The sequence below is a fragment of the Pyrgilauda ruficollis genome, unplaced genomic scaffold (assembly GCF_017590135.1).
Source record: "Pyrgilauda ruficollis isolate IOZ18807 unplaced genomic scaffold, ASM1759013v1 scaffold56, whole genome shotgun sequence".
Classification (NCBI taxonomy): Eukaryota; Metazoa; Chordata; class Aves; order Passeriformes; family Passeridae; genus Pyrgilauda; species Pyrgilauda ruficollis.
Genome location: NW_024527266.1, coordinates 255,975 through 500,422, shown reverse-complemented (window position 1 = coordinate 500,422; position 244,448 = coordinate 255,975). Strand labels below are relative to the sequence as shown.

The 244,448-nt window shown below is 40.5% G+C and overlaps 4 protein-coding genes across 20 annotated transcripts; all 4 read right to left on the bottom strand.

The window, feature by feature from the left end:
• Positions 1 to 21,832: 21,832 nt before the first annotated feature.
• RIC8B (RIC8 guanine nucleotide exchange factor B) lies at positions 21,833 to 54,495 on the bottom strand. Of its 4 annotated transcripts, none has more exons than XM_041481662.1 (10): positions 54,351 to 54,495; positions 51,118 to 51,165; positions 42,689 to 43,297; positions 40,105 to 40,199; positions 35,345 to 35,498; positions 34,939 to 35,034; positions 32,376 to 32,520; positions 32,070 to 32,214; positions 30,162 to 30,281; positions 21,833 to 23,234 (listed from the first exon to the last, which is right to left on the bottom strand). In XM_041481662.1, exons 1-10 carry the CDS (start codon positions 54,468 to 54,470, stop codon positions 23,123 to 23,125), a joined length of 1,644 nt encoding a protein of 547 aa, XP_041337596.1. In that variant the 5' UTR covers positions 54,471 to 54,495; the 3' UTR covers positions 21,833 to 23,122. The 4 variants fall into 4 exon arrangements, with proteins under 4 accessions (XP_041337596.1, XP_041337597.1, XP_041337598.1 ...); XM_041481663.1 differs by having other exon boundaries at positions 54,364 to 54,488; XM_041481664.1 differs by lacking the exon at positions 54,351 to 54,495 and adding an exon at positions 53,735 to 53,813.
• A 3,464-nt stretch (positions 54,496 to 57,959) lies between these two features.
• On the bottom strand, positions 57,960 to 145,165 carry RFX4 (regulatory factor X4). The gene is made up of 18 exons (XM_041481578.1): positions 145,063 to 145,165; positions 125,835 to 125,921; positions 118,996 to 119,056; positions 113,001 to 113,124; positions 101,475 to 101,536; positions 96,753 to 96,966; positions 95,829 to 95,906; positions 93,856 to 94,019; positions 91,786 to 91,886; positions 89,938 to 89,996; positions 88,245 to 88,389; positions 84,868 to 84,962; positions 83,292 to 83,409; positions 78,511 to 78,630; positions 77,066 to 77,227; positions 70,748 to 70,910; positions 68,212 to 68,350; positions 57,960 to 59,369 (listed from the first exon to the last, which is right to left on the bottom strand). The coding sequence occupies exons 1-18, from the start codon at positions 145,103 to 145,105 to the stop codon at positions 59,097 to 59,099; spliced, it is 2,208 nt and encodes a 735-aa protein (XP_041337512.1). The 5' UTR covers positions 145,106 to 145,165; the 3' UTR covers positions 57,960 to 59,096.
• Positions 145,166 to 152,214: 7,049 nt separating this feature from the next.
• Positions 152,215 to 226,735, bottom strand: POLR3B (RNA polymerase III subunit B). Its single transcript, XM_041481496.1, has 28 exons — positions 226,664 to 226,735; positions 225,163 to 225,195; positions 224,587 to 224,643; positions 224,439 to 224,503; positions 224,002 to 224,077; positions 220,627 to 220,727; positions 218,148 to 218,239; positions 217,403 to 217,520; positions 216,298 to 216,406; positions 209,300 to 209,422; positions 207,710 to 207,826; positions 207,097 to 207,231; positions 202,002 to 202,163; positions 198,586 to 198,786; positions 197,389 to 197,551; positions 195,283 to 195,436; positions 193,937 to 194,011; positions 193,095 to 193,193; positions 189,453 to 189,580; positions 182,472 to 182,681; positions 180,501 to 180,659; positions 178,953 to 179,070; positions 178,361 to 178,503; positions 168,508 to 168,611; positions 167,451 to 167,617; positions 165,059 to 165,172; positions 159,854 to 160,027; positions 152,215 to 155,867 (listed from the first exon to the last, which is right to left on the bottom strand). The coding sequence occupies exons 1-28, from the start codon at positions 226,727 to 226,729 to the stop codon at positions 155,738 to 155,740; spliced, it is 3,393 nt and encodes a 1,130-aa protein (XP_041337430.1). The 5' UTR covers positions 226,730 to 226,735; the 3' UTR covers positions 152,215 to 155,737.
• Positions 226,736 to 227,751: 1,016 nt separating this feature from the next.
• On the bottom strand, positions 227,752 to 244,143 carry TCP11L2 (t-complex 11 like 2). 14 transcript variants are annotated; one of them, XM_041481464.1, is made up of 12 exons: positions 243,294 to 244,125; positions 240,479 to 240,600; positions 238,315 to 238,488; positions 238,001 to 238,166; positions 236,928 to 237,060; positions 236,570 to 236,690; positions 235,636 to 235,856; positions 234,616 to 234,752; positions 233,403 to 233,590; positions 231,853 to 232,034; positions 230,997 to 231,169; positions 227,752 to 230,440 (listed from the first exon to the last, which is right to left on the bottom strand). In XM_041481464.1, the coding sequence occupies exons 3-12, from the start codon at positions 238,438 to 238,440 to the stop codon at positions 230,196 to 230,198; spliced, it is 1,692 nt and encodes a 563-aa protein (XP_041337398.1). In that variant the 5' UTR covers positions 238,441 to 238,488; positions 240,479 to 240,600; positions 243,294 to 244,125; the 3' UTR covers positions 227,752 to 230,195. The 14 variants fall into 14 exon arrangements, with proteins under 14 accessions (XP_041337398.1, XP_041337399.1, XP_041337402.1 ...); XM_041481465.1 differs by having other exon boundaries at positions 238,001 to 238,163; positions 243,294 to 244,124; XM_041481468.1 differs by having other exon boundaries at positions 236,928 to 237,063; positions 238,086 to 238,166; positions 243,294 to 244,117.
• Positions 244,144 to 244,448: the final 305 nt, after the last annotated feature.

Below are 244,448 nucleotides of genomic sequence, written 5' to 3'. Positions count from 1 at the left end.
TAGATTTAATTGTCCTCATTTTATAGGTCAGGCCACTGTGTCATTTTGGGGTCAAGGGACAAGACTGAAGCCACCCACCTCCTGAAGCAGTCTAGATCTGTTGCTCAGCCTGCAGGGTGGCATTTTTTCTATAGACCGAGAAAATGATTAGGTAGACATTGACAAACCCTGAACAAAACAATTACAATAATATTATTTAGTAGAACTACAGTACCTGGTTTGATGTATTAATTGAGATTTGCAGAGATCACAAAAAAGCTAAATATCTGTAGAAGAGCAGTGGCCAATTAAAAAATTTACCTTTGACAGGAAAATGATCAAAGTAATTGAAGTGGTTTCTCAGAGCTTTAAAGAAAAAAGAAAGATAATCACATAATAAGAAACAGTATTGTTCCTTCTGTCACACTGTCTTCATATTATCAGCAATTATTTAATGTTCTAATCTTGCAAGCCTTATGAATATGAGCAGTCATGAGTAGCATGAGCAAAGTTTGCTGAAACAAATGAGCCTGGAAAGGTCAGATCCCTGCCTTGAATAAATAGGTACAAATGACAATATTGCTGTTTAATCTCTTAGGTGTGGTGTGCTGCATAGAAATGCAGCAATTCTTGTGACATTTTCGGTTTTTACTAAATTTTAAATAAAATGTCCTTCTTGCTGTTTTCCAACTGTGTCGCTTCTTGCTAATGTGTTCTCATAAGCTTTTTTGCTCTGTTTTGTGCAGGTGGAAGGTTGAGTGAGTTATGAGTTGGGTGTGTGTTCACCCCCTTTCATAGTATAGCCTCCAAAGAAAATAGTTGGCATGGGAAACTTCCCCAAGAGGTTGACATTTAAAATAACACGCTGTGCTTAGCATGAAGTCACTCCTCAGGTTTATCTCTACCATGCTTCCATTTTTGTTATGAAATAAAACATTATCAGGTTTACAGATCTACACAGCAAGAAGTCCTTCCACGTTTTTGAGGTTACAAACAAAGCAAAGATAAAACCCAGGCATGTGAAGGCACTGAGCTCCTCTTTCCTTGCTTTTCTCTCCCAAGAGGTCTTTGCAGAGCTGAGTGGGTGCCTTCCACCCGTTTAATTAGATATTCAACTCCCTGCTCTGCTTCCTTGTTCTTTGCAGCGGACTGATGAAACACACAAGCATTTGGGAAATCAGGAGGGACCTCCAGACTTTGTTACAGCTATTTAATTTTCGGGTTAGAGATGAGCAACTGCTTTCAGGTACTCTTGGTACCTTTGAGATGGGAGTGTAAGAATAAACCACTCCGTGATGTCTTAAGGTCCAGTAAATGGTCTGATCACTGCCAGCTCATAATCAGGAGAGCCAACAGCTTGCCACTGGCTCTCAAGTCAGGCATATCACAGTAGTGGCATACCAGAAACTCTTTTTGCCATTACTGTGTTTATTCCTACAAGTGAAAAGACAAATACAAAACAGAGAATTGTAAAACAGGTGTGGGAACACTCATAAGAAGTACCTTCAAGTCTATTTTGAACCACAAGTCACCTACTTCAAATACAAAGTAAGATCCTGTTGATACTGCTAAGGAGTGAATACTTGATGATACAGCTTTCTAATGCTGTGCCTGATCTCTGCCTGACCACACCATACTGACAGTTGGCATATTGAGTGGATGAAAGGAACATTCAAAAATAAAGGAAACCATGTGATTTCACAAATCCCAGACTCAAGCCTCTGAACTTCATCAAATACAATCCTATACACAACTACATCTAAATTCTGCACAATAGTTTTGAACCCTTCTTCTCTATGTGGAGTACAGTTTTCTTCTTTCTCCTGATTTTCCAAATCAAACCCTGTATTTCCTTTAATTCTTTTTCCTATTTAAGAAAATAATAAAAATAATGCCAGTAATGGTGATGGCAGCAGAATGAATTACTTACATTTTAAAGCACTGTACTGTACTCACTCCTGTAATGCAGTTGACAGTCTGTAGGAGACACAGAACACCTTTTTTAGGGGGAAAGAATTGATGGGATTGCTGTCCTTGCTTAGGGGACTTTCCAGTACAACTCTCTGTTGAGCTCCCTGTGGTGCAGGGAGAGGCTGGGTGTCAGAGGTATGTGTGTGCGGTCAGCCTGAACTCCAACAGTGGGAGCTACAGCTTTGCCAGGTCTGCCATGGGTGATTTGGAAATTCTTGCTGTACTAGGAGGATGAGGAGTGGGAGGGAGAAAACATAACTGTGGGCTTGAGGTTACAAGGACTTAGAGAGTTTTTATCTGCCATGTGCTGCACTCAGTGACTTTGCAGTTCTGCAATCTTTTCCCTTCATTAGTCATATCCCTTTGCTGACCCCTCATTAACCACTTCCCATCTTTACCTACATTGTTGGCTCTGACCCTGATTTAGAGTTCGGGCACTAAGTAATGGCAGCTGTCTAAGCTTGCTTGGTCCTCTCTAACAACATGAAGTGCCTAGAGTAAAAAAGAAAGAAAGAGAAAACATCTTTCTAAGAACTGTGGAATGGGGAAACGCTCACAAGAATGGATAATCCTTGGAAAAAATATAGTTTATCATATCCACTGTGCACTATGGGGAGTTTTGATGGAGCTGATGCCCCTTCTTCATGCATAGACCCAAGAAAATTAATCAAGCATGTAGAAAGGAATGTTCTGACTACTTGTTGATTATGAAATGACAACATGGTAATTGTGATAGTAAACTACAACCACACTCTGTAAACTCACCCTAGCATTTCTAGGCAAAACCACCTAAATCAGTCCCATTTCTTACAGATTAATTCACACACCGTGGTCACACACCTTCCTCTTTAGGAAGGTTCCCATGCCAACTGTTCCATCCACACTGACATCTTACAGTGTTTGGAGTATTACTACGGAAAGAGAAAATGAGTTGCCTGTAAATATTAACAGCTCAGGAGGCAGAAGGCATACAAGGGCAAGCTAAACTCATTTGGTATTTGGTATTTTTCAGGTCCTGTGAATTTGGAGGTCTCTGTCAAATTTGGAAGGGTTGTGCCTTGCACTGCTGCAATAAAGGTCACAAACGCTGAGATGAACTCCCCTGGGCTAAACCTGGCTTTGCTGGCAGAACCCTTTCCATGCAGCACTACATGTGAAACAATGGTTTAATAAACTTACATGAGGACTAGTACTTCTAAACATGATATTCAGCAAAACTGCAAGGAGAGATGCTTTTTATTCCTAAATCACCAAGTCCCAATGACGTAAAACATTCGAAAAATCTAATGCTGAAGCACAGAGATACCCATTAAAGGAGAGCTTATATAATCTCAATTTAATTCTTCTTCTGTTGACGTGAGTTTAGATATGGAATAACGTGAGTGGTTCAGGCCAATATGAAAAATGAAATCTGAGCCTCCACACCCATCTTCAAGGTGGATGGAGGGTCATATTCTTTAGTGCCAGCAGATGGCATCCATACACTTTGGGATCGCTGCTTCACACTTCCCACTGCAGCAACGCAACATTTTCCTTTCATTGGAGGAGCCCGAGTCTCTCACACGAGAATATCTCCCAAACTGGTAAGGAACTTTGTTTTTATAAGGGTCAGAATAGTTCCTGTGCATTGTTCAACCTGATAAATTAGTGGACTGTGAGGATTAGATCTATTATCTTGGAGATTGAAATTGAAGTTAGATCTCACAGAAATTAACTACTACATACAATCTGTCATTGGCAAGACACTTTGATGGAATTTGGGAGGTTTTCATGCAGCTGCTCTTTCTTGCTCTTTCATATGAACTTTTCTAAGGTATTTCATTGTTCTGAGTTCTTTGGATTAAGCAGAGTATCTAGAAATCCAAAGATTTTACAAGCTAAATAATTGCATCATTTATCAAGCATTGCCATAAACAGTTTACTTGGAGGAAAACAGCACAAGGATGCTTTAGAAGTAGTTTTTCAAGAGTGAATGTGAGACTAGAACAGATACTATTGTGTTTCTAGTTTTTCAAGATTCACAGAAAACAGTAGGAAATAGCTGAGGTTTGACTGGCCAGCTGATTTCCACTTGCAGAGCAATGAATCTCAACAAGAGGAATTAAATATTAAAACAATTTTTATATGAAAAGGCCTGCTGATAATATACTAGAAAGCAAAATGATTGATGGATCTCGCAGAAACCAGCCAGATTCCAAAGGACAAACTGAGTATTTGAAACACTCATAAATGTAATATGAGAATATGTTATTTCTGCCCTCCATATATCTTCAAAAGAACACAGTAACAAGGGAGATCTAAATTCTTTCTAATCTTTTGGGGAGTGAAGATTTCATTAACTTTAGCGAGCTCCAGGTTAGACTGTATGCAAGCACAACTCACAAAGTCAAATGCCAGGCAGGAAAAAGAGAAAAGCTGTCTCGAACTTCCCAAAGATGTGTCTTGGTAAACCCAGTGTTACTGTAAAAGCCTTAAGTGGAAAACCTGTGATGGAACTGAAAGTGAACAGTGCAGTACTTGTGTATAGAGCTAGGTGGCTGCAGTGGCACACTAAGAATGCCCAGATTTGCTAATTCATTGTGGATGTACTTTTGTTTTGTATTTTGCTTCATGTAAAACAATCTTTTCTGTCTTCATTTCTTGACATTTTTATTATGTACAAATTCCATCTACTTTTGTCCTCTGTTTCTTCTAAATAAAGTTAATCAGCTTTAAGATTTGCATCAAGTGGCTTTGAGTAATGACAATTTGAAGCTGAGACTATTTAATTTTAAAGTAAAATGTTCAGTCTATGTTTTTTCTACACAGCTACTTCTTTAACTACAAAGAACAGAGAGAAGTTTAAAAAAAATTGAGGTAACTACACATATTTAGAAAAATAGTTTTTTTAAAAGGAATTTTCTGGCAGGCAACCTGCTTTTATCATCATTTTATAACCTTGCAGAATATTATCTCTCAGGAACTCTATTATTACTTTAGGCAGTAAATTGGCACAAAAGAAACTTAACAAAAAGATGAGCAAAGTGTTGGCGGGTGTGGGAGGGGGAATACATCTTAGTAGCTCACACAGGCATTTCAGAAATTTTTTGGGGGGGAAGGGGGTGTTCTGTGTTAGTTTAAAAGATTAAAGTTTGCAATCTGCACTAGAGGAGAGTTCTTGCTAAAGTCTGTATACCAAAGCTGGCTTTGAATTGAAGAACTGTTGTAATTAGATTACTGTAAATACAATAAGAAACTCACTCCTGGTGGTCTGGGGAGGAGTGCCATAGGGCACTGGAGAATTGTGTTGGCAGGATTTGGGACAGTTTGACTGAAAGCAGAGAATACAATCTCAAAATCCTTTTAATCTTCCCCCCACCTCCCCAGTTCTTTGGGGATTTGTTTGTCATTAAGTAACAGTCAAAAGATTAAGGAAGTATAAAATGACATTAAAGCTCACAAGTACTTCTATAAAATTATCAGTGCTAGCGTAGTCTTCAGCAGGGTTTGCTTCTGCCAAGATTGTCTAGAGCCAGGCAAAATGGAAAGAAAAGAGGCAGGCAGGCACAAAAGCAAGTGCCGCGAATGCGGGCTGCGGTGCCCGTTGTGTGCCTGCGCCGAGAGCGCGAGGCCTCGCAGAGCTGTTGCTATGTGTCTGGGCTCAACAAGCTTAAACTTTGCATGGCCCATGCTAAACTAATTTGAGTCAATTTGTCTACATCATTTCAACAATCGTCCTGTGCATTTTGAATCGTACATACAACACTGCATGATAAAGGCCCACCGAGCAGATGCCGACTGCTCATTCTGCCGTGGTCTGGCTGTTGCTAGCTCTTCACCATGGTTTCTCCATATCCTAGTGACAATGTTAGTTTTTCCATGTTGAGGTTAAGTCTGTGCCTGGCTAGTTAAGACTTTTCTTTACAGAGGACAGCTCCTATAACAACTGCCAGCTCTAAGCATGACCTTTAAAAATGAAATGAGGGAGTGTTAACTGGAGGGTTTTTTGTTTTTTTTAATCTCCCAGGGGAATTCAAAGGAATACAAGGAGATTTTGCAAGCAAAGTTTTTAGCCTGAACAAGAAAGAGACAACAATATCAGAAGATGTTATCATAGGAAAGCTGGTCTAACCTTCTTACAATTAAATAGTTTCCATGTAATGGGTTTTGACTCACTTGTAAACGTGTACTTTGTAACGCAGTTTTATTTTTGAAATTGAAATCAAACAAGAATAAAGAATTAAAGCAACTCTACTCTGTGCCTAGGTAATACACCAGGACTGATCTGCAGCCAGTGCGAATCAGTATAGCTGCAGAGGGAATAAGCTGCATGATCCCATTTTCTACCAGCTAAGGATTTAGTCTTTGAGAGCATCGTGTTTGAAAAACTCCAGTATTTGATGAGTAAAAGAGCAAGAAGGAGCAGTAAAAATATACTACATTCTCACATGTGATAAATCCCTGCAAGAGGCATTAAGGTCCATGTGTTCTGTAGGGAGACAAAGCCTATAATTAATGTTTTTATTATTCTTGGATTGTCTTGATAGTTTCTCTGCATACCTCTGCTGAAAAAGGATTACCTGGTAAGTCTTGCCAGTTTGGAGCCCTGGATAACTCCAGGGACAGACTGGTTGTTTTTCTCTCTCTCTAATGAGCTATTGAGGATTTTTTGTGGCACCCACTAAATTGGCAGCCATTTTCCTATAGTAAACTTTGAGAAAATTTTCAGTTTTGACTGTGTTTCTAAAATAACATAGCTCTGCCCAAATTGTCAAAATCTTAGTTGGGATTAAACTTTACTGGTTTGAGAGGGTGGAGGAGGGTTCCCGCTTTATTTTTCTTTTTTTTCTTAAACCTAAGATATTTAGGGTACCCTCTCTGAGTTAACCAAAATTTTATTCTAATGAAAAAGAAACAAGGATATATTGTATAAGGAGTCACTTTTTCCCTGTCAGAGGAAAATACCAGTGAAAATTTCTCAGTTAGGTCCGTGTTTTGGAAATTGTTTTAATGCAGAGTTTGGAGGCTTTTTCAGTATTTGCTCTCCACATGATAAAACCAGAGAGATGGGAAACACAGACTGCTCTAAAAAAGAGCTCAGAGGCACTTTTTAAAATGCACATCCTCCAGGCGTGCGCTCATCGCATTCTGATTTGAATTTTAGGCCTCAAAATAAAGTTCAGTACTTCATTCAAATTCAAATGAACTGTGCTATGCTCTGGCAGCCTCTAAGGATGTGGCAGGCCTGCAACACCTCAGAACGTGGAGAGGGCAGCAGCAGCTTGCAGATTAAATTCTGTCTGCCCCAGAACAAAGATATTCTAAAATCTCTCTTTTCAGGCAAACTGAGTAGAGAAAAGGTGCACATGAAGATCTGAGATGTTCCTTCCTTCAGTGCTACAGCAGAGAGCTACATGTTAGAAAAGCTGAGTTTGAACTTCCTGCTGACGGTGGTGCTGTAGGAGTGTTACAGCATTATGGTAGTTCCTGAATTTTGGGAGGGGAATGGACACACTGGATATAGATGCTGAACTCCCCTACGAGATCCAAGGGAACAAGTGTCTGCCACTGTTGAGAGAGTCAGTCACGCAAATAAAAGTGAGCTGATTGCAGATAGGTTTACCAAGAGACATTGAAAGACAGTATCAGCAATAAATCTGAATCTGAACAACATGGGTTTATAGGATAAATGTGGGAGATGGTGAATGCCTGAAGTTAAAAAAGGAGCTGGGCACTGCAAGGACTGTTTTACACCACAGCCTAAAGGGACATCTCTGGCCTGAGCCTTGGCTCCTTTTGTAAAGCCCTCTGGGAATCAAAGACAGAAATTTGCTTCCATTTTTTCAGAGGGGTAACTCAGGTGAGAAATGTTAAACCCTACCCTTTCCTGCATATTGATGCCATGGCAAATACAACTGCTCTTATGGTAGAGCAGTATCTCCCACCCTCATAAGGCCTCTTTTGTTTCCATGTGTACAACACAGTTCAGCACAGAAAGCCTCCATCCAGATCGGTGCTGTTCTAAAACAGACCCTTTTCTAAGTATTACATAGCAAGAAATATGCTTCTCAGTAAGCACTCCCTTTCAGACTACTGATATTCCTGGTGTCAGTAAAAGTGTTCATGTCAGTATTAGAAAAATTATCTGAGCATCCATCTCTTCCAAGAGCTACCCAAGCACAATTTTTACCTTATTTATAATGCTTTTTCACCCAGCTTGATTTCCCAGTCAACAACAGAGGAAAGCAAAAGCAGGTTCACAAAGGAGGAGTTTGTTATTAATTATTAATCCACAAATTATGCAACACCCATAAATCTTATCAAGAAAAAGGTGTCTGGCCTTAGCACTGTGCTGGGAGCTGCAGGACCTGACTCATTCTGTCCCTGACTTACCCCTCCCAACGTGGGAACAGTCACAAATGTCAAGACATAAAAGGCAAAAATTTGCCAGATTTTTCTCTGAAATGGACAAGATCCCCACAGGGAGCCATGGGCCACCCAAGCCGGTCTCAAACAGAGCTTTGTTCCAGGGGGAGCAGCGCCTGTGAGAGTGCCAGGGCAATGCTGGCCTTACTCTCTGCTCTGGGCATCAGCCTCTTCAACAGGCTGGGAATACAAATATGACAGGAAACATCAATCCCATAAGCACAGATCTCAGCAGAGAGCTCTCTCTGTATCCCAGCAAGGCTAAGCTTTGTGCTATAAGCGAGTGCTAAGCGCTTTTCTGCCAACGTCACAGCCAGCTTGCTGCAGGCCAAGATGACACTCAGAGGTCACAGGGAGATGGGGACAGCTCTAAGCCTCCAAACCACAGCCAACCTTACCCCAGGGCTGATGTTGGAGTCACCAGTGGGGAACCACTCCAGGCTGAGAGAAGGTTGTCCGTCCACTGGGCATCTCAGCTGCCCATTGTGTGAAGCAGGGGCAGGAGCCTCCTCTGAGCTCCTGGTACCGATCTGCATGGGAGAAGCAGTCCAGTGCCAAAAGAAAATGGACATCAGCCCTTGGGCCGCTGCTTTGGAGGTGTTACAGTCACAGGAGCAAGTGGAGCTGGTTCTGCCAAAAAATGAAAATGTGATGAGCACCTATGAAAAGGGAATTTGTTTTCACAGGATATTGCTCTTCTACATGATAATGACTGATCTGAAGCTCTCGCAGATTATTGGTTTTTTTCATCAGAGTAGTCCTTACCTTGTAGCTTCAGTGTGACACCCCACAATGAGCAGCAGTTGTTACAGAAGTAGTACCCCTGTCCCAAGGCACAACCATGAGCAACAGATGCCGCTCTTTGGGGTAAACTGAGTTACCTTAATCTGGTTTTATAGAACAACAATTTAACCTGTTGGTGCCATTCCCTTTTTGTCATACAATGAGCATAAAGTCATGCAGTTTTGCACAATAAGGCTAAAGTGCTAAGGTTTTTAATGCTTCCTAAGGTGCCTGGGTCTGGTCTAAATGTTATATTGCATCTTCTCTGGGGAGCAAAGCACTCCTAACTTTTCCCAGGACTTGCAGAAGAACCGTCTTGCATTGAAAATCCCCAGCTAACCAAAGAATCACCTTTGCAGTTGTGGCAGCCAAAGCCAAGAAACAAAACAAGGTGGGAGATTCCAGCAAAAGCTCTGTGTTTACTGCTGAGGGAATGAGGCAAGATGGGGGAAGAATGATGGTGCTTTGAGGATGCTGAAAGGGAAAGGAACAGTATTTTGGCTCAAAATGGGCCAAACCCAGATGTTTCTATTGGCCACTGCCTCGTCCTGTTCCACAGTTAAAGTCAGTTTTTAGAAAAAATGCATTTGTGAAATTTGAAATTCCCCTCGGCATCTCTTGTTCTCTATGCTAAGCTTTAGCAGGGTGTGCTGCTATTCCCAAGTGCTGGCCAGAGCATGCCTGGCACACTGCAGGAAATATGTTCTCATGCTGAGTACCAACACTGGTCTTATTTACACACACAACCCCTCATATCTGAGCTGTGTAAACTGCTTCTAACAGTTCCTTTTCCTTCTTTGTTCAAGCAGACAATGGTCTTTGGAAATTTATTTTAATGCTGCTGAGACAAAATTGTAATTTAATTTACAAATTAATAATTCTCCTTTCCAAATGCCCTTTAGCTCTGCATGCATATTACTTAATAGTTTATCTATATGAATATCAAATTATTACTGCTCTGAAAGAATATAAGTGACCCTTTGCTTGTACAACAGATCAGGAGAGGGAAAGGGGGATATGGCTCCTCTCTTTGTTCCCTTCTTGCAGAGAAAGGACAGAGTTTGGTTTCCTACGGACCTGTTTGCCAGCTTTTTAGACCACAAGACAGCAAATTAGGAGCTGCTTCTGGGAAGACCTTTGTGATAAAGAAGGCAACACATGAAACCCTGCTAATCAGATAAATTATAAAGATACAACTTAAAATATCATTCACCTTAAAAGTTACTCCGTTCTGTTTTCTGCAAGGAACTCTCCACACCATCTTTTGTGGCAGCACCAGTGCTGGGGAGCTTTGCATTGGGGAACAGTGGATCAACCCTCTACCCCCATAACTGAGCTGGCTGCCCAGCCTGCAGTGAGGTGAGTCTTCTCTGACCTGGTCTCCATGGCCTTTTAGTTGCCTGCTGTGGATGAGGGCAAGCAGGAGGGGATGGTAGTGCTGGGCAAGCCAAATAAGCTCTCTGCCTGTCTGGAGGTAATAAAACCCCAGAGGTTATTTAATAGGATTTTATTAAATCCCCAGAGGGGATTTAATAGGCTGAGCAGAGAGGATGGGCAACACAGCTCAGCTGGGTGAGACCTTGTTGACTTGGATATGGAGCCTGCGTGGCTGTGGGAGCTTCTCAGTGATGGATCAGGACACCTGGCATCTTCCCTGTCTTTACAAAAAGTACTTGTGGAGCTGAGGGCGGTAGAAAGCAGCAGCTGAGCTGCTCTGCAGGTGTTTCAGGCCCTGACAGGGTGAAAAGGTGTCTGGGGGGACCAAGGAGCAGCACTGGGTGAGTTGTGGATACAGAAAGCACTTCAACCACCGAACTGCAGGCTTTTCCTTATCCCTTCACCTCTTTTCAGTCTCAGGCTAACTCCTGGATTAATTCAGCTCCATTCCTCAGATCTACAGAAAGCATTTTCCAAGGCTTCTGCCATTTTACTTTGCCATTTTAAAAATGGTCTTCTGAATAAGTGAAACAATTAAACAATACAGTAGGACCTACCATGTCAAATTATAAATTAATTGAAAACATTTAACTTTGAGAACAAGCCCCATCACACACACACACACACCCTTCACCCTGCAAAAGGCAGCATTAGAAACATTCTTGTATTTAGGTAAAAAAGTGAGGCCTAAGCAGTTAAAAGGCAATGTGCTCTAAAGCCTCCCTAATCTATTTTCCTCCAATTCTTTCCACCTCTAAGAAGCTTGTGGAGTTAGTTGTCGATTAACATTCAGGAAGATTGTACTCTGTCTCCAGTTCATTGCTCTCTTGTTGGCTTATTGTTATTCAGAGCCCATTTATTGTAGATGAGCCATTCATTTTCCTCTAATTGGATGGGATTGGATTTCACTTTCATTGTTAGATGCATTGAAAACCCTGGAGGGGCTACAGGGATCAGCCCAGGGTGGGGGAGATTTAACTCAGCACAAAGTTTAGGTTGCAGCTGAAAGAAGCTACAATTTTTTTTTTTTTTTTTTTAATTTTGAGGGTTTTTACATACAATTGCCTCATGGCTAGATTTGCAAGGTCTCCCCTGTGACCCCAAACACCTTATTGCATAACATGCTTTTAGTATTTTTATATAGCTCCTCACCAAAACACTCATGACATAGGGATTGTTAGGAAGATTTCTGAGCATCAGAGATCCAGCTAAGGCTTTGCACCAATGTCCCTCCTGACAGGATCCAACTGGCTGACTCCTTCAAATGTTTGGATTAAATCCTTTCACTGTTCTGGGATTCTGCACTGTAACATCCTCCCTTGACAATCTGCTCAGATTCCTTTGGGGCAATACAAGGGTCTGTAAGAAGAAAGTATTTTCAGAACTGCATGCTGCAACTCCTGCAGCTGCTCTTTCCCCTTCTAATGATAAGCTGAGGATGGAAGAGCCTGCCCAGCATTGATTCACAGCCTGGCTTTGTGGCAGAGACACAAGTCTGGACCAAATCCCTCTCAGCCATGTCATACCTCGCTCTGAAGGACTGGCAGCAGAGCTAAAAATACACCTGGGTACCCACGTGTGCATGCATGTATCTCTCTCAGGTTTCTGTGTATGGGAGCTCCCTTCCCAGCTGGAAACATGGGGTGACCATGGCAAGGGTGGCACAGTCACTCTGGGCTCCTTGACTGCAGCACCTCACACCTCACCAGGCAGCTCAGGGTTTGCAGCGGGGCAGAACAGCCCTCCTTGTTCACCTGGAGAAACATCTGCTGGGAGCAGGCGTCAGGATCTAACTACCAGAGTTAGAGGCAGTATTAAAATTAAACTCGAGGGTTTGATTGTCAGAAAAACTGGTCCGTGATCTGCTGCAGGTTGCTCTGGAGTCAGTATAGAAATGGGAAGCCCTGGAGGATGAGTGATTCCTCCCAAGGCAGGTCTCCTGGGTAGGCTGACCTGCTTTCTAGAGCAAAGAAGCCAGGAGATGCCAGCCTTAGGTGCAGCCCTGAGCACATCCCCCAGATGTCCTCTAAGCATCTCTAAACATGATCTGGCAAGGTAAAGCCAGTGACTGTCTTTGTGGGAGAGAAGGGAGATGAAAAGGAGCAGGGAGGAAGTAGAGAAAACCTACTGTGGTGCATTGGAAGGGTTAACATCCGGCCTCCTGCAGATGTTTGTCTTATGGGGGACCTGGGGGCTGGCTGGGCTGGGGTATTTGCATGGGAAATCCTCCAGCAAACTGCAATCATGTACTGGAGCCTTTCCCTTGGAGGGGGCCTATTTTGCACCTCTCTTTTCTTCTAGGGCACAGATTTTTATTAAATGTGGGGCTGATGTATCTCTGACATCCTCACTGTGCTAACAGATGCATTTTAAACTGGCCAGCAGGTTTAAAACCACCAGAAGGTACACAGGGAAAGGATGGGAACACCCATGTGCCTCCACACAGTGCTGGTGTTACTAGAAGGATGAAACAATTACCAAAGGAACTGTTGAAAAAGAACCTCTGCCCCTGCACACAAGAATAAGCAAAACACATTTCCTACAAATCTGTGCCCAGATCCTGATAGCAAATAAGCTACCAGCTTGATCCCAAACCCTATTTCCCATTTTACAAAGGCAAAGGGCATGCCTGAACCCTTCCATCCCCTGTCCCTGACTCCCTTAGTTAAATTTTAGGTGACTTGACACCTCTGAGAAGCCCACATGCAGCGGAAGGGGACTAGCAGAGAGCAGCAGAGCCTGGAGGGAGGCAGAGGCACCCACACACCATGTGTGTTGAAAATAAGAGAACTAACACCAGCCCCAAAGGTCAGGCTCTGGCTGAGACAACAACTTTAACCACTAAAACTGACAGATCCAAAAATGAGGACAACATCCAAAGATACCCAAAATTATAAATAAATATTAAAAAAAAGAGATAAAGTTTCACCTGCTGCTTGCTGAGATTTTTTTATTTAGAAGGACTGTGGGAGACACCATATATGAAAGGCTTTAACATGAAAATCTGCATTAGAAGACTCTGGTCAAAAGCACAGACATTTTGAGGGTCTCCAGACCCCTCACAGCGCATGGAACACCAATGGCAGCAGCAGGCAGGGCTGCCCAGGTTCAAAAGTGAGTTGACCAACCAAAGAGCTTCAGATGACAGCAAAGCCCACCAGAGGTCACAGTCTATCACTTCAATGCCAAATTATGCACATGAAATACTATTCTGAGCATTTTTCAGCTCCATTAAGTAAATTAAAGTTTTACATACCTTCTTGCTACAGAGATATTTGGTGGTTGTCCACCTCTGGCTCTTGGTGGTTCTTGAGGTCTCCAGGCCCCTATAAAACAGTCTGCAAATTATAATTAAACAAAGCAAGTCTGTGAGCTCCACAGCCACTATCCCAGGCTTGCATCTCCCCTGGAAAATTGTGCTGGTCTGCAAAGAAAAAGTTACAAAAATCCCTCTGCTCTGGCTCCCACACAGCCTCCTCTCAGCCTTCCCCTGAGTCACAAATCATCTCCCCGGGTTTTCCAGGCCTCTACAGATCCGTGGGTTATGGGCAGGGAGCTGGCCACGGCCATGGTCTCTCCAGCACTGTATGGAGGGATCAGGCTCCTTGTTGCAAGTGGCACCTTCACACACTCCCTGTGCAGGGACTTGTTGGCTTTGACCATCACACACCAGCTCTGTGATATCTCCAGCCCCTTTGTTTCCCAAATCATAGGTACAGGTCTTACAGAACCGTGTTGGACATTTTCCTCTGGAGAATGTTCTCCAACAGCAGCTCCAGCTCAGACACTGCTGAGTTACTTTACCATCGTGCTACATGTGCCACACCAGCCTGAGCGTTACTTCTCATAACATGATCTCTCAGTCCAGCAGAGCTCATGTGCTCCCACCTTCAGCCCAGCTGCAGGGGAACCTTTGCCTGCGGAATCACCCCAGCCCACACCAGTGAACACACCCCACACTCAGAGTTCAGGTATTTCTCTCTTATTTTTCTCCATTTTTTTCCAGCTGTCAACTACAAAGAAGCAGTGGGATTCACATAATGAGTCACTGTCACAGGCAAGGTTTTCTTCCCAAAGTAAGTCTCAGTTGTGGGTGGGAGAATCTCTTAACTCTTCTGTTCTTGGGCACAGCAACCTTTCAAGCAACCTTTCAGTTTTTCCTGAAAAAATTGAAAAACTGTGGATACAGAACATCAGCCATACCAAATTCCACTCTTCTCTGGAGAAAACCAAAGCCAAACTGGTCATCCCAGAAACACAGCATCACTGGGAGGTATTGATCTCTAAATGGTACAATGTTGTGGTGCACCAGTTTAGCTGTTCTCTTGCACTGGGTGATTGGGAATTTGCACAGAATAGTTTTGTATTGCACTGTATAGCTTATGTTACATCATGTGGTTTGTTACCCCATTCCCCTATCACATGGTCTTTCCCTCACCTATCCCGGTACCACCTGGTGGTCTCTTCCCTGGGTTACCCCCTCCCCTCACCTCTCCTCACTGGTATCCATTGGCTGTGGGCCTCTCCTTCTGTCCCCATCCTGGGGGGTATAAAAGCTCCCTGCTGCCCGGAAACACCCTCTTTCCTCCCATGGGTCTGTCCACCTGATGTGTGTCTTGGAATAAAGGACAACATTTCCCACGTGGAGAAGAGCGCTTCTCAATCTTTTACTTTCGTCTATGAATTATCGTGTGGGCAAGGGTCCACAGCTAGCTGGAGTGGACCCCAACAGCCCAGGAAGAGTTTTACTGTGTGAAATCTAGCAAGAATAGTAAAAATTGTGGCCTTTTAAAACTCTTTCAAACAATTACAGAAGGAAATGAGAACTTTCTGTGCCATTTTAATGTCCTGCTGCTTTAGTAAAAATTTGACATGACTGCTCCATTTAATTTCAGGATTTTTAAAAATGTCCTGATTTTGCCTTGTCTTCAGTTACTTATTTTTTCTTCCTCCCATTTTTACAGAATTTGCAGAGGTTAAAGGGCATACATACACACATGCAAAAATTGAGGAACTGAGAAAACAGATAACTCTTTTTTTCCATTTGACTACCTTTTCCAGATGTTCTTGAATGAGAACAACACACCAGGAAAAAAAGGCCTTGAATGAAAAATAAATAAAAAAAAGTGGTGGGAGTAAAGGATGACAGAAGTGGGAAAGTGAAAGAGAAGAGTAGACAGTTCCTCAAAGCAGGATATCCCACCCCAGACTACATCTCCTCCCACTGCAGAAGCAGAGGTTATTTGCAGGGTCACCAGCCCTCCTGGCCTTGCCTGTTGCCAAGGGTTTATTTTCCAGGAAGCCTTTTTCCAGGCCCAGAATAGGCAGTGGGAATGCCTGGACCCTGGTTCTCAGCAGGTGGATACAGCAGCTCTGGTGGCACTGGTGCAGCCAGGCCATGCTCTCAGGACCTCTGGGAAACACAAGCCACACTTACAGAGGCGTTTTGCCTTAAGCTGGGAAAAACCGTCCTCATCTTCCATAATTGTCCAAGAAATGACAATGAACAAATGGCTCCCTGCCACTTATTACTTTGTTAGGATTTTGCCTCCATGCAAACCAGCTGCCTCATGACCTGGGGAATGAAAACCGCCTGATTCTTGCAGGTTTGCACCCAATATTGCCATTTCCTCACTGCATTAATTCCAGCTGCCCATCCCTGCACCCCTTCCATCCCTCTGTTGCTCTCTCCTTGCCTCAGGAGCGGCCCCAAGCTGTGAGTCTCACTGGCCGAGCACAAGCCATGGGCACAGCCCAGCCCAGCTCCCCAGGGAAGGATATCCACCATCACCCCGCTGCCCTTGTGTGCCACTCTTACTGCTTTGATATGAATAATCCCAGCTCCCCTTTTCCCTCCCTGGCACAAAGCTGCCAAAGGCGGCGGCGTGTAAAAGTTGTTGCATCTCCATTAAACTGTACGCGCTCCGCCCGCCAGCCGCAGTGCGCTTCAGATAATTCTTTGATGCAATATATTTTCCAGGATAGGCTTTTGTTTTCTTTCTTGGCTGCTCACCCTCTTTCTGTGGTCAGTTTTGCTCATTTCTCTTGTAAGCTGTCTAGAGGCAGAGAAAAGGCTTTCAGTTTTAAGCAGTTTCCTTTTCAGTTCCCCTTTATTGAATTCCAACCTACATTTTTTTTTTTTTTTAAAGCATAGGGACATCATTTATCTTGGACTTTAAGTTGCAGGGGCCTTCAAGGGGCTTCCTTTTTTCTTTCCCAGCTGCATTTGTTGACACACAGTCAATCTGTTTTTTGCCTTCGTTCCCCCTCTTCCCCCCAGCAGGCCATAAAGTATCGACAGCTGTGCCCTTTATTAGCATAGCCATTTTAAGCACAACAAGGGGAAAGAGACTAAATATATTACAGCCATTACCTCTGTCAAAAAGTGACAATTTTAAAACATTTTAGCTTTTCACTGGGAAAGCCGGCAGCACAAAAGAAAGTGCTATAATTTTATTGTAAATGCTTTTTAAATATGGGTCACTTGGCCATAATCAATAGAAAGGATGGAAAAGTTCAAAGCTTGAGAACAGTCCAGGCAGATAGCAGAATTTTTTTTTTAAAAAAGGCTTGTCTTTAAAATATGCTAATTAGGACAAAAATACAACAGTGAGAAGCATGCAAAATAAGATCTTGTTCCTGGCGGTTTTGTTTTCTTTACAGCACTGTTCATGCTTTTCCCATCTACTTGTAAGTGTGTTTTACAACTTGGATGGGAATTATTCCTCCCCAACAGGGTGTTATGAACATTTGGGGACTGAGAAAACAGGAGGGAATCCAGACAGTCACTAGTCTCTTCTCAAAAAGGAAAAAAACCACTAATAAACTACTGGTTTTTTCTGATGCCTTTGGAAGTGTGATGTGCCACAGCACTGTGATTTACCAGGCAAACTCACTTCTTGGGCATAAAATAATCATGGAGCCTGAGAATCCTGGTAGTTTAGGTTCAGGTTTGAATTCTTATCGGCAGAAACTCGTATTTTATGTTTCTAGACTGAAGAATTGGGCTTTTTGATTAGACAAGGACTAACACCCACAGTCAGCATCTGTTACAAGCTCTAAAACGTAAAAGAGGGCTAATGGATGTCCTGAAGCCTGCCGATCTTGGCTGCTTTTCTTTCAATTTGTAATGGGTTTATCAGGCAAAGAGGAAGGGGCAGTCTCAGTAGGGTTTGTTTTGTATGGCTTCACCTTTCTCTCCATTTGTTAAATCTGGAGTGAACTTAGAAGTCTTTTCTGCTATCTTTCCCTCTCTAGTTACATTTTTTGCTAGAGGTTTCACGTGGATTTTCAAATTTCAGAACGTGCGTAAAACTTGGCATATACCAAGGCAAGTTGTTAAACAGGCTCCCAAAACCAAAGCTGCTTTAAAGAACCTGTTGAAGCAGGAAGCCCATGAAATCCTGCACACAGCCTCATACAGTACCTGCCAAGAGATGTGATACAGCCTTTGTCTTGTATCCAGCGGCTCCTGGGGGCGTGTATCCCATTGCACTGAGCAATCTCCAATTTGCAGGAGAGAGCAAGCGAGCATCCTGCTGTGGGAAGAGTGTGGTCCATGGCAAAGGGGAAACTGGAAGGAATTCTCACCACCCATCTTTTGGCAACCAATTTAGCAGTTAAATGTAACCAGCTGGTCTCCCCAGGCTCCCTCTGTAGTCGAGGGAGGGAAAGCAAAGCTCCTGCAGAGGGTCATTCAGTGCACCCAAATGAGCCTTACTCTGAATTGTCCTCTCTCTCATCCGTGACTGGAAAAGGACTTAGAAGAGACTACCCGGGTAATTTAGCCAGCTAAGATGGGTGGTCTGAATAATTCCTTCCTCACCAACCTCTAAAAGCCTGCCTAGGTACCCCACAGAGATTGGCATGCTGTTGGAGGGATCGATTCCCAGGCACATCAGCAGCTCAGTGATCTGCGCTCTCGCCTGCTCTGGAGAAAGCCGGGATGCTCGAGGAACTTACCTGGTCCTGTTGGACCCTGCTGCTCCCAGCCAGGACAGAGAGCTGAGCTGACCCTCGTGCTGTCAGATGGTGCTGTAGGACTGCTTGTGGCAATAGTCAGATTTGGGGTTTGGGTTTTTTTCCCTACCTGACAGACTGCATCTGCTGTCCTCAAGCCTGGCCAGAGGCCACTGGCATGGCAGCAGCTGCTGGTCAGCCTGGCCCTCAGAGCTGTCCCATGGCAGAACTGAAAGTGGCTGCAATGCTGCCCAGAGAAGACAGGGCTGCTCCTACCTCCTTCCCAAGAAATTAGTTGGGTCCGTTCCTGTGGGACCCCCTCCTCCTCCTCCTCACTCACACAGAGCCAGGAACAGGGGCTTGCTCCCAGGGACGACAGCAAGGCACAGAGCACGGGCAGCTCCCCGTGAGGGACTGACTGCAACACCCACAGCGCCACTGGGGCCTGAACCGAGGGCAACAACCTGCGGCAGGCACAGCCTCCCACAGCAACAGGAAAAAGCAGGAGATTGACAGGACTCACCTGCTTTGCTGTGCTAAGAGGAAGAGCCCTGAAAAACACTCAGTTTTACTACAGTCACCACCTTTTCCCTCACCTCATACCCATCTGGGCCTCCCGGCAGCCTCACGCCTGCCCTGCTTCCCTCCGGCAGCAGCGGAGGCGGGATGGGCTCCCAGGCCCGGCTCCCCCCAGGCTGACACCGCTCGGGAAGGACTTCCAGCCCGGGACCTGCTTTCCAGGCACAGCTGGAGGATACATGGAAAAGCCAAAAGGACATCGATTTGCCCCAAAACTCCTGGTCTAAATATTGCATCAACAGGGTGAAATGTATTTTGGAGAGAAACAACTTCAGGACAAGCAAAAGCTTTTTCCATAAGGGCCAGATCCATGCAAGTAACCAAGATGTTAATGCAAGAAGAATTTTCATTTGTAGGATTAAATAACTTTTTTTTGTTTTGTTTTGTTTTGTTCTTCTGTCTAAAAGTGAGCCACATCTTTGCACTACTACTAAATCACTACTTTTCCATGCTTGACCAGAAAAGGATCTGACCTGGGCAGCTGTTTAACTTGCTGCTCAAAGACCAGCAAAGTCTGGCTCTCAACTGTTTGAACAGTGGAAGAGTCTTTTTACAGGCAGCCTTATTAAAGCACAGGATTTTATTAGCTGTTTTGTGGTAATAAGTTGAAGTACAATGTTGTGGAATGCTCCTTCAGGAGATTTGGGATATTGTGTTCTTTGGGGTTTACTTTCCTCTTTCTGGCTAGGATGCTTAGCAACCCACTAATGCTACAGCTTCATTGTAATGTTCTCTTCCTTAAAGCCACCTCTGACAACTGATTTTTTCACCCAGGTAGGAGAAATTTACAATTTGAAGAACTGTAAGAAAAATAGGCTATTGCCTGGTTGTTCTGGTTTTTCTTTTTTTTTTCTTTTTTTTTTTTTTTTTTTTTTTTTTTTTTTTTTTTTTTTTTTTTTTTTTTTTTTTTTTTTTTTTTTTTCTTTTTGTTTGTTCTTTTGTTTTGTTTTGTTGTTGTTTTTGGTTTGTTTGGGCTTGGTTTTTTTTAAGCCTTTTCAGATTTTCAGGTACTTGGAAAAACTCAAGATCCAGGGTAAAAAATCACACACATTTACAGCAATGTTGGACACCCAAAACATCAAAGCTAATGTGGTTTTCCTCTTTGGCAAATTTCTTTAAACTTCTGGTAATTATATCACAACATTTTTAACAGATTGTAAACAACCCTTTTTCCTAAAAACCACTGTTGGGGCACATGAAATTTCAAATAGCATTTGGGAATACCTGCCAGGAAGTTTTCACAAACATCTAAACAAATATGTCTGTATTATTTTACAAAAGAACAAAGTATTCTGACAAATTTCAGCAATTTCCCATCATCTTTTGTTTCATAACGCTAATGGGAAACAAAAAGAAGCAAAGCTTCCAAATAATTGATGAGCTTTAATGAGAACTGTGTTGCTTTGGACTGTTGATGCCAAAGTAAAGACTGAAAGATTTTGGGTTTGGGACTGACTGTGGAAGACATTTTGGGAGTGAAACGTACATGTCCTTAAAACCCACTGGGTAACACCTTTATGGTCACCACTAGAAAACCTACTGACATTTCACTCAGAAGGGAGTAAAATGAGGCATTTCACTTAGAGACCCTTTCTGACATTGCCCAATTTGCCAGTTTAAGCAAGACACAGCTACCCAAGCCTCCAGTTTTGGAGACTCAACTTTGAAAATAAATTCAGGAGCAATATTTCACAGGACATTAAAAATTCCAGGCACTTCCTTTTTTTGACCTCACTTTTCTCCAGACTCCCATCCAAGAGAAATCCTACCATGTGCTCTGTTACTCTGAAAACACCAGCCGGCACAAAAGGAAGCAGAGGCATTGCTGATCTGAAGGACCTTTGTCCCAAGATATTCCCAGATCTCCGGCCAGTGCAGCTAAGGTTGGACCTATGTTACATTGCAAAGATAAGCCAAAAGGTCTGCAGCAGCCTTTTCACAAACTATCCCCTTGGAACAAGAGCTACTCTTGCACTAGTGCAATTTATCTACATTTACCTGCTATGACAGCCACTCTTGAGCTGGAGGATTCAGGCCTATGCTAGGTCTTCACTTTTTTCTTTTTAATTGAAGCAGCATCCATGTCTGTAGAACCTTCTACAAGCATCTGTTTTCCAAGATAAACTAAACAGACCTATTTATTGCAAATGTTGCTGCCCTGTGGCAAATGACAGGAGGCAGAGCACAAGAGCCTCGTGCTATACTGCTTGATGCAAGATCCCTGGAGCCATTATTGTTTTATTAATCTCTTTAGCCAGCTAATTGTAGGAGCATATTCTACAGCTTCTAAAGCAGCAATTGAGATTTTGCTCTTTTTATGCTCTGTACATAGTGCTCAACAGCAAGAAGCCCATGACTGAAACAACTCCCTCCCCAGCCCCAGCTGACACAAGACAGTTCCTTATTAACAGCTCCAGGGAAGTTTTGCTCCTAGGGGAGGGATCACAAATTCTTTGTACCTGTAGGGTCCACAATACTTGCCTGTGCTGGGCTCAGAGTAGTCAGTGCATGATGCTAAACCCACAGTTACATTTTTCAGACCCAGCTTAGATGCAGCCAAGCACATTTCTTGCTCTTGGACAACTGGTCCCTTCCCCTTTTGGAGTCATAAAGAAGAGGTATGACATATTACATATGTACCAAGTAAAACACTGCTGTGGCTGGGCAGTGTCCTTTGGAAACGCAAACTGAACCACTGAGAGGACAGCAGTGCATTATTTTTTTCTTTTCAGTTCTTTTGGAAGACTAAGATCATCTGCAGAAGCTGCTCACATAAGCAACCACAGCACAATTTCATACAAAATCCCTCTTTACGGGGTCTTTGAACACCATCTTCCTTAGTTCAAAGAACCGGTATCAAGTCATAGGAAACAAAGACAAACTGGAGAACCAACACCAACTTCTGAAACATTCCCAATGAATGGCATGTTTAAGCTGCACAAAATACAGAATTCAAAACTAGGGCATGGATTATTCTTCATGTAATTCATGCTGGGAGAAACACAGAAAGAAACCAAGCAGGCAAAGAGGCAACAACATCAGTGCAGCACGCCTACAACTTTAATCTTTGTTTTTAAAGAGTACAGAATTGAAAGTGACACTTCTCCTTTCTACCCTCCCATTCTCTATTCCATTGCTCCCTAAGTTCTCTCTAAGAGGAAATATTTCTTTGTTGATTAGTTTGACTTTCCTTCAAGTGAGGCACAGCAGTTAATCTCCAAAAGCAGGCCCCAATTCAGTGAAACACTGGCACATGCACTCCAGTCCCCTCCCATTCATGGCATCAAGTGCAATTCTTGAACACCAGTTTCAATAGGGATGTTTTTACTCAACCAAAGAGGGGAGGAGGAGGTATATTCGTGTGGTCTTAACCAGGGAGGGAGGGAAGACGTACAAAATCCATCTTCTTGTTTCCCAATTTAAAGGCAGTTTTAGAAGCAGTCTGTCACTGACACATTGTTAAAATTGTAAATAGCAGCTTAACTGGAGAAGTTTGTAGCAGTAAGAAACCCCAGGGCACTTCAAAAACAGGAGCTTTGAAATCACTGCTCAATGCCAGCTAAAGCAGCCTCACAAGGTCAATCAGACTTCTAAGTCTGAACACCCTCTGCTCCTTATGCCATTAAGTAAACACACTTCATGAATACAATTATATAAAGAGGAAGACTGGCAAGACAATACAAAAGGTTATCAAGAATGGGAAAACCTACAGAGTTCAGAAAACAGGATTCTGGAAAACGAAAGTGGACTTTATTTTACACTGTAGGCTTTCACTTTTTACCCTTTTAAAATACATTTAATTTTAAATTAATAAAGATCATAAACTAATAAATTGATATGTTCTCTAAACAGACATAATAAAAATTCAGACATTACAGCACAGGACCCATCATTTAAATATGCCAATAATAGAACAGTTAAAGTGATGCTGGCTAATGTGAGGATAAAAGATGTGGCTCTAAGGAGAAGTGTGGATTACAGGAGAATTGAGAGTAAAGCAGGTGATGCCTTAGTCTGAATCTGAGCTCTCTTGCTTGCTGGTATGGTACTGGCTGACTGCTTCCTCCAAAGGAGCCATAGTCCCATCCGGCCGCACTCCCATTGGCTTTATGAGCTCATCTCTGTGAGGGATTGAAAAAGAGAATCCATATTAGCACATGCACACATATCAATTCCCATGTGTATAATGCAATCACATACAGTATATGCTTTGGCACATAATGAGCCTTTAAAAGGAAGTTATTCCTGCTAAAGCCCTCTGTTTTGAAGAAAAAGGCACAAAAAATCTTCCCAAATAGGTGGGAGGGGAAGAGCAGGACAGATAAAGACTTCATTCATGTAGGCCAAACCTCCTTAGCCAATTAAAGACACCATGAAAAGTCAGTGCCTAACAGGCTCAAGACAAGGAGCAGGTTCACTGTTTTGGATACACAAACTAGCTTTTCTTCTGAGAATTCTCTAACAGCCAGCTCTTCCTAAAATTTCACCTGCCATTCTGGCTAATATATGCCCAAGCAATTAAAACAATGATTTGATACATATTCATCTTGTTGAGGGAAATAAATCAGTTAAGAGAACAAACTCTGCCTACACCACTACTAGGGGTGTGTCAAGGACTTGCTGATTCATTTAAAAATAGCTGACTGATTCTAATACTATTGCTTTTGTTTGTGGCAGTTTAATTATAGGATTTACAGCCATTTTAATCTCTTCAAAGCTCCAAAGGCTGCTCAGCGGCTAATCCAATTATATCTACTCCAAAAGCTACAGCCTCATCTAAGAGATGATTAATTATTGATTAAGCCAATCAAAAAGTATTAGCAAAGATTTATTTAATCCTTACTTTTTATCACCTCATTTATATGTGGATTATGGCAAAAGCTATAAGGGCAAAGATAACATTTTGATTTTACGCTGAAAAAAAAGGGAAAATACCTCTAAATATTCAGGAGTCACCTTAAATAAAGAAGCAGAGGTTTGATGTTAATTTACCCCTTGGTTGAAAGGCAGCCCAGTAGAACTGTCAATTTAACATACATCTACCACCCTCCCAAGCCACGGACAATAAAACTGTATCACTCGGTGGGGAAGCAAAGCCATCTCACCAGTTCTCTGCCTGGTCTGCACTATTACCTTGGCTGAAAAAAGGGACAATTCCTTGTACAAAACTGGCAATCAGTCCAACCTTGATGCACCCACAGGAACAGCAAGAAAGGCAACATCTGAGTCACATGGCATGCATATGCTAGACACTGTACAGTCAAGATGAAGTTAAATCACATCTCAAAAAGAGACCAGCAAGATAAATGCAGCTGTTTGTGCAGATGTGACAATCAGATCCTACAGTGATAAACTCACAAATACCACATGAGAAACAATTGCTGTGGTTTGGCTGACCAGGTCTGGTGGGAAGCCTGAGGCCAGGGAAGGAGGTTTGCAAGACCAGATCAAAGAGCACAGGCCAGGCTCTCCCTCAGTGTGTGTGAAAGAGTAGGATCCATCTTTAAACAGACTGGAAAGAGTTTGCCATTACTTCAGGATTGCTAGTGAGTCCCCTTCCTTCTGCAATGCAATCCATAATGTGCAGATTCTGCCCAAGTGACAGCACTCAGAGAATCTCTTAAGGATGTGTGGAAAAGACACCTCTGAGCCCTTGAAATCAGATTCAAATGGGCTCAAAACATGAAGACTGCAAATCTGGTGTCCAAAGAGAACTAGAACCCTGCCTGCTGTAGGGGTTCCCCAAAGGCAAAACTGGAATGCATTACAGTTGTGTCTAACAGCAAAGACTTTTTTTCCCACAGAGAAAAAAATCCTATAAATCTAAGGTCTTTTTGGTTTTCAAACTTAAAACATCATACAAAACAAATAACCTCTAAAATGTAAAAATGCAGCCATGAAGAACAGAATCACCATTGCTTGCCCTTTAATAAAGCTGAAAGGATCCTAGATTTTTGTTTTAAAAATCCCAAAGCATACTCTTAAGTGGCAACATTTAATACTAGAGCCAGAAGTCAAGGAATCACTTAATTTTCTAGTCATTTGCCATTTATTTTTGGTAATAAATGAATTATAATGGCTAATAAAGGATAAAGAATTTGTGCATTAAATAGGAAAGATAAACACATGAAAACAAGGTCCCAAGGTCCCTTTATGTGGAGATCTCCCTCTCCTCCCAATAATTCTTAGGACTCTAAATGTTGTCAAGAAGTCCTATCTCATTATTAGTCAATCATAAAGGTAAAGCTCTTTCTCTGAGGCTTCCCTTTTCCAGCCTCACTTTCACATCCCGCTTTAGCTTTAGGCTTTAACCATGGGAGCCAGGCTGAGCTCGCATTGCACAGAGTAACAAGGATGCTTATCAAGTACCTTTCTGTTCCTGCCTGAGCTTCCTGCTTTGCAAGTCCCTGAGCAGGATGGGAGAGGGCTGGTAGGGGTTTTCTGTTCTCTGCATTAGGAGGCTGAATTCCACACATCCTTCCTCAGGCAAGTGCTACCCAGTAAAACTGAACTGTGTGAAGACAGAAATATGCCAAGCCACCAAAGGAAGAAGGAGGAGAAACAAGGATCAGCCTATTTAGTTTCTAACCACAATCTAGACCTCAACTGTGCTTTGACACCCTGGGCTACCTGAGGATGTGCTCGCACACCTGAGGATGTGTCCACAGCTGAGAGAGAGACAAGGTGGGAAAGGAAGTGCCAGGAACTGACAAGCAGAGCCTCAGAAAACAGGTCACTGTCCAGAAACTGGATGTTTATAGCACATCCATAGGGCAGAACATTACTGGCCTCAGCCCAGTAGATGGCAGTGGCAATTCTTCCATATCTATGAAGTTCCATACAAGTACACAATGTGTGTATTTATACATGTTTGAACATCCTTAGGTGACCTTCCACGTACTCAAACACATCTTGTAACACTCATTTTTCTAATGCAAATAAAGCATTCTATTCAAGTGTACTTAGGAACACACCATAATTAAACAGTTGGTAAAACGCATTATCTTCTTCCACTTGCAGATCTGCCAAGAGTCCCTTCAAATATATCCATACAAGTTCAGCCTTCCTGCTTGCTATTTAGCTTGATAACGACTCAAAAATCATTGCCTTGTTTTGAAGGGTGACTCTCTCCTGCCCGCTGTCTGTGCTGCAGGGCAGCACTGCCACACAGAATTAATGATGGTGTCTGTAATCAAACAGCCATCATGTAAACACCAGCCTGCCCCTTTGATAAAACAGCGTCTTGGGGACCTATTCACCTCCTTATAATTGAGTGCCACATAATAGTTCCGATCCTTTCAGGGAACATTATTTTGTTCTATGATTAAAAAGGGGAAGAAAAAAACAAACTATGTAGCATTGCCTTCTTCATTGATCCTATGATTAATTTTGTGTTTTTAATGAGTACGGTACCTTATTTAGACAGGTTCTCTTACTTGTTTTGTTGACTTCTGTTCAATGTACAACAAAACCCATGCTGTGATAATTGGAGACCATTTTATCAGGAAAAGGATTCTTCCTATTAATACAAGGTTGGCTTGGAAAAAGCATCCTGACATTCTAAATTAGTCAATTAATATACAATTCTATCTACCATTTATAATAGAAAAAATGTTAGCATTTTTTCCAGACATTTTAATTAACGGAGTATCTCCTATAATCTATTATATGAACAGAATATCACACAACTCTGACTTCAGGTGGCTAACTAGATGTTTTGCAAAAAAAAAAAAAAAGGAAGGCTGAGCTAAATCCTTGCAGATCTGGGGAGTTTTTCAAAGCTCGAAGATGTGCATCATGTGCAGAGGACACTGACTTGCAGTCATCAAACAGTTCTCAAAGAACCAACAAGACACTACTGCAGACAAAACCTACAGAGTTATATCAGGGCCAAGTTCAGGCATCCAGGATCAGCCTAAGTTGTATATACATCTCCCAAGAAATGCAGTAATCGAGATTTCTCATGTTCATTTATACTTACAATTTGTATGTATTTATTTTTAAAAAGTCATCTCACTCAGCCATATTTGATCAAAATACTAATTTCTATAAAAGCCTTTGTAGAATCCAACTGTATGTTAAAATATTGGCACAGGGGAAATGGGTTCATAACAATATTTAGCTTTCCTACAGGTATTTTGAGAAATCAAAACTGGGTGATTAATTTTAATTTAGCCTTGTTGATGGTCGATAAACCTCATGAACAGGCCCAAACACCAATAACCTAAAAGAGTAGAAAAGCTTGGGAAGTATGACCTGAAATGACCAAAAGCATCAATCCGTTTTACATGATCTCAAAAAGTTTCTATTTTTCAGGCCAATGTTGAAAATAAAAATAAACCTAAAAAGCAAAAATCCACTGGCATACTACAGAACTAGGAAAAAGATGTCCGTTTGAACTTATAGCTTCAATAAACCTTTACAAAGGGTACAGTGCAAACATTCAGCAGCCATTAATGAAGGCTATAATTTCCCAATGAAATAGTACTGCCTGGATAATTTGTTTTTCTGAGTCCTCATACTCAGCCAGTCAAAGTCAAATCTGAAGTGCCCCAGTGACAAACTGGCCTAATTATTCTCATCAGTCAGGGAAGGAAGTTGACAAGTCCAAGTTTGTCAGTCCTTCAACTTTTTTTTTTTTTTTTCATACTTTTCTTCAGTAAAAGCGTGGCAGCTCTTTAAAGCTTAGCTTCCACTGCTGGGACAATACCAGTGAACTAAGTAAAGCTGTTTTGCTGTACATCACACAAGTTTACCCTAAGCTCCTGTTCGGGTTGCATTAAATTATGTAAACTTGCTCAGGAGAAGTTGTTTGCTCCTGTTCAACTTCCTCCCCTCTATAAGCAAAGCACTGCATCAATCTGAACCTGTTCATGGCATATTTCCCTCCTATGATGACAAGGGAGAGAAGCAGGAAACCTGCCACGAGCTCTCTGCCTCAGAGGAAGACTCAAACCCCAGAATCAACCAAAAACTCCAACTGAGCAACCACCTCTGCTTTGCATCTGTAGGGTGCAAACCAAGGATAAGAAGTGTATTCCATGTAGATTTAAGTCTGCAAACTCCCAGCACTTCTCAAGCTGGAGGCAGCACAAATGTCCTATTCCAAAACCATGGAGGGACTCCCACTACTATCAGCATGGTACTAACTCCTCCTTGTATGCAAGACTGGCAACTTCCCACGTTATTTAACATCTGCAGGGCCCACAATTGCACTCAATTACATTCATGAAAAACATCCCACAACCTCCACATTCCAAGTCTTATTTTCTTTTTCCTTCCTGCCAGCATTTCCTCCTCCCCTATTTTAAGTAAACAGAAAGTGTGGGAAGAACAGTGAAATTATTTTATTGATGTTATCACAGCACCTAAAGGGGTCACATCAACAACACTGTCCCACAATAACCCAATACTAAACAAACAAAAACCCTACCACAGAGTGCCAGCCCTGAAGCAGTGTAAGTGCTATAAAAGAAATTGCAGGTGGATGTAAGGGGCACAGAAGGCTCAAGGTGACAGCAGTGCTGCTGGCCAAGAGGATAAGTGGTGACACAGGGCAGCAGCTGCTCAGTCATTGTCAGCCTGTGGCAGGCACTGCAGCAGGTGCCTCCGACCCTCCAAACTGAAAGGGCTCTTGTGCCACAGTAACCATTGGGAGTTTTTGTGTAATTGCTGCAGTGACAGCAACTGCCTTCAGTCTCAGCTTGTCTGCAGCCTCAATCTTACTTTCAAAGAACGTTTTAGACCATTTAGTCATTTTATTGTGGTACCCTTAATGCTCAGCATCTTAATTCTCTAGCTTAACATAGCAATGATTCATTTTTACAGAGTAGTTCAATTAAGATTACATGTGCATTGCATTTTCTTCTCTTTCCTAAGAAGACTGTGACAAGGTACAATTGCCTTCCATGCAAATAATGTGGAAAAATATCCAATTACTTCACTGACAGTCTCAGATCAGTTGTTCTAAGCTCCTTCCCTGCTTCCAATCCTGCCCGTAATTCAGTTTTTGACAGCTAACGTAAAATCCAGATTCTCCTGTATCTTTTGCTATACATCTCTGCTAAGGATTAGGAATAAAGACATGTTTTGCTGAATTTCTCTCAATAGATCTTGTTAATTGATTATCTATAGACTCTCACAAAACAAGCACATTTCTAGCTGCTGAGTTTTTATCACATTTGAAGAATGGATGCCCTTAAATATTTACCTCCTACGGCTCAGTTCAATGGCAAATTAGTACCATGTAAGTGTTTCTCAAGAATGTAACTTTACTTAGGAATTAAAAAAAATACAAGCAATCACTCCAACGTGGCTTGAAATATGGGAAAAGAAAAAAACAGTAAATTCTAGGCATATTGAGCCAAAGAGCAAAAAGGCTAGAGATAACAGCACAGGTCTATGTTCTCTCATACACAGAAAGTTATGAACTGAAGATCAACTCTCTGTATCAATACTGTAACACCATTATGTCACACTAAGTACCCATTTCTTTCATGGCATTACCTTTGTCACATAAAACAAATTACAAAGGCTGATTTGTAATCCAGTCCACACTTAACCTAATCAATCCACAGTAAGTCTTAACTGTAAATTCCCTTTTAATTGTTCCATTATACAATTTATTGTTTCTGACAACAACTATTTCCACACTGCATTTGCTCTTCATATAAGGAGCAGGCATAAGTAATTACAATGAGATGCTGCTGCTCATTAACTTGGGGAAAATAACCATGCTTGCCTTGAGCTTAGATTGTGTCCCATACTTTAAAGGAAGAAATTGTCTTCATTACCATCAGCCTATCTATTCAGGAGGCAGGTCCACTCACTACCACATCTTCCCAATTCTGTTCAATCCTCCCCAAAAGAGGTTTCCTCTGAAGTCCTGCAACATATCATTCTTTTCTTTGAAGTGCTAAACATTTTCTCTGCATTTAAAGTGGTCCTAATCCTACAAAGAAGTCGATTCTAGCACTATTTTGAAGCACTAGACCTTAGTAAAGAGCCGGGATACAAGCTGCCTCTCAAAAGCAGCTATAATACAATACCTGGAAAGTTTATCAAACATGTTGACAAGCTTCATAGCTTCATATTCTTTTTGCTCTTCTGTCATTTCATCCATTGGATTGGGCATTGGTTCTTCTAAGTGACCAGTGATAAGGTTAATGCTGGAGGTGAAAAAATAACAGTTTACATTTCTGCAGGAATAGGTACATTTTCTACCTTCTTAACAGCAGGAAACAGGAAGAACTCACAGAAACCATCAAGACTAAAACTGTCTGAACTGCACACAAAAGGTTTTGTTATAAATAGACAAGATTCATATTTATACTGTATTTTCTCATGAATCGTGACTGAATCTTTGTGTGGATTCACTGTATCAACGTCTTGTCAGTGCTCAAAAATTCACAGGCTGGTAGCTTTTGTTGTTGGAACCCAGAGGAGAACAGTTTGAAACCAGGGGAATGGTGATGGTAACAACGGCAATGCCATTAGTACTAATGACATAAATAGGGAACTGGATGACAGATACATGTCTGAAACTAATTCTATACAGGCTTAATTTTAAAAATATAGACAGGTTGCAGTTAATTTTCCATTAAATTAGTTAAGTATTGCCCTTCCAAGATGATGATTTTTTGCTCAAACCAGATTAAGTTACTTTACTTTGAGCATTTACAAAGCTAGCTTTATTTTCACTGTTAATACAAGTGAACAGTAATACAAAAATTGTAACAAAAGCAGCAAAGTAGTTTTAAAGAAAACTTTCAGGGCACATTATCCTTTCAAACATTTTCATCACAGATATTTAACAGCAATACAGAAAATCAGATGCATAAATCAACTGACAAGTTATCTTGAATGTTTCATGTAAGTGTTAGCTTTTAACTAAATGGATGTTATAGTTTTACTTATATGTATATAAGTGAATGCCAGGCTTTTGAAAGAACAGCAGAGAGGAAACAGCAAGAAAAAAATCCCGAAGTGCAGAAATAAAGAGAAACCTCCTGATTTACGGCTAATTTCTTAGCATAGAAGCAACGTAACTCCTAAGTCTCATACATTTAATCCTGTCCTTTGTTCATGTACCTTAATAGGAATCCTTCAATAAACCACAAGCACCCACCATACACCTAATCATGTCTGTGTAATTCAAGAAAAACAGAGTAAAACAGAAGAATAATATTAACACTTCAGATGTCCCCTATCTACAATTTCAGAACATCTTTAAAATGGCATCAAATCCTAGACTTAACACGACAAATTAAAACCTCCAGTACCCAATCAATTACAACTAATAAAAATCAACAGAGCTTCTACATGGTCACTGAATTCTTTAAACAAATATATTGGATTCCTGCTGCATGACTTCTATACAAGTTATTTTGCTCCTCCCATATTTACATATGTGACCTACTTGGTTTTTCAGGAAAATTTTAGGCAATCTGAAAAATTCCAGGCAATCTGAAACTTGGTCAAAACCAAAACAAAACCTACTGGTTTTCTCCTTTTTAACAAAGCTCTGGCTAAAACCTTTAGCCATATCTGACCCCATACCCCACAAACTATAGTTAATGGCTTGGCAAACGTCATGTGAGTTCCTCAAAAATCCAGGACAAGACCCATCCTTGCTAAGTTTGCCACTAATTTTTTTTTTTTACTATCACTTCCTTAAAAATGTCTTTCCATACTTGAATTTTAAGTAGTTATTCAGATGTTACATCATTCTCGTAGTAACTTTTTTTCTCCCCTGCAACCATATATGACTACATGATAGTCACTATTAGAGGCTGGTTTCTCAATAACTAGACCATGAAACCAGCAGAAGACAGGAGTTAATAGAAGCACACACCATTGCAAAACTGGCCTCTCTGAAAAAGGTAAAAACCCCCCAGAATTACATCAAAAGAATCCAAAATGCAACAGGATATGTGAAATTGAAAACAATACTATACTTTGGCTTTGCAGATTTGTATTCTTCTGTGTCCGTATCCTCATCATCCGAGTACCAATGATCTCCTCTTCCTCCTGCTAGCAGGCCCCTGGCTGCTAACAATCCTGCTGCATTACCATAGCCTGTGTACTTCAACAAGCTATCGACTGCAAAAAGGATACACAAATTATTCATTGTGTATAAATTGTACTCAGCTACAAAACAAACCCCACCAGAGTGCTACCAGAATTGGGAGTTACAGCAAGAGGCAAATATACCAATTACAGCAAGACCTGATACAAAAGGGAGAAGAAAAAGTAATTTTTACCTCTCTCTTTACAAAGAACAAAAAGAAATTCTGCTGCAATTTGCTTTACTCCAAGGTCAACGTGTGTCATAAGGCGCACAAGCTTGTTCCTCACTGTTGTGCCAACTTCAGGACGGTTTGAGACGTCTCTTAATGGGGGCAGTACCTGGCAGCACACAAGAAAGGGAAGAACAGCATAAAATGCATGGAAATATCTTGCAAAACCAATATTTGCAAAAACAAATGTAGTCAACAGAACAAAAAAATACTCTTTCCTTCAAAAAAAAAAAAAAAAAAAAGCAATAAAAATCAGACAACTATGCTCACATGCATTAATAGTGACTGTTGCTTCTTATTATATTTAAGTTTTCTAGTCTGTCATTTTGGGCAGAAAAATGCTGTCTCAAATGTAGATTTTAAAAATACAATTATTAGGAGTTTATGAGCACAAATGGGTGTCCCAGGAGAGTTGGTCAACAGGCAGCCACAATCTCATGCTCTCTGTTTCTTTTGTTTTCCTCGTGTATTTTGTAAAAGTACCAGAAATACGAGTTTAAGGAAGCTCACACTCTTAAAACACTCTGTAGTTTATACAGAGCAATGAGGTGCTTAATGAATAAGCAGGAAAATAAGTACACTGCAAATTCTACTACTCAATTTCAAAAATGGGCTCTACATAGAGAGGAAACACATACTTCAACCACATAACACTTTTAAAAGCTCAAGCTAAATTTCAGAAATATTTTGGAGAAATCACTATTTAACATTTCCTCAAATACACTATTTTCTCATTAGAGGTCATTAATATTGTTAACTTCAACCCTCAAGAAACGCAGGTAATGCAGGAATGACGCAAACTAACTTGTGCCTCCTCGTGTGGATGCCTTCAGAGTCAAAATCTATGTAAATTTTTTCACATTCAAAGGATATATTATATGATCTGCAAATAAATCTGGGCCATAATATGAAATATTTAATGATCTGAAGACTCTAATAATAAGAATTATGGATCTTCAATATTTTATTAGGGAATAAAACAAGGCGTGTCACTATCACAAGAAATTGCAAGTCCTTTGTTTTCTAGGTGTCTAACGTAAAGTGCCATGTCCTTTGCAAAATTACAACACAATTACTGCTGAAATTGGACTCACTGGGAACGGATCCTTACATGAATGCTACAGTACTGACTGCTTTGGATAAAACAGACCCTGTCTTTTTCAAACCAAGTATTCAAACAATTAGCAAAAACATTTTACTTTGTCCCTGCTTACTCCCCCCAATGGGGATTGTACCATGACTGCCATTTCCCAGTGTGTTGTAAGAATGAATTAATGTTTTTAGAGTACTCTAATACTAATACAGTGATGAGTGCCATAGGACAGTCCATGAGGAAATCAATCATCCTGTCTTCAGATTACAATTTGAATAGCACACAATAAATAAAGCCCAAGGCCAGAACTTAACAATGAGAGTAATTTAAAATATCAAACATCCAGTCATGCAGTTAGCAACATCCATCCATTCTCTGCACTATATGAGGCAGTGGTCCTGTGGCAGGAGTCAGCATGCAATTATATCCTGACATTGAGATGCCCAGATGTCGTAAAAACATGCAGACAACTTCATTTTCTAGCTTCTGTACACTTGGCTCTGCAACTTTTTTTTTTTTTTTTGGAAGTTAACAGATCAGCAAAGTATCCTAAAAACTAACTGCTGTGAACAAAAACAAACAACCAACAAGAACAAGTTTCTTAAATTCCTCAAAACCATTTTTCTGGTATAGATGAAAAAGGCAGAAAATATATGCTCTTCTTTATTTTAAATTCCATTTATGAACTCAGGCACAGCTTTGATCTGGGAGCAGCATCTAGGATGCAACTCAAAAGTGACTGCAGCTTAGGATAAGGACAGCAGAAGCCAGAGGAGCAATTTCTTTCTTGTGCTCATCTTTCAACTTCTTTCCACTCGACCTCAGGAAAAGCAGCAAAACAAACAGAAAACACCACACTCAACCACCAAGCTACACAGATCCTTCAGGTCATTAACCATGGCACAGAAATCTTCTTCCCTGTTAAAAGCCACAGTCCATACTGTAATAAAGGGTTCTTACAAGAGATAAAGTGATGAAGTGTGCCTCTGTCCAGGGACACTTTTACTGTGACAGGACAGCTGATACACACTGGTACACAAGTCTTAATCCAAACAACTTGTTCCTGCTGAGGTAAAACTAAACCTCAAGCAGAACCCATCAAAAGACCTGTACTCTCACTTGCCACCACACAGCTTTGCAAAGTCTAATTAACTGCACTGAAATGTTTCGTATTTGCTGAGTGTAAGGGAACAGACCTTACTGAGTTTTTTACCCATCTCATAAGATCCATGGTGACTCACATTCACACAGCTTTACAATATCCCTGATGTTATTATTTAACAGCTCTACAAAATGTATCATGGAACTCAGGCCATATATATCTATTGATTTATGTGACTGAAAAATTATTTCTACAGCACTGTCCTGCACTGATGTACAAACCTCCAAGTTCATCACTAGCTTCAAACGCAAATTTCGATTAATTTTACCTACCTGAGCTTTGATAAACTTCCTGATATTTCTGTGAGTTCGGCAGCATTCAGTTAATAAACTGAGAACTGGAGTCAGACCTTCTCTGTAGCTGCTTCCCTAAAATAAAACCAAATACAAATAAAACATTTTAAGAGCAAACTTTCCTTTTCAAATTCTATGAATGCTTCAATAAAGTTCTATATGAGAGCCAAAATATGAACTTTATGTCAAGAGCCACATGTTCACCCTCAGACACACAGCAAATAGCTTCAGGTATTCACAGGAATTTGGAGGTGTTTCACAGTTTAGTAGGACATCCATATTTGTGCTAAGTACTGGCTGAAAGGTTTATAAAAAACTTGATATATGTGCACTTTTTGCCTTAGTGAAAGAGGCCTCTTCTGTGAAAAATCCCTGCAGTCCATACCTTGTCTATTCTCTTCTCCATGAAATCCAGTAAAATCTGAATAGCTCCCATATTCATACCATTGTATTTTATATCTGTTTCCTCTTGGGACGACGGGTTAATAAGAACATCCAAGCAAGAAACAGGAACATTGCTTAAGAGGTTGACTGCATTGCTGAAACAGATTTCAAAAATTCATTATTCATTTGGAAGAAAGAATTAAAAACAGAGTACAACTCACCATAAACTGCTTGTACAACTGCAATCAAAAAGAGGCCCTACAACTCAAACAATGCTTTATTTTCTCCTCTCTGGGTTTTAAAGAAGGTGGCCTGCATTATCGCCTGAGCGCTGACTCTTGGAACAAACAAGGAAAAAGAAAGACAAAACGTTCCAAAAGCAGCAGTGCACGATTACTTCCAGCCCCCACAGCATCTCATCCCATGGATAAGGCACAGCTTCCAGCAGCACGCTACAGCAGCTGATCTTGCAGGACAGCAGGGGGAACTCTCACATCGATTTGCAGTAGTCACAGTTTTTTCCTCCTTGAAACGTAAAACATTTTACCATACATCCACATTACCAACATTAGTATGGCAAAATACAATATGGACAATATTTCCTCCTGCTGTAACAGGGGGGCAAAGTGGCCTTTTCTTAGGTTCCCTGAAATATTTTTGTTTTTATTTAGCTTGCAGTATATATATGAAATACAGAAGGCATTTAACACATTAAAAAAAGACTCAGGTTTATTTACCAAGTACTACCCTTCAGTAACTGGCTGTGTTCTCATTCTAGGACACAAAGAGGAGCGTTTCCAAAGAGCCATTAAATTATTTTGATTAGGCCACAGGGTCCCTCCCTCCTCTTCAATGGAGTAAGGTGGGACTTACTTTGCAAGGGTCTCTTGCAGGGTACACATGCCTTGAATTTGCTATCTACCCTGTTCTCACTGTACAGGCTTGGGCTTGTACTGTTCCTGAACACTGGGAGAAATTAGGCAGAGGCTGCAAAAATTAGAATTCCGTCATTATTTACTTGCTGATGTCCAACTAAACTTATAAATGGATGTATTTAGAAATAGCACAAAAACTATTCAGGCTCACCCGTGCAGACCTCAAAGCCATCAATGAACCAATGAGCACTCATGTTTCAAGGACTGGTGAAGTGCTCCAAGAATGGAGAAAACTTTTCAAACAACTTCATTTAAGACTTTTAATAATATCTACTTAGAAGCTGCCCTCTGTTTCTAAGTTATTAATACAATTCTAACAAAGAATTAGCAAAAGAGAAAGCCAACCATGGCTATCAGACCGTAACAGGATTTCTAACAAATGTTCTGGTTCTGGTTTGATCAGACTGGGTGGCTGTTCCACACTGTGCCATCTCCTTTTTGCTCTTTTAGTAATTGAAATTCAGACCACTATTATTTTTGGGAACGCCTGTTCTCTTTGTTTTCTTTCTAAATCCTGCTCAAGATATGTCCTTTATATCACGGAAGTTATTCCTCTCCAATAATTCAGGAATAGTCAGAAACAAAACAGAAGAAATTCAACAAATATTTGATGGCTTCAGGCCTTTCATCAAAAGTTCTCTTTTTACCAGTTTCTTATTAAACAACCAAGTTCCCAAACACCTACAAAATTAATTTTCTGGATCACTGTGCCTGAGCTATTCTTTTCAATAAATGAAGCCCGGCTTTCTGATCTTTGTCACTCCACTGACAGTTTTATTTGTGGCAGAGGAGTGTATGAAATTCTCCAGCTACCAGGAAGTCAGTGACTATGCACAGATATGCACAATAGTGTTTGCATTCCTACTCCAGGGGGTAGAAATACTGCGTATATTACTCTCCCCTTTTTGGCTTCCTACAGATCATTAATCACTGGGACATGACATCTACCCACTCATGCTCCCAGCCCCCTCCTGATATGCAAATTCAGAAGCAAAGGCCTATTTAGAGCCAGTGAATGCCTTGATTAAAACCTTGTTAGTGGGCAAAAATGGCACTCACTCTAACATGTGGTACTTTAAGTTGTTCATATTCAAACATTAAGCAATGCCGCAACAGAACCACAACGACAATGCTGGGTACTAAAGTAGTTAGGATATTTTATGGCTAACTTCTGCTTTTTTATTAGAAATAGTCACAATGACAATCAGTACATCGTGGCTCAGGGCATGCGTCCAACACTCACTGTTCACCTAAAATAAATCTCCAACTTACACATTCAGAGCACAGGCATTCAAACGATGTGCTGTAACAGGCTGACCAAACCTTTCACTGAAGCATCTTAGGTCCTGCAGATTTACAAACTTAGGGAAATGCAAATGATCAGCAATCTTAAGAAATCTATTTATATCTCCCTGATGCGTCATACAGTTTATTCTGCATTCACAACTGTTTGTATTTCATTTTATTTTTAACACAGTTTTCATAATTGCCTTAGTGACAGGTTCCAGGAGGAAAGCAGAGCTGGAAGTTGTGCTCTGCTCTCTGACTCACACCTCATCTCTAGCAATAAAGATTTCACGGTCAGAGTCCAGCATGCTGAACGGCCCAAATGATGACAGAGGCTTCTCTCTTTTAGCTACATACTGCTAACAACAGTTTACTCATTTGTTAGTGCAGCTCTTATCAGGAATTGAGTTTTGCTTGTCCAAATAGATCAGGGGACTGAAGTGGGGCCCCTTTGATGCAGGCCCCAATCCCCTTGAGGATTTGCAGGGGCATTACTTCTGAGTATAGCTCTTCTATTCCAGAGCTGCCTTGTGATGAACAGTCTTGGTGGAAAAGTGTATCCAATTATTCAGCTTTTATTGCATCCTTGAAAGCATTCAAAGACACAACTCAGGTTCAGCAAAAAGACTGAAATATTTGAATTGCAGCAGTCAAATCCTGCACGGTGCTCTTGCAGCACACAAATCAAGATGGAATACCATAAGCAACAATGCTATACTGGCATTCTTTACTCTTCAGCTAACTTCACCAACTACAGTTTGCTAACTGAGGGACAAAGTTGTTTTCTCAGCACAGCAGAAAGACTAATGCAGTGCTATACTGAGTCTCTGCTGGAGAAGGGGGAACAGCTGCCTCGATACAAGGCAGTGATGTGTGTCCTCATTTCTTTTCTGCTTCTCCCTCTCATTGGTTCTTATGGAGAACCTTTGCTTTGAATTGGTGTCCATAAGGCCCAAGTGGGCAGCACTACTACAAAAAATCTCCTTTGACACTGAAAAAAGCAAGGACAGAAATCACACCAACACTACACCATCTTCACAGCTGCCTACTTCTTATATAAACCCCCTTCTGGATCTCAGATGCAAGTGTGAGCAAAAGCTAAAACCTAAAGGACCTGCATAACTTGCATCCTTTTGCAATAGCACAAGACAATTAAATTTTACAGGGTGATATATTTAACAGGGTGATCAGACTAGTCAGATTTCTGGACAAAGGAACAGATCTTGGGAAGAGCATCAGCTGTATAATAGTTCTTGTAACTCTCTCTAATTGTTGATTTTATCCAAAACTTTTAAATTCTCCCAGCAGCAGGGATTTTATTCCTGCCAGTCCCTCCCTTAAAGAAGGCTGAGAGCATAAAGCACCCACCATAAGCAGCAGCAAAGAGAAAACACTAACGGCCCTTTAGGATACAGCACTAACTTCAGGCATGGCAACTACTGTAGCAGTATCCTAAATTATTCCAAACTAGTCTGCACCAACTGAGAAGGGCTCTGAAGTAGGATTTTAGTGTTCACCTCCTAAGAATGCTGATCTCTAAGAGCTTTCCAAGATTTTCATCAAGGTCATTTAACACTTTCAAGATTGCTGGGTATGAAAAGCTGTATCCTTCTTACAAGAGACTGGCTCAGAAGACCTAGAGATCCTACAGTCAGATATGCAGATGTCTCTGAAGAAGAAAATGGCAACATTTCAGTGCTAAGGGAACCGACTGTACTGTCAGGCCCAGTGAACAGCTGACCTACTAGGTAAAAAAAAAGGGTGCCATAGAGAAAGAACAGTAACACTAAACAAAGGCCCACCACCTCACCACAAATAATCTGAATTTTGATTGAATTACTGGCTGCCAATATATAACAGTTGGGTGCAGGACTGAGAAAAAAAAAAAAACAAAAAAACAAAAAAACACCAAACCAAACAAAAAAAAAAAAAAAAAACAAAAAAAAAAAAAAAAAAAAAAACAAAAAACACCAAAACAAACCACACACTTAAAACTGTGTGATTCACTCATCTTTGAAAAAAAAAATTTATTACCAAGGAAAATTATTGGTACTTCCAATAAAGCAGACTAGAACTATTAGGATAAAATATCAACTTGTTACTTCCACCCCAATTCCTCAGAACTACAAAATTTACATATAGAAATCTCAAAATGTAGTGTTTCTATTAGTTTTACTGTGCAAAACAGCAGAAGTTGCATTCCACTTCAATTTGAACTACATTTACAACTTCTATATGTATTTTCATCCTCAGATACACACACATAAACATAAAACCAAAATTTAAAAAAGTTGAGCTTCATTATCAGTTAGAAAATAACAATCTTACCAGCCACCTTCTCTCTGGGAAACTGGATATGCTTAAAGTTTGAGGAAAACAGCTTTCATCAAAAAAAGATTAACAATATTAACCCAAAATAAATAAAGTTTTCATTGTTTCTCAGATTTTTACTTTAGATTTTAGGCAAAGTAATTTCTATATAGAAAAACCAGCCAAACAAAAACCTTTTAACATAGATTGGTTCTGCAATTCTACCAACCTGTGCAACTCTTCAGTTTTTTCTTCAGTAGGGCCCGTGGTTAATAAGCAATGTCGAAGGATGGCAGCCATGTAACGAAATTGATGAGATTCATTCTATATAAATATAAATTATGAAGATATTTTTTCATTTTGAAGATTGTAAGTAAGGCTTTCAGGTCACTAGAATAATAAAAGTTAAAGATGGAAAATACCTATTAGATCATAGCATCCATCCCTATCAATAAAAGGACTGTACCTTAGTTTCACTGAATGCTTAATGATGCATAACCCTCATAAGCTGACTTTGAACTAGGCCTTGTAAAACTCACTGGGGAGGTTTTTCAGTTAAATCAGCCTTCATTAGTAGAAAACCCAGTTACAAATGTTTGCTCAATTCCATACCACTATTCCTAACACACCACCCTCTTACTTCCTGTATTTACACCAGGCCACCTCTTCATCCATTTAGATTATGCATGTTCTTCATTGAATTTGTCTTCTCCTCATTTATGCCCTTTGCTGCCAAGTTTCATTCCCTTCACCCAGTCTGTCTCTTTTTTCTAATTCCCTTGATACCTTTCCTCCATTCCATTAATAACTTCTCAGCAACCTTGTTTGCCCTAACTTTTCCTCTCTCCAAGTAATCCCCCCACTTCCAATCTCCCACCAGACAGCAGCCACACAATAGTACACCAGTAACTGCAACCATTTAACTCTGTATCGTTGTCCTCACCCTTTTTCAACAGCTCTTCTTGGCATATGTTCTGGAGTGTTTGACCTGGCACAAAGCACCCAATGCATCTTTTGTAGCATCGACATCAAAATCTGCCAAGCGTACCATCTGCAGCTCTTGTCTGGCTTTGCTACTTTGAAACCAACTCCAGTCATAAAATACTGGTGTTTCCAATGGTTCTCTCCACATTAGGATAGATCTTGTTTAGCTTTCCACCCAACCTCTCTGCTCCCCTTTTATTTTCCATGTGTTCTGCTGTTTGGAATTTCTTCAAATTCTGTGTCTTCAGCCCACTTGATTAACATTGCTTTCTCTCTTCTCCCAGACCATTAAAATTGCCACTGGAATATTCACTAAGCAGAATGTCACCTAACATATCTGGCTAACACCTAACATCCACTAAAAAGTTCTTTAATTTAGAAGTTCTCTGCTTTTAGGAATTTCCAGTAAAGAGTTATTATCTAAGCTTCATCTCAAAATGCAAATAAGCTTCTCCTTCCCTGGGGTTTCTTAAACTCTCATTAAAAAAAAAAAAAAAAAAAAAAGAAAAAGCCACATGCATGCTCAGGATATTAAGAAGGAAAAGACAGTGAGCTGGGATTTACAACTCTCCAGATTCAGGATTTTGTAAAAGTAAACCAACTTCCAGATATCAAGAGCTTATCTCTCAAGAGGTGAACATGTAATACAGTTTCTTTTTCCAACTTTCCATATAACTGTTACATGCTTTTTTACATCCAGAACAATCACTTGTCTATACAAAGAACTTTGACAAAGTTAAAGATACTTTTAATAAGGGTCTAAGTCAGAAATACAAACAGAAGAAACTTCACTTTCTTTATTTCCTTGAAACCCAAATATTAGCTTCTCTAGCCCCTCCAACACTTAATCTTAAATTTCAGGACTTCTTATTCAGCATATCCTTGAGACATTAAAGAAAAGAATAAAATTCCAACTTTGCTCAAGTTTTACATTCCTTAAAGCTATAATTAATATCTGATTTGCTGTTTAGTCCAATGCACTAAAAAGAACGACTATTTGCAAGTTTTAACTACTGTAGAATTTTGATCAGCTTTATATGATGCATATTTACCATGTCCAGTGGAAAGTAAATAACACTGTTCTAGAGACTATGATGTGGACTATAAAGAAAGGTTCCCTATATAATTCTCCTGCTTTAGCAGAGACTCAGATTATTCAGAAAAGTTACCCTTGTAATTTCTGTTTATAAATTTAAGGATGACACACATAGGAAGCATATTTAGCTAAGAAAAAAAAAAAAATCTGACATAATAATGAAAACAAACCAAGAAAAACCTTATTCATAAGACATAACAATGAAAGTGTATTTTGTTCTTGTACTTGATCTCATCTAAAAAATAATATTGAAGTCCAAAGCTGGTGTTGGGAGGATGGGACGAAGATATTAACAGTAGCACTCTTTCATCAAAGTTATTTGTTAAAAATGAGAGTTGATGTACTTATCATGCAACAGAAAAACTAGGGAGTTCTCTCAGCTCTACCCATTGCCCTACTGCCATAGTCCACAACCTCCAGAGATGCAACCATCTGGTACACTTAGATAAAGAAGTTTTTCCTAGCCAGCTAATTATTAGTGAACAACATTTATTTTCTTTTTGAAATCCAAGACTTTTATGAAATAGTGTTTTCTGCATTTTTGTATTAAAAAGCATACAGTTTAAACTTGCATTAGGCAAGCCATGCAGCTCTCCCAATACACAGAAAATGTATGGATAAGATTTTCTGCCCAAGTAGTAACAGGAACAGCAACTGCCTCCTGTGAATCTATCCACTGGTTCTTGCAGGCTAAAGAAAATCAATTGAAAAAAGCACTTCAGCTCAGTCTTACCTTGCTGTGGACATTCCAACTGTCAAGTGTTACATTAAACAGAGCCTTTAGTGCCTCAATGGCACAATCTGTCTCTTGCAAAGATAGAGGAGGCCTGTCACGATCTTCTGCTGCCTTATATTCTTCTGTCCATCTTACACTCAGGGAACTCTCCAAAGCCTGAGTCAAAACCTGCACCCCTTGTAGCTCCTGGCGCAACTGTGCTCTAATATCTGTGTGCAGAAGCGACAAGAGGAAGAGGAGACGCAAATCAAAGCATTTAATGTCATCAACAAGCTGCCGGTCCTTACATTTCTGCAGAAGATTGCAGAGCATTGCTGCAAGATTCAGTTCCAAACTGAGCTTCTGTGCAACTGAACTATTAAAAATTATGTTACAGAGGCATTTTAAGGCTTCTACTATCACAGGAAATTCAGATACTCTCTCCAGTGGATCTTCCACAGTGTCCAGCTTTGCTAGCTTCATAAGGATCTGCATGTTTCTCTTCGTGGTTACAGGCACTAAAACCTTCTTGTCCCTGGAGAGAATCCGGAGGGCCTCCAGGCAGGCAACTTGACATGAAGTTTTTGTGTCGTTTTCAAGGATGTTTAGAATTCCCTCACACAGTTTCTAGGCAAAGTACAAAGAAAAAGGGAACAGTTTTAGTGTCAAAATATTGGTGGCAATAAGAAACTACTTTGCTAAGCTTCCATATAACATTTGAGGATTTATCTGACTTGAGAAACTAGGTATTGCATATTAGCGCTTCAAAATATGCACTGTTACCAAAGGTCTCCAGAGAGAACCAAAAGCAGCTTTCCTCATGGACACAATCCAAATACATCAACATTTGCAGAAGCATTAAGCCAAAATAGCAGCTGTTACCCACCACTGCCAGTTACAGTATCAGGACTAAAAACTCCAGAAGAATAAAAAAGCTAGAGAGAAGTGAAAGCAAAATTATGTCCAAGTACAACAGCCACACCTACAGCACCTACAGAATTTTAAGTTAAGGTTGTTTCAGTCAGGAAGCTGTGAGAAAAAGAAACCAAAATAACTTCTACCTAACATACAAGGATTAGTACTCCACGTTTGGTAACACCTGTAATTTATGTGGCCTCTTCAACCTAACCAACATACTTCTCCCATTTTAAGTACGACTCTCAGAAATAACACCTCTGACACAGAAACATAACGCATTTTTCCTTGAAGGCAGTCTGTAGCAGTTTTACCAAACCAGCAAAGCTGCTGCTTTATCAACACAGATTGTTCTTGATGTCAAAATAGTTCACATATTCCTTATATCAACAGGACTGCAAGGGTAAATAATCACATAAATGCAGCATGGGAAAATACAACACTCCAATAATCTGCAGGTCAGAATTGTAACATCTGAATTGCAGAAGCATTACCTTTTATTTACCTTTTATATATATTACCTTTTATTACCTTTTAAGACAGAAATGGACAATCAACCAAAGGGGAGAAAAGAGAGGCCAGAAGAGATTGCTTGATGTGAGAGGACTCCATTGAGTTTTTATGCCTTATGCACAAGACAACATTACTATTCATGGGTACTAGCATCAGAAGTATAGTCACAAAGAAATTTCCAACACAATAGAAACTGCACTGTACTTCCTAGGACACAGTTTCTCCATGCTCCTTTCCTCCCCAGCTTGGTGTCTTGACTACCAACATGAATAAATTACTGAAGAAGCCAGAGCAGCCACTGAGTGGAAAAGCCCTAGTGCAGAAGTCTACTTAGGACCCAAAATTCATATTGTGATCTCAGGCAGTCTGTGTCACGAAAATAATTACAAAAAGCATAGGGATACTAGTAAAGTATAAAACGGTTCTTGGTGAATGGTCTCTGGAATTCCACTTTCACTATCACCACCACAATGAAAAGGTGAGGAGCACAGAAGCCCATGACCCTGACTCAAATTTCAAAAGAAAGGTTCCGCTTGGGACATGTAAGCCAATATTGTTACTGTGATGACTTACAATTAAAGTCAAAATTAAAAAATGAACAAAAGCAAGAACATTAAATCTAAAGCACATCTAGAACAGACACTCCAGAGCAAACAACCCACAACTTAAACTGGTTTTCTTTTAACTTCAACAACATTAAAAGAAAATGTGTAAACAAAGTCAAACAGTAGGAACTTGCAATATGATTTTTAGGATGCTTGTCCTGGGGTTAAGCCCACCCAAAAGCATCACCCAGACAACCAAGATCTTGACTGCATTTCCACAGCCCTGACTAGACTAATCCAGTAAGAGTTTGAAAACAAGGAATGAGCCCCACCTCTTACCACAAATGCAACATGAGAAATATTTTATCAGAATACTAGACACTACAGCATTAAAAAACCCACATGTGACCACCTGTACAGGCATCTAGGTACTTACTGTGGCTGGAAAAAGACACTTAAGTACAGAGTTCTTCACCATTAACCTAATGCTGCTCACACAGAACTGCACAACTCCCTGATGTAAGTGTGGTATGCTAGACCTGCACTAAATGTTTCTGAAGGTGGCAACTTGGAAGTGTTTTTAAAAATGGCCAAAACAAAAAATGACCAGTCTGGATCTACAGTCAAATTACCTAGTCACAGCTCAACTTCTTACAAGAGTTCACTTTCTATTGCTGAGAGTTTTCCATACAATTAACTCTGCTTTGCAAGCTGAAGTGTGGAGTCTGTTTGGTTTTGAGGAATAACACACAACTGAACAGACAGTTCACAGAACTATAGAAAAATACTAGTTTATTCAGTGTTTAAGCACTTTTCAACTAGATCTAGCAGTTGCTGTCTTCCTTGTTGGTAACAGCTGCTACAAGGTGGTCTGTAACAATTTATCCAGATTCTGAACACTTATTTGATTACAAAGAAACCAAGCTGCTCAAATTCTGACTTAATTTTTTTCCCCCATAAGTTCTCATAAGTTCTATTCACCTGCTGTTATGAAAGTGTCACTAGAAAATGTCAAAAGCACAGCAGGAGAGATGCCAAAGGGCAACAACCTCCTGCTGACTTGCTATGAGAGGTGGAAGTCTAGCCTGCCCTCCATACAGCAAATGACATTTAATTAAAAAATATAAATATTAATTTATATTAATTAAGAAATACATTTAATTAAAATACATTTAATTAAAAAATAAATATTAATTAAAATATAAAAATTTAATTAAAAATATAAAATCATCTCTAGGCTTCAAATCATAGTGAAATGCAGCACCAGAAGAGTCTTAACGCTAAATAGTTGTACTAAAGGTAGATATTAAATAGAACTTTTTTTTTTTAGATATTTAGCAACCTGATTACAACTTAACTGCTGACAAAGTTCTCTGGAGTTAAGACCTAGTGAGCCATCAAGAGTGATTTTAGAGGGAGCAGCAATCAGTTAGGGTATCTGTGACAGTGAACCACTGCTGGCTGATCCCAAGAGCCATCAGCAGCTCAGGAAAAGCTAGAGTATCTGATTATAATTGCAGTGCTATCCATGGAAAGATTCACCCTATTAGGAAATTGCCTTGGAGACAATTAAAACCAAATGCCATACAGCACATTTTCTGTTTTGGCCTTGATGATACAAGGGAAATGATGCACAGAGAGAAGAGAAACAGGAAGAGATGTGACTACAACAACATTATTATGCTTTTCATTTTCTTTAGGGGATGCTCTTTCTACCACCCTGTAGGCCATTAGTATGGCATAAACTAAGGGGCACAGATTTAATTTATGTGGTTGGAAATGAAAGCAAGTGAAAATTCAGACAGGAAGGTACCTCCCCCTTTCACAACACATATGATGATTGTTCCAGTTTCAGGGCCTTTGTTTGCTACCCTTTAGGTCACTGCAAGATTTTAACATTTCTTTGTTTGGTGTTCTATCCTTTCAACATCCAGATAACATTTTGATTTTCATCAACTGTGCTACAGCAAGCAATGTTTTTCATATACTTTTTCACAGACTCAAGGCAGTTTCTAGTTTTAACTTTTTATTGTAAAATCCATTCATTTCTCCAAAATTCAAGATTTCTCAGCTTTTGTGCTAATAGTAAGATTAACACAGAACAATGCACACTATTCCTTTTGTCTAGACTGCAGTATTAAATCTTATGTTAAAACAGGAAGGCCAGAAAAACCCATTTGTCATCTTGTTTTGACAAATAAACCATTAACCTATTTTGGTCCTTGATCTTGACAGCGTAAAGCCTTGATGCTAAGAAGCAACACACCCCAGTAGAAAAAGACCTCTCCTGAGAAATAAGAGACCTGTGTTTTCTCCCTTGCTCAGCCACAGACCTGCTGTGTGACTTTGGGCCAAATACTTCCATCACCTTCCACTATCTTTGTTTACAGGCTGATTAGGCTGGGCTGAGGGGAGGGGATGGAAAGGGGAGCACAACTCTTCAGTTTCTGTGTTTAAATGTCTGTTAGGTTTCAGAGCTCAGCATCCATGGCAGTGAGAAAGTAAGCCCAAGAATATCTGAAATGTTAGTTACAACTTTCATTTCTCTGGAAGTCAAGACAACATTTATACAACACGTATCATCAACTGTGCTGAATAACAGGAGAATTAGATAACCTCCCCTGAGAAGACCGTGCCAAATTTTTGCCTAGTCTTTGTGGACAGATGTGGGTGGGAAGGTGTATATTTGCATTCCTTGAGGATTCAGCCTGCTTTCTTTTGAGCACTTCATTGCTGAGCCCGCACTGGCAGCGGGAGGTTGGCTGTTTGGCAGGAGCCTGCCAGCTCTGACATGGCACAGCTCCAAGCTGAAGGTTTGAACACGTGAGAGCACGACAGTTCTGCAGGTGAGATGAGGAGCACACTGAGCAATCCCTGTTGTCAGAACAGGTGGATTAAACACTTGCTTCAGAGTCACAGAAAGGTTAAATCCTGTGTACCTGCACTCACAGCAGCCCCTGCTCACCTCACTGGACAGGGAGAGGGAGAACCCTTTTACCCTCTCTAATCCCATGGTGAAAGAAGGATGTTAAAACGAGAGATGCATTTTATGAGCCTTAAGAGGTTTCAGTAAAAGCTGAAAACTGCTGGATGGGAACTAGCAGGACCAGAGGGAATTAGAACAAATGCTCAGTATTAACGCAGGTACTTTTTTCTTCTTACAGACTGGTATTCCCTTTAGGGGTTTTGGTAAAGTCAGAACAGTAGCAACAATGACTAAGATACCACACAATGTGCCCACAGGAGAACCTGAGCTTAATATTGTTACAGGACACTCATTAATAGACTTGAAAAGCTTACCCCATATTTACTGGGAGGAGAAAAACTGTGCCTTGGCGGCTGAAGGAACCTTCAGATCCCTGAAGCATCACAGCATCAACAGCACTAACTTAAGAATGAGGTTCTTCTAAGATTTAGTGTGACAGCATCTTGCTCCATCAATGTACTTCACTCCTTCCAGAGTTAAAATATCATACTGTCCACAGACTTAGAGAATCTCCCCACATCATGAATTTAACTGGTAGAGAAAGCCCCACAATACATTTGATATGATTTACCACCAGCTATTTCAACACCTTGAAAACACTCAGCAATGCAAGGGGAAAAGACTGTTTTGGGTGATTTTCTTCCCACTGAATTTTAGATCCATCATGTTCAAATTGAACCTAGACAATAAATCAAGAACACTGGTCTCAAATTCTGAAGATTTCTATTAAAAGACCCACCACAGTAAGCTGGACTTAATACAGCAGATGCTGCAAGTACTACAAGAGGTGAAACAGACAGAAAGGTATGGAGCTGAAGAGGAAATAGTCATGTCAGGTAAGAATATGGCTTGTAAGTCATATTCTTACATTTGGCTACTGCTTCCTTTTTTTCCCCTTCCTCTTGCAAACTCAGTGCCCTCATCCAAATTAAAAAGCCCTATTTGCCATCTTGGACAGATTTACTATCTGCTATATCACAGCAAATGGTGCCGTGGCAACTTCCAGCTGTGGAATGCTATGACCAGCCAGGCATCAGTGCTGAGAGACACTTCCAGGGCACAAACAGCACTGTAATTTTCTTACCATCTGAAGTCTGTAAACAGCACAAATGTGTTGCTACTTCAGAAACAGTATTTGGCCCCAACAAAGTATAAATAATGGAGAGCAAAGCTATTAAATAAGGATCAAGTGGTCCAAAAAACCCTTTCCTTTTTGTATTAGCACATGAGCTTGAGCTGAAGCACCTGCTGTGCCAGAGAGAGGGAGAAACTACGCCTGACAACTCTCTCCAAGGTGACTGCCTGGTCAAGTTAATACATATCACTTTTCTGGAGTGGATTCCAGAACAGACCTAAAGAACCAACTGTTTGTCTCAACCACGCCACGGTGCTGTGAAGTGTCGCAGTTCTGAAGACTCAACTTTTTCCAGCAAAACACCGCCAAAAACTTCTTGACTGCTTGAGACAAATATTTTAGACTTCTAAGAGCTCGTTAAGCTCCTCAGAAACAACACCACTGACGTTATTTCAGCTGCTATTCCAGAACACATTTACTTCTGGTTGGCAATTCCTATACTATTTAAACACAGAAACTGAAAACAGGCTTCCATAATTTGTATTTTTTATTAGTATATAACAAGTTAAGAAGGACTGGCACTGACTTGATGCGCCAGGTATCTGAGTGGATCTTACAGTACAACATAGATTACCATCTGATTTATAACCAGAACATTCACCACAGATAGGCCAAGGCAGACACATACATCATTAAACAAACAACCAGGACAAATACAAGGACAGCTCACATTATAATCTTGTGTTTTTATCACCCTGTGATGCATTACAGTCCTGTGGCCATGTTCAGATAGACAAACTTGATAGCATTACCTCTCTTCCTGTCTTCCAGAGGACACAACCTACTTTCCTCCTGGAATTCAGTATCACAAACTCACTGCTGATCTACTTCAGTTACAGCCTAAAACCATCATGTTTTGATAGTCATATATCACTGCAGAGCAATTTACTCAGTCCAATTAACCAGTCAAGCCATAGTTTTGGCCTTTCTATCTTTTGTATTTTCAGCATGTCACTGGTGTGTATGGGTTGCTTAAAAAAAAATGCTCATACTGTGTAACTTATATTCACCTCTCCAAGATCATTATCTTTATTTAGCTTTTGCCAATTTGGCCTCTGCTTTCTTACCCTTTCCTGTGTTCTGCAGCTGGCAATCAATTTTTCAGACTAGACATTGGCTCAAGCACAGTGTAAAAAGTGATGAGAGGGATGGTGAGGGAACAGAGGTAAGCACCAAGTCCAGATACCAGCTGAGTTCTTCTACAGATCAGAAGAGACACACACAGTCCATCACCACATCACTGAGTGTCAGCTTACAGTAAAGCCATAGATAAAGCAAAGCTAAGAGGTCTTTGAGTCCTCTGTGTAACAAGGAATTGCAACTGAAGATTACAGTACAAACAACTGATGGGTTTGCAAATGCAAAAGACTGACAGGCTTATCATCCCATCCATTTCTATCAGAAAAAAAAAATAACACCTTAAAATAATTAGATTTAGCATAAGATCATGGAATGAAACAATGTGTGCCCAATTTCAGACAAGCTATCCTTGTAGGAACCCTGCGATTCTGATTTCAAGCTATGAGTTTGCTCCAGACATAGCAGAAAGACACATCCTCATTCACTAATGAATGTTTTCTGAATAAATATGCAAATCAGCCCCAAAGCTAATTACACAACAGAAAGGAAGGGGCTTGTTATTACATATTACACCCTAAAAATAACAACAGGAAAATGTACAAAATTCCATGTCCAAGCTTTAAATGCGAAGCTGTGAATGGATCCCAAGGGCTGTGCTAAGCCCTACCACACCTGGACAACTCAATTCACGTTTCCCAGCTTTGACACCTGACATGCACGTACCACATCTCACCAATTACAGCCACCTTTGGAATAATAGGCCTTTGCAACCCTGTCTTCCTTACAGCTTAATAGCTTTCTTCTGTACTTATCCCTTCATCTTAATCCCTAGTGTTCTTCAAGCATCTCACATAGACAGGAAATACATCTGTCATATTGTTACCTGCTGAGAAGAGAGAAAACTGAAAAATCTATGGCAAAATTTTACCTCAGTAGATACAGAAGAGTATCTTTACACTTATTCCTCCTCAAATAAGTGTAAAGACTATCTTTACACTTACACCTCATCTCAAATCCGTGCCCAGCAAAATCATTTATAGGCTTTTCTGTAACTACTTTCATTTAACACTGGGGGCTTTGCTAGAGGAATTTCTCTTTCAGAGAAAAAAGGGAATGTGTAGTTGTCATGTCTCTTGGACTGAAGAAGCAACAATTAAAATATAACTTCATACCCACTGCTTGCACCATTTCAATGACAGCTAAGTTGAGAGACTGCCTTTACTCTTTTAACTTCTACATTGAGGTATGCAGCTCAACAGCCTATTTTACTCACCTTTCTTTTGTCTTCATCTGCAGGGTCAAACCTGAAAGTGGCCCGATTCTGTAAGCAAAGACAAGAGTTTGTGTTTGTTACATGCACAGCAAGCAGCTGCTGAGGATGTAATACCTGCAAAACTATTCAAAACTCCAGGAGTCTGGAGTTAAACCCAGCCTCACATAATGAGGCTACAACCATGCCCTCCTCTTCCCATCCTCCCCAACAGCAAGAGCTTCAGTAAGTGACTCCAAAGAAGAGTTTCACAATTACTACTGGTGCAGAACAAGCTTTTTTTCTGTGGGATGTGAGTCAACCACCTCACACATGGCATTTGACAGGGTGAAAAATGAGAGATTGCCTTGTGTTTTACACATACCTCATTACCCAGATTCTTCCCCAAGCAGATCTTGCTTAAAAGCTTTTGACTGCTCTGACTGTTCCAAACCAGAAGCACCATGGCATCATCTTGCCCAGAAAACAAATAGTACAAATCAAATAAGCCTTGCTGCAAAAACTATGAGTTTCTGTGTTCTGGCAGCTTCCAAAACACCTTACCAAGGTATTTGTTTCTCTGCTACAGTTAAACAAAAGATAGACATGGTCTAACTACAAGTCTTTATTTTTTATTAAACACTTCAAATATCAGGCAGGCCTAGTTCCATGTTAGCACCCTGAAGAATGATGAGTAATATTTCACTGATAGCAGACAAAGAAAACAACACTAATACCAGACAGTTCTCTTAACATTTTAAAACTTCCAATCTAAATGATCAAGCATGATGAACAGCTTCAAAAAAAATAAAAATCTCAATTTTTACTTCTAACATGCAGCTTGCTACATCATCCAAGTGACTGGAAAACAAAAGTGACTTTCCATAGCACATTCATGGGTCTTCTTACCTTCCATGACCCAAGCTTACAACTACACAGAAAGGCCTTGGACATCTACCCAGCCACCAAAGGTTACCAACATCAATTAGAGCCTTGAGGATGTTAGAAGAATCATTCCCTTCATCTCTCTTTCAGGGCTCCCAACTGGACCACAGGAGTTCAGCAACATGTCAATCAAAAACAGGTGAGCATCGAATGATGAGCAATTAACCAAGAGAAAGCAACCTTTATGTTTGCACATGAACATTTTTGCAAGCTTACAAAAGCAGTGTAGTGAGAACAAGCCTAAGCAGTAGAGGAACAGATATTTGGAATAATCACTGCAAACAGGACAGCACAGAGAAGCACCTACAGACCTATTAATTTCTCTCATTATGGTTATTTTATAGACACCTTCACCTTGGAACTACACTTGATCCATCCTTTCTTTTCAACTAAAGCATATTTAATTCATTATTTGGAAAAAAAACTACGGAAACCTAAAGCTCTGGAACCTGGAGTACTCTGTCCAGTTTTTGCTGGCCCATAGACAAAGTGTCAGTAACAAAGTGTACAAAAAAAGAGATGGAGGAAATAGGATTAAAAAGTTTGAACAAGAAATGCAGTAAGAGCAACGTCATACTGAGACAGCATTAAAGTTTCTCACCCACTCCAAAAGAAGTATTTAGCTACACACTTAACTCCAAGACCTCATGCAAATACTTGAAATGTCAGAACACAAGATGCACGAGCTCTCACTCTGTCCTTGAGGATTCAACTCAAGCCTAAATAATTCATCTGGGAAAGCTGCTGAGAAGGCATAAAATCCAGTATAGCAAAATTAAGAAATTATGCTTGTGCATGCTTTTTGACAGAACACATTTAACACAGGGTCATTTTGAAGAGTAAGGCCAGAGACAAAAGGTCCCTCAATCAGAATCCTTCCTCTGTACCTTAGAGGTCAGCAAGTTAAAACAGATGTGTCCATGAACTCCTGATCTACCAGTCCTTCAGACAGAGTGCCCTGCAGCTGCATCAGTCTCTGCCTTTGAATTTCACCTGCACAAAGGCAGCCTATGTCAAGACTGTTACTCAAGGTTCTTCTACAGGCCCAAGTTTGAGTGAAGAAATCAGTGATTGCCATTGTTAGGTGTAAAACATATTGCACTTAAAATAGCAAATTTCAAGACACCCCTTAGAGGCTGAATACCTACACCACATCCACGTTCATTTGGCTTCTCCCCTAATCACAAAGCGATTTAACAAAACTTTAACTAAAGATTTGAATGTTTGTTCCTGTAACAGATTACTAAATTTCAGTCAATAACTAGTTCAACATGACTGCATTTAAATTACAGCCAAAGCCAAACTCTGAGTCAGTACCAGCTTTTAGAGACTTGTTTACCAGTCACACAAGCACCTATACAAACGGCAGACACCTGATGGGCTGAGATGTAATCTTTCAGAATGGGCTGTGCTGCTCTACTACAATCTAAGTGTCAAAATCAGAAAGGGGGAGGGGGAAATAAAAGATTCACCCAACATGTATTTTCACTCTGATTTTCACCTCCCTACATCAGCAGGAAACCGCTTCTTGACTAACATACCCACATCAGACTGCAAAAGCAGTAGACCCTTACTACTTGTTCATACCTGCCAGCATTAAAAGCTCGACCTGCTCTAAGCTGTTTTCCCCTTTCGCTTTGCTTGGCCAGAAACACGGAAAAATGAAGCGGGGTCTATCAGCCCATTTCACACACACCTCCTGCCCTGCACACTGACACGGTCGCTGTCCAGGCGATGGAAAGCCCTCTCCATTCCCGGTGACAAAGGGCTGCCCACAAAGGGCAGCACCTCAGGCAGGTGGGCAGGTACCGAGAGACTTCAGTGTTCTTCTGTCCGGCCCCTGCCTAGCGGTAGAGTAATTAAAAGACTTATGACTCAAATGAACGCTATCGAACAGCTCCTCGAACAGCCCATCACCGATAACCCACACTACCACCGAGGCGCGCAGAACGCAGGACCGAACGCGCCGGGGCCCGAGCCTGGCAATGGGCTTTGTGCTCCCTTGTGCCCTCCTGCAGCCGCTGCCCCGGCTCTCCTGCAGCCGCTGCCCCGGCTCTCCTGCAGCCGCTGCCCCGGCTCTCCTGCAGCCGCTGCCGCGGCGCCCTGCGCGGCCTGCGGGCGGGAGGCTGCGCCGGGCAGGGGCTCTGGGGGCAGGGGGCATGGCGGCAGAGCGGGGAGCGCTGGGGACCCGCTGCAGAGCCTAGTCCGGGGAGGACCAGGACGACGCTGGCGGCGCCGCCGACGGCAGGCGGGGCGGGGCGGCGACACCGCCGGGGGAGCGGCGCAGAGGGGAGGGGGATGGGACCCGTTACCTCCTCGTTGTACCATGCCAGGACGCGCTCCACCGCCTCGTCGCCGGCGCCGCCGCCGCGCCCCTCCACAGCCTCCAGCACCGCGCCCAGCTCCGGGCCCGGCCCGGCGCCCCGCTCCATACCCGACCGGACCGTCCCGTCCCGCCCGGCGCCGCCGGCAGCGGCCGCGCCCCCTGACGCGCCCGACGCTCCCCGCGGAAGCCGCCAGGACCGGCAGGCAGCGTCCGCGTGCCATTGGCTGGAGGGGCCGGCGGCGCGCACTCCCGAGCCCTCCTATTGGCTGCCATCCTGCCGGCCTGCTATCGCGGAGAGAGGACTCCATCTCCCAGCATGCCAACGGAGCGGCGGCCGGCGGGGCGTGCCGTGCTTTGTGGCCGCGGGGCACGATGGGTGCTGCAGTCCGTGCCCACAGCGCCGAGAGCTCTCGCTGGCAGGAGCGGCGGTAGCGCGCTGTCGGGACGGTCGGCGGCGCAGGGCAGTGCCCGGCCCTTCCCTGCCTCCTTAGGCCTGGCCGATTGTGTGCTCTCTGTGACCTGCCCTCTGCACACCGTGTCAGACCCAAGGCGAAGGGCTGCCACAACCACGGCTGGCTGCTTTTTTTAAGCTTTTAGGCTTAAGCTTTTGGGCTCCCATCGCGGGCGAAGTCTGTGACTGTTCCCTGAAGCGGGGCTTCGCCACAGCGCCTGGCAGCAAAACCAGTCTCAAGTCTAACCCTCCACAGCAATGGTGGTACACGAAAACTCTGCGTTTTGTTCAGGAGGTGGCAGGAGGGGAAGGTGCATCGGCAGAGCCAGGCAAAGGTGAACCGTGTCTCTATAAAGGTTTTGCAAGACTGCGTGTTTAAACCACTCCAAGCACATCCACAATATTTCCATACTCAGGGTCCCCTGTAATTGAAATTCATTGTCCAGATAGCAGAAGATGTTATATTGAAGTTAACAAAACCCACCCCGTATACATGTTCACGCGGAGCTGTGGCCGGTCTCTCCTTGAAATCTTTATTCCTCCAATTCAGGAATCCGTGAGAAAGAGAAACCTTTCATCGCACAAATGGCCGGTCCCACAGCGGAACACGCCAGGAGCTTGCACCTGCAGACGGACAGGGCCCAGAGCTGCTCCGATGTCACCGTGCCTGTCTGCAGTGTGCAAGATGCGGACCCAAACCAGAACCTGAATTTCCTCCTCAGGGGTTTCTTGCCACAAGAACTGAGATATAAATCCAGAACAGCACAGTCACTGGACTACAAGGAGTAACAAAATCCAGCCATCCAGTGTGCAGCCGTTTATTCTGAGTCGGATCCATCTGTAAACTAATGGAGCTTTGGAGAGAAACCCAATGAACAGAGTCTTTTGCTTGTTAGATTTACAACTCTATAAAAAAGTATAAGCCTGCTTAGATTTATTTCACAGCACAGCAAAACACTCATTTTACTTGCACACGGCCAATTTTTTTTTTTTTTTTTTAACAATACCTGAAAAATAAAGATTAGGAAACTGTTACTGCCCTTTAAAGGCACATTGTTATTCATCATCAGCATGTTTTAGTTTCCACTTTATGTAGCATATGAAGGATTAGGATTTCAATGAAAGAGAAGGACAGAATAAATTGCATCCTCTACCAAAGAACTGCCAGACCTTTTCAGATGGGTGCATACCACGAGCCCTTCCCATGTTAGTCAGCTTTATCTAAACTTTCCAAAGCAATGTCTGCCCCTGAATTTCATGGGTTTCAGGGTCAGTCACAACAGAATTGTGGGGCTGGGGAGGTCAGAGGCCATTTTTGTCAAAGGGTAGTGACCTTAGCAGCAAGAGGTAGCCTGACAAAAACAGGATTCATTCTACTGAATGGAGTTCTCACTGCTCTTCCCCCGCTGAGTCTTTTTTCTACCTGGTAATGAAAAATCTTGAAGAATTGTAGTGGATTTTTATAGGCGTACATACATATATATATTTGTGTGTGTGTAGATCTATTTAAAAATATTAAATGTGTTATGTCAGTTATGCTGTAATATATAATACTAGTTTCTATTCTACTGTATATATTATATATCTGTCATTTATTATATGTCTTAGCCTGTGAAAAAGATCACATCTTTATAAAAATGTGTATTTGTTGTTAGGAAAAAAGAGAATGTAAGCAAGAAATTAAAAAAAAAAAAAGAGAACATGAAAAGGAAAAGAGAAAAAAATAGAAAAAAGAGAGGAAAGATAGGAAAGAAAGAAGAAAATAGGAAAAAAATGACAGAAGGGAAACTGCAATTGAGACTGAATATTTCAGAATGTGGTATAAAAGTTTCATCAGCAATATTTGCATAGTCACATATTTACTTCATATGCACATAAATGCATGGCTAGGCAAGAAAACTGAACTTTTAGTTTCCATGGTCAAGGGAGAGAATTAAATACCAGCCTGCAGACTCTGACTCAGGAGGTTTGGCAGTTTGGGATGATTTGAGACATTCTTGCCCCTCACCAGACACTCTACCTTATGGTGCTCTCCCGAGCTGCTGCACTCGCATCCGGGTGCACAGCCGGTCACTGAAAGCTGCCGTGGCGGGCTCTGAGCTGCAGTGGCCCAGGATGAGTCCTGCTTTGCTTCGCAGCTCTTCTCATGCGGGAGGTGGCCTCTGTTCCACCATTCTATACACTGCCCCCCATGAATGTCTGCTTTGAATTTCAAAGCCCTCATCAGGAAGCAGTTCAATGGTAGTTGGAAGTGCGCACTCCTGAGGCATCAACGCAAGTTTCTAAATTAATTTTTTAAAAAAGAGAAAAAAAAGAAAGACTGTGGAGGCTTTTTTGCAAAAGACTTTCCAAGCCCTGTTTGACTGATGATCTTCTTGGCTCTTTTTTACAAGCAGCTTTGTGATACTGCTGTTGGTCAGAATTTCTTCTCCCAAGACACGCAGGATGTTGCAGTTCACCACTCAGAAATGTTTTATTATTTCTGGGTCTCACACTGTGTCCAATATCCCTCCTCCTTCCTGAACAGTATGCCTGAGCTCTTGAAATTAGGGTAACAGTGTTGTCCCTAAAGGTGTTGAAGGATATGGAATATTTGTATGCTAAAATAATCTCATTGTCTCCTCTTTTTCAGTCAATGGGGATTAGTCTTCTTTTGGTTTAAAAATTTATTATAAAAAAGAGCAGAAGTGCCTCTGGCTTCCCTTGGGTGGTGCTTGGGCTCACCACCATCCTGGTCCTTCCAAAGATCCAGCCTTGAGTTACTGGTCAGTTCTACCCACAGACATCTCACCAAGGCATCTGGTCCTTGGAGGGACCTTGGCACGTCAAGATCACCAATCCATCAGGCAAGGGGAGGAGGTGCATCACCCATTTGCCACAAATTGTACCTGTTCTCCAGTCCTTCCCTGGATAAAAGCATGATGACGTCCAACCTTTTTCGAAGGTCTTCAGCTTGTAGAAATTTTTTATTTAAGTAAATTTCACTGGCATCTATTTACTTTCAAGAACTTTATTTGGGTGTGAAAATCCTTCATATATCTTGCACAACTGTACAAATAACACTTATGTGCATTTTAGACATAAACATGGTTATTGTCACACTGGGTGCTATCAAAGATTTTATTTACAAAACAACTACTAAAATGCCTGTTGTCATATTTCCATTTATTTATTTCTTACCCATAGGGTAATAGGTCCACCATAATTGCTTGGTGCGTTTTATAATACAGAAGAAAAAGCTATGTTAATAAAAACTAAAAAAACCTCACAAATAGCTACAAATCTGAAGGAAAATGTCTAAGAAAAATTCTCCCCAAAATACAATACATTTTTCCACACATACACAGTACAGAATAATTTCAAAGGCACAGCTTTGAATTTTGCTTTTGTAGACGTATAGAGAATTGTCACCACGTGAAGGAATTGAGAGAACAGTTTCATACCTGTCATTAGATAATTAAGCAAATAATCATGTTTGCATTGTCATTTTCTTTATATAATTGCTTCATATCATTATATTTAACATATGTGGCTCTGAATCCAAAATCTTCCCAGTCCCCAAGTCCCTTTTTACCTTGTCATTACCGACCAGAGAAGTTAGATTTTTCCAGATTGTGCAAACTCAACACAAATACATATATAATAAGAACAACAGTCAACTTAAGGCAGTGTATAATTCAATGCTACATGTCTTTTCTTCTCTTTTGTCAAGATCAAACTTACTGGATCAACAGAAAGGTGCATCAATATACAAAGTTAGGTGTAAACTGAAACCTACAGCAACACGTGTCCTTTTAAGGAACCAGACAGAGGAATTGATATGAGTAAGTGATGACTTGGCAGAATGGTTTTTAAGGAATGCATTAAGAGCTTAAAAGAAGAACATATGACAGAGCTTTGCTGAGGGCAAATTTCCTGTCTTTAATTCACATTATAAATAGGTCCTGTTTCAGTACTTTTTTTGTAAGACTCATTAACATTTGTCAATAAGAGAGGGGGTAAAACTGGCTCACTCAAACTGAGAGCACACAGGGTTGTCCCAGAATTAAAAAAGGCACTGATCAGCCCGAAAAGTGGTCTAGAACAGCACAAAAGTATTTTTCGGCTACAGGAACATTCGGTCATACTGGTCTGTAATCTGCCCACATTAGGAACTACATTTATCTGCCTGGGATCTTTTCCATTTTCACCTCCCTTGAAGAACATCCACAAAAAGTCCTACATGGCACAAAGCTTTTGTAACTCTTTTAAGTGTGTGGGCTCAGCTGATAGCAGTCATCTTCATTTAGCCCAGCCTGTAGTGGCTTCCCCATTGATGTAGGCAAAGCCGGGAAAGTGTTGCATGTGCTCATACTCAGAATTCCTGCGTGTTGTCAGGGGTGTGTACATGTCACTGGAATTGCCATATCTCGTGGAGTGCATGGAGGAGCTTGTGTAGCAGGAGTTGGCAGCTGGGACCTCTGGCCAGCGCGGAGTCACTGGTGTGGGATGCAGCCTGGGAGTACTGCTCATCAAACAGGGCTCCATTCTTGATGTTGGGCCATTGAAAGGGTACTAGAATTAAAAAAAAAAAAGAAATCGAAGAATCATCTGCCACATACTTAATTTTAAAATAAGGGCTGGTGGTGTCACAATTCTGTGTTTAGAAAAGCCAAAATCATATCAATTAGCAGCTATCCAACAACAAGGTATCATACTGCAGGTGAAATATCAGACAACCATGGTCTGCTGTAAATCAAAGTTTCAGGGCAAGTCTTGCAAAACAGTCACTGATTTTAAATACTGAATTAATTTATCAAAGTGCTAGGTGTATCTGGGAGGAGAAAAATATATTGAATTAATTTATCTTTTTTTCTCCCACTTTTACTCAAAAACTTGCTATTTACTAAAAATCAGAAAATAAAATGTCCTAACTCTTCCTCACTCAAGTGAGTTTTGAGGGAGAGGAGCAAAAGAATCTTTATTTCTGGGAAGGCGCCTTCCCTTTAAGTGTTCACAAGTCATCCTGACAATTTCTTCAGAAAAACAGTGTGGTCTGGCCCCAGAACCAGCAGCTAATTGGAGAACTTATGGAAGGAGGCAAACAGGAGGAGAATCCTTCTAGTCCCCAGATGTTCACAGTGACACTTTGAAACTAGAAATCAAAGTCTGACAAATGGTTTCCACTAAGGAAGGACGGAAAACAGAACAGCTTTTGCCATCTATAGCCACAGACTGCCCAGCAACAGGAAGTAAATAGTGCTTCTGAGGGCTTGCTTAGCATGTATTTATCATATTGCCTGTCCTGCAGGAGCAGATCATCTGTGTGCTGTGTCTGAGGAATGGTTCTCCCTGTTTTGTCCCCGTTATCCATGTGCATCACAGAGATGGTGAGGATCCCTGTTACTCTTAGCCAGCCATATATCTTCAGACCTTCTACATTTCACATCTTTATACCTTTTCTGCAAAAAAGTGTCACATTTAAAATTTCCGTACCTTGGGTTGTTTGACACTGTGGTATTTCTTTAACTGGAAAGCTGTCACCAAAGCAGGACTATCTCTTCTGATGCTTACAAACCTTGCAAGCTGCATGCCAAAGCTTTCTATGGCTGCAAAACCCCTTCCTCATATTTAGGAGGCTTATGGAGACAACAGCTGGAGTAGGTGTTCCTAGGAGGGGAGATAGCAGAGATTCCCAAGGGGTCTCATTACGTTACCCACTGTGGATGGGCCCGGGCTTAATCAGTTGCATAAGGAACTGTTACATAAGCCCAAGGCAATTGCAGCAATGTCTCCATGAGGAGTTTGGCTGTCTCCCTTCAGACCACAGCCAGGAAGGCAGGCCAGCCTTGGCAAACGTATTTGAACTGCTCACAAGGCTCAGGCAGCTCAGAGCCACACGCTGGCCACTCCTAACTAGAGAGGAGAAAAAGAAGACTTTTTGACCAACATACTGTAATTAGTGATTTAGCACATCCCTGCATGTCCTGGGGAGACAGGCCAGTAGGCAGACAAGAGGAAGACATCAAAGATGTTATCTAGCCTGTACTTCCCATCACCACACAGGCTGGATCTACCTGTGCCATCACAGCTGCTGAAACGGGGTGTTAAACTGCAGCACCACCCTGGAACATTGACATTTCAACACTGTTCTGCTAATCCAGCTGCCAGAATAAGCTGTCCTGGCAACACTGACAACAGGTCTCTACAACACCATCTAAATTTCTATCTTCACCCCAGAGAAAATTTTTTCAGTAGGAAAGTTCAACAGAGCTTACATACTGAATGTAAAAAGCCTTATATTCCTTTGAAGAAGAACCGAGTCTTCAGACTTGTTGGCTTTCCAAAAGTTTTCATTGAAGATGAGAACTTCCAATGACCAACAACAATGAAACTCAAGCTTTGAAGCAATATGTGACCCAAGCTAAAAACTTTCTTCCTTGTCTTCAGTAGCGTTTTACTTGGTACCAGTTATGGTGGTCTTTGCCTTTATTGCCTATTGATCTATACATGAAATCACTGTAGATTCTTGTACTAAAGAGTGTACTTAGAGCAGGGTTACCCTAGACTTCTGCCATAATACACCAGGGATTCTCTCTTCATGGCGAGATAATTGAGCTAACCACAACAGAAGCCTTTGCCATCCTGACTCAGTGCAGTTTTCCTCTGAGGTTTTGAAATGAAGGTTGTGACTTCAAACAGGGGAATTATGTGCTTTCACATCCCTTACAAACGCCAAGAGAAATCCGTCTTCAGCCAGGATAATTTGCTATTTGAAAATCGGTAGACTGCAAAAACGTTCACTTATCATCATGAAGAAGAGAATGAACTCTGGGAATATTGTGGTGGGTCCCCCTGTTGTACACAGCAGTATGTGGGGAAGCCACATTATGTCTTCTTGGCTGTTTGGAACCACAAAACTTGTGCCAGAGAGTGAATGAAATCTTGTCTCCCAGAATGAACTTCAGGATGCACCAAAAAAAAAAAGATCTTCCTCCTCCAATGTGCAGCCCAGAGGCCATGCTTAGGCTTACTGAGAAGGCAGGGGAATGGGTCTGCATGAAGGGACAGGATGCAGTATGCTGCTTTTCCTTTTCATCAAGTGCACCCAATGCAGCTGTGTTTATGAATGTGTCATGAATGTAAAAAGAATAATTGCTTGAAAATAACATGGACTCTAAATATCCAGTATTTTACAATAAATTCTGTTATGACTGAATGCAAGATGGAAAGTTTTGTAATGGTAGGTCAGCTAATCACAAATGACTCAGTGGCTTCTTTTTCCCTACAGTGAAGAGACTATTGAAAGACAATATTTTTAAAGTACTTGTTGGCCCCTGCCTGACTATTAACTCACCCAATGAAGCATCTATTCAGCCTTGTTGGAGTGTCCAAAGCAGAGCCATCTGGGCGGATGCCTGCCCATGCTGCCTGAATCACCTTTCACACTCTACATCCGGTTTAATGAAGAGTGCTTAAGCTGAACTCAAAACACTGGGGCCTAGTGATCTTTGCCAGATATAAAAGCGACATTTGTTGGAGGACTCTTGACAGGAAATTACCATTTTCTGGGTTGACTCACACTTGTTACTACTGCTGCCATTAGACCTAGACAAGAAGCCCTTTAAGCCTGTGAGACTTTGAGCAGATTATTGTTAAGGCCTTGCCCACAAAAGTAAAATTAATTCAATTTATTTTAGTATTATTTTAGAAAATACAACTTAAATATATCTTCCCACGAAGTGAAGGCTGAGGTTCTACAGTGAATGGATGGAGAATAATCTCTTTATCCTTATTTTCAACTCACCAACCGATTATAAATGGAAGTGAAAGGTTTCAATGTCCAAACAGCAAAATATTTTCCTTATGAATGTGGCTCTGACTTTACATTGTATTAGCTCCCACTTTTGCTAGATGCTGTAAATTAATGTTGCATGTTAGCCACTACTATAACACATACCAGAAACTACTGAATTGTGGAGAGCTGGCTATAAATTAACTTCATAAAAATATGCTTAAGTCTTATAAAATGACATAATCAAAACTATTGATTAAAGGCATCTTTATCACCCTAAATTTACCCTTTTCTCCACAAATTGAACCTTATTGAATCTGTTAATTAAGCCAAGTGAAACTCTGAAGTCCATCTAAGCGATTTTGGTAATTTTGGGAGTGGCATTTGGAGCCTTCAGAAAATGCTATTTGTAATTATCTCAAAAGAAGACATCTGTTTCCTGTTGCATTCAATACATAATTACTTCAATTACATGCTAACAGTCTTGAGGACCTTATGAAGCCATACAGTTGGAAACAATGACTCTTGCTGCATGGGTGGGATTTGGGCAGTATTTCTGTCTTTCTGTCATTACCAGCTGTTTGATGACAGAGTGGTTATTGGGGAGGGTGTTATTCTTACTGCACTGGTATAGTCATGAGTTTACAATTCCAGTGTGTGCTGGAAGATTAAGAACTTTTCCCTTTTTTTTTTTTTTCCCAAGTAGATGAGCCAGAACAACATGAATGGACACTGAAGCATGGGCTCTGTCTGAGAGAGGATTTCTTTGGCTCCCCCATTGTCACAAAAAAGTTACTACTGTTTTCCAGTACTGCTCCTAGAAAATCCTGCTGCAGAGGTATATGAAGTGAAGACATGGTTTAGTGGAACTGTGGCATGCAGAAAAACTGAGTAGTGCACCATGCTGCACCCTGGGAAGTTATATGAGACCACTGCACTCCCCAGAACAGTTCAGGAGAGTCAGAGTAATAACACTGCTTAAATTTCCTTTAACTATGGCCCAAACACTGTGCTCTGGGCCTCTGAGAGGTGCAGACCTGATCTACTGCTGAACAGCAGACTGTACTGCTGCAGTATTTTCCTGAGTGATTTGTTCTGCCCACACCATGGAAGTAAACAATGATCTTCATAAATGCAACTTAAAGGCAGCAAAAATAAATAAATAAATAAATAGATTCATTCTTGTCTTTAAGATAGGAGCTTCATGGTACAAAAGGAGAAACATTGCTATGCTGCTTCTATGACTCTCTGTCACCTGAGGTTGACTGTTTGGAGATGATTGTTCCATTTTGGAAGCGGCAAAGGGGAAAAGGTAAAATGGGGCTGTGTTTAGTGTGGCATCAAAGAGGGATTCTCAGCTCTAGGTGGTTAATGTGGCAACTTCTTGCCTGAGTCCCTCCTACCTACTCTGAGAGTCAGGTTTTGCACAGAAAGGGTAGAGGGGAGCTCCAGCTCCATCAGGTTCCCTGCTCAGCACAACATTCACAGCCACCCCAGACTACACCTGCCCTGCAGTCCTTGGATAAGTCCTGTGCACAGAGCACCTGTCACAACAGAAACTACAGAGATGATAATGCTAAATTCTGCAAGAGATGACAGGGATGAGGTGAGGAAGGAGAGATGCAAATCTATAATGTCTTGAATGATGAGAGTAGATAAACAGAGAATGAATATTCACTATTCCTCATCACCCAAAAAACCCTAGGGCACACAATGCAATAACAAGAGAATGAACGTTTCATGCAATGCCTGACAAAGTCCATATGTACAAAAAAAGCTCAAAGACAGGGTAATGGAGAGTGGTTTGCTATAAAAACATCATTCCAACTGCTGCTTCCTACTCAGGGTATCCCTAGGTTAGCTCTTGCCAAAGTCATCAGAGCTATGCTGATGAAAGGACTACCTTCTACTTACCCTACTTCTAAGACTTTTCCTCCACACACCTGTTTCTGGTTGTTGCTAGAGATAAGACCTGGGTAACTGAACCTACAGTGTGATTCACTACAGCTACACATTAGGATACTTGCAGTTAAAGATGTGAATCTTTATATGTTACCAGATATGTTAAAATGTATACTGCTGCAGATTATTCTCATTATTAGTAGATTTATTCTTCCTACTAAAAGTGTTATTAGCATTGAAAATTACAAAGAAAAATTACTGCAGCATGAATTAGTTTGTGTCTAAGGAAAAGGTAGAACTATGTGAATTGAAAGACTTTGGAGCCTGAAAGAGGATTAAGACCTGTCCAGCCAGGGTGAACACTGCAGATAAAAGCTGTGCTCAGAAGCCAGTCAAGCCTACACTGTGACTTTGTGAAGGTGTTGTAACTCTCTGCTAAACTCAACATAGGTTGATGAGACCTCTCAGAGGCTTTGGGCAAGAGTTGTTGTGTATTTTCAACCCTGGCACCTGGTGCCTAAACCACAGAAGCAGAAGAAATAAAGAACTGATGAAATAAAGTCTCTGTACAGATGTATTTATGTACACACACATACTAAACAATCCCCTTCTATACTATGGTGGAGTAGCATCAGAATATTGTGGCAATCCTGCGCTATGGCTTAGAGAATTAGGTAGTAACAGATCAGTCTGTAGATCATTCTTCATTTGTCTGCCAGGCTCCTGGCCAGTAAGCCAAGTCAAGCAATGAGCAATCAGGCCTGGCATTAAAAGTAAGGAACTGTTCTGAGAATTACTCACAGACAGTGAGGGAAGAAGAAAAAATGTGGATTAAGACCAAGGTTTGAACAGACTTTCTGTAATCAAAAAGAGTCTTAGCCATCAGTGGAAATTAGTCAGCCTATACTGCCAGACCCCCCACCTGCACTTTTTGAGATCTGTAAAGTAATAGTTAATAATAAATATTAAGATAGTAAATAGTAAAATATCTGTATCTGTGTGACTTCTTCCCCAGCACAGCCTCAGTCTAAAGATTCCAATTACAAAGTCAAAATTCTCAAAGTAGATGATAAAACCTGGAGTGTGTCACTCTCTTCCATTGAAAGAGGTTGGATATGATCTTCAAGACCAAAATAGTTATTAATAGCTGCAGCTTAAACCCCACCACAACTACATGCCACCTGCTTTGGCTCAGATCCTTGTCTGGGAAAAGGGCTCTCCCTGAATCCATGTTTGTAGAGAATTTATCACATACACAGATTTTTTTTTTTTTTTTCATAGGAGTTAATCCCTAGACAATGTCCTAAAGAGCATGGTAGAATAGTTGTTAAAGTTGAGCCAAAGTTCTATATTGGGCCAGAATGTAGATTATAACAAAGAGTTCTTTTGAAAGTTGTGGTCAAAGCCTCCTCTTCCCAGCTGATTATGCACCCACAGCTCTGCACATTGCAGCCCCTTTGGTTTCAGTATAGTGGCAGCTGTTGATATATTCATTGTAAATTTGGCTTCCTGTATTTTTATTTTGCAACATCACGAGTCCTACTGCAACTCCTATCAACATGTTCCCCTCACAAAGACCACTAGAAAAAGAGCAGTTTCCTAACATCTTATTAGGGACATCTTATGAAGTTTTTTTCTGGTTAAAAAGTAGCTAAGAAAGGACTTATTATCAGAGCAGGCATTTTACAGATGCTAACTTAGCTTTAAAAACACTCTCAGCAAATTTTATATCAAACTGTTAAATACTTTGAAATAATTTTTCAAAAGTAAGGTTCCAGTTTGTAATTTCTCTCAATACAGAACAAGCACATTGATATGGTTTTTTTTGGCTGTGTCCTGCTGTGCAATTCTGTCGCCCTGATTTTGTAAAACTTTGTTAAGCCTTTTGATGTTTACATTCTTTCAACAAACTTTCTCACACACAGTTCTGTAAATAACCTATGTTTTGCATTCTTTCATGGAGGTGGAGAGAATTGATGGACCCTTGGTCTGTCCAGTGGCATTGGAGAGGTGGCACTGTCACCCTCCAATCCACTGTCACCTTTGGAAAACTATAAATGTTGGAGTCAGAAAATAAAAGTGCTTCTTTTTGTTCCCCTCGAGAGCAGCAGTGTCTGTGTCATCATTTCGTGCCTTATCACAACACAATTCCATCTCAGATTATAAGCAGCATGAGAAAGAACATGCCACATATAAACTGAAATAATTTTCCTTTAAAGTGTGAACATTAAAGCATAGCTGTTCTTCATATATATTCAGGACAGTTCAAAGACTAGCAAGAGAGCAAAAAAATGATCTGACATCTGCACTTGTAGAGACAGCCTACTATAGTATGAAAGACATTTGCCTGAGTTCAGTGTTTGCTACTGCTTGCATACAGCATGTTAACCAGGATATGAATAAACTAAAAATGTGTTGAACTTGATTTGCTTTACTTGTTTCTTGAGATAACAGGGTAACACCTATAATTGAAAAATGGAGAAAAACAAACCTGTCCCAGGACACTGCACTTCAATGTTCATTCACTTTCCTGCTGAAGACAGAGCCACTGTAAAAACCCTCAGACAAAGCCAGACACCTCATGTAGTCTGACAGACCAGGTGCGACACAAATGAGTGAGAAGTTGTAGCTTGTCCTTTCCATAAGCCATTGTTAAGCTGCTCCAAATGAGCATCTTGGGTTTGTACAGGTCTCAGAAAGCTTTAAGGAGATCAATACCATGATTCTTATCTTACAGCTAGGGAAAATGAAGCATAAAAAGGAGAAACAACTCCTCTAAGGCCATGTGGCAGACTGATTCTGAAGACCAGAATGAGATGCAGCTTTTGTGTGCTCACTTTCAAAGCACTACCAAATTCATTTGCATCTGGTATGAAACTGTTGCAGTCCAGTGATGATAGTTAAGCATGGCAGTGCCTCATACACTTTTATAAATTTCTGGTAAATGGTAAGTGGTGCTGTGTGAGTGGAAGTGGAATACCCTGATGCCATCACTTTCTGCCTGTCTGCCCTTTGCCAATCTTCCAGCAGAGAGCCCAGAGAGCAGCTGCCTACACTGAGGAAGCACCAACTGCACGAGGGACTAAAGCCCCCCCAACAGTGGCATTACTTTGGAACTCTTGCCAGATCTGATCTTCACACCTCATCTGTGCTGGCTCCTACTGGCTCAGCTTTGTGAGGTGGAAGAGTTACTGGTATAATTTCGAAACATTTTAGTAGGAGACCATAGGATACAGATTAAACAACCTCTGCAGTGGTGTCCTCAAGTTATTCAAACTACATGCAGAACTCACTGTTTTGGCAAATTCCTAAACATGGGTATCCTCAGAAGCAGAGACCCCACAAGAATTCACTATGGCCTCTGCATCTTCAGCTAAATGAAAACACTTTTATTTCTTCTTAGGGATCTCTTCCTGCTCCCAACACCTAAGAATCATACAAATAGTTATATTTGTTTTTGCTTTAGCTACTCCTTAAAACAAAAACAGATCCAGACTGCTGGATTTTAGAGTTAATACTTCATACTGACAATCTAAAGCTACTTCTGATCTCCACTAAAATTAAAAAATACCTAGGTAATATTAGAAAATAAAAAAAAAAAGAGGAGCCATCGATATCTAGACAGCTTATTGATTCAGACAGCTAATATGCTGATAAATTTAAAAACTGAATTATTTTAAATGTTATAACAGCTATCATCAAGTAATAAATGCAGATTACCTGTGAAGAGCTTCTGTGGTAAGCTGAGTAGTGAAGTGGTCCAGAAATAGCAGTATCATGTGGTAAGGATGGATACTGACTCTGCATTGGATGGGGATGCTGGTTGCTATAGCTACCATAGTTGTAACTTCCTGTATATCTAAAATACATCAAAAACCACTTTTAGTATGCACAGTAATTTATTTCCACTAATCATTCCACAACTTTTATGAAACATACCTTTTTAATTTTTTAATAGGAGTACGATATTTTAAATATTTTAAAAAATATATTTTCCAGCTCAGATGGGAAGCAGATGCCACTAGTGAAAGTGTGTGTCCAGAACAACATCAAATAGAGAGACCCAGCATGTTTCTGTGACTAATTTTAAACTGCAGACTCAGCTCTGCACTTTCTGAGGAGAAACTGTCTTTCCCTTTTATTGTTATCTAATGCCATGTTCCCAGTAAATTGCTATCCAGGCTGAGGAAGTATGGTATGCCCTGACTTGAAGAACTACAATGAATTCAGCTACCTCCTTGTACTGCAGTCAGATGTTCCTTTTTTGGGAGGGAGAGAAGTGAATTAGTTTGAATCTGCAGCATACAATGTCCAGCTTTAGCACAGCCAACTCAATAAGGGAGTGGGATGTGAGGTTGGAGAACCTGTCTACTTTCTTTGTTGAATCCCCAACTCCTGCCTAGGCACATCCAGAGGCAAAGGAGGGAGCAGTTTCCTTAGCTACGGAGTCAGTGTTAGCCACCATTGTTTGAACCATTCACTAGTAAAGATGCATGGACACTTCCTGCAATCTCCCCAGTTTTGTGAACACTTGAACATCTAATCTTTGTTGTCTTTCAGAAAAGCTGATTCACCTAGATTAAAATGTTTCCTCAAACCACCATAATCCAACACCAGAGGCAAGAGATTCCTGCAGAAACAACAAATTCTCACATATATACACACATACATATAACATGGACACTGCCCTACTGTGGTCTGTTCCAAGTCTTGAATACTCTCAGCTCCCAAACCTCTGTGCTGCTCTATTTCTGCCTCCACCTAACAGTTATATTTCTGGATAAGAAAGATGTTCCCTTTCTCCTTATCCAGGTTTTCCCAGTAAGGGCTTAGTAGTGACATTCAAACAGATATCTAAACCTAATCACATCCCAGATGGAAGAAGATCCAGGGTTCAAGTTAATCTACTGATACCTTTTCAAACAGTTTAGAGTCTTTCACACTGGGAAAACACTTCTGCAAAGTTAATGAGTTTGCAACAAGACTGAGGAACACAGTAAAACCTTTTCAACCTCTTGCATCATAGCAGCACCTGGGCATTTGCTGATCTTGCTATATTCTCTATTCCTTCTCCTTCCTTCTCCATCAATCAATTTATGACTTGTGTTTTAGTTATGGATATCTGTGAGTTATGCACTGAATCAAATGAGGATGGCACAGAAGAAATGCTGCTTAATGAAAACAGCACTGAGAGCTTTAGCAACTGTCTGAAGATTTTTCCAGATGAAATAATATTACATAAATTTATACCTGTAATTGTTTTAATTGAGAGCATTGAGCAAATTTTGGCGATGGAGAATATTAGAATATTGTGGTGATAATGTGTCTGTATGATCAAACTGTGGACATTTTTTCATCTGCAGGTTAACAGTCGTCACTGCATCACTGAGGTTGGAAGGGACCTGTGGAGTCTATTTAGTCTAAGCCCCCTGCTCAAAGCAGGGTCCATGAGAGCAGCCTGCCCAGGATCGTGTCCAGCTGGAGTCTGTACACCAGCAAGGATGGAAACTCCATAGCTTTTCTGGGCAGCCTGCCCCAGTGTTTGATCACACTTACATTAAAACAACTTTTTTGTTTTATGTTTTAACAGAATTTCTCGTACTTCTATCTGTACTTGTCCTGTCATTAAATACTGCGGAAAAGCACTTGTCTCTGTCTTTACATCCCCCAGCAGGTATTTATACACACTGATAAGACCCTCCCTGAGCCCTCTCTGCCTGATTCTAAATAACCTCAGCTCTCTCTTTGTATGACAGATGGTCCAGTCCCACCATCATCGCTAAAGTGGCCCTTTTCTGGACTTACTCCAGTATGCCTGGGTCTGTCTGGTGCTGGGAGCATGGAATTGGATCCAGATGTGGTCTCAGCAGTGCTGAGCAAAAGAGAAGAATCACCTCTCCTGACACATGGTACAGTAGGGCTGTTCTCTAGGCACATCTAGCTTTTTCAAACATGGCACAGGAAAACAGGAATCGGAGAAGAAATCTACTTAAGCCTTCTCTTTTAGAAAATATCCTCCAGGCCTAGTGCAGTTTTGAATAGAATTAAATGAGATTATAAAACTAAGACATAATATAATTATAGAATAGCAACAACAGCCAAAGAATTATAATACCAGCATCTTTGCAATACAGACTTAACTACATCAATAAACAGCTTTTACTGTATGAAAAAAAAAAGAACCGCTTAAGCAGAATTTCATCCAAATCCCACCAAAAACACATGAGAAAACCCAAGGCACTGGGAAGTGCCTTACCCGTGTTCTTCTCTGTGGGGATAAACAGGTATCCGGTGTGTGACGGATGATGAAGGTACGTGTGGGCTCCTCATGCAAGGCAGCTGTTGGGAATTCTCAGCAGGTGACCCAGCAGCTGTTGTCACAGTGTAGGTGAGTGACCATGTGTAGGATTGCATAGCCCCTGCAGACAGAGAGGAGCCAGAGGAACACAGTAAACACAGGCTGTCATCCACAGAGGTGCCATGTCTTGAGACAGTTACAGGAAAACAACCGAACAGGCAATGATCATGGAAAGTGCACTGACCAAAGTGAACAGATCAGTCATATCTGAGGCAGAAATATCAACATATCTAGATCATTGGGAGCATGCAAGGATCCAGAATAATCAAACACATCTGGGACGGCTTACACTGTGGACTTCCAGCGTGGTGTTGAAATAATTTTGCAGAAAAAAACCAAAACCCCGGAATAGGACTTAGAAATGGAAGAACACCAATGCAAAGATTTCTCAGGCATGATGCACTAAACCCTGGGGTCTCTCTCACATGGAGAGGGCTGCTGGCCTGCTCAGCTCTGAAGCCTGGACTGAGGCAGGAAGTACGATCAGAAAAATGAAAGGTTAGAAAAAAATCAGTGTTGTGCAAATAAATATCTTGAATCCTTTTGCAGTTTGTACCTGTTCCACCCAACCAGGTACCAGCCCTTGTAGTGGCAACACTACAAAGATCCCCAAATGATGACAAGTAGATAGACAGAAATAGCCTAGTCATTTCCTTCCTGCAAATAACGTTTCTTTCTTGTTTTTAGTGGCAGCAGAGGCTGGACTTAATTTATTTTTGTAGAGTGTTTGTGGGAAGAGCAAAGCAAAGAAGTGGGTTTTCCATTTTGCTTAAAAGGTGCTGAGTTTTTTAATCATCCTGATCCCTTCCAGGCAGGAACTCCAGTTCCATGAGCCAGCTGCTGAGAAACCTTTGTCCTTTGCACACACCCCTTTCACTCAGGAGCTGACAGATCCATTGTTCCAGTATAACATAGCTCTTGCTGGAGGTCATGACCATACTGGCTGAGATCACCCTGCAAATGAGGACCAGAACACTGAATTTAACCCAATGAGAACACTGGTTTGGGGTCTCTGGGCACTCTTGACTCTTTTTCTTCAGCTAAAAGGAATTGCAGGAGGTGACTCAGTTTTTTTCAGTATGGATTCTAGGACTTCCTGTAGCATGAAAGGGCTTAATTCAGAGGGGGAAGTGATTGTATTCCCAGGTCTGTGTCTACTCCATGGCTTTGGGGAAGGAAAAGCCTATTTCAAATTTGCATAATTTTCTTCAGGTGTGTGTGATTTTATTTGGCAAAATCAGGCAAATAATTTTTTTCTTTTGGTGGGAAATGCTTAATTCTGCAACTGAGTGAAGGCTTTCTGAGCTTTACAAGGTAAGTCCAACTTGAAATACTTCAGCAGGGTGTGATTTGGTGCTCTTCCAATAGAAATCCCTGGATGTATTATGGCCAAGAGTACTTGTGATAGGTCTGTTGTCACATGCCTGCATTTTCTGCCACTGACTCTTTCTGTCTTCATCTCCTCCCAATGCAGAGGACCACTGAGATCCCCAAGACCCCAAGAAGAAAAGCTAGCTCCTGTTGCTATGGTCAAATAAAAGTTCATGGTTCCCTGAGCTGGAAAAATGTTTAAGGGAGCCTGCCTTTACTAAAAAATACAGTGTAGGTGGAAGATGTACTTATGCAGTTACCAAAGAGCTTCATTTGAAAACAAAAGAGTTTTGAAAATATCAACAACTTGTCTACAGAATATTTTAATGAAACATTTCAATTTCAAAAGGTCAACATATTTTCCCAGTGTTATCTTCCAAAAGAAAATCTGCAACTCTCTTTCAAAACAGGCCTAAATGCAAAAGGCAAAAACAAAGAGAAAAGAAAGGACAACAAAGAGGGTGAAAAACCCCAAATGCCTATTTTTAGGTAAATTTTTGTTTGGGGTTTTTTTCCCCACTTTTTCACTTCAGTATAAAACAAAAGTTTTACTTTGACCTGATTTTACTTTTTCCAACAAAAAAAAATTGGCCATTGACCCAAAAATCTCACGACCTTCCTACCTTTGATAAGAAGCAGTAATAACAGAGCCAAAAGACCCTTTGTGTTTTATCAAATATAGTGATTTGACTGGCCTCAGTCATTGTGACAATCTCCTTTTCTTTTTTTGAAAAGTAGCAGGGATCTTATCATAGTCTGATGAAAATGAGTGAGTCCAGGACAGCAAGTTGTTTCATGTGCTCCCTGTGGGAAGTCAAATTCCTTGGATGAGACATTCTACTCCTGGTATTCAAATCTAACTGTCAGCCACCTCAGTCCAACTTTAAAATAAATGGTTGGAGAGTAACAAGCTTTGTGCTTGTCCAGATGTCACAGAAACAAATGTAGAAAGTAGGTCTTGCACTGGGAGAGCTGTGAATATCTTTGTTCAGTTCTCCTAACCAAGAATTGTGTGAGGTATTACAGGATAGTCCCTCACACAGCTGCTCGAGGCAATACTTCTTTTCTTTTGCAGGTTATGGTTTAGAAACAAAACTATGTTTGGTTTTACTCTGGATTTACAGAATGACAGAAAGCAGTGCAAATATTTTTCTCAGAATGTTCTAGTGAACCTACAGTTGCCTCACTTCTCTTTGCCTTTGTGGAAGGGATGCTACTATTTCCAATGAACTAATTACAAATACAGGGAGGAAGGATGGAAGATGGCCACAGATTTGCAGACTGTGTGGAAGTACATACGAGGTCAACCAGGATACTGCCAATGTTGTGGTGGGTGGAAAAGGAGGAATGAGTTAAGTGTGAGAGATTTCCATAGTTAGCTTTCTAATATCTGCCTAGGTCTCAGTCCTTTATGATTAATTTCCTCAGCTGGTTGCAGAATTGAACTCCAAGAAATGAAGTCTCTTTTAGATATGACTGAACCCAACTGAACTGCTTTTTTGAAATAAGCAAAAACAATAGTGATTGAGCAACGATTTGCTCTGCTTTGTGTTCTGAACATGCAGGGTTTGATTAAAATAGGAAAATTCATTTATTATCACTCTTTTTTCTTTTCTCTTAAAAAAAAAAAAAAAGTGATTTTGAGGATACTAACCAAGAGGACATCTGATCTGTAGGGGAGCCAAATATAAATGGAACTGCTGTTAGTGCTACAACAGCCCTGTTGTCATTGATGCCATCACATACACCAGTGCAGAGAAAACCCAGAAGATGCTTCACAATGCTGCATTTTATATCTGCTTCAGGATGGAGCAAACGACCACCAAAACACAGTGAGACACTCCCAGCACTGTGCATTATGTCTGATAATCAGCAGTACTGTCAACTTCAAGCAGAGGCAGAACCCCATTCTGCCCCCACAAAAGAAACAGATCACTTCACCTATAAAGTTTTAGAAAAACACAAGTACTTCCATTTGAAGAGAGGAGTTGCCTTTTGAAATTGAAACCTTTGAGTTTTGCACTCTGCAGCTATGAGCATTGAATTCTGATTGTTGAGTAAGAGCTGATGTTCTCAAATACTCATACAAGTCCACGAGCTGAAGCTTTAGGAAAAGAATCAAAAATTTGTTCTACTCATACACACAAATATGAGAGGGGCTAGATCTGTGTCAGTATTCCCAGAACTTTAATAAGCCCAGACTTGGAAGAACAGTGACTTTTAATGACCATTGCTGACCTGATGACTTATTTCATGCATAGATTTCTTAAAACTGAACAGCAAACTCCATAATTTACTAAGATATTAGGAACTAACAATTTAGAGTTCATTTTGGGTTATCTAAAAACGATTGCATTGGCAAATGAGTAATCAGAGCTTTAAGAGGGGCTTTAAGAGAGAACAGCAGAGTCAGCCATATAGCTATCACTTTTACTACAATATTGTTGCAGTTTGAACAATCATTAATCTGGCCTTTGTGGTTTACAAAGGATGGAGGCTAATCAGCCTTTTAACTGTCTAGTAACCTAACAAAAAGTTTTAAATAAAATGTTACTGGTGCCATGACACATGCCACAGAGTGATACATAGGATTTACCTTTCTTTTGCTCAGTATCATGTCATTGCAAGAGTTTAATTTGCTGGTTTTGTACTGACCACTGACGGAAGGCAAAAAGGTTAAAATACAAGTTTAATAGTTAACTTTTATTGCTGATGTCACAAGCAAGAAAGAATTAATGATGTCCTAAATTAGGGAACTGAGACCTAATGGTGACCAACAGAACTAGTTCTCAAGATCTGCAAAGCATTTGTAGAATTTTACATTTACCTGATAAAGACACATAAAAAATCAATAGTCTGGTATTTCCAGAAGAGAGGTTCCTGTTTCAAAATATTCTATACAATGCCACAGATCTGTATGTAAAGTAGTCTGAGTGTGTGTAATACATCTTCAGCACTCCTATTTTAAAGCATAGCAATTTCCTTTAACTGAGACACAGTTGTTATTTTGTTTTGTTTTAAGTGAATAAACATGCATTCCACAGTTTAGCAAACTAAAAAGCAAACTAAAACTACTCCATCTACATGATGAACGTGGGAAATAGAGGTATTACTAATTAACAAAAAACAAATAGCCACATATTCATATTTAATGTTAAGCAGAACATTACTTGCATTGACAAATTTGGCTTGTGCAAGACAAAAATTATTTTCACACTCTCAAAAGTGAGATTGCACCAGACCATAAGAATAAAATCCAATTCAACCAAACGAAAGCCTTTAAAACAACCTAAAAAAGAAAAGCTGAGAAAAGAAGAATTAAAATAATCAGAAATAGCTTTCTTGCCTCAGAAGTACTAGTATGGGAACAACTGTGGTCTTTCAGTACCTGAAGGGAAAGATGGAAAGGGACTTCTTACAAGGATCTCTGACAGGACAAGGGCAAATGGCTTTTGGTTAACTGTTACATGACAGTCACATGGAGTTACGATATCTGCAGCGCAAATACAAGTCCCTCAGACCTCCATTCCAGTCAATGGCCCTGGAGAACACACAGTTCCCTTCTTTTCAGTCCTTTCTTTCTGCATACAGCCCTGCATCATACTAAATCTGGCTCTGGCATTACAATTATCCCACAATTCCTACAGGTCAAGTTCCACATAACATCAATGTTTCAGCAAGAGTCAAAGATCCTCACCACCTCCACTGTCACCTCGACTGAAGCCATGTGGTCACCTACCCTGTCCAGGAATCATCTGTCTCTTGTCTAACTGTCCTGAGGGATAATAACTTCCTGTTTCCCTCCTCACTATTGTATTGCCTTCAACAGTGAAAAATCTTAAGTTGTGATGTAGGGACAAATATTTTTAAATCTCTTTCCAGTACAACATGCATTGTGCTTCCCTGTGGTGCCTTTGAAAACATGAAAAACATTTTTCAGAAAGATTTATTAGTTCTTTAGCCACTGCCAAATTCTCTAGTGTGGTAAATCATCACTTTATGACATTGTTTCAAGAAGATGTTGTAACTTTTCTAATACATCACAAAAGTGATAGTTTCCACATTCTGATTGTACATCCTATTCACTGAGGAGCAGCAAAGCTGGAATTTCACTGCCTGAAATGCCTTCTGAAAGTCACTCACATTTCTGCCTTTCTTTCCACAAATTAAGAAAACACTGTCTTTTGATCATACAGACAGACTGTCCTGCCCACATCCAAAAGGTAAGGAGTTTTGTCCTAGAGCGCAGAGGATGTTGGCCATTTATGCAGCCCAAACAAGGAACTAGTTTTATGCTTATTGTCTTCTGTCAATCCTACCCACAGCTTTAAGCTGTCCCTTAAGTGCAGATTTTTTAAATTTGTGAGCCCACCAGAATACAACAACCTTATCAGCTGCCATAATAGAGAAAACTGAAACAGGCTTCAGACCTGTAATTTCTAATCTCTAACATCGATTGATGAAAGTTATCAGCAATGTGTAAAAGAGTCCCAAGAGAAGCTTCCACAGCTATTTAAACATATTTGGATGTTAAATATGTTGAAAGATACCCATCTGTCACTTTACTAGCTAGGAATTCCTGAACCACCAGTAATTTGGGATTTTGCAAACCTTACTAAACTTGAAATGTTTGGCCCGCTTCCTTCAGGCATATAAAATATCCAAACATTAGGGTTTTTTCCTGGTAGACTGTACATCATGTGTGGATACAGTGAGAACACATTTCTGGCTTGAGAAGGCTTCTCATATCTTGCAAGCCAGTACATCATGTTCTGAGGCTCAATTTTAGGACACCAAGTGCAAAAGCCACCCTCAAGCATATTTATCTGCCAGAAACCAACCTACCTGTAGTAGTTGTTATGCCACCATACTCTGGGGACTGGTTGTTGATGGGTGATGGGGCAGAGGGCACTTCCACAGAGGTGGCAGATTTAGCTGGGGAGAACGGTGCTGGGGAGGGAGTGGGAGCAGCTGGTTCACTGAGAATAATTTCTTCTCGTATTTCTGCTGTAGAATGAGAGAAAACCCATCAAACAGCTAAAGGTAGAGTCAGGGAACACTGAGCAACTTAAAAAAAATAATGCAAGCAGTTAGGTACTGTGGTGTGTATTTCAAGAAATACAGATCAGGAACCACAAATCTTTGAAAGAAGTACTTCTATAATATTCACCATTACAACCTTCCCGGTACCTTCAGAAGACCTCTTAAAGGAAAGAGCATTTTTTCCTGTTGCAAAGGCAGGAAACTGGTGCATGGACAGCTTAAGTGTTATACTCCTGCAATGTACTATTACATATCTAAAATTAGGAGTCTAGTCTGAGTTTGGCATTCCTACACCTTCAAGAGACATTGGAAAGAAACAGGAGTCTCTGGAACATTCATGTGGCTTTGGGCCATGTCTTCTTTCTTTGTTGAAAAGAAAGGAGGATAAAAAGGAGCTAAAAAAGGAGGATATTCTGGATAGTTTTAGCTGCTAAAGGTATGTGGAAAATATGCAAGAATAAGCAACTTGTTTGTCAAAATCCCAAGAGGTTATTGCAGGACAATGAATTAAATTCAAGTCTTGCACCATACGTAAGATAGTACCCTAATCACCGAAATGTTTTTCTTCCCATAAATCTATAGGGTAGTAAATTAAGCCACAGCTAAAATGGAGAAGGAAACTTTCAGAGGTGACAGAGTGCCAAAATTAATGGGAGATGCAAGTAAGGAAGATCACTGAGGACCTCTCATACAAGGGGTTGCCCAGAGCAGAAAAAAACTAAAAGCAATCCCTGCTTGCTTCTGTTCTGGCAAGGCATTGCAGAGTGGAGCCGGACTCAGAACCTCCTTCTGCACAGGCACTCAGAATGTAAGTGTACCAGAAACAACAGCTTTACCATTTGTCTTTTCTCACTCCACCTATCTCTTCCTCTTATTTAGACTGGTACCAATCCACTGGTATCACTGAACTCACTAACACTGAGTCCATTGAAATTCAGTGGTGGCTTAGAAAGATTAACTAAGATAAAAGGTTCAGTACAAAAATTTCTTACTGAAACACCAAGTCAGTGCTTAGGAATGGGGTTTCTGACATCCAGAGTGACATTGTAAAGCAGGCAGTTCTCTTTCAGAATGTATTAACCATGGATGCCTCCCCAATAATTTGTTTCACATCATGATAGAAGTGCTTTGCTCCTGGATAAGCCTCAGCAGGTTAGATAAGGATAAAAATATGTCCTAACAAAAAAAGTAGAGAAACCAGTGGAACAAAACAAACAAAAAAAAAATGAATAAAAGAACAGACTCACCTGTGCTTCCTTCTCCCTTCATTGCCCTCATCAGCTCATTAGCTTTCTCCTGACAATGGAGTGATTCTAGCAGGTACAATACATAGTCATCGAACATCAAGTGAATAAGGTGAAAAGACCCTGGTAATAAAGCGAACAAACAAAAAAGCCATTGACTGTCTCAATACACTCATTAAACCAATTATTACGGTACTCAACACAAACAGTCCTGAATAAGACTGCCTCCATGTACTGAAATATCTCTTACTCAAGGTAAGAGAGGTCAAAGTAAAACCAGGGAGTGGCAAACTGTTCATTTCTAGACTTATACTGGCTTCCACAACCAGCTATGTTTTAGGGTGCAAGAAGACTACCTAGCTGAGAGCTCCCACTTGAAGGATTCTTCTCCTGCTTTAGCACTGAATTTTTTTGCCAATTGCAGTACAGTAGAATTGTTTCCCACTGTATAAAGAACATATTTTCTGTCAGAAATACAATCTCAAACTGGCTGCCTTAGTGACATATCCTGGTATGAATTTTCTGAACTACCTACACAGAAAGGAAGTGAGTTGCTTCCCATAATTTATAAAGCATACATATCAGAGATAGTGAAGATATGTTTGCCCTAGATCACAAATCACAAGGAAAAAAACATGTGTAAGAAGAGACCACAGATATATTTTGGGGGAGAAAGTAAGAGAAGCAAAATATCAGAACTGAGATACTGTGCTGTGCCCTCCTGAAAGGACTAACACCCATCTGCAGGGGGACACCGACAAGTATCAAGGTGGAGTTTGGTTCAATTTATACAAAAGACTCTATGACATTAAGTACCTGTAGTAGTTTCAGACAGGAATTTATCATACAATGGGTTTGGTTTTTTTAGAGCTCTTTTGTTCACTTAAGACTTCCACGGAGTATTTAACACGTTCATTTAGGTCTCTAACTCTGACAAGTAAAGTACAGTGAGGTTAAAATAATAGTTCATTCAGCAGCTAGCTTAAATCAGAGAAAAGTCATCATCTGAGATAGAAACAGAGATCAACTACTGCCAGACAATGCCCCCCCCCGCCCCCCCCATGTGGAGGTATTCCATTATTGCATTTTAGGAGAAATACTTTCATAGGGAAAAGATCAAACAAGTTTCAAATTAAACTGAGTTTCATAATGACTGGTTTCTTCACAGGAAAGTTAGGTTTGTCTTGGGATATTAGCTTTTATCACAATGAAGCACAGCTACCCCTGCTCCAACTACTGCATTCAAACATGCTGCTGTAGGGCAGAAGTGGTTTGAAAGACCCAATACCCTTATTCAATTCTAGCTGGGAGTTCAGCTTTCAGAGTGACTCTGAGCACATTCTTTTTCTTTGTGACTCCAATGGTCTTTGTGTTTCATTCTCTCCCTCCATGCCTGCATGGTTTTGTTGTCACTGATACGAGCTGGGCACACACCCTGGGAGGTGAACATGTACCTCTGTGCTCTTGGGCAAGGCAGCACAGAAACAGGACGCACCTGACTGCAGCACCTTTGCTATGGGGAGGAAATCTCTGGCTGCTGGTGAACCTGAAGCATCCAGTTCTTTGATTGTCTGGTGACAAAGCAGATCAAACTGGTAACAGGCTTCCCCAGACTTTCAAGGGTAAAAGTGGGTATCTTCACTTAACTACTGCAGACAACTTGCTTTTAAAAATCCTTTGGGCTCAAAGACTTGTTGAATAAAGTCCTATTCAATTTAGTAGTGCAATAAAGACAGCAGACATGGCTGAGCACCTTGTTACTGACCTAGGATTTTCCCAGTTGAAACTTAGATTTTCAAGAATCTCCACAAAATCCTCACTCTTCTCCCGACTTTACAGTATTTCAGTGGGAAGTTTCTACTGACTGTAATACATTTACTACGGATAAGTAACTTCAAAGTAAGAAAAACAGGCTAAAATGCTGGCAAACTTCATGTAGTGGTTTAAAGCTCAGGGTATTTACTATATTCTGCCAAACTCCTTATTCACCCTTTATTTAAAAAAAAAGGAAAGTTGCTTGTATTTTCATAAAAATATTTGGAAGTGCAAACTCTAAACACTGTAGTGCTAGCAAGCAAACAACAAGAACCCAAGATCTGCTATTTTAAAAATGTCTTTGTTTTTGCGGGGTCTAACGCTTTATTTTGAACACTTGGGGTTGGCAATACTGAATGCAGCATTTAAAAACACTCCAGTGCCCTTGTCACTCTTTTGAGTTTCTCTCTTCCTCTCCTATTATTTCTCCCACTGTGTATTTTTAAGGTCTGCATAGACTTCTTGAGCCCAGAATTTGCGTGAAAGACTCCAGACAAACAAGGTTTTGGTACTGAATGCAATGAGCGCAATATTTTTATATTTTTGAGTAAGTTGAATGAAATGTAAGCTATAGAGTTAAACTGATGTCAGGGCATGCATTTCAGCATCTCAGTGAATGGCTATTCAGCACAATGTACCATAATTTATTCTGTGTTTGCAAGTTACTGTTTCTCACATGAAACTGTTGCCTTCTTTCAAGTCTATATTTAAGTACAGAAACTGATCCAGCTGTAGCCAGCAAATCAATCACTTCTTTAGGAAAAGGTAAGAAGTCATTCAAGAGACTGTAGTTGCAACAATCAACAGCATTGGGTTCTAATTTTCAGCGGTTAACAGAAATCATGGCAATGCCCAGCTAAGGCACAGTAAGTATCAGCAACTATTAAGAGATACAGCAATTATGTGTAAGTAGCAAAACAACAGTGAGTTTTCCAGATCTGGAGAAAATAATGGAGTTTCTATCACTAATTAGTTACTTTATACACTGGGTGTATAAACATTGCCACCAACTGTGCCTTTGATATGCATAAGCAGGAAAGAGGGAGGCAGGGAGGCAGGCAGAAAGAGAAAAAAGAGAGAGGGAGCAAGAGAGAGAGAGCATCTTTTCTTTTCTGCCAGAGATTGTTTCAACCTGTCCATGTCACCATGCTTAAAAGCTTTGCAGATCAAATCTTTGTGCCAGACACTCCAGTGCCAGGTATTACCACTTCCTTCAATCAGTTTTTGGAATAATCTATTTCAAAGGTAAAAATATACTGTCCTGTACATAGTCAAGATTCCATCATCTAACACATTATTTCACTTAAAAAAAATTACACCATGAGAATCTGAGTCTACATATAGTTTAAGGTATAAAAAGGTGGAAAAGGTGGAAAGGTGGAAAAATAATTAAAAATCAGTCCACTGATACAGTTCCCAATGCAGTAAAAATGCCAAACTTTTTATCTAAGCTAAGAGCAAAAGTATATTATATGTAAATAGTTAGAACAGTAAATCAGTCTTTGTTTCTCTCCGTAGAACTCACTTAATAGCTAAATTATTCTGAAAAGCTAGAAAGAGCTGTATAAATTAGGTGCAGAAAAGTTTCTGCCATTGAGCTCTGAGCTTCTTACATTCAGGGGTTGTTCTTTTGGAACTTGCTCAACTCTAATTCACAAACAATATGTCAAATGGCTTTGCAGTGAAAGAACAGCATCATTAATGAAGATTATTATAAATTTGTGTCCATGTATAATAATAAATAAATAATAAATAAATAATAAATATAATAAAATGTATGACATTATCCAAACCATATCCTTATCCTATCAGGCAGCAGCCTGGGATAATCCAGGCTGCTGCCTGATAGGATAAGGATATGGTTTTGATATTCAAAACTTCAGGACTCCTTCTGCCTCCACTAGCATTGCACCTGAACAGGTTTGTGGTTTTTGCTGAAAATTACCATCACCTTGAGGACGCTCACTACCCTGTTGTCATTAACATTAAACTCTTTTACAATGGAAATGAAAGTACTTTCAGGTAAAAATATAAGCATTTCATACAAATAAATATTACATGTATTATAAATATATAAAACATATTAAAAATATCATATTGTATCTCACTGACAGTATCTAAATTTATACTATTACATGGTTGTAAAAGCATAAAGGACACCAAAGTTCAGCCAGCAGAAAACCTTGCAGTTGTTCAATGCAATACCCATATAAAACCATTCTTTATTGATCTTTCTAGAAATGTATTCAAAAAAAATGTGCATTTGTAAAAAGCATCTCTCATGCAAAGTCTAGTCTCAAGTGACTAAATGTTCACACTTATGGCACACCAGTCAAGTCATTCTTGCTTCTAACTGATTTTAATCTGAACTTTTTGTATCTGAGGACAAAGCCCCCTTTCAAACAGTGTGGAAAAGCAACATGATTTTTAATTTAAAAAGTAAAAATCTATTTTTTTCATCCCAACTGACTTCTTAAGAAATGGATGAGACTCTCTCCAGGTTATAAGAAGCACACTCACTTTGCAAAGGCCAGTTTCCAATGCTATGTCCTTTAAGAGGAGAGCTGGCAAAGTGTTTCACTGGAGAGCTTTTCATCCACTTCAGCACAAAGTCATCTCTCTTGGCTCAACACGTGGCCAGAGTGGTTTGGGTAAGCAGGCTCACTTTGCACTGAAGTGCATTAGGGAATGCTCCTGTCATGAACACCCCCAGCTGCCCTGGGACTGATCCCTGCAGCTCCTAACAGCAAACAGGAGGAAGCAGCAACGCTTTCATCTCCCCTGGCTGCGGCTTGCAGACCAACATCTGTCTAAGCATTATTTCCAAATGTCAATAGCCCAAACCTATTTTCTAGTAGAGCACTGGACATGTGAAAACTGGTAATGTTCTCACTTAAAATGTACATTACAAGCTGGCATGCAGATTTTTTTGACTGTGGCATGGAATTATTGCAACAAAATCCAAGTACCAAAGCTGGGTGCACTGTGCAAAGTCATGTCCCGGATCACCCGAGTGCCAAAACAGGACCACATCAGGAGAAACTGCTGAGCTACTTTCTTCAAAGAGCCTTGTCTCTTGGCAGCTACCTGCAAAAAGAGAGATGTGTCTGACATGGAGAAACTTTTATTTCTACCAGCAATGCAGCTGAATGATGCATATATCCACCTTCTCTTTTTATACTGAAAAACTACTTACTGCCATCTTCACATTAAAATACACACTACTAATTAGAAAACCCAAACTCAAAATGGCCTTAGACAGAAAACCACCTTATAATCATAGACAAGCTTCAGAAAGAGGAAACAATAAAGTATTATTCAAGACTGGATCTCCTTTATACATGATTAAAGGACTGCAAAAAAATTGCTCTGATCTTCATCTTAACCTAATTACTAACATCTTCCTTCTTGCTTCCTAGTCAAGGAAGCAATTTATAATCAATAATCTTTGATCTACACTTCAAATTTATATTACTATTTCAAATGAGGTTTAATATTGAATATAAAGTTTTTTGTTCCTTCTCATTTTTATTTTTGTGAATTCACTTAGTCATTTTACTAGGAAAAATACTTTCCAGAAAGCACATTTTAAGCATTAACTCTTCAAAAATGTATTTGTTATAGCCATATGCGAATTAAAATATTAGATTCACCCAATTAGCTACTAAAATTCATTTATTACAATTCATGTCAAGTTCGCCATTAAAATTAACAGCTCTGGCCTGAATTTCAAATTGCATTCCACTGACTAGAAGTTCCTCAAAACAATCAAAGTATTTCAAGTAATCTGGAGAATTATTTGTTTCTTATGTGGCTATTTTGCAGCAGAGAGAGAGGCAGCATATTTTGGTTTGTTTTGGCTTTAATTCAGAGCCCTAACAACTGGAATGAAGAGTTGAAATTCTAACAGAACATCCTAATACAAAGAAGTAACAGAAGTTAAAACAGTCAGCTATACATTTTCATATTCTATGTAAAATTATGGTGATGCTAGATTGCTTTTGAAAATTCGTTTTAAAGCTTTGTTAGCAGGTTTCTGCATGTACTTTAATGAAAATAAAATACAACTCTTTGGTATTCCATATCAGCTCAAAAGGAACATAAATGTGTCCTTCACTGAATGGCAATGTAGACTTTCACCCTTACATTTGATTGTATGTAAATGAATTAGCTAGCTTAAATATCCTTTCCATTAAAATCTTAAAAGGCCAAATTATGTTTTTCTTAGCACTATACCACTAAAATGACTCTGACTCTGAATTCATCTCTCCATATCCCTGGAAATATTGATTGGAAACCTCAACCCTGTCCATTTTTGAATACCATCTTTTGGAATAAAATAAACAAGAGCAGAATAAAGCAAAATCCTGAATGTCAGCAATTCTCTGTGAAAACTGCTGAGATTTTGCCCACTACTGTTTTAGTCCTGCTCATTACTAACTCCTTCTTCTTTTTTTTTTTTTTAATTATTATTACTTTTTCTAAAAACATATTACCTGAATAGAGATCATAATGCACATCAGTGACTCACTCCTCCTTACCAACCTTTACAACACATCTGTCCACCATGGAATCCAGCCACTCGATGTATGACTCAATGGGGGACTGCTCCTCCAAAAGGTGATCAAACTCCTGATACACTGGTACGAAAAACAAAACAAAACAAAACACCCACCTTAGAACTTGGATTCTGTTTCAAACAAAAGAAAAACAAATCACAAAAGGCTACCAAAACAATCACAAGTTTACTGTGTTTTTTTTAGGTTTTTTATAACAGATTGCTTAACCGAAACAAATGCATCTTTCCTGCTGCTAACCCAAAAAGTTTGCTGTGTCTCTTATTTTGTTTCTACTGAAAGTGATGCAGTCATTGAAAGATTTTTTTTTAATGCAAGCCAATCAGAACCTATTTTTTAAAATTAGTGTTTTTATTTAAGTTGTCTGGTGTGCCCGGAAGTGAAATGTTTATGGTGTTCTCTACGAAGAGTGAGAACTAGGCCTTGACCCCAGTGATGAAAAAATGTCATGCATGAAATTGATTTAGAAATGCATAAAGAATCTTCTAGGCACCAAGTGAATGAGTATTGTTGATAGGGCACTCATCATGCTTTAGTCGCAAAAACATGATTTAACTGCTGCAAATCTATTTGCAATGCCAGACACACACACACACAGAGAATGTCCATAAACTTCTTCTTCAAAACAAATTGCAATCAGTGCAGAAATACTCTACTTATTATGAAGAAGAGTTGCAAAAAGCAACCTGTATGCTTTTTGATCTTTTCCAAATACATGTATTAATATTTTAATACAAAAAATCAAAAAGTCATTCAACTGCAGTCCCTAAAACTTCAAGTCTCATTCATATATGAGAACCAATGGCTGGAAGACAAAGTATCACATGCTTTGACACCTCAACAAACTAATTCTTCAATTCAGCTAAGATAAAAGGCCTAGTAGGTCAAGAAGAAAGATGCTTTCTACCTGCTGTGTTACAGGATGATTTCAATGTGCTAAGCAATTCCATTTACAACTAATTGTAAATAACAGGAGGAAGGAATTTCTCTCCACAGGAAAGATAGTGAAGGGGATGGAGGAGGTAAAGCACAGAGATGATAGCTAAGGAAATGAGCCAGAGAGGCTATCCAAAAATAATGCAAAGAACAACCTCCCTGATTCTGTTGGATCAGGAGGATAAGCAGGAATGCATTTGCTAAACACCTGACTACAACTTTGTATAACTGAGACTTGGAAAGGCTGAGTTACCAGAAACATTAGTTGAGGAAGGAGGGAAATGATGTTTGGGCCACCCTTATCTTCTTTCATTCTTTTATTGAATGGGCAACCTCCCTTTATTCAGAACAGGATCACAGAGAAATCTGAATGTTGTCTCCTTACCTGAGTATTTGGCTGGACAAAAACTGCCTGATACAACAGATGAAGTAATTCATATGCTGTGCAAAGAGGGGAGCAAGAGCAGAAAAACAAATCAGTTGCCTGCTTTGCTGCTGGAGCAATGCAACCGTGTACAACGACCTATTTGAGAGAAATAGATGTTTAGCCTTTAGTGATTGTTAAAAATACCTCAACAGGATCTGAGAATGAGGGAATAAAGCAGAAATCATGTCAGAGGTAAGTAGTCCAGCAGAACAGGGAAGAGGTTCTCTTATACCCAGTGATTTTTCTCTGTTTCTCTATAAGTTTGTTTATAGGCTTATAAACCTGTTGTTTTTTTCTCTAGTTATAGTACCTGAAACTGTACTTCCTTGATTGTTAGTAACAAGAGTACGAAACAGGCCTTAAATCGATGCCATATAAGTCATACAAGGCACAGTGAAAAAATCTTTGGTCAAGTAGAATAAACATGAAACATGGGGGGAAAAATCTAAGTTCTGGGATATTCTCTGTATGCATATGAACATCTCATCGACATCCATCTCATGAGCTATTCGCTTACCATTTCTGACTAACTTCTTATTAAACTATATAGGCCTAAAATACAGAAAAACTTGCACAAATCCAACAGCATTCAGGAAAATTCTATTTGGTTTTATTACAGTAATAGCACATACACAAGAAGATTCCTTAAATATTAAGGATGTTCTGAATGGCAGCCAAAAATGTTGCTGCTACTAGGGAGTGTAACTTGGAAAACTATTTTTTTGCCAGTGGTAGGACGCTGGATAGATCTTGGAAAACTTAACAGATGACAGAAGGATTCACTCAGCTTCTGGACTTCAGTCTCACTGTATGCTACCTCCCTTGCTGCCATGTTGAGTTCCTATATCCTCAAAAGGGAAGTGGGCAGTGAAATGAATCAAGGGTTAAGAAAGAGAGGAAAGAATACCAAGAACCTCTCTCTGGAAAACAGAGCTAGCAGAGATGCAAGGCCCATCCCTGAACAAAGGAGAAGAATTCAAGTGTTAACGCAGTGGGATGACTGCCAAAGTCAACCTTGTAGGGTCCAGGGTACATGTGAAGGTGTCACCCCTTTACTTCCCAGCCACTCCCTGAAAGAGTTACCTCACTAGCAAACCTACCCTTGCTGGGCTCCCACAAGTGGTTATTGCCTGGGTTGTTCCCTGTTCAGGCAGATTCTGGGTAAAAGATGACTGGTCCTTCTCAGGACAGAGATGGCAACACAACAGGTAGGTTCACAGGAAGTGAGGTTATGTGAAGGATGTTAGAGACAAAGCTCTGTTGCCTCAAAACAACAAAACTCAGTGTGCTTCAGGTTACACCTGAGCTTATAACTATGCAACACTTGCTGCATGATGGAAGGAATATTTTGTATTTGCAAAAGATCTTTAATTGTAAAATCAATTTGCCAGTATCTCCAAAGTCATTTTCAAGACCATACACTTCACTATACTAGACAGAAGCTAAATTATCCAATGAGCTTGTCTGATATTGGACTTCTACTTAGTCATCACAATTCAGGGTGAAAGTTTATCCCATCAAATGCTCTTGATTATGAAAACACTGTGTAAAAAGGAGATTTTAATAAACAAATTTACAAGGGACTCAAATACACAGCCACTTAAGTGTCAAAGCCATTAAAAAGACAATTCTTCTGCAATTCTACAACAGGAAAGATTGGACTTTCACATGTTCAATGGTTAACTCATAGATTTAGTTTGCTCAGGTTCATGGAAAAAAATCTTCCTGAATTTGCTGCAAGTTTTGTGCCATTGGCTGTTCTGGGTACTAGAAAGGAATGCATCAAGGAATGGTGCCCAGATCTTTGCCCCAAAACATAAGACCTTTACAGGGCTTTGCCTTTACATTTTGGTAAATGTCTCTATATTTATCTTAAGCCTCCAAGCAAACCAATGGCTGCAAAACCAGCACTGCTTTCTCTGAGCTTTGTTTGCAGCAGGAAGCCAAGTTCACCTGGCTTTATTTGAAGATTCTGCTCTTACATTGTATGATGAGCTTTCTGTGTTCCTCCCGTGAGTCCTCCATAGTATAGAGGGTTTGTTTGGTAATGCTATTCAGATCCACATTCCTCCAGTCCTCCAGCATTTGAAATGTGATGTCTGCACTGTGGATCACTGTTCTTGATGCCTGTAATCCAATCCAATCTATTCATTAGTTCATGCTTTATTAGGTTAAAAAACAGGCTTTATCCCCTTTTACGCTTCCTTAGCTGGGCTCACTAAGTTGATTCTCCTCATGGACCCCCACCCACCAGCTTGATGTTTTATGGATATTACAGGGCCCTCTAACAAGAGAACTCTTCAGTCATTTTGCCTACTTTAATCAACTGCAAGTATGTTGACTGCATCCAACACAAACCCTAAAAAGCAACACTAATCTGATGCTGCCATTGCTAGACCCCTCAATCTCTAACAGCTCTGCTGGTTTTCATTTCAAACTTCAGTTCAGAACAAAAAAGCAACAAAAAAAAGAATCAAACCAATACCAAACAAACCTCACTCAAACCCTCTCTGATCTATGAAGACTCATTCTTCCCTCAGCCACATGAAAAGGTTATGAGGCCTCCCAATCAGGTCCCTGTCTTGGCTGGTTGAGACAGGGATCTGCTGTTGCTAACGGGGAGGATGGACTGAAAGTAAAGGAAACGACACAAGGCCATGGTCATATACACAGATCTCCGTAAGTTAAGCAGAGATAATAACACACACCAAGGTTATCAGCTTCCCCGAGGGAGCGATGCACTTGAAGAGTTCTTCACCTAAGAGATTTGATCCCAGGTTTGATGCAGAAGGTTGTAGTTTCTTTATCCCGATTTCCTCTGAATGGCTATGGACCTCCAGAGCACAGTGATGATCTATGGTGTTTGGGGAAAGGTAGCACAGGTGTCTCTGTCTCCACCACTAAAATAATGGCAGAAGAAATCTACCAAAAATTCCTCACAGGAGTCTTTTTTATTTCCCTAGAGCTTCTTTATGTGGGCTTCACCCCTCACAGGGTTAACCTGGAGTTTTGGATACATCTTCCAAAAGTGGAGCTTTTAGGTGAAAGGGGAAAAAACCTATCCCCTCCAATACATGCATGGAACATTAATGAATTCAATGCATTCTATCCCTTTTTATATCCCTTTAATTCTACCCAGAATTTGGCTTCATGACTTTTTACATGTAATTCTGATGTAAACTGCTGAAAACCAAACATTTTGGAGCACCTTCTATATTCACTTGCTGTGGTTACAAGAACAAGTCTATTTAAAACCCAGTTCAGCTGTTTTCCCTTTCACTAATTTGCATTTAATTTATAATATACAATTAGACTGGGAATGTATTGTTGGGCATGCAGAAATTTTTCTTTCTTTGCAACTGGCCTAATACAGGTAGCTCTGAAATCAATGGAGTCTCTCATTTGTTTCCTGGAAATGAGACATCTCTTCAAATCAAATAATAATTTTGCTTCATGAAAGTACCCTGCTGAATTTAATGATCAGGGGTTGCCCTTTGTCTAGAAAAGCTTTTTTCAGTGATTGCTTTTTCATTTTGTAGAGGTGGCCACAACAAATATTGGAGACAAATTGCTAACGTGATCTCCTCCTCTGAATAAAGTCCAACCTGTCAATAAAATTATTCAAAAAGTCAGTAAAAATGGCATTCATCAAACATGAGTAACCAAAATACTTACTTGGCAGAGATGATTTAGGGATGTCTGTCGCCGTAGTATTTGTGAGAATCTTCTGGACACTGCAGGAAAGAAGAGATACATATTTACATACTGTGCTAAATAAGGATAATTACTTCAGAAAGTATTAAATTAAACAAGAACAAAAAGAAATATTTATCCAGTTTCCTATACAAAATTGTGGCTACATAAAATGCACCCAACTAGCCCAGTTTTGACTTAATTTAAACCTTGACCTAAACCCTTAATTCTGGATGCTCAATCAATTTTACAGAGGCATATTACAAGCAATTATTTATAGATGCTGTGAATAATGACATGACAAGAGAAACAGAAGACAATGGAAAAGCTTTGCTTGTTCAGCATAGCAAATTTTCTCTTGCTACACAAAGGAGCTAGAGAACAGAAAGAACTATTTAACAGAAAGAAAAATGTTTCTGCAAGAATAAGTGCACATAAAATAACAATAGCTACATTATGTGTGGAAATGAGAAAAGGTTGCTAAATCTTCATGCAATCAAGTTTTGGAGGAGTCTTTTGACTGGACTAGTAGGGGCTAAACTCTGATCCGGTTTCAGGTACAATTTGATCAAAGTTTCTGAAAGCAATTGCATGACATGCTAATACATTATGGGCTGAAATGGTCCGGGAGGTACTTGCCAGTCCTCTGTTCCCAGTTTAGCTCTTTGCAAGTGACCTTGTATTAGGATATTTCCTATTCTTGGAAAATGAGCTTTTAAAATGTTATATTGTGCATTTCTTTGTCTGAAGTCAGTGACTTGGGAACTGCAAAAATGACCAAAGCTTGCAGTTGTGTCAGTACCTCCACTGGCTGTGTACCCTGTCACAAATTCTGATGAGGAGGAAACAGCTGCAGAAGCAACAGAGGCTCATGTAAAAGGCAGGGTGTACACAATATTTTCCTTATATAAAAAGGACCATATTTGCAGATCTATCCAAAGAGATGTTAGATGTGGTCACAGAGTGAGCTTTCCCTCCATACTGTACATAAAGGCAATTGAAAAATACAGACTGAGAATGACTAGAGAGTGCATTTTCCATCCCTTTCTGTCTGCTGGTAAGATTGGCAAAGATTTTGCTGTTGAAGGTTCTCAATATTTTTGAGATGAAAAAAGATGTGGTAAAGCATATTTTCAGTTCAGACTTTGTTTAATTTTTAAAACAAATTAGTAAACAGTTCAAACCACCCTGAAATTAGTTGTTCCAACTTGCATCCTGACTGTTCTCTGTAACATATACATCTAATTTTCCACGCTGATCAAAATAGTTAATCCTTCTCCTAAATTAGTTTTTTTTTCCCCTTTAACTTTGTGGTGTGGAATTTAGGGCTCATGAAAGGCAAAGAATTGAGAGCTGTGAAATAAAGCAGGCTTTTTCAATAGGTGATGTGCACTGCAGGCATCTACAAAGCACGTTTGAAAAGGACTAGTGCCCTTTCCTGTGGTGACAGGGTAATTTGATCTCCTTCATTTCTAACTCTGGCACTTTTTTGAGCAAGGGCCTCAAGCTGTATTCAAATTCTGCTAGCCTAAAGGTTTATTTAATAATTTTCCTTGCCTAATATCATCCTTAATGTTTGCTTACTATCAACAAAATTAATTTCTTAACAGAATCCACAAGAAAGGAAAAGAAATTCTCATTTTGACTGTGCCTCATTTCACTAAATGAGATTGGTTCCCATGAACAAATGGGGATTCTAAGTGGATGCAAGATTTATAATGATGATGGGTTTTAATTCGTCAAAGAACAGTAGTCTCACTTCCAATTAATTTGTGATCAATAAACATTGTCCTTCCCAGTTTAACAGTAGAGAGATTGGGCAATACATACACTCAAATTTGATATTTCGTAGGTTTTCTGGTAAATCATGAAGAGCTACTTTCAGCCATTCATCCAGCTGCTTTGCAAACTTTCGGATCACCTGTGTCAAACTGAAAAAAGAAATGACAACATCACACCACGTTTATTCTGTGCATTGCACTATAAAGCTGTGAACATGTGAAGACAATGAGTCATTTATTTACAACTCATTATTATGCAGAGTTGCTAACATATTTTGGTTTGTAGGCATGAAGAAAAACTTCTGAAACTTCTGACAACTTTTCAAGAAAAGCAAAATTTATCACCGTGTTCAAAACCTCCCATCTCTTTTGGCATTGCTTTGATACTTACAAACACTATTTTTACTTTAAATAAAATCATTCCCACTCTCTACAAACATGAATTCACAACTGTTTAAAGAAGACAATAAAAGCTTGGATTTCAGCTCGGTTGTGCCCACATTTATACAAGGGGATATTCAAGTGGAGCAACAACCAACTCTGCTGCAGGCCAGAGCCACTTAGTGAGTGATGATGGTGGTGGGGAGGAATTTTCAGGCCAAGCCCACACAGGTGGGGGAACTGGAGGTGGAGCAGAACCTGCCTGCTTAGCCCTGCACAGAACTGGAACTTTCCCAGGCAAGTGTAATTTCTCTCTTCTTTCTTGCTACCATTTCCCAATGGTTCCATAATTTCCTGTTAAACTTGGTAGGCAGCTCATTCTGCCCTTCTTGTTGGAATCCTCAGTAAAAAATGACAGTTCCCAGGAACAGGTTTGTAGTGTTGTGCAGAGGATCCTAAGAGTTGGTTCTGACAGACAAAGCTGCACTGCCTGTAGCAATGCTAGAAATGCACAAATGAGAGAGAAAGGATACAAGGAACTTCCCCCTTTCAACCAAGAAGATTTTTCTGATTGTAGTCCTAGCACACTGCACGGACAAGATGATAAAATAAACACGGTCATCAGCCTGCTCTGCTCTACAGAAACACCCAAAGAGAACAGGGGATGGATGACAACTGCTGGGCTCACTAAAAAGTGCCTTTTCTGGATAGCCAGAATTTGTTCCCAGGAAGTATCTCAGAGGATTCTGGCTGAGTCAGCAAGATTTCCTTCAGGAGCTTCCATTGCAATGAGACCCTTCTTCACCCCCTCCAGTGCAGGCTATGGCTTAATAGCCACAATCTGGCCCTTTATATGCATTACAAAAGTCCATATTCACACTCAAGTCTCTCCTTATTTGCTATGAAAGAACTAAGCAGCTTGAGAAAAGGACTGCTGTTCTGTTTAATCCTTCCAATGAAATAGATTTGGGGGGGGGGGGGGGGGGGTGAGGGGCAAATCCTGTAAAAATGTACATGTCCTATCAAGAACAGCCTATGCTTATAGCAGATGTCTTGTGTAAAATACTTTCACTTTAGCAGTCATGAAATGCACATAGGAGAGCAGAACAACATGAAAACATTTTCCTTGATTAGAGACACTTTAAAATCTTAAGGGCTAAACATACAGTACCAATAAAAAAGTCCTAGAGCAATACTCTTAACAAATTACTCCATGTCAAGAACAAATCATTCAAATAATATTAAAGGTGCACAAGACTATTTAGAAAAAGATGGCTTCCTGAGGAGCATACAAATAAAACCAGAGGGAAAAACATGTTGACTGTACTCAGTGATTACACTTTCTGCTGTGGATTGTTAATCTCTGTCCTGCTTTATCTCTATGAACAAGAATTCTTGGACTCACATGAACACTAGGTAGGAAGAGACCAGCTGAAATCTACCACATGAATTGGAAAAGTGAATTTAGTTTGGGTTTAGCTGAACATTAAGAAAGCAAGAAGAAGGTGGTATCCTTCACCACATAAAAACCCCCAACCCTCCAAGTCTTTAATAATACAAGTCTTGCTAAAATCTGACATATTTTCAGGAACATGTAAGCTCTTCAACGCCTTTCAAATGACACTGTGATTTAAAGTCAGAATATGGGTGGCAGCAAGCAGCTCTCTGAGAACTGGTGTCATTCTTGAAGAAAAGAAATATAACAAAGACAGCTGAGCTGTCATTTGGGGTCAGTTACCTGTCAGGTAAGGCTTGTAATACCGTTGGCATCAAAACTCCAGAAATTGCCTTGTACAGAATTGAGTCACAAACTCCCACTATATTCACTACAGTTGAAGAACCCAGTACGGGCAGCATATGAGGAGGCATCCCTTGCCAAAAGTGCAGAAGAAAACTTTGAACCTGCAATCATGAGAAGAAGCAGGAATGTTAAAATTAAAAAAATCAAAGGCCACAAATACCATTCTGTTTAAATGATCATGCTTACACAGCTTTTGTTTTAGAGGTGGGCTAATGGGGTGCAACACAGGCAGGGCACATTCCTTAACTACACAGACTCGTACTGTAACACAGCACAAACTGGGAAAATCAACCAAAGGGTGAGGAGACACTCAGTGCTGTGACAGGGAGTCTTTGTGTCACTGCAGTAGAGACACCCATGGGAATCAATGGATTTTTAACTTCCATCAGTTGCTGATGAGTTTAGCTCTTTGGCTTCCACATGTCAAGCCTTTCTCTCTCTCTGCAATCTGTCCCTGTGTACAAAGGGATGCAACCTAGGCCTTGGTGGAGGGAGGGAGAGGAGGGAGAGGGGGATAGCAAATGGCTTACAAGTATCAATATAACATTTTCTGTCTTTTCTTTGGAAAGAAACACTGCACTTTTGGATTTTATCTTTCCTCCACTATGAGAGAAAGTGGAGAAAAAGTGGCAAAAGGCAAAAAAAACAAAAATAGGGGAGAGATTTCAGACACGGCAAAATATACCTCTGAAAATCTGAATGTAGCATATAAAGGTGTTATTCAGAGAATGATATGATCAGTTCCACAGGGGTCAGAACACCAGTATTCACAAATGACAACTTTCTGCACACTCTGAAGTGAAGTAAGCAACCACACCATGTGTAGCAAAGAATATTTGCTATTTATATATCGTTGCTGCTCAGCCCCGTCCCTACCACAGATCCTGATAAAACTAATAAAATGCAGTGTCTTGCTCTTAAGAAACTATTCTGACACTCACCCACCTAAATGTCCTGAATGAGTCAAGTATTTTTCTCACATGGAAAATTCTAGACTGAGTACAGTGGTGCAAAACTAGATTTAAACCAGAAGAATGTGAGAATTAAAGAAGAAAAGCAAGGAATTTTTTTCCCATTGATCAGAAGAGAGAGTCAAAAGACCCATTTCCTTTGATTTTTTTTTTTCCCAGGATCTGAATATCATATTTGAATCAGGTCCTCAGTATCTCTATAACCAGATTTGTTATCCTAGGTAAGAAGCCATCTTCCAATGTAATATAAACCTGCTTGCATTCCAGTAACATTTTACTTTCCAGCTCTAATTATAGAGTTGTCTGCGTACACTGCCAGCAACCCCTCAGATTCAGTAAGATATGAACAGGTACAAGCCTTATCCATCTCTGAGATGGTATTCACTGCTGAGCAGTGTGTGTGTGTGCTCCTAGCTGCACTGCAGTACAACTGAGCAACTGGAGACTTCAGCTGTGGCTCTCTGGGGTATCCGGGAGGCTGTAATCCCCCCACCACTCTGCATTGCAGTTAACAGACCAGCAGAGCCCACTGTTGTTGCTGTGACACCTGCCCTGGCTCTGCTGAGCACACAGAGGAATTCCTTCAGACAGCTCAGTCCCAACAAAAAGCTTTGAAAAGTTGTGGTGGACACACTTCTCAAGTTGTAAGAACTGGATTGTCCAACATCTTGTAAGGGGATATTGCTACCTTAATCCTGCTGGAGAACAGAGGGCAAAAACATTCTCCTTGCTTTTGTTCCTTCAACTCACCCAGCATTATAAGTGAAATTTAGTGCTATCAGTCACATATTAGATATTCAAGTACAGCTATTGTCCCTTGCTCCTGAAAAGCACTGAGCACCACGAACCACTAATCTGCAATATAACATTCAAAATGAGGTGTCAAATCCATTGATACCTTAAGGATCATTAAACTGTAACTGCAGTTTCTAACCATACCTCATCAAAGTTTGCTCTTATTACAGTGTCTAGTATCCTCTGACAGTGAGTCCTATACATCATAATAAAGGTAGAAACCTGAAAAAGAATGAAGGAGACACACAAAAGATCATTCTGCTTTAAGAAAGCCTCTTTTAAAATACCAGAACACAGAGCAGAGAAAAAGCAAGTTTTTTCCTTATCTTATTGATGCACAACTGCAAAAATAATGAAATCAGTTAAATTGTATTTAGATTAGCTGCAAGATGAGTTTTCTTCTCAAAAGTAAATTCTACCTTTGAATTCATGGATTTTTCTGTCAATAGGATTCTTCAAATGCAAGAGGAGCAAAAAGCCTCAGTGAGATCAAAGACAAGAATGTGGCCCTAATTAGGACATAAAGTACTAAAAAACCCTATTCTTTTGTCCACTTCACATTGATACTACACATGTGAATAGAACCAGAAACCTAGCAAGCTCAGCCAACAGGAGCCAGAGCATTTTTGTCATATGGGCAGATAGGATTCTCTGAATTTCTACTCTAAAAGAAGAAATTCACTAAGTCCCTCTCTACTCAAGGAAGCATTAGAATTTTTGTCAGTTTGCCATCAAGTGTGTTCACAGATTAGAGGGCTGGAACATATTTTAAAAGTTACCCTCAAACATCACATAATTGTAAAAGTTGCCCTGCTTGTATGTAATGTAACTTTTAAAAAACATTCACGGGAGTTAGAAATATTGTACAGCTGATAGTGTCAGGTCCCCTATTTAAGGGAAGATATTTCTTCCTATTAGATGAAGTAATTCAGCCCCCCATAAATCAAGTCAAGGCATTATTAAACTTATTTCTGTTCAAAGTCTTTATATATTAGACAAAGCTTTCATCCAGAGCAGGGGGAAAAAAAGAAACCAAGACAAGCTGAGAAAAGATTTCCAAAGTGTTACCTTCTCCTCTGGCAGACTGGCTGGCAGATTTAGATCTTTGACATTTGGAAACTCTGGCAGCAATGTTCCCAGTTTGGATCGTGGTGAATACGCCACTGTCTGTTTGGTTACTTCTTTTTTTCCTGTTTCGTTGACCCAGGCTGCTCCTTTTTTAGAATACATCACATCATAATACTGGGAGTTTTCTTTCACTGCAATCCCATAATAATGGTACCTGATACATAGAGATGTGTATTTTATAAAGCAGATTGTTTGAAAAATTAAAGAAAAATATACAGAGGCAAGGGAAACTGATAATGCAAATTATTTCTACAGCAAAAAAAGACTGAACAATAGTTTATACATTATTAACAAGCATTGATTCAGCAGCAGAACACTGTGGTAATATATTGAGCTTCCAATTTTCATTCCTTATGGCAAAAGTAATGTGACTCTGTTGTAGGTCAGGAAAATGATGTACTTCCATTTTTTTTAACTTCTTAGTAAAAAAAAAAAAGCATCCTAAAGCTACTTGTTGGCAGAGCTCTACTGTGCAGCTGCTCCTTTAGTTCAGCAATAAGCAGAGGTACAGACCCTCTGAACTGGCCCTTCTGTTGTTATTTCAGCTCCCTAATTCTCAGGCTGTTGAGGTCCAGTTTGGTCCCTGAAAAGCACAAGTCTTTATTGCAAATGAGTTGATCAGAAATGTTTCAAAAATTAAAAACACTTCAATTTTCAAAAAAACGAGGGGGAGAAAGGCTTGTGCTGGAAAGCAATGAATGGCAGGAAATGTACAGTTCCAATTATTTGCTTCATACCCTAGCATCAGCACTGGGCTTTGATCAGCAAGGGATAGGATAGACACAGCACTAACTCTGTCTGTGACACCACTCTGGGAATTACAGCGTGGCTGTGCTATGGAAACTGATCAGTGGCCTTGTGGCACAAGTTTGTGCTACCACTCAGCTTTATTATAGGTGCTGGTGGAAGCACTGGTTATCAAGCAAAACTCTTGCATCAAAGCAGCAGAGATTTTATCTTAGTCCTTCTGTAATTCCCTAACTTTTATTTTAGTTTCTCAGCTGCAGGCACCCAACCCATCAGCTAAATTAGTAGTGATTACAAAATGCACCACAAGATTGCATTGCCGGTATACTTTTGCTTCAGCCAAATCCTACACAGATTTTTCAGTGATCCTCCACTTCTCTCCTTATAGCCTATCGGGTCATCATGAGACTCTCTTCTGGATCCCCACTATGATGGCACAAGAAGTTTCCATCTCTGGATGCTTCTTTGACTCTTCAGTCAGTTACTATTTCAGAGTGCTGCCACCAAATCTGTTCATTCAAACAGACACAAATCCACTTGAGGCAGTTCTACAAAGGTTATCAATGAAATTAATTAAAGAGTAGCATGTAAGTGATGGTAGTGGAAACTAACTGGTGACTTTTCCACTCACAGTCATTCGCCCACAGATCCGTGCATGTCACAATCCCCAGTAGAAAACAGTGGCAAAGAGCTGGAAGCCCAAACTCTTCTATCAGCAGACATGAGCTGAGAGGAGGCCTGGGGTGATGTAGGAAATTTCTAGTACGTGGTTCCTGGCCATACCTACTGAGGACATTCCTGTTACAGGTAACTAATGACAAGAGATTACAACACCAGCTGTAGGAGTTTGGCTTTTTTTCTTTTTTTAGCTTGAAGGGTAACACCTCTAGCTCTTGGTTTAAGTGCCCAGTTTGGTCCCTGGAAGCTTCCAGGTAAGCACTGCACATAAGGGCCATAAAACTCACACATGGCCTGTGTGCTACACCTGGGGTAGGGGGAACCCAAAAGGAAATGCTGTGGGGAGCCAGAAGCACAAATTGCTCAGGGAAGGGCAGGAAGAGAGAAAAAGTCAGAGCAAATGGGACTGAAAGGCTTGTATAATTTAAACTTAAATTAATTTAAACATAATTTAAACTTTAAACAGGGGTCAGTCTTGTATCAAGTTTTGTCTTAGTGAAGGAAAAAAAAAAGCAAGCCTGGAAAATGTAGTAGAATTCCACTGTGCTCTGTTTAATTCCTGGTATATTTCACTTGGTAGTAAACTGCACAGAGGAGGTTTCCACATAGCTTCAAAGTCATATAGACAGCAGTTGCAATGTTAACTCCAAAATTTTTCTACATAGCTTCTTATTTCATTAATTTTACTATCCCAAAGTGCAAAAATTCACTGGAGTAGTTTACACAGATTATTTTCCAATTATTTTTTGTATTCCTATCAGAAAAAAAAAACCCTCAACTTAGTTCAATAAACAGGGCTTGAAAGTCTGATATGTAGAAGAATAATATGCAGGCAACAAAACTGTTTCTGTGTTAAAGTGAAATACTTTTTACCCTCAACAGTCTCTTACATACAGCATTCCTTTTAAAGAAAGAAGCAAAATTCCCTACACACGTGTAGCTTCCCCTCACACCTCTTGTATCAAATTGAAGAGTTTCAGACCACAGTACAGAAAGAAATTGGCTTTTATGTTCAGCCGCCTTCTCACGGCTCACCTGTGGTGGAACTGTTTCTAAGCTCAGTGTGACAGAGAACAGCTGCATCAATAAACCAGCTGCAAAACAGAAAGTTCTCAACTGATGAGCACGAGCACAGCACCACTGCAGCTCTAAACTTAGCAACGTTACAAGGCAGCTGTGCTATAAAAAGACTGAAGGCAGAACAGTGTGAAGTCAGACATCTTAACCACTTCTATGACTGAATTCCCTTTGGCAGCAGCAGGGAAGTGGAACAAAAATAATACTGGCAGCAATTGGTCAGCACAATTGGTGATAAAGGGACTGTAGTGTTAATGCTTAAAGTAATTTCTTTACGTAACACTTAACTGGAATGCAGTCAGATGTTTCTGAAAACAAAATCAGAGCTCAGTTACAGCTGTGCTGCGTCTACCAAGGAGAGTATTTATCTTAAAATATAGCATGCAGGTACTCTGTCTGTATGACAGAAACCCCTCATTTGCTAGATAGGGAGCAGAACCATTGCACAAGTGGTGTGAAAGGAGTATGTGACCTGAAAGCTGCTCTGACAGGCGGGCAGGTTACAGGGAAATTGTGCAAGAAATATTAAGTCTCAGTGAGAGTAAAGAGACAGCTTTTGGATGTGCAAGACTCCCCTAGTCAGCAGATGAAGAGTGTCTTACCCTCTGAGAGACTCCTGGAGTGGGAGAAGCTCTGGTTTGGAAACAGAGCAGTGCTTATTCCTTTCATTAAACAGAAGGATAAGTATCAAAAGTTGCAGATGATGCCAGGATGATTTGATGGCCAGTAGGAGGTACTCATATGAATGTGTCCACAAAGCATCTTTACACACTTTCACTCTGTCTTTATGAGCCTCCACAAAACTTATATTCAGTACAAAATCCTGACTCTCTTTTGGTGCTATCATGCTTTCCTAGTATGCTGTTGGGCTAGCTCAGAATTTCCACCTGAGAGATTTCTGGTGGCTTTGATGAGTGCTGTTATGGCTACTCCAAATTTCCATTTGGGGCCACTCCCAAAATCAAATTTCAATTAGCTGCTTAAATATGTCTGCTCTAGAAAAACAAATCTTAGTTATAAAAACTAAGGAAATATCAAGCTGGGGGGAAGAACATTTTGTCCCATCGAAGAAATACTGCTTTTCATGGACCACTTATTAGAGGAGCACAGTAAATCTGTCTTTAATGGCATTTCTTATAGAATCTTAGTTTCTTTTTTTCTTTAAAGAGCAGGTCATTCGAGCTTTAGTATGTAAACTCCATCCTAATAGCATATTTAATACTCAGCATTTAGCCATATTTGAAAATATGGCTTTATTTTGAAAATACAGGCTTTATTTTGAAAGAGAAGCTTTACCCACAAAATTTTTCAAACACACCATCTCACATTTTCATTTCTTCTTCCATAGTTTTTCACTTGTGATCTGTAGACACTACACATTTGCTACTCTATAGGATTCTGTGAAAGCCAATCAAGAAAAGCAGATTTTATTACGTGAGGGGCGTTATGCTTGCCAGAAGAAGATTCAAAGCTCCCCTGGAAAAATTTCTTGGGAGTCCACAAGCAGAAAAAAGTGTAAAAACATTGCTGTATCCTCTAGATGAATTGGTAGAATCACAATTGATCAACAATTGGAAAAAGTCAAATATCCCAGAAAGCACACTCTAAATTCTGAATCAGTTTCTTAATCTGGAATTAGGATGAACTGTTTTCAGAAAATACCATCTTTGGGCCAAGGCAATAAGTTAATTCTTTAATCACCTAAAGGCATGTTGGATTTCATTAGTTGGGAAAAATGGTGGTTAAATACAGGTTTGTGGGCAGTTTCAGTTTATGTCAACTTATGTTCTTCCTAAATTTTAAAGAGCATTCTGACACTTGTGCTCCAGCCTGAAACATGATGCTAACCAGTTGTTATTTCTCAGCCTCCAACAGTAGCTCCATTACTCCTGAGTGTGAATGTCTTTTACGTTGTGTGAGTTGAGATAAAAAACAGTATGAAAAATATTCCTAATCAAATCAGTAAAAGGCTTCTCTTAGACCACCTTTGCAGGATCACTGCTGAATCTATAACATAATGTAACAACTACAATAGAACCTCCAAAGTTGCTTTTAAGTCCCCAACTGCACAAATTATTGCCTGTTCTCCTTCCCTATTCAGTAAAGCCAGAGCCAGATGGGGCCCTGTGAGAGATGATAATAATACCACACACTGCTTACTTTGATTGGCCTCTGGTTCCAAGTCTTCTTGTTGTTAGTTGTGGAAACTGTTGTCTTATTATCTGCAATTAGACAGAAGTGATATTAAGACAAATGGAAACACACACTTACCAATGCTTAAATTAAAAAAGCAGAAAAACTGTACTGTGATATCTACAAAATATGTGGTAGGAGAAATCAGAAATAAAGCTCTTGATTTATTCCATTTCTGAAAGGGGGAAAAATATTTTAAACTTCACTATAATCTCATTAACTACTATTAATTTAAATACTTTCAGAAGTTACTGGAATAGAACATATTTCCTTTAAAATCTAAGATCAGTTCTGCCTCTTAACTAAGGAGCACCATACTTAGAACTGGCCTACTACTTATGTCACTTTGCAGGATCAACAAAGTTCTCTACAGATCTTCACAAACCAGCCACTAAACACTTCTTGTTCTAAAATATGATTCTCTAAAAAGGTTCTGGTGTTTGACAGGGGCATCACTTCTACCAAGGAAAACTCATCATGGCATTTGTAAAGATACCTCATAATCAATTTATCCTCTATGGAAAACAAGTGGAACTCAGAAACAGCAGGATGTCATCAAGAATCCAAACTCTTGTGTGTCAGCAGACATTAAAAGGATGCTGCTACTGCAACCCAAAACTTCTTCAGGGCCAGTTGCATTTAAGGAAATAAATTAACGAATGCAAATTGAGCCTTAAGTCACCAGAGCCTCTATCAATGAAGGCTAATCCTGACGAAAAAGCTTTGCTGTCGTTGCTGGAAAGGAGACGCTCAGCACCCCCCAGGATTGAACCAGATTCTCACTGGGGTCTGACATAGGAGGAAAAGTTTTCTGCCAGAACAGTCATGCAACAAAAACTGCAGTAAGTCTTGAAGATTTACTTGCAAAGGAGTTTCTTCCTTTTAAAATTTGTAATCTATTTTAATTGTGTTTTTGTTACATGAATCACTAAAGGCTTCCTCTTTGGGGGGTAACACCAACCAATATTAAAGGAAAACAAGCCTGCAAGATGGAATATAACTGTTCAACTAGGAACAAATTCAATTAAAATTTATTAAATAATATAGTTTTTTTTTCTCCATTAGCCATTTTGCCACCATAATAAATATTTAATCCTGATTGATGACAGAAAGCTTTGGAACATGTATTTACATCAAAAGGTACTATATAAATAAAGACATTACAATGTCACATATTTAACTATTTCTTTAGTACTTTTGGGGGAGTTTTAGCAAAGGTACAACCATCTTCCCTTTTATCACGTAAAAATTGACCTGTGTTGGTTTCCAAGAGCTTTGCACAAGGTGGCTGATGTCAAAAATGCAGTGAAGACTCAAAGTCGCTAGGCTGTTCAGCTTTAATTTCTGGAGCAAAAATTCAGCAAACAGTAAAACACTTTTGTGGAGCTGTGAAAGTTCAGCCTAGCTGTTTGATAAATGAGCAGACAGGCAAGCAGCCCTTCTTTCTCTTTTTGTATGGATTCAATGAAGCCTGCCTAAAGAACACCACATGCTGTTCCAGCTACTGATCTAACATTCCGCAACATCTCAGCCTTCCAAATTCCCTTTAATTACACATTAATCCCACCCCTCTCTCTTTCATTTTCTGCAGACAGGGTTGGGGGCTCCACAAGGCTGTGGGAAAAAAGGCAGTGTTGAAGAACTACTTTCTGAGGATGTTTTTTTTTTTTTGGGCTAGGGGATTTTTAAAATATTGGATGTGTTAGTTTTTTGATTGTTTTTTTGGGGGAGTTTTTTTTTGTGTCAGTTGTCATTCAGAAAATACCACCTCTCTCCAAAATCTGCTCTTACAGCAGTTGATTTAATATTAGAGATAGTTTTACTCTATTTTTTCTCTTGGAACAGCATCAAACCATATTACTTTCAAGTCTTTCTAGCAGCAGTGAAGTGTTACAATGCACACTGTAAATGCTACTTTATGAACCATATGCTGTGGGAGTTACTGGGATTTAAATAAATCTGCCAATTTCTACAAACCAGGGCAGAGGTGATCAGGAAAACAGAATAATAATGAAGCAGTTGATCAGATGATCCCTTTTTCTTTTGTTTCTTTTTCAAATCCAGCACATTTGAAATAATACACACCTCTCAGAATGTATCTTAAAAGTATGCATCACTTAAAACACTATTCCCCAATAATTTAAAAAACAAAACAAAACAAACAAACAAAAAAAGAGAATACTCAAGCAAAGTTTTGGAAAAAGAGCCAGGACTATTTTATCCAATGCTGCATATATAAAATATAAAATGGTATAATTACACGTAGGTGCTTGTACACATATGCGTGGCTATTAATGTCTGTGTTTGAAATAAAACAAGTCAAGTGCTAAAAGAACTCTCTGTTCATATAAATGTTTATATTCAGCAATGCTTATGCAAATCTCTGTGCAATGATACTGGTAAAGGTAGGAAGATTACCCTGAAAGGGGAGAGGAAATCAGATCAGGCAGGACAAAGTGGAGTTCACTGTGTGCTGAAATCAGTGGAAAAAGCAGAGAACAAAATATGTGGAAAATTTGTATCATCAACCTGAAAAATCACTGCACAAATATGTCATTGTTGGTTTAATGTTTATTAACTTTTAAAGATCTATAGACAAAATGTGTTAACTTTACAGTTGTGTAGGGAGGGAAGTGGGTTCTAATTGCCAGACATGAAAATCTAGGTTTGGATCTGAAAACCAAATTGGATCATTTTCCTTCCATCACAGCAGTGAGGTTTGCACAAGCAAATGAATCAAGACCAGACCATGCACTCTGAGCTACTTTCTGAATGGAAAGTCCCTGTTCTCACAGCAGTTCTGGCTTCTCAACAGAAACAGGGGTAAAAAAGATCTCATGGGTAGTACCCAAGGGAATTTTGGATGAACAGATCTTTTACTATGGTCCTTCTGTGGAGCTAACATTTCATCTCACACTTCTCCAAAGTGACCATAATTCCAGCTGCCCTGCAAAAACTGCTAAGTAAAAAGGTACAGGTTTTACATTTTCCAAGTTAAATTTCACCTAAGTCACCCAGCAATTTTGACTTTTGGGCATTATTTTAGACTACCTGATTTCTGGTTTTGAAACACATGCAGACCAGAATTTCACATGGAAATAGCTTCTGTCCCTACTATGTTAGCCTCAGAAAAAAAAAAAAAACGTTCCTGCAATTTCTTTCTCAGTTACTGAACTTCAGTGTGTTCTCCCTCTCTTTTCTCTGTACTCTGCTTAAGACATGATCTTGCCTTCTGCCTACAGAAGATCTTCTATGCCTTTCTTGATTAAAAACAGTAACATGAAGAACTGCTTTGATGCTTCAGGTTTTAGCTTTTATATTTTTCAGATTCTATTCTGCTGTAGTGTGAAAGTCTAGGCTTCATATTAGGGGATAGTAAGCACTCTCCACAGAAGAGGTAGACAAAACAATTCCTTCTCTAGCTGGGGACCCAAGGACAGCCTATCCAGACCTCAGGCCCAAGAGCATAAACAACGGTGGACCAAAGAGAGAAAACAAGAAGGATGGGACTTCATGGGATAAAGCTGTTATTAGAAAATTAGCTCCAATATGCTAATGGACCAAAACTTATAAAAGTGTGAGACCCCATGACTTGTCATCCATTGTGTGGCCACTTTGGGTTGTGATGCCCAAGGTGGATCTACTCGAGGCCTCTTAATAAATACCTACATTATTCTTTCACTCCGTCTAGTCTGTTCTAGGTCAGCCTTCACAAGGCATCACTTTATCTTCTGGTGAGTGCTTACTGCATACATAAGACGAAGTCATTACATTATAAAACAACATATATATATATAGTTTACATTTTTTCAGAGGACTAGTATATGCAGGTCAGCATTTGTTTAACATTGCTTCAGACAATCCTGACAAATGGTTTTTGGAATGTCTGTGCAGATCAATCACATGGGGAGATAACAGGATTTTTATCCCACTTCAGCTTTTTAAACCTAGCAGAAGTGTCTGAATAAATTTGAATTAAATACCTAGTTACTTGTATTTTTGGTTATTCTCAAGGCAATAAAATGAAATGCGTTTCTTGAGCATCCATGTAAAACACAGAAAACTTTATGAGCAACAACTTGAAAAGTTCCTCTCTAAGGGTCTTTTTTACAGTCTGCACAATCTATTAACCTTAGGCACTGCTAACTGCAGGAGCTGTTCTGTTACCCACAAATGGCTGCAAGGATGCATTCCTTCCACCTGATTACTGCCAGCTGTCATTTCTGCCACTGCCTCTCTCCTCACATCTCCAGTACTGTAAAATTCCAACACAAGCAGATCCAGGCTCAGTGTTTAAATGAGGAATTACAGAATCACAGAATGGCTTGAGTTGGGAGGGACCTTAAGTATCTTCTTTTTCCAAACACTCTGCCATGGGCACGGACATTCTGCTTTCACCACTACGCTGTGACCTCCTCATTGCATTCACTATCAAACTGTGAACTCTATGTTTCCAAATAATTGCATCTAAAATCATCTATAATATGTCAAAACAAATCAGGGAAAGGAAATCTTATAAAGCATCTTATGTGTCTGTCTGCATGCAAGCAAAGATGGAAGAAACCAGAAATGTCCGGAAATTTCTGAAATAACTATTTTCCTCCCTCCTTTGTCAAAATATTAAATTTTACTCTGGGACAACAGGTAGAGGATGGCTTTTAGAAGTCTTTTCGTTAGAATGTTTTAAATTTCTGCTTTTCAAAAGGCATGATGCACCTGATCTAGAGGGATGTTATTCTTCGTTACTCACGTTCCTTTCTATTTGACATAATTCTAGCCTAGCTTCTGGAACTTCACAAAGTAGAGAAATTAGATCAAATTAACTTGCAACCTAGCAATTGCACACTGCCAGAATGAGAAGTGGATTCCAGGCTCTGCCCTCCCTAGCTCTATGAGATTCTGGAGAGATTCCACATACCATGGAATAAATTCTCTTTCCTCCCATAACAGTTCTTCATAATGGGGCCTGGTTCTGCTTCTCTCAATTCAGATTTCAGGTCCCATATCTAGACAGCATGCTTTTCTTTTGTGAAGTGAGGCAGAGAAGATGTGTGTTTATTTACTAACTTCTATTGTGGTGTTTCAGTCTTAATATTCTTTGCCATGGCAGCAGCAAAGAAGCCAGTGATAACAAACACAGCTAGATTCTCACAGAGCTATGCTTTCCTCATTCTCACTGCTATGAAACACAAGCAATACTGATGTCCTCAATATTTTAAAGGGTCTTTGGTTCATTGGTCTTTGACCCAGTACTGTTCCTGCTGGGTCTTTCCAGGGTTTCCCCATCAGCTTTAGTGCTTTTCAAAATCCTTCTCTGAGACAGGCGTTATTATTAACACCTGTGTTAGGGGGTTCCTTTTGGCTCAAAATGGTTTGGGGCTGATTCAGCATCATACTGTCTTGAGGAAATGGTCAAGAAAATTTGCACCGAGAAACATCCATTGATAGGAAAGAGCATAAGTGGCCCAAAACACCATTTCTGTCTCTCAAATCCACCAAACTGTGTAAACAAAAGGAGAACAGGCATGACTGTGTCTATACCTTCTCTACCCCTTGCTTGCTTACTTGCAGGGCCAGGAGGGAAGGCTGCAATGTACAGGCTCAGTACTCTTGACCGCAGATCTGTTAAGATTCAATAACCTTCCCATTTCTTTCCACTTACCTTCCTAAGTTTTTGGAATAGGGCATGGTCTAGCTCTAGGATAAGAACTTGTTTCTTGCACTGGTATGGCTCAACTGACACTGCAAAGCAAGACAGAAAAACCTGCTGGCCTTTTCTCTAATGTCCGTGCACAACTCTGCTTGCTATGAAGATTAGAATCTGTGAGCAACGCCAAATGAACTGGACGCTGCAATGAAGTTTGCAAGACTGCTTCTCAAATTTATCTATGTAAAACAATATCCTCTTTCAGCAGTTCCTCTGGCCAGATAGAATTCAGCCTAAGGTATGATCAAACAGATTACTGCATCCCAACAAAGCTGCAAACACTGAGTGCTCTGCCTCAGATCCTTAGCTGAGCTGCAGCCACTTTTGGTGCTGACTTGCTGAAGCCAAGCAGATCTAAAACCCTGCACAACTCTCCCTGCTCTGTACTGGTGCCAGCACACTGCCTGCCATCACCCAGCCTATCTGTGGGAAAAGGCTGAGCGCCAGGATCCCTGCACTCTGGCAGACCCTGAGCTGTAAGCACAGCCTCTGGGATGTGTTGACAAGGCATGAGGTAAAGCAGCCCTGGGGCCACTCCATGCTTAAGGCCTAATTGGAAGCCAGATGCTTCCAGTTAGGCCTTAGAAGTGGCAAAGACACTAAAAATCCCATTGCTGTAGGGCATTGAGAAAGGAGAAGTCACTCCAGAGAAACTGAGGTATCCTCACTGGTTTTCTTACTCCCCAAGCTCAAGAAGAAAAAGGCAGTAGTCAGCAACCTGCAACAGTACAAGAATCAGCTAAGCAGAGCCAAGACCTTTCCAGCTATACTGCAGGATCACCGTTGCCCACACCAGCATGACTGCTTGCTTCTGCAGGACTTGTGTTATTATGGTCTCATCAGAGGACCTTAGCCTAGAAGATTCAGAGTCAGAAAGAAAACTCATCCTGGTGGTAACTGCTCTTCAGTCAGGAATCCTAGCTGTTCAAAAGGGATGAAGGGAAACTGGGGACTGCTCAGATAGCACTGACAGACTTATTCAGTACAATAAGAGAAACCACATCCTCACATTTACATTGATTTTTCCCCAGTTCTATTTTTGTATTCAGTGTTGTAGAAATTGCTCATAATAAAGCAAGTGCTGCTTTAATCCACCAGAAGAGAGCACTAAGAGTAAATTCAGCTTTGCTATACCAGTTACTATTGAGGCTACTTAAGAGCAAATTGAGAGTAAAGAAATAAAAAACATATCAGAAGAAGTATCTCCTTATGAACAACAGCAGGCAATTTCCGATATGTGCATTTCAATACAAAGACAAATCAGAACGCACTCACATCACAATGTCATGACCAAAGAGGATTCAATAAAGGTCTTTTCTGCCCTTTTCAAACTTTAAAATCATACAGTATAACAGCAAAAAAGTGTAAATCTTATTGATCCTAGTCATGCTTGGAGGAACAGTCCTGAAAGTAAAACTTCTGGGCATAGAGACAGTGCATCATGATGAAAAAGAAATCTGGCTGGTACAGCTTGTACCTCCCTGGAGCAAAGGAAACTATTGGGAAAAAAAAAGGTTATTTCCTAACCAATATTACAAGTCTATGGTGGACTTTGCCTGTTATCTAGTGAAATGTATTCATTGGAATGTAATTTTCACTTACAGCAAAGCCAGTCAGAGCAACAAAATTTGTGAGAGCATGCATTCATGTTAAACCTCTAAGATGCCAAAATGATGTAAAGGGACATCTGACTGGGGGAAAATAACCCTGAGAAGTGCCATCAACCTTCGTTTTCCTCTTCAAATATTAGTTTGTTATTGCTTGTCAAAAGAAATGGCAGGAAAGCCCTAAAAGAAAAGGAAAAAAAAAAAAAAAAAAAAAAAAAGAAACCAGAAGAGGAAAGTATTTATCCTCCAGGGGGCACATGGGAGTTGGAAAGAACTCAGCTTCACGAGGACGCAAAGCGATTTCACCACAAGTCTCTCAGTGTTCTGGGGGAGAAATGTGGCAGGGCAGGGCAGGGGAATTAGCACTGCCCAGTAAATTTAAAGCAATGAACTGAGGACACGCAGGACGGGACAGATCGCTGCAGATGGATGAAGAAGGTTACATCTTCGAGGGTCCTGACTAAAAAACAGTATACATACAGGGTCACAAAAGAAACAAGAACAAAAGTCAGTGTTGGAAATAAAAGTGAAAGAGAAGCTCAAAGAATTGCCAATGCAGCTAACAGCTGGGAGGAATGGTAGAGCCAGGAGAAGCCTTATGGCACCCACCCCTACACAACAGCTGCTGAGGGCTTTGGAAATGCTCAAAACATTCCTGCTCTTTTTTGATTCAGTGAAGGCCCTTATTAAGAATTATTTCATTTTTGCAATTAAACCCAGTAAGAATGAGAAGTCAGAGTCATCATCCACCATAATTCTTGGCATAGTGTGTTACTAATCACCAGCATTTTATATTAACATGTTGCTCAGATAAAACCCAAAACAAACATACACTTACACAACTTTCCCTGTAGCAGGCAGGGGCAGAACTTTCAGCTGGAAACACCTTAAATTGCTCTCCAGAGCCCCAAGGTCCCGGAGCAGAGCCCAAGGCATTGGCAGCACAGGACTGAGGGGCACAAGGCTGCCATCCTTTTTAAGTGACCTCAGCAACAGGGCTTTCATTCCTCCTGCCTGCAGACTAATTCACAGTCTGAACACGTTCACTGTGAGAGAGCTTGCTCTCTCTCATATGCAACATTTAATTGTTAATAACTCAGTGACACATCTGCCCTGCCTCGCTGTACCACCCTGTCTTCTCACTGGTTCCATGGAACATCTTTACTTTTTCTGCCTCACTTTTGCACAAAATCGAAATGTAATATGCTTGGCTGTCTACAGTGAGAGCAGGAGTTTAATACTGGACTCTGCACGTGATGCTGAGCTGTAACTACCAAATCACAGGGCCCTCCCTAATTACTATCTAGTCAAGGTATATAAGAGAATACTGGGTCCCGTCTTTAGCACACAATAAAAAGTACTGGAATGACAGACGAGGTAGCATAGCAGATTGGCAAATGCTGGTATAGATAAAACTGCCTGTAATTTTTGCATGTTAAATGAGTGAGTAAAACACTAAAATCTTGACTAACAAAGTTACAGCTCCCTTTGTCATATGAGAAAGATGATATTAATATCCCATTAATAGCCATATTAGAGTATTCTTGATTTCATATATTCTTTATGTGGCTTAGGAGTACAGGTTGCTCTTTAAAAGGTATTTATTTACACAGTATTTCTGTTCTTTGTTTTTCTTGTTCCTTTAATTGCTATTAGCTTGGTTTCCTCAGAAAACAGTCTGTATTACTGTCTCTCTGTTAATCTCTCTACTCCCCAGACCAATTTTGATTTCATTAGTTCAATATTATCAAGTGTCTGAGGTCCAGCCCATGTCCTAGAGGTTTAACAGAAAACACTGTTACTTAGTACAGTTTGTTTTAATGTGCTGAACTCCACGTCTCTTTCTAAAAAATGCCAGTTTGTTAAAGAAAAAGCCCTAATATTTAACATTGCCCGCAGAGCTAAAGTTCGGAGATGAATTATAAATTCAATGTGGTCTACTGAAAGGCGAACTGTCTACAATTTCACAGAACAACTAGCTTCTTTCTCTGGAGGAAATGACAGCTGCAGGGCTCCTGATGTTTCCCAATGAGGATAAACATGTCCAGGGTCCCTGTTGCAGCAGCTAAGTGCAGAATGCCTTTAACAGCATCTATTTCACTGCACTGCTTCAACTGCCTCCAAGGCATTTATGCAACTCACCTTGCCAATATGGTATTTAAGTCACATGATAAACAATGTTGGCTAAAACTTCACACATGTACATGCTCCAAAGGAGAAGCTGACTGCAAGCTATTGAGAGAATGCAGAAGTGCCTTGCAGATCTTTATACCTATGCAGTACATTTTGTTAGCAGTAACAGGCTGGAAAGAATCAGTGGGCTCTGCTCAGGTTCTGCAGATGGAGAAGCTGGTTTCACTTCAATATTTTCCCCCTGTTGTCTGAAGTTCCTGGACATACCAGTGCAGAACTGCCAATTCCCAGATGCAGAAGTTATGGCCACCCAAAGTACTAGTGTGAGACAGTACCATGATGATTGTGCAGGGCTTCCTTCCTCTCCACAAAAAAGGTAACAAGTTTCATGCAACCCTGCTACAGAACTCTTTTGCAACCGAGAGGAAAACACTTGGACCACAGCACATATGAAAAACACATTGGAATGCTGTGATTTTTGGATGGAAACCATAGTACCTGTCCTGCTAGGTCAAGAGACTCCTACCAACGAACAGGTCTATGTATCAGAGGCAGGAGAGAAGGGGAATAAAGTATTAAACAGGGTAACAGAACTGCCACATATTGATAAATGGTGAAAATCCTGATAAATTTATGTTCTCATGGAACAATTCTGGAATGTTTACACCTTACAATTTACAGAAGTTTTTAGCAGCAGCAAAAGTAGCATTGTGTAAACTTGAGCCATGTTCCAAATGTGTGAGCCTGCATGAAATCTGTTTATTATTTTCACTGTTCCTAAATTACATGTTGCCACTATACTTATCACTTGGTAGCAATAATGTGTACAATGAACAACTTAATTCACAGTTCTGCAGTGTATTTAAACAGAAACCTGACACAGAATCTACTGAGTTATGCAGGTCTCCAAGACACAACAAACATGGTAATGTTACAACACTGTACACTTTATTTTCCCTTCCAAACTGCCTGACCTAAAGATACACTATACAAAATGTCACCTCATTAAATACATCCTTCACCTACTCTTTACACAGGCACTTACCCTAGAAACATTTTTCTTTCTTTGAATACCCAGAAATTCTATAGAACAAATGTTGCAAACACTAAAAGAGAACAGCTTGCGGGACAATGGGCTACAGATTCATGCTTGCAAGCATTTCAAAAACAGCGGCAAACTCTACACTTTGTTTTTTTCACAGTCTACAGGTTTTAAAGGCCTGTGACACATTCTATGGTAGAATTTCAGTTTTAAATATTATCCTGTTATTCACTGAGAGGGAAATATCACCTGACCAGCAAATGCAAAATACAAACTTTATGTAACCTTCTAGCCAGCTATTAACATCTGCTACCAGTGTAGAGCTTCACTGCTCACACCCAGATGACACACAGCTATGTCTGTGCTAGGAATGCATCTCCACTGTGAATCTAGAGTTAACCAGAGTGGCTCTTACTAGAGCAAGATTGGAAAGGGAAGCACAAGGAATCACAGTGAGAGGATAACTTGGATAGCTTGGCAGCCTGTACCTGCAGTGCACACAAAAAGCAGCTAGATGTTTTCTGGACTTTCACATCTGGAGGCATTGTACTCCACCATGTGAATTTGCTACATCATTTGATACCATTAATTCAAGGATGTCCATATTATGCTTACAAGAACAGCATAGACATAAACCAGAATTCAATTTTATCCTTCTGTTTTTAAAAAATTATACATTTGTTTAAGCAGTGCAGGTCATAATGCACATGCATTTACACTGGCTTTATTCAAATTCCAATTCAATTTTAACTGCCAATTTTTTGTACCATATCACCATCAGCTAGGCTGGGGACTGACGTACTCTGGAGCCTAGCCATGGTTAGAAGTTATTCCAACCATCAAAATACTTAGAATCTTAGCCTTTGTCCAATAACTTGAATACACAAAGAGATTTCATTCATACACCTCTGTCTCTAACAGTAAAAGATTTAGTTCTTTTCAGTAGTACAAATTCACCTGAACCTGGTGAGATTTTAAGGTGTCATACAGCAGTTTAGACTTACCTTCCCAAAGCTGGCAGCATTAACAGGTTGTGTGTCATTTTTCTCACAGAAGTCCAAGTAATGCATGTAGAGAGCACTTCGAGGAATGCAAACACCTTCTGCAATCTCATAGTTCTCCTCCAGCCTTAAAAAGCAAATATCAAACAGAGAGAACTGCAAGTATGTTGGATGTCCTGTATGGTAAACAGTATACAAAGCTTCAACATTTAAGACCAAACATTCTGACTTCCTCTTGTCTACTAAATTTTGTCTGCTTTGTTCCTAAGTGCTCCTTCCAATTCATTCCCATAATACTTACTTGCTTTACTTGGTTCACACTTGTTATCAAAACCATAGGCTGTGAGTTCCCAGCAATCTATTATACCCTAAAAGCATCCTGCAGTAAATAAATATATGTACAACTACGAAACAATAAATACTCACTGAGGGGAAGCATTCTCTCCTTCTTTACAGACTACATCACCTATGGTTCACGACACTCTTTTCATTCCTGTCCAGCTGCAAATTTCCTTACCTTGAGGAAGCAGGTATAGCTAAAGCAAATAATTTGTTACTACTCAAGAGTGTCCACAAAATCTTATTGTGTAATATTTTCTTGGTATCGTTTATGGGCAAAGTAAAAAAACAAAAAGAAACCACAATCTGGATACAATGATGAAAAAACCCCAGTGAATTAACATTCTTTTCTACCTTTTAGAAACTATCCTTATTTTTTCATACATGAAAATGTAACTATAACATTTTTAATTATATGTCAAATATATGAGCAGGCATATGCTTCATCTTTAAAGCTCAAAAGTGGTCTCATTACAAATCTATAGATTAGAAGAAACATTCCTTTGAAATGCCATTTTTATGATTCCTGACCCAAAAATCTTCAAGAGATATTTACATACACACTTAACATTAAACCATAATTAATCTTGTAATTGATGGTGTCAGTCATAGCCATCTACAGTCACATGTGTGCTTGTCTGCCTTTCTGGGTAAGGGAAGAAGTTAGGTGTAACTTCCTCTTAATTGTATTAAAAAATAAATATGTATTCTCAAAAAACTCCAGTTTTACATCAAATAACCCCCTGCCATTTGTTAGCTGCAGAACACCTTCCCAATATCTTGTTTCTTTTCTTCATTGCCTTTTTCAGGGCCTACCTACCTTCCATTTCAGTTATCGTGATCATTTGTGACTCCAAACTATTTTAATAAGATATCCGGCTAGATGAATGGAATCAGTTTGTATGGGCAACATCTATTCTTCCCTGGTTTCTACAGAAATATCATCATGGCATCTTTCCTCAATTTCATAGTGCTCTAACAAAACCTCCTTTCAAAACCTGGAGAGTTCGTTTGTATACTATAGCTGCTAATTGGAATGTCAGCTTCCGTGACCAAGACAAGACAGAAAGAAAAGCAGTTAATTATTTCTCTTAATATCTGATGAATTTTTCTCTTTTTCTCCTCTCTTTCACAGAGAGTCATTAGTCTGACACTGAACAATGCCCCATTATACCTGCACTTTTTTTTTAATGATCAAAAACCCATCATGCTCCACTTCTTTTATTTTCCTGTCTTTTATTTAACAACTTTATCATATTTTGAATCCAGCTTCATTCTACAGTATTGTAGAAAAAGAATGAATGCAATCTTCCACCTAACAAATCATTACCAGTTATAAAATATACTTTTATATATATATAACATTTTATATAGTGTTGTAATAAAGCCATGTGAAATCCAGTAGCTCACAAGGAGACCTTTTGTACCACTACAGTATAGGAATAAAATTGTCATTCCACAGGAATGACAATTTTATCTGTCCCTATTACTGCTTCCCTCCATATACACTTACATAGTTCTAGATTAAATGAGATTATTCTACATCAGAGTCACACCTGTAGTGCTGTAACAGGTTTATTTTTATATCTCAAGACTACAGAACAACTGTGATGTTAATCACTGTTAATCACATAGATTCTAGAACAGATTATTTTTTATGGAGTATAACAACACATAAGGAAGTACGAATCTGGGGAGAATCCATTCCTCACTGTGCTTCACCTTGCTCTTTTAAAATTATTTTTATAAACATTGCAGAAAATAGAATAGTTTTGTTGACTTTACCTTCACTTTGGTCAACCAGTTCACCACTGAAATAAACATAAACATTTTAAAGCCAAGCTACAGCTTTACAGATGATAATGAGCACAGGAACATGGAATAAGCACAGAATACCAGGTATTGCTATATTCATGCCTTAACAGTTAAATTCAAGCTTGTGTAGTTTCCCAAATTATGATGTATTTGGCAGTTTCCTCAATTATGATGTATTTGGCAGTAATGCTACATTTACCAGGCCTTTCGCTTCATTTTGTGTCATCAACAAAACAAAAGCATCATTCCTGTTTCCAGGAAAAGGCTATTTAGCCAGGCTGACAGCCATCCAGACACAATTCTTGGCTTCTTCAGCTACTCTTCATCCTCCGCATTTAAAATGTTCAGCATTTTTCACCTTTGGAGAGGTACAAACATTAAGGATATCTCCCTATGGGACTGATACAATTTGCTCTTTACAGCAAGATTCCAGACAAGGAATAACTAATAAAGCTGATGGCAATATGAACCAGTGACAAAATGTACTTATTTCCCTTATGCATTTGCTATGCTTTTCCTACTGCTTTCTTCCTCTTCTTTTTTTTCCACCTGATGTTTTCTGTTTCTGGGTTTTGACACTCCATTGCCTTCACTAGCTCTAAATGGTAGTAGCATCTAACAGTAAAAACATGACCAGTTTTTACTTGGCAGACACCAGATGCTGCAGACCATTGTGAGGTTTCCATTTACCAGAAAAGGGCAGTTTGGCACTGTATCCTGAAAACAGTAATTTACCGCACCAATTCCACCTCTTGAATCCAGCCCACAGATTGTTGTTAGAAGACAGGACACATGCTTGCCCATGAACGCACAGATATATTTTTTAGTCTTCCCTGAGTTGTGCAAATACTTGGTGTGAGGCCTGATGTTCTGCTTTTAGCTGGGAAAGGGTAATTTTTCTCCAAATGGCTGGTCCTACACTGTGATTTGGGTTTAGGATGAGAATAATGTTGATAACACTTTCAGGTGTTGTTAAGTTGTCCTTACCCCAAGTCAAGGACTCTCCATTCTCCCACATTGTGACGGAGGAGAGCAGCGCAAGAAGCTGGGGGTGCCCACAACCAGACGAGCTGACCTGAACAGGCCAAAGGAATGTTCCACACCACAGAACATCACACCCAGTAAATAATCTGGGGGGAGTTGGCTGTGAGGTGCTGATCACTGCTCAAGGATGAACTGGGCCTTGGTCAGTGGGTGATGAACAACTGCATTGCGTTTTTTCTTGGATTTTATTACGCTTTTTCCTTTTCATTAACACTACTGCTATTATTATTATATTATTTTACTTTAATTATTCATCTGGCCTTACCTCAGCCTATGGGTTTTACCTTTACCTTTTCTCCCCCCCATCCCAGTGAGAGCAGGGAAGGGGAAGGAGTGAGTGAGCAGCTGTGTGGTACTTACTTGTTGGCTGAGGTTTAACCACCACACCTGAGCAACCAAAACTGTCCAGCATGTAAAGCTGCACCTCCAGGAAGTGCTCTGTGCAGCAATTCTACAGTGCTGATCACAACAGTTTACCAACCTGGGTAAACTGGGTGCTGGGTGCTACTGCAGTACAAATAACCCAGTGCTGTGTCTGACTTCCCAGAACAGTGGAAACTGCACATCTTCACCCAAAATAAGCTTGCTACTTCAGCAGTTTGACCCTAACTTTTGAGTTTCTTATTTTATTTAGCATATCAATTTCTCCAGGAAATACTAATTCAAAGCTGCAGTACATACATTGAAAAGCATATGGAAGCTACCAGAAAACTGTTCTGTAGGTATGGCTCATAAGCTGGGAAACTTTTTACCTACATGCCCGTTAATAAATTCAGCCAATTGTATAATTCAGTTTGACAGCAGTTGAAGATTTTAAACATGAAACTTCTTTGCTTTCTGTTAGCTCATGGAATTTTGGGTGGAAGATGAATGGAGGAAATTGCAGATGCTCCAGAAGACTCAAAGGGGAGAATATTTGACCTACTTCAACATGTAAGAAACATAATATAACAGACAGGTAGTAAGCCAGTACACTACCAAGAGAGAAGGGACAAAGTTGCAAGCAGCCTTTTCAGAACCAGAATTCTAGGATTCTACTGCAAACACAGCTGAATGAGCATTAGTGTGCACACTACATTCCAGCAGGGCTCAATATCCCAGGAGTTTAGGGATTTACTAACCTTTATGACTGACGAAGCTTGAAAGTATTTGGCAAAAGACTGTTTACAGTATTTGCATGTTTTCTGTTGGGAACAGTATCACTGGATGTTCTAATTAATGCTGACTTCTTGGCTATGACATTATTTGCTCCTGTGGAAAAGGCTCTTAACTGACTTCACTGCAAAATAAACACTGCTCTGCATCTGGGACTGGTAAGACCTGCTTACTATTTTATTTTAGCTAGATAGTTCTTTATTATCCTGTTTGAACTGTGTTGAAGCTGTGAGAGTGAATAATAATAAATTACCACTATGACGTTTCATTATTATTTTAATAATTTTCTCTCTGTCTATAGTTGCTCCCTTTTTGAGTGTCTGTTAAAGAAAAGTCCTTCACTTTTCTTGAACTTCTGAAAAACAGCACTTTTGTGATACAAACAGCTACAAAGAAACAATAGCTCAGAACTAAATGCCTTTATTTATATTTGCCAATCTCATTATTTGCATTGAAAGTATCTGTAAGTTTCTGAATACTGGTAGCAACCTATTCAAAATCAACCCACAAATCCCGAGGATTTTTAGTCTAAAAACCTCACCAATCGACTTTAACAAGCAAATATAGAAGACATAATCTAAATCATTTTTGCATGTTTCACAGAGTCATGTAATTTCACAGGCAGAAAAAATGGAGTAAAATACACTGAATAAATTATTCTTTTCTGTTTTTTCAGTGAAATCTCCCAAGAGACTGACAGAAGCAGAGAAAGAAGTTTGCTAACATTTTGCTTTAAAAAACTCACATTTTTAACCAATAATCTTATCTATTAATCCAGAAAGTACAAGAAGTACTTCAGGTATTTATGGATAAAGGCCTTTCTTTAAAAAGGTTTAAAACAAGCTAAAGACTATGGGATTTCAGATAAGCGTGCTCAGAGGCTTCTCTGTAAGAGAGCTCTGTTCTGCCAGATATATGGAACCTCTCAGAAAATACTTGATGACTTACAATATTAAGTAATCTAAACAAGAATTAGATATCTAAATTGAGGCAAAAGTCAACAAGAGTCTAAGAGATGACCTATAGCAAGGGATGTCAGAATTAGAGGTACACATTACAGAACATGCAGACTAAAATACTGCTGCAAATTACAGGGAACAGCACTTATTTATTTTTTATAGCAATGTAGACTAACTCTCAAACTATCCTCTCTCTTCCTAATTATGCTTCCTTTTTTTCTCCTCACTAACTTTGTAACGGGATGGTGACAAATTAATCAAACCTCAAACTCTTTCCTTTTGTTGTCTTCTACATTAAATTACAGAGATCTCATGTCAGGAAAACAGTTGGTATGGGTGGGCTTCATCAGACACTGAAACAAATGCGAGTCTTGAAAAAAAATCTCAGTACTAGTTTTCTTTTTTGCAATAAATGTAACAACGATGACAAACCACAGAAGATCAGCTGAAAAGGCAAATAAATACATTTAGTCGATTTTCTAAACTGTATCAGAAGTTTCCTCTGCTCAAACAAATCCTGTAAGACATTTGTTGAGAAATGCTGAACAGGTTACAAACAGGCACATGAAACACAGTGAAAGGATCTTTACAACTCTAAGATGGCCAAGAGCTCTATTCCTTCATCTGGAAAACGCATTAGAAAAAACACTAAGAGATTTTCTTGATCTTTTTAAAAGGCATCTTACCACTGCAGTGTAGCTGGAGTTGAATGCGGTTTTGATGCTCTATTATTTTCTTTTTCCTCATCTGTTAAGAAACAAACAAAAAAAGCTGTGTGATTTCATCAGGAATTTCTCAGGAATTAATGAACTGTTTTTTAAAAAGAAATAATTTTTGAATGGTAAGAATTTTTTCTTAAACTAATTAAAATAAATTTTAAAACAATTAAAATGTGCTCAAGTGCCAAAGCTTTCTCAAAATTCTGGCTAAAATTCAGAAATATAAATAATGATGTTCCCTAAACTACCATCTGTAGATACTGTTTAAGGCAGTAAACTGTGCAAATATCACAGACAGCAGGAGCAGAGTGGTACCTAGGAATATTGACATTGAAAAGGATAAATTTATATGGGAAAAAAGCAACTCTTAGACTCTACCAGCATGTGAGAACATGTAAACAGTTTTCACTCACTATAAGAGAACTGTTGCGTTACACAAATTTTATATTAGATAAGGCATTTAAACTAACGGGGTACACACATTGTTTGATCCTAACATAAGGTAATTATTAGGTGTTTATAAATTTAGAGTGATTAATTCTTAATGAGAAGAACTGTATATTCTTTAATATACTTTATTCCTTTTCAGGGGATTTCTCTGATAATTTCCCCCATTAACGTTTCCAAGGCAACTCTGGTTTGCTGACTTTCCAAAAATTCGGGTAAAAGATGAATAAGGAAAAAAGTAATTGAAACAAAACTTCAAATATTGGATTCTTCCTAGCAGGCATTTGTTCTTTTGAAACAATTTAGAAATATGTATAGAATAATTCCGACTAAATGTTTTGTTAAACATATAAAACATTCCTGGATGAAAGCTTAGTGGAGCACAATCAGCAGCTCCAGAAAGTTATTCTTTGGGAAACAGTGTTGTATCAAACACATTTTGAGATGTTAACAGTTTTGTCCCCGATGAAAGCATTCAGCATAGATGGCTTTGATACCTAAATAATGGGGTAAAGCTGTACACCACGCTGCAAGTCGCATTTCTCCATGCAATTAACTTTTGGAAGTAATTTAAGCGAGCCTTTAGGATGCGGGATCTTACGGGAGCAGCGCTATCTCCTCGGCACATCGGACCCTCGTGGGAGGCCTTTTGTGCTGTGCGGGGAACCCACGAACACAAATAACACCCCGGCTTGGAAGGCTCTGCGTGCAGCCCTCGTACCCCAGGATTTCTTGCCTTACCCAGGGAAGCTGTGCCCTCGAACATCCTTTATCCCTGAGCGCCAGGAAATCCCATTCCGCAGCTCCCCGCGGACCCACAGCGCAGCCCCCCCCCGCATCTGCATGACAATGGGCCCCTAATTATTGGGCCGCACACTCCCTCCCTGCCTTTCAGAGCCCGCTTTTATTCAGCACACAGGACCAACATACACATCTCAAATCACTTCTAAATTGTGGGTTTCGTTTGTTTTTCCTAACCAGGCGGTCGGCGTGCAGCTAACGCGGGCGCATGGGGCCTGAATGCCGAGGGGCCGTGGCTGCCGCCCCGCACGCCCAAGGACCTGTCATGGGATGGCTTGAACCTACGCTAACGGGGCTGAATTCCCCTCTGGATACGCGGCAGACATCAAACTTCAAGTCAATATGTAAGTTACACAATATCTCTGCACCCTTTCCATGCCCCCCATCATCTGTTTTTCACTTGCATTAACAGTGAGCTGCTGTGAGCAGGTGCTTTACCTAACCTGCCCTCAGACACACTTCACGCTAGCCATACTCAGCCCCTCCCACTCAAATCCTCCCTAACTATTTCTTTTAACGATGCAAACTAACAATTAGGTGATAAACAGCAATTTATGTCTCCTTCGTCACGTATGTTTGCCTCCTGGAGATCCTTCTTGAAGACCCCTCAGCATCTTCCCCTAACTGTCCCTTAAAACCAAGAAGGAAAAGATGGACTTCAGCTGTAACTCAGAAAATTTCTTTAAGCGTTGATTTCCATCGAACAACTGGATTTTCAACAAAGCTAAATTTTTCACAGAGTTAGTGCCTGTCACCCCAAAGTCAATTCTCTGTACAAGAAAATGGTGCAACTTTGTTTTCTGTCAATGAACCAGCTGCCAGACAAACTTTTACTTTTCCATTACAAAGATGGAAAGAGTTGCAGATGGTACAGGAATAGATGGGACCTAGAAATACATACTTTCAGTATTACATATAAAAGCTCCTCATTCTACCTTGTCTAGTTTAACAATATAATCTTATCAGATAATTGACTAGCAGAAAATAATAAATAGCTTTATACTTTATATTTTAGCTGTCAGCAGGGCACCTAATGGTGTCCATATCAAGCAGAGAATGTTTAACTCTTGACTCAGGTCTGACACCAGATCACTTTGTCTAGCATGAAAGAGGGAAGGGAAAACAGCATTTCTTACTTTTTGGCCTGTCATTTTATCAATTCACATCAAAACAACACTGTAGATTAAAATAAAGGCATACCTTTTAAAATTCAATACTTTTAAAATCCAACATATATTGTAGGAAAAGGAAATAAAAAGACCAAAAAGAAGTCCTGCTTCAAGGCACTGTCAAAGAAGAGACATGACAATTTTTCTGTGACAAATCCAAAAGGTCTTGAAGTCACAAGGAAAAATCTTGTTCAATTCACAGTTGCAGAGCTTCACACAAAGCACCCCAGGGAGAAACCCATGAAGTGTGCTCACACCACTGCCAATAGGAGGACTACCAGGATCCCAAGCAAAGGTGTCTTCAAGGTACCTGATTAAGTGGAAAACTTGGTACTCATCCCAAACTGAATGCAGATAATATATTAGACAACTGCAAGTAAAAGTCTCAGCACAGAAGGGGCCTTTAAACATAATAAAACCAGGAATCAGTGATGTTCTAGAAAAATAGTATTTGTTAGCTCACAGAGATATCAGAGGAACCTTTTGTCCCAAACTCCATGGAAGTTCTTTTACTAACTTCTCCATCTCACTTCCAAAATTCTGTTTCAAAGCCACTCAAGTAGAGTCCTGTTTGTATCCTGTGCGTGTTTGTATCTTTGTGGCTTTCCCAGAGCTCTCAGTGGGATCCTCTAACTTTTGCTGTCTGATTCTAGGTACAGCTCAAGGGATTTCTTACTTCTTGGCGCAAGGCACGGAGACAACAGGAGCTGTACTCAGCAGCTTTGAGCCTGCTGCCTTAAACACAGGGAGTGGAAGAACCTGAAGCGAAGACACACCTTTTATTGTAATGTGTTTGTCTTAGTCTGTTTATCATAACTAAAATGGAGCTAAGTTCTTCTTTCCACTGTGGAGGTAATTGGAGAGCCCTGTACTTTCCAGTGCTGCCTGCATGTGTCTCAAAACCAAGAAAGAAACTAACATGCTGTTACTAGCTTTATATAGATATAATCCTTCCCTTAGTTCAGGTAGCTGCACAATTTTCAGAGGAATATCCTCTTCCTCTGTACCTCCTGCAGACCAGATTCTGACTGTTCTCAGAAATTATTTGGCCTTAGCCAAAATTAAATTATAGCTAAGCTATCTTGTCTCCTATTTACATGTAGCCATAAATGAGACTCAGGGTTATTAGCATGTATTCCATGCTTTTAGAACAGTGAGAGATTTTAAAATCCTCTGAGAAATATGGAAGCATAGTTTTCACTGAGTAGGTATAACTGAAAAAGAAAGAATTTTCTCCAAGGAAAATTTCAGTGAAAGCAAGTAGCTGCTCTTTTTTAAACTTCTTTTTTTTTTTTTTAAATTTATTAATAGAAGCATAAGAGGTTTACTTCAAACAAAAAACAAAGCCGCTGGGTAAGTCATTACAGCTAGTATGAGCAAGGATTTTGAATACCACTTTTGAAGCACAAAAAGTAGTCTGAATATTTTCTTTTATCTCCTAGGAAGTCTACACATTCACATTTCCAAATAAGCAAGAAAATTTGGACAAGCAACCCTTCCACCTCATCAAGAAACATCAATTCCATGGGGAAGGAATCATGAAGTTGAAACTTTCGTAAGCCTTTGTGTTCTTCTGGACCTCTATTTCAATTTGCATAATCTGGTTTAATGCACAGTACACAGAAAATGTTATGGAATTGGTTTTTTTCAATTATTGGCTACAAGATTGTACCGTTACCTTTTCCTGTGAATCTTTTGATTAATGTGGAATATGGAAGTGGCAGCAGGAAAAATGTTTTAAAAGCTGGAAAGTGAAATAAAACTTAGTGATAATTTTTATACTAGAATGTAAAGACTGTGGTTTGGAAGAGGTCATAAAATGTTCCAAAAGGGTAAGAAGCACCCAAGGAAGCACAGAGATCATGTGAAACCATGGCTATGAGTCATCCCTTCCTTTCCCAGGTTCAAGAGGCCTGGGGATATCTGGATAAGAATGGAAGATTGCAAAGGACCCCTGTGGCCTGAAGTATGGTTCTGTAGCATACTTCAGCTGTAGAAAAGGAGACCACCAAAATTATTATTCCTGTCCTAAACCCCTACGAACTCTAAAATCATCCAGGAAAAAAAGAGTCACAAGAGCAAGCATTATGCCCAGTAAGAACTTTATTGGTTCACAGCACAAGTTCTCAATCTTCAGCGGAGCCAAGGCCAAAAAAAATCCACCCCAACTGAAAACCAAACCCACATTTTCCTTGGTAGTCCAGCCAACAGCTGCCTCATGTATGTAGAGACAAAAAAACTAGTCAAGAGAAAGCCTAAACCACCTTTCTTTTGGTTGCAGATGAAAACTGGACCTACACTGACAACAGCAATTTGACCACCATTCTGAAGAATTCAAATAGGGTTAACATGGGTTTTCTCAAAACACTTTACCTCCTGCTTTGTTTGTAAATGTATGACAGAAGCTGGACAAAGAATGACATGATGGTTTGGAAATTTCTGGTTGTTTTTTGGATGGTGTTAGAAAAATGTTAGAAAGAACTCAAGGGCTACAAACGAGCACATAGGACAATGATTTCTGCAATGAAACTTCTAGTTTGTTCTGGATTTCACAGATTATTGCTGTGGCTTATTTTGCTTTCCTACTTCTTCCTCTTCACCTTCTCCCTTTCCTCACCTCCCCCTCAAAACAAGGATGACTTTTCAGGTGGATTAATTCTCTTATCTGCACTGCAGAAATGCTGGTAATCAGTGCAAAGGAAGCATCTGGAAGAACTGGCTATTAAGAAGGAAGCTAGATAAAATCAACTCTGCCTCTCATTTGGGTTTCCATTATGTGCTGTGACAATGTCTTCTGCACACAAATAGAGGAACAAATTCATTTATGTATTTTGTTTTATCAGTTCTAAATTCACTGCCTTTCATTATCATTCCTTGCCCCTTATTTCCAGAACCAGAAAACAGAATGAGCCACCATGCCATCTTCTCAATGCCACCTGCTGAAACACCTGCTCTTGTTAACCACACAGGTCCTCATTTTACTGGCCCCAGCTATGTGGAAATTTCTCATGCTCATATTTAAAGCACATTTAACAATCCTGAATTCTGACCCTATGAAGAGTCTGAAGACACATCTCATTCATTACAGATTCCTTCCATCACTTTCTCAGTAGCATCAGAGTGAAATGAACTTTGTGTATCTCACAGGTTCTCGTAAGATTCAAAATTGCAAGCTTCTTTTTTTTATTTTCACTAAAATCCACTATAATTTTTCAAAGATAAATTAATTTCTACTCCTTAATTTTTAAAAACAGAAAACCCCAAACCTCTCCCAGTTTCATTGTCTATTTTTAAAGATGCTTGTTCATGGTTCTTAGCTTGGGAGTCATGAATAAATACCGTTTTTCTACTAACATCTTCCTTCTCCTTCAGAAATATTCCCTCAAAAATATCCCTACACAAATGAGAGTAAGGCCCCAATACAGCAAATTTCATGATCCATTACAATATTGTGCTACAAGGCATGTTGTTTTGCCACAATGTCAAAATAAAGAATTCTCTTAAAATGAAAAAAAAAAAAAAAAAAAGTAAAAGGAAACTGCAGCAATGAAGTTATTTAAAATACACTTTTAAAACACATATTTATGAAATGTAAATTACTAGTTACTGGATTAAAGAATTCCATCTGCATTAATATCTTGTAATGTGAATATATGAATTCCAAAGATGAAAAGTAACATGAAGAGTATTTTCCTTTAGGCAAATTAAGCAGAATAGAAATTGCATAAACAGGAAAAACTAAACAGTAGGCTAGAAATTGTCTTGCAATTTTAAAAACAAACAAATTGGTTGTTTTAAACTACTTTGAAATAATTTTGATTACCTGCTATTGTTAAAAATCAAGATCTAAAATTAATGTCACTAGAAAAGAAAAAAACCCAGTTTATTTAAAATCAGCTAGATTGATAAATGTTTTCTCTCTCTGACTAAAAAGAAAACAATATCATGTTACAGTAAGTGATTTTTTAATCTCACAATTGTTTAATTCTTAATGGAAAGATTTTTTTAATTTATGTTTTGATATAGTAGCATTGGAAAACAGCACATTTTTTCCTCGTATTTTGACCACATGGTGTTCACCAGTGAAAAGCAAAACAGGTGATTTTTCTTCTAAGCTGATCCTAACAGCACATTTTAGTGGTCATTCAACCTTCATCCAGTGACACACAAATTCTTCTGATTCCTTTATCCAATAAACAGTATTATTTCCTTTTAAAAATGCAAATATCCCAGAAAAAAAACTTAGTAAAACTATTGAGTATGTCAAGTGAGTTAACTCTTTAAAATACACAGTACTAAAAATTTAATCGAGCTGTAGCAACTTATATAGCAGGAAATGAGCACTCGGACACGTTCACACTCACTTTAAATGAATAACAAGTTACTTACTTTCATCATTAGAAACGTTCCCCAGAGAGGTGTGACTGGAATAACGTTTGTTTTCACTTTCATTGAGACATCGTTCAATCCAACTCTCTGCAAAAAAAAACAACTCTTTTGTTTGTCTTTGTGTAAAATATAAACTTACAACAGATAAATCTAAATAAAATGTCAGCATTCAACAGAAGATGATCTTGAACATTTGTATTAAAATATGTCTGATCTGAGGATATTTAGCAAGAAAATCTTTCCTGCTTTTAAACTTAGCTGTTGCCTTCTAGTTTCATTTTTTGGCTTTTTTTTTTTTTCTTTTAAACTACAGAGGCTGAAACACTTCTGTGTACAAAACAAAGGTCCTTCAGATATTCTGTTCCCCATCACGATACACTAAAAAATAAAAATCAAATTAAACACGGAAATCACACCAGTTTTCAATTCTTAGTCTGGCAAAGGCTTATATCCTCGAGTATTCCCACTGGTTTTGGAAGAACCCTTACTGGGCATAAAATAAATCATTCATGTGAATTTTGGTTCAATCGAGGATCAAACGGTGCTCTGTGAAGCCCAGTCCTAAAATCTCATTCACACTGGTGGAGTCCCAGGCACTACTGAGATCTTTTCCTCACTGGTACAAGTCCAATGTAGCAAGTCAGCAGCCGCTGAGCTGCTCAAACCTTTGTCAACCCACAGTGCAAATGCAACCACTCCTGTTCCTCCCTGTTTTTCAATACATTCCTACCAGTCAGATGAGTTACCTACAGCATTACATTTATTTGAAGCCACTGTTCTTCCTGGAAGCTATAACTTATGTCCCCTGATGACTTTAGAGGATGCACCAGACTCAGCAGAATATACTGTTACAGGTCTTCAGGGCAAAACTTACACCTTCTTATGTGTTTCCTTGGACAAAGTATGAAATATAGGTTCTTGAGTTTGCCTAAATCCCTAGGCATTGCTACAATAAACTGACCTCCCTCGTAAGATTGTTTTTCAAGGGCATGAAAGTGGGCAGAAAAGAGTTTATGCTCAGAGAGCTCGCTGTCGTCAAAGCAAGAAAAAGAAGGGATAGATGGAAGTCTGCAAGGCAAGCCTGCAAGTTATGACAGGAGTTGCAACACCCCACTGAGTGAAGAGATGCACAAGACACAAGGGGAAAGAGGCCTCGCTGTCAGCAAACTGCCAGAGCCAGAAACACCTTCAAAGACATGGAAATGGCTCCAGATTCCTTTCCATAAGGCCCCCACCACCACCAGCCACCAGGCTACCTGCACAGCACAGGCAGTAGTCTGCCAGCCAGCAAAAGCCCATCACTGCAGCAAGCTTGAAGGGAAAGCAGCAACCCAGCATCTTGGGAAAGCTGCCCATCTGGTTTATAGAAGACGAAAGTTGGTATGACCTAATTTCAGCACTAGACACCAATAAACAAAGAAATGGTCATGGCCAAATACATCCTTCAGGAAAAAAATGCTTTTTAACCCAGGCAGTTGTATAAACTTGTGCGTGTTCCTCTGTACACACTCCCTCCACTGCCACGTAAACAAAAGGGCAATAGCACCTGTGCAGAACCTCAGAAAGGGTGTGCTGAGAACCCTTCAGAGCTGATTTCCAGGCCCTGCCACGGGACTCCAGGTACTGTTGCTTTCTGTGCTTGTGGTTTTCAGGCAGTGTTGTGGCAGTTCCAGGCTATTCCCCTCCCCATGTATTCACAGTAGGAACATGCTGCAGTGCTGCCTTCACCAATACAAGCATGTCCCTGTGTGCATCTCCCTCATTCACCATCACACTTGTGCCTAAGAAGCCTCACAGCCTGCTCCCTTGAGGTACTTCTCTGAAAACCATCAATAAATCCACTTGTTGGCAATAGATTTTTAAATGATATTTCTTCTCCCATCAAATTTAACACACAGCCTTGTTTAAAAATCACGGTAAGGCTGCTGACACTACGACGTAAGACCCGCCAGCAGGGCCTGTGCTGTGAAATCAGCCCCGGCTCAGTTACAAACCCACAAACTGGTGGCGACTCCAACTTGGAGGCTTTCCCTGCTTGTGCTGCTCAGCTGCATGGAGTAGGGATGCATCACCTACTTGTCTGAGGGCCCACACAAGGATATGGCTCCTTTGTACCAGACTTCTTTGGCTGCACTAAAAATGAGCTCGCAGCATCTTCCCAGTCCCGTTTTAGTACTGTGAGCTGTCTCACAGGTGAAGAGAAACTTGCTGCAGAGGGCAACATCAGAGAGAGGTGCAAGAAGCCTTGGGAAAGATTATCCTGCCTCCTCCTCCTCCTTTCAACACACAGCCATGGCTGTATATAATTCCCTTGGCTCCGAGCCCAGCTGCAGGGAGTAAAAGCAAAGGCGGCTGCCATTAGCGCCAAGGGGAGACCAATGCCCAGCTCTGCCCTTTCTTTTCCTGCCGGCACTGAAAGCTGGGAAGCAGGGATGTATCCTCTTCCCTCGGCAGCAGGGAACTGCCAGCAGCCATCTTTAGTCAAATTCCCTGCCTAAGTAGTAGGAAAAAAAACCCCAACTTTTTAAGTGTCGCTCCATAACCATTTTCATCATCCTTGTTCATGCAGTGCCTGTGATAGCTGCGCACGTTCCCCTTTTTGATGGGAAAAGCAGCCAGTTTACACTGCCATGTATAAAGCCTGGAACACGGTGCAGTTACAGTTTAATTATGTGCTGCAGCTCCTTTGGTCCTGAATCACCCCAGTTCAGCCTGCTGCAGCCTGAGTCTGGCTTTCTCTTTGTGGCCTTGCATTTAAATAGCTGATAGAAATTCTTCAGGCCTGAAAAGATACACGACCTGTCTGGCAGCAAAGAATGAAGAATACTAACTCTTTTGAGCAAAAATGTCAGGGAGTTTATAGCAAATTTGTCAAATTATTTGGCAGATGACAAAACACGACAAAACCAACTAACTATTTAAAAGCTGTATTATCTCATAAACCAAATGACGCAAGTATAAATAAATAAATATTCTAATATGTAACTTCATTTAATAAGTAGCTATTTTTCTACTGTTTGCATAAAAAAAACATTTTTACAAGGCTTTTAACTCGCAATATTAACAACAGTGTCTTCATGTATTAAAAGAAAACACAACTACAGTTTCGATAAAATTTTAAATATTCCCATCAGCCCACAGATCCCAGGCACAGTAACACCTGCCCAAAATAAAACAAAAGGAGAAAGAGGCAGAGTGAACAAAATCAAAAGTCAAAATTAGGTTTGACTTTTAGAAGGTCTTTCAGAGTTAATAACATTAGATCTGGTTCCAGGCCTAAGGAACACAATGGGTTCCCTCTACATGTTGAATGTGCTTGTCCTCATGACTCATGGGTGTGCCTGTCCCAGCAAGGAAAGGTCCATGGGGAACCCCTGGTGTCTCCAGGCTGTGGTTCCATCCAGAGGCTGGCACCGACCACATCACACCACTGTCCTAAATATGCATTGAGTCATGTGGGAGGGAATTTTTTTTCTGAGTAAAGCTTAATTATTGCACTTGAACCTTAGTTTTCACAGGCAGGATTTCACAGCAGGAAAACTCACAGAATGATGGAGAGTTCAGGCAGCAACTAAGCAAAAGTGCACATCAGACCTGATAACAATGATGAATCATTAACAAGATGAGAAACCCCAAATTTCCAATGGGAAGTGCTTGTGAGAACAAAAGAAACTACATCCTAATACAGGCTGGATTTTTACTCACTGTGTTTTTAGTGCATAAGCCTTAAGGCATTTCCTCTCCCTCTCTAGGACTCCTTCCCATCAGGAGTCCCAGCACACTGTACCCTCAATTGTACTGAAACAAGGATCAGCACTAGTGAAAAAGCAAAAAACCAGATTAGGAATAGCTAGTAGTAAAATGTAGTATAGTCACTTACTCATAACTGTGACACAGTATGGAAACAATCATAATCTTACTAGCAAAGAAAGAAAATAATTTTTTAATGGCATTTTGAGGATCCATCTTCAAATATCATAGCAACTATTTTATTTTGCACAAGTCAAGAGCGAACTGTAGTGAAACACACAGCTGTGTTCCTCAGCCTTAAAATTTTTGTTATATAATTTTGCATACCACTAAATACAAATACACTGTATCTGCTGTGGGATTCCCACATGAGGGAAAGGAGATAATTACTCAAATTACAATAATTTTCGCAGTGTAAATTTTCTGACAGAATGTTACTACTACACCAATAAAAAAATTAGAAATAGTTCAAAATTAAATGCTGAAAGATGAACTTAAAATAACTATGAAACTATTTCTGCCCCTAATTTTGCCTCTTCTCTTCTTGATCCCAATCTTTCTAAAGCTGACACATCCACTGAGACTCAAGCACCAGAGTATTTCACTTCCATTCCATGTGCCCACCACATTTTTACCAACAGAAGTTTAAACTGAACTTGTTTTCAAAAGTGGGCAGAGCAGGTGTGTAGCTTCACCCTATCCCTACCAAGCCACTTCTTTTCAACAAACAGCATATTTTCTTTTGTATGGTGTTTCAAAGACTGAGCTGGGGAGGCAGGCCTGGGAGCTCAAAAACAGATACATATAAGAGCTCTTTAGGGGCAGGAACTTTTATGAACTATCAGAAATAAGAAGCAGAAATGTTCTTGAAATTTATCTTTGGCAAGTTAGTTTGACATGTTATCTCCTTCAGAAGTAAAGGCTTGCTTCTGGAACACATCTTTGAAAGATTTCTCCTCCAGAGCCTGAGTTGAGGTGATGCAGCAGAGGAGCCTGTGTACTGCCAGTGCATTTAGTGAGACAAATACTCGCTGTTTGTGTAATAGCTATTAGCTATGTATATTTGCAGCCCAAAGCACTCGTTACTCCCACATGGGCACGCCATAGCAAGAGCAGGGCAAGAGCTACTTAGGCTCCTCTCTGCAGAGAGGAGGAGATGGGTCTGATTACAGTCACAGTGGCTTCTGCTCCCCTTCCTGCCAGGAGGGTCAGGAGTAGCTGCAGTAACAGCAGCACCTGTAATCACAGCCTCTTCTGGCATTCGTGAGCCACTGTGGCCAGAGGCCTTGGGGGGGACTGTGCCACACAGCTTGGAACTGAGTGTACCCAGAGGTGCTGGCTACAGCCCTGTGGGTGTGTGTGTGTGCCCTGAAGGAAGATTAAGAGGGTTTATGGGCAGAACAAAGCCCTGTGGCCACCTAATCTGAGCTGCATTTTGCTCACCCCATTCCCTACAGGAGTATATACAGTACTGGATTTCCACAGTTATGCTATATCCTCTGATCCACGTGTGGGCACAGCACTGGCATAACTGGGAATCAGTTGTTTTTTGAAAGTGTATGAGATGAAAATCCCCATGTCCTAAAGAGACAGCCAAGGCTTTGATAATGACAAAATTTGCACAACCATTTATTTCACCAAAGCCATAGCAATTGCATGAAAAGCCTTCTTATGTGCTTTCAGCTCTAGATTGGCTTTCATACTCCAAATTTTAAAGTGACCAACAAGCATGACAATTTACTTAGGGAGCTACACACGGACCAGCTCTTCTTCCACATGAGTTTGCTTGTCACTGAAATAGAGCTATCACTGGAATAAGAATATAAGATTTGCTAGGACCCAAACCACTGCTTGAGCTACATACTAACTTGGATGGCACAGCTCCTTATCTTTATTCATGATTGCTCTTGTAATTTTTTGCCCCAGTTTCTCAAGGTAAATTAAAAAAAAAAAGTTATAAGTAACTGTGAGAAAAGGTATCTAAAAGTAGATAATGCAATTATAAAGGAAAGACCAAATTTTAGTGCATTTATAAGAGGACCTGTTGTTAAAATGAATATTTAGCAGTGAGGACAGACTCAATTTTACAGTTCCAGTGACAGAGGAGGAACTCCTCTCATGCATACAGAGCCTTAGCACCCCCCTGAGTTATTTGTTTGATATTCTCAGAGGGAAGAGTTACTCATCTCTTCCTGTAGCATCTCTTTGCCAAGTGTCTCAGTACCAAGCTGGCCAGCAACACTGTCTAGTTGCTCATCTGATCTGTAACCACAAGAGAACGTGGTTGCTAACAGCAGATTTAGCAGGTAAACACAGTAACTCAAAAGCTCAAGAGGCTGACTGAAGGTCATGGAACCTCCCATTTCCACCTTCATAGCCCATGGTACCAACAGGAGAGTTGATGGGATGATGTTCTATATCCTTTCTTATTAAGGAAACCATCACTGCCCTGACAGCTTCTTCTGTTTTCTGTTTCAAAGTGCTGAGGTTTGCAAGATCCATCGAGCTTTTCTCTGCAGAGCTGATCTTGCTGAACATGGCCTGAGACATGCCAGCACCCCAAAAACTCTGTTGATGCTCTCCATGTTGCATCACTGCTGTGGACAGAGAAGTTCTAACCTCTACAGCTGTAGAATTCATAATGTCTGAGCAGCCTGCCTGCTTCGGCCATCCCTTAGTGTGCAGCAAATCTAAATGCTATCTGAATGAAAGTAAGGAAAAAGAGCCAGTACATGCAATATTTTGACAAATGCAAGCAAAGACTTCATCTTGTAACACTTCAACGTCTTGGAGCAATTGGTAATAGCTTATAAGACAAATCACTAGTTTAAAAGAGTCCCTCAAAGCCAAAAGAGATGATCCCTTTCTCTCAGGAGTAATGATTAGGAGATAAACCTGAAGTCTGACACTCAAACTACTAAACACCTATTCTAGTACCTGCTGTATACAACATCTGGTCTGAGTAGAAGCAGGATTCCTGTTCTGTATCTCTTTCACACCTTGCAGCACAGCATTGCTGGTTACAGGCACATCTGCTACCTGAGAAGTGTAATGCTGCCGGAGCGCTGTGCAGGTTGGTTACAGCAGCACATTTCAAGCTTTTAAAGAAACACACTGCTTGAAAGAAAGCAAAAATCACTTTATCTACAAAGCCTCAGTGTACTGCAAAAGCAAGACCTAAACAACATCTTGCTTAGCCTCAGCACATTGTTATCAACAAGTGTCTGTGACATGACAGGGCTTGGCAGCCACTGGCTCCCATTGAAGGCACTGAGCTTACCAAAATCTACTAAAATCAAGCAGAACAAGATACTAGAGACAGCCAATCACACAGTAATTTTCTAAGATTTAGGTTTTCATAGGTGATGTAATCAAAATGTCCCTCCTCTCCACTGCCAAATGAAAGGTTTGTGAGACCATACCAGGGTCACTGTGCAGCTGCTGTTCCCTGTGACTACTTCAGCACATAGACACTCCTAGTCCACAAACTAGCTCTCTCTAACCATCGAGGGGGACCTGCCACACAGAGCCTGGTTCTGCTCCTTGCAGCCTCATTCAGTGCATCAGCTGGCAAGGCACACACCCTTCAGTCAGTGCATGCGAGCTGTCAGGAACCCCTTCAAACTCCACAGGAAATCATGCCAGTGTCCTCCTTGGTCCTGCACAGCCATCTTCTGTTCTTCCAAGAGACCTGTTCCTCAGGGATGACAGTGACACATGGCCTTGGTGCAGATGGCAGAGCTGCTACCCTGACAAGCTGCCAGATACCTTGGTGTTTTGTTTGCTAATCTAACTTTTTACTTAATTTCCAAAAGGGGAAAATGTCAGGCACTCTTGTTGCAGTCTTTTCTTTTGTTCTCATTTCTTGGCATACAATTCTATTGGATCTATTTCAGGGTAATGGACACTGGTCTAGGGCACTTTGTAGATGTTGGCAGGAACATCTTTTTGTTCTTTTTCTTTGACTTATGATTCTGGAAAAGCATTGTGAAGATTCACCATGATATCATAAGAATGCAAAGAATAACTCTCTTCAGTGTGAGAGAGCTCTTCTGTTTAGCCAGATCTTCACTCCCAGCATTGATTTTCTGCTGAACTATTTGATAAAGTATATTAAAAATTGACAGGCCATACTTAAACTAATAACAAAAAGCACCACAGTTAATAATTTTTTAACTCCTTCAGAATACTAGGGCAGAAAAGCTGGAATTTATGAAATGTGCTATTCTTCTTACACTGTGCAGAAGTTCATCTGAATGTGATTCTTTCATTTAAGTATGAATATATGTTCTGTCTGTTTAATATATGTTCTGTCAACAATATTCCTTGCTAAGAAGGTGCATTCCAAACGCAGATAAAACACCCCCATAAGCCCAATAATACAAGATGCTTCTGCATAATGATTCTGGTGTTTAGGGCAGCCTCTACCCTTAGCTCCTAAGGAACTCCTATCTGCCTCCTTCTCTGGAATTACATAGCATATTGCTATTGCATTTCCAACTCAATATGCATGTTAATTAGAAGTAGCCCTTTCCCTCTCCCAGTCACACACAGATGCTATCATTGTTTCATTTTGAAGAGTAAGTTTCACCAGACCAGTAATGGCTGCTTGGTTCTTGCTTCATCAAGGCCATTCCTCATTTAGTGGCAAAGCAAACCTCACTTGGTCCTCTTTCAGTGCGGTGACATTTCCTCACATTCCCTTAGTGACACCAGTAACTGACCAATTCAGCTCTCCCAGTGCTGAACTTTAACTTAGATGGCTGTGCAACATGCAGCCAATCTTTTCATCAGTAAGATCATCACACACATCATGTGCCTTCCAAGCACCAACCGTGCAGGCAGCAAAATGTGCCCTCAGGCTTCCCCAGCAGGATGTGTTATGGCTCCTCAGTCCTTCAGGGTCTGCTGCATGACTAAGTGGAAAGGATATCAGTGTCTCCAATTTAACTGCAATGCTTCCTTCCAAGGAAATGCACACATGTCTCTTGATCATTGCCAGACCTATTCTTTTCCAGAATAAAGCTCAGAGTCAATTGACACCCCCTTTCGCTCCAGATTCCATTAATTTCTTATGCTATTAATGTGAGACACACAAGTGAGCTCATAGGGCCTTAAATTCTAGGTACCTCTCCCATCTCTTACACCCTGCAGCAGTCTCCTCTCCCACACTTCTGGATTAGACATTCCCAGCTGCTGCCATGGTCTCTCAGCTCACCAGTGTGCATGAGAAGACGTGGAGTTCTCAAATCCTTAATTCAGCTCTGCTTCATTGTTACACAGGGCTGGAATGATTTGGCTGAGCAGGAGAGCTGTGGCTCAAGAAACAGAATTTGCATCAAGTACCCATGAAATGCTTCCCTCTGCCTCAGGAGCTGATGAATCCAGCAGACAGGCCAATTTGGCACAGAGATTGTAGTACATCAGTAAGACAGCCCCACAAAGATGACAAATGAAAAGATGTGAGATATGGGTGGGGGATCCACAACCAGTGTTTTGTGTGACTCAGGGGAGAGAGAGAGGAGGGACACAGCTGGTTGTTGGAAAGGAGGTGAGAAGAAAAGTGAAAGGAAACAAAAGAATGAATGAGAAAGAAAAAAGCATGGTCAGAAATAAAGGATAGGAGAAAAGAAAGTAACTACAGAGACTTGATTTTTTTTTTTTTTAATCAGAAGAAAAAGAGGTCAGCTCCTAAAGGAATGAGGCTACAGTAAACATTTCTCATTAGAAACAGCATCCAGTTGAGCAGACTGAAAGAACATGAGAAGACAGACCCAAATGTGCACAGAATACATGACTCAGGTGTTAAGACATAATAGCAGTAGGAAAGAGACAATCATTTGCCTGAAAAAGAGTGTGAACTAAAATATAGAGAGGTTACATTGACTCAAATGGTGACCCCTTTTCCTCCCTTTATGGATATCTACTCCAAATCTATCTGTTGCTCATTACTGTCAAAGGATGCTGCCATCACAACATTCACAACCATTTGGTGGGTAAATATGACACACCAGACAGAAACAAATGAACGCTATTGCTCTCAGAATGAACACAGAGAGTATCTGCCTACCAAAACGAGCAGAGAGGACATTAATAAATCATCATAACATCCCCCCCACAAAGTTTGGTACCCCTCAGAACTAATTTGTGTATACAGAACTAGCATTTCATGCTGTTAGCTTTACAGTCTAAATATGGTTGACAAAAAGTCTTTGCTAAGTCCCAATGTGCCTAGACTTACAGATTTGTAAACCTTGTATGAATTTAATTCCTTCCAAACTGTCTTCTCTTCCTTTACAAAGTACTATGAAAGTAGACCAGTGCTTTTAAAACTTGGAGCCTGGCTCTCCTGAGAAGACTCCAGTCTCCTCTGAACAATATGCAAAGCAAACTCAGGGAGGGAACATGAGAAAAAAGAGAAGTCTTCTTTCCTCCTTCTTTTTTTGCCCAAGACTCACCAAAACAAGAGTCTAGTATTGAATATTCAGCACTGAATACTAACTGCTCAATAGATGGTCTGTTTACAGAGCTCAAAGTGGAAATGACCCAGCAAGGAGGAGAGGTGAACACGCTGCTCCATCCATGTGATTAAACTGCTCTGTAAATGCAGTCCTCCCCACTTCTCCCAACCTCATTACAATGGAGACCATTTGCTGCCCCTACCACAACTCATTTTCAAAAAATTGTTTGCATTAGAGGGGCCCCTGCACCAGTATTGTCCCTGTGACTCCACATTTAGGATAGGAATGTGAGTCCCAACTTGGGAAAACCTGTGCTAGCCAGGCAGTCTAACCAGTGGGATGTGCAACTGCCACTGCCTGGGAAAAAGGAAGCACAGGCACAGTTTACAGAGGAACAGTCCCTGCTTTCAGCCTGCACAGGGCACGGAGTGAATCCCACCTGGCAGCTGCCTTGTTCTGCCATGGACCTTGAAAGTCTCTTCAACGCTCCTCCTCTGAGTTAACACATTTTGGTGTCACACAGTGAACACCCAGGAGGCCAAGCTGTGACAGAGGCTGGTGTGCAAACAGAACACACCATTTAGCAAATGTGTAATTGACACTATGCCTCTCATAAGGCCAAATTTCCCTTAATATCAAAAACATAGCTCATTCTACCCTTAACTCCAAGAGGCCCAAAAGAAGCAGCCTTTTACTTACACAAGGTGCACATTTCAGATCTGTCCTGCCAAGAATTCCTGCTCTGGCTCTTTCATCACGTTGTCCCCAGTGAGACCACTGTCTCACAGGCAGCACTGGGCACAGCTCCTTTCCTGCTGGCCCTGGGGTGCCAAGCTTGTTAGCCAGCAAATCTCTATCCTGCTGCTTAGCCTGGTCTGGCACACAGAGAGCTGGAGCCGAAGGGCTGTGCTGAGGGCCGGGTGAGTCCCTCCACCACCACACGAGCCTGTGGACCCAGGAACACCCACTGCAGGAGCAGGTGCATCTCTCATCACAGAGCAGCACAGGTCTACCATACCCTGACACACAGCACCTGGGGAACCAGGACTCCACTTTTATATTACCCTGCTCCATATTTTTTTTTATGGTGTCTATCAGGCCACTGTCACCTTAAGGATCAGCCAAGAATTTTTGTTTCCCATTTTGCTTACCTTTTTAAGGAGTAAAGGAGCAGGAAGGATTTTCTCTGAGCATCAGAGATAGCAACAGCCAGAAGTAAGGTACATAGACGCTAATGGCATTAAGTACTCATGTGCTTAATTAGGACATCCTGCCACAGGCTCGTGTTTAAACCAAATGTCAGATGAGGGTGGGAACCACACGAGTCAGGTTGTTGAGGACTTTTTTTCCCCTTTGAAGGGTAAGGTTTTGTCTACTTTCTACTACCACCCATGAATTTTATTCAACAAATGGTCTGTTTCAGCGAGATCCTAGAGTATTAGGAAAACATACAGCCTTTCCTGCTTGGCCTCTAACACAGCTGATGGTTTTTTGCAGCAGTTGCACCTTTGTCATAGGGTGCTGAAGTGTCCTTAGTTGTAAAAAGGATGTTCTGTGGGGTCTTTTGAATCAGGTGTGCATTGCTGTCACCATGGGGGAGCCACCTCTGAAACACAGGTGATTCCACCCAGCACCGGATGGCCACTCATGAGACCCCACTAACGAACTGGGCTCTCCCTCCATATTTCCTTTCCTCAGCTGTAGCTGAGGTAGTTCAAACACTCCTGAAATAGTTTATCAGTTAAAAGGATTCTAGAAGGGAGGAAAAAAAAGTGTGTTAGCCCTTCTAACATTGTATTTAGTGCTACCTCTACTTTTTGCTTTTTTCACTACTTTTAAATTTCCTTTGTCACTGCATTTCTGGTATTTTATTGCTTTACAAGTATAGCACAAGCTAGATCTCAACATACAGACCTACACAAGAACAGAAAGCTCCTGTCTTTTTTTTTTTTTTTCCCCTTTTTTGACCTGTGGATCTCATTTGCAAACTTGTATTTGGGTATAAGACATTTTTCATTTAATGAATTTTACCTGCCTTAATATGAACACCTGTAAGTTTTGCCCCAAGTAGAAGCTGAAGAAACAGGAGTCTGATAGTATAATTCTAAGGAGTGGAAGTTTAAAAAGAGAGGATAGAGAAGGTGAATGACAACAAGTATTTGTACTTCTAGCAACAGTATTCTTTAATTAAAAAAAAAAAAAACCAAAACAGTAATTTCTAACACTTGAAACTTGAAGTCCTTTCTTCCAGGCAAATATCAGGGTTTTTTTTCTAGATAGGATCTCAGCAAGGAAATTAAAGCCCCTAGAGAAGAGAATTTTGTGGTTTTAATTGTTTCAGTCCCTACCATGGGGTTCATGAGTGCCCAAAGCTCCAGCACGAAGTCTGTCAGAGTGATGATCACAGCATCAGACTGTGACTACAGCCAGTCTGGAGAACAGAGGAAAACCCAGCATTTGTCCCCAGCCAACTACTCTGAAATGAATGCCTCTGAGTCCCAGGGCAGTAAGTTTCAGGAAATCAGTCATTCAGAGAATATTCCAGCTATCTGAAATATATTGTTTGCTCTTAGGATAATATTTGGTATCCTGCACAAAAATGCTCAGCATAAGCTGCTAATTAATTGTAAACACATCATTCACAGCTTTGAATCAACTCCTTGGTTCCTGTAACAACTTCCATCTCAGAGAAATTAAGTTCAATTACCAATTAAAGTAAACAAAGTGCTTAACTGTAGCTGAAGTGAAGGAAACAAGACAGCACTGCACCCCACATTTCACATTTCAGACTTGCGGCAAATTAAGCCGCAAATGAGCTTTCTCTTACTGAGTGCAGTGAGAACCAAGGCTCTGTTTAACCCTCTCTACTTTTTCCTGATTTCAAATTTATCATAAAGGGAAGAATGGTCAAAAGCATTTAATCCTCCATGTGTTTATATGCAGACAGCTCTTGCAGCAAGCAAGAAAGACCCTGATGCTGACTTTACGCATCATTTCTAACACTGACTAGTATTTATTTCATAGCTAATAAACTACTCTTGCTGCAAATCTCCTGAGAGAAAAATAAACGTAAATGAAGACAGGCCAGTACCACTAGTTATGCATGTAAAATAGCTACAATTTAGTTACTACACATTCCCAGCTCTGGGGAGGGATCATTACATGCTAACCCTGGGCATCTGCCCTCTCTCAGGCATACACATGGACTTCAACAGGTGTTTCCCTTGTGGAGCCACTGCAGGATCAGGATCCATCTCTAACAACAAATTGTATTAGCTTTAAAAGTTCCCAGAAAGCTCCTGGCACACATATACAATTCTACATGATCTTAAAGAGGTGAGTAAATGTGCCAGTGGTCCAGATATCCTAAAAAACCCACACAGGCCTCCACTGGCTTAATCATCACCACATACTCTTCCTTCCTACACTTGTTATCCATAGGATCACTCAGCCATCAAATATCCTTTACGCTATCCATCTTCCTCACCAGTATGTCAGCAACCAAATCCCCTCAGCTGCCGGGATGCTGGGCTCCAGCAGGGTGGGATCGTACTGGGTATTCATTTTCACACACAATGAAACAAACAGAAAGTCCAGCTCAGATGCAGGGAAACAGATAAGAGCGTGAACTCAGGAAATTCACAAACCTCAGCACTCACAGAATTTTGAGCTAATTATTTGGACTCCAATGTCACATCAAGCATCCCCAAAGGACTGACCTTATATTTGTATTAGTTGCACAACAGCCCACCACTGCTCTCAAGGCATTGTTATGAACAATCAAACCCCAGCTGTACATAAGGACACCTCTTCAAAAGTCTTGTTCGGAAGAGGTACTAACATTTCATCCGCAAGCACATTTCAATGATCCCATGAAATGTGATCTTTAGTTTGCTATACCGAAATCCTATGTTTGGAAATAGTATTCCAGAGGATGCACCTCTTTATGACTGTCCTAACTTGCAAACCAGCTGAAAATTAAGTTAGCAAAATACAAAGGTGTTTACATTCAGAGACACTGCAGATTCTACAGCTACGCTAACCTTCTTCCTTGCCTGCACACTCACTGCATTACTGGATGAAAATCACCCTTATTTTCTAAAGGCAAGCAAGCCAGCAACCCTGATGGAAGTAGGATACTCTTCTGATGACTTTCTGTGGGACGGCTGTAGCAGTACCTTAGCACAAAATGGTCCCTTCTATATTTGAGAAGGTCTTTTGCTCAATATATGTTCATTGTAGTAAAGGTGCACCTGAAATAGACCAGTTGAGGCTACAGCTTTCCTTACAGTCCACACCGAAAAGTTTTATCTGTCAGAATCTTGAGTCTCTTTTGTAATAAGTATTAGACTCAAATAAAATCTTGACGACTGTAAACCGTAAACTGCAACTTAAATAAATGAAAGTTTCCTACAGTTCTATGGCTATTCTTATGCAAAACCTTGTTTTAGTTGTTTTTTCTTTCCCTCCTTTTAAAGATCTTTACTGCAGGTAAATATTACAGAGCAGTGAAAAATACCACAGTTTCAGATTTAATTCATTAGCAGACAAATCATAAAATCATTCTTTTCTCTGAGTCAGGCTTAAAAGATGAGCTTCTTAGGGCAAGGTAATTTTAATCACATTTCAAAACCTCTAAAAAATCCCGACAGATTTTACAAAGTTATTAAAACCCCCTCAGGAATGAAGACCTGATCCAGTGACAGGACCTGGGTTTAGATCCTTGTTCTGCTGCCGCTGCTGAAGGCAGAGGGAGATGCCAGGAATTGGGCCCTGCTGCGCAAACATTGCCCACACAAACTCTGCAGCTCACAGAAAACACTTATTGTTGTTTTTTGTTTCCCTGCTCCATTTTTTTAATTTGCAAAATCTTATAAGATACAAAATCACAGAGGACAAATACTCAGGTTCAACTATATAACAGACCAGTGATATTTCTTCTGCATCTCCATATCATATCAAATTTAGGATTCAAAAGAATCATTGGATCATCCTAACTGCTCAGCGGGTTAGAGCCTTTATAAACACAAATTCTAAAACAATAAAGAAATTTTTTTCCTTATTGGAATAAAAAAGTATGAAAAGTACTCCAGGAAAGTAAGGGGAAAAAGCCAATGGCAAGTTTCCTCTTAACTGTGTTGCAATAAGCAAAGCAAACAGTTTTCAGAAGCAAAATCAACCATTTGTCTGGACTAAACAAATCAGGACCTAGGATCACACACTTTAGCACCACACATACATTCTGAAATGTCGCAGCTCTATTCCCAGCTAGCATTCAAGTATTTAGTATCAATACTGGTGATTTCATTAATTGAACCAGGATATGAAAGCCATTAATTCTCTTCAATCAATTCTTAATATGCTAGATCCTTTTTAAATGGCAAGCTCGTAGCAAAGGTCACCCACCACTGCTGCAACACCTGTCTATGTTGATAAGAAGACTGAAATCTGGCCACTGCCACAAAGTTTTCAACACAGGCAGTGGAAGCAGCTTTTCGTGGTTCAAACAAACTGCTTTAAGAGCCTAATCCCCATGTCCTTGACAGTACTGAAAGGATTTCTGCTCATTTTAATGGGCTTTGGATCAGCTCCTAAGTCTCAGCTTCAAGTCCCAAGGATCTCATCCATCTAGCGCCTGAAAACCAGCGGAGGTTTTGCCTGACTCCAACACTGAAATAAGGAGGGCTATTTACTGAGCTGTACAGGAAAGTTGCGCTCCAAGAACGCGCCTCTGTTTCCTTGGGCTCCTGCTCCCTGAGCGGCGCGGCGGGGGCTTCCGCGGGGCAGGGAGTTTGGCAGCGCCCCGGGAAATCCACGGCTCCCCGCGTCCCCGCACGCCGCTGCCGAGCGGGCGGCATTCTCCTGCGTGGGACGGCTCCTGCGGGGTGGCGCGGGACCGGGCAGCGGGGCGAGGGCTGTGCCCCGCCGGCAGCGCTCCGCACGCACCTTGCCGATGTCACTAGGGGGGGCTGCGGCTGAGGAAAGCCTCTACGAGCGGTCGAGATCGCCCGCAAAGCTTCCCCCGCCCGCCCCAGCCGCCCCTCGGGGAGCCCCGGGCGCTGGCCCGGAGCACCCAGCCCGCCACCGCCCTCTTGCCAGCCCCGACTCCTCCGGGGTGAGACGGGGCGCGGTGCCGCTGTCCCCGGACCCCAGGCAGCTTGCGGGCACGGAGCTCTCCGGTGCCGGTGGAGCTGCGAGGTGAGGGCCGAGCCGAGCGCAGGGCAAGCCCCAAAAGCCGGATTCTGCCTCCCGGAATGACCCCTTAGTGCCCCATAGCGAAGGGGCGGCGGAGTCCGGCGGCGGCTCGACGGCTCCTGGCCCGGCTCGGGGGAGTTACGAGCTTGAGAAACTACACCCGCGGACGGGCGGCCGCCTGACAGGGTTAAAGGCGGTGGAAGAACCATGCGATGAAACAGAGAACAGACCCAGCGAGAAGGGCGTGCGGCCCTACTGTGTGGGTGCCCCACTCCGCGGCCGCGGGGAGCCCCGAGGGCAGCTGCTCGCCAAGCGCCGCCGCGCCTGGGCTGGGCCGTTGGGGCCGGGCGCTGCTGCCGGTGCGCTGCCGCTGTCCCGCCGGACACCTGGGGCTGGGGCTCTCCGGGAGCCCAGGCAGCCAGAAAGCCCTTTGGCCTTGGTGACAGCCCCCACGGGTGACTCTACAGGTTAGAGGAACGGGAGCTAAACTCGATGGAAGCACAGGGCACTGTTAGAGGAAGGTGAAAGAACCAAACCGTTCCCCCACCTTAAAATCAGAATCGCGGGTGATTTTTTTTTTTTTTTTTTAATTCCGGTGGTTTAGGGAAAATCTGTTCAAGATGAATTAAAACATGACTGATTTTTTTCAATGAAGCCATATTTCTCCACAATGCAAAAGGATCTTTACATAACAACTGAAACTCAGGAGAAAAGCTAATTGGATTAAGTCCTGTGAAAGGGAGGTTAAGGTGTCTGAATGAGACAACTGCAAAGCTCCACTTTTCTTGCCATCTGCTTAGCAAGACTAAAGTGTTTTTTTTTATTAATATTATCTTAATCAATCATGCTGCCACTTATTACAACCTAACTGAAATTAGGAAACGAATAGTAGGGAGGCTAAGCCCGAGAACAGACAATTCTTAAAGGAGGGACAGAAAATGCGGGGCTTTTTTTGTTAGGTTTGGGTTTTTTCTTTCCCTAAAGACCCGTTCCTCTCGACAACGAGATGTTGCCGGCAGTCCCCTTAACCCCGCCTCGGCAGTGCCGCCGGACAGCAGGAGAACTTTGTCTAACACTCTCTTAGCTCCTGAACACACTGTGACCCGAACTCAACGATTTCTTCCCCGCCGAACACACTCTCCCCTGAACAACCCGCCTGGGTTTTGTCCCGGGGACCCAGCAGTAAATGTGGCCCAATTTTACCCGGCTGGTGTCGCCGGTGGCCGGCGAGGGGCCGAGCCTACCCGGTGCATCGAGCGCCCCGCGCCGGGACCGCTGCAGGAACAGCCGAGCCGGGTCGGGCAACACCCCTCCCCTTCTTTCTTTTTTCTCCTTGTTTTTAATCAATATTTACATTTTTCAAAGCGCCCATCGGCCGCCTTGGGAACTAGGGATGAGAAAGACCTTCGCAGTTTTGTGGCGGCACGGAGCGAAGCGGTTCCGAAGCGGGACTGCCTCTCCCTGTCGCCCCTTTCCCCGTCTCCACCCACACCAGCTTCACCGGCACAGCGCCGGCAACCCCGGAGGAGCCGGGACGGAGCGGCGAGGCCCCGAGGGAGCGGCGGAATGCTGCCCGCCGAGGCTGTCGGGGAGGCGCGGAGGGGACTCGATCCCTCTGCGGGGCTGGGGCAGCTCAGCTCCGCGGCCACCTCGCCACCGGGCACGGCGGGCACAGCCGGCGCAGCGGCTGCCGGAGGGGACGGGATAGATCAGGAGCGGGCGGCGGGAGGGCCATCCCCGGGCTGAGCCCTACCTAACTTGCGGGCTGTCCGCCTGGGGAACGCCTGGGCGGGTAGGCAGGGAGGGAAGGGGGAGGGAGGGGGTGTTCTCCTGTGCTAATAAAATAAATGAAATTTTCAGAGGTGACTGTGGCGGCCGCCCGCCCTCCTCGGCACGCGGAAGCCCGGGGGCTGCGCTCCGCTGAGAGCGCAGGGGCTGCGGCGGGTGGAAACCGCGGGAGCGCGGGCCGGGGGGCGGGAGGGAGCGGGAGGGCAAGGGCCGTCGTTTCGGGAGGCTGCCGGCTGACAGCGGGAAGACCTAGGCCTGGGGCCTGCCCCACCTCCTCCGCCGCCGCCCCCGGGCCGGGCCAGGCTGGGCCGGGCGGCAGAGGTGGCCGTCGGATGGCGGAGCGCGGTCTGCGGCCCTCGGGGCGAGCGGCCTCGCCTCTGCGGCCGTCCCTATCCCCTCCCGCCGGGGCTTCTTCCCACTGGCGGCGCCCGCTGGTGGTACTTCGGCCGCCGTTCTCCCGCCCGGTTACAGGACCGGCCAGGGCATCTTTTGGAGGTGCGGGGAGAGAGACCCAGCCCTGCCCTTCCCCAAAGTTCCTTCCCTCCGAATCGGCCCAGCCCCGACTTTGCCCGGGGGACAGGATGACCTCGGTGCTGGGTTTGCCCTAACACACCAACCGTCTTCCCTAGTAAACCTAGTTTTCTCGCCCAAACTGTTTTCTCGCCTCGTTGCTGCTCTAACCTAAGTGAGCGCCTAAAACTAGAAGCGGAGAAGTAATTAGTTTGCTGGCCGGCAGCCTATGATGAAAGGCGAAAAAAAAAAAAAAGAAAAAAATAACCCACCCACCCCCCCACCCCCTGCTCCGTCGTATCTGCAAGTGGAACCACAGGGCTCCTCCAGCCCGGGAGCGAGAGCTCCCCCTCCGCGGCCCCCGCACCCCGCTCCCCCGCACACGCCCGGGCTCATTTGCCTGCGAGGCCGGTGCGGCGGGCGGCTCCCCCCGCTGCCGCCCGCGCTGCCCCCGCCGCCACGGTCAAGTTGAAAAGTCCTCCCTGACGGGCGAAAGGAGCCCGCTGCCTACGGGGAGAGCTTACCTGTGGAATCCATATCGGGTTCCTCCAGCAACCCGCAATGCATGCTCTTCCCATGGACGGGACGGGAGCCCCAAGGTCCCGGGGTGTGCAGAGCCCCTATCTCAGAGATGCGCGGGGGAGACGGAGCTGGGTGGCGGCGAGGGGGTGGGGAAAGAGGACAGAGGCAGATAGTTGGGGAGGGGGGGTGTAGAGCGGGAGAGAGGGACACTCCGTAATCCAGCGGGGCAAAGCCAGACCCGTCAAAATGTTTGCGGATGTTTCATGGGAAAAAGCATCATTTTATAGAAGCCCTGATGGGAGAAATGTCATTGATAGGCCAGCCAGCCTGATGAATGGCTGCTACTCAGATGGGGATGTGGCAAGGCTCAATGTGAAGCCCATTGTGATGCTGTTTTGAATAAGAAAAGCTTTCCTCCAAAAAGGGGGGCCTTAGATCTACGCAATCCCAACACTTCGACTTCCCTCTTCTATTAGAGCATTAGAAACGTTTTTCTTATTTAAAGTTCCAGCGGTCTTTCCACTCCTCCTTTCCCTCCCCCAACCCCCACCCAAGGTCCTTGGCTCATTACAGACCGAGATCAAAATTGGCTTAGATCTTCAAACGGGCAGTAGGTTTGGGGTTGTGCTCTTTGGGGCTGCCGGGTGTGCGTGCAGCGCGGCCGAGCTCCCCTCCTCCTCCTCCTCCTCCCGGTGGGCTCTGGGTTAGGAGCCTTCGCGGGCACATGGCATTGGAAGCTGCACAGCTTCCCAGATATCTTGTAAGCTTAGTTTATTAGAGGGAAAAAAAAAAAAAAAAAAAAAAAAAGCCCCAACGATGTGTGTGGGTAGGAAAGGGGATGTGAGAATAAAGAGAAGTTGCCAGTATCTCTGCTGCAAGCGACGCTGGCACTGCAGACCTGCAGCAGGGACTCCCGTGCGTCTCCCCGGGCCTCAGGGAGAGGGAGCAAGGCGGGGTGGGGGCCGCTCGCCACCGGCTTGTCTGGCAGCGGAGAGCGGCTGACCCGGAGAGCTTTCCATGGGACCGAGCGGAAAGCAGGGGGGTGGGACATCTCGATTGCCAAGAGAATTGAAGAACTAAACGGGTGCATTTTCGAACTGATGTTGCCTCCCAGCTTTAGTCCGAGGATGCGAGGATCCTTTTTCGGGTTAGAGGATTGCGAGGGAGAGTGGGGCAGGACAGAGGTTGGAAAAAGTTGCTTATTCTGCATGCGGTTGTATGTGCTGGAAGTGGAAGTAAAAGTGCAAAGCTAGGGCTCTGATAAAAGTGGCTGGTTTAGGGAAGGAAAAGCTGTGATTAGAATATGAATAGAGCTCCAGGAGAGGAAGAGAAAGGGGGATTATAGCTGAATTACTTTGACCATGGACAGAGCCAACGTTTTCCACTCTTCTCCCCCTCTCCCCTCCCTACACCCAGACTACCCCCCTTCCCTCTCCCCGTCGGGGAAAAAAAACAACAAAACCACCAACTCCACACAGCAAAACAAGCGACGAGGTTGCTAAAGAGGAAGGTCCGCGGTGCCTTCGCATCCCCAAGCGGGCCGGCGGCGGGGGAGCCGGCGGGGCACCTCGGCCCGGGCGGGCACTGAGGCGGCCGCTGCGCACCCCCACAGGCCGAGTTTTGGCGTGGGGAGCCCCCATTGTGCACGAAGTAAAAATAATACCGGAGAGAGACAGTACAAAATCGAGTACGCAGCCGGCGGAGAAGCCCTCGCGGTGGCGGCAGGGACGCCGACCTGCTCTGCCCGCCGCGGGGATGTGTCTGGCGAGGCGGGAGCAAGGCCTGGGTGGCTGATGCTTCTCCTCCCTCTGCCCTCTACCCCACCAAAAACAACTCCAACCCAACGTAAGGGCTCTGCTCCTTCCCGACGGCCATGGCAATCCCGACGGGGAACTTCCATTTCTCCGTTCCCCGCAGCACCCGGTGCCGCCGGGCCGGCTCACCGCACCGGGGCCCCGACGAGGCGGGCACGGCCGGCTCTGTGACCGCCTCCCCACGACGGCGCGGCCTGCGGCTCCTGCTGCCGGCCCGGCCTTGCCCGGCAGGACCCATCGCGCCCGCCCCGGCCTCCTCGGGGCTGCCCGGCCACCGGCTGCCGCCCCCGCGGGGCTCTGGCCCGGCCGCCTCGCCCTTAGCCCCGCCGCTAAACGCCCCTGCGGGCCGTGCGGTGGGTTTTCATTGTCACCGCCAAAACAGTGAGATTTCCCCACCTTTTAATGGGTTTTCCCCAACTTTCTTTTCCCCCAGGGCTTTAACCGTGGATGATGCAAGTCCTAAGGGGAGCCCGAGGGAAGGCCGTGGGTGAGGGCTCCTGGGGGTCAGCCTGCTCTTTTCAGGAGAGCCCCGGGCCCCGAGCAGGGGCAGAAGCCCCCCAGAAACCTCAGAGACATTTTTGTCTCAGAGCAGGCCTCGTTCTTCAAAGGGCTTTGAAACCCGCGTTACCTTTAAAACCCAGGAGATGCCGCCGGCACCGCCTGTTCGCGGGGAATTACCTGGTGCGCCCATGGCTTCCAGCGGGCGGTCACGGCCCTCGGCAGCCCCGGGGCTGAGGCGCCCAGCCCCGGGCCGGCACAAGCCCACGGGCACTCGTTCCATGGCGCGGGGAGGTTCCAAGGCAGCGGCTTGGCCTCTGGAAATGTGCAACACCTGCCGTGGCAGCCGCAGGGCACCCATCACGGTGCCTGTAGAAATGTCACCTGCACCGGTGTAAAGCTTCAGAGATGCTGGTATTTCAGAGATAAGCAAAATGAAAATACAGGTTTTGTGAAGATAGGGACATGCTCTTTCTGGGGGTGATGAGGAGGACGGGATTTAGCACAGCCTGGATGTCTAGAGGCTTGGGCTGTTCTTTGACAGGATGCAAAGGTGTATGTTCTCTGTATGTTCTCTGTGGAGGATGATGCGTGGGCCGGATCAGCAGCAGCACTTTTGTTAGACCAGAGGTACCTGCTGCAATGTGTTTACTCCCTGCCTCTCCAGGTTAGTTCCTGTCCCCACATTCTTGTGGAATATGTCAGTGCAGTTTGCAGTTGCCTTCCGGCTTTCCTAATCCCCCCTCAAGTGTCTCAGGTCACCCCAGTGTACTTCATAGCTCCACTACTGTTTCTTGTTTGGGTTTTGCTTACCTATTTAAACAGAATGTCATGCTTCTGGGTATTGCATAGGACACTTATTAAAGTACTTTATTCTTCTGAAAGCACAGAGCATCTCCCGTGCTGCAGGCTGGCAGTTTTCAGATGGAAGCACTACAAGTCACTAGCTACAGTTTTTTATTTAATACAGTGGGCAGGTCTCAGCAAGGATGCAAAAAGTATACAACTGGGAATTTTCACACCAAATTCTTGCCCATGCAGATCATCCACAAGCCATAAAATATATGGAGATTAACCCTACACAGCATCAGATGATGCATTTTTAGTGGAGAGGGCTTCTGCTGCTATTGTGAAAAGAATACCACCTTTATTCAAGAAAGAATACAAACTTTTGTTGGTGCAGGAAGGGAGAGCAAGATCATCAAGAGAAGGGAAGACACGTTCCAAGCTGCTGAACAAGTGGATGCAAAGCTGACATACCAATTTAAGTGACCAACAGATAATGAGTTCCTTTTGATGGTTTAGCAAAACAGAGGCAGAGTGGAAGTATGACAGTTTGTATCAACTTACCATCCAGGTGTTTTGAGATCTTTCGGAAAAACACATTTCTAGGACTCTTTTACTCTACAGTTGTCTGTGCCAGTAGGCTGTGACCACACCTTTTTTTGACATAAAAAGCTCCTTATGCTAGTAGTACACTCTGAGCATCTGTACTGAACTCTAACAAATATTTTGGGGAAAAAACCCAAGGAAAGCATTTTCAACAAAACTACTGGCAGAGGAACAAAAATAAAATATAAACTGTTATATATTAATTTAGCTAATTCTACTTAAAGGCAACTTTAGGCTGAAGTTGTACTGAAGTTTTCCCATAGATTCTCAGGGACACCAGCCTGCATTAGTTTTAGGAAGGGATGGGAATTGCTTGTAAAAGGAGTTACATAAGATGGCTCTTTGCAATACCAGGGATCTGAGTTCAGTGACTCAGGGGAACCTTCTGGACCTGATGTATCTCTGTGAAGGCTGTAAGATGCTGGCAACAGCCAAACACACAGTGACACTTCATTATTTTAGCAGTGGCCTGCAGTCTGTGAGTGGTTCCATATTTTCTTGCCTGAGCCAGAAGCCTCCTCCTCTCAGTATGAACCCATGCTTCTGTCAACCTTCCTTTCCAGCTCCATTCCTGTTTCTGCTATCTTCATCTTCTGGGCAAATCCCATAGAAGAAACAGAGAAGGATCCTGTTTCTGTACTGGCTTCTCTTTCCTACTTCCTCATCTTTATTACCAGAACAGGAAATGTTAACTTTATTTTACATATATTAACACCCCTGAGGAAGCTATATGTATAGGTGAAGGACAGGATATGGTATGCTGACAGATGACTTCTGAAATCAACTCTGTCTGTGCTTGGGGAACATGATGCTAACAGATGCAGGAACTGGGAGAGGAACATCAAAAGGCTGCCTAGGTAAACAAGTGCACCAATTCCTTCAAAAGCCTTTAACTGACACAAGCACCACGAGAAAGTGGCTAGGGCAGACACATATGCAGGTATCTGGGAGAAAACGAGCAGAAGAGCAGAGGCTTGCAAATGATGGATAGCACATGCACAGGGCAGGAGGCACCTTCCTTTTAGTTGGAAATAAAAGTAACATGAATTGCAGCTGGCATGCTGTAACTGTGGACATTTCTGAAGCCAAGTTTTGTTGAAGATGAGCACAGTCAGCCTTAGATGAGCTTCTCTTATTAATGTCTGTGAAAGGAATTTTGCTCAGCCCAAGCTCTCTTCTGTTTATAAAGTAGTGCAGTGACAGTGTTGCCAGAAGAGACCAGTGGAAATATCTGGTTCACACTGGTCACTGGTCAGTCTGCGTGGAGGAAGAGAATTCACTCTCCTGGGTAGTATCAGCATCTGGAGGGAGGTGAGAAGAACCACTGCCCCCAGGGCTGCTGACCAGAACACTCAGCCTGGGAGACACTTGCTGACTTGAGTTTGAGAAAAGGGCAAGCAGTCATCGATTTCCGAGCTTACACCAGATTTAGCTGGCTTTTGTTGTGTGTGGCTGGTACTAGTTACCAGAGGATTTGTACTGTGTGTTGGAAGAAGAGCCAGCCCTAAAAGCTATTAGAGACAACAGACACAGAAAAGATCCATTCCAGACTGCATCTCAGCTGCCGAACAACTGGATGTGAAGCTGTCATATCCTTTTAGATGATCGACTGATAATGAGTTTCTTTTGATCTGCATGGAGCACAGAGAATTACCTTCAGTGCCTGCCTCTGACTGGCAGGGGGAAGCTTGAATGCAGAGTTTAAGTTTCCAATTCACCAGGAGTTCAGGGGAAAACTGTTTCCATTATTAGAACATAATTTTAGCAAGAAATTAGAACTTTGCTGTTAAGCACACCAATTTCTTTCTTAGTTCTTGAGCTATTTCTTAGTTTATAATGTTTTATTGTCAAGTAGACAATAACAACAGTGCACCGTCTGGAATGGTAAAGCATATGCATAGGTCAAGGAGCTCCCCAAAACTCAGGCTAGTGAAAGACAAAGGCTCTGCTGCAGTTAGCAGCAGGGAAGTGCTTTTGATTTGGATCTAACATGCTGTTTTTATACTGACTGGGAGGAGGGGATAAGGACATGCACAACAAAGTTACTGGAAAAAATATGTGGTCACTGGAACCACCTCAGAGTTACCTGCCTCAGGAAACACACAAAGAAATGGGTAACTGCAGTTAGGAGAAACAGACAGTTGTTTTTTTCCCAGCAGCGAGATGCAAAGAGCAATAGGCAGCTCATGAGCTTGGAAGGTGGAACAAAGGCCTAAGTCCATTTGCTGGGTAGACAACAAAAAAATTTTGCTGTTGATTTTGAGACAGAAAGAATAAAGCCATATAGACTGCTTTAAAAAAAAAAAAAAAAAGCCAACTTCAAAAATACCCTGTATTAGCTCTGACCTAGGTTTGGAGAGTTTAATTGAGAGTTCTGGTGTTTTGGGATGTATGTTCATATGTAAGGAAGGCAGAGGGGCTGTATTTGCCTCCCAGGTTCATATGGTAAGTTCTTAAATTATTGCAGAGAGGTAAAACTGATTCATGCAGTCTTCACTACCTGAAAGCACAGAGTCTGACTGGGGCCGCATATCCAGGGCAGAGTAAGACTGACGAAAGTAATTGTTCTCACTCTTGCACCTTTCTACCCCTTCCCAAAGAAAGGAACCCCCTTCCTCCACTGAAACTGGTGAGCCCATGCTGAGATGGAAATATTTCATGAGAAGGATGGACTGAAGTCAGAACTCAGTTCAAACATGTTCAAGTTCCTAGCAGCATTTAGGTCTAAAACATGGGTCCATTTCTGGGCTTCTGAGCTTTAGACGCAGAAACTGGAATCCGGATCCTCACCGTGCCTTGCACACGTTAAGCCTCCCAGCACTGGTCCAGATAATAGCAAAGAGTCACCATCTGGCTGGATTTTATGGTTTGATGAAGTGCTCAGTTTTAAGGCAAGCACGTGTCTGGCACCTGGGGACTGTGGAGCCCTGATCCCAGTTCTGGCACAGTTTTTCTGTGGCCCTGGGCAAGTCACGTCCTCTTCAGAGGAGGGAATTCATCAAGTGCCCCATGGCCCTGCTGAAATGGCAAAGGGCTGTAAAACAATCCTCAGCTCCAATGGGAAGAGAGGCCGGCTGGAGGGGCTCTCAGCAGTGCTAAGCCAGCTCCCTGCCACAGCCCCAGAGGTGCTTGTGCTGAGACACGGTTCAGGAGGGCTCCTGTGGGAGGGCTGCAAGCTAGAGACCTTGTTTCAAGGCTTATGCTCCCACTCACTAGGGCCATCCTCATCCTCAAGAGCCTCGGGGCAAAGTACAGACACATTTTTAGCCCTTCTAGTATAATTTTGCCAGCTGTGTTACACCAGTCACTGTCAGGCTTTACAGGTGGTCTGAGCAGGGCTTGCAAATCCATGTCAGGTGCACAGCACTTTTCATTAGTTTGCCATTTGTAACCCCAAACCAGTGAAATATTCTTCAGTCTTTATAGGTTTTTAATTATGACGTACTCCAATTTTGCTATAAACCACATATATTTTTCTATTTACCATTAGAAAACATGAGAAAAGACACAGTAATTTCTCATCATCATGAGTCTATGTTTTTCACTGGTTTTCCTCCCTGTTTAAGCAAGAAATAAGGAGTCCAACAAATTAAAAAGCTCTCTTTGCTGCACACTGAAGCTTCTTTGTAAGAAAAACTCTTCACGAGATGTGGGCATTACAAACAAAACCAATTGTGCATAGTGGAAGCCCTTCCTTTACTTTCATCTTAAAATTATTACATCTCAGTATGCCTTTATTTCATAATATATCCTCTTTGAATGCCAAAATTGGCCAGTCTGGTTTCATTTTCCCTTACAGTTTGTTCTTATTTCTATGTTTGGATACATTTACCTTAAAAAAAAAAAAATTAAATACCTGTAAGAGTTATGTAAAAGTTTTGAAGTGAAGCTGTTTCTCTGAACTCTGAACCTAGTGACCTGTTTTGGTGCCTGCTGGACTAGCCAGAAGCCCTGTGCTTTGCTCTCTACCCCATAGCATTCTGCAGCTCAGCCCTGGCTTCATTCTGTTTCTCACAACCAAACAGCAGGGCTGGACATGTACATTATTCACAGCATTTAACCCTTTATCTGCAAAGCAAGTGATAACTTATACTACATGGAGTTAGGCATCTTTTCCAACAGCAGCACACACCTCTAGCTCATATCAGAAAATGGATTGCATCTGGCATTGCAGCTGGGACTGATGCTCAAGACCTGGGCACTATATAGAAGGAATAAAGAAGTTGCAATGGAATGGAAACCTTATGGTACTTTTCTAGGTATAGCTCTTAGACCTAAAGCCTTCAGATTTTGTCAGGTGTTGTTCAGAATATGGTATCTAATTTAGCAGTTAGACAGTGACAGCAGGGTTGATCTGGGCAATACCAGCTCCAGCAGTGCAGCCAGGAGCTGACATAAGACTTTTTTCTGAAGGCATACACAGTATATAAAGGGGGGGGAGGGGAGGCTGTCTGGGAAGAGAATTCAAACGGCTGCAAGGATGAGGCTCACCAGAGGAAAGTAATGTGACAGCTCTGGGGTTCTGTATTTTACTTCATCAGTCCATGCATTATAATTTTTTCCTGACTACACTAAGATTCCTTCAATGAATTGCCACTTTGAGCAACCATATTCCAGGAATCCATAGCCGTTTGTTCTATTTCTGCTGCTGGTTTTGTTATGCTTATTCCATTGCCAAGAGATTACTTGTAGGTGTCAATTATGATGGAATATAGGCTGCCTCCTAGAGACGTAAAAAAATAAGTGTCAGAGTTTCAACCCAGATCTGCACTCAAATAAGCCTCCAGCGTAGACACAGGCTTATCTGAGTGCAGATCTGGCAGCAGTGATGTACAAACACAGCCCATGTAGGTATCACCAGAGCAGCTGATAGTGGGTGACCCTCACATGCTGCCAGACACGTCTAGTTTCTATATTTTACTTGATCCATCATTCTCTTAATGCTGCTCCTTTCTTCCTAAAACTCAGCTATTACAGGATATCCTTCACCCTCAAAAATCCATTAATCCCCATGCTTTCATCAGCTTGAGGTGAATGAGCTGCAAGGTTCCTCCTCAGGGCTGCACACAGCCCTTTTCTCTCAATGAGGTTACTCATGAGCACATTCTTTGTTCCTCGTCCATCTCTGCTGTTACTGCTTCAATTTCCACACGTGCAACATACACATTGCTTAGTCTTTCATGTCCTGCAGCTCTGACCACCCAACCCAGGAGACCACCTGGGAGAGGACTAGGGAGCAAGGATCCCTGTCCTCAGCAGGTTTCCGTGGTGCCCCCCAGCAGCCGTAGCCTTAGAGGCTCACTCCCTCTGCTGGTGCTCCTGAGCCGCAGCTGGGCCATCTCACGCACCAAAGGAGAGGTTGTTCATTCGGTTGAGGCTTTTGGTTAACCTCTTCCTCCAGTGTGGATGATGTCACTCTCTCACTCTCTTAAAACTCTTTTGTAAATAACCCTGAACTGTTTGGATCCTGAAAGAGGTGCTTCAAGAGCTTTTCCAATCCAGTTGTGCTGTGTTGACATCTGTGTTGTCACCAGTCCAATTGCAAGAAAAATGGGGGGAAAAAAGAGAAAGAAAGTAGAATGTATTTCTTCAGGCTTGGTGTTTAAGCCCAAACACAAAAGTTTAAGTTTAAGCATGTCGTGGAAGGCTAAAAAGAAATCTAGTCAGGCTGATAATCATCTAAGCTCAGAGCTAAGAGAACAACAGCAACACGATTGCATGAGCAGTGTCAGGATCAGCAGGATCGTCAGGACCAACACACAAAGTTCAGCCATATGAGGAGCCAAAGAGCATCTCAGGACTTCTACATCATAGGCAGTGCTCTGTATGCTCGCTGACCCAGAGTGCTGCTTTTCACTGAAGGAAGTCTATGCATGTTGAAGTCCTTTGCTTAAAAAGTTAACTGCATGCTTTTCTGAGTAAGGTTTTGTCAGTTTAGAGTACTAAATGATTCTTAGTTTATCCACTGCTCTAGTTCTAGGCCTTAGACCTAATGAAAAAAATATCCAGCTGTTCCCTTTCTAAATCCTTTCAGGTAATTCAAACCTGCTTCACTGTCAGTGAATGATTTGTTGTTCTTCATAGGTTTGATTTTGTTTTGTTCTTAAAATGTTTTGGCTATGCTAATATTTTAAAAAAAGTTCTAGAGTCCTATGACAGCACACTAGGTAATGATCATTACCTAGTGTTTGCAGCCTGTCTTTTCAGGACTTTGAGCCAGTGTATTATCAGATCTGCTACCCTCAGTAGGAATGGAATGGGTATCTGTGTGCTGTATCATGCACTTGCTACATATGCAGTTACCTCCTCCCCTACACTTCATGGAAAATGCGTACATTTAGTTGACAGCATACTACCTGTACAAGCACACCACTGCCGGCACACAAATGCACCTGCATGTTGAAACCTCACTCAAAATGTCTGATCTCAAGCCCTTGAGAAAATAGTTTCATTTCTCTAACATTGACATTATTTTAGAAAATTTTAACACTTTAATGAACTGTTTTAGGAAGAGAAAATGGTTTAGACATTTTAACACCTTACCATCCTTACACAACTGTCAACATATTCAGCCAGTATTATTTAAAACATTTATTACAATGGTTTGGAAAACATTTTTAACCTCTATGAATAAGATGTGTATTTAGCTCTGCTTATGACCTAACCCAGCAAAGACCTTTTCAAACACAAGCATGGGATTTTTTGAAGCGATCCAAGCGCTTTGCTGGACCATGGCCTTATTCCTCAATTCCCACGTGTCCTGTTCATGACTAATCAAGGCTTCAGAACTGCTCCTAGTATATTTCACTGACAGCTTAAAAACAAGGAGGTAAGAAAGATTTCCTACTGTCTTGCACCTCCCTTCACTCAGGTTTTAGAGTTTATTCCTGTTTACCAAAACAACTCCTAGTTAGATATGCTGGATTTTCATATAATTCCTTAAGGTACTTTTTTGCCGTCTTTTTCATCTTGTTCATTCATTGTACTTAGCAAGTTTGAGCCTAGGTATGATGTTCATGGACTGCAGTTCTTGGAATAAGAGTTTACAGGCATAAGGTATGCGCAGAGAAGACACATGACATGAAGATTTGCAGTAGTGGCACCTAGGGAAACAAACAAAAAGTTAAGAGTTGGTCAGTAACTTCTGCTGAAAAAACCCAATTGCCACTAGCCACTGTTGTTTTATGCATCTGCATTTAAACACTGGCCAGAGTCCTAGAAGCACCAAATGCTTGAGACACATTTTAGTGCTTAAGTCATAGCTTTAAAGTCCTTAAATAATCTGACAGAAATCAACAGGAGCTTAATGTTAAACCTGCACTTTTCTAGGAGGGCAATCACTCAATGCTCAGGAGCTAACAGGACTGACTTCTGCTTCTTCAGCACTTACATAAATGTCAGCAAATTCAGCACTGCACAGTGGCAGAAACAAGGTGAACAAAGCCAAGTGCTTCTGAAAAATGGTTAACGGTCCAATTTCTGTGCTACATGTATGTCACAAAAAGAAGAGTCAGGAAGAAAGGAGGTCTTTAATATGCAATTTCACCCTAAAATGTCTCAAATCATTACACTTCCCAGAAAAGAGGCCCTTCTCATCTTACATCTTTAAACTTTAGTCAGCATAGAAACTCAGTAAAATTGCTTTAACACATATTCTTTGTGCTCTTTGCTCTAATGATCTTAAAATTCAGAGAGAAAGGGATTTTTTTTGTCAAATATATATAACCATGACTATATAAGGAATAAATAGGCTAGTCAGCCAACTTTACAGTATTGCGACACAAATTCAGTGGTGGTAGAAAATATTTCTTATAAAAATCAATTTCCAACCTTCCTATTTCTTTATTCTCCTGTATATTAAATTTTCTGGTTTTGGACAGTTGAGAAAGCCACTCCTTTGGGAACACAGAGTGACTCAGCACTTCCTAATGGTTTAACAAAGCTCCTTTTTTTTTGTTCCTGTGTTTCAAATTTGTATTTCTGCCATAAAGTATTAACAGTCTGCAGATTCAATTAAGGAAGAATTAGCAAAACTCCTGCAGGCTTCCATGGTACAGAATGAGGCTCACAGTCAATACAGGTTTGTAACTACTCCCCTAGTCCATATTTATAAGGACACAACTTCTCTGCTATGAGCACGTCTCGCATCTGATTACACCTCCTAGGGACTGAGGAGCAGAGACTACTCACTGCACCCAGGCTCAAAGCTATACCATTCTGGGCCTGCTTTGTACTTGATGGGGACCACCCAGAAAAGTGCAGTAAGCACAAAACTCCATCAAACAGAGATCACGGAAACAAGTACATGAAAGACCATTTAGTATTAGAATTGACACTAAACTGGTCAGAAAGAGACAACTGTACCATTCAAGGCTGAATCTGGACCAGAAATAAAATTTTTCTTCATGTATAGTTTAAAATGCACATACTACAGAGATCAGAATAACTTATCATCAACAAAGGACCAAATTTTGCTCATTGCATTCAGTGCAGTTCTGCTCCTAAGCACCTGTGCAACAGCTAAGTTGGAAAATCTGCATAAACACAGTAAATCATAGTAAGTTTCAACCACTTTTTCTACAGGGATAAATTCTATCACTGGCATAGGAGTCCTTCTCCCCTGTGAAAATGCCAGTTCAGGCCCCAACACTGATCTGCTGTTACCATCTTGCAGAAAAAAGTACCCAGGGGCTAGTCCTTGTCTGAGAGGAAGGGCTCATCTTCCATAAGACAAGTGCCCTTAATGCCAGCCACAAACAATGTTTCTAAAAGGTTTCTTGCAGCAATGTCTTATTAATGCCTGAGTCACTGAAAAGGCCCATTTGGAAGTTTCTCTTAATGAGTTCGTCTCTACTGTGATGCTCATTAGAGGGCTACTTACCTCAGATACTGGTAGACAGTATAAAATTTAGCAGAAGCTCTCTTATTGATTACTCTCACACATCAGACAGCTTTTCATAGAATCAGATTGCAAGAATGTCTGGCTCTGTCTGAGACAGTAACTTCTTTCACAATTATTTAAGGAGTTACTTAACTTTGCTACAAACTTCAAAAAATTTAATTGTATTAGCAACACCTTAAAAATAAAATGTAGTATTACTTCTGAAGTTCAAATTCCTTATTTTCTTCAAGGTACTTTCACTTCCTGTGGACTCTGAAAATCTTCAAGAACTGCTCTGAAAGTCAAGGTCTTATTGAAAAAATAACTGAGCTACACCTGCAAGTGAGATTTTTTAAGGGCAATGCTTTACAGAGTTAGAAGTGGTTGGTTCTATGACTTATGGCATGTCCTTCCTTTCACGTTACTTCCTACAATTGTTATTTGCATTGCAGTAGTTTTAAGAGACCTGGCTCAGAAAAAAGCCTCCCTTCTTACATACACTGAACACACCCTCAAGAGAAAGAGGACTTTCAAAGGGTTATGGCACAAGAGCCAGCAGGACCATGCCCAGCTGAAAATCACCAATTTCAGGATGCCCAGAGAAGGGCTCATCTCTCGTCTGGATTATATGTGTTTACCCACCTCTGTCTGAACATCTGCTTCCCGAGGAGCAGAGCTGCTGCTGCTGTGAGCAGACAAAGGTGGTGCTTGGTTTCTGGCCAGAAGCCACATGCTTCAGAAGAAAGGTCTGACCAAGGGCAGAAACAGTAGCTGTCACCATTACACATCTAGAAACTGAGAATACACCTTCCTTTCCTACTTCATTACATCATGGAAAAATCACTCTTGAGACACTGAAGTGAATAAAGTCCAATTTCCTGCCCCTCCCAGTAAATTGATGCTGACATCCAAGACATGACAAGTTTCCAACTGTGTTTTTTTGAGGTTTAGAAATTAATCTTTCTCCTCCTCCTTCTAATTCTCTATCTTTCCCAACATAAATATTAGAGTACCTTGTAACTTGAATTTGCACCATTTATTTTTTCTTCACTTAGTCATGGGATTTCAGGTCACCTATTTTTGCAAAGCTTGCAAGAACATTGTACCTCAAACTCCTATTGGTCTCACAAGTCTGTTTTCTGCTTGCCTAAAACAAAACCAGGTCAAATCAAAACATCTCCCTCAGAGACCTCTAAGACTATAAAGAGAAGTCTGTTTATCTTCCAATAACAATAATAGTGGGTATTTTCAGCATGCTACAGGACAACTTTAAATCTAACATCTCAAAATTGCTGGAGAGAAGAGACAGAGCAAAACCAAGTGTGTTACATGTGGTGAGTTCCACACAGCTTTGATATTTAGTTTTATGCTTCCCCTACATGAAAAACCAGTTTGTTTTCAGGAGACCAACTCAGTACTGTGTTAGGTCTCAGAGTAAACCAGCAAGATCATTACATTAGCCAGTCTAGAGAGAAGTTTCCTAGAGACAAGGCATTCAGGCAGAAGCCAACTGAATTTCCAAACAGGCAGCTGCTCGACTCTCAAGCTCCAACATGGGATCAGTGCACTTGCCTGATGCTTTGAGGAGGAACTCCTTGTTTCACAAGATTACAAAGCAAAAGGCATCTGGGAGGGGGACAGCCAAGAAAACCAAATGCATGGGATTATGAACACCATAGCTAGAGAACAAGAAAGCAGGGGATATTGCTTTCTTCTCGTATTCTTCTGTGCCCACTCTCACTCTTCAGCCTTGTCAGGTGCAACATGGGATTGTAGCAGGAAGATGTGTGACTAGCCCAGCCAGTATCCTCATTTCTGCTGGCAGAACCGTCAACTACATTGACAGTGCTGTTCTCCCCTTTTCAAAACACAGATATATATGGGATTGGGTGCTTAGCAGTCCCCTGCAAGGGTGGGACGGAAGGTCAGCAGACAGACTGAAGGGAACAGCCTGGGTGTGGAAGAGAACACCTGTGTCCCCACAACAGGAGCGATCCCTGGCCCACTGACTACACACTCAATTCAGTCCTAACTTCAATCAGACCACAATAAAGAACCATACCCTGTCACCAGTTTTCCAAATTCCAATTTTGAACTTTTTAAATGAAGTGCATGAGATTGTTAATTGGTGTCTGTGAGTTCTTGAAAACTGAGAAGCACTGCAACTAAGGGTAAGGTTCTGTTACACAGAGACACTTGACAACTTACCATCCAGAGTACCCTAGCAAGCCACACTGGCCACAAACATCCACTTCGAAGGCATCACTTGAAATCATCAGTCTCTCCAACAAAAGCATGCTGGCTCCATAACCTATCAAACAATCCCGTTCCATCTCTCCAAGACGTAAACCACCATCACGGGATCGACCTTCAGTGGGTTGCCTTTGAAAGAAACGTTTGAGAAATGTAGTAAGTACTGCAAAACATACATTCCATGACTCTAGGCTGTCTTCAAACTGTAGGAACAACACAGGGTTCACGGACTTTACAAACCAGAGCTGCTGATCTCACAAATGTGTTGCTCCTGTACCTGCAGTATGATGCAGTTCTGGAAGTGGCAACTGCAGCACCAGGCCACAGCTCTTTACCTCTCAGAATGAGTAAGTGAAAACAAAAAGATTTCTAAGATATCCAAGACAATCTGGACACAGATTTGGCACTCTTTCTTGATGAGACATTTCTTTGTAGCTAACAAAAATGAAACAATATTCAGCAGTTAATGAATCAATCATCAACCTAATGCTTCAGCTGAACCACAGCTAAGATTAATTTCTAAAATAAAGATGGTTTTTATCTGTGCAAGAACACCACAATAAGTCATCAAACGGGTAGTACACATATTGCTAACTCATGACTGAAATGGTATTTTTTTAAAAGTAACATTTATCTAGTTTATTTTTTCATATATGATTCATTTTTGTGTTCCGTAGGTTCCTCTACACAAGTCAAACTCTTATTTATTGTCTGGGGAGACTTCCTGTCCTTATGGTGCTAGAGGAAAATTTTAATAAAGCAATCAAATATACATTAAAGATTTTGAAGTAAAAAATAAGGTACTGTATATAATCTAACATTAAGATTGCACAACACAATCTTTTTGTTAGACATAATCAAAACTTTTAACCTCTTGTTTGTCATTCTGCAATTTCATAGTATCAGTTCTACTCTCATGTACCAGCACAATGATGTAGTACTTATGCTGGAAATATCAGAGCAAACTATGAAGCAAAAGCAATCCTGATTTTCTACAGCACTAATATACTGCATGCATTTTAATGAATATTTCCATCTTAGTATATTCCCTGAAACATGACAGCAAAGAGAAGGAACTTAAAGTAAGTTACTGAGCTTCACTGCTCCCTGAAACCTCATGCTTATGTGCTGTTTCTGACACTTGTAGCAGTGTAATCCACCTAAAATATTCAATGATAGATCTGGCCCATTACTTTTGGAGTATATTTTGTTTCTATTATTTCTAACAACTGAATTTGTTAAGCTTACTAAAGATAATAAAAATAAGATTTTGACAACTTGCTGCAAATCACAGGAAAGAATTTATAAAAGCCTTCAACATTTAATAATCTTTTGTAACATGTAAAAACTAACTTAATTACCAGACCAAAATACCTTCTAAAGATGCAAGTTGTATTTGTTTTTAGGGGCAAGTAGTTTCTCTTACTCTGACCACACTGGAACCTTGAAACGAATCTGCTTGTAATTCAAATTGTCCTTTTCATTCATATAACCTTCTGCTTTTCCCACTGCTGGGAGAATGGATAGAAGTTGTTTACATCCTGATTAAACTCCCCAGGGCCCCCTCCCCAGATGATGGCACCATCACTGTTCAGATGCTGTTTTAAAGGCTAACCCTGTGGTGAATGCAGTTTCTCTTGTGAAGTGCCAAGAGGCAGATTTTAAAAGCAGTTTGGACCTCCAAGGAATCAAGCATTTGCTACAGTACTCGAAGTGCCTGAGTTGTTTTTATGAACTGATTTCTATAATATTATTTAATACACAAGTCTGCTTTCAGAGGTTTCAACTGGTGCTGTTGTTTAGGACAAAATAGTTATACAAATGTGAGCCCAAATAAAGTCTCATGCCAATTACGGCAGGATAAAACCTCTGGAAGTAATATGGGGCCTCAACTCCATGCCTAAACAGGCCATGGGTCTTCCAACAGCTACAGGGTGAACATTTTTAAGGCAGATGAAATTCCATGAAAAAAATTACAAAAAGCTCCCCAAACAAAAACATCCAACTTGCACCTTTAGCTGTTAAGTTTCACTCCCACTGTCTATGACCTCATTGAAAGAAAACAAAACAAAATTCTGCCTACCTAAAAAGTCGTCTTCTCTAAAGTACCAAAAATTTCAATACTGAGATTGAGCCTTTGAAATGAGTCTATCTTCTGCTTCCTAAGATTATCAGATTCTTCTTCCAGCTCACAAAAGTTTTAAAATTCCTCATATAAAAAGTTGTTTAAAATGCTAAAACAATACTTGCAAAGCATATGTACTTCCCCTTTCCCACTATACACATGTACACTGCAGCTGTTGCCCTGGGTGACTAACTTCTTTCTTTATCCTAAATATAACATCAGAAAACAAAGCAGACTCTTGAAAATAAGACTGGGAATATAATGAAAAAGAGATATTTTTAGTATTAAGAAAATATGTAAGTTCCTAAAATTCTCAAATGCTAAATAAAATGCAGTGATGCTTTAAATAAAAAAAAAAAAAGTGATCTTCATTCTATTTAACTGTTGCTTTTAGAATAAAAAAGCATAAAATAATTAACTTCAGTGTTTTTAAGCACATTAATAATTTATTGGCATTAATACTGCATTTTCTGCAAGAACAGTGGGTCCAGCTGAACAGTCTTATTCCTTGTTTCACTGGCCAGTGGGGGAAATAAGTCTGCCTCCACGGTCTCAGCAGATCTCCCTTGTGCCTGCTAGGGAAAACAAGTGACTAGTTTGAATGGAGTTGTTTGCTGAAACACTCATCTCCAAGAAGTGGAACATTACTTAAAAGCCCTGCCTGAAGGAGGAGGGCATCCCATGCTGGCAGAGCCCTGAGCGTTGTTTGTCCCATTGCTCCCCTGCAGCACAACAGGACCTGGCACATCTGACATGTCCAAAGACACACAGGTGGCAGCTCTGACAACGTCCATCAAAACAACTCTGCATGCAGAAAGCTTACATTGCTCTCTTGTAAGAAAAATTAAAAGCAGGTTATCTATTAAAAAGATTCAGCAGGACTGGGTATCTGAGCAACACCACATATAGAACTGTCTTACACACTAATTGTTAACTACCCATGGCATTGAAATTAAGGATTGCATTTAATTTCCATTACCAGTCCAGAGGGCATCCTGGTGGGTTTGACCATGTTGACAACGAGTGCAGCTTAGAAATTCTGCAAAGTCTTGTTTTAATCAGAACAATAACTAGCATCAGTGATGATCAAGAAGCTCAAGAATTCTGCCTTATTCCAGATGGAAATACAACTTTGCTCTGTCACTTAGGGTACATTTGATATATAATAAAATGCATTTCAAGACCATGACAGCCAAATTCTACGTTGGAAGCTGTTACAGGATTACTTTTAAAATCAAAAAAGAATGTTAGATGCAATCTACTCTCCAGGAAGTGCAGTGGATGATAAAACAATAGTGAATATGAAAGCTGGCAATGCCGACTCTCTCAGCAGAGCAATGGCAGTAACAAATGTTTAATTATTTCAGGAGAAAAAAGAAAATTCCTGAAAGACTAGTCAAGAGGCAGCATAAATTGAACATCCACTAGCTTTCCTGGAAGTCAAATAAGGAGCCCTAATTAAATAGTATGATGCTACTGACTGAACAAAGAATTTGCAGAAAGGAAGGGATGGGGGAAATCACACAACCTTCATCTTTACATATAAACATTACATTGACTTGGTATTTAGGCTTCATTTAAATTCAGTGTCTCTGAACAGCTGAGAAGTTGGGGAGGCAATACAAAGGCAGATCAAGCGATTTGGGTATGCCAGGAGTTCTAGTAAATCCTGTGTACTGTTAGCTAAGATAAAGAGTTTTCACTTTCATGTGAAGGACCAATATAATGCTTAACGCACTGAAGAACAGAAAATGGGGCAGACAACCTATTATTTGGGAATATCATTTATGTTCACATAGGCAAGCAGCTGTGGTTGTGCTACACCTCCTTTTCTCAATGTGGTTGATGAAAAAGTTCAGACAAGAGTTACAAAATCTTTTCACGATTTCTTTCCCAGTTCAACCATTGATATTTATTTCCATGGAAAGCACAAGTTTGTCCTATAGACAGTGTGAGGTTGGAAAGCAAAAAGGCATAGAAAATAAGCAATGAAAAGCCAAAGAGGAAGACACCTCTGTATCAAGTACAGCAGAGACCTGCCCCTCCTTTCTCTAACAGCACATCAATAGGTAGAAGCTGCACTTAGTAAGAGCTGTTGTGCAGCCAGGCAAAGCAAGAGTGGTGGATCCTCACACGATCAGAGGCATAAAAATAAATGAAGAATTAAGAATACAAACCATACTTGTTATCGGGAAGAGTAAGGGACAGACATGACTGTGCTTACATCTTACAAACAGTACAAAGATTGCTATGGTCAGAATCAGTGCATGTTTTCAGTGGTCAAAAAGAAAAATGCCACCATGCAGGAGGTGAGGTATAAGGGCCTACAGAATAGCCCAGAGAGACTGGCAAAACACATTTGGAATAATCTTCTAAGATTAGCTGGAATTTAATTTTCTGGCAAGTTTCAGTAAATAATCCTATTGTGATGGAGAGAGGTGACACCTTAGAAGCATCCCCAAAGCAAAGCCTGTGCCACTGAACTCTTTTTAGTGAGCAAAGAAAATCAGAAACTTTGAACATGAGTGCAAGGAGACACAGACCTTGGTTTTAAGGAGAAAAAGTAAGTAGCACCAGTAAAACCAGGAGGCTTCAATTTCCCCAAAGGGCTTCTCAAAGTATGTTGAAACATTAGACCTTACTTTAAAATTTCTTCCTTCTACTCATAACTGATTTTGTTAAAGAAAAATACCTACAATATGAGCTAAAATACCTAACAAACCTCTTAAAATACTTATGATATGAGCAATTTGACAGGAAGGGCCCAGAGTGTGTACTGTGAATCAGAGATTATGTTTTTACCAGCTGCTAGCAGAAGTTTGAGAAGCTCAAACTTCAAAACTCAAGTTTTGAACCACATAGCCTTCAGAGCAACCTCCTGCCACTGTCAGTTTTTGTCTGCAACAACATAATTACAGTTTGGAGCATTTCATGCCAAGTATCTCAAAGCAAAAAAGCTTAATTTTGCAGCAATCAGTCAGCTGGGCATACTTCTGCATGTACACAAGAATTTTGTGCTTAGCTTGTAATAATACCTGGTGAGCACTGCTCTGGGTCCTCGAGCTCTTGCATGCATTTTATCCAACACCATGTGCTTCAGTTTCTGGTAATACACAGGACCAAAATAGATATATGCTTCCAAAGGCTCCCTGAAAGAATAAAAAGCAAAGCAAAACTGACAACCACAGTTAGCACACATCTACCTTAAGAGAGGCAAGGGTGTCATGTACAGGAGAAATGTGAAACAATTTGGAAAAAAATTAATCCTAGAAAAATGTGTTTGGGCTTTCTTTCTGGGCAGCCAGTCTGAAACCTCTTCCAGGGAAATCTTCTGAACACAGGGGCAGCACGCTGCCAGCACCACATGCTGCTGTCTCCACTGCAGCAAGGAACAAGCTCCTGAACTCTGGTCTTATGTTGTGCAGACATGCTGCTACAGCTGCAGGTACCTGTGTCAGCTGTTACATGGTATGCCCCTCCTCTGTATCTGTACAGAGTGTTTCAATAGTGTCATCAGTAGCCAGGAAGGACTGTAATTGTCTCAGACTCTGAAAATTGACTTAGGGTATTCTGTTTACATTCCTTCATAAAGGTACGCATATATGTAAGCAAATACATCCAGCATAATGCTCAAAACATCCTTTTTGTAGGAGCACTTTAAGAAATTTGCATTTGCAAGAATCGCTGAACACTGGCACGCTGTGAGCCTGACAGTGTCCACATGCACTAATTCTCCCAGCACAGCACCCTGAGGCACAGCCCAAGGCCCAGATGGGTGAGAGCCCTCCTGATGTGCATCAGCCCTAGCAGCACTGCCCAGCAGCTGCATCCAGGGGACAAAGACTGCTGCCCTGGCTGGCACTGGGGGCTGAGATGAGCTGGGTAAAGGGCTCTTGAGAACTGTATTTAGGCACTTTCATCAGCTTGAGAACATCTGTGAGCAGTACAGAGGGTGGTACTCCATTCTGTGAGCTGGAGTATGGCTAAAGATTTCTGTGTTTAAAACACCCCCAACTGTAAGAAGAGTGTAAACGCCTAAGGATCAGAAAGCAACCAGTGAAAAGCACTCCTTCGTTTCCCAGCTAGCACCTTCACCCAGCTATCACCTACAGCACTAAGAATGACCAGAGTTAACACTGACAGACTCAGCATGGCCACCGATTTGTTTGAGAAAAAAAAAAAAAAAAGTAAAATGCAATGTAAAAACAAGCAAGAGACAACAGTATTATACCCTTCAGAGTCATTACTGACATTATGCAGTGTTATTCCAAAAGTTGACTATTGAAGAAAATAATAAAACTTCATTAGACATTTGAAATCTGCAAGCTTTCACATTCTTATGAAATCTGCCTTCAAATTTCATAACAAACAGATTAAGCCTGTGTAATTTGCCTGGAAAAAAGTATCAGTATCCTTAAACAAAGTCTCTAAATAGGGCACTTCAAAGTTGAAGTTCAGGGGATGGGGGATTTTTATTCTCCCTAGGAAACATGATTAGTCAGGTTTTTTTAAAAGCCACCATGGCATACAAACAGGAAGTGTTTCAAGCACCAGGATACTTGACATACAATTTATGGAATATGGAGTGAATAAGGAAAATAAAATTGTATCTCTGAAACAAAAAGAGAAGCAACTTATGGAATAAGTTGGTAGGAAAGGCAATTAAAATAAAAAGTATATTAAGAAAACTTGCAAAAGAGATCTAAACTTGCTTCTTGAGAAGAAGGGGACTGGAAGGATAATAAAAATAGCAGGAAGGTAGGATTAAGATACATTTTGGAAGGGCAGGCATGTGAAGCCATATGGCCTTTTCCTGTTCCTAAACTATCTTATGTTCTTTGAACTCTGTGTCTCAGAAGCCAGTCTGATCAACACAGCAGGAAGTTTGCAGATTAGAGTATTATGCCAGACTGAAACATTGTGTAATCGAAAGAAAAAAAAAAAGGAAAAAGGAAAAAAGAGCACACACAAAATATTCCCAAGAACAGATGCTTGCCTCCAAATCCATATTTACAGTACTATTAAAGTCAACATGAAAATGCTTATCTGATTCCAAACATATGCAACACTTTCTGCTGACAGAAATCTGACATTTTTTCTATCTCTCACAAGAAAGCCTTGGTTTTAAGGTTTTTTTTTTTCTGCCAGGCAGTAAAACTTCAGAAATTTTCATATGTACCACACGGGCCATTCCCATTACAGCCACACATACACTAGCAATTTTTAAAATGTGGAACCACAAAATGCTTCTAAGAAAAAAAAACAAAAACGCACCCTACTCTTCAGCCTCTTTTCTCAATCTCACAGAGCAGTTTTCAAACAAGAGAAACTTCCCAAGCTCTGAGACATGAAAAGATTTTTCAGATGTGCCTCAACAGGATTTCCCCACTCTCCTGAAACACCTAAATCTAAAGAGCAGATTCTTACCCAGTGATCCCAGATGTTACATAGTCCTTCCCTAGGTAGTTATAACCATGGCGAATAAGATCTTCACACACATCCTTAACTTTACTGCCGCCAAAAGCCGTTCCATAGTGAAATCTGCCATCGAGCACCCCAGCCTTTCCAGCCAGGAGTTCAATCAGCTTTCCTACCTGTGAAAGAAAAGCAGAATTAGCAGCCTGGCCATTGGGACGGGCACATTGCAGGATTGCTCACAGCACAGGTTAGTCAGAGAAAGTGTCCCAGATGGCAGCCTGGGCTATCGCATGCAACAGGAGGAGTGGAAGAAGCCCAAGAGCCAGGAATACTCCTGTGTGAAGGGGAAAACTGGACTCATCACAGGGTCTGGGAACACCCTTAAGGTACTAAGTCAAGCAGTTCCACTTCTTCCAGTTATCTGAAAAATGGGCAGCATCCGTGTGGCCTTCTGCTGTGGGAAACAGCCATGGAGACTGATTCGCTGCAGTGCAGCAGGGGGAACAGAAGGGAAGATGCTAACAAAGGAAGAAAGATCAGAGGCTGTATGAAGGAAGCTCTGAGGTCCCACCAAAAGGCCAGGCAGTGAGGTGTTTAACAGGCAGTGACTCTGCAGCACAGGTGCAAGACTCGCCTCAGTTCCAGGGAGGTGTGTATAAGTTAAGAAGTTTTACAGGTCTCGATCTATAATTGAAGCTCCTCTCCAACCTTCACCTCACAGCCTGCCCCAGCCACATCAGTGGGCACAGGCAACAGGGAAAGAAGAACAATACATTTTCAAACACAAAGGGTGCAAGTGAAGTATTCAGTAGCATCCCTCTTAGCTTAACACAGAACAAAATGGAAATGATGCACAAAGAGCCTGCAACCCCGCTCCTTTTACAGTAGGATGTTTCAAAATTGTGAAACAGAGGGCTGACTACTCAGAGCAGAGCAAGTGCTGGCATGATGACTGGAGAATATGCTCAGTGAAATCACACTTCAAGCTTTTTTGTCTCTAGTGGCTGACCCCCTTCTCTCTCCCTCTTGGGGGACAGTGTGGTGTGAATGGAGCAGCCCCACTCACCGTCATACGCGATGGGAAGCCATGAGGGTTCATTATGATATCTGGGCAGATCCCTGTATCGCAAAACGGCATGTCCTCCTGAGGAACAATCAGTCCACACACCCCTGCAGAAGAGAAAACATTTCAATTCACAAAACAGCAAACCACCAGCAGGGCTGACGCTCATCACCAGATTTTCTTTAGTGTTTTCCTCCTCCTCCCTTTCTCATGGATCACTTTTTACCCAGACTCATTACCATGACCAGTGCTCCCAACCTGCAGACTAGAAGAGAGCCCTTGTGACAGGGCTGGCAAAATTAGCATACCCTTATATAATGTCCCCAGTGATTTGTGAGTTAGCAAATTAGGGAAGAAAGCTTTGGATCCTATTTTCAGAAGCAACTAGAAACTTCTGTCCAATCAGACTGGAATATCCCAAGAGAGACACAGTTTTTAAAGCTGATGCTATAATTTCCTGAAAGAAAAAAATTCAGAAATTTGGCCTCAAGTTATGCCTTTGGACACACAGAATTATTATTGATTTTATTTATCATATGTATCTTTGCTAAATACTGTCAATAAAAACAAATCAAATGGGACTTTGACAGGGATAAGTAGGGGAAAATAAATAAAAAATAACAAAGATTTTTTCAGGTAACATCTGTTTGCTGAGCAAAGAATGCTGTCAATGAATTACAAAGTGCAATCCATTCCACAGGCTGCTTTTATTTTGTCAGTCCATGAACACAACCTGTCCCTTTAAAAGTTTTGGAAGCTTTTTTCACTCTCTATCAGTATTGGATATAAAACAAAGAAAATCCTCAAAAACCCTAAAAATATTGCAGAAAGAATAAACAGAAACATGAAAACTCATTTTAAATATCCATCATGCATCTCAAAATTTTCCTTCCAACCCTTGTAACTTTCTATAGTGAATTCTGCAGTTCAACATACTGCAGCTATAAGCAATCAAGAGATCTAACATTCAAATTCAGGTGCTAAAATGCAGCTGCTTAAGCCCCTACTCCTTTGAACCAAAGCTACTGTTTCAGCTGGACAATTTCTTCCAGAAGCCCTTAGAGCTGAAAAAGTCTGCAAGCTATTTGAGATCAGCCTGCTGCAACTGTGCCAGAGCATGCTTTGGGAACAGTCCTGGAGTGGAGGGGGCTCCTGGAAGACTGAGGGTACTGGTTACATCCCTAAAAAGGCATCCCCCAACCAGCCAGTTCACAGGGGGATATCGGCGTCTGCTCAGGAGGGAGCTCCTCTTCCACTGTCCAAGCAAGACAGGGATAGGTGTATGGGACAGTAGTTAATAGAATGAGAATGATAAGTATGGGGGAAGGGAGCAGAAAAAAACCGTCTGGGGCAAGGGGGTGTGTGCTGTTGTATTTTGTTTTTAAACCTATTGAAACTAATTTTCATTGTTCTACTGTGATAAATCAATAACATCCTTCCAGCCCTCCCTGCCAAGGAGCAACCATTTGCTGAAAAAAAAAACCAAAACAAAACAACTCAAACCAACCCACTATCTCTTCCTTGCACAGCTTTTTTTTGCCCTAAAATTTTATACATAAATTCTCTGTTACATGTGTATTATTGTGCATGCATTCTGCCTTATTTGCATTAACATCTAAGAAAGCATTAGGTTGCATCTGGACTTCACGGCACCTGTAAGCCAAGAATTAAATCTCAGCTAACTTAAAATTACTTTAGGCTCTGCAAACCTTTTATATGCCAAGCTGGTTCCCATAGCAGACAGCCACTGTGTTGTTTGTTTTGTGTGAAAGTGAATGATAAAAGATCCATGAAATCGACACAGAAAGGCAGAACAGCAGAAAGAACTGAGGGCTCTCCATCATAGCGGCTTCTACCCTCCGCTGACTTGTGTAACAATAGGACCTACACACCCAACTGCAGATCTAACACAGCTGTGCATTTCATTAGATGAAGAGCACTAGTGACACAAGTAAATAATTAACTTATTCTGGTCCGCTGACTGTGGTTATGAGACCAGTCATAGCTGACAGATTTTAATACAAGTTAACACAAAGACAGCATAATGAGCTTAGAAGTTAAAAACAAAATATTTAGACAGAATCCAGAAATGTGAAGCTTACTAGGCCATTTATAAAGTTTCTATTTTACAGAGAGGGGAAAAAAAAGGGAAAAAAGAAAAAAGGGAAAGCTATAAAGCCTCAGTTCTAAGCTTCTGTATTTTAAGAAGCTGCTGAGCCTGTAGCAGATCTACAGCATGTCTGTGTGTATTTAGAGGACAGAGAAGCTTCCTCCTACCCTATGTTTTAAGGAAGTTCATTCAACTGTTAAAAAAGCTGAAATATATCTTTCCTATATACAATGCTACTTCTAAAAGTAAGTAACTGCAATTAATTCAAAATGTAAACTTGATTTTATTTAGCAATTATTATGCAAGCAATTATTGCTTGCTTTCAGAAGCTCTTTAGGAGACTAATGCTCGCAGATCTGCGCTTTAAGCTCCTCAATTTGCTACTTTTTTTTTATTGCAGCAGCAGAGCAGTACCAGGCAAGCCAACAGCTGCAAAAAAGTGACCAAGTGAATTAATCCATATAAGTGGAATTACCACTTGCAACTGGCCAATAAAACAGTAAAGGAGAGGAAGCTGGACTTAAAACAGCCTCAAGTTCCAAACCCTGTTAAAGTATGAACTGCATTTCACAAATGAGCTGCTCGACTACACCCCATACAGTATTCATAAATAAGGCACACTCAAACTAGGAGGCTGTTTTGCTCTGTGGCTCTTACTAGAGATGAGTATTTCTTAATTGTTACTGATTTAGACATCACATGAAAATTGATCCTCAGCATTCATAGAGGACACATGGAATAACTTGGTTTCATTCACTTCCCTTCCTCTCACAATTTTTATATGCTGCATCTGGAATCGAGTAATACAACTTGAGACTAAATTCTATATTGCAGTGAGACTGAATGGCTCTCACCTATACATTCTGGTCTCTCATCTGGGACCAGAATCAAGTACTAACAATCAGAAAAGGCTGCAGACAAAACAAAAACCAAAATCTGTTTTTTAATGTGGATTAACAAGATGGTTATGTGCTTGAGCAAGAAAGCACCTAGCAACTTGCTACATCTAATTTCATTTGAAAAACAAATTAAATTCTAGGGAAAAAAACTTCTCTGTATCTATTTTATAATATGTGACCTTAGAAAGAAAATCAGTGAAAATGCTAAGAAATTCTTTTACAATATCAAAAAGGAAAAAAACCTGGAATAATAAGCATGGCAGCTTAATGCAAGGGTAACAGTTTAAATTAGAGTAACCTTAAATCAGACATCCACAGTGGTTTAACATGCAAGTATAAAACAGCCATAGGCAGTGTTTTTCAATGCTATTGTACGGCAGCCAATAAATGACAATCCCCTGACTATGCACAATGGCCCCCAGCCCCACACACGCTATCTGCATCAATGCTGACAGCATCTCAAACCATGTACCTCCACAAGGCACTGACAGCATAAAGAGCCCCTTGCCCCTGTACTTTTGTCTGAGTTTCTTTTCCTAATCAGGAGAAACTCAGGTTTCCAGAGCTGGTACCTTTCGTGTGGCTGCTTTTACAGTTTGCTGACAAACAGGAGCACAGCCGGACTAAAAGCGCGGTTTGGCGCAGAGGGGGAAGGGGGCGGCCGGGAGGGGGCAGGGACAGAGCACAACACTCTGGGAAAGTTTTTCACCAGGCTACGATAAGGTTCCTTCTATACACACACATGCCAAATTAAAAAAAAAAAAAAAATCATCAAATAAGTCAAAACAACCTAATATAGAAAACTAATTACTAGCAGCAGGAGGGGCATTAGAGAGCAAAGGAGACGACGTGAATAGAAGCAGCAGCAATACCAGTTTCTATCAGCAAGATAAAAAGAAGCGCATTACTAAACGTGCTTGTTTACTCCTTCTAATGATACGGTGGTAAAAGAGCTAAAACTGACTTGAAAGGCGTGTATTTTAGCTTTGCCAGATTTGCCAGAATTTGGAAATACTCTTCAGAAATAAGACAACATCACACAATTAAGCAAAGTTGCAGCAGTAACACAGCACTGTATGTTACGGACAAGTGACAGATTTGCAAAAATTAGTAAGGCTGAACAACGAATGTACAGCTGCTTCAAAACTCTCTAATTACATACTGTGTTGGCTAACTAAGCATAAAAGAAGTCTAGAAGAAAAAAGTGCTGCATCACATAAGCTTTGTTCAATATTGAATCATTCACTGATCTATCATATCACTTGCTACATCCCATTTGACATAGGAGGTAAAGAACAGAATTAAAATTAACAGATAAATAATGCATAAGTAAACTTGATTAGTTTTCTTATTAAAAACATCACTCTAAATGAGAGGAGGTGCTAGAAGACAATACAGTTTGTACACTGCTTTCCCATGAGCTGCTGAATGGTCTGATGTGATAAATTTGCATAGTCTGAAGCACACAAAGAGCTGATTAATTGAAACCCTTACAATGCTTCTGGAAGCAGCTATTGTAAAACAATAACCATAGGAACTTTACAAAATACACATGGCTGAATGAGTCAAGAGCTTAATAAAATGCGTGTTCAGGATAGACTATTTGGAAACAGAATTAGAGATTTTTATTCTGTGCCATAAAATGCTAAATCACGCTAATTTCAGAAGTTCAGTTGAGGATTTACTGAAAAGGTCAGAAGGTTACCTGTTTGCTGCTTGAGATAAAAAATGCTGTAATTTTCTTCTTAAGACAGCAAGCTAAGCAGCGGTTTTGTTAAAAATAAACAGAAAAAAACAGTTTGGGAAGTTTTAATGGCATTCTGACATTTTCTCAAATTCAACTTCTGAAGATAAAAATATGGTAAGAAATCCCTACCTTCCCTGCTGCCTAATAACTACTAATCATATGACATTCCTAGAGTCGATTAAGAGCAAATTCTTTTTAATGCCACTTCAACCATTTAATTACTATAAACCCACTGACGTTCTATTAGAGATAAAGTAGTAATTCTGAATTGTAACATGGGGAAAATTACACAAGTAGCCATTTAAAACTAATATTTTATTTTAAATGTTCTGCTTATCTGTACTGTACAAATGCCCATTAAAAGGAAAAAGATAAGTTGATCTCCACTATGAAGTTAGGAAAGCAGATGGGAGATGCTCAAACTAATAAAAATTTCAAAAAGCAAGCAAGGTCAGACTTTGCTAGATGAGAGGGACTGTCATGAAGTTTATGTGGTTGATAATGCAGTGAATGGATTTTGTTTTGACACTAAAGAACATGGTTCATTTAGGAAAACAAAGACCATCTTTCATGAATTTAAACTTGCTTCCTTGTCTTTAGAGTTGTTTAAGTGCAGATACTTCAGAAAGGTTTAATCCTTTATCTTAGATCTTCAGCTATTAAAAAGCTTCTGTTTGCTAGTTCAAACAATCTCTTGCTTAAATACAGTTTTTCCACTCCTCAGGAATACTGTTCAGTATTGCTGCTTAGTTCTGTGATCTACAGGACCTTTGTTGGAGGTGTTAATCCTTTTTCACATGAGAGACTGAGAAATGTTCTTTCAGAGAAGTGTTATATTGCTTTTTTTCACATCAAAGGAGCCCAACTTTTTCCTCATTGTGACTTGTAGCAAAGCAAGAGGAAATCTGGAAATATAATAATTTACTTTGTATGGAACTCAGATGAAGCTTCTTTAGCTTAACAATCCTTTTGCCTTCTGTGCTTTGAAAAGTGACTTTGCTTGAAGAATACAAGATTAAAACAACAAAATAATTAATCAAAAAAAGTTTTTTTATCCTTCTGGAAAATATATGATACAACATAGTGAGAACAAAGTCGTGCAGTTCAGGATAAATATATAACTACCAGAGAGGACTTATTTGTGAGACACCAGAAGCTCAATAACTTTACAGAGACAGTCCCAGTCCCAAAGATCTTACTGCAACATCCAGTTTAAAGATGAATATGAAAATAAAGCATAATATTTGCATTTCAGAACACAACATGGTGGCCTCATTTGTTTGGGTTTTTTTTTCCTTCTCCCCATATACTTCTTTCTGAGAAGCTCTGAAGGACAGGCAATCTTTTACAGGAAGGAGTCTACTTAAAACACAGACTCACGTGAAAAGAGGGTGTGGTGGACAGGCCAGAAGTGGTGACCCTTGCCAATACCATGTTGACATATGAGAGGAAACAAACAAGGCAGCAAATACAGGCAGTGACATAGATCTGTGTTATTACAGAGGCCTACAAAATCCACCTACATATTTAACGAAAGGCTTTTCTGTAACAAAAGGGTAAAGCTGGTTTGTAAGATTTAATCTGTTGTATCCCAGACGCTTTCTAATTCCTTTACTCTGCTTCCTTCTGCTCCAGTGACAAAACAGAGCTCTGAAATACAAATCAATTTGGAATACAGGAAAAAGACCATCCAGAAGTCTGAGATGTGGTTTGTGCAATCATTTATTTTGCACATATTTAATTATTTAAAACCCACTACTACTACAATTCCAGGAAATCAAATCTCCTCTTCATGCATTCCTTCTAGAAAATAAATATATTCCACAAAAAAGACTGACAATACAGACAGACATATGCTTTTTCTTCTTCTCACTGAACCAAGGTACTTGCTAGTTTAAGATCATTATATGTTCAAATGGCCCTATGGCAGGCTTAAAGCTAACAGTAACAAATTGCACTTGAAGTCGTAATTGCCTACATCCAAACCAAGATGAGAGAATAAATTCAGAGCTAATTAAAAATTCTCTCAATAGAAAAAGTTGAACTGTTAGTATTATGATTTCTGTTTCACGATATTTTTCTGATAAGACTGATCCTTCCCCAGTTTGATGTCAGAGGATGATACTAGATGTAATGTTAAAAAGCTACCAAAGGAGGTTTTCCTTTTCCTTTTCAAGCCTTTTCTCCAGTTCTGCTATTGTCAGTATTGGCTTCTTCATTGTATTGATAAAGTGCAAAACAGTGAACTGCACTGTTCTTGTCAGTTATTTTTTCTTAGTATCTATCAAATGTATCTTCTCCATATTCCTCCTTTCTCCTGTTTACTGTAACATCTTTTTCTATAGTGCACTACAGGGCAGTGAACTGAGAGGTTTACTGCCAGGAAGGCTATGAGTCCTAGTAAAATGTAATAATTTGGAATGTGATCACTCCCCTGATCACAAGGGATTATTACTACAGATTGAGGTATGGGACAGCTACAGGCACATGCCTGCAAACTGTGTAACACAACTGTTGCAATGTTCCCATTCATGTCTCCAAAACCAAGCTGAAAGGGACATTCTAAATAATTGATGGGTTTGGCTTTCTATTAGTATTATTATTATTATAGTCCCAAACACAGATAGAGGGTGATCAGCCATTGTTAACCTGATGCAATGCCAGGCATAATTATGGATGCCCTCAAAGTTTCCTACAGCATTTAAGGATACTGCTTCTCATTACCATGAGATTTCCACAGGTAGTTCCTTGCTCTACATTGTGAGATGTCTTATGTGCATTTTGTCGTATGGAAGTTTCTCAGCACCCTAAAGCCATACTGCAGCCTGCCTGACAGAATTCTCTTTCCTTCTGTCATTCTTCCACTTCCACTTATGGTTCTAACATTTGTGGAGCACTCTTTTTACAACTTTTTGGAGGGATATGAAAAAGGTTCATTTACTTTCTGTTCAGCTATTCCAATTGGTGCACATTAATAGCCCAAACTAGGAGAAAAAACTAACCTACTTAAAATTTTCAGGTAAATCCCTATAAATATTTATCATGATTAATCAAGCAGCTTCTTTAATACAATTTGGAGGCTTTTTAAAAAAATTCTAATAAGAAAATTTTTCCTGCACAGTACTGATTGCATTATTATAAAATAACTTGCCGCTAAAATACTGCATACCACTTATAAGGAGAAGGGTTTAATTAGACAAAGCTGAAACTGTATCAAGAAATAATCATTGCTCTAACAGTGCTCCTATGTTTTTAAGCACTGTACAACTTCATTGTGTATGAGGCTGAAAAAGTATTAGAAAGAGAATCTACACAAAATCTTCCTGAAGGAGGATCTTCCCTGAGAAAAGGAAGAATGGGGCAGCTGAACATTCCAATTGCTCAACTCCTCCTGGTTGCCTCTGAAGCTCTTCCTCCCCTCACTTATCATAACTAAACTATAAGGCTGCAGTGCAAGAACTAGACTCAGTTTTATAAGGAAAGTCAAGTATATCATGCTGCTTCTTTACTTTTTGAAACCTTCAACAGTACTGATTTCCAAATCACTTGGGAACTCAGTGGGAATAGCTTTGTATTTTTAGATCAAAAACCATCTTTAAAATACAATCAGGAAAAACATTTCAATGCTTATCAGAAGAGTTTCTTTCCCTTAGTAACAACAGAAACAATGGAAGTATTTCCTGAGAATACAGAGTTTCAAAAACCAGTTTTGTGGGTGTGTGGAAAGACACAGTGGAATCAGGGGATCTTGCAGAGAGTTGGATGTACTGAGAAAGGCTGTGTTGACTATTCCTTACATATAACACACAAACTTGAGGCAGTATCTGGTAACAGCTGTCACTGTGATCAACTACTGCCTTCTGCACCCATTTCACCTCTTCTGATTGACAGGTCTGCTGTAGGTAGATGTCCTCATCCCCTAACCTGGACACCACAGAAATGTGGATTACAGTGGTTAGCTCTGCATCTCATGACAGGGATGCAGCCTTTCACTTCAGTTATACCTGCGAGGAGTTATTAGGACAGAACTGCAAGGGGCGTAGGGACTGCAATGGAAAGGATTTGGTAACATCAACCTCTTTACCTTTCCCTCACATCTGACAAGAGACCAAGCAATGTTCTCAAGCCAAAATAAGACCTAAAAATGTAACAAGATTACAAAACTCAGGTAAGAGCACGGCACATACACTAACACAGGTCATGCTTCAAATACTATAAATCTTGATTTTCTAAGTGTACAGAATGATGAGAACATATCAAAACCTGTTCCACACTGACACCAATGGAAACAAAACATGCTTTCAAGTTGGTTACAGTCAGGCTGTTTTCAGTCACTTCTTTCTTAACACCTGCTGTACACTTTCCAACTCTTTGAGATTCAGAGGATGATCTGATACTCATATTTGTTTACATTCAGGTCAAAGGGAGTTCACTGATGTTTTTCAGCAGATATAGAAGTAGGTTCCTGATTTTAATTTTCCTAGTAACACTAAAATTTGAGAACTACATGCCACCAAGCAGCTTTCGAGTGGGCACTCATTTTCAAGTTTTGGTCTGAAGATCCAGAGCTGCTCCAGATCATGTCCCAGGTATATTTTTAAAAACATTCCCTTTCTTTCTGCTCTTTGCCGGTGCACCCCTAGTTGTGTTCCTGATTTGCTTCCCTTTTACACCATGTCTCTGAGTTCTCTACCTGCAGTCTTGTTTTTAGAGCAGAATGTCTGCACAGACGTGGAAACTTCCCATTTCATCTCTCTTCTTTTCTGTCCAACCTCTCCAATCTACGACAATCCGCTGACAAATCTATCACCTAAATCCAAATTGTGACTTCAAAAAAAAAAACCCAACCAAACCTCAAAATCTCTGTACTTGTTTAAACTGGGGGCAACTACTCTATTTTCCAGATTCATAGATCAACCAAGAGTTGTTTTTGCTAACACATTTTTGTTTCAGAAACATCATTGCTAAATTAGATGAACTTAGATACGGCCTTCTACCACTGTAATCATAAAAGATCTGAACCAATCAATGAAAACATACATTATGTACATATAGTAGGGACATAAAACAAGAATTTATTTTTATTAGAGGGTCCTTTACCTTTCTGCCCATGACGACTGCTAAATTTATCTCCAATTTCTGGGCGTCTGGTTTGCCTAAGCAACATTTTGATCAAGAAAGCATCCTCTGCATTTGATGAAATCATTACTTTTTCAATGTAAGAATCAGTGGCACCTTTGTACCTAGTAAAAGAAGCCAAAACACTGGTTTTACTTCTATGAACCAAACACAAGTTACAGACAACTATCTGTCTCTTGGTAAGCTCCTGACCAAACTGTAATCTTTAGGGAACTTATATATGAGGAAAAAGGACTTTATATTTACATATATATTTACATACAAGTTCTAGAGTACAGCATGCTTCTGGAAAAGGAAAGTTTTAAGAGTTGCAATAGAAACTAACAGAGAATTAAGCTGAACTTGTAAAGGACAAGGTATGGGGCTTTTTCACATGGGCTCTTCTTGACAGCAAAAGCTTCCTCATCTATTACCAATTCCTTGATCTTCAATTAAACAAACAACAGCCAAATATAGTTATAGTTGAAGAAGATAGTTTTCTAGAAGTTAATATTTTTTCAGACCACTTTCCTTCATGTAATCTGCCCAGCTCTGAAGTTATATTGCAACATACGTTACTGGCACATCTTTGTACTGTGGCTGCTGAGGCACACTGCTTCCTTCCAGAGGTGTCTGGGTCACAGTTGGCATAGATTTGTTCACAAGAACTTGCTTATTTTCTACTTTTTCACCTACAGAGAAGGAGAAGAAAAAGCTACATGAAAATGTATCTGATTGTGTTAGAAATACATTTTAAGCTTTAAAAAAAAAAAAAAAAAAAAAAAGTGGGGAAGACAAACTGGAAGGAACATGCCCAAGAAGTACGCTCTGCTGTTTTACTCAATATTGAATGGTAAGGGAATCACTAAACCAGTTTTCTTTGGGAAACCAAAGCAGAACAGCTTGCATGCTGGGTGCACTATGAGAACAGCTATTCAACATCCCCTGGATCAGAAGTCTGCACAAAAGCATCTGAAGTCATATGCTCCAAGTATGGAGAAAATTAACAGGGAACACTTTGTCATGATTGAACTGACAAATTTTAGAAATTCACACCTAAATTTGGGACAGTCCATCATTCCACAATGAGCTGTGCAAAACTACTGTCAGTGTCCTAGTATTTACATATTTCCATTGATACTGGTGTCATATACAGCTTCTCCCTGCTCCATTCCCTTATCCTGCCCTTTACATTGAAAACCAGATCAGGAGGATGCCCAATGATACAACTGCACACCAAGAATATACCTCCCACCTCCTCCACTAAATCACACTGATCTTCAGCCTGTGTCTCTTCTGTCCACATGAACTATCTCAAATAGGTTTTCACCTACATGCTGAGTCTCAGTATGGAGACCAGCCCAGTCCCATCTATCCTAATACTTCAGAAGATTCTTGCCTTTTTATTCTTAATTAACTTTGAAAGCTCCATTGTGATGTGTTAAGGAGCAAAATTGACCCAATTGTGTACTATAATGGAATTAAGTTTAATGCCCTTTAAAACACCTTTCTTACTAGATCTTAGCAGATCTATTAAGCCATTTTCTAACTAAAGGATGACAGTATGGGAGGATTCTTTCTCAAATCTATTACCACTGGAAATTTACACACTTCTCCTTGCATTTCTGTTTATTTTTCTTATCTCCAAACATCCTTCTAAAGTGTTAAAACCATAAGGTTTTACTTCCTCAAATAACTGCATTAGCTGACATCTTGCTAGGAGATTTTGATGCATGAAATCAAAATAATGAGTCTATCCTTAAGAAAACAACAGCACATGACAGACAAACAGGGAAAAACTACATTATTAAAAGTTTGTCAGCTTGGGAACATAAGAATACAAATTCTAATGCTTCAGTAGATTCACATTATTAAAAACTCACTCTTCTACTTAAATATAAAGCTACTTTTTTCGTGTACAAAAGTCCCTCCAATGACTGGTAACATGCTGCTTTCAGGAGCTAACTTTTTTAAAATTTCTCATCACAATACTGTTGTCTTCAAGACAAAAAAACTCCCAAAAGGCTAAGTATAACACAAGGTGCACAAGAAATACTGACAGAACATTAATTTCCACTTTGACTACGAAGATGCCCTGAGTGAACATGCAGTTTTGACCAACCTGGGGAGCAGATCCCATCAGCATCTAAAATCTCATGGCGCCAGATGGGTTTACGGGTAGCTGCATCCAGCATCGGCCCCATCACTTTGTCAAACGTCTGGTTCGTGTATCGCTTCAGTGTACACTTGGCATTCTTGTACACAAGACACCTTCCAAAGCCTAGAATGGAACACAAACTCATCTGCCCAGGAATTCAAAGATCTTTAAAACACATGACCAGGATAAAATCTGAGCTATAGAATATAAAATATTCTTTATTAGTTAGATTATTCATTGGCTTGAATACGCATAACGTTGTACACAGTGGTGGTGCACAACTTAAACATCAGATCATGTACACTAGTTTTTTTTAGATGCTGGACTACAGTCCAATTCTGAACTGTGCTAATCTGCTTCTGTATCTCTGCACACATCATTTCTCTTGAAATGACTGAATCTCTTGAATAATTTTGGTGGTCTCCAGGAAGATGTAACATGGGACGGTAATAGGGTGAGAGGAGCACCTCTTCCTTTCATGAGTTCTAAGAAACCTGAACTTTTACTCATGTTTGTGGCTGGCATAAGCTAGTCTACCAGGAAAGTACTAACTGAGTGGTTAGTATAATCAACCCATTATTCTTTTTTTCCTCACCTGAAATTACATGTACTGTTACAAAATTAGTGGGTTTTAGATGAGAAAAGTAGCATCTGTGGAATTTCTCTCTAAGTATAGCAACTAACCATGATACTAAAGACTCTAATCACATGTAGAATTAGAGAGCCAATAACAACTAGCTTGCTAATAATCCTGGGTTATTTTAGTTCATTTGAAAGATGGTTGTGGTCACATACAGTACATCTGTATTTTCAGATTATGTCAAGTAATTTCTGACAAGCACCACAGCTCTCCCTGTAAATGTTACCAGTCTACCAGAAAACATTCAGTTTTAAATCATGCCTGTTGTTGTTTTAGAAAAGGAGGCATAAATTAAATGCAGCAGACATTAATGCCAAAGATACATGTCTAGGAATACTATTACTGCTGCCTAGCAACGAGGAGCAAGGGAATTTGGGGGGGAGAATAAAGTGATGGACGAATCTGATTTTGGCCACCCGAAACTAAAACCAGCTTGATCACTCACTATGCCTGCTCTCAAAGGAATTTATGGAGAAAAGGGAGAGAAGGGAGACTAAGTTTTCAGACAACTCTCCTCCAGCCCTCAGCAGCACTGACACGAAGTGCTGAAGAAGTGTGGAGAGTGAGACAGGCTAGATCTACACAAACATGGGTCTCTGTTAGTTAACCTTCCCTTTGGTATTTATGTACTTTTACTAAAAGTACAATGCATCACAGAGTTGGTATAATTTTTTAAGGAAGGAGGTAATTGATTTAGCTCTGGATAAACACTAAATTATTTTGCTTTAGACAACACTATTATTTTCTCTCAGAAAGTAGGCAATACTGCTACTGCTCTCTCAGAACACCAAGCTCACAAAGACACAAACTGCCTTATGTTCTATTCCTTTCCTAAATACATTCACAAATCTAATTTCATCTACTGCTTTTGTTACTGGTGGAAATAATGAGATCTCTCTGTTAGTAATGAACTAAGGTTCAGGTAAGCATCTAAAAAGCAAGCCCAACAGAACAGATTAACTCATGCCTTATGTTTTCTGTAAACTAAGTATTTACAACTTTTTTATTTGGGGTCAGAAGTTAGCCATTTTTTCTTATAATATCCAGACCCAGAATTTTATATGCATGTTGGCAACTTCACCACACTATTGTATGCATGGAGTTACAATCACTAATCATACAGAAAACCAACAAAAGCATTTAAAGCAGTTTGGAAATTCAATTTCTTAACTGGAGATCTAATGCTCATAACTGCAGTAAAAGTTACTACAGGATAACACTATGAGAAAATGAGCTCATTAGAATATATACTGGAACACACACTGGAGAAGTGGGCAAGAGTTGATGGATCTTACCTCTGTCCAAAGAGGCTTTATTTAAGACAAGAGCATCTTCAATATCGTAGCCACTGTAGCTCATCACAGCGACTGTGGCATTCTGTCCAGCAGGGAGTTTCTCAAAATCTATCAATTCTATTGTTTTTGTTTTTACCATTGGCTTTTGTGGATAGGCAAGGAGATACATCAGAGTATCTATCCTGTTTCTTTGATTGTATCCAATAGTACCTGCATGTAAAAGAAAAGAAAAAAAAGCAGTGAACATTAGTAAGTTTTCTAGGAATGTTTTGGCTAAAAAGTTACCAAAATGCAAATTAACTAAAATCACGCAGAAATTCTTCAAGAAAAGAAAGGGAAAAAATAGTAATTCAAACTAAAACAATTTTACATTATTATATTTAAATAAATATATAACTAGTTGCTTAATTTAAGCTCCCAGAAAGAATTATTTATTTTCTCTCAGAGAAAACCTAAGCATCAATATAAAAAGAACAACAACAAAAGAAATAAAAGCCATTTGAATAAATACAGATAAGATGTTTTTTTCTAATTACAACACTGAATCCTACAAGTATGAAGTTTGCTTTTATTGTTCTCATAGCCACTGGCTTTGGGTTTTTTTGTGGGGTTCAACTGGTGTTTCAGAGACCTGATCCAAAATTTCATGACAATCAACAGAAAGACTATCACTGAGTTCAAGAGAAACTGTGGATCAAGCTCTTCATCTTCAACAACGTATTTCCTTCCATTTTTGGGCAATAATTAGTTCAACAGCAGCCCGTGTTAGAATGGGACAAAGTATTAACGAAGCATACCACTAGCAGCAGCCAAGAGTGATTTACTTTCTAAAATTAGAAGCACCACTGATAGAAAGACTACAGTAGAAGTCCACTTCTGTATGTCTTTTTACATGAAATTAATTTTAAATTTACAGTTCAGAATTCAACCCTTTGTATAGACCTCCCAGCTTGAGACTGAAATTTTTGGCCCTGTCCCATCAGAATGCCAAAGTGTCTCCTGAAATCTGAGGAAAAAATAATTAAGACCCAGCAGGGGAACATAAACCGTTGTGTAGCAGAACAAAAGTTAAGGCAATCATATGTTCTTGGAGTTTGCTGCACCAGGACTATGCTATGTCTCTAAGCAATTAAGAAATTACAGTCTGAAAAGTTAACATTTTAAAGTTTTAAGTGCTAAACATTCTGCAGTACTTTGTTGTCCTTAGTATGTAAGTCTTTCAAAACTTTTCCATTTTGTCCTGCAGTTTCAGAGCCTGGCTGCATTCTTGGAAAGGTCAAAGCAGTCAGTGTACATGGAAGATTTCACACAGCCAGGAAGCACATCTGAACACAAACCTGCTCACTGGGGAGCTCAGCTTCACATTTTACATGCATCTAACTTGCAATTCCCATTTACATAAAGTGTCTGGAAAATCAAACTCTAAAACCAGGCTTCTGCAAAGACCTATCCTGTGCTTGGCACTAGGCTCTCTCCTAAACCACAACAGGTCTACCCTTCCCAAGGACAAGAATGGAGAGAGAGCTCAACAGCTACTGCCTGAAAATGAACTGTTACAGCTGGCCTGGACTTTCTCAGGTTCTAGAAAGTAAATTCAATGATACAGGCACAGAATTTTCAGATGACAAGAAAAATCTGGTAGAATTGACAGACTTGTCTCTTGCTTTAAAGCAGTTGTTTTTCTGTCTTTTTCTTGTATAAGGAAACAACTCTTCTTCAAACAGTATTTTTTGTCTCCAGTAAGACTTGCGCTGGTAAGGCCTGGATTCCTCAAGACTGAGGACCTTTGCAGTCCCACCCTGCAAGGCCCACCACCTGAAGGCCCCACTATTTCTGATAAACCCTGAGATTTCAGTTAGACATTGTTCCCATTGTACTTTTGACTCAACTCCCCTGATTTTCCCAGTATACAGATCAGAAAATATACTTCCAAATTAAAGACTTAAGAGGTTTAGACCACTATTCCCCCCTGCATCTAGAATTTGTATGCTTTCAGAGTAGGTTGCAATGAAGCTCAGCTTAAATGTTTCACAGATAGGTGCATTTTCCTGATGTTGAGAGAAACCTTTCCAAGAGAAAGTCATGCCACACTTAACTTTCAAACTGCTTGCATTTTTTTTCTCCTCTGATATGCTTACATGCTACACCTGCTATGGTTCACCGGTTAAGGATGCTAAGACAGGATGAAGTCTGGGCACCAATTTTATCTTTTACACTTTAAGGGTGTCCTTTACACCCCAGTAACAACCTGTGGAAGTCCCCTATATATCAAAGATTTCAGATAACACTTTAACATATTTCAGGTAACACAAATTATTTCTCTTCAGGTGTTTCACGTATTTCAAAACTGGCATTTTTATCACAGGTTCAGATAAGCCTAACAGAACTGCTACTGTCTGGGAGCCAGAAGCAACTGATATTACTGAGGTTCTGAGCCTCAATAATAAACTCTATTCTGGCTACTCTTCAGGAGATGAATGCTGTATCAAATGGAAAACATATACATATATATCAATGACAGATATCCTAGCAGGAAAGAAACTGGTTAGAGAATGACTCCAGAGCACAAATGAAATAAATTAGCCAAAAAACATGCCATGTATCAGCAATACTATTCCTAATTGCTGGGATTTAATGGTTATACAAATAATCCTTTCTCTAAACTGGGCTAACAAACCACAGCCTGAAACCACAATCTGCTTATTTAAAATAAAGTAGCAGCTCTCTTCAGAGGACTGGTGTGCTGGGATGAGCCTTCTGTGTGGGCGCTGAAATGAAGGAAGTCACTAGCTTTATTTCTGCTTTCTCTCTGAAAGAACAGAGCCCTTGTTTGCTCCAGCCAAACAACCAAGCAAAAGTAAAGTATAATTAAAGTTCACCATAACAAACCCTGCTCACAATGACTCACATTTATAATTATCCCACCAGCAAGAACCAATTTTTTTCATTGGTAATTAGTCCTGGTTAAAGCAAAACACACAAGGTTGACCTGGATACAACAAAGATAATTTTCTTGCTTTTCTCAGTACTTGATATATTGTGAATGCACGTGTGCATTCTTTCCTTTTTTTTTTTTTCAATTTCCTGACAGTTTTTTTTTCTTTTTAAGTGCCATTTGAGTATCCTTTAGTGTGAAATAATCACTACAAAAACACTACCTACTGATATTTAGCATAAATGAGGCACTGTTATTCTGATGCTGAAAATTTTGAGAACTCACCAGAACAAACAGCCAGCTAAAATAAGCATTAATCCAGTTCTCCAACATTAAACCGTACAATCAAAATTACCGAGGATACAGAAATCAATCTACTTGAACCAAAAGGGCTACTACTGCACAGGTCAAGAAAAGAATTGCTGTAATTCTGTATTTCCCCCGTTTTCACCATGGATTTTCTATGATTCTGTCCTTTTATGTGAGTACAAAGCAAGAGAGGAAGAAGTACAGTTTTTAAATGCTGCGATAAACCTTGCAGAGGGGGCTCCGACTCTGCTCAGATTGTCACAGTACATGCATTAGGTGATCTGGATGTTAAGTGTTAGAAATATTCTTTTCACAGTAGAAAGATTAAGGAGTGGGTTAAAAAGATTACGGGTAAAATGGGGGGGAAGCTCATTTCTGCCTCAGCACTTCTGCGCCTATTACCAAAGAGAGGAGAGGTGTCAAAACGAGGTCGTGTCACAGAGCACAAACAATCCTCAAAGAGCAGTGGCAGAACACAACTGCGGCCACAGCACACCCAGATCCAGCTGTGATGACCAGCAACAGCTGGTTTTGCTTTGAGGTTTGTTTAGATTCTGTGCCCCTAGGCTAGCTGTACAAAATTTGGGAGGACTCTGGCTCTCAGTCCACCAAAGAACTTTCACAAAGGTCCAAACCCCCCAGCACTGAGGTCCTTTAAGTGTATTTACCTTCTCAATTTAATTTTAACCATTCAGCTGGCTACAGTACAAGGCAGAGCAGTATATAAAGGGCTTTGGTACTTCACAGGAGCAAAGCAGAAAGTTCATGATACAGTAACAGGCTTCTTTTGTAATATCAAAGTTTTTTGCTTCGTTCTAAGTTTCTACAACAAAGCTCTCACCCACCTATGTCTGTTCCCTCAAATACTTCCTTTTCTTTCAGAGGTTAAAGTAATAATCAACACTCAAATCCTCCTTTTCTTAGTCAAGACTTGTGTTATGTCATATGGGGTTGAAGCTGCAGGGCACAGTTGTGCCGTGACTGTACAGCTTGCTTTGTGTACCCACACCATCACTTACACAGCAGCACATGTGCATGTGCAATATGGGGAATTGCTGTCAGGAAAACCGTATTTTTTCATTCTTCAAATTAGGCTTTTACACAGTCACAGATGTACGATGTGTAAAACTGACTAGGTTTTTATGTCTTAATGGAATTTAAAAGCTCAGTTTAGAACTCTTTCTCTAACGGTAGAAGCCTTTGATCCTCTTAAGTATTATTCTACCAACACATGAAATGCAAACAGTACAGACTCTTGTATTTTCATCTTAAGTACTTCTGAGATTTTAAGCTACAACTGTTAACCTTGCACTGAAATGTCACCATTCAACTGAGGTCTTTGCAGCTGCTGTTGTATTTATTACCTAACTTCCTCTCAGTCTTACAGCTCAACCTGCAACACATGGTAAATAATCTATGCCAAAATGAGGGGTTTTATTTCAATTTAATTTTACTGAAATCAAGTTTGGTTATTAAGTGCAGCTCTAGTCTTCCAACAAGATGACTCATTTACCCCTGAAAGGGAGATTTCAGGACATGTAATGCTCTCCAGAAGAAACATTACTATTTCAGGACCTAATACTTGTCAGGGACACTGGATTACAGACTTCATTCCAATCTTTCATGTCTACTCTCCACTTACTTGTGCTTTCACAATTTCTTTAGCTTGATGTTCCTTAAAAAAGAGACTTAAAAAAGAAAAGACTGTCCAAAGCTGCTGGCACAGCCCAGTGATACAGTCAGAGGGGTGGGTCAGTGTTGACAAGCACAAGGCTCTCCTCTCCCAGTCTGAATCCCGGGCTGCCTTCACCACTCCAGGTTTTGACAGTCAAGGGAGTGACACAGAAGACTTGGACATGAGATTTTCCCCATGGCAGTGCTGGATGAGGAGCTGCTCTGCAACTTCAGTATGGAGAAAAAAAGCAATAAAGATGGATGGTAACTTAGAGGTTGGGGTTTGAAGCTACACTACATCACATCTCTTCACAAAAATAAACACAAAAAAGTATGTGCAATGTTTCAGGAATATCCTCTAGGTCTCATCTGACCAGCAAGTGTAGAGAAAAATCATCTCTGCCCCTACATATTGCCATTTACGGTGGCTTTTTTTAAGCAGTTTTTACAAAAAGCTTCAGGTGTTTGCAGGTACTTCAGACAGAGCAAAATAAAGCTCAAGTCATGTGCCAACTTTTAAAATTTACTTTTATCTAGCTGCTCATTCTTTGAGTCAGGTGTTTTGTCATAACAAACTGAAACAAAGGCTTTTTTTATTGCTCAAGATATTCAATGGCTTTTGTGTTCCTAGCGTCAGCAGGAACGTCAGAGGATTGTATCCAAGGAGCTAAATGTGCAAGACCTGGGGTCAAAGCAGCTGAATACACCAACCTCAGAAAACACAGACAATGAATTGCAAATGACACTCAAAACAAAACGGGGAAAAAAACCTTCACACAGAAAACTACAAAAGAACTCCACAGATACTGAATTGGCTTTCTGTACACACTGATCCTGCTTAACTGTGTGTGGTAACTAACCAAACCTTCTGAGACTAATAGTCATAAAATAGAGACTCAGGGGTGGGGGAAAGATAATGGGATGGGGGAGAACTGTAAGGAAAAAAGATTGCATTGCTCCTCTTTCCACCCACCCACCCTTTTTTTTTTTTTAAATTTAAACAGAGAACATGTATCTTGCTATTTTCTGTTTTCATTTGCTCAACGTGATGGTTCAGCGTAAGGCAGTTGCTTTGCTATTAATTCTGTTGGAGAAGTCTCACAAAAGGTGTAGTGTTTAAGCTTTGAACACACAGCACAAAATAAATGGTTTAGTAAACCTAACTGAAGTGGCAGTTCCTTCATGAAACAGAGTTGTGCTACTGTAGCTCCCAACTTGTAAGCCATCCATCAATACAAGCCATGAAACCAGCCTGTTGAGCACCAGTCTGAATGCAGCTGTCTGAATTGATGTATGACTGCTCAGGCTCCTCTGCCTTGATCACAGGCCATAGACTTGGACACTTTAATGCTGGTTTCACTGGGTATTAAAGAAAGGATTAGAACTTAACTGCTGTCAATTACCCCCAGCAGCCAATTTACAAAACAGTTGGGTTTTCATGACCAGATATGACACTGTCAAATTAAATAATAAGTAATCAGAAAATTAATTTTGTTTCAGTGCTCGCCCTCTTCATCCAAAACAGCAAAAGCAAAAAATCTAAACTATGGCTGTGGAAAGTGTTCAAATTATTAACAACTCTCTTTCACACTTGAGTCTTCTTATTATCTGATGTCAATGTTAACTGTTGATATATTTATTTTTAGGACACTTACTCAACCAGTCAAAGAAATGCTCCTCAATCTGTGCTCTGTCTCTCTTTGTGAGAACATTTTTTAACTCTTTTTTGTCTGGAAACCCACAGCACATTGCAGCATAAAGAGAAGAAAAACCCCACTCTGCCAATCCTGCAGATATGCTGAAAACTTGAAAGTCATGATAATTTCCAATAAAATGCAATAGAAAATGCAAAAGTGTCCCAGTTTATTAAAATTTTCTTTTAAGTGTTAAGAATTGCAGATATAGTCTTCGTTAAGTAAATCTGACTGGTACCTGGTACTTTTCTCACATTAATCTTTCCAAGTTTCAGAGGTAAACTCTTTTTTTTTTTTTCTCAAAGCTAAAATACATAGCTTCAAAAACTACATTAACACTTCAAAGAGGAATAAAAAGTGAAGTCTTACCCATGGCTTGTTTCCCCATGGCACACTGGTAAGTGTTTCTTGGGGACTGGTTGTGGTGAGGATATGGAATCAGCCCAGCACAGACACCCAGAAGTGTGAAAGGCTCTATCTCCAAATGGGTTGTATCTCTTAAAAGAAAGAATACCAATTATGGCAGGCTTGTGAACAAACAACTTCAGTAGAATTTATTTAATTTAGCAGTATCTCATAACACTTCAAATTCAATTCTGTTCAGGAGAACGTAAGTCAGTAGGACCTCAAAACACAGACTCACTACAGGATTTTTATTTTTATTACAAAAACCCAACAACTTTCTTTTGGTTATAAGTGTTTCCACATGAAAATAAATGAAGGAGAAATAAATAAGGGTTTATGAAATTCCACAATGGAGGAAAAGCCTCCAGATAATGACAACCTGAGGGAGCGCAGTAAAACAATGAAACATCAGTTTATACAGTAAGACCCAAAATGCCTTAAGGAATGTCTTCTCATGTAATGAGAGCGCTCCGCATCAAATTACCAATCTCAGAGATCCAGAAATCCACTGGGGAGATGGAAGAAGGAAGGGCACAACAGATTCAGGTATTTAAAAAACGGGTTTAGTTTTCCAAGGTCAGCTGTATCAGTTAAGGAGAAAACATCTGTCTCCAAACCTGATCCACTGCCATAGGTACATGACGTAATACAACACTATTTGAAAGCTCTGCAAATATTTTGGAAGCGATTATGTTGTTAAAGGACAGTACTGATGAGAAGTAAAAAGACAGAGAAAAGGAGTAAAGACAGAGAGACAATTTGTTCTATCATCTGGCATGATCTTCAGAAGGGAAAGTCCACGCTCAACAAAGACAAATCATAGCATGCATTGGGATGAAAGTGGAGAGACTAATAACTAAGAATGAAGTGTAAAATAAGGCTTGGCTGGAGCAGACATTAATTTAAATCAAGATAAGTAATTAGGAAGTGGGGAATTACAAAATACAGATGACTATAACTAAACCTGTTCAAAGTCTATCTTTCATGTCCTGGATTTATTACAGAGACCTTATGCATACATTGCTTCTTCCAAACATCTAAACCCAATGCATTCTCAATATCTCACCTTTAGTGTTTGACTTCTCTTGGAAGTCTTTTGGAAGACTTTAATTATTTAAATAAATTAATTTGATTACTTAACTTCAGGATCTTGCCAAGGAAGTGACAGAGAAGTCTTTATTATGGCAACACTCAAAAGACAGCCAAGCACTGTAAGCTAAAAAAGGCTAAGGAATTACCCACAAGCACATAGAGACTGACGACTAGTGCCAGCAGTAACTTTATAGATAAACAACACATGTACTACTGGAAGAGTAATGAAATCTGAAAGCTGAAAAAAATAGACCTGGAAATCCTGAGGATTAAGCCAATGAAACTATCTATCAGTCCTAGAAATCTTTATAAATCACAAATACACCTGAACAACCTAAAAATCACCTGCTGGTCAGAGGACAGCCACTGTTTTTTCTCCAGTTGATAAAAAGCAGCTATGTTATCTAAAGCCTATCATAAGAAAATACTAATGGGAGAATCCAAACTGCCATCAAGTAATTGCAAAATGGTCTCAAGAGCCAGTAGCAAACTGGAAGCAGAAACTGCTTCTCCATTCTGCAGAACTGGTGACACTTTTCAAACAATAAAACCAGAAGCTTGACACTACTGATAGTGAAGTTTGCAAATTTCGTCAGAGGGTACAAGTGCATGGAAATAGATATACATTTGCATATAGGGTATTCAACAAATACCTTCTTCCAGTGAGGTCAATCCTATTTCAACCAAAGATGATCCCTACTACCTTATGAAGTATTCCAGAGAGCTAATAGGAGACATTCAAATTTTACCAGGCAGTTCAATTTCTGCAGGTCAAAAATGCCACTGCCAAAACCAGGCCCAAGAAAGGAAAGGCAACCACAGGAGCTCGAAAAGCAGATTTACAAATGTGTAAGGAAGACACTGAACACATTAAAATCAAATACTCCAAAGAAAACCCCTCTAACTGGATTGGAAAGATAAAGAGAGGATACTGTAGCTAAAAGAAGCCTATATTACAATAGCAGGAATGCTACTGAGATACTTCAGATAGTGGGTTGTATCAGTGGCACTGCCAGAACAAGCGGTACCAACATGGTCACACCATTTAAAATGCAAGATGATCATCTGGGGAAAGGGGGTACTCAACTCAGCTATTCAGGATGCATTATCAAACACAAGGAGCAATGTGCTCATATGATGCAAGCTCAGATACTTACGGCACAGTTAGACACTGTTAGCATTGAAATCTAACTCAAAACAATTGATGGACAATTCAAGAATCTTCTGAACTTCCTGGGAGTTGCTGAGGAGTCTTTTCCTCACACTGGTCCACTGGAAGTTCACTTTCTCCTCCGCTTTTAGACTAAAACAATGATTTCATGTGATACATTCCCATTAACCTTTCTAGCTGAGTCAGTTGTCCTGTAACTTAAATTTTCAGCTCTGGTGCTTTGTGGAAGTTATTTAATTTTGGCACAAATCACAGCAATTGTGTGCGCTCTCCTTTGCTCATGTATACAGAACTCAGTCAAGAGCATGCAAGAGTAATCTCTTAAAGTGATAAAGTCTTCAAAAGCCTGGGTAGGAGCAATGCAATTTAATTAGCAGAGTTAATGCATTACATTTAGAAAAGGTTAAAGATAATTTAAGAGGTCACGCAGCTCCACTGAAATCAATGATGTATTTCTATTAGCTTGCAGGAGTACTTGACCAGGACAGATTATTTAGAAAAAGAATTTTCTGGATAAATCTACTGATCAAACATTCACAGAGATAACAGCATTTCATATTCAGGCTTTAGTTTACAGGATATTGTCAGAGAAACATTAAAAACAACTAAAAAGACAGGAGGACTTAAAAATTTAAAAGAATCCTTCCTTTAATGTAGACTCTTTAATCACAGTGAGAAGATAAGAGTAAAAAAAAAAATTGCAGCAGGTGCTTCAAATATGTAGGAAACATAACAGATCTGGAAATCTCTCTGAATTAAAATCACATATCAAAAATGGTTTTAAGATGTGTGCTAAAGAATACACAGAATGATGCTGACATTTTTACTATTGTAAATCCAAAAGTCAAAAGTCAAAGGGAAGGCCTCATTCCAGCAGTCCACTTTCTGTAAGGTGAGTGTCTAGGGTCCATTTACGGCCAGAAAAGAAATTTCCAAACAACCATGATATGCTAAAATAATCAAATAACATGTAAAACCATTTGCCTCCTGGATACCTATTGGATAAGATTATTTATAATGAGCAGTCCAATGCTCAGAACAAAGAGCCACATCCAGAGAAAGAAAGGATATAACTTTAAGTATTTAGTAATTTTGAGAGTTAGTAGCAGAAACAGCTCTCTGAAAATCTGAACCATTTTTTGTAACTTCCCATGGATAATTTAGGATGTGTGCAGACAGATTTCTCTCTTTAGCTTTCACCTGGAGTAGTTTCAACCACTAGCAAAGGAGCAGTGTGTACATGTGAAAACAGTAACATTATTTATATGTTTGCATTTCAGAGAGTTACCCTATGAAAGTTTTTCCTGTACCAGTTACTGAATGGTTACTGAATGCATACTTACTTATTGATTGTATTTTCATACAAGGCAATGTTACAGTCATTTTCTTCATTCACATCCAAATATTCGACAAGGCCTTCATGCAAGAAGTCTTCAAAATTCCTATAGATAAATTAAAAATTACACTAGAAGTACTGACCATATATTTCTGCAAATATAAAATACTTAGTACATATATTAAAGGAATGTAATATGTAAAGAAAAACCAGATAAATACTTCTACATGTAGAGTTCTGTGCATATTACATATTGAAGAAAAATGTGGTTTTTTAATTAATCCTGTTGCCCATTCTGACAGATGATTGTTACTTATGTGAACAACTACAAAAAATCTTCCCATATGCACTCATCACTGCTGTCAATGTACATAAATACAAGGATAATCACATATGTTTTTGTGATTTGTGGAATTTAATTAGACCTAAATTTAAATGCCTTTGTACTAGTGTCGTTTTTTAAAAAAATATGTTTACTAAGAATTTACAAGGACTTTCAAAAACTCTGAATGTGCCCAGTTTAGGGTGGTTAAGTTGATACTCCTGTGAGGTGCTTGATTTTTCAGTCAGGAGGATGATACTGCCTCAAACGTTCCACTTGCAGAAAGATGAGGCTGTGAGATGTATTTATTCTGTATACTCACCAAATCTCACAGCAGTAACAAAATAAGAACACCAGCCTTAATTTGACTTTAAACAGAAAATCTCCAGTACAAAGGCATGAATTTATATGGAGAGCAGACTTCTCTAATTAGCTAACCCCAAGACTGTGAAATATTGACTGACTGAAGTTATCTCCACACAGTATTTACTTGGTGAAGATGAATATGGCCTACTCGAATTGTGTACCTGTAGCCCTGAGCCAGTTCTTCCATATGCTTGTTTGTAACTGCAGGTTTTTGCTTCTTGACAATTATGTAAGGCCTGAAATTAAAAAAAAAAAAAAAAAAAAGGATGGTCACAGCAAATACTAAGGCAGGTAACCTAATTTATTCTTACACTAAGAACCCTGCCTATGCATAACCATTCTATAAACAGTTCTTAAAATTTATTGGCCTTTAACTGATAAAACCACATAAATAAAATCAGCAACTATTCAGACCTTAGTTTGATATAATTAAAATGTGCATCAGAAAAATCAAGACTTCAATTTTGAGGTAAAAGCCATTTTTCCCCCTTTAAATCATTCAACTAAAATTTTGCAAGTCTACAGATTTTGATGATGGCTTTAAAAGATTTGAGATTTCCCAAACTACAGAGCTAAGAACAGCATTTAGTACTGTGGTTTTTACAGAGCACTGCGTTCAGTTTGTGCTCAAGTGTCCACATGCACGGCTGCATTTTGCAATTGCCTACATGCTGTAAAGTACAGGCATTTACTGTGGGTGATGTCTGATGAATCCATAAATTTCAATAACACATGGATCACTGAAGGCTTCCCTACCACACAAAACCACTGACACAAAGGATGGCATGCAAGAAGGCAACGTCAAGGGCTGTTGCTATTTGGACAAGTTGCTTTGATAAAGAGAAGCAAATAGCTACAAGGTACTTGTGGAGTCCCTGCTGAAGTCTAAATAACTGTTAGAAGACTAATAAGCACTTTTAAATGGTTAATAGGGATATCTGAACAATTGCAGGGTGAGGGGTGCCACAAAGCAAAACTGGTAAAGCCTTGCAAATCCACATATTTCCCTTGCTTTTATTTTAAAAATGGGAAGCTTTGCTGTCATCTCCCAAACTACACATATCAGCCCTGACTGGAAGAGTGATTTCTCTGCCACTGAATATGGCTCTACTCAGGATCTCCTGACTAGTTATGATTAATTGATGGTTTGTGCATTTACTATTTTGGAGCCTCTGACATGCCTCAAACTGCATTCAACATGCTCTGAGGTTCAATTAATGAACAAAGTAGAATGCCACCAGTAGTTGTGATTGCTGCTTTGTTGAAGTGAACACAGAATATGCACACAGCCAGTCATTGCTAAAATACGTATATATTCATTAACCCATTTCATTAACCCATTCAGTCTCTTCCAACCTCTGCCTATTCTGAATGAGGGCTATTTAAGGAGAAAAGAGATGCTCAAGTCTTACTGAATTTGCTTTAATCTGTTCCTGTAAAAGTCTAGCCTACTGCACAGAAATTTATAGCCAGTTCAGTAGTGAAGTAATTCTGATGAGAAGTTTACCTGCACAATCTCCCTCCATCAGAGGAAATGTAGACACATCTGTCAGACAGATTTGTAGAGATGGAAACGAATTCGTTAATATAACCTGCTCGACGCAAGATCCGAAAGGTGTTGACTAATTTCTGGTGATCACGTATGACACCAAGGATGTTACCTGGTCAGAGAGAGAATAAATACCTGGTGCATCCTTTGCACATCCAAAACTATTTACAAATTCTGATCACGTGTGGCATGCATAGAAGTACTTCTGCTTCTTGTAAATAGAGTTGTTGTAAAATCCCCCTTCTCTAACATGAATAAGAACCAGCTCTTTTTTCCTCTCAATTCAAAATTGTTAGAATTTCACAAGTCATCTTCCTGCACGCTTCCAAACAGCCTGAGAAACCAAATGGTGTGGTTCTTCCAGCTTTCTTCAAGTATGTTTCTGCTCAGCTGCCCATTAATCAGTTGGTACACAAGTTAACAACTCTCAAGTCTGCAATTTCACCTGTACTGAAACTGATTCAAGGTTTCCAAGAACTGACCAAGGAACGGCCCAGCTGCCTTGTCAGAAATTTTAAAGTCCTGATATTTTGATGTATGGGATCACTCACAACAGCACTAGAACTTCTCTTTTAGGCACTTAGCTCAACTCAACTATCTTAGCAGGGCACTTCAGCTCATACTTAAATATTCTGATGCATGATGAGCAAACAAGAGAGTAAAATTCATTTTAAGAGTCACCTGACCAAAGTAATCTTAATACATAAAATAAACATCTATGCTCACATTTTAAAAACATTAAAGGAGAAGACAAAGGATGATAGTTTAGGGAGTTTTTAAGACAACAGAAGGGTCTTTACTGCTTGAAGAATTTGTATTTAACACATTATTTATGTTAAGTCATAAGTTTAAACCAGGATCAAGCCAGCTATCCACAAGTTAGAATTTTTTTATGGATTAAACCCATAAACCAGTGGATTGAACAGTAACTTGGCTTGTCCCACTTAGTACTAGTTCATCTGCATTTGGCTACAGACTCTTGTTCTGCACTCCAAACTGAGCTTGTCAAGGAAGAGTCCAATATTTTGGCTCTGCACTCCCCTCAGGACCTCAGGACAGAAGACAGTGCATGTGGTTTCACTGAACCTTATCTTTAACACACTGCTATAGAAAAGCAGAGCAAAGGAATGCAGTTTGGTCAAGTGTTGCTTTTATGTTACCAGGAAAAGGCAGGGTTGAAGAACAACTGCTGTTTAATTCAAGGGTAAATGGAGACCTTACTCATGGCGACAGACATTACACACTAGTCCCTGGAAGTGGATGCTACTGACAAAAGGCTATTTTGAAATCATAGCCATAGTTTTAAAAATGTCAGTATTTTGAAATCTGATAGTACCTGTTGTTTTAGAAATGCTAGAAAATCAGTTGTAAAAGACATATGAATGTGCAGACGCAAAGCACGTGCACTAAATCATCCCTTTAATAAGACAGGCCTGTTTTCCATGGTCTAATTTTTCTTACCACACACAAAGTAAGATGCCCCTTCAAAGGTATTTTTAAAGAGAATAGCATTGCTAAACTTCACAAATAATATTCTGATGTTTCCTTTCTGTTTTTAAAGACTCTTTAAAATGCACGACTATATATAAAGAGTACAGAAAACGAAATGCTTTCTGTAAAGGAAGATCTGAATTTGTAAATTTATTACAATATTACATATTACAAATTGAAGTTATTTTCTTCTAAAAGTACTTTACGAATGGCACCTCCTTTGGCCAATATCTAAAAAACAAACAAACCAACAAACCCAAGTTAAATGTACATATTTTTGTCCCTATTTATGCAAGTGGGCTTAAAAACAGGGCTGAAATTTGAGAAAGCTTCAATTTCCCAGCTACACACATCTGCAGTCAAAGTTCTGAAGACCCAACTTCATGAAACTAAGTGCCATCATCTGGCCCATCTACTTTGCCTAACCCTATCAAAATATTTACAGAGGAAATTATTTGCACGTGGAAAACAGCATCTGCTGTTGACTCTGATCCAAGAACTACTGCAGGGTTTCTGAAGCCTAACTCTCCATCAGCAACAAACCCGAGTCAAGACTGCCGAAAAGTAACATACCATTAAGAAAAACCAGGAACACGTTTGGGTATGAAAGTTCTTCACCACAGAGCAAGTTGACATCTTCAACTCCAAGATTACTGGCTAATTTAATAATTGGGCCATCTTCCATATCCGTAGTAATGTGAGTCATGAGGGCAAGGTTTTTAACTAAACCACAGGCCTAGGAAAAAAACAAAACCAAAACCCACTAATTTTATCCCTTCTCTTTCTATGTGTTAATACCACATTTGCATTTTTCTCCCCAGACTGTATTTATGATTGACAAAAACAAAAATATGACAAAGTGGAAGAAATTAAATTAATTACCCTGAAATTTTGGAGGAAAAAAAGGTGGAGTTTTCTATATCACACTGAAATGTAATGTTTTAGCATTTACAAGCTAATAAAAAATATAGGCACTGAAACAGATTTTAAGTTAACCACATATAACCCTATGTTTCTCTTGTCAGCTAGTCAGCAACATAATGGAAATACAAGATCAGTCAATTGATCAATTTTCCATGTATCCTGTATGTTCTAGCACAAACATTAACATTTTAAAATGAAAAAGTATCTTATACAGTGTAACTTTATTTCAGCTGCCTAGTAAGACTAGCTTATATTGACTTATTCAGAAAGTTCAGAATTCCTCCCCCCAGAGTATCCTCTATTCAAAAAAAAAAAAAAAAAAAAAAAGAGAGAGAAAAGGAAAGCCAAACAAAACAAGACTGTCAGAATCAATTCCTTGATTGCAATATGTATAAAGATGGTTTTCTTCCTCAAGTTGATGGCTAAAGAAGTATTGGTACATGTTTCAGAAACACTGCAAGTTGATGCTGCAACTTGAAAACAGAATGTTTATTACAGAACAAAGGGAGAGGGGTTTAGAACTCCTCTCCTTCTGCTCTCACCAAAAGAGAACAAGTAGTTCCACTGCAAAAATGGAACCTGTTCATGTCATTCTCATATACCCAAATGATTTCAGAACTGTTTCCAGACAGTCTATGCAGGAGAAAAAAGACAATATAGTAAGAAGGACCAGGATGCAAACAGGTAGGACGTAAGAAGTTGTGTTACCAGGCTGAGGATAATTTATCTCTGCAGAAACCTCCTCATCAGAATTATTCCTCTAATGAAGGACCACCTGCTTCAAGTTAAACAGTGTCTCCATTTGTCAGGACAAGAAACACAGAAAGCAAAATAGAAATCACTCACCTCTCCTTCAGGAGTGTCAGAAGGGCAGAGCATCCCCCACTGAGATGGCTGTAGCGATCGAGGACCACTCACTTTCCTTGTCTTTTCAAACTGAGAAGAGATCCTGGTCATCATTCCCAGAGCAGATATGTAAGACAAGCGGGACAAGACTTGTGTCACGCCTTGGCGGTCCATCTTGAATCTCTTTAGAGACCAATTTCCCTGTAGAATAAAATTATTGTTTCAAAAGAATCTGTGCACTTCATCCTTGTCTTGGCTTTTTCCAGAGTGTAGACAGAATGGTATCTGAGGAGTTTTCCAAATCAAATGTTGCCCATTTATATAAATCAAATTTCTAACTACCTATCTGCCTAAAAAGTCCTAGTTATAGCATATCTGTATTAAAGAGAAGTTGAAACAAAAGGACTGCTCTTTCAGATGAGAGGATACTTTTGCTATTACATATTCCATCACACAAATAGTCTTTTTCATCTGTTCCTCACAGGTAAATCAATACTCAAATTTACCTAAATTAAATTATTTTGGTTTTGTTTTATCGATTTTTTTAGTATTTAAGAAAGAAAAAGTCTTTCGAGTGATATAACACTTTTACAATAGATCTCACAAGCTTTCAGTTTTGCCTTTTCCATGATCTGTTACTTTTGTAGGAAACACAGACATTTATGCTGGAGAAGTCTGACATCAAAGCCCGCTGTACTTTTTTGAAGCCTTTTGTTTTTGTAATCCAGAGGAAAAAGACTCACTGATGTGTCTTCCCTGAGAAGAGAGTGTGTGTACGCATGTGTGTGTGTGTGTGTGTGTGAGGAGTAGGTCCTCCCAGCTTCTGTTTGGATTACATCAAATATGAAATGCAAGATCCATGAACATCTCAGAGGTTTTGTGTTTCAGGACTGTCACATGCACTCTCACTTGTGGTTTTAATCACGAGAACAGAGGAGCTCAGAGCATGTTCTAGGACACAAATATGCTTCCATGCAAGCAGATTTAATAAACTCTACTGCAATCTTGAAATTTAGTGCTAAAATTTTTGCCTTTGTGACATTTACTCCATGTCCAGTTCTCAGCACCTGAGTCAGTGGATACAGCAAGTTTCTATCTGAAATACTATTTACTGCAGACACCATGTTACTGTTTAGTCCAAAGATAACATTTTCCCAAGGATTGCCTTCTGCTAATTCTTGAACCCTTTTTGGCAAACTCAGCTCACCAATTTTAACAAATAACTTGAAGCTTGCTTGCCGTACTGCACCAAAACCCTTTTAGAGGGTGATTTGCTTGGCTTTTTTATTTCCACTTTAAACAGCACAATCCCATTCAGTGAGCAACAGGAAGAAAACACCATCCATATGAATGGTTTTGTTATTTGCTTCCACTGGAGACCATCAAATAGTCTCAAGCTTGTAATAGCAAGTGGGAACACATCATGCTCAATGGCAAGTCAGTCAAACCTCTTAATTTGTTCAGCATCTTTGGGAAGGGCTCACTCACTGACCATTTCATTCTGTAAAGACTGGGAGTTATGGGAGTGTAAGTGGAAGAATACAATAAATCAGTAGTTTTTCTTCCCACCAGAAAGTATTGCATCTGTAGGCTAAGTAAGTATGTGGTTTCTCCTTTGCTGCCCAGAAGAGTCTAAAACAAAAAGAGTGGGAAAAAGGGGAAGTAAAAATGCTGCCTGAAGACATACAAAATATTCTTTGTGCTTTGAAAGGGATGGAGTGGATCCTTCAAAATTTGACCACAAGAAAAGAAAATCCAAAGAGGTCAGGGCAGTTGTGAGACCACCCCCTTGAGAACTCTTATGAATGGGAAGTTGCCCCCTCAGTGGCATCAGATGATTCTTCAGATACTGAAATGTGCATCAGGCTTGTGGCACTGCTGCCTGCCCTACCTTCTCTTCTGGGGTTTACCAGGGTAAGGGAGGACCTGTAGCAAACATCACTGAGCACCACTGTACAGATGATGCAGTAGGGCTATGAATTCTTTTGCATGCTACTGGTGTAATTATGAATCTGCTCAGTTATTTCATGCTCTTTGAGACTATCATTGAAGCATTCTGGTGAGATTGGAGATTGTCATTTCCAAGAATCATTTTTATGGTATTTGCTTAATCTCTTGAATGGTGTGCACTGGGCATTGTTCCTGAGAAATTATTTTTCAATGCTTAAGAGCAGATGGTGTTTAACTGCTTATGCGGCAGTAAAAAAAAAGTCCAAAGACACAGGAAGAACGACGACTTTACTGAATATGGACTGAATAATATTTGCAGATTTATCTCTGTCAGTCCAAATGGAAAAACTGGCACAAGCTAGAAGAAAGCACTAGCATTTAGAGAAACAAATCTGTCAATTGTTTTGGTTATGTGCACTGTGGAGATTTAACTACATTTGGGGCACTCATAAAATTAAACAGTGATAAGCTTTAACACTGGGATTTGTAAGTTACAGACTGTTGGTGGTTTTGGATGCAATATGTGGAATTAATTTGTTTACAAGAACCAGAGAAAAACCTCAGTTTCATGCTAGGCAGAAAAGCCCTCTCAAGAGCACCAAAGATTAAAAATTAAGTTCCACAATTTTTACCAGCTCCTAAAATACTTAAGTCTAATCTAATTTCTTTTAAAAATCATGCATTTCAAAGTCTTTTACAAGCTACTAGCTGGATTTCAGGAGCAATCTCACAAATTGCTCTTGCAGATGTCTGAGGTGAAAGACAAAGTTAGTAGCTATTGTTGCTCTTGTCCACTGGCATGAAGGAAAGTATCTGCTCCAGGAGAAGACAGAAACAGGCTAAAATCCAACCAAGACAAATATTTAAAGAGTAATTATCGGAGTTTTTTAGTATTATGGCATGCCGCAGATTTCCCTGTTAAATAGATCAGTACCATTAGCAGAGAAGTATGAACTTCTATGCTGCAAATTTGTTCATTTCATCAACTTCAAAATAAAAAGGCACTGCCCTCAAAGAGCTCAAAATTGAGGTTAAGGGCATTTTTTTTTTCCTCCTGCTCATGATGTTTTCCTGCTGTTTTTCAAAAATCTTTTGTACAAATGATGTAGCCTGACCCCAGCTAAATCCAGATAATAAAAAACCACATAGTCAAGCAGAACCTAGAAGACAGTCAGCTGGATAAATACAACCATGACCACTATTTTAAATGTGCCTGTTTCTACCATTCTTTCTCAAAAAGTAAAACATCAGTTGGAAATAAAAGATGCTTGATGATTAGTGATTCTTCAGTGAATTCCAAATGCCCTGCCCCGACAGAGTTTTCCAATTTTAATCTATAAAAAACATTAAATAGATCTGCTTTTCAAACCAAAACCAGAAGATCCAACAAAAATAAATGTACACATTTCCATCATTCACTATGGTGGAAAAGCTCTGCATCCTAAAATGAGAGCAGAAGTACTTACTGTGGAGATGGCATTGACCATGCCGTTGGTGATCTGGTCCTGCCGCATGTGCTTCACGACATCAAACTGAGCTGCACGCTGCTTGGGGATCACCTGGTCAGCAATCTTTTTCAGTTCAGAGTTAAATTTTTTGAACAAATCTTCAAACAGAAGAGAAAGGAGCTGGAAATACAAAATGGTTAAGGGAAGAATTATACTTCTTAAGTCTAGGAAATGAGGAAAGAGACTACTTGTCAGTTAAAATGTAACTTTTCTGTTTCACAAATGATAATTTTACCACAAGTTTTTTTGCCTTGTTACAGTATTAGAGAACTTTTAATAGAAATTAACTAGAATAGTCTAAGTTTATGCACTTATCTCCTTTTGCTTCATTTTAATCTTTCCTTCACAATATTTTAGCACAGCCATACTTCTCTATGCTATCCAACTATTTTCCCTAATCTGCTACATTACAACCCAGCTAATTTACTTCCTCCCTGAAGTTATAAACTCTTTTAAAGATTTAATACCCTAAATGTACAACCCTGAATTACACACAAGATCTGCAGGCAAGAGTGGTTTTTACTCTAACACATATCTCAGGTTTCATAGGCAGCTTCCTTACTCATACACACTTTTATCCTGTGATTCTGCCAATCACAATCTGTGGAAAACATTACACCCACAGAGAGTTCACCTGTGAATGTTCAACATCTGTCACTGTCTTCTAGAACTGCTACTGTCTGGAAACTGCAATACAAACCAACAACCCAAAAAGTCTACAGTTTAGGCAATAAAGCTACATATCTCAGGTGAATATGAAAAAAACCCCAAACAATCAACCCAAAATGAACCCAGCAACAGAACCATTCAAAAGTGTGGCATTTTAACACAATTATTTCCTGTATATTAATCACCTCTTAAAATAGCCATAAAAGGAAAAGGCTACCAAAGTTGTGATCTGATTTTTTTTGCTCTCTAATCTGCTTTGTTTCTGCAGTTTGTTCAGCCTCTCCTTGCATCAGTAATAGTTTTCAAAACATTTAAATCTGCACCTCATGATACATTTTAAGTGTTCACAACAATCAGCTTTGCAAGCAATCAGTGTAAACTCTAAAGCCTGGCATTCCTGTCCTGGGACCTGAGTCTGAAACTGCCCCAAGTGTCAGAAAAACCAAAAGTGCAGCTGCTATCAGTGCCAGGAATGGTAGTTCCCAGTGTACAAAGCAGTCAGTGTAGAACAAGCTGTGTGCTCATCCACCACAAGCTAGGACATTCTGGAGTAATTTGTACCATACTATTTCTGTATATGCAGAATGAAACTGTATTTTACCTGTCTCCATGAGACATAATCCCCACCTTTCCTTACCTTCTGGAAACAAGAAAGTAAACCACACTCACTCTTCTCTCCCTAGGATGGGCCACTAGCTTTCATTTCCTTTTCTCCACCTACATGCTCCAGCTGGGCTGACCAAAGCATTTGGCAAATGACACTGTAAAGCTGGTGACAACACACAGAGCATGCTAACCCTTGACAGAAGTGGAATCCTATTGCCATTCTGGACAGACAGGTTTTTTAGACCCGACCTTGGAATGAGAGGAAGGTGCTGTAGAGCCTCTTTTCCTTCCTGATGTTTGTAATACCATCAACAGTTGCAAAATCATACTCTCTCACCACTGTCACAAGAAATCCACTCACATACGATATCACAGTTAATTTAAATTAGACTTCCACCAGAAATAAAAGCAACTTTTATTAAGCATTGTATTAGGAAGGAGAATGCACTGGAGTTCCCAAAAATAAGATTATGAGGGAAGAGTTTCAGAAGTAGGGAAAAAGTAAGAGGTGGAAATGTGTCATTTTAAGATGGCTGATAGACTTGTTAAATAAGAACTAAACTCTTGAAACTAACTACAGTAAACATTCGATCTAAACAGGTTTGAGCAGGATTTAAACATTTAACTAAACACTTTAAAAAAATTACTCAGAACTCATTTTCATATTTGATTTCTTGATCAAAAAACTGCAAGAATTTCATAATTCCTCATGTCATGGGGATTATAAAGCCACACCACCTTTCCTCTTCTCTAACAAACAAAGTCAGTTACACCCCAAGTACACCAACTTGTTACTACCTGCCAGTCTGGAAAGCCTCATACTTTGCTAATTTCACTCACAGCCTCTCTAAGAGCTGGGACTATCTGGCAAAGAAGAATTTCACAATAACCACATTATTTAGGTCAAGAGCAAGAGATTAAAGAAAAAGGATGGAATGCCACTGATAATATTCAATGGATTTTGTAGTTAGTCCAGGGCCTTTCAGCCTTCTTCAGAGAGGAGCACTAAAGAGCAAATTATATGTAAGGAAAAAAATTCTGACAGCTCACCAATTGATTTTCATTGAAAATCCTAAGAAAAATTAATAAAGAAGTTAAGCTGCTGAAATACAGTTTCAGCAATTAGCTTAATGTCAGAGAATTCTAATTAGGCGCCTTGAGATTGCTATTTAGCGTTTAAGCCTTTAGAGTGCCAAATTCTCCCTTTCACACAAACTGGTTGCAAAATTAAAGACATTAGGCAGCCTTAATTATATTATCAGAACAGCTGGGATTAGGCAATCTCTGAAGTCAAGGTGGTATTCTTTTGTCACAGGATAGAAATCCCTTGCTTTCCAGGGTGCCAGATTTTGGTGCTGTTCCATATCTCACCCATACAAAGCAAGCTGCATTAGAAACAAAAAAAAAAAAAAAAAAAGAGGACAAAGAACAGAGTAATGCTTAGCAAATAATGAACACATTAAGGGAAGAGAAAAGGTAGGTGAAAAGATTAAGCCTGAAATCGGTAGGTTTTGCTAACACCTCAGCTGGCACCTGGCCTACTGAGCCTCTAGTGGCAGGCAGACTAAGAGAAAGCTCTGTAAACCAGCTTGGCTAGTGGATACAACCCTGTTATCTAAAGCTAAAGCACATTTCGTACTCTCTTGTCCCATGGGGTGTGAAATTAGCAGCTATTGTTTTCACACATTTTTATAAACACAATGCCATTTATGTCTTTACACTGTTTAGACCGCTGTGTTTTTCTCCTCACATGGGAATCTTTTCTTTTTTTAAAATTTATTCAGATTTTAAATCAACAGGATTTTTATTCCAGGAACATGATGCTGGCATAAAAAAAAAACCAAAACAAACCACCAACAACCATTTTATCCACACAAACTTTAGCGAAACACAAACATCTAGAAACTGGCAAAACTCTACACAGTTTAGTCTGCAATCCAATAAATTAGTATTTCACCAAAAAAAACAGCGGAGGGAAATTAAACCACTCAGCTTGAAATGAGCATTTAAAATACCACAAGAGAGAAAGAACTACTCTTAATCAAGTGTTAACCTCCCCCACCCCCCCATCCCTACACAGGTCTTCTTGATGTAGAAAAAATATGCATTGGCTTTGTTGCGATGATCCTCTACATTTAATACCTTTCCCCACATAATTTAAAACAACTTTGGTTGTTAACATCTGTGTGAGCAGAGGCCTTTTTCTTACAGCTTGTAGAAAATTCTTTACCTGCTCTACTTTCTGCTTCTAGAAGTATTAGGAAAAAACAAACTACTCCTTTGATCCAGTTAAATAAGAACAATCTGCTGACAAAGCAACAACTAATATACTGATTACAATCATACTGAGCTCCAGCAGTTACAGCAGAAACCCAAGAAACATATCACAGCTTAAAATATTTATTCCACTGAAATGTTGCACTAATGTCCATTTACTACTCCTTAGAAACTTTAGAAACATATTCTGCTTCAGCACTGGTACAAAAATTTGATGAACAGTAAAGACATTAATTTCAAGAAAGAATTTTCTTATCCTAAAAAGTTAAGTTTTTTTCATTGCATTTGTGCTTTGAATGTGTTCAAGAGTGCCATCTTAGTTTCTTCAGAAAACTACGAAGCAAAGCATGTGGTTTTTACTCTAAAATATTTACACTATGTGTACGTGTTCACATGTGGACATAGAGGGCAGGGTGGAAAGGAGGAGTATGAGACAATATGCAAGCACACATCTTAAAAAGTGTAATAAAATGAGAATTTTCACTGGATAGGAACAAAATGGAATATTGTTATGTGTGCAGAAACAGAAATCCCAACACAAACACTGTGGGCAGCAGAGATGCAGTTTCTGCAATCCAGTGCATTTTGTGTACTTGTCTGAATTTCTGATACATGATCAGTAACCACAGGTGATACCAACTACTAAAACTCCAACTTGCATTAGTATTAGCACAGCAAAGAAGTCCAATCCTAATATAAACTGTTTAACCAAATAAGCACACATGGCAAGGAAAAATCCATGCCACATTAGCTAAGCAGTTCCTTTACCTGACAGGTAAACTCCTCCAGCATTAGGAGAATGCAGTTTGGCCAACAGCTGTGAACTGCCACCCTCTCTGCAAAACAACAATGCCAGACACCTCAAAACATTCCCTCCTCTGCAGCCCTTGGATACTGCTTCTGCCTCCAGTGCCAAAATTCTGCAAGCAGAGAACTCCACAAAATCCACTTTTATTAGCTGCTCAAGTTAACTTTGAATATTTTGTTAATTCATGCCACCCTAGAGGCCAGAGAGGCAGCTGACAGCAAACGAGCAATCTTATGGGCACCAAATTACAGGAGGCTTGAGTGGCTGTTCTGTGAGCTGGTACACAAGCTGTGTTCTCCACAGTGGGACAGCCTGGACATGACATGCAGGCACCTCCTTTGCCCCAGTTTATTCCCTTACGCAGCTGTTTAGAGGGGAACACTGGGGGATGGCTCTTACTGCTGCCTTCTCGACACTAGCAGTGTTATGCCACAACCAGGACTGATTCTCTATTTGCACTGCTCTGTCCTTTCATCTGGTACAAAGAGGCAATACAGAAGTGAAGATAAAATGTATTAGTCTCAGTCATGAAAGCAGATCTATGAGTCAACACAGAAAAGCCAACAAAAATAAAATGAGAGGGAGAACACTTCAGTTGAGAAAACAGGGATACGCTTTATTCCTTATTCAGCATCTTTTAATAGGAGACAGTAACAAAACCCTGAAACACTTGGCTCTGAAGTAAAAACTCACCTGCCCTGCCAGCTCCAAACGTTTATTTCCATAATAGTCTCTGTCATCTACTTTATTTTCTCCTTGAGCCAAAATTACTCTGCGTACCATCACTGCTGTGTATATGCACTTGGCACGAAAATTGAATTCCTTCACCTGTAAAAAATCCAAAAAAACTAAATAAAACAAAAACATATCAATGCTTCAGGATCAGCTCCTTAGTTCTTATTCAGACAAACCCACTGGTAATCCAGGCTGACTGAGTTACAAAAGGGATTTCAGCACTTTACTTTCTTTAAAAATGCAAAAAATAAACGTTAGTGACTTTGAAACAGATAGCAAATGAAAGTAAATCAGAATAAAGATATAGGTCATGAAAGATGAAAGCCCTGAATTCACACCTGATACTGTCTGGCCGTGTAGAAAAAAGTGCATGGTTTGATTAGTTCAATGGTACAGCATTTCACAAAGATTTCTTTTGATTCAATCCAAGTCTTCCCCTTTATTTTGAGGATGATTTACTTTATCTCAGCTACAAAGCCATCAAAGGCATTTTTCCCTGCCAACAAAGCTCGCACCATAAATAACCATACAAGCTTACTCTTGTTTAAAAAACCCCCAGAACATTACATACGAGCACATGGGTCAGAATGGTTGATGCCAGCAGCTCTCGGGCTTCTTCCATCTTTGTTTTCTTTGGGCCTCCCCACATCCTTTGCCTTCGTACTTTGTTTCCAATGTACTTCAATGCCTGTGAAGGGGGGAATTAACCTGAGTTAATATTAGAATTTTAACCTATACAAATACACACACATATTATGTGTGTATTCCTCAACCAGTGCCATCTCACCACCAATGGATGATACAATCAAACAAGCTGCAAAATAACAAAGATGTAAGTGATACTAACTTACAAACAAAACTTAACTAACAAAAAAAATTCCAGAAAATTGACACAATTGACGATGTATACAACGTGTTTGTCACAGGTTGGTAACATCTGGAATGGAAAGTGGTGGAAATTTATGATTACTGTAATACTAAAAGAAAGGATATGGCAGAGATATAGCAAAAAGGATTCTATAAATTCCAAAGATATCCAGTTTATTTAATTAGGCTTTTCACCTTCAGTTCTTTTGTGTACTTGCTAAATTCCATTCAGATATTAAACCATTAAACCTCACTGTTTAATATCCCCAAAAGCTACTGTGTGGCATCCATGTCTGTCTCCAGGAGTGCCTTGCAGTGGATTCTTACTTTCCTACCAGTTGTCAATCAATCCGTAGAATTCCTAGTTAGAAGAGTCCAGAAGCTGTCCAAGCCCACACAGGAAGTTCCTGCCTGGAAGTCATGAAGCTATGTGAAAGAATCACCCTCTCCACTAAATGACAGATTATCCTTTCCATCTGTTACACTCTTCCACAAAAAGCTATCTCTCTATTAACTTCATTTGACATTTCTTGCAGAGAATAACTTCTGTATTTCTGTTTTTCTAACTTTCTGAATACTTCACATTCCTCTGTGTTACTCCAGCTCACTTAATCATCTGAGACTGAATTAGGAGCTCTTCAAGCTAACTGGAACCCTCAAAAGCCCCCAAAGATGAAAGATGTTCACTTTAAAACACTAAACATCACACATGGAATGATTTGACAAAGTTTACAATGAAATAGCAGAAATAAGATTAATCTCCAAAAGCTTCTTCTAGCAGATTAATATATACCCATTTGCTCCCAGTAAAATGGCCCACAGCCTGGCTAACTAAAAAAGGTGCATGAGCTAAGAGAATTCTACTGAGTCTTTAGCAGGACGCAGGGTAGCTGCTATGCAGGCTTCATACAGGAGACTTAAACAGAAGAACATCTACTCATGATGAAATGGTCATAGCCACATCACAGGGCTTCAGCAAAATGGGGCATGCAATTCCCTTTTTAAAAGTCTTCAACAAACCCCCCTCATGTTATGGACATTGCTACTTTTTATATACAGGGTTATGCCATTAAAACACAACCCTGGGCTTCTGAAAACAAAGCATTGCTTGACTTTGACTTTTTTTTCTTCTTCGGTTAGGTTATGAGAGCCAAGTGTTTAAAAAGCCTCAGCTTGAAATAAATCCCCAAAACAAATCTTAAAACAGAAAGTCTATGTCCATTGCTGACACAGCAAAGTGGTCAATACCCACTATCTTGATTTTTATGGTCTCTGGCCATGTGAAAGGACACACCTGCATCTGTGTAAAAATCTGAGCTTTTTGGCATTCTTCCAGACTAGGAGCAAATGCAGCCATCACATGTTCCTCTGTGCCAATCATCTGTACAATCTCCTGGTCACTCTCAACACCCATGGCCTAGGAAAAGAAGAAAAGGCAGAAATAACACAGGCTTTATGTTAACTCACTGACATTTGCTTATGCTAATTTGGTATTGTTTGTCTGTATTACTACTAAGCAAGAGCTAGTTCTTCTCTAAGAAACTGTGCCATCTGGCACTGGCAGCACATATTCTGTGGAAATCTTGAAGCTATGGAAATCTTGATAAGCAGCAGGAACACACACACTTTTTGGGGTTTTCTTTCTTTTCTTCACTGACAGGAGTTAAATTCTGTGGGTTTTTTCTTAAGGAAAAAAAAATACTGAGTAAAAACAAACCAAAGTGTTTAACAATGAAAGCCAAGTCAGAATCTACAATAAAAGAAAGTGAAATTTCTTAAAGGAGTACTCACAGTCTCTTACCACAAGTAAGTTTGAAAACTCCATTTGTGATGTAGCTCATCATATTTGAGAAATGTTTACCCCTTTGCAGCTCTCTGCATTTAGAAGATGACTTCACTACACAATTCCACTTGAAAGACATTCTATTCTTTCACTGATCCATGGACACCTTGTTAGACTTTATACCGTGGAAAAAGCTTAATAAACTAAGAAAGCGCTTAACAGGTTTAGAAAAATCTCTCTATCAGTAAGTGTTTCAAGGTGGCAGCCAGCAGTGAAGGCTTTTGTGGATTCCAGATGGTGCTAAAGCTCCCCTCCTTCACACATTTGCCTGGAGCTCAGCCATATCAAGAAATGGAATAATCTCACTAAACCTCTTCTGGCTGAGTTATAATATGTTCCTCAGAACTGTGAGGAAGTTACGTTCGCAATCACATTATTCTCCAAAGTGCCTGCCACAAAGACCATCGTAAATAATGGCCCATGTAGACTCTAGCATTCTGGTTCTCATTAAAAACTGGCATTATCCCACAAAGTCGTATTTTCCTCAAAAATGCAGAAATACCTTCCCTTCTCGTTGCCTTCATGGAGTGTCACTTTGCTTAACACCTAGCAAACACCATTCCCTTGGAAAACTGTTGCTGTAATTGTGAAGTATTCAGCTTCTTTTTTTCTTTTGAACAAAGAAGTGGCTGAAGTTCCTTTTCACCTTGTGGTTTATTAGAAATTAAAAGTGCTGCAGAAGCATCACACACCCAGAACAGTGTGAGGACTCTCCTCTTTTAACTCAAAGCCCAGATCACAGTTCCTCCATCTCAGACAGACTTGAGTGCCAACTCAAGACACAGTTACTTCACCAGGTATGAGTGTTTCATCTTAGTCTGATGCCATTAAAGAGTTACCCCTCTGATCTCAAGGCTCTTTTCAGAACCAGAAGTTGGCCCTGTGATATTATTGTGGTTGGGATCTGTTTTTCAAATATTATTACACTTCCTCACCCTTTTAAATAAGGTCACACAGTAGTTAAAAAATCTCTGCAGAGAAGTTAACAAAATTCCCTCCTGACCTGAAAGCCAGACTCAAAAGATAAGTCTACAAAAGCATAAAAGTTTCACAACAGTAAGGTTCCATGTGTCTAGGATTTAACAGCTGACCAGCAAACTAGTTTAGGAACAACAACTAGATTCATATAATTATTGCATTTAGAAGTTTTCAGAAGAACAAAATTTTCGCGCCATTCTAGGCAAGTATAATACAAATACATTTATCTAAAGCACATCAACTGCAAGCTGGTATCACCCTGTTTCTGTCCATCAGGTTAATTTTAGGATGGCAACCAAATCTTAAGTGTCATATAAAATCTGGGGGGAAAAAGTGAATCTGATTTTTATTATGTTTTTTCATCCATTAAAAACTGAAAGCCATAGTAAATTAAAGAGGGTTGATGATTTCTTATGCCTTGATGAATACTCTGATCAAGTGTTACAGCAAAAGGATGAGAGTAAGACAGATCTTTATGCCTGCATAGATTTTCTAGCTGGAGTTTGTAGCAGCAAAATCACCTGAGATTCTAAATTTCTGAGTGGGAAAGGCTAGGATCTGTCAGCAAACAACATAGGTTGTGTTGTTAAATATGTGCAAATTTAAAAAAATTAATTTATGAGTAATGACTAAAACTCAGGTAAGTGACTGAAAAATATGTGATAATACAACAGCCTAAAAGTAAACCTATTTATTCTCCTTTATACTCTCAACCATCCTGAGCAGAGTTGTATACACAAAACCACCTACATGCAACACTAACAGGACAAGCAGCAGGCCCATGCTGCCTTCAGACAGATTTGTCATCTTAACACTTTGGTTTCCAATAAATTTGGCTCTGATGTTACCCTTCCAAGAAAAACCAAACAAACAACTAAAAAACCAAACCAATACAAGAGAAGTATTCCAGAATTAGCCTGTAACATCATTAGGACAGTAACAAAATATTCCTTGGTTGTTGCCTGTGTTACAGAAACACGGAAGACACTATAGGACAATATAGGAATGGGCCCTGCGCTTAAACACTCACGGTCCTAGGACAAAGCTGAAGGAAAGGGAATTAACATAAAAGCAAAGCAGTAGACAAGATGTCTTGTTTCTTTTTGATTGGAAGGCAATATCACAAAGGGATAATTTTATGGGGGAGGGGGGAAGGAGACATTGTAAAAGCATAATTTAACAGTGGCAGTGAAAGGATGAGGAAGGAGACAGGAGCAGGCTGCTGAAGACCACAGCTGAAGACTAGCAGTCAACGTACATAAAAAGACAAGGTAAAGCAAGCATTCAGATCATCCTGAGTTCAAGTGGGAGAAAGTGATCCAAGTGGGCTCAACTCCCTCCTAGGACTGGGGAGCTTTCCTCTGCCCAAATGTGTGTGTGTGTCCACATTTGTGTGTGCATATACATGTACAGATGAGAGTGTGAGCCCAGCTCTTCCTCCCCCAGCTCATGTCTTAATGATGATGTCTAGGCGTTTCCATGGCACTTCCCTAGAATGTAGTTCTGCACTCCATCAGGCTAAATTACAGCACAGAGACAGGCAGATGACTGGATTAAAAAGATGTCAGGGAAGTTCAAGGTTGACATCACAGACAGAATTGGTCTGGAGCTTTCATAATTCAAAAGATACGAGCTATGAAACAACAGCCATGGGAACCCATAATCCTGCAGATCCAGTCAGACCACCACCCAGCTGTTCCTCTACAGCTGCACCTTAACAGCTCCAAGGCTAAAGCCGGTTTGTAAAAATGAAACTCAACTTGCTGTTCAAATCTTTTGCCACAGGTCCTAGAGTGTTTCTTACAGTTCCCACATAAACTAAAGATACTTCATCTAGAGATTCAAGTCATAAAACTCAACTTTTAAGTCCCTGTAGGTTATTTATAATCCTCTTCCTTCCCTAACCAGTTTGGATGCAGCATGCAGCCTTCACTTACTTCAGCTCCCAGCCTTCACTTACTTCACTCAAGCCTACCAAATCGAGATCACAAACTCGAAAGAAAAATAGCCCTTACCTTTGAGCAGCTCTAACTCTCTCCAATGTAGGGAGCTTCCTGCAAAAGCAGCAGCACCATCTTACTTCCAACTCAAATGATTTTCAGGATAGAAACACCCTTACATACCACACAAATATTCCACACCTCCTCCAATGCCCACTGCTACCTGAAACTGTCCGAGTCCCCCAGGTAAAGCATGTGTACCTCCTAGCCCGACATTCAAAAGAGCACTGTGCACAGTTCACACAGCCCTATGAGATGTGCAAAACTGACAAAGCTAAAACAAAGGTCTCTTGGGGTTGCAAAGCAGCTCAAGACACCCTAAATACCCCTGTGGTCACATATGTATATCAACTAATAAAGAAGTGTTACAAAGTAAGCAGGAAGCAAATTAGCTGTGTTTGTTTCCCATTAAAAGGCAGTTAACAGCCCTTTAAAAAGTGCAACAGACACATACTTAAGGGGCAAAATTATCTGCTTTATGTCACTATTTCAAACTTAAAGTTGCATTTCCACATATAGGGACTGCACAAATGCTCCTATCACATATAAGAAGAAAGGTTAGGGAAAACTGCTTAAGCTAGCACAGCTACAAAGCTCTAACTCCCTCACATCTAAAGAGCAGATACCCCAAGTCTGCCCTAGAATAGTGCCAGGCATATGCCTTTTGTAGCCTATCAAATTTCAGTTAGTTGTGGTCAATGTGCTAAATTTCACAAAACCACAACTTACACATGTTTGGCACAACTGGCTGTAAAACGTCTGAGCATGCCCATCCCCAGGATCCCTACAGGTCTGGATGGCAGAAAAAAAAAAGCAACAGGACAAAGTCATTCTGGCTTGCAGTTATGGAGGAGGATGAATTGAATGTAGATGCCTACTTCAGGGTGACCCCACACAATCCAGTCCCTATCTATCCAGATCAAGGGACCTTTAGATCTATTCTATTTCCACAGCTCCCCACAGCCCAGGTGCCTGGGCTTCATTCCTCACCAAAAGCAAGGATGGTGAACACTGTGTTCAGGTCTTCCCCCAGCACGCAGCTCTGTCCATGACTTTATACCTGAAACACAAGGGTGACCTTAGAATCTAGCCTAGGGAGCTCTAAGAATTTTAGGCCTCAGCTCGATCAGTTGGTGATGTTTGTAATGTTATCTATTTCACAGTCCTTGCTTTTGACAAAGATTTCTATATACTAGAGGATATACTAGTACACCTCCACCTTACAGATGCAGTCAGTAGCTTTAAATACACTTTGGATTATAGATCTGCTATACTTGCTTTCTCTTCTATAATGCTACAATGATTTTCTGCACCTGATCTACTTCTAAAGTCACATACATCGAAAGACAATCCAGAATTGCTCACTGTCTCTCAGATAGTCCCTGACAAACTGTCCCCTCTACATGGCAAATGCACTGAATGGCAGCCCTCTACCAATTATTATTTGTTTTCTTAGTCAAAACACAGAGGTCTGTGGAACTTGGTTGTAGCCTGGGTGCTGGTTTGGGAGGAAATGCAGAGCAATAGATTTTTGCCATTGCTTTCTCATTTTAGAGAAAATCAATTAGAAATTAAACACGTAGCTGTTTCAGTACAAATTAAGGATTTAAAGGCAGTCATAACTTCAGATCTTAGATTGTCTATATAGCTTAATTTTGTCCCTTGCAGATGTGAATCTCTACATCACAAGAAGAAAAACAGCTATTAGTAACAAGGAAGACACATGCTTCATGCCCAAGGCTTGGGTGTTGGCATAAAGGAATTATTTTTCTTGCTTTTCCAACAAATATCCAGTGTATAATACTGCCATGTGAGAGACCTGAAGTTAGACAGGCATCCCTAAGTCTGGGATTCTCCAAGCTGAGGGCTATTGCATTTGTAATCTTGCTTCTAGTAGTTAAATAGAATGAGGCAATAGCACATTACAGCAGTGCCCAAGAAAGGAAAATTGCAGACTGGTGACTGCTCTCATTTCCAGCTGAAGACTCACCAGAAGCAGACAGAAGATCCCTGAATTTCATGTCATTAAAAGAAGAGTAAAAAAGATGACCACTCATGACAATTGCTGGAATGGAACACTCAGAATAGTTAAAGTGGGTGTAGCTAATTTGATACTGTATTAAATCAATATAAATAATTGAAAAGCATTACAGCCAAGAGATTATGACAACTGTGACCCCTTATTGAGTTAATAAATTAATAATTAAGGAATATTATCTAAAATATAAAAGATACTTAAGAAGAGGGGGATAATTACAGCAAGCATTGTTAGAAGGTAATAAAATATTCAGTACCATTTTGCTTAGATAAACAAGCCAACAACCATCTCCCCAGACAACAACCCAGAACAGTTACTCTACATGAGCAGGTATTTATCTGTACCAGCACAGGCTGACAAAGTGTAATAGAAGACTATAAGGTAAGGTGGAATCCAGTAGTTTGGTATTGGAGTAAATGGATTAAGAGCCACATTAACACTTCCCTGCAACACAAGAGTTGTGAAGTTAATTCTGGTACTTTTCGTACATTTCTGTCCATAAATACCTTCTCAAAACTCCTTTAACCCCAGTCACTAAAAACAGATGATCTCCTCTCTTATTTGAAGATATTTGCTTAATCAGAGGTAACAGCCATTTACTTCTCAAGTCTAAACCCAAGGATTAAACTATTTGCTAGTACCAAGGCACACCAAGTGCTGCAATAATTCGGACAAACCCGTAAATAACAGCTGTGTTGCAGGCACGACCAGCTCGGATGCTGCGACCTCGTGCTGCCCCCTCCTGGCACATCATTTCCTGCGACCACCTCTCCGAACCTTCTGGGCTGTAACCCACTACAGAGAACACAAGCAGAGAGTTTTGCCTAGATCCCTCCAGCCAGAGGCTTTTTTGTGCCTCCAAGAACGCAGCCCAATTTCCTCCTGCACACGCCATGTACCAGGCTGTAAGCCTACAGGCAGCAGCAAGGCAGGACAGGACAGGAAGGAGTTCCAGCTGCTGGCAGGACAGCTCTCAGCCTAAAGCCTGGCCATGCCCTACTGTCTTCTCTAGCAGCTGGACAGGGCATGTCCACCCACCACCTCTTCTGGCTGTAGTCCATGCATTTGATTCCACAGACAGAAAAGCAGAAACAATGACCCTTAACACAACTTGTAACATAGCTCATAACAAACCAGAATGCTTCTGACCTGTAGCAACAGAGGCACCTCATAAGGCAGAGTAAGGGGGTGGCAGGTATTTGTCTTGGCCCAGCAAAGCTCTCCTTGCAGAAAAATACAGCACTTATTCTCCTTTTTGCTGTACAATAAAGATTACTTCCCAGGGGAAAAAAGTTTGCAGTTTCTAAGCCCTGCCAAGTCCTTCTGTACATATTAACTTGAGAGCTGCTGTCAATCTTCGTTCTTGAGCTACAGCACAGCATTTTTCCCCTTTTCTTTTTTTTTTTTTTTCCCCAAACAAACAGCTGTGTTACCTTAAATATGATAGCAATGGGAATATCTTCTGACAGGGTGTTGTGCCTCAGGTAAAATCTTCCTTGTTTCACAACCATATTTGTTCTGCTCTTCTTCTCATGAGTGGAACTGAAGTTAAAATAGAAATAATACTATGTCCAACAGAGTGTTTGCACAGACTCCTAGAATCTTTTGTACAGAACTTAGCAAGCTTGAACAATCTTTCAGCTGAATTAATCCCATTTTTTCCTCTTTTAAAAATTACATCAAACCAGTCAGGGATCAGCCTGTAAGGGTATTATCACCTGTGCTGGGGACAATTTGGAATGTTTGACTTAAGCAAGTAGAAGTCTGTACTTTTCAAAATCATCTTTACATGCTCTGCTCATCAGTTTCGATGTGACCAGCTAGGTCAAACCGAACAAGTACTGCAGCAACAGTGGTAACGATGTAACAGCCCATTAACCTCATCCAGACTTACTGAGAGACAGTAGAGTATCTGGGAGAGACGGGAGGCCTCTGGAGTAGAAAAAACAGCTCTCACACTGAACAATGACAAGCACCATAGAATAGACCAGAATGCAACTTAAAAAAAAAAAACCAACAAACCAAAGGTCAAACAAAATAGAAACAAAACTTGATCAAGGAGGAAAGGCCAAATTTAGACTACTTTGCCATTTTCAGTAATTTGTGTTGGACAAAAATATTTGTTTCATCCTCAGCTGCCCTTGCCTTTAAATATTTTTATGCCGTTTTTATGTAGAGAGGCGGACAAAAGGCTACATCCAATTTCCACTGCAGTAACTTCCGGTTACTTGCTGCAAACACCATCAGTTACAAAGTGCACTTTGTTACAGTAAAAATCAGAACTTGCTTTTCCTAATCTGAGATCAATCCTGAAACACATGAGCAACTCTCACTGATTTTTGTAGGAATACTATTCTGCTTAGGGATTGAAGTTATAGCACACAAAATGACAGTAGAAAGAGAGGAGCATTGAATATCTACAGCTTTTTCTGGTTCAACTATACTAGGAAGAAACCTCCACAACTATTTCAACTACAACAATTAAGTTCTAAAGCTTTGGGTTTCTCACCTTTATGTAATGGTAGGAATTCACCATACCTGGTAACAGAAGCGCCAACTGTGCCTTTTCTATCAGCTTCAACAATGATTCTGTTTTTGGATAACTGCTCTTGAATAAGAATGACTTTTTCAACACCTTTAACAATGAAATAGCCACCTAGTTAACAGAAAAAAATATTGTGCATGTCAGTACCCTCACACCTTACCTGCCTCCTCCAATATGCTTTTGAATATAAATTATTAGAAGTAAACTGTAAGTACACAATGGGAGAGTAAATTCTCCCTTAAAAGAGTAATGAACAAACTTGACAGACAAAAACCAAAAAATTTGTTTGTTATAACCCTCCAACTTCTCTCTAGATATCAAATAATACCATGTAACACTTTATTCTTGCTTTAAAAAAGGCAATGACAAAGGAGAGTTCCCACTCTGGAGGACATCATACTCCACTCTTTCCTAATCTGTTTAATTTTCAATGAATTAACTCATCTATTTCCTCCCACAGCACATCACTGTAGAACACTATACACAAAATTCAAAATAAAATACTCAAAATTTTGGTGTGTTGCTTTTTGGCATTGAAAACTTTTTTTGCAAATACCAACTATTCATGTTCTCAACGAAAACCCTGACAATTTATTTTAGCTGCAAGCAGACACTTGAGAAGTTTCCACAAGACTTAATGGTGGCAGAAAAGATACCAAAGGGGCATTTCTTTGCTGAAAAAGATTTAAAACTCAAAGCACAGATGGGTAAAAAAAAAGAACATGAGTGAAAATGTACCTGGATCTAATGGACACTCATTTAGTTTGGCAAATTCTGCTGGAGTTTTCCCAGTGAGTACACAATTGGAGCTACGCAGCATTATAGGCATTCTGCAAGAAAACCAGTTACAATTTTACTTCAGACTCGTACAGAAAAATATGAATAGTCAAATTCAGGACAAAAACCAGGCTGAACAAACTGGAGATGACTCATTTAGTTTGGCAAATTCTGCTGGAGTTTTCCCAGTAAGTACACAATTGGAGCTACGCAGCATTATAGGCATTCTGCAAGAAAACCAGTTACAATTTTACTTCAGACTCGTACAGAAAAATATGAATAGTCAAATTCAGGCTGAACAAACTGGAGATACACATTTAAGGTAATCAGACCTCATGCATGCTGTAACCAACAGGTTTTCATTTAAATTCACCTTATTTCATTGAACATGTAATTGAAAAGAGACCTGAAACTGGACACCTGCAAGCAGAAACCACAGACTTCCTATTTAATTGTTATGCAGCAGGCATTGTGACAAGCAAGGTCACAGAGTCCAATGACCATTAGTGCAAAGACTCTTGGTCCCTAAAACAGTCTGCAGAGAACCTGCCATTGCATACCCACTGTTACCACTTCTTCTAAGACAAAGTTAGTTCATATCTCATTTCCCACACAGGAATGACACCTTCTGGCTGCAGAGAGATAGTGCCTCTAATTCATAAGCATGAAGTTTCCCCGGTAGTAACTCTGATTTCCCTGGTGTCCTAGCAGTGAAGCCTGCAAGCAAGCATTTTGTGAAGCAACATGTGGTGGAAAGATATTCCCAGAAATTTTAAGAAATTCAGTGCTTAGGGAAGTAAATGAAAGAGAAACGAAAGATTCACAGACTGCATGTGAGGCAAAACTTCTTCATGAGGGCAGTCCAAAAGTGCAAAAGCTGCACAGGGAAGTTGGGCAGTCTGCATTCATGGAGGTCTTCAGGACCTGACAGGATGAAGCACTGAGCAACCTGGTTTGATCACAGAGCTGACCCATTTTGAGCAGGCGCCTGTACTAGAGGCTGAGAAGGAGATCGTACTCTTTCAACCTGAACTGCTCTATCACCCCATGATAAATCATGGAATGCCCACTTTAAATTGGGCTTATTCAACAACTAACCCACAATGATTTTGCAGTTATTATTGAAAAGTGTACTTTCATAGTCAGCTTCATAATGTACCTTTTCACTCCCAGATTTTTCATTAAAACTTTAGAAAGAGAGCACAGTTTACTTCTAAAGAGAAAGCTGTATTTTGCAAAAGATAAAAAACAGTTTACCACTACATCTACCAAAAGATCTCCATGCCCTTTAACCTCTTCTACAAAAAAGCTGACTTTTGATCCAGCTTACAGAATTTCACTCCTTGGTGGACAGCCTTTGTAAGAACTGTGTTCCAAGTGTTTTCTAAAACACATGTTGACAAAAACTATTTGTGAGTTCTACTACACAAATATTTTCAACCTCTGAGATATTTCATTCAAATTTACTTTAATAAAAAACAAGACTAGGCTATACTTCTTGTATTCAAATCCCATAAATTATTTTAATTTCTTCTTTAGTTTCTTAATTTATTTCATGTTTTCATATTCTTATATCTTAAAAGTAAACTGATGAACTCAAATTCTGTACTTCTGCAGAGTAAAAAAAGCTATCTTGTCACTTTACTTCACTGAGAAAGTGCTTCCTAGAGAAAAGAAGCTTCATATGACAAGCAAAATCTATCACACACAATATAAGCTTAATGCATTGGCTGTCTATATCAGAAACAGGAAGCAGTTGGCATCATGTAAAATGGAATACTCAAATGCCATTACTGAAACTCCAGTGAAACATCTGTCCCAGTCCAAACTGCATGCCAAGCAAGAGCACTGGCCAAAGGAAACAAGTATAATCCTAGGGACAGATGAGCAAAATTATTTCCCATGGAAATAATAACTGGATATTAACAGTTTTTAACAGCAAAAAACTTTTTGCATGTATGCCCTTAAGGCCAGTCTAGTAACGTAACTTAAGCAATTTTAAATGAAAGCTTAGCTTGTGCAGCAGAACTAATGTTTGCTCTACTGGTTTTATCATTCACCTTCCACAGATTCTACTCTACATACTATATATGAAAGACTGAGCAATTTAGCTACAAAGCAAACATGCCTGATTTCATTTCACAATAATGCAGCCTGCAGCTCCAGGCATGCATTTTCCTCTGTGGTTTTATATCAACAGAATCAGAGACAACATTCATCCTTATATCCATCCTTCTCTGGAAGGAGACATTATCAGAGGCTTTTGCAAAACAAGATCTTAGACCCTAAAAATCCTGTACAGCTGTTTATGGAGATTTGCCTGCTCATGGTTTCTTTTAACACGGAAGCAAGGTTGGCCTACATCTGTTTTGCAGTAAAAACACTTCCCAGCACGGCACCAAATGAAAAACGCTAGCAGCAGCTCAGCACATGGTCTCACCTGCCAATGGGTAAGGCATTGCGGATGATCCTCTGGCTGCCTCGGGTGTATTCAATATCCACGGTAATCGGTGCGGAATAGGTCATGTCCCTCAGGCGGCACTGGAAGGACAAAAGGCACACAACAGGTCAGGTGCTGACTTCAAGCTCAAGAATCTCTCTTAAAACAGCCTCTATTTGCCCTGTCCTGTAAGTCCTCACAAAGAAATCAAGCAAAGCAAAACTTCAGCAAGATCTTCTTGATACCTGAAGAATGTTGAATGAACCTGACAAACTCTCCGTTCTGTTTTTGTTTAAAACAAAATCCAAGAAAATCCAAATACAATTGCTCGGATTTTCAAAAGCAGCCAGCAGATCTGTGCCTTCAGAAGACAGCACAGCAGAGCTTAACTTCTAAACTCTCTAATTAAACCAACAGGTCTAATTAAACAAACAGGTCTAATCAGCAGAGCTGGCACAAAGACCACAGTGTGTCTGAGCAGTGCTCAGTTCAGGGAATTTCTGTATGTGGACTCCCAACAGCTGAAGACTTGTGCTGCCATATAAAGCCTGACAAAATGGAAAGGCACAAGATTGACAGAGACACCATTACCTTACTAAAATGAGCAAACCTCACTGTATGGTACCGTTTCTAACGATGACTTACAGAAGGCTCACTACAGAATCACTTCCTGCAAAGATTCCCAGAATTTGTCTGCAAATTCCTTGGGGACCAAGAGAGGCAGAATAAACATATCTAGGGCACTAGATACCTCAAGGCTCAATCATTTCTAATCCAATCTTTCTGGTCTGCTCTTCCCAGCCTCCCTCTAAGATGTTGCCAGCCCTTAAGGTATTGCATCTCTTCATGCAAGACAGGCCTGACTGCATCTGCTGAACACAACAGAACAACTCACAGCAGGTCATTCATGACCTCACTGAGCATGCTTTACCTTTCAGCTCCAGGATTACAGGTTTAACAGCAGCCAGACTTGCACATTTATACTTCTGCAGTCTTTCAGTTTGTTGATTATGTACTAACAAAAGGCAATTAAGATGATGCTGTGTATTGAAGATGCAGCTCTAGTGAAAAACAGGCCTCAAGAATCATCCCAAACCGGATGCTTCTCCTCTCCACACTACACAGTAAACCTCTTCTCCAGTAATAAAATACTGATATACACCAGCAGCTCGCAAGCCATGCCTTGCAGGAAACTAGGTGCCACTCTGCTCCCAGCAACTACCTCCAATTCAAAAGTAACTGAGAATATTTCCATATCCTAATTACTTTAAATCCATCTGTATGAACAGATCATGAAACTTCCATAAGGACTGGAGGAAAAAGAAAGTTAGACAGCCTTTTTAGTACTACTTGAGGGAAAAATGCCTTGGGATTCTCTGTGTGTGCTTTTTTAACACAGGACACAGATATAAAATACAAATTACAGTGTAATTTTCCAGCATGTTCCTTGAGGTAACTTCTTACCATAGACATCTGAAAGTAAAAAACAAGCACGACTTGATATACACTCAGACTCTCACAAAAATCTAATGATTTTAGGTGGTTTTGGGAAGGAGCTTTCAACAGAGAAATATAACAGCAGGCTCCTAACTATCTAATGTTTTTTTTTATTTTAAGGCACCCAGGCTTGACCTGAGCAGCATTCTATTTAAGAAAACAACTGTGGCCTCCATTTGTATACAGCACACTGAAAATAAAGAGAAATTATGCACTAGCACTAAGCATCAATGAGACTATATGAAATACAAGAGTATCTCATTCTAAACTCAAGGTCAATATGCTCTATAAGCATTTATTTTCCCTTCTTCTGTATGTACAGTCACTTTAGCTATACAGTAAGAAAGCATATTAATACCTGAATTCTTGAATATGAGTTGTTGGCCACAAACAATTTTTTGCATGCAATTTAATTAATATGAAAGAAATGTTTCCTGTTGCATTTTGTGCATGCTCACATCTACTGACTGAACATTAGCTACACATTTGTGAGATGCAGCAACTATCATGTATTACACCTGGCTGAGTTATTAGCTTTATTTTAAAGCTTTCCATCAAACCAAATGAGATTTGAGTCAGGTCACTGGAGACAGAAAGTGGCCATGCCCAAGCAGCACAGCTGATTCTGACAGGATTTCTCCAAAGCACAGAATGTATTTCATTATAGTCTAGACTGGATGACAAAAAACACATTTCAAGTATCAAGTGGATACAGCAAGGAAAAAAGCATCAGATACATTAACTGAGTTATGAGGTTGACAACAGCCTGCATGCAGGTAAATAAGTGCAAATTCCAAGCTCAGTTCCCCCTCCAGAGACCAAAAAGAAGTGGTCACTACCTCTGTTGCAGTGGTATAAATCTCAAAGCACAGTAGCAGGAGAGAAATACTCTGTTCCTGAGCACTTTGAAGAGAACTGGATGGCTCTAGATAAACGAAAGCAATCCTAAAAAGTTCAAAGCTTATGTTAGCATATGGCTTTCTCATACCTATGGAAACTACCTTGTATCCTATTGGTCAAAACCAAGAGACTTTCTGATTTCAGCAGGATGTCCTACAACATACATCTTTATTCCAGAAGTACACAATCCGCTCATACCTATGGAAACTACCTTGTATCCTATTGGTCAAAACCAAGAGACTTTCTGATTTCAGTCACAGCAGGATGTCCTACAACATAGATCTTTATTCCAGAAGTACACAATCCATTTGTTAACCTAGATGCCTACAGCACTGCAATGAAATTAAATATACTCTCCAGAAGGATGTTCTTCTGCAGCTTCTTATAAACCTAGATGCCTACAGCACTGCAATGAAATTAAATATACTCTCCAGAAGGATAATGTTCTTCTGCAGCTTCTTATAGCTTTAACAATTTCCATCTGTTTCTCTTTAAAATTTCCATGTTTGCTTTCTGAATCAGACATTAAAAATATGAGCAAAAAATCAGATACAAGTTCCAAAAGACTGGAAAGGAAACAGAGACTGAAGTGACCTGTGGTGCAGACAGTAGCAGGGCTAATATTAAAAAGAAGTAAATAAGAATATCAAAGAACCCTACATTATGGCATGAGGACTTCAGCTCTGTCATGAGAGCCGTAAGATGAAGCAAGAGAAGTACTTTTCACTACTTTCATGGAAACCCACTCAAATTCAGCTAACACAAAACACTGAATACAGCAAAAAAAATCTTAACAATTTTAAAAAAAATTAAAAAAGCTTTATTCAATGATGTTTAAGTTCTGAAGCTTTTTACAGTGATGGTGGAATGCAATGCACTACCTAAGGTAACACTCACATACTCAAAATTACATGCAGCTATTATCCCAGACATTCCCAAGCTAAAAAAACTCAGTAAGATAGACGCAAACATTAATACCTCATGAGGTGATACAGGTCGTGTCACATTGAAGCTTTCTTCCACATCTGGAGTACCCACATAGATATTGAGGTACCTGTAATACAATTTCACAATAAGCTATGAGGCAAATATTTTTCAGGCAACCTGAAGAAAGCAAAATTTTACATACACTGAAAAATGAAATTACTTGATGAACACAAGTTGATTAATAATGAGCAATCGTTTTTCTCAAAGTAACTCATTGTATTTGAGTTGTGGTCAAATAATAAAAATTTAGCCTGCATGTGCAGTAAACCTTTAAATATTCCCATCTTTCATTGCATAAAGAGACAAGTCACAGAAAACACCCTCTTGATTTATTCCTACACAAGTGCTTACAAACACTTTACAGCTGATAACAAACCCCTGAGACAGCACTCATGCTGCTACTGATATGGAAATCATCTCATGCTTACTTCAGGTACCACATTGGGTCAGCATCACTTGTGACTTTTTCATTGGCCTTCATGATTTTCTTTATCTGGAGGTGAAAAAGAACAAAATGGATCCATGGCCTTTTCTGAGTGCTAAGAGCCACTCTCCCCCCACCCCAGGAGAGCCTACCTCGACATTGATGAAATAGTTGAATGAGTCTATGTGCTGCTTCACCAGTCCTTTCACCTGAAAAATAATGCACACAGCAAATAAAATCAGCCTCAGTAACGTTAATCACACAAGACATAAATTAAGAGATAAGCATTTATAACTGGTTTTGAATAACTGTGCTAAATTCTTTCAGCTGACAAACTTCTGGGAAGTGGCTGGTTGCTCACTCTGGTTCTCCACTACATTTCCAAGCTTACACTGGAACTGTCATATAAAGAGCATGGATAGGGTCTCTGAGAGCCAGTAAAACAGGAAAATAATCTGGAAACATTACATATATACAGAATGGATTGAGCATAACCACAACAAAAGGCAAACCTATAGGAGGATGTCTCCACAAAATAATCTGTAAACTAATCAAGAAGACAATCTATGGAACAAGTCTATTGATAACTGCAAGGAACTAAAACAAAAGGCAAAATCCACAGGAGTGAGAACAGGTATTCTGGGAAACAGTAAAAGCCAGAAGAAGGGAATGTAAAGTTAGAAAGGAGATCAAATATTCACACCTTGAAATGAGTGTGTAGCACTAACCTTTAGAAATGCTGGAAGAAGTCTCCATTTTTCCTGAAAACAAAAACCAGTTTGAAACATCTTTTCAAGGAGTAGCCAAATATCTAACATGCCTGAGCTTTTTGTCTGCATATTTCATTGTTATTGTTGTTTTTCGAACAGTAACATTATTTTAAATCAGATCCATTTAGGAAAAAAAAAAAACAAAAAACAAAAATCAACTGTCTAAAGCCAACAGAGATGTATTAAAACTACCTGGATCATCTCAGTAAACCATACATGCAGTATTTTCTCAGGATGCAATGGCACACTGCTTTTCTAAGAGCAGCTTATGTGAAAATATATTTTTCTGAGACAATTCCTTAACACCACGTCCTCATTTAAGATCAACTAACATTTTTTTGGATTTGTTCTCTTAACACTGCAAATTATATTCCTAGAAAGGGAAGATTTCCTACAACTTTTACTTTACAAAATACATGCAAGAACCTGGGAGCAGCACTTGTCTCTGTAACACTTATCAGGACTCTAAATCCTACAAAGATGTAGCAAAAGTACTGCAAGTGCTAAGCATATCAAGGTTCCTACAAACTTTCCCCGATTTCTAATCTTTGATGAGCACAGGGAACATCTCTTTATGTCAGCCCCACTTTCTCCCCCCATGGCAGTGCAAAAAACTTGCATATATCTTTGGCCGGAGACAAAATCCTTTTATTTAGGAAGAGTGCTCCCAGATCTCATATGCTTCTCCATCTACTACAAAATTAATAACCAAAAAAAACCTGTAGAAAATTGTTCATTTTGTTCTATCCACAGAAATGTTGATGGTGCTCTTGGCTTTCAGCCTCCACTGCTGCTGTTTGTTAATCTACTATACTTGCTTGTGATCCTCATTTAACCTCTAATAATGGAAAAGCCAATGAAGTAAAAAGGAACACATGCAGTACGGTGGCTTTTAATACCGCTCCTTCGTGGTTTATGTGCAGTAGCGTTTACAGTCTGCAAAGTTGAAGAGCGGCTGATTTCAGGTTTTTATCATTTAAGTGTAATGTCTAAAAAAAGGGGGTTAATCTGTTAAATAGTAATGCAATTAAACTGATGACCTAAGGAAGCGCCTAATGATTTTAATCTTAAGCAAATCATGCAAGGCCAGGCTGGCAGGGGCACGGGGCAGCCTGGTGCAGGACACGAGCTGCGAGGCCCTTCCACGCAGCCCGCTCCGCGACTCTGCCTGCGGGACACAGCCGGGACAGCGACCGGGGACGGCACGGCGCCGCAGGAGGGCCCGGAGCGGCTGCCCAGGGGCAGCTCGGAGCACACAACCCCCAGCCCACACACACGAACACAAACATAAACACACACACACACACCCACACACACCGAGCGGCGCAGCACGGGCAGGGGGGACTCCACGTGTGCGCCGGCAGAAGACTCTTTCCACCCCACCCCAGCTCGGCTGAGCCCGGCCACACTCCAGCAGAGCCCGAGGCGCGCCCGGCCGCTTGCCCCTCGCCCCGCTGACCTCCACCGTGTTGACCGGGGCCGCCGCCTGCTCCGGGGTGAGCGCGCCGAGCCCCAGCGCCTCCATCGCCACCCGCCCACCGCGGCGCTGCAGCACAGCGCGTCCCCCCGCGCTCCAGCGCGGCGCCCGAAGGTTCCGGCCCCGCGCAGCCCGGGCGCCGCCGAGCGCAGCCAGGCCCCGGCAGCCCGGCCTTCCCTCTGCTGGCAGCCCGCCCCGCCGGGGCACTGCGGAGCTGGCAGCGCCCGGGGGTCCCCCCTGAATCCCCGAGTCGGTCACCGCCCCCCGCCGGCGCAGCCGGGAGCCGGGAGGCGGCAGGGACACGGAGCAGTTGGGCTTTAAACGGCTTTCCTGCAGTTTTCAGCTTGTAAAGTAACGCGGGGCACCAGCTTTTACCGTTATTTACTATTATTATTATTATTATTATTATTATTATTATTATTATTATTTTGAATGCTGTAGCTGAATCACCTACAAATTTATTTGTTCTCCTTTACAAGGGTCGGTGGTACAGAGACAGCAAAATCGCAGATTTGGAGCTACTCATCTGCCCCAGTTCAAGATTAAACGAGAAGCACTAGTGATCTCTGCAGATTCCTATGGCAGTAAGATATATATATATATATATGTAAATATAGTAATTGGTAAGTAAGTTCTAAAAAGACTGTGAAAACAGCACATACAGACGTCTGCCCGCGCTCAGGTTCCACATTCACGGGGGTGGGTCTGGGCTCCACCCATCCTGGACACTAAGGCCCTACCCTAAAGAGGAGCAGCATTGCAGACTCCTTCCATTTGGTTTCCTGCCTAAAGCGCACAGCCAGTGGAGAATTCGTTTAATACGTGGCAATCCATGTTTAATCCATGCAAGGCCTCTGTCGGGCAAGAAGCCTGGAGCAGTTTCTCACAGGAGTCACCCCTGCAGTCCACTCCCCCTCCAACTCTGCCATGCAAACCCAATACATCCTTCATCCAAATAGTCAGATTTAAGCAGACAACTGTTTTGAATATTATTTGTACAGCTGGGTTAAAGTCACTACTCTACACTGGAGCTGCTTCTGAGAAGTAACAGAAAAACAGTCACAGCAGAATATTAGTGGAGTTGTTTATCTTTGGCATTTAACAATCTGTTGCATTTAACAATGCTTGTGTAAATGACTTTTCACCACTGCTGGTATCACAAACAAAATTCAATGCATACAAACCCTCAAATACTTGATTTTTAACAAAGCTGCTACAGAATGGCATCTTGTTTCACACGGACAACTTCTGAGTAGAGGCAAGTGCATTTCAGGCACAGTAGCATAAATAGCATGCAACACATGACATTAAACAGATGCAATGTCCCTGTTTGAAACATGAAATTAAAACATATTAAACAATCACTTGAAACACAGGCCATGCTATAAAATGCCCTTTGCAAGTCACCTTAATCCCCACCCCCCCATAAATGCTATGCTTTGAGTATTTACTGGTAAAAACTAGTAGGACAGTTGTCCCAGCTCATTAAAGAGCTGAAGTTTGATGTTTATTTGTACAACAGAATGTATATAAAATATTACATTTAGAAGTTCATAACCATATTAGCAATCACCTTCAAATGTTCATAAAATTCTCTTTTGGCTGAAGCTCAAAATCATGTAAGTATTTCTAAAATTGCAGAAAATCACTAAGATTAATTCCCTCTAGCTGCTTTTGAAATGCATTCCTCTCTTAATGATTTTGAATTGCCTACCAAAATTTCATATTCATCTGAACAAGCCTGGCTTACCTAGTGGCACAGTTAGGATCATCTAAGAGTTCCTTTCTCCTAGGTTTTCCAGGAAACTGTTCCCTTTAAAATATGTATTCATCTTTATTGCAATGTTTTCACAAACAGGGGAGAGAAGACAAGTGCACTAGAGAAATTTCTCTAAAAAAGGCATTTTGAAGAAAGTTTTCCTTAACATTTACATGTGACCAAAGACCTTGGACACTGAAGAAAAACTGAATAAAGTAATTTCCTTTGCTATAAAGGGTACACATTCCCGTAGAAATGGACTACAAAACCACAGTGCTAATAATGCCCAGGTTTTTTAGACCTTTATGATAGACACAGTAATGTACATAAACAATTTGTGTGACACATTATGCTTTTACAGGTTATTTTTGTCTCTTCATAAAAAATAGGCTGTAATATAAAATATTAAAAACAAGCTCCAACTTGTACCACACCAAGGTTTTCAATATATGACATCTTAAAAGGAGTATTATATGGTAATATATTAAAATATCATTTTCAAGTAAATTATCAGTTTCATAGACAAGAACACGTCTATAATATGTACTCCAGCACTACTTAATCCCAGTAATCTGAAATATGCAAGATAAAGCCTGTGTAAACTTAAAGAAGTTCACTTCCACATTTCTCTATTTCAACCCTATTCATTTTCTGTATGCAAGATTCCCAATGCCTTAAATGGGAACTAAGTATTGGGGCCCAGTCCAAAGAAATTTGAGGAAAACAGGAGCATTTCTCACACACTCCGTAAAAAAGTGAATACAGTAATATTTTCAAAAATTACTAATTACTCAGGTTCTTGTTTCCAGAGCTAAGAATATCCTGTGAAAATTTTACATTCTGTTGGATAAGGGCATGAAAGGGGCACTTCTTCTGTAGTACACTGTAAGGTCAGGGTTAAGTGCTTTTGGGAATAAAGGTTAGAAAGACCTAACTTAAAAATACTTTATATCCATCCATTAAGATCAAAGATCAATACATACACATATTAAAAATTCTGTATGACCTCCACTGAATAAACAAAATGCTTATAAACACATTAATTATATACAGAAATTTACTCCACCCCCAACATCATGTTTCTCAGGTGTTTATCATTAATCTCAAGTAGAGCTGAGAAGTTCTGAGTGATTCATACTTGAAGTGGTGAATGCTGCTTCTGTAACAGCTATACTACAAACAGTTTGTAACACTGGCATTCCTTAATGTAACAGAGGCAAAGTCCTGGGTCCAGTAATTGCAGAAGTACCTGCACTTGGCCTGGGATGACCCTGGGTTTGGTTACTAAAGCAGTTATGCCATACTGTCTTCTTCAAAGTATTCTCAGAAACATAATTGTTGTCTGAGATGCTACTCTACAAAAATACAATGTAAGCATAGTACATTTTATCTACAGTTTTGTCATTTCCTAATATGCACTGCTATATGTAAATATATTTGAGTTTAAAAATAACATTGTTTTGATGGTGGCAAAACAGTAAGTACATTGCCAGCTCTTTCCCACTACAAGTCATAATAAATGCTTGCTATGGAAATTAATAATTCTCTGGCTATTACAAGTGACAATCCATTAAACAAATATTTTTCTATTAAAATATATATATGACCTTGACATTAATTTCTTTACAGTCAATTTCTGAAACTATCTGTATACATTCAACAAGACCTTTCCCCATCAACAGTCACTGGAGTAGGCTGTTCTTAGAGATGTGACTTCCCCACTGTCTTGGAAGATTAAAAAAAGGGCACATTTTTTTAATTGCTCGATGTTTCTGCTTCTGTTTTCTCCATTGCTGCCTCAGGAAAAAGCAGTTTTCTAAGTATATTTGCATAGAATGGTCCATACACTTTTTTATTGAAGTTTACAATGCTTGCATACTGAGATCCCAGAAATTCTATCTCTGTCTGAATCACAGAAAGGCCTCCTGGCATAGTAGGCATACACTTCTGAAAACTCGGAAGAGCAAGCAAGCTTCTCATGAAGAGCTGGATTCGTTTGTCTGAAATGGAATATAAAGTATGCTCAGAACAAATGTAAACCCAAGATGATGCCATAGTCACTTTTTAAGTACCCTGAAAACCAAAAATGTAAGCAAGAACTCTTTTCCAAGATTGCTTTGGAGTGGAAAACAATACTGTAAGCTTCTTAAATTTGGCTACTGCAAGGTGGACACAGCATAAACCTACTGCAACAAGTTACATTAACAAATATGAAGTAGACTCAAAGGAAAGAAAAAAACACAGTAGGTTGAAACCCAGGATGGACAGAAAGAAGACCAAACATTCATTTTATCTAAATTCTTCTCCAAAATACTAGGCTGCCTAGGTTTGTCTCTACATGCACTTTTACAATTATTTCCAGCTGTGACTAACCATGCTCTGCAACATACCCAGAATACCATTTCCAAGTAAACACCATATCCTTAGTCTTAGTTGAGCCACTATTTTACTGCAGTAAGAAAATACTTTTAGAAGATAATGAGACAGCTGATTAAGCTTGCTGGAAGTTTATAAACAGACACATATAATATGACAATTAGGTAGTCTCTTACTAACCAATCAAGGAAGAGACAGGATTATTCTTCTCAACAATATGAGCGATTTGACCCATTAAATTACTCTGCATTTCTTCACTAAGAGTGGGAAGACCTCTTTCACTTAGAGACTTGTTCACTATGCTGCAAATCTGGACGCCAATAGCATTCAGAGCCTCCTTCAAGTCAAAACTTCTGGAAGAAAGAGAAAAGCATTACATTCTGCAGTTTCTGTAGCATTGGTTGTCTCCCTTCCCTTTTATTTTCAGCCTGGTCTTCACAATGAGAATTTTGAAAAGTTATCTTTTGCTGCAGATTTATATAAATCTACATATACAGAAGATAAAATAAAGACCTAGCTGTGATTCAAATGGGAAAAGTAATTTCACGTGTGCAGCAGTGACACCAGTTCACTTTATCCTTGTGCCTAGGTGTTTTTCTGCACCTGCATAGCATTTCATGAGAAAAAACAGAGTAGAAAATTCTTTTAAAAGACAGCCATAGACATCAGACTTTGCAAGCAGCCAAAGAAATAGGCAGCCAAGCAACTTGAACTACCTACAACAAGTTTGAAGCAATTCCCAAGAGGATTTAGTGAATGTACTGCCACAATCTCTCCAGTATTAGGAGTGTATGAATGAACTTTACTACTGGGTTCCAACATTCGTACATTAACATCAAAACTAAGATTTCATTAAAATCTACTTTTGAAAATATGTGTCTAACATATAGTGCCCTTGTATCTTAAAGAGAATACAGAAATTATTAAAATTTGGTATCTTCCTATTAATAACAAGCATCAGTTATGACACTAGAATTGTTTCCAATTATGTACTGTCCAAAAAAGAGTTTTATAAGGGGGGAAAAAAAGGTCTTACTTCTTATTCATGCCTTCAAGAAGAGGAAGGGAGATCCTTTTCAGCTGGTCAGCGAAATCAGGCACATCTACAATTGCTGCACCCACCATGTTGTTTGTTATGAGAGAAACACAAGCTATGACTTTCAATTGATTGAGCTTTTCTCTCAACTCCTGAAGACGGACTTCGTCTGTTATTAGAGTCTAGAATTGAAACAGTAATACTAATTTAGGAATAAGGAGGGAGAGAGACAGGAAAAGGACAGATCTAGGATGTAGTCATGAAGCACTATTATTTTTAATCATAAATATGCAAACCCAGAGGAGACAGCAACTAAAATACCCTAAATATGTAGTATAATATAACGTGGCATTATGTAAAAGTACCAGAAGTAAACCTGTGGCGGGAAGAAAAGTAATGAGGAAACTGAGGACATTGCACCTTATTCCTCATCACTGCTGACAAATTTGTAACCAACAAATTTGTCAACCAAATTCAGCCCACAACATGGAGTGCTCAGAAGATCCAGAGGACATTGTCCTGACCAAGTAACAGACAGAACAGTCTTCTGGATTTGGGTGTCTTTTGAAAAAATGCCAAGATTTGTAACTGATGGATAATAATGAACAACTGTGCTTGACAACCACCAATTCAACCACCAGAGCAGGTTCTGCAAGTGATACATAACCCGCTTAAGGCAAAAAGCCAGCTGATCATACCAAGAACATAAATAATCCCCACAGCAAGATGTAGCTGGAGTTCATTTTAGGTTACAAAGAGTTCATCCTGAGCAGCACAGGATGTAGCAACTGCAGTTGGTAGCAATTTCATAGTATGACAAGCTAGATCTACCAGAGGACATCTGTATTTAGATCTTACTCAAAAGGTCTAAGAAAGAAAGGTAAGAAAGTGGTTTCCCTTCTGTCTGCTGACTGAGAACACCAAGAGCATCCCCATGTATTTAACAAATTCTCTGCCAGACCATCCTACATGTAGCTAAGGCCCTCTGGAAATGCAAATTTTAGCCCTGACTGCTGACAAATTTCCCACTGGCTTTATGGAAAGTTGCAGAGGTCAGTAATCAGGAATTGGAGGGAAAAACAGAACACTGAGTCTTGAAGCAATAGTTTACACTGAAAGGAAAAGTACCTACTTTAGAGAACTCAAGTTTTTTACTGATTCTGTTCTGAGGAGCAATCCCACCAATTCCTGCTGCTGTTAGGAAAACAGAGTGCTGCAATCAGTTCTTTTAAAGATAGAGAAAGTCAAGTACTGTCAATACAAGGCCCAGCCTTTGACCACAGCCAAGACTGCTCTTAGGGTGGAGGTGGTGAGCTATGATTGGAAAGAGGAAGAACAACCTTTACCTTATTCTTTTCTGGTTGTTGACTTGCCCATCTCAAATTTCAGAATCTGGACTAGAATATAATCTCCAAATTTCAGATTTACTGTGCAGAAATTTAAGGAGTGCAAAAGAGTATTCACTTACTGTCATCAGTAACAGGATTATTGTATCACACCAATGATTTCATATAGCTGGTAATCTGAAGACACCAAAATATATTTCTTACCTCTGGAATTGTTTTGCAATAATCCCACTGTAACAGTTTCAAGTAGCCATTGTTTAGCACCAGTGTAGGACTAATAATTGGTTTTGAACTACTATCAGCACCAGGGGATGATGAAGACTCATCAGAAATAGATGACAATTCATCTTGTATTGATTCCTTTATCCATTCTGTTGTGAGATTCAGGGCACCTAAACATTGCAAATAGCACAGATTTACTGCATGCCTTCATCAAAATGAGCACTACCTTGAGAAAAAAAAATAACATTTGTATACATAAGAGAATTCAACTTCTGAAGACTTTAATATAGTGGACAGCTGAGTCTTCACAAATGGTAGTTCTCTCACTCACTTTTTTCCACCCATCATCTTCCACTGGTCACCAGTAAATTCTACCTGGTTTGTACAAACCCAGCCACAAAGTGTTAAGACTTCAGACAGGATTTTTAAGTAACAGAAGTCTCAAAGTGTGAGTTCCCAAAGGATTGTTTTCCCTTTTTAGGAGAGGCCACTTATTGGATAGGACATAAGACTAAAAAGTAGAGGTGAAGGAAGATTAAAATATTTGATTTGTTCTCATAGAGTTTTTCTCAGGCTGCAGAAATGAAAACTGCAGGCCCTATCAGTGGCTCAGTGCTCCCATTTCAGAAGCCCCTGCTCCAGATGCTAGCACACTTACTTATTCTTCTTGGAGGATATATTTCTGAACACTGTTTAACCAAATCACACAAAACATATAATAGTGGATCAAGTTGACTTTGCATCATCTAAGAAATTTTGGTCAGAGCCTGCTTTTTGTTTATTAAAAAATAGATCTTAGCCCTTCCAGCTTTCAGGCACACTAACTGGTTTTACATGTTTACTTCACACTAACAACAGAACAGTTGCACACAAAAGAGAAAAGTCTCATCTTATGCAGGGCCTCTGCATCCAGACAGCAAGAGTCACCACTTGTTTGTTTTTCAGACACCATCCAATTCGGCAAATATAAGTTTGTCTGAAAGTGCCTCAGATTATAGGCAGACAAACTTGACAGCAAGTTAAGCAATCATCCAGTGATAGCTTCCTTGTCAAAAAAATTTCCCATTACTTACATACAGACAAGAAATTAAAGTTTTCCTCTAGTTAACTGCAACTTGTAGAGTTTTCACAGCATGTATTTAAATAGGCTTCTTTTCAAAGAATAAATTTAAATTTAATATAGCGTGGTACATACTTGGTGTTTCTTCAAGAATTTCCTGGAATTTTGTTCTTTCATAGTCCACCAAATTATGCCAGAGGTACGGTCTAAGGCTTTTAATTGTGTAATTTGCCATATCCACTTTCATCAGGTCCAAAACGTGGAATATTTGTCTGAAAGGAGGAGTTTAAAATTTCACAGTTTAAATTAGTCTATTGATTTTCACCAGCACAAGTGAAGCACATGTACATTATCACTTTAATTTCAATTTTGGAGAAGTGAATGCCTTCACTGGCATTTCAGAGTAATAGACATGTTACCTATCATCTGGAATTCCTGAAGGAGTAGTATATATAAGGCTTGGCCTAAGTTAAAAAGAATAGGACTGACGTAGCATCACTAAATGCAACAGCCCTGTAACTTTTTGAAAAACTACATGAATGGGTATATTTCAGCTTAAATTAACAGATTTTAACTTTTTAGTCACTGACTGCACTAAGAGAAACAATCCTTCTGACCCAATTGTTTTGATCCCCATATATATACACAGTAGAACAACTACCATTTAGTCTTAATATTTCAGCGTACCTCAGGAGCACTGTTTTCTGCCCTGTTATGCAAATATTTTACTCAAGTTCAAGTAATAAGATCTTAACTAAAGAGTTTTTAAATCCAAAGTTTGGCCTTCCAGAAGAAGCATGAAATTAACACTTCAAGAAGAAACAGTACAAGTGTGCTGCCTACATTTTGTAAGAATGAACAAGACAGAAAAAAAGAGTTTCTGAAACAGAGATTATTGCAAGAGTTGTTGGCTTAGAGCTGCCTGGTTTCATCTAGGTATCCTACTCATTTCATTACAAAGTGAGATACACAGTCTGGTCAGTGTGTCAGAGCTCTTCCCCTTTAATGCTTCAGGAAGTTCTCCTATAGTTTGAGAACAGGTGTTATGCAAACTGACACAACTTTAGACTTCCTTTACCCAGCCCCCCGCCTTCCACTGTCTACTACCCTTTCAGAGAGGAGTTTTTTCTCCAAAAACCACACTCAAATACCAACCTCAGTAACTCTACAATATTGTCAGTTGCTTTTAACTGTTTTATGTCATTGTCTCTTATTGGAGCACACAACTTTCCCATAGTGTTGATGACATAATTAGCTAGCCCAGGAATATCAACAGCATTGTGTTCTGCCTGCTGTCTTATAAGATCCGTATCAAGAACTTCACAAATTTGATTGTGAATCCTGTTTGCTCCAGGAGTCAGGAAGGAAAGAAGAATCTAAATTAGAGGGAGGAAAAAAGAAAAAGCTTATCAATAAAGACCAAACCATTTAGTAAGCACACTTGAGTGAAATTTTAATATTCATGTCAAGTGTATATAACTGACAGAATATAACCAGACATTTTAAGACTGAACATTATCAAAGGCTGTGGGGAAAAAAAAAAAAAACCAAACTAGTACAGTTTTGCAAAAATGCTCAAACCAATAAAACAAAAAGCAAGTCAACAACTAGACCCATTCAAAAGCTGGGAGGCTACCCTGTAAAATAAACATTTACTGACTTAAAGTTCTGAAAGACTTAGTATTGTGCCAGGATTGAAGGTCTGTATGCTCACCTGTGCAATAATCAAACAATGAAGTCTAAGTGGGCAGGTGCAATTATGTTTATGCTGCTGTTCATGCCCTAAGCTCACAGTATGGTTCTGCAAACAGGCTAGCAGAGATGTGAAGCTTTGGGAAAAGAGATGACTTGCAACTGATCACCGTGTAGTGAAAGTTGAATGAACATGCCACTGTCTGTTTGTGGCCATATTCCTGGTTAATATAAATATACTACAAACAGACGTCTATTTTCAGTTCTGGATAATCATGGCTTCATATTATAAAAGGAAAACCAGAAGGTGTTGGCTCAGCTAAGTTAAGCAGACCGTTCAGTGAATTCAGGGACTCTTAAAGCTAAGCAAATCAATACAGAGAAGGAAGAACATTACCTCCTTAATTTCCTCAAAGAGCTTGATAGCATGTTTGTATTCTGGAGGATCTTCATTCAGTTCCGATTCCAAATGATCCCAAAACGCCTTGTGTACGATTTGTTTCACTGTGCCTGCAAAGCTGTGGAGTAAGTCAGTTAGATACTGAGAAGACTCCCAACCAGCTTCCATCCTTGTAACTGTTTCAGATGAGACTGATCACTTGCTGGGAAACACACCTCCCCAGATACTACGCCCTGCAACCACATCTTTCTTGGATGGTGGATCATCAGGTCCCAAAACACAGTCTAGATTGCTCCATTCATTTCTCCTCTCTTTCCAACACCAGTGCGGCTTTTTGCAAAATTCAAGCTCTTACCTGTTTTGTGGGTACTCTTCATGTTTTATGCAAAAATTTGCATTTACAGCAATTTCATGAGCTAGAGTCCAGTTTGACAGATTTCTTGTAGCTGCCATCAGTTCATCAAATGTGATAACCTTGGGAGGGCTAGCTGCTGGAACAAACAAGATCAATTCAAGCCATATATCTATAGCTGATAAGTGCAATTGAATATACTAAAACCTAGAAATTTTACTGCTTGCTAACTGGACTCCAGTACTCTGGAAGAAGCAACCCAAGATTACCAAGTCTTTATATCTTCCTAAAACACTAACTCAGGAAACTCCCAGCTTATCAGGGGTGTGTGTGTTTGTGGGGAAATACCAACAAGCCTCAAAACATTTTGAGGAGCATTTTCATATTTCCATGTGTGAACTAAGATATCTTTTTTCCTTTAAAATGGGATCTTGCATTCCACAGATTTTCTACTAACTGTTCTGTCAAAGCCACCCAACCAAAAGCATGGACAGTAAGACATACCAGATGCCTACTATAATTCTGAGCACAAGATGGCTATATTGCTTGTTGAAAAGGTTCTGAAGTTACTGACTTGCAAACCCTTCCCACTTAAGATCAGCAGATCTTCAGTCTGCTGTGGAATTAAGTTATACTCATTTTTTAGGAGTTAGCAGCAATGACAACACAAACTCTACACTGGAAAACAAGAGCAAATTCCCAAAGTTTCCAAATCCTTAAATTCTATAATTTAATTTAGTATTTGGAAGGCTGGTAATAAAGAAAGACAAAGAACCAGCTGCCAACTGCAGCTCCACTAACAAGCTTGTTTTAATGTAATAATTTACATAGATGTAAGAAGTAAGCATGGTCTGCAAATGCTTACAGACACAGAGAAACCACATTATAACCAAGGTTTTATTTACCATTGCTCAAATTATCCTCCTTGTGCAAATGTGTGTTTTCTGTTTGATTCTAGTATTTATGAAAGAAAAATGTGAATTAAAGATTAATTACATGTAACTTGGTATGGTAATACAAATCTGTAAGTTACAGAATTAATTTTTAAATGCAGGGATCAAACAGAAGAAACCCACCCTTTGCACAAAAGCATATCTGGTTGAGTGGGAGGCTGCTACCAATGTCAAGGTTAGGAAGACCATGGTGACACACTTTTCTTACACTTTCTGAAGGGAAGGAGTGCACAGGAAGACCCCCATGGATACAGCTGCTGCTGGTGTTCCACACACAGGAGATGCACTGCTTCACAGCAGAGAGAAAGCCATGCCTCTCTGTTAATACTCTTAAACAGATTCAGAATCCCAGGTTCTACCCATAACAGCAAAGAGAAACAAGGTAAGTTAGCCTTATTGGTCCATGCACAATGCAGGTAAGGCTGAAATAGGCTTACATGCTGGGGAGCTGGGTTTGCTTGAAGAATCACTGTTAAAACTCTGCCTGGAATATTCTGAGTCACTGGAAGAAGCTGTGCTTTCCGAGAGCCGTGAAGAATCTGAGTCACTGTTCTGGTCATCATTGAGAGGCATTCTGATTCCCTTTACCTTGTTTACACAGTAAACAAGACCTGGAAAGACAAACACAATTCCTATAAAACCAGCACTTACTTTTGTTTGTTTCTCGAAGTCAGCTACTGATAATTATATTGTGAATGAAGAGCAAGTAGTTGCCTTTCCTAAACAGGAAAAGCAAAGGAAAGGATTTGGCTTGACACACAGAATCATATAGTTATCAACAACTACTACCTGTTCTGTAAGAAAGCTTTGTACCTTCAGCTGTTTCATACCTTAATGATTCTGTGGGAGACAGTCCCTAAATTTGGGACGTTTTAAAAAATGAAAGACTACCCACAGGAACCCCTGAAGCTACTTGTTGCAAGAATTGTGGTAGTTTTCAATGTCCATAAAGGCATTTCGTGATGCCACCATCCCCCACCTGACCTGACGAAGAAGTGGTGTTTAGCAATGAGTTTCCTTCCACAAACAGGCTGCACCAAGTGTAACAACTGCGAAGCAAACAAAAGTTGCAGGGGGAGAACAAGCAAGTAATTTAGAATATTACATTTCTGACAAGGTGTAGCTGAAAGTCTGGCCTTTAGGTAGGTCTGTGCTCAGAATCAGATTAACAATGGCACAGACCCAAAAACCAGTCCTCCTAGGGGTGAAGGTAGGTGGATAGGTTTCCTGGTTTAAGTCAAATGGCGACTCTGAGCCTCTAACATTCTATTTAGCAGAGACAACAACCTCCACTGACAAGTGTTGTGCTTCATAGTGTTTGTCTATGTAAAGAAACTGCCTCCCAGGCAGATAATCTGCAATTGCAGAAAATGTGGACAGCCGCACAGTGTGATACAGATGATTAACAACTGCATGACAGGAAGTGAAAAATATGTTCATAGTAATAATATTAAAATGAGAACCTGGAAGTCCACTGTAATTACTACCAAAGGAATTTGGCCCAGATACCAAAAGTAGCTGTCCATCTCTGATTATGGCCATGAAGCATTCTGTAGTGGACTTCATGAAGTGACATAGGCAGCAATGGTTTCCATGAGCAAATTTAACTAATATATAACTTCATTTATTATTAAATCACACCAACTTGAGTAGGCAGGGAATACCACACTTTGCAACTGCTGAATTTGGAAAAAAGAACTTTGAGCAATAAAAGGATGATCTTTGTCTGTACTAATGTGAATCAACATACTGTGGAGTCCTGGGATAGACAAAAGGTAGTGAAAATTAAGATTTCTTTATACTGGCACCTAGCTACTGCTTAAAGCATTTGACTTTTTGGGTACCAACTCATCCTGAATAGGCCTTCATAACTTGATGAGCTACTACACTGGTGAGTACTCCCCCGTAATTGAGATGATTAACATTTCTTAAGTGTGTGTTTACTCTTCCTCCTCTCCCAAGAGGAAAGAGGATGCACTTGAGCATCTTATTGATGTCATACTTTACACTGTTTTTTTTTTGTGAAAAGAATTGGTCACATTAGTAAGAACACAGCTAACAGTTTATCAGTGTACTAGAGGAGCCAGTAAGAGACACTTGACTAGAACACAGAGGACACGCATTCAAAACTTGCGACTTTACCCATGATCCTAAGCATCATAACTCTTATTAGACCAGCAATTTTATCACTTCTAACAAGCAAATATTTAAAACAGTATTGGCTAAACAAGACAGAGTTGCAAGAGAACCTAAAAAAACACTAAACACAGGTATTTTGGCTTGGAAATTGTATTTAAGTTACAATTAGACATGGGTCACTAGTTAATGCTAGACTAGAGAAGAAACAAACTATTTCTTCAATTAAAATCTGTGTTACAGATCTCAAAGTTAGTGATGATCAGAAACTAGTTGTCACAAACTAGGTATAGAACATACTTGAGGTTCTTCATGTTGAACTGCTCACTTAAATACAGCAACACTGTACAGACCCTGCAAAGTTTTTATTACCCTCCAACTAATTTTTTTAATCAATATAAGAATACTGTATTTCCAGACTTTAGTCTTGTGTAACACCCCTTTATTTCCATACAAATAACTAACCTCCAAAAGATTAATGTTGCAGGACGTGGTCCATCAAAAGATTTGATTAATGCTGTTCACAGTGTAGTGGCCCAAAGTCTTGCCAATCGTTTGCCGAGTGTGAGCAATTCACGGTGTGTCTACTGCTTCAGTTCAGGTGTTAACAACATGGAAGAAGGTAAATGACCATTAAAATCCCAGACACTGTCACACAATTTACACATTATCATTTCATGAACTTCCTCTTACCTCTAGGTATGACAATGTTAATAAAAATTCAACTTTGCAAAGTCCTTCTGAGAGAAGCACTAAACCAGCCATGAAGGCGAGTCAGCACTGCCATTTTCCACCCCATCTTGATTTCCAAGAAGTGGTTAAGGTAGAATTAGAAGTCTATATACATTAAGTTCTTAAGCACTAGTCCCAGCAAAGGATCAATGTAAATTGTTGCATTTCAAAGATGCACATGCATTTTGATATATCAAGACCATACCTGCTCCTACAATACATGCACACATACAGACAGCAGAGCTGTCAGCAGAGTGCTTCAGAAGGCTTAATTTAAGTAAGAAGTTTCAACACTGCAACAGGAGGTGACACACACAAAAAAAACACTGCAATCTTTTGCCACACTAAATACATTTCCTAGTAGAATGCTTCAAGCACAATAGGAAGTAAGAATGAGTGTACTCTGCAGATTGAGAACATTACTGCTAAATTCTACGTTTAAAAGATAAACACATCAAACTAAACATACGTGAATATACAAGCAGAACCTGCAGGGGCCATCTAAAACACTTACGCAAAAATACAGTCACTGAGCCTATGAAAGGTAAGTACAAACCAAAAATGACATTTCTAATTAGTTACAACAATAGACAACTGAGTCCCTTAGTCTTTGCTTTATAGCATACACTGGAAGAGCTGATTTTCCTTACATTTTTGTAGATAGCACAGTTCTCATTAATAACTAATGGCCAAGTTAATTTAGAACTTTAAATTAGTATAAAAATATGTCAAAAAGCCCTTCAGCCTTGCAAGATCACTTTGTAACTCACCATCTTGGATAAACAATACCTTTTTTAAAATTTACTTATTAATTATTACATATTGGGCTGTACATATTAATATCCCAACCATTCTATTAAAGGGTCAGCCTGAGGTTACAACCTGCTTTACTTTGCTGCATTAAAGACTACCCATATTTACATTTATATTAGGTTGGACACCATCACAGAGGGCTTCATCACACCATTTGCTTTCTTTCAATCAATACCATACTGTAGGGTTTTTTAAGGACAAACTCTTTGGAAGACCAAGCTAAAAGTATCTTCTATATACACCAACCCCAAGATTCCAACTAATTTAACAACGAAGAAATAAATTCTCACATTTCTCCTATTTAGACAGGTGAGGATTATTCTTTTTAGTAAAAAGAAAATCAATACAAAAATGTAGATGCTTAAAGGCATCTTGTTCTTAACTGGTTACTGCATCACCCAACTCAATTCTTCATTTAGAACTTATCAAGACTGCAAGATCAGGTTAGTTTTAGAAGACACACCAAAACATTTTATTTCTGTAGGTTTGCTTTAGAAGTTATTTTACGAAGCACCTAGGGGGAGGAGGGAGGAAGACAGTTTCACAGTTGGGTATTTTCTTCAGATACCATCTCCAAGCAAAGGTTTTCCACAGCCCTGCTTTGTTCAAAGGAAGTGTGCATGGACACAGAGACTTATGAGTGCTCTGTCCAGTTTTACCACTATGAAAGTCTTAACTCTGTTTATTCTGCTGGGTTCACATTCTTACTGTCTTCAAGCTGGCACCGACTGAATCTCATTTGGTCTCGAGTTTCCCTTTCACTGACTCCACCTCTGTCAGCACTCACGACATGAGAACAGAAAAGAGCCTTTGTTAAGAGTTACTTGTATTTCCTCCCGCCTCATTTTTCACAGCTCACAGCCGACTTTTCTTCCCTTTAGCTTTCTAATTCCACACTCTCTTGGAAGAGACACTTCTCTTCGTGAAGGCTTAAAAAACTGTCTTGGCGAGAGTGAGATGCGGCCGAGCGCCCCGAGCGCTGCCCGCGGGAGTGACCTCCGCCCGGACAGGTCGGTGATGGGAGCAGGGGCCGCGGCCCCGAGGGGAGCCCGGGGACGTCCTGCCCGCTGCCCTCCCCCGCGGGGGGAGCGACACCGAGGGGAGCAGGCGGCTCCTCCTCTTCCTCCATCTGTTTCGCTGCCTGTCTCCTCCCCCGGCCCCATGTTTTTAACACTTAGCAAAGGCAGGAGTTTGGCACCTTCCGACCAAAACAAACAGCGTTTCCAAGGACAGGCCCGGGGGGAGGGAGTCCGGGCAAGAAGCAAGGAGGGAACACTCTCTGTCAGCCCCAGAGAAGGCGAGCCGGGACACCCGCCCCTAAGCGCCCCAGCCCCCATTCCCCGGGGAGGTCTCGGGGTGCCCCTGCCCTGCTGACCGGGGCTGCAGGGGGGGACCCTGCGGCTGCGCTCGTCGGGGCGGATCGTCCCGCCGGACACTAAGGGATGGCGAAAGCCCTGGAGACACGGGGCAGGGAGAGAACTACGGACCCAGTGCAGGAACTGCGAAGCCCACCTGCTGCAGCGGGTACCCCACCGGGGCAGCAGAGTGACGGGCCAGTCCACCACCTCCCTGCCACCCACACCGCACAGGAGGGTGGCAGCTCCCGAGCCAGCACTGTCCCGGACTCACCCCGCGACTCATCGCCCTGCGTGCCCGGACACCCCGCCGCGTGTCAGCTCCGCTGGCCGGCGGGAGCAGCCCTACCCTGCCCTGCTGTCCCCAGCCGGTCACTCACCGCTGACCCCCGCCGTCCTACGCAGCGCTCGCCGGGGCCGCACACATTCACCCCCCTCAGATTTAAAGACCCAGCCCGGACTATTAGTGTCTTCCTCGGGCACGTCCATCTCTGATGGTGGAAGCGGGGAGGTGCGTCATCTTTTCCTGCCTGTCAGCGGCGAGTTATCCGAGGCGCTTGGGCCTGCCTCCGCTTATGCCAGTAGAAACTGTCTGCATCTCCTCAGTCAGCCTCCGACCGGGCAAGAAGCCTGGAGAAATATGCGGGGACACGGGAAGAGGTTTCGGTGGACTCCCCCGCGCTGGCACTGGGCCGTGCCGGCGTGCGGGGGGTAGGCCGGGGGATGGGCCGGGTGGTGTTTACGGAAGGGCCCCGTCCGTCCGGGCCGGCGCCGCCCCGGCCCCGCCCCCGGGATGGGAACACCGACCCCACGGAGCCTGAGCGGGGGGGGAAAGGGGCTGTGCTGCGCAGGGGACGGGGCAGCGCCCGAGGCCGTGTGTGCCTGCCTTTGTGCACTGCGCTGCAAAGGGAGCTATAACTACGTTCCTGCCCTGGTTTCCTTACCCTGTATATGGGGGGGCGGGTAGTGTGGTTCCCCTCCACGCGCCATCTTGGCTCCCCACTGCCACCCCCGCCACCGCAGCTTCAGGGGAGCCGCTCGGCCCGTGCTGAGTTTAGTCACCCGCCCAGCTCACGGCTGTGGTGTCCGGAGCCTGCTGAGCGCCCACTGAGGAACGCAGCACGGGGCAGTGCAGCATTATCATTATAAATGCTTTGCTGATGGCTGTATTGACCTCATGCCCTGGCAGCTTCACGCACCCACGGGGCCAGCAGTACCTGTCAGGGTCATCACCTCTTCCTGTCACAGAAGCTACGTGCCACCACTGCCTCACCCACCAGGAAGCACGGAGGGCAAAACACCGGCAATCGTCTCTGAGGCAAGAGCTCACTAACACGCCAGCCTTGGCCGTCATGAAGGCAGAGCTCCCCTTCCTGCAGATAACCTTCAGCACACGTGGTGAACTACACGGAACAGATGTTGTATTCGGGTAGACCAAAGCACACTCACTGTAGGTCCCATTAACCTCTACTATAAATCAAGGGCTCGAAGCAGGGAACAGTTTGGCTACACAAGTGCCAAGTGCCCGGCTGGAT

What these genes read in the sequence shown, in the direction of transcription:
- RIC8B (XM_041481662.1), bottom strand. Translation starts at nt 54,470, where the DNA reads ATGGAGCGGGGCGCCGGGCCGGGCCCGGAGCTGGGCGCGGTGCTGGAG. An exon ending in AAAACTGAAGAGTTGCACAG is followed by an intron (nt 35,499 to 40,104) that starts GTTGGTAGAATT and finishes AATCTGTTTCAG; the next exon opens with CAATGCAGTCAACCTCTTAA. An exon ending in TACAAATCTGCAAAGCCAAA is followed by an intron (nt 30,282 to 32,069) that starts GTATAGTATTGT and finishes TTTCACCTCCAG; the next exon opens with CATTAACCTTATCACTGGTC.
- RFX4 (XM_041481578.1), bottom strand. Translation starts at nt 145,105, where the DNA reads ATGCATTGCGGGTTGCTGGAGGAACCCGATATGGATTCCACAG. An exon ending in ACTCCAGCTACACTGCAGTG is followed by an intron (nt 113,125 to 118,995) that starts GTAAGATGCCTT and finishes TTGCTTTTTAAG; the next exon opens with GCTGGAGGAGAACTATGAGA. An exon ending in TAAGAGCAAACTTTGATGAG is followed by an intron (nt 94,020 to 95,828) that starts GTATGGTTAGAA and finishes TCATGATTGCAG; the next exon opens with GTTCAAAGTTTTCTTCTGCA.
- POLR3B (XM_041481496.1), bottom strand. Translation starts at nt 226,729, where the DNA reads ATGGAGGCGCTGGGGCTCGGCGCGCTCACCCCGGAGCAGGCGGCGGCC. An exon ending in TTCTTCCAGCATTTCTAAAG is followed by an intron (nt 224,644 to 225,162) that starts GTTAGTGCTACA and finishes ATTATTTTTCAG; the next exon opens with GTGAAAGGACTGGTGAAGCA. An exon ending in GAACTGGCTCAGGGCTACAG is followed by an intron (nt 193,194 to 193,936) that starts GTACACAATTCG and finishes ATTTATCTATAG; the next exon opens with GAATTTTGAAGACTTCTTGC.
- TCP11L2 (XM_041481455.1), bottom strand. Translation starts at nt 243,402, where the DNA reads ATGGACGTGCCCGAGGAAGACACTAATAGTCCGGGCTGGGTCTTTAAA. An exon ending in CAAACCCAGCTCCCCAGCAT is followed by an intron (nt 238,167 to 238,314) that starts GTAAGCCTATTT and finishes TCTGCTGTGAAG; the next exon opens with CAGTGCATCTCCTGTGTGTG. An exon ending in GAAGAGTACCCACAAAACAG is followed by an intron (nt 236,691 to 236,927) that starts GTAAGAGCTTGA and finishes CTTACTCCACAG; the next exon opens with CTTTGCAGGCACAGTGAAAC.